Source organism: Lepidochelys kempii, chromosome 14 (assembly GCF_965140265.1).
Source record: "Lepidochelys kempii isolate rLepKem1 chromosome 14, rLepKem1.hap2, whole genome shotgun sequence".
NCBI lineage: Eukaryota > Metazoa > Chordata > Testudines > Cheloniidae > Lepidochelys > Lepidochelys kempii.
Genome location: NC_133269.1, coordinates 15,389,426 through 15,619,634, shown reverse-complemented (window position 1 = coordinate 15,619,634; position 230,209 = coordinate 15,389,426). Strand labels below are relative to the sequence as shown.

The 230,209-nt window shown below is 46.9% G+C and overlaps 4 protein-coding genes across 18 annotated transcripts; 1 reads left to right on the top strand and 3 right to left on the bottom strand.

Annotated features, from left to right (window-relative positions):
* Positions 1–2,406: 2,406 nt before the first annotated feature.
* Positions 2,407–57,586, bottom strand: SAP30BP (SAP30 binding protein). Of its 3 annotated transcripts, none has more exons than XM_073310466.1 (11): positions 57,416–57,586; positions 54,864–54,970; positions 51,886–51,933; positions 28,456–28,498; positions 12,237–12,325; positions 8,759–8,850; positions 8,201–8,261; positions 7,512–7,563; positions 6,985–7,043; positions 5,494–5,578; positions 2,412–4,269 (listed from the first exon to the last, which is right to left on the bottom strand). In XM_073310466.1, exons 1-11 carry the CDS (start codon positions 57,528–57,530, stop codon positions 4,088–4,090), a joined length of 933 nt encoding a protein of 310 aa, XP_073166567.1. In that variant the 5' UTR covers positions 57,531–57,586; the 3' UTR covers positions 2,412–4,087. The 3 variants fall into 3 exon arrangements, with proteins under 3 accessions (XP_073166568.1, XP_073166567.1, XP_073166566.1); XM_073310465.1 differs by having other exon boundaries at positions 2,414–4,269; positions 54,864–54,973; positions 57,416–57,585; XM_073310467.1 differs by lacking the exon at positions 51,886–51,933 and having other exon boundaries at positions 2,407–4,269; positions 54,864–54,973.
* Positions 57,587–57,631: 45 nt separating this feature from the next.
* On the top strand, positions 57,632–116,869 carry RECQL5 (RecQ like helicase 5). 11 transcript variants are annotated; one of them, XM_073310456.1, is made up of 21 exons: positions 57,632–57,852; positions 59,051–59,186; positions 60,187–60,308; positions 62,690–63,208; positions 64,671–64,776; positions 65,273–65,384; positions 69,331–69,493; positions 70,391–70,473; positions 101,666–101,770; positions 102,235–102,462; positions 105,181–105,280; positions 107,577–107,613; positions 108,844–108,902; positions 109,061–109,134; positions 109,755–109,848; positions 110,438–110,581; positions 112,418–113,094; positions 113,395–113,473; positions 114,547–114,795; positions 115,336–115,408; positions 115,551–116,869. In XM_073310456.1, exons 2-21 carry the CDS (start codon positions 59,066–59,068, stop codon positions 115,649–115,651), a joined length of 3,246 nt encoding a protein of 1,081 aa, XP_073166557.1. In that variant the 5' UTR covers positions 57,632–57,852; positions 59,051–59,065; the 3' UTR covers positions 115,652–116,869. The 11 variants fall into 11 exon arrangements, 10 of the variants coding, with proteins under 10 accessions (XP_073166557.1, XP_073166556.1, XP_073166555.1 ...); XM_073310455.1 differs by having other exon boundaries at positions 57,632–57,893; XM_073310454.1 differs by having other exon boundaries at positions 57,632–57,923.
* On the bottom strand, positions 79,542–107,568 carry SMIM5 (small integral membrane protein 5). 3 transcript variants are annotated; one of them, XM_073310468.1, is made up of 6 exons: positions 107,395–107,568; positions 101,595–101,679; positions 96,501–96,628; positions 83,040–83,177; positions 82,708–82,863; positions 81,203–81,285 (listed from the first exon to the last, which is right to left on the bottom strand). In XM_073310468.1, the coding sequence occupies exons 1-4, from the start codon at positions 107,532–107,534 to the stop codon at positions 83,156–83,158; spliced, it is 375 nt and encodes a 124-aa protein (XP_073166569.1). In that variant the 5' UTR covers positions 107,535–107,568; the 3' UTR covers positions 81,203–81,285; positions 82,708–82,863; positions 83,040–83,155. The 3 variants fall into 3 exon arrangements, with proteins under 3 accessions (XP_073166571.1, XP_073166569.1, XP_073166570.1); XM_073310469.1 differs by having other exon boundaries at positions 82,708–82,796; XM_073310470.1 differs by lacking the exons at positions 82,708–82,863; positions 96,501–96,628; positions 101,595–101,679; positions 107,395–107,568 and adding an exon at positions 94,073–94,570 and having other exon boundaries at positions 79,542–81,285.
* A 1,586-nt stretch (positions 116,870–118,455) lies between the features above and the next one.
* Positions 118,456–198,702, bottom strand: MYO15B (myosin XVB). The gene is made up of 65 exons (XM_073310453.1): positions 195,370–198,702; positions 195,226–195,287; positions 193,870–193,933; positions 192,095–192,204; positions 190,539–190,613; positions 187,026–187,122; positions 185,252–185,355; positions 183,566–183,629; positions 179,918–180,031; positions 175,868–176,029; positions 175,395–175,508; positions 174,061–174,119; positions 173,838–173,961; positions 171,697–171,792; positions 170,956–171,087; positions 170,279–170,404; positions 169,908–169,985; positions 169,053–169,201; positions 168,718–168,763; positions 168,099–168,223; positions 167,059–167,176; positions 166,273–166,448; positions 164,756–164,849; positions 161,812–161,889; positions 158,012–158,069; positions 156,081–156,211; positions 155,327–155,422; positions 152,160–152,395; positions 151,895–152,073; positions 151,026–151,098; positions 149,415–149,612; positions 149,230–149,327; positions 148,935–149,032; positions 148,608–148,695; positions 146,231–146,341; positions 145,525–145,628; positions 144,567–144,791; positions 143,426–143,522; positions 142,929–143,036; positions 142,012–142,201; positions 141,800–141,890; positions 140,999–141,209; positions 138,286–138,404; positions 137,366–137,425; positions 137,065–137,140; positions 136,011–136,129; positions 135,236–135,354; positions 134,394–134,535; positions 134,166–134,277; positions 133,371–133,531; positions 132,736–132,848; positions 132,548–132,611; positions 132,224–132,296; positions 131,795–131,871; positions 131,330–131,406; positions 128,164–128,294; positions 127,408–127,502; positions 127,132–127,209; positions 126,135–126,231; positions 125,198–125,346; positions 124,042–124,163; positions 122,556–122,689; positions 121,931–122,064; positions 121,363–121,503; positions 118,456–119,670 (listed from the first exon to the last, which is right to left on the bottom strand). The coding sequence occupies exons 1-65, from the start codon at positions 198,700–198,702 to the stop codon at positions 119,611–119,613; spliced, it is 10,545 nt and encodes a 3,514-aa protein (XP_073166554.1). The 3' UTR covers positions 118,456–119,610.
* Positions 198,703–230,209: the final 31,507 nt, after the last annotated feature.

Below are 230,209 nucleotides of genomic sequence, written 5' to 3'. Positions count from 1 at the left end.
GTTACTAGCTACTGAGGTACTTTTGTTATAAACCCTACTTTTAAAAGGATGTTAGCTCCTGGGAAAATCGTACGGCTGAAATTTCAAGTGCCCATTCATAGGTTAAGAACCTTTTTATATTAAAATGACTATTAAAAAAATCAGCTACTGCCCATAGACAATAGCTAGTTTTCCTCCAATTATGTCACTGTGCTGGTGTATGGAGCGCCAGCTCAATAGGTGCAAACTTGTTTATCTAGAGAGCTAGAGCCTAAAATAAATACATCCATGTTTAGGTCAGCTCATTTAACATTAACTTTGACAAAAAGGAACGAACATGTTTCCTATGCACAGTGCAGAGGAAAGAGATTTCTAGCCCATGTGAATGTGAGCTGTACAAATGACTGCCCTGACACTGGGGGGGGGGGGGGGGGAAGAGGGGGAGGGGGAGGGCGCGGCTTGGAATTATTACAGATGCTACAGGGAGAGAGGAGAAGCAGGAACATGGGAAGAGGAAGGGTGTGGTGGACAGGAAGTCTATGATGACTAAGACATTTACAAAAAAAATGAAAATAATGATCAGCACACTCTGTGTAGTGAGTGATTCATCTCCCAAACCTTTCAGTAGTCACACTGGGTGACTGGTGTGTTTAAGTGCTGGGGAGCAGGCTTGGTACAGGAGAGTCCAGCTTCACATGGGCATTGGCAACAACACTAACCTCTTTCCAGCTTTCCACCGTAACAGTCCCCTTTTCCTGCCACAAATCTGTTTCCTGGTGGCTTCTCAGCTAGGTTTAGTTTTGCATTTTCAGAAGCCCACTAGCAAAGAGGGCTTTATTAGAATAAAATATAGAATAATAGAATATTAAGAATAATACTAGCTCTCTCTGCTATCAGTGGTATGGAGAGGTGTTTGTATAAAAAAACCACAAGAATGACAGCCCATTAGCTGTGACATTTTGAACCAACTGCACCACTCATACGTGAGCCGCTTACATGTAAACTCATCTGAACCGATAAGTAGTCCTTCTGGGATTGGGTTTCCACCACACCTGCCTCTGAGACAGCCACCTGTCCTAAACGGATAATGGACCAATAAAAAATTAAAGCAGATCTACACTTATACCCGTGTGGCTTAAGTGTCTTCACAGATCAAACTAACAAACATAAAATAAGGATGATCAAGCCTCCTGGTTTAGGGCATACATTGGACAGATGCAGGAGTCAGGAAGGAGTTCCCACCATCAGAGTGTGAAGCACTGGGCAATAGACCTTATGGAGGATATCAGGTGGCATGATATAGACTAGATTGGCTAATGGTCTGATCCAATGTGAATAGGATTTGCCATTCATCAGGCACAGGGTGGTCACACAATTATCAGAACTGCACAAAGTCATCTTTTCCATCACAAGTGATGCTGATGTTTGGGCTTATTTGATGTTTTTCATGGTAAGCCGAACTGGTCTTTACCAGGTGGTTACACCCTCAGTGTTTCCATAATGAAAGTCAAACTGTAATAGGAAGTAAATACACAAGCCGCAGTAGCTGGTACCACTGCTAACTCTCGTGTTACTGACAGCATATTGCCCCTTCACATTCCAGTGAGAAGATAAAATGTACATTCACATTCTCACACTCAACATCTCACAGCCTGCTCCTGACAAACATACTTCAAGGATGCAGTTAGTTTACAGAGCAGTAGGCTCCCCTCTGTTTATGACACTCTTCCCTCCCGGATTTACAGGATAAAGTCGCTGATGCTAGAGCAGCATCTTCTGTGCCACCGGAGGCTCATGAAATACAAAGCAACATTTAATTGCCATCATTCTGCAGAATGGGAGTTAGAGGAAGCTGTGCCACTACATTTGCTTTGCGTCCTGTTTCAGTGTTTCACTTTCAGCCAAACTGTTTGGCACACTTAAAACCATCTACATTCACACCACACACACACTTTGACAGGACTGCTCCTCTCAGTCTTAAACTCTAGGTAGCCCCTGTCCAGAGAGCCATTCCACCTCAGAGTGGAGTTAACAAGACACCTGCCATAGTTAGTGGGAATCAAGTCAGCAACTCTGTGCAGGGTTCTTACTTCAGTAAGAATGAACAGAAAAGCCACACCACCAACCATCCTCACATCAACTCATTCAGGTTTCACTTCCTTGGTATATCTGTAGTGCCACAATCCTATCAGTGCTCCAGTGGACCCCTGAATATTCCAGATAGACCAAACCTGACATTTGTCAAAACGATTAGGAAGAAAGCCTCTTCTAAGTATATCAAATGCAAGACAGACCCATTCTCCCTCCCTCCCTACAAATTTAAGTTATAAATATATTTTAGGCAAGCTAGAACTTAAAGCAACATGAAATCCAGAGAAAACTTACTTTTTGCGGATCTATTAACCCCCTCTCTTGTCCCAATTTTTACCTCAATACAATCTGCAACATCTGGAATATTGAAGCTGAAGGGAATTGGTATTTATTAATGCTGAGTTAGCAATCAAGTGCACTAAAAACTATCCTACAGGGACTGGTACAACAAACAATTTAGTAGTGATTTCTTCAAACAATTACAGCAGTGTAAATTATTCCATCCACCCACCCATATTAAATAGTATTTCACTGGCTTTCTAGTTGATTTTGGGCAAGTCACTTCACCTCCTGGTAAAGTATTTTGAGAACTATGGATGAAAAGGATTCTACAAAACACCTATGTATTATTAGGGGCTGACTTCTGGTAAAATTAAGAAAAACTGACGCAAGTTTACAATCATAATTTTAAGAACAGTTGAGGTATCAATCCTGGAAAATGGGTTTTATAATGAAAGAGCTGAGAAATTCTTTAAAAAAGGATATAAACACAAAGTATTTCCAGAAAATAGAATTTTGTCTGTTGATTGAGACCAAATATGTTTCCATGATTTCTTAAAATTCCACAGGGGAAAGTTTTAAAGGAAACACTTCCCTGCAGCATTTGCAACCCAGGTATCAACACTAGAAGTGAAAATGATTTTTTCATTAGCTGGTCAGAGAAATGCACATAGTAAGATATGAAAAGGACACAGGAATTTTTAAATTTCCCATTTTTATAATGAAGAATTTTTAGTAACATAGGTAAGAAGGTCCCCCCCCCCCCCCAATAAAATTTAAGTTGACAGTATCCTTTTCACTACAGTGGAGCAAAGAGCACTGCTGTGTGTTTGACAGTATAAGTCCCTACATTATACATAGACACCATAGGCTTCTACATTAGGAACACTTTCCTCTGACGATCTGGTATCTGATCTTATTCCATGGTGACAAAATTGCTCTCAGCAGCTCTCTCCAAATGCACGTTCTGACTTCACAAATGTGACACCTACAGTCCAGGTTCTGCACAGGGGGTCTCCATCTCTGTAAGAGGCTAGCAAAACCTGACTATTTCACTATTTTATATCCAAAAATTCCAATGCTTTTTAAACACTTGATTACTGAAATAAAAGCTACATGGATATTTACGTAGGTTACAGATGTGAATACCAATTGCAAAGAAATGAGTCTAAATTCATACATGTAGATTATACACTCACATCTCAGCTATGCTTACGAGCAAGGATGCTGATCAGCCTTCTGTGTGAATTCTCTTGAGGCAGAGCGTGTGTACGTGGGGGAGACCAAGTCATAGGGCAACAACCTTTAAAGCGTGGCCTGAGATGCAAGGGAATGACTGACATTTTCCCATTTTTTTTTAAAATTCAGATTTCCAGTAAGGATAAGACTCTCCAAGCCATAAAAGTAACAATACAGCACTTAAATGAGCTAACATTTACAAGCTGACACATTGCATACCACTGTCCTTCAGCACACTACAGAGTGACTTGTTATTCCAGCAGTGACATGGGATTGAGAAACTCCTTTCTATGAAGGTCAGTCCTGTGTGCACACACCTGATATTCCTGCTTCCCCCACTTTCCTTAATGGGGTTAGCGGGGAGCATGTTGGATCTGTTTTCAAGTCTTGCCATTTTGTATTGAGCGAATAAGAGTGGTCCTCTCCTTGTCCCCTTCAAAGGATGGTGCCTTCAATGAGAATTTAGTCTGGAAGCCCAGGTCAAGTCTCAATGCACTTGTCACTGCTTTGCTTTTTTCACTATGGTGCCAACAGCAGAGATAACTGTGGTTTTGGAGCCGCTTGCGCTGGTGGTTACTGTGACAACAGCTGGCAACGTTGCAGTCGTGGTGAGGATGGTGGGCTGAGCTATTGTTGTTACCGGGATGGCGGAGTCCCACTTACTCTTTCTCTTTTGAGCATCTGATTTGGAATAACCAAGAGAGACTAGTGTTAACATTTACAGACATTGATATTAATGATCCCCCTCCTTCTCAACCCTCAAAGTGCCACTGCCCAAGTGGACAGTATCTCCTCACCCCCTAGCTGAGGCAAGTGGAACTTTTGGTCAGGAAGTGTTGAGTATAAACCTACTGGAACTTTGAACCCTCAAAGGCAAAACTGAAGAATCCGTACTGTTTATGCCCCTGACCTCCTAGAAAAGTGACATGAGATTCACTCTCTCCCCCAACACCAAAGTAGGTTTGGTTTGGACAGAAAACATGGATCTCCCTATTCTATTAGCCCAGGGGTTCTCAAACTGGGGATTGGGACCCATCAGGGGGTCGTGAGGTTATTACATGGGGGGTCGAGAGCTGTCAGCCTTCACCCCAAACCCTGCGTTGCCTCCAGCATTTATAATGGTGTTAAATATATTAAAAAGCATTTTTCATTTTTAAGGGGGGTGTGTGTCACACTCAGAGGCTTGCTATGTGAAAGGGGTCACCAATACAAAAGTTTGAGAACCACTGCATTAGCATGAGGTACAGCACGAACTGTTAAGAGTCATTATCCAAATTACAACATCAAGTTGTTCATCTCCTCTTTTCCCAACCCCCTCCTCAGGATCTGGGGAAAGACCTGTCAAAAGGTACTCTCATCAACATACAGCAACAAAGTCCATTAACCCTGGCACAAAGAAATCCTTCCCTACCCGAAGCTACTGCCAAGCCTTCCTACCAGGAAAACAGACCAGCAACCCCCAATCCCAGATAACTAATACTGGTAACACCAAGGCTACCAACTCCTGGCAATCTGCTTTCTTTGGGCTGGTCTACACTACCGCTTAAGTCGATGTAACTTGAGTTACTCAGGCATCCCCTCCACCAGCAATGTAAGTCACATCGACCCAAGTGCTGTCCACACAGGTGCTATGTCAGCAGGAGATGCTCTCCAGCCGACACAGCTTCCGCCTGTGGAGGTGGAGTAATTATGCGGACGGGAGAGCGGTCTCCTGTTGGCATAGCTTGTCTTCACCAGATGCGTTACAGTGGTGCAGCTGCGCCAGTGTTGCCCAGTAGCGTAGACTTGTCTTTTGTGTCAAGGGGATGGAGAACAAAAGGGAACTTCTACGGTTTCTGGGTAGCATGAGAGGCAATTCCCACAATTACGATGCAATCTAAGTTTGAGGTCATCGCGTGTATTTACCTCCAAGGGCAGTGCTGACTGTTGTGGTAGTGGTGGATGAAGCATTTGTTGTTGTGCCCTTCTTAGTGCCAGTCACAAACTCGATCTAGAAGGGGGGTCGGGGGGGGAGAGAAAGAAAAGAACAGATGTTAATATTTACGTCTTCTTCCCTCACTACACAGTTCTTCTTTAGATCCAGAATGTAGCAAGGTATAGAAGAGAATGTAGGCAAGGTAATATTTTTTTATTGAACCAACCTCTGTAATAAAAAGATATCACCTCACCTACTTTGTGTCTCATACATCCTGGGACAAAGACTGCTACAACACCTCAGCAAACAAAGGATACAAATATTTATTGGGCCAGTCCGCTTAACATTATGGTGTTGGGGAGAGAAAACACATATGGTCCTCACTCCAAGTACTCCAAAACGGATCAGTTATAACCATTATGAAGATGTGTAAATATGAAGATTCTCCACATGTAGACAGATCAAAAACTTTGGTACCCTCCTTAACGGACAGATCAGGACTAGGATCCTGGTCAGTACAGACATATTCCTACAAATCATTTCTTCAATGAGAAGCTAAGATGAAAAATAAAAGCTGTCTTAGAATGCAAGTCCCCACACGCATGGTTTACAGAGACTGCGCCACAGAAAGAAACCTAGCAACAAGAGCCACAACAGTCTGCAATCACATACCTATAAGTCTACAGTGAAGGGAAATGAGGGGGGATAGTCACAGGTGACTGTACTGCTGTGCATAAAGCAAAACAAAAGGCAAACAAAGAGAAGGCTATTAAAAAAGTTTGCTGCAAAAATGTACTTGTTGTCAAAAAAGCATTCTACAAATCTGAAGCGAAATTTTGTTAATTAACTCTTTGGATATGATTTCCTAATGCCAGCCACTAATCCAAGTGCCTCACCATTTGGTGGGGGTGTGGGTGATGTGAAGTGCTCCAGAGCTATATGGTGTTTTAAATGCATTGACTCAATTTCCTAACAAGCCAAGACATTTTCAGGTATCGAGGGGTTGATATGGGTCTAGATATAGTCAAAGAGGTAATGAGAGAAAACAGAAGTCAGGCCTGAGTTCAGTGTGACTTGCTGGGCAAATTAAGCTACATTAGGCTGTGACACTAGAGGCATAGTGTGAAGACTAAGGAGATAGTAGTTATTTACAGAGTATTGTTTATCTTGTATTTGGAATAATGGGTGCAGTTATGCATGCTCTGATTTAAGAACATTGACAGAACTGGACAGGACTCAAGGAGCAAAGGCAACTGGGCCTAGAGAGAAACTGACCTACAAGGAAAGGCCAAAAACCTAAATCTTGTACAGTCTGGCAAAGAAATGAATAAGGGGAAGATGCCAGAACCGTCTAAAAATACCTCATGGTCAATACATGGGGTAGTACATGGAGGAACATGAAGCAATGGAATGAATTCCAGCAAAGAATGAATAAAGGCTGGGAGATGGATCTCTAAATTCCATAATTCTTGATTTATTACCTTTGTGCGCTCCTTCTTGGCCTTTTCCAGTTTGTCCATTTCAATCTTCTGTGCTTTGGCTAAAAAAGGTTGGTACAAGAAATTATAAAAAGCAGGAGATTTACAAAAGCAGCAATTCATCTCCACAACTGTCCCCTCCCTCTCCAATCAATGGACAAGGTCCCACATACAGAAAACTATTGAATCAGCTGTGAAATAAAAAACTTTCTATCAAGGCAACATTCCACTTATAATTTCTTCAGCCTCTTCACTGCAACCAGAGCCTGCTTGTATCTCAGACCAAAAATTTTAAGGGAGGGACTTTCCAAACTAATGGAAACTCAGGAAGTTCTAGGTCTGTCCAGCCAAACTGGACTAGTGCCTAACCAGAATGCGGCCGGCATATTCTGACTTTCCGTTCATTTAAACGGGTGTTCAGTTAAAATACAGTTGCTAAAGTTCCAGCATGATTCAGTAGCACTGATAAAAGGGATAACAGCTGTAGGAGTGATCAGAAAGAATTGAAAGAAAGATATCCTTAAGATTACCTAGCGCCTCATAGTAGGAGTCCTCAGACCACCCATGAGGGTCAAACATGTCCTGAGAGAAAAAGTTTAACATTATTTCAGAACTTGTTTGAACAGCACGACATACAAAACACTTCATCATATACTTCTATTAAAGTACCACAAGGAAGAGTGGGAAATATTCAGTACAGCTCTAATTTCCCCTCTCCTGTATCCCAATCAGACATAAAAAGGTTCAGATGCAGTGCAGCTGTAGCTGCATTGGTCCTAGAATATTAGAGAGTCAAGATGGGTGAAATAATATCTTTTATTGGACCAACAGAAGTCATGCCATTTCAGTGAGTGACAGAGGCACTAAATAGTTCTCATTGCAAGTTGACACTTGTTTCCCAAATTTGTGCCTCCTGAAAGACTGACAGGCCAAAATAGAATTTTACCTATACCACAACAAAACTCCAAATTAGCTGTCCACAGCCACAGAATTCGAAGTCTATATCACAAAGCTACAGCTACTGGGGTTCACTGTTACACAAAGCACATTTTACTTCAATGCAACTGGAGATCAAACTGCAGACAGATCTCTAGCTGACTAGTTCTGTCATCAGCCCTGACGTCTGAAGCCTTAAATGACCTGCCTGAGAAAGAGGACAAAACTGATGAGAGCTTCATGCACCCACCCCATCTCCCATTAAATCTTTCACCCTTCTTACCTTGGGATAATTCGTACCAAGTTCGTCGATTGCACAAAACTGGATCAGCTTTTCATAGATGCTGAGACAGAAGAACAATCATTAGTTTATTTCTAGCTTTCCCCATTCTTTCTTCAAGATTAAGATCATCGGGTTTGTTGGTACAAAGAGGCTGGTGCTCCATTTCAATGGCCCAGGTGAAGAATCACCAAAAAGAGTAACATTCTGAAGACCCATGACCACCACCACAATATGCAAAACATATCATAAACCCTGGTTATTCCTCCCCTCAACTAGAGATTCCTCTCCTAACCCAAAACATACCATCCACAGAATCGTACCTGAAGCCCTACACACCTGCTTTTAAAATCTGTGTTTTAGTTGTGGTTACATGGATCTCAGAGAATCTCAAGCACACTCATTTCTGAGATGTTTTTCTAGATCCTCTTGAAGATTTCATGAGCAGTAACAGCGTCTACTGCTCGACATCCCCAATTTCTGATACGGCTCTAATGGCAAGGAGGATGACTCTTGGGATTAGCTTTCCTGCAGAGTTGTAACCTCAAAGGGAAAACTCACCTGGGATTACGAAATTCCTTCTTCCTCTGAATGATGTAGTTCATGTCCATGCCCTCTTTCATCTTCCTATCGTACAACTTTTGAATCTTATCCTAGATAAAAAAGAAACAGTGTAAGAGTCAACACCAAGTAGTAACACACAGGTAGGAGATATTCAATATGCACAAACATGGTTGTCTTATTTCTGCATAGTTAAACCCCAAATGGCCCTCTCCCACCTTAGAACAGTAATTTTTCAGAGACAGGAAGGCCGAAGCAGGCACATCATCTGGGCTAATCTGCAGTGACATTGACTCTTCTCAGACTCAATCAAAGATCACTCTTACCTTCCTGCATAATCCACTATACAGTGTGGGCTATCAAGGAGTATTCCAGCACAACGCAGGGAGTATTCCAGTAAAACCTGAACTGCTTGGGAAAGGCAACTTAAACAGATTCAGAAGGTTGGAAATACTGGATATAATTACCTTCCAAAAAGGAAGGCCTTGATTTAAAGAAAATTGCATCTGTTTTGCTCAGCAGGGCAGCATAAAAGATCGAAACACACTCCCTACTGTCTGACATGGAGCATAGAAAGCAGAAGAGGGAAGATGCATTTTCAACCCTGAATAACCAAAGTTAGAGTTATTTGGTAGGTTTTAAACTGCAATCGATATCTGAATCTTGCATGAGAGGAAGTCGTCCTGCTGCTAAGCAAGGTCGTTTGTGACACTACCGCTATGGAAACTTACTTATAAAGCTAAAGTATTTTACAGGAAGTGAAATTCCAGAGACTTTACAATAGAAAGTTAAGATTTTGTGGCTGAAACCCAAAACTTGGAGGCAGGAGATACAGATTCATATTCCCTGCTTTGCCACCGACCTCCTGTGTGACCTTGGGCAAGTCACTTAACCTCTCAGGTCTCAGTTTCCCTTTGTGTAAAATGGGGATAATACATCCCCAACTCAAGGTGGTCCCTTCCAGCTCTGCATTTCTGTGATTCTATGTGTAGCAAATTTCACTGCAGTTTACACAAAGTAGCAAGATCCTTGGATGAAAAGTCAAGTACCATCAGGTATAAAATTGCTATTTCCTCAATTAAAGTTAAGCTTTTAGGCTAAGTTCTACACAGACAGTTATTACCCTATTAACATGTCCGAAGGAGGCACCATTTTGAGAGAACAGTTGCAACAGTCACTGAAAATTCAGCCTCTAAAATCTGAAGTGTTGATAGCACCACCAAGACGGAGTCCTCATATTTAGAATCTGGGACTTCCACAAAGCAAAGAACTGGCGGGTCACTTGAAAGTAGGAAAGAATCTCCAAATCTCCACTTTGCATAGAGCTTTTCAAGATACAGCATATTAGAGAGATAAATTGACCAATGGAAGGAAGAGATACCAATGGAATAAAGGACAGTTTATTTCTAAAGCTGCAAAGTATGTCAGGCCCCCTTACAGAACTGAAAAGTGTTTTAGTTGTGCTATTTGCAAAAACCAGTTTGCTCTGCTTGCAAAACTGGAGTCTCCATTCTTTAAGGTGGTTTGGGGTAGACATATTCCACACAGGGTGGAGACAGCTGAGAAAGGAAATGGATCGGTTTTAATTTATCAGATCTTCGCACCAGCTTACTGCATTCCTCAGACCCATGCACTCTTACTCATTCACTGATGTTACACCACTAAAATCTCTTGCAGTACAAAACAAAACTAATGGGTGCGTCAGGTACACTGCACAAAGAGGATGCATTCTGAACTGTGATTCAAAACAACTTGCTAACTATTACAGGGTTGTAACTCAACTTTTGGATGTTTCCCCACAACAGTTCTTCACCACTGTGCCATCTTAAATTGCCCACCATTATTAAACCTATTAGCAGATGGCAGGAAACGGCAGCCTTCATTTACCTTCCCCCAATCTATGGCATGCAAGAATGGGGACCATTATTAAGTAATATTTGAGGTATTCTTCAACTTGTTCCAGGGAATAACAGTTTTGATACACGAAGGGGCTACTACACATTTCTATGGTCAGGTCTCCCAGATACACATATGAGTAGAGGCTTGGAAGGATGAGATTTATCAGCAAATGGCAATAAACAGATTTCACCATACATACACAAGCCCATGAAAAATATATTTCCAATGATAATCAAAATTTACAAATAGGCAAAGAAAGAAAAATGCGGCTTGAGAACTTTAGAGTTTGATTTAGGACAATTTACTTTGTATATTCTGACATGATGTTGACAATTTGTGTTTTAATGGTTATAAAGCTTTAACTTTTTGTATCTCGAAGTCTATTGTCATTAAATAAGTACTGTCTGACCCCACCCCCAATTCCCCACAACTGTGAAACTTTAAATAGATAAAAATAGAATGCTTAAAAATATTAAAGTTTGTCAAAATTGTATTTTTTTTTTTTACAAAAATCAAATTCTGCTATGCCTACATATGCACCAAACCCTTTGGCATGGAGTTAAGTTGATGACAGAACCTCACCTACTAATATGATAAAAGACTGCATTAGCATCAGATTCAAACAAGCCACTCTTCCTCAGAAGGTAGCATTAGCAGCAATTATACAATTGTATGTGTTCTCCTGTCTCCCCACTAAATCCAGCTCCATATCGGCCTCAGAAAGGAAGAAAAGCTGGGTGAGGAAATCTCTTTTTATTGGACCAACTTTTGCGTGGCTCGGACTCCCTCACCAACAGAGCTCTTATTCAGCTATGGGAAAGGTACCCCCAGCATCACAGCAAAACGCAGGAGGGTCCCAGAGCCTGGGTTCCAGCCCAAGCCCAAATGTCTACAGAGCAATTAAACAGCCCTGTAGCCTGAGCCCAAATCAGCTGACACGGGCCACCAGTGGGTGTTTAATTGCAGTGTACACATACCCGTAGAGTTAAAGAACCCTGGGAAATATGCTACAGTTAGATGGGAGAGCTCTTACCAAGTATGGAACCCAAGCAAAAATGGTAGTTTCTCAATTTAGAACAGAACCCACTACTTCTGAATTTCAGCACAGCACTGGCCAAGACAAAAAGATGTGGGCTGCGGTATGCATTCACACACTATCCATTTATTATTCCTGGGTAGTTCTGGAAGCAGGGCAAGAGTCCCACAATTTTTTTGTTTGCATAGTACATTTCTCCATCTAGTTAGAAATGGAGAGTTAATTCAGTTTCTTTGAAAAAACTTAAAAGCAGCTAAGGTGATAAATACAGTTCCTTTCTATTCAATGAACATGTCATTTTGCCCAGTGTTGGGTGAAAGACCTTACTGTAGTGCTCACATTGAAGTGTGGCAAGCATGCTGGGGAACCTTTACACAGCATTTGACTTGTATGAGATTGAGGAAAAATATTTCTCAGATGGTTTGGATTCTGTGGGAATCTTTTGCTGCATTTTACCAGCTCTTAGGATGTTTGGTCAACTGGTTAACTGAAATTTCAGACAAATCCTGAGAGATGACAAACTGAAAGAGGGGTTGTACCTACCTGTAAGTGGTTGGAACACCTGCCTGGGGGTTCTGGAGGGATTTTGATCTCATCTGGAGACATATTTCTTACTCGCTCTGAAAAGGAAGCTGCAATGAAAGATCAGGACATGAGATCTGGCACCACTGCAAGCAGTTTTAAGCTGACAAGTCATGAAAACTCATTTTACACCCTCACTGGCACTATTCTGTCATTTTGAGGATTCAGGATTGGCAAAATGGGGAGGAAGCTGCAAGTCAGCACCCAAAAAAATTTGGCAATTTTGAGCAAGGGGCTCAGGACTAGAAGTTTTGCAAGACTACAAAGTAATTGGTGTGCACAGTTTGGTGCAGAAGTGAAGCATAGTGCATAGGGTGGTTTGCAGTGCTGGGATAGAATAATGCCTTTTGAACAGCTTTTGTTCCTGTACTTGCAGAGCCATTTCTCTGATTTACCCCCCACTCCCCAAAAAAGCAAACTGCTAGCCACTTTAGAATAGAAGGGGCAATAGATAAAGTTGGAAAATGACCTGCCTTTCACAATGCTTCACTTCTGCACCAAACTGTGCACACCAATTACTTTGTAGTCTTGCGTTGAAAGATTCAGATAATGTGTTGTCTGTAGCCAGTCTTCCCCCTGCCCTTTAGCATATAATCCCACGAAGAGTATCATACTGTGAAACTGAAGAACCAAAAGGACGAAAAACCTAAATTAGGCCAGATTATGGTCTGTTAGTTTTGGAAGAAACCAAATTTGGACTCTGCTTATTTCAGGACAGCATGTTTACATTGAAATGATGCAGGCTGAAAACAGGTACACATCTCCAACAGTTGCCAGGAGTTACCACTCACCGCTTCCATCCTCAGTTTAAAGTTAATATTTTCTTAACAGATGCTTTGATTTCTACTTATGGGGTCAGATTACTACTAGAAAGAGCAAATCATTCAGTGAGACTGATGACAGAGCAGTACAGGTTTGACACATTGTTCCACAGCTAATTTTTAATGCTAGTGACCACCAGTATGGTATCTGTGCGCTTTACACATTTGAAACCTCTGTAAGGCAGAACACCAGGCTCCCATGTAATCTGCAGCTCTACCTCTCAGCTAGGAAACCAAGATTGAATCAGCTGGGAATGCCTGGGCAAAGAGGTGTCTCACAGCAGATTCTGAAAGTGGCCAAGTTTGCACTTTATCTTGTTTCCACAGGGAACAGATTCCAGAGTCATGGACTTCCTAATGAAAATACTTTCCACCAGCACCCACAAGTTATGTCACTCTTGAGACATTCACATTTGTGCTTCCACAGCTACAAGAAAGAGTTGATTAAACTGCAGCTCTAGAATGTCCAAGTTAAACCCTCTTTGATTAAAGCTCAGAAGGGCCCCCAGAGGACAGAGAGTACAGAATCTACATCAGAAGACAAGACGGCTTGGTAACACATAGCTAAGGCTGGCAGATAATAAGCATTACACTTCAGTGTTAACATCTTTTTTTCCTTTTATATGAATGTAGAGCAACAACGACAAACAGCAGAGGATGCAGATCTGGCAGGCAACCACTCATTCTGCTTGATCAGGATGTTATTGAGAGTTAAATTCTTCAGCAATTGCACGTAAACAAAAAAAAAGTGTCCTTTGGCATTTACAAAGAGCACACACGCCTCTGTGGAGAAGGGAAAGCTTGCCAAAGTCCCTACAGAAAAGCAGTCACTTTGGGACTCCTAGACAACAAGGCCACATTTGTTATAGGTTACAGCAGCTGATTGGATGGGGGATGTCTCTATTTCAAAAGTAAAGGAAGATATAAGTGAGTCCACAGACATGTTAAGTGACAAAAGGGAGACAACATACCCCAGAAAAGGTAAACAAATTACTGGGATAATAAACGCATTCACATTATTGGCTGAAAGATTATAAGAGCAAGGAGGCTACCCAACCCAACCCAGACTACATAGTGCAAAGGAATCAAATTAAATCTAAGTATAGCCCTTCCAAATTCAAGATCCATGTCTTTCATGGCTCCTCTGCAGATGGCTAGAGGATCCATTAAGTGAAACAAAAGGATATAAGGAAGAAAGAAATAGCACTTTCACAGAAGGGGAGTTCTTAACCAAAAGTCAGCCAGGATCTGAATGCAGGAACCCTATACTAACCCAGCATATAATTCAAATTAGCCTATAAAAGGAGATGGGGCAGTAATCAGTCAAGAAAACTTTTCTGGCTAGGGATAAGGGAAAGAAACACGCTGGGCTCACGTTGGGAAAAAGAGGGATATATTGACCCATGCTATTTCAGTTTTTACCCCCCTCATTTGCTGGTCTGCGTTTGAGGCATATGGGAGTGCTCAGTTATTGGCACTACCCTGATGTGCAGTCCAACCTCTCTTCCTGAAGAGTGTGCACATCCCAGTGTAAGGCTATGTCTCCACTGAACAGTTAACCCCCTACCATCCACGAAGAAAAACCTAACTGGGTTTGGACGGGCTTTAAGCCCATACTACATTACTCAGCTGGGTGTATGGACATAGGTGCTTTAACCCCATGCTATCCTACCCAGTTGGGGACATGGGTGAGACCCCAGGCTGCGCTTTAATCTAGCTGGAATCTGCCCACTTTGCAGTGAGGACAGGCAAAAACTGCACAAACACTCAATTGCAAAAAGTCCTCCAATTCCCTTCCCACAATTCCCCCCAAAAGGACAAACTCTCATGCAATTGACACAAATGACTAGGAGTGCATCTTAGAGCAACCCAGCACAAAGAACCATGGGATATGCCCCAGACACACAGACAAGTGCAGGAACAATGAAGACATGGTAATTCAGGCAGGACTTTGCAGTGGGGATGCTCACACCTAGTCTATCGTAACCCAGACGCTCAGATCAACTGGGTTTGGATAGACTAGGTGTGAGTCGAGTGAATAATTTCCACTAAACTGAAAAAATCAGTCATATGCCTGACCTTCTGGAATGAAAGGAATATTGTATCCAGAGAAAAATCTTTGGAGGAAGGGGTATCAGGGTTGTTTTGTTTTTTCCTCCAAAGATGTGCCTTACTACGAATGGAGAAAAAGAGGTTTCAGTTATTTATCCTAGTCTACATTAAGGGCTAGGTATGGCAAAGACATTCATACTTTTGAGGTACTACAACCTTCTCTCTATCAGTGCATACCAAGATTACCTTAAGATTCCAGAGCCCTCTTTTCCATTAATTTTTTCCTACTTGATAGATGGATTATAATTCAGGAGAATCCTGGGAACTCCAGCATACTGAGTTGGATGGTGAACTCCATCACACCTGCTGATTTAACATGTCTTATTTGTTCACTACTTGTAGTATCTTTATGTAAACAATGCAGAGAGCTTTTAAGAGCTCTGCTCTCTACATCTCTTTCCATGTATGCAGATGTGAACGTACTCAATCGGGGTAGCCAAACCACATAGGGCTCTTTCACAGCTAAAGTGCGGCTAGAGGAGCCCCCCCATCTCCCACCTACCAGACTTGGGGGGAGGGAAGCTTGGGACCTCTGCCTTGCAGCAGGATGGTAGGATAATGGATTCTGCCTAGCGTGGCGGCGGCGGCGGCGGGGGGGGGGGGGGTTTGGGGCTTCAGCCTGCTATGGCTCAGGGCTTCAGTAGGAGCGGAGCCCCCGCAGGTGCCTTCCACAGGACAGAAGCCCCGAACCCTGGCCGGTGTGCCCCAGCTCTTGAACTTCTGAAGATTGTTGTACGTCGCTCAGAGGGTCAGTAAGTTTGGCCACTACTGTACGAGATAGTGATGCCATGATGTGTCCTCACAGGATGTATCCACTTGCTCTGTGCATCCTGTTATTTCTGCAATATCAAAGCTTTGCTTTTTATACAAAATCAGAGGTATTAACATTGGGTGTGGCTTCTGACTGAGCCTGCAATCTACTTGCTTCCAGCCTAAAGGATCTCAGGAAGTCAGGTGGGTGACACGAATCACCATTTCAAACACGCCCAAGTTCTGGCTTGTAATAAAGTAACTATTCATACCTGGCAGCCATAGATCTGATTGGGATGAGAAAACTTGCAAAGAACAGGTCGTAAGACAGACTTGCATGAATCAGCTGGTGGTTGAAGCATATTTGGGAGCATGTTCCAAGGATACCGCTAGATCAGCAAGTCAAGGCATCCTCTTCCAAAGAGTGCAAAGATGACCAATTTGCTAGGTCTGTGGATTTGCTTTCACCAACTGACAAGGTAGTTTAAGAATTTAACTGCATTTAATTAAATTTGTGCAATTTTATAGCTACTTTTTGGATAGCCACTGCATTCACCCCAGGAAGGGTGAGAGGCCCACCTGCATTCAGGCCTGCATTTTGGTAAGAAACCGCAGGTCCATTAAACCATCAGGATGTGCTTGGGAAAAGTTCAGAGAACTAGAGGTCAATGAATACTTTCTTGCCAGAGTTCTTGACCAGACACAGCATCAAATCAAAGCCTGCTATCTTTACCCTGCTTCAGCTCCAGATGGGTAGTTTTTCTGGCCAATACACCAGGCAATACAAGCTGCACAACAAAAGAAGTGGGGGAAAGTAGAAAGGGTGACAAAAATGTAGATGCCAAAGAGGAAACTGTGTAGCAGTCAGTTCCTTCCAGTTCAAATAAATGGTCGCTCTCAGTTCAAACACTGTGTGTGGGGACGGAGGGGGGAGGAAGAGATGGAAACAGGCAGGAGTTTACTTCTCCTATACAAACGGTTTAGAGACAGGAAAGCATTTGATAAACATTTGCACATGTGCAACGACTTCCAGACAATCCATACACTGGAGTTCTGCAAAAAACACAATGAAAGTAACCAAAGCCTTCCCCTTTAGTCACAGTGAGTACGGCACTACTCTTCAAGCAGTGGATTGATGACTGAACAGGTCAAAATCCAGTACACCAAGATATCTTTTGTCTACACTACAGAATTAGGTCGAATTTATAGAACTTTTTAGGAAGTGATTTTATACAGTCAATTGCGTGTGTCCCCACTAAGCGCATTAAGTTGGCGGAGTGCATCCACAGTACCGTGGCTAGCGTCAACTTTCGGAGCATTGCACTGTGGGTAGCTATCCCACAGTTCCCGCAGTCTTCGCCGCCCATTGGAATTCTGGGTTAAGCTCCCAATGCCTGATTGGGCAAAAACATCGTTGCAGGTGATTTTGGGTATGTCATCAGTCGCCCCTCCCTCCGTGAAAGCAATGGTAGACAATTGTTTCGAGCCTTTTTTCCATGCGGACGCCACACTGCTTTCAGCAGACGGTGCAGTAGGACTGCTAACCGTCGTCATCGAACCACCGCTTCCACTGCAACTCTGCTCTCATGAATCCACCGTGCAGGTCCGCTTGTCGTTCTCTATAAATATCTATACTCATGGCATCTGCTGTCAGCCACCGCTTCTGCTGCAACTCTGCTCTCCTGCAGACGCCATACCACGGCAAGCATGGAGCCCGCTCAGATCACCTTGGCCGTTATGAGCATTGTAAACACCTCATGCATTATCCTGCAGTATGTTCAGAACCAGAAACTGCAAAGGCAGGCGAGGAGGCGACGGCAGCGCAATGACGAGAGTGATGAGGACATGGACACAGACTTCTCTCGAAGTATGGGCCCCGGCAATTTGGACATCCTGGTGGCAATGGGGCACGCTCATGCTGTGGAATGCCGATTCCCTAACTGCGGTGGGGCGATAGATGGAACGCATATCCCTATCTTGGGACCAGACCATCTTGGCAGCGAGTATATAAATCGCAAGGGGTACTTTTCAATGGTGCTGCAAGCACTGGTGGATCACAAGGGACGTTTCACCAACATCAACGTGGGACGGCTGGGAAAGGTACATGACACTCGCATCTTCAGGAACTCTGGTGTGTTTGAACAGCTGCAGGAAGGGACTTACTTCCAGACCAGAAAATAACCATTGGGGATGCTGAAAAGCTTGTAGTTATCCTTGGGGACGCAACCTACCCCTTAATGCCATGGCTCATGAAGCCATACACAAGCAACCTGGACAGTAGTCAGGAGCTGTTCAACTATACACTGAGCAAGTGCAGAATGGTGGTAGAATGTGCATTTGGACATTTAAAAGCGTGCTGGTGCAGTTTATTGACTCTGTTAGACCTCAGCGAAACTGATATTCCCATTGTTATTGTGGAGCACACAGCAAGCAGTATCTATGAGTAAGGGGGGAGATGTTTATGGCGGGATGGGAGGTTGATGCAAATCGCCTGGCCGCTGATTATGTGCAGCCAGACACCAGGGTGGTTAGAAGAGCACAGCAGGGAACACTGCGCACCAGAGAAGCTTTGGTTTCATGACTTGCCAGGCTATGGTGTGACAGTTCTGTTTGTTTCTCCTTGATGAAAACCTGCCCCCTTGGTTCACTACTTCCCTGTAAGCCAACCAACCTCCCCCCTTCGATCACCGCTTGTAGAGGCAATAAAGTCGTTGTTTCAAATTCATGCATTCTTTATTAATTCATCACACAAATAGGGGGATAACTGCCAAAGTAGCCCAGGAGGGCTGGGGGAGGAGGGGAGGAGTGAAGGACAAGGGCACACTGCACTTCAAAACTTATTGAATGCCAGCCTTCTGTTGCTTGGGCAGTTATCTGGGGTGGAGTGGTTGGGTGCCTGGAGGTGCCCCGCCTGCATTCTTGGGCGTCTGAGTGAGGAGGCTATGGAACTTGGGGAGGAGGGTGGGCGGTTACACAGGGGCTGCAGCAGCGGTCTGTACTCCTGCTGCCTTTCCTGCAGCTCCACCAGATGCCAGAGCATATCAGTTTGATCCCCCAGTAGCCTCAGTATTGCATCTTGCTTCCTCTCATCACGCTACCGCCACCTCTCCTCTTGCTCCCACCTCCTGTCCTCGCGTTCATTTTGTGCTTTCCTGAACTCTGACATTGTTTGCCTCCATGCATTTTGCTGAGCTCTTTCAGTGCATAAGCTCAGAGAGCATTTCATCGCGAGTGCATTTTTTTCGCCTTCTTATCTGCGCTAGCCTCTGGGACGGAGATCATCGGGGAGTGTTGAAATATTTGCAGCTGCGGGAGCAGAAAAAAAAAGGGAGAGTAGTAGTTAAAAACACACATTTTAGAGAACAATGAGTATACTCTTTCACGGTGAACCAAGCTGTTAACATTACATAGTACATGTGCTTTCGGTACAAGGTCTCATTTTGCCTCTTAGATTGAGGGCCTGCGGGTTTGGAGTGAGACATCACACACGCAGGGCCAGGCAACAGAATTCGGCTTGCAGGCAGCCATGGTAAGCTACAGTCTTTTGGCTTCTTTAACCTTCATAACACGTGGGAATGGTTTCAAACAGCAGCACCTTCATTTCCCATACCAAGCACCCGGACCATACACTGCCATGCTTTGTTATGCAAGAATTCCAGACTACGTGCTACTGGCTTGGTAAAGTGTCCTACCATGGAAGACGGAATAAGGCTGCCCTCCCCAGAAACCTTTTGCAAAGGCTTTGGGAGTACCTCCAGGAGAGCTTCATGGAGATGTCCCTGGAGGATTTCTGCTCCATCCCCAGACATGTTAACAGATTTTTCCAGTAGCTGTACTGGCTGCGAATGCATCCCAAGTCTTCAGGGTAAATCAATCACTAAACACATTTGCTTTTAAACCATGTATTATATTTACAAAGGTACACTCACCAGAGGTACCTTAGCCGCCTTCAAGGTCCAGGATCCTGCCGTGGGAGGGTATTGGATCCAGGGCAATAAACTGTTCCTGGCTGTCAGGGAGAACTGTTTCATCCTCCTCCTCCTCCTCATCTTCCTCGTCCCCTAAATCCTCATCCCTGTTGCATGAGGCTCCCCCCTTCCAGGAGTCCACGTACAGGGGTGGGGCAGTCGTAGGGGCACCCCTAGAATTGCATGCAGTTCATCATAGAGACAGCATGTCTGCAGGACCAGCTTCACTAGCCACTGCTCGGATGGACTAGGAGCCAGCTGCCTGGAGCCTCTCCAGTAGCAGCTGGTGTGGCAGGCCGCGGATCAATCCAGCAGTGGCTGGCACAGCTGGCCCTGGGGCCAGCCGCACCAGCTGCTGTGGAAGTCACGGAGGTCGCAGAAAGTAATGGAATCCATTATTTCCGTGACCGCCGTTAAAAAAAAAAAAAATAAATAAAAATCAGAGCCTTAATTATGGATAGTGTGGCACCAGCTGACAGTACCTCTATATGTAAGAAGGCCAAAGATCTGTGAAGCACTGGAAAATGGAGAGGTGACATGCAAGCAAACCCAAATGGAGCATGGTCTGCATTCTCTTCCATCCAAAACAGATTTGCTTTCTAATACATTACTGGAAGTGTGGGTTTCCACAATTTCCTGGCAGCAAAAAGCAGAATCACAGGAAAGAATACAAGGCATTAACATGTCACTGAGTCATCCATCTTTGAAATGCCACTCTTAATTAACAGCTCTTTGTGGGCTGGGGACTGCAGAGGAAGACTAGCATATATTGGACATTTTCTGATATTTACATATTTTAACTTTGTTAAAACATCCAGAGCACTAGATGCTTCCTTTTGTATAGGCTGAAAGAAAATTCTCTCCTTGCACAGCTTTGTACACAGCGAAAGAATCAGTATATTGCTGCCCATGGCTACTGCAACAGTATGTATTTCAGAAGGGCTATACAGAGCAACGGCAAATGGAGATGCAGCCATCAGCGTTACAACTGCTCCCACTTTTCATGCAGCTAGCAGTTCTTTTGACTGGCAAAGTGCTCTAATGAACAATCCCTTGAGAAGAAAAAGTTTCACACGTTGATGTATATTGTACTCCCTGTGCTCTTTCACTTTAATGTTTGGCACAGTTATTGCAACAAAAAACTGGTATTTCAAACTTTAGGGAGAAGGAGAAATTGAATAGTTATGAAACAGCTTCTATGGAAGATTTTCAACATACTGGTACTGCAGATAGACTTTAGATGCTCCTTTTGGGCTGAAAGGATTTGGGATCTTTGATCCAGGCTCCAACTGTAAGCCTTCAAGGGGCACTTTGCTGCAGTACTAAAACACTCTCTTCCACTGCAAAGAAGTACTACAATAGTCTTTATCAGGCTGACAAAAGGTTCAGTCTGATTGAAGATAGTTACACAGAATCCTGCATGGCACACATTGACCCTAGGTAACCCAGCACCACGATTTAGCTGTAGGCAACTTGCCCTTTGCATGCTTCTTTTGGGAAAGGAAGTTAATGCAGATCTCATGTCTCATCTCTTAACACATCTCCAACCCAGCTTAACCATGAACAAGTTGAGACACCAAGGCCTATGCTGGGTGCTACATACCCAGGTTTCAAACCCAGGCTTTTCACAGGGTGTCATCCAAACTATGGGCTCAAATAGGACAAGAGTGTCAGCCTTGACAGAGGTTATTCTCTCAGCATGAAATGAGTATTAGGGCCAAAGAAGTCTTTGGATGAAGGGGTGTCAGAGTACTTTAAGGTTTAGGCTATGTCTATACTATGGTTTATGTCAGCAAAACTTATGTCGTTCAAAGGTGCAAATAAATCGCAATAAAACGTAAGTGCCAGGGTGAACAGCGCTATGTCAGTGGGAGACACTTCTACTGACACAGTTTATGCAGCTCGTGGGGATCGTTTTTTATGCCAATGGGAGAGCTCTCTCTTGTTGGCATAGAGCGTCTTCACCACACGTGCTGCAGGGCTGTACGTGTAGACATGTCTGCACTGCTGTAAGGTCTCCTGTGTAGCTGCTCTATGCTGACAGGAGAAAGCTGTGCCATCGGCCTAATTAAACCACCCCAAAGAGCAGCGGAAGTTGTGTCAGAGGGAGAGTCTACCCCGGAGCTTTTGTCGGTGAATTTTATGTCAGTTTTTTCACGCCCCCGACTGACAAAAGTGCTAGTGTAGACCTAGGCCTTGTCTACACTACCAAGTTCTGTTGACTAACCAGTGAATGCGTACACACTGCGATCTGACTTTTGTTGGGAAAAATGCCCAGTTTTGGCAACAAAATACAACCACGCCGATGAGACAAGTCTTTTTCCTCTAAATTTTTGTTGATGAAGAGCCAGTGTAGACACCAGGCTTGATTTCATAACTTTAACTGGCCTCCAGATGGTGTCCCACAATGCCCATTAGGACTGCTCTGGTCAGCAGTTTGAACTCCATTGCCCTGCAGCCAGGTAAGCAACCATCCGCCCCTCCCTGTTTAAAGCACCTTGAAATTTTTGAAATTCCATTTCCTGCTGGCTCGGTGTGGAGAGGTCTCATCGCATCTTCTCAGGTTACCATGGCGGGTTATTGGACAGCTGCTGAGCTGTTGGATCTGATCAGCACACGGGAAGAGGAGGCTGTACAGTCCCAGCTGCACTTGAGCTGTAAGAATTGGGATACCTATGGGCACAGTTCTTGAGGCTTGTGCTAAAAGGCCTATGATCGGGATGTTGAAGTGAGGTGCGAAGATAAAGGATCTGAGGCAGGCGTACAATAAGACAAGGGAGGCAAACCATTGCTCTGGTGCTTCACCTAAGACCTGCTGGTTTTATAAGAAGCTGGATGCTATCCTCAGTGGTGACCCACCTCCACCACCAAGAGCCCTGCTGATACTTCGGAGGCAGCGGAAAGAGAACCTAACCTGGAGGATGAAGTTACTGATGAAGAGGTGTAGTTAGATGACTATGTGCAGCTCCTGTTGGGGCCACCCAGTGGGGCAGGCAGCCAGGAAGTTCTCCACTCCAGAGGTGTCTAGCCAGACTCAGCAGTTGCTCTCTGGTGAGCAAGAAGCAGGAGAGATGCCTAGTAAGTGGCTGTGGTTTGTGTAGTGCAGAGGTGGGTTCAGGGTAGAGAAATGCGGAAGGCTGGCTGTGTTTCTGTGAGCTGCACGTTTCCCTGGGTAGCTAATTGGTACAGCAGAACAGGGTGTTGACGTATGCTGAGAACTCACAGGAATCCTCCAGAGAGATCTCCAGGAAAGTTTCCTGGAGGTACTTCGTAATCCTCTGTCAAAGGTTTCATGGCAGAACAGCTTTATTCCTTCCCCATTGTAGGGAACTTTCCTGCATCATTCAGCCACCACTTGTGCAGGGACCAAAGTGGTACATAGGCGAGCAGCATAGGGAGCAGGGCGGAAGCCACAAGTATGGAGTAGATTTACACTCATTTCCCTGCTTACCCTTAACAGTCAGATATCTGCTAGAATTACCCCGGCCTGTGGAAAAGTCTGGGAGAATTTTAGAATTTTTTCCTTAATATGCTGCACCACGACCCTTGCAAAAAGTATGTGCTCTTTTCCCCACGTGGAGTGGCCCACCTGCTACTCACCATGCTTTACGTGTTCATGGAGATGTGGTGCCTGGCTAGGGTCAGAGAGAAAGTGATTGCAATGTTGTAAAAGGTGTATTTAAACTGAAATGTCTGAATGCTGTGCATTAATTTAACAATCCCGCTTCTGTGCATTTTCCCCTTGCTTCAGCAGATGTGGCCTTCAGGAACACCCTATACACCCTAACCAACCATCTGCACCACATAAGAAAGGGCCCAAGACAGCAAAGAAGACATGTTCAGGGAGGTACTGCACTGCTCCAATGCAGAGAAAAGGGAACACAAGGAGTGCTGGGAAGCTGAACAGCAGGACAGAAGAAAGAATCAGGAGTTTGTTAAGGATGCAACTGAGTGGATGATTAAAGTAATGGAGGAGCAAATGCAAATGCTGAAGTCCTTAATAATTCTGCAGACTGAGCACACCTGTGCTCACCCTCCCCTGCAGCATATTCACAACTTTTTCCCATGCTCTCCCCCACTCTCCAAACTCTGCCTGCACAGTCCTTTCCACTTTCCGGGACTTCTCGTTTTCCCATTCACTCCACCCCCTCGGACAACTTTCACAATGATAGCTGAACCTATACACAGCTGTGAAAGTCTGCCCTTCCCTGGTTTCAGAGTAACAGCCGTGTTACTCTGTATTCACAAAAAGAAAAGGAGTACTTGTGGCACCTTAGAGACTAACCAATTTATCTGAGCATAAGCTTTCGTGAGCTACAGCTCACTTCATCGGATGCATACTGTGGAAAGTGTAGAAGATGTTTTTATATACACAAAGCATGAAAAAATACCTCCCCCCACCCCACTCTCCTGCTGGTAATAGCTTATCTAAAGTGATCACTCTCCTTACAATGTGTATGATAATCAAGGTGGGCCATTTCCAGCACAAATCCAGGGTTTAACAAGAACGGCTGGGAAGGGGGGGGTGGGGAGAACAAGGGGAAATAGGTTACCTTGCATAATGACTTAGGCTTGAATAGAGACTGGGAGTGGCTAACTTAGTTGTACCCAATTTGCAAATGAATTCCAATTCAGCAGTCTCTCGCTGGAGTCTGGATTTGAAGTTTTTTTGTTGTAATATCGCAACTTTCATGTCTGTAATCGCGTGACCAGAGAGATTGAAGCGTTCTCCGACTGGTTTATGAATGTTATAATTCTTGACATCTGATTTGTGTCCATTTATTCTTTTACGTAGAGACTGTCCAGTTTGACCAATGTACATGGCAGAGGGGCATTGCTGGCACATGGTGGCATATATCACATTGGTGGATGTGCAGGTGAACGAGCCTCTGATAGTGTGGCTGATGTTATCAGGTCCTGTGATGGTGTCCCCTGAATAGATATGTGGGCACAGTTGGCAACGGGCTTTGTTGCAAGGATAGGTTCCTGGGTTAGTGCTTCTGTTGTGTGGTATGTGGTTGCTGGTGAGTATTTGCTTCAGGATAGGTTGTAGATCTACAACCTATCCTGAAGGATGACCCAACACTCTCACAAATCTTGGGAGACAGGCCAGTCCTTGCCTACAGACAGCCCCCCAACCTGAAGCAAATTACAGACGCGATTACAGACATGAAAGTTGTGATATTACAACAAAAAAACTTCAAATCCAGACTCCAGTGAGAGACTGTTGAATTGGAATTCATTTGCAAATTGGATACAATTAACTTAGGCTTGAATAGAGACTGGGAGTGGCTAAGTCATTATGCAAGGTAACCTATTTCCCTTTGTCCACCCCCCCCCCCAGCCGTTCTCGTTAAACCCTGAATTTGTGCTGGAAATGGCCCACCTTGATCATCATACACATTGTAAGGAGAGTCATCACTTTAGATAAGCTATTAGCAGCAGGAGAGTGGGGTGGGGAGAGGTATTTTTTCATGCTTTGTGTGTATAAAAAGATCTTCTACACTTTCCACAGTATGCATCCGATGAAGTGAACTGTAGCTCACGAAAGCTTGTGCTCAAATAAATTAGTTAGTCTCTAAGATGCCACAAGTACTCCTTTTCTTTTTGCCCTTCCCTGGTTCCTCTTTTCTCACCAAGCATCTTTGTGTGTGCTGTTTCTTGTGCAATAAAAGCAAAGTTTTCAAATGGTAAATCATCTTTCTTTGTTTTCTACAAATTGAGATTGCAGGCACTACCAATACATGCAGGCATTTTAATCATTTGCTTACTAGAACACAAGGCCCCAAATGTCACCATTGCTTCCTAGGAAAACTACATGTAATGTAACATTGAAGAACCAATCACAGGGATATACACATCACTAGTTCTCATTTTCAAAGTGTTGCCTCAAGGCCTCCCTGATTCAAATTGCCCCCCTCTGGACTCCTCGGATAGCCCTAGCATCTGACTGCTCAAAATCAGCAGCCAAGCAGTCTGCCTCAGCACTCCATCCCAGAGCAAACCTTTCACTTTAGCTTCACAGAGATTATACAACATACAGCATGCGGCTAGGACTATAGGAATATTATATTCATTAAGGTCTAACCTGCCGTAAAGGCATCGCCAGCACACCTTTAATCTGCCAAAGGCACATTCAACTGTCATGCGGCACCTACTCAGCCTGTTGAACTGCTCATTATGGCTGTCCAGGTGTCCTGTGTAAGGTTTCACGAGCCATGGCTGTAAGGGGTATGTCGGGTCTCCCAAGATCACTATGGGCATTTCAACATCTCCCACTGTAATCTTCTGGTTTGGAAAGAAAGTCCCCGCTTGTAGCTTTCTGTACAGGCCAATGTTCCTGAAGATGTGTGAGTCATGCACCTTTCCAGACCACCTTGCGCTGATGTCAGTGAAACACCCACAGTGATCCACAAGCGCCTGCAACACTATGGAGAAGTACCCCTTCCTATTGATGCTATTGATATACTTTGTCGCAAGGTGATCTGATGCCAAAATTGGAATGTGTGCGCCATCTATTGCCCCTCCACAGTTAGGGAAACCTATTTCTACAAAGCTATCCACTATTTCATGCACATTTCCCTTGCACATTTGCATTAACACAGTCCCAGTGGTTGACTTCCCCACTCCAAATTGATTCGCAACCGACCGATAGTCTGGAGTCACCAGCTTCCACACAGCGATTGCCACACGCTTCTCTACCAATAGGGCAGTTTTAGGAAGGTGGCTTTCTGCATCTAAAAGTTCTGTAGCTACAGCTCTTCTTCCACACTGCATGATAAGATCCCATTGTTCAGTACTTGTTTCCCAACCCCAAAAGCGACGATCTACCCTATGCAGCTGTTCTGTGAATGCCAAAAGCAATCTAAAATTGCTTCTATCCATATCATGCAACATGTCAGGCGCCTGCGAGTCTTCTTCAGTTAGGAACTTCACGATTAACTGCACTGCCATCTGCGATGTCTTTGTGACAGTTAACAGAGCATAAGAGAGCAGTGCAGCATCTTCTCCCAAAGATGTCAAGGTGCACAGCAAAGGAGGGCCGTTGCAAAAAATGCTGTGAAAGAAAGCCAGAAGCCCATGGAGTGCTGGGACAGAAAGCAATGCATCACGGGACATTAAGCCCAGTCCCAAGGTACGCCGCAATCCACTCCATCTTCCCACAACACCTGGCGACAGAAGGTGTCAAGCTGGAGTCTGGGATAGGTACCCACAGTCAATTGCTCACACTATCGAGGATAGTGCCCCCACTGTGGACGCACTCTGCTGACAGAGGGAACAAAGTGAACGTGAGATTCCGATTTTTATTATGTTGGCTTTTGGATGTCAACATCACTTTTGTTGACAAAACTTGGTGGCGTAGACAAGGCCATAGTCTCCGAGTGTCACAGCTATATATAAGGTGGAACAGATTGTTTAGCATAAGCAATTAATACATATTTCAAGGGACCATTCAAGATAAAATGGCTTGTTAACACCCCTCCAGTCATAGGCAGGAATGGAAGGCGGGGGAGGGAGGCGAGCAACTGGGGAGTGTTAGTGGTTTACAGATTTTGTAATAAGCCATATATTCAGTCTCTCTGTTCAGTCTATCACTTTTAGTGTCTAGCAAAGTTATGTATTTAAGCTTCCAGGCACATCTTTTGAAAGTGGTGTGCAGGTTTCCTTTGAGGATGAGGACTGATAGGTCAGATATACACACTGACATAACAGGGTAACATTCACAGCAAAGAACTCCGTCCACCACCACCTTCAATTTACCATTTTACTAACTATAATCATAAGCAAACTCACTATGGTTAGCCACAGTGAAGGTGTAGTAGCAATTGCAGGTACAAAAGTGGTTCTTTAAGCAGGTAGGGCTAGACCTTTTGCAGAATTCTATTTGTCCAGGGTAATTGTTTCATAGGCAAGAAAGAGATCAGATTCTGCCCCACCATCCTGCTGCTCATGACAAAGATGGAACAGATTTTGTATTTAGGTTGGTAAGTTTCCATGCCAGTTTTGCAATGTTGACTTAGGCTACACAGTCTAGGGATTCCTTCTTTAGCACAATGGCAACAAACGGAACCCATGTGTTACAATACATCCATACTTTAAATAGAAAATAAAACTAGCAGTAGTGTTGATGAGGCTATTTTCAGTAACAATTTCCTTAAGTCCCTCCCCTTCCCCTATTATATGAGGGTTCTGAAAGAGGCTGCCTGGACAAAATCATTACTAGTTTTTATTTTCGAGATGAATAAAAAAAGACCTTTTTGTATTTCCCCTATACTGGAGTTGCATATAAAAATATTTGCACACATTTTGGGCATGACTGCCTCCCGTCCGAAGTTCAAGCCAAACAAACATTAGCCCAGTAGATTAAGTCACTGAAAATATTCCACTGAGATGAAAATGAGCACAGAGGATAAGCCAATTAAAAACTGCATGAACAGAAGGGATCCAAGTTCTTCATTAGTGGAGAGAGAAGCACAAAGAGATGGTTTGCATGTATATTTTAAGATCTATAGCATTATGTCAACTTACCAACTAGCTCCTGTGGATCTCTCTTCTCCAGTTCTGAGAACTCCTGATGGAGGAAAATATAACAATGTTAGCAAGATAGGTCATGAACTAGAGTCACTGGCTACTCAAACGTATATATTGGCTCTCAGAACAGCTAGATAAAGATTAGAAGGAAGAAAGGAATGTAAAATATCAAACACAAGGCAATGCTCGCCCTCAAAATCAGAAATGTAGGACTGGAAGGGACCTCAAGAAGTCATCAAGTCCAGCCCTCTGTGCTGAAGCAGGATCAAGTCAACCTAGACATTCATCTCTGACAGGTGTTTGTCCAACCTGTTCTTACAACCCTCCAATGATAGGGATTACACAACCTCTGTGGGAAGCTTATTCCAGAACTAACTACCCTTATCATCAGAAATTTTTTCCTAATCTAAAATCTCCCTTGCTCTTGATCAAGCCCATTATTTGTCTTGCCTTCAGTGGTCGTGGAGAACAAATGATCACGGTCCTCTTTAGAACAACCCTTAACATATTTGAAAACTTATCAGGTCCCCTCAGTCTCTTTTCTCAAGACTAAAGATGCCCAGTATTTTTAACTTTTCCTCATAGGTCAGATTTTCTAAACTTTTTATCCTTTTTGTTGTTCTTCTCTGGACTCTCTCCAATCTGTTCACATATTTCTTAAAGTATGGTATCCAGAAGTGAACAGGTATTCCAGTTGAAGCCTAACCAATGCCAAGAAGAGTTGGACAATTACATTCAACACTCCAGCTAATACACCTCCAAATGATATTAGCCTTTTTTGCAACTGCATCACACTGTTGACTCATTCAGTTTGTGATCCACTATAACCCACAGATCCTTTTCAGCAGAACTACTGACATCACGAAAGCCATCAAACCCTTATAGGATTCTTTCTATTCTTGCAAAGACAATTTTATCGAAGAATTAAGCCTTGATTTCTACAAGCACTGAGCGTTCTCAGCTCCCAGTAACTTCAGTGAGAGTTGTGGTATTCAATACCTGGGTGGGTGGGAGGGAGTATCAGGTCTTAAGACCATTGATTCATCAAGCCTGGTACCTGACCACTGACTGTGGATAACGCCCAGTGAGTGCTTCAGAGGAAGGTTCCTACCACCCCTAAAACATACAACACACTTAGCCAATAGTGCACAGCCATAGTATATCTCCCTGTTAGGGAGCCTTTTTATTCATTCACAACTCAGACTTCAATATTAGAATTCCCTTAAAGGGGCATAAATGGAAACAAGATCCCATATAAATTGTTTGGTAGACCCCAATGCTGTCCAAGATCTCAGTGAGATCACCATGAAAAAGGGGGAAGTAGTCAAATGGAGAAGTGAAAATGCCAGTCTACCAGTCTTTTGACAAGGTACTCCCAACAGTGTGATTAGCACTACAGAATAGTAACATCCAAGCACCAGAGTTAGCACTGCAATGCAAGGCAGGATCAGAAGCAACACCAGTCCATTATCTTTGCTGACAGAGCGCCTCAGATAAGAGTGGCTATACTGAAAGCAAGAGTTACTCATCACAGCAGGAAATATTGTTGATTTGAGGGGATTGCTAAGTAGTGATAAGACCATAGGCCAAATTGTTTGTGGTTACACTCACGTGAGGTTATTCTGAACTTACATTTACATAGGTTTAAGAGAAGAATTTGGCAGTATGGATTTCTACAAGAGAATGGGGGTTATGGAAAAAGGTCATCTTGAGAATGTGGTGAAAGATTATCCAGGGCCAGGTTTGGGAAGCAAGCATCAAAACACTTCGAAGGTCCCAGGAAAATGACTAGTTCTTACACAATTCTCCCCAAATGACACAAGGACCCTGAAGCAGCCGTGGCAAGAGTATTCTAACCACCTCCCTCTTCCCAAAAAAGCCTTTCATGATTCATTGGGCTCTGAGTCCAAAATTCCTCAGCTTCTCAGAACACTGAATCTATTCATTCAACCTGAAATGAACACAATGCTGCCTCCTTGTTGCTTAGCAACCAAACTTTCACCACTATACTCCATTAAGGAGGGGCTTTTTATGTTGGGTGAGCGGAAGAGAAGGAGAGGTCAGTAAGCTAATTTGCACATTTGCTGTGCCAAAATCAGGCTGGCATTATAAAAACCACCAATTCCCAGAGGGCTTCACTGCCTTTGGGATCAAAAACCCAGCATTCCTTTTGTAGAACTAAATGCAGTGTAGTGATATTTACCGCCTTTCATTAAAAAGCATTGTGGCTGCGAGTACATTTGGGTCATAGAAACAGAAGGCTGAGGCTATTTTAAAAAATGAGGTACATGGAGGAACACATGTGCCTGCTAGCCAGCTGGCTAGGAACCAGTCTTGTCCTTTTATGTGGAACTGAAGTGGACTGGACTATTGTGTCTTTGATAGTACTGATCTTCCTATACATAGCTAATGTGCCCACAGTGTAGTCTCTAGATGCCAGTATCCTACCACTTATTCTCTCAGGCCATTTAAAAGCCTTTTGATGGATAATAAGTATCTATTTTTAATTTTCTCCTGACTATATCATTAAATTAGGAGTCTGTAGGAAATTTCCCAGCAAGTAATTTTAAGTATCCACTGAGAGGAGGGACACTGTCTTCAGGTTAAAGCACTGGACTGGGATTCAGGTGATATGGGGTCTGTTCCTATATTCCTAACAGTGGGTGACTGTGGGTAAATCACTAACAGTGTGTGCCTCAGCAGCCCATCTGTAAAATGGGGATAATCCTTCCCTACCTCATAGGATTGCTGTGAGGGCAAATTCATAAAATGTGAAATATTCACATACCAAGAATGAGCACAACAGACTAGCCTATGAAAAAACAAGTTCATACAGTTACAGATATGGAAGAGAATCATTGGGTCCTTCCCCTCCAACCAATGCCAGATTGTGCCTAGAGTGGTTTAATCATGTCTCAAGCACAGTCTCATGGGAGACCATTCCACAGCTTAACAGATCTTACTATATACATGTTATCGCACTTTTCACCCTGATATCTAGACACTAAATACACAAATTTAAATCTTAACATCTTTGTGGGGAAAAGAAAAAACACTACTTTTTACTCCACCCATAGTGAGGTGGTTATTTGATTGTTCTTTTCTTCTGAGGGGATACCACTGGGAAAAGAGGACTACTTCAGTAAGCACCTATTGTCCCTAGTCCTTATCTAGAGTTCTAGCCTCTCCTTGTTTTTCTAGAAGGAATACCTAGATGACATTAACACATGAATGAGAATGGTACACAGAACGATGGGAGGAGATCCCCTTGGAATGAATTATACTGCTGCGAACATACTTAAAGGTGACCAAAGGAAATGGTCAGAAATTCAACAGCTTTTAGAAATGTGGTAACTTTCCCAAATAACCAGGCTAAGAAAGCATTCAGCAGGCCACTCACTTATTATCATGGTTTTAATAATAACTGCTAAGAAGGGCATTTACCACAGATAGGTAAAGTTGCTGAATTTTCAAAACACCATTTGCAGGTCACCTTTAAATCATCTGGAGCAATCATTGCAATGGTAAATCTGAAACTGAGGCCATTGTCTACACTACAAAATTATGCTGATCTAACTACTTAACATAAGAACAGCCATAGTGGATTAGACCAGCGGTTCGTCTAGTCCAGTATCCTGTCTTCCGACAGTGGCCAATGCCAGGTGCTTCAGAGGGAATGAACAGAACAGGTAATCAAGTGATCCATCTCAAATTAAATAGCTTGTGTGTGTTCACACTTGGCTCCTTGTGTCGACAGTGCGCGTTCTCACTAGGAGCGCTTGTATTGATTGTATTGTCAGTGTGAGGTATTGTGGGACAGCTCCTGCATTAACCTAATTACACTGATCGTGACTATGCTGTTCAGGGAGGTGGTGTTACTAAATAGGCACTTACACTGACAGGAGCCAAATTTAAGCAAAGACACTTCCACAGCTAGGTCAATGCTAGGCAGCTTACGTCTGTCGTGTAGGCCAGGCCTCAGGAAAGAGCAGACAGTAGTCTTAACAGTAGTAACTGGATGACTGAAATTCCTCTTGGTAACTTTCTTGTTTTAAGCATAAAAAATTGAGTTTTAAGACCTGTAACATATCACAAATAAATTAGGGCGGAACAGGATTGGTGTGATTCTATGAAATTCCAAAAATCACAAATATAGTATTGATTTCTGGGAGGAAAATGTTTCTCTATCTTGGTTTGTACTCTACAGTTCCTAGAAGGAAAGAGTCTTCCCCATTTATGACGGTTTATACAAAATGGATCACCCTAACACTTGGTCGATATATATTTAACCAAAGGAGCCACCTGTACAAGACAGGCATGATGCCATCATCTCCAGACTATCCAGAACTGCAGTCATGCCATCAAGTCCAGTCTCCACATCCTTAGGGCACAACCAAGACATCAGAAACTCTAAACATGCACAATGAAGAAAACAAGTTCTAAAGAATCATAACCACACCCTCTGCCCAGAGGATATGAATTTTTCTTACTGATGAATGAAGTATACCTGTTGTTCCATGATTAATAACCTGAAGGCATCTAAACAACCTTTCATTAAGTCCCTCATTTCAAACCTTACAAATGGCTTGCCATTAAAATGAAGGACTGGTTCTTAGCCCCTACATGGTACTTTACTCACTCAAAAGTGTTCATCTAGTAATCCTCAACATCCTTTGCACCAGGCAAGAAGTATCCCTATATAATAGATGGGAAAACAGAATTTCAACACCTTGCCCAAAGTCATACAGTAAGGGCTTGTCTACACATGAAAGTTATTCTGGAATGCTATAGCTATTCCAGAATAACTCCATATGGGGGCATTTATTCCAGAATAAAAGCATCTTCTTCCAAAATGTGTTAAATGAATTCAGAAAAAGCCACATTTTCTCCCTTCCAGTATACGAGTCCACACATGAAGTTAACTCAGAATAATTCCACGTCTAGACAATCCCTAAGGATTTGTCTTCACTACCAGGGAGATCGACGCAGCTGCAATTGATACAGCAGGTGTTGATTTATCAGGTCTAGTGAAGACCGACTAAATTGACGGCAGAGTGCTCTCCGGTTGACTCCGGTACACCTGATCCCCGAGAACAGTAAGATAAGTCAACGGGAGAGTGTCTCCCATCGACACAGTGTAGTGAAGACACTGCGGTAAGTTGACCTAAGCTACATCGACTGCAGTTAAGTTATACATGTAGCTGGAGTAGCGTAACTTAGGTTGACATACCCCAGTAGTGTAGACAAGGCTACAGATAATGGCAAAGAGATTAGAACTCGGACTATCCACATCCACCAGCACCTCCTGGGAGCACAGAACTTCTAACTTCTCAAAAGGTCCACATAGCATTAAAAGGCAGGAGTAGGCAAACCTCTACCCCATCCAACTGCCCCCTGACTGCCCCCCGGGGCCTCCTGCCCCTTATCCAACTCCCCCTTTCCCCCTGCCACTCAGAGAGGCAGGATAGGCTTATTTGAAAGCCTGGGACGTGGGCGTGCACAAGCCGTGCTGCCCGTGTGGCGGCGTTGCTGTGGGGGAGGGGCCAGGGGTGAGCTTCCCCGGCTGGGAGCTCAGGGGCCAGGCAGGACAGTCCTGTGGGTCGGATATGGCCATAGTTTGCCCATCCCTGCATTAAGGCCTGGTCTATACTTAAAATATAGGTTGACAAAAGGTAGAAATCTACAGCTCTGAGCACCACAGCTATGTTGGCCTAAGCCCGAGCATAGAGGCAGCTAGAGTGATGGAAGAATGCTTCCCCTCAACCTAGTTACTATCACTCAGGGTGGTGGAGTTCCTACAGTGATGGAAAAGCCCCTTCCATTGCTGTAGTCTGCATCGATGCTATGTGCAGTGCAGCAATGGCGCTGTAGCTATGCCACTATAGCGCCTGTAGTGCGGACACGGCCTTAGACATAACTCCCATTAGTGTTCGTGGGACTTCATATAAACAAAGGCTTTACTCTGCATGGTTCCCCTTGATTTTGGCATAGGCTTCAAACACATGAAGCAGAAGTGAGGGTGTTTAAATTTTAAGAAAAACAGTGAACTGTTTTTCATGTGCTACAGATCTGATCCCAGACCAAGTTAAAAGTTGAGGGAGGGAAAGCTTTGAGGAATAATATAAAGAGGCACAATGTAAAAGTGCAGGGTTGCCACCCTTTAGCGTGGTAAGTGGAAAAGAATATCCATTTTTGACACTGACTAACAAGTTTTCCAGAGCATTTAAGAAAAGGAAGATATTTTGACGACTATAAGTAGAGGAAAATTTTAAACCCCAGAGTAAGGGATCTGATCTGTTTACACAAGGCATCAGAAGCATTCATAGTACTATATACTTAAAGCACTGGAAAAGGAGAAGTTAGCTCAGTGATACTCCAACTGTGGCTTGTGAGCCATAAGTGGCTCTTTAATGTGTCTCCTGTGGCTCTTTGTGATGGAACAATGAATTCACACTACTGTGGCTTTTGTGGGTCATGTTGATCGCTAATTTGGCTCCTGAACCACTGAGGTCCGAGTATCACTGAGGCTAGTCAAGCAGCACTGTGCATTGGTTGTGTCCAGAATCAAGCCAGATACTTATGCCGCCATAAAATACACATTCCTTGGTGAAAATTAAGTCAATAAGTCGGACATCTGTGAAAAATTGTACATAGTGACCATGTTCCAATGGGGAGCACTCACTGAAGTCAACAGGGCTTGGATTTCACCCCCAGTGTTTCACTGAGAGCCAGCACTGCTTTGTTTTCACAACCTTGAGCTCTGGAATGCTGTGTGGGAGGGTACCTACATTTATGTTTGTGGTTAAAGTCTTTTTCTGGACACTGGGCTGACAACACTAATGAAATCAAGCCAGAGATAAACTGCTGCTTATTTAGCCAATAGCTATCTCCATCACCAGGGAGGTATGAAACTCAGACAAGCTACAGAAAAAGAGCTGACCTCTTGTTCCTTCATATCCCAAGCTTAATGGAAAGGCTTTTGTCCCATCTGATATTGCAAGCGGATATGTGAAAACTGTCAGAATGAAGTATAAAATAAAGGGGTTTTTCCCCACCCCATTTTATGGAGGACAGAGTGAATATATTCACTAAGTAGTAGTAGGCGGCATCTTTCAGTCTTGAGACCATGGATATGTGCTCCTGAGAGGTAAAGAATTTACTCAGTTGGTTTTATGGCAGCCATGGCTGTGGCTGAAGAGACCCACTTGAGAGAGAGAGAGACACAATCTCTGCTTACTAAGGTTTTATACTAAAGGCAGGTTTCAGAGTAGCAGCTGTGTTAGTCTGTATCCGCAAAAAGAAAAGGAGGACTTATTTGTTACTCTCTAAGGTGCCACAAGTACTCCTTTTCTTTATACTAAAGGCAGATCTTGTCTTCAAAATGGGAGGTTTTCTCCAAATCTTGTACTACTGCAGAGCCACCGGTGCTCAGAACAGTGGGAACACTAGTGTAAAATAGTCCATCTCCCTTCTTCTCCCATTAGAAGGGGAGACCTTTCCCATCTCTCTCCTCTCAAGAAAGGTGTACCCCACAATTCTTCCCCTCATCTCCCCAGTTAGGAAGGTCAGCTCTTCACTGCCATCTATCCCCCTCCTGCTGGTCATCCCTCAATCATTGTGTTACTGTTCACAGCTACTCCAAGCAGTGGCACACACCATGACATTTGCCAGACTGGTCAGTTTCACTACTGCTGCTTTCAGCTTCTGAGCAGTAGTGAAGGGGACAATAAATCTTACAGAGATGCTGCTAACGGTCAGCATCTGGTGCAGGTGGATGGAGGTGCAGAGCAAGGAAATATAAAAGTCAGATTTTAGGGACCTCTGATCACCTACATTTTTAAGATCTCTAGACCGATCTCATGCATAACAAGCCATATGATTTCTGGTCTGCATGTTCCAGAGCAGTTTAGCAAGACTTACAAGATTATCATTTTCACCAATGATTGACTTCAGCTACTATTTAAGTTTCAGTATTACTGTTCTGCTAGCATTCAGAAAAAGTTTCCCCATTTACTACTGCTGAGCAAGTAGGCAAGTGCCTTTTTCAAACCTTGGGCAATGAGACACTCCCTCTGGCAGCCTAACGGTTGTATTTATTATTAAACTGAACCATCAAGATGGATTCATATCTGTTGACGAAGGATAGGCACTGTTTCTGCTTATTACATGTAAGAATTGCAACATGAAAGCAAGGTATTCTAGTTAAACTCCCCATCCTACTGTGGTGAGATATGGACTGTTAGTAAGAGATTCAGTCCAACAAAACTGCAGGGTGTGTCCCCACTACGAAAGGTTTTTAAACAAAACAAAACAAAAACCAAACCAAAAAAAAAAAAAAACACACCACACAAGAATACAGCCTACCATCAGGTCCCAATGCAAAAATCAACAGCAATCCCCTCAGTGGGAACAGAGATTAAAACATAGGAAGGAAATGAAAACAATATAAATCTGACACTGAAGAATTTAAGCTTCAGAAGATTTACCGAGAAAAGTCCATTTTATTTGATGGAAAGAATGGACTTATTTACAACAATGCTTGCTAAATCCTTCCTGAGACAAAATCCATAAATCCAGTACAAAGCGCACACCCACACCGCAGAACACCACAGCTACTGGAGTTAGGATTGGTACCCTTTGGCAAGAGCTGCCATCAACTTCACAGCTGCAGTGGCATAAATTACTAGGAGCGCATTTTAATCATGCGGAAGGGGAGGGGGCAGGGGAGAGAGGGAAGATAACTGCCTTGTGGGGAAGGAAAGCATGTAATGGCTAGAGGGACTTGGGTGTGAAAAACAAGATCCAAGTTGTAAAATTGGATTGACTGAGAAGTCAATGTCAAATTCCCCAGCTTGGGTTCTCTCCTTTCCCATGCCTTTTCAACTGAGCCAGACCCACAAACTCCCTCTAGTTTCCCCACCACTGCTGATTAAAATAATGGAATGGGTTAGAAGCACCAAGTTTTCACATAATTAGCCTGATCTTACTTCTGTTAATCAGATCCTCCCTCCTTTTATTTATTGTATCTGCTCTTTCGATCTTGTCTTAAATTAGATCGTACCTATTCCAAAGGTTTACAGTGTCCTCCTATTAGTCAGTACAGCAGCCAGCACAATGGGACCCTGATCCTGATCTGGGCCTTTGGACACTTCCATAATAATTTTAAACACACCTTGATAATGCTGTTATCCTTTCCCAGCCTGGGCATCCTGAGGCATGATGCCTTCTGTGATTTATTTAGACATTTCTTTAGTGCTCACCAACTTGGTGTCCGATTACTGAACAAAGTTTTAAAAACAAGTCCACATATGCAGATCACAATTGGTATAATAGTGCCCTGAAAAGAGAGAGGTAGAGAGTTCCAAAGCCAGGGATCTTGTGTAAGGACTGGCCTCCAGTTATTTACTGGTTCAATCCCAGTAAAAACAAGAGCATGCTAACTGACAGGCTGGCATGGCTGGACATCAGGAGAGAGAGACTAAATGAAATGAACCCACTGAAGTGAGCTGTAGCTCACGAAAGCTTATGCTCAAATAAATTGGTTAGTCTCTAAGGTGCCACAAGTCCTCCTTTTCTCTTTCCACTGATTGTTGCAATTCAGTGTCCAGACTCAAAGCACATTCATGATACTGGAGACTGGGCTGGCAGAGATTGATTTATTACAGGGACAGCTATTTACACAAAAGTACATTTGTAAAGAGATGAAAAGAAGTTACAGCAACACTTGTGACCACTCACAGGGTTCAAGCAGAACGTACTGCCTAGTAGATGATGACCTTTAATCCAAGTTTTCATTAGAGTGTTTGACCAATACAAAGATACTTGCTTGTTGGTGGTAGGGTCATTACAGCAGGTTTCACCCCACAGGAAAGTAGGCACAGCTAAAAGTGAATGGACATTTTCCTTCTCTCTACAACAATTCATGCATTGGGTGGAGGGAGGGGAGTAAAAATCTCGTTAAAGAACCTGCTAAGGCAACAGCATCATTCAGTTGATGCAGAAAGGATCTGAAGTCTGGATGCAAACACTTCATCTCCACTACCAGCTATAACAAAGCAAGAGGGAAATATACCTATATGTAGACAGGAAAAAGTTTATGATTAATTTCTCAACCCTTCTCAGGGCAATGCACATGCTCCAATACACGGAGTTAGTTGGATGACCTAGTCATTCCTACAGTAGAGACAGACAAAATATTAAAATCCATCAGACTTGAGTTAAGAGCAAAGAGTGAGCTGCAGGAAGAAATGGCAATTTCACCTCCCACCCACAAAAGTTGCCAGTTGTAACATATGCTACATTAGAGAAGCTGGTAAACAAAATAGAATTCAAGTGTGTGGAGGGAGGGGGCGAACAAGAGTACAAAGTTTTATTTCCTTTCCCAACAAAAGAAAAAAGAAAAGGAGAATCCCGGGAGAAAGCCCAATACAAGCCCATTTCCTTTCGCCATATCCTGTTTGCCAGCTCTGTCACATGGCTCCAGGCAAACTGCCCAGCTTGGGAGGAGAAAATGAACTTATCAGAAAAATGAGAGGAAGCCGCTGGGGCCATGTCCTGAAAGCACTGAAAAACAGAGGCGAACCACCTTTAGTGAAGAATTGACAGTTTCCATACTGCAATATGAGTATTTACTTCTATACCGGGGTCGGCAACCTTTCAGAAGTAGTGTGCCGAGTCTTCATTTGTTTACTTTAATTTAAGGTTCCGTGTGCCAGTAATATATTTTAACTTTTTTAGAAGGTCTCTCTCTCTAAGTCTATATATTATATAACTAAACTATTGTCGTATATAAAGTAAACAAGGTTTTCAAAATGTTTAAGAAGCTTTATTTAAAAATTAAATTAAAATGCTTATCTTATGCTATGCCTCTCGTGGAGGTGGAGTTATTAAGTTGGTGTAGTAGGCGAGTTACATCAGTGGGAGCTACATTTTAATAGCTTACAGAGTTAGGGCAACTTAAAACTACCTTACATCGACCTAACTGTAGTGTAGACCAAGCCTGAGGGACCACCTCTAGGCATGAAAGGGTTGGTTAAGATATGAGAAGGTTTGCACTGAACATTCAAGAACATTTAATAGAGAAGTTATGAAGCCAGGAATGTAAAATAAAACAGCAGGTTTCTCTGCAGGTAGTCAGAGGGTCAAAAAATAAGTCATGCTTTAATACAAGTGTGCATATTCTTCCAGTCTAGCTCTAGCTGGTGAAAAGAATACAAGGAAAGTGGCACCACAAGTTACTCAATGTTCTGGAAGTTTTTATAAAACAGACTTTAAAAAAAAAATCTTTCAGGGCTCTTGCTGAAAGGACAAGCCACACCTGTGTCAATAATCTGTGGTATTCAGCACTTCAGGGAGTGAAGAGTCTGTTGCGGCTTGTATGCCTGGCGGGGGAGGAATGAGACATGTCCAAATACGTGCCTACTCATCTTCCAGAACAGTTTGTAAGAGCTGGTTTACTGAATTCAGGGCTGCAGCTTTGAACCCAAAGTTTAAGCCAACAATGCTACGATCTCTCTCTGCAGTTGTTAAGACAAATGGGCTAGAGGCAGAGGGGGGAAACATGAGAGAGAGAAAAAATAGAATAAAACTTTCAGTGCCAGGTTCATTCTTTCATGTCAAATTGTGTTTAGCATTTGCCAATATACTCAGGCAGACAAAGCTACTTGTAACCATGCTCACCTGTCTAGAAAAAATGGCTAAGATACACCAACTACTTTAAATTTCTGATACAAAGAGCACTTATTTTAAAAATAGTGGGTGAGGACAGTACAAGAAACTGACTTATCTGTACTCTTCTTAAAAACCTTCCAGGCATAACAACATCAGTGAAACCTCTCAATACTTTTGGTTTCTTAATGGGAAGCCGAAAGGCAATGTGTCCAATGTAAAGAATAAGGGAGAGGCACAATCAGTGACTTACTTTGTAAAACTAGGCAGATCAAGCAGGTGTTCTGATTGCAGGAAGCCAAGAGAAAAGAGAACACTGATATAATGTTCAGTGGATACAGTGCTACTCCTACAGAGAATGCTAAGGCTGGTTTATTGTAAAGCATTTCAAAGTCTAAATCAGAGAGCAAGTAACTTGAAGTACATTTTCAGGGTTGGTGGATTCCTGAAGAGAAGAGCAACTGAGATAAAATTCAACCTCACAATTCATTGTGGAAAGGTTAACTCCTACCAGACCATGCTATGTCTTTCAGAAGGTCAATACAGGACCACTGCAGTAATCACCGAATATAGAGGTTTTGGGAGTTGAGGAAGTTTTACAACTGGCTCCTGAACCAGACTAGTTTTCAAAATTCCCCAATGACATTTTTAACAGCTGCCCCTTTAACACATGAAAGCAGAGGAATGACAGTCAACTTGGCCTACTTTTGAGCTTCGTCACCCATAAACAAAACATTAACATTCATCATAAGAATGGTCACACTGAGTCAGACCAATGGTCCACCTAGCCCATTATCCGGTCTTCCGCCAGTGCCAGGTACTTCAGACGGAATGGACAGAACAGGGCAATTACTGTAAAAGCTGTTTTATCTGGCATGTTGGGGGGGATGAGGGGTGCCGGTAAGTGAAAAATACCGGCTAACTAAGGGGGAGGGAGTTTGGGTGTGAGAAGATGTGTGGGGCAGCAAGTTAGGGTGCGGGACGGGGGTGCTGCGGCACTCACCTCAGGCAGCTCCCTGCAAGGGACCTGTCATGGCTGCTCCTAGGCGGAGGCGGGGCAGGCTGCTCCATGCACTGCCTCCGCCTGCAGGCGCTGCCCCTGCAGCTCCCATTGGCCGCGGTTCTCAGCCAATGAGAGCTGCAGAGCTAGTGCTTGGTGCGGGTCGGGGGGCGGAGTGTGCAGAGCTACCTGTGTGCCTCTGCCTAGGAGTGGCCAGCACAAGTCGCCATTTGCGGGGAGCCGCCTGAGGTGAATGCCCCCCAGATCCGGCACTCTGCACCTTTTCCTGCACCCCACCCTGCTGCCTCAAGTCCCCTCCCACACTCCAACTCCCTCCCAGAACCCATGCTCCACATTCCCTCCCGTGCCCCATCCTTCTGTGGGCCCCACACCAACTGGACTATAAACCGGAATTTCAATGAAGATGAGAAATGCCAGTTTATAGAGCTTTCCAATTGGTGAAGTGCCAGATAAAACAGCTTTTACTGTATTAAGTAATCCAGCCCCAGCTTCAAGCAGTCAGAGGTTTAGGGATACCTGGAGCATGGGGTTGCATCCATGACCATCTTGGCTAATAGCTATTGATGGACCTATCCTCCATGAACTTATCAAATTCTTTTTTGACCCGTTATAATTTTGGTATTCACAACATCCCCTGGCAAGGAGTTCCACAGGCTGACTATGCGTTGTGTGAAGAAGTACTTCTTTACATTTGTTTTAAACCTTCTGCCTATTCATTTCATCGGGTGATCCCTGGTTCTTGTGTTATGTGAAGGAACAAATAATACTTCCTTATTCACTTTCTCCAGACCAGACTAATGATTTTATAGGCTTCTATCAGGCCCCCCTTTGTCATCTCTTTTCTAAGCTGAACAGTCTCACTCTTTCTAATCTCTCCTCATATGGAAGCTCATCCTTTTAAGACATGTTCATACTAGTTCCTATTGCTTATGATATCCATTCCCTATATTTGAGGGTTGCATGCATCCCACTGCTGGTTGAGTGGACCTAAAGATATTAGGAACATTTTAAAAGTTACTACTTTGAGCTTCATAACTCAAAATGTTTGCCCAATTAATCTTAGAATTTCCAGTAAAAAGAATTTTTTAGTGGAAATTCTAAGATTAATTGGGCAAACATTGAGTTATGTGAAACTCAAATTAGTAACAAACAAATACACAAACTCTTTTTGGCAAAAATTGGTGCCGGTGGCTTTCCAGAACTGGGCTTAAAACAGAAGCTGTCTTACAGCCTTGAGCACAGAGTTGCTAGTGTGCTTTGACAGTGCCAGTGTTAGAGACTCCATTATCGTATGTTCACCTGCTGGTTTACAGAGCAAAACTATCACCCGAAATTAGTAATATCTCTGAGAGCCCACAATGACAGTTAGGAAGAGCTGGGGGAGGCAAGAATGATCACAAGCATCACAGTTTGGATGCTGTAATCCCATACTGATATTACTCTCCCCTCTCCCCAAATCAAAATGATTGCTATCTCCTCCCTAAAAGTAGCCAAGGGATCACTCATCCACTGAAGGAATTATTCTATGGGAGGGCTGGATCAAGGTTACAGTAAAACCTGAGCATGTCTCTGAAGGTTATCAAAAGGCCCTTTGTTAGATTTGCTTAGGAAATACACTGTTTTTCTAAAATCTGACACCCCTCTGCTTCTTTTGTCCTGTAGTCTAAGTCTAACTTGGCAGCCTCCCAGAGTCCCGATACACAAAGTGAGGGGAGGGTTCCATGAAAAAGGAACTTCTGACAGGACAACAAGCTTTCAAAGTCTGTAAGCAGTTATTGGACTCAGGGCATCTCTACACTGCAGTTAAAAATATGTGACTGGTCTGAGCCAGCTGACTTGGGCTCACAGGGCTTTGGCTCAGTGGTTGTTTAATTGCAGTGTAGATATTCTGGCTGGGGCTGCAGTGCAAGCTCTGGGACACTCCCACCTTGCAGGGTCCTACAGCCCAGTCCAGCCCAGCCAAGCCCAAAATGTCTATACCTCAATTAAACAGCCCTTAGAGCCCCAGAGAGCTGTAGGTTATTAACTGCAGTGTAGACATACCCTCACTTGCAAGTAAGCGGCCATATACACTGACTTCCTGATATCAAGGGTAATCAGCACAGTAATCAGGGCTTGAGAGTTAATGATTGCCCTGCAAATGCCATCTGAAGGGAGCCGAGCAGAAGGGTTGGGCTCACACAGTCCTTGCTTGACTTCAATGCCCTGTTTTAATAGCCCGTCCCCACAATGTCTAGGTCCAGAATCCTTCAGATCAGAGTTTAGTAGAGGGGTATGCCTAATACTATGATTCAAACCAATTTCTTCTCCCCCCCCCCATGACTAGCCCAGTTTATGCCAAAGGAATTAAAAACAAAAGGAAAGAGGACCCAAGGGCTTATTTCTTTACTGCTTTGAAATAGTAACAATATTCTGTGCTTCTAGCAGTAGGCCAAGCACACTGCATGATTACACACAGCTCCTTAACCCTTCTGACCCTAAACAAGAGAGCCATGAATGCCAGTAGAATACCACATTTTAGAGCCAGGTTCACAAAGCCGCCATACATTTCCCTCTTGCCTCAAACCCATGGCTCCACACCCAGAAGAGAGGGCCCGAAGAGGCTCATGTAGGTTGTGGGATGCCATCCATCCAAGTCCTTTCCATGCTAACTGAACGGTCAATCATTTCTTCCCCCCCTACTGAATATAATTCTTTGTGTTTCTGTAGTTCTATATATATATATATATATATATATACATATATATATTTTTTTTTAATTACTATCTGCTTACAGGTAAGGGGGTTTACCTTCTTGGTAATTATAATCCCCACGTAAAGGGATTTGGATTTACACTCAGCATGCAGGGTCTCATACCAGGGACAATTCTCCCCAGGAAAAATTCTAGAGATCAATCTGCTTTTTTCAAAGTTACAGCCATCAGGAGCTTGTGCTTCTTTTCATTAGAACACCATATTGCTGAACTAGCTTCCTGCTCACTGTCTGCTCTGAGCAAAAGTTTACACTTCTCTAATCAGTTTGAAGGCACACACTTTTCATTCACTGACACACCCATCTGCAGTTAGTCAAACAGCTCTGATGTATAAAATACTTCTGCTAGTCTTCACCAGAGAAACAGCAGTGTGACACATCAGTGTCTGAACTTGAAAAGCTTATTGGGACTTGCTGCTCAAAAGTTTAGTGTCAACATGACAAAGAGGAAGCTGCAGTCTGTTTGGTCATTCAGGCTGTTTTCATCTATGATTGAAATAAGTGAGAAGGCATGTGCCCGTGGCACTTCTTATAAGTGAACAGAAATATGTTCATCGAGAGCAACTGCGATGTTTGATAAAAAAACAAGGAAAAAGATACAGGGTAAATGTAAATGTAAGTGCTGTGTAGGGGAGAGGAGCCTGGGCACTTCTCCATATTTCCATGAGTCACAGGTGGTGACCCAATTTGGAAAGCGTTCCCCCACCATACCTTTTATATAAAGCTAGTACAGAAAATTATGCTTTTATCCACTTATAACTCCACAGCCTTTGCCTATGACAGCAATGACACCTTTCTAAGGCGGTGTGTTTTTGGCCTAAACAGCAATAAATTCTGAACTGCTTTTATGCAGTCTCTGGAATGGACTTGAGCCACAGGTGCAAGGAATCCTAACTCCATGTTCTTTAAATTCTTTATATTAGAGAATTCTTTAATTCTTTAAATTAGAGAATCAATGTCTTGCTTGATTATTGTTCAGATAAAATCCTACATTTAATTTGACTGAACACAAACTTAAAGAATTCATTCCCCATTTGCTCATAGCTGTGCCTATTAGAAAGGCAGCAGAACATGTTCATTGGTTATGAATAACTGCACAATTAACTGATCCAAGAATAGCCGTTTAATCTCATTTTTACAACAGGATAGCACGGGTTTAATCTTCGGCTGGCCCTAAAACCTGAAAGGGTTGCACCAGGCCATTTCTACAGCACATGGAAATGCCCAAGCCTCACATTTAACATACATTTCCAAAAGTGAACTGTGTGGCTTTATTCTGAAATATGCAATGTTTATTGCATATTATACCTTACACCTAACAGCAAAAATATTTTTAAGTACATCAGAAGCAGGATGCCTACCAAATAATCCGTGGGGACACTGGATGATCAAGGTACTAAAGGCGCAATCGAGGAAGATAAGGCCATTGTGGAGAAGCTAAATGAATTCTTTGCATCAGTCTTCACTGCCAAGGATGTGAGGGAGATTCTCACACCTGAGCCTTTCTTTTTAGGGGACAAATCTGCGGAACCATCCCAGACTGAGGTGTCAATAAAGGTGGTTTTGGAACAAAGTGATACATTAAATAATTATAAGTCACTAGGACCAGATGATATTCACCAAGAATTCTGAAGGAACTCATATATGAAACTGCAGAACTACTAACTGTGGTTTGTAAATGCTCTTAAATCAGCCTCGGTACCAGATGACCGGAGGACAGCTAATGTAATGCCAATTTTTATAAAAGGCTCCAGAGGCAATCCCAGCAATTACAGATAGGTAAGCTTAACTTCAGTACCAGACAAGCTGGTTGAAAATATAGTAGAGAACAGAATTTCAGAGACATAGCTGAACACTATTTGTTGGGGGAAGAGTCACTACGGCTTTCGTAAAGGGAAATCATGCCTCACCAATCTACTACAATTCTTTGCGGGGATCAACAAGAATGTGGACATGTGGGATCCAGTGGATATAGTGTACTTAGATTTTCAGAAAGCCTTTGACAAGGTCCCTCACCAAAGGCTCTTAAGCAAAGCAAGCAGTCATGGGACAAGATGAAAGCTCCTCTTTTAACCAGTTACTGATCCATAAGACAGGGAACAAAGGATGCGAATAAAACGGTCAATTTTCACAATGGAGAGAGATAAATAGTGGAGTTCACCAAGGATTTATACTGGAACCAGTGCTGTTCAACATATTCATTCTGGAAAAGGGGGTAAATGGTGGGGTGGCAAAGTTTGCAGAGGATACAAAAATCACTCAAAATAGTTAAGTCCAAAGCGGACTGCAAAGAGTTACACGGATCTCACAAAACTGGGTGACTGGATATCAAAATGGCAGATGAAATTCACCACTATAAGTGAAAAGTAATGCACATGGGGAAATATAATCCAAATTAAACAAACAAAAGTGATGGGGTTTAAAATAGTTGTTACCACTCAGAAGATCTTGGAGTCATCATGGATAGCCCTTTGAAAACAGCTGCTCAGTGTGCTGCAGCAATCAAAAAGCAATGTCAGGAACAATTAGGACAATATAATGCCACTACATAAATCCACAGTAGGCCCACACCTCAAATACTACATTCAGGTCTCATTGCCCCATTTAAAAAAAAAGTTAGAATTGGGAAAAAAATACAGAGAAGGGCAACAAAAAATGATTAGGAGTATGGAACAGCTTCCGTATAAGGAGAGATTAAAGACTGGAATTGTTCAGTTTAGAAAAGAGAAGATATGAGAGAGGTCTATAAAAGCATGAATGGTGTGGAGAAAGGGAATAAGGAAGTGTTATTTATCCCATCACATAACACGAGAATTAGAAATCACTCAATGAAATTAAGAGGCAACAGGTTTAAAATGAACATAAGGAAGTAATTCACAAACGGCATTGTCAATCTGTGGAGCTTGTTGCCAGGGGATGTTGAAAAAGCCACACACACAAAGAAGTTTAATTGGGTTCAAAAAATGATTTAATAAATTCATGGAGGATAGGTTCATCAATGGCTGTTAGCCAAGATGAAAAGGCTACCCCATGCTCCAAGTGTTCCTAAACTTCTGACTGCCAGAAACTGACTGAACACCAGGGGATGGATCACTCGATAATTGCTCTGTTCTGTTCATTCCCTCTGAAGAATTTGGCCCTGGCCACTGTTGGAAGACAGGATACTGGGCTAGATGGACCATTGCTCTGACCCAGTATGGTCATGCTATACTTATGAAACCAATGGAGAATGAAAATTATGTTTGACTGGAAAAGATATTATCCAAAGCTGTTAGTGGGTTAATCAAATGGCTCTCCACTAGTCATGCCTCCACCTTGGGTTTATGATAGCCAGGATTATGGTTACTCCCTAGTTTGAACATGTTAAGAAGATCAAAGGGATGGGAAGAAATAAAACAGAAATATACTGCCACTTGGTGGAAAAGGTAGGTAAGAAATTCTTGCAGAACTTTTAAAATGAAGTTTTCCAATGGATTTCTTGGTAACATCACTAGTGAAAACGCAACCAGCACCTTAGAGAAGATTTATGGTGATGAGTTTTAATAAAATCCCACCCCACTTTAGGAATCTGATTTTGGGACACCTGGCAGGCTGACATCCTGAGGAAGCCCATGACTGGGGACTCTCCAGGCTAGCAGTTCATTTAAAAAACAGAAACCACCTAAAGGATATTTTGTGGCACTCTTATTTTGCACCCTTGGCATATGCCTATTCTGTTTATGCCTAAAGCCAACAGATAAGGAAAATATAAATTGAGCATTACAAAAGCTCCATTTCCTTTTGCTCTCCCTGCCATTTCTTCCAGCTCTTCCCCAAGACAGATGCAACTTCATAAGACTGCCTCCTCACACAGAAAGGATATTTCCCTGTCGTGCTGGCCAAGATCTAGTGCAGCAGTTCTCAACCCATGGCCCAATTAGCACACAGCTGCGGCCCAGCTGAGTACTAAAAAAAAATTCAAAGTTTGCTGCTCTGTTCTGATAGGGGGTAGGGCTGGCTGAGAGGAAGACAACCTTTGGCTGCCTTCAGGAGGGCTCTTGCCAGCAGGGTGCTGGTGAGTGCAGCAGAGGGCGGGAGAGTGGGTCTCCAGGAAGGTTTGTGGGGGGAAAGGGACTCTGAGCTGTGAGGAGGCAGTACAAGGGCAAGGTATTATTCCAGACTAAAGAGAAGTTACACACACTTGTATTAAATATATCATCGTCTCTCAAAAGACCTGAAAGCACTTCAGACGTTAAGCCTCAAAATCTCCTGGAGGTAGGTGGAGAGAGATTAAACAACCTGCCTAAGATTAGACTAAATCTGTGGAAGAGTTAGGAAAATAATACCAATCTCCTCTCCCCTGCCCCTCTTCCTCAAGTCCTCTGTCTTGACCACAAGACCTTCCTTCTTCTCATGTCCCTCTGCCAGCAACAAAGTTGAATTCTAAGTTATCTTAAAATGTTTAATACTTCTCTAAACTGCACAGAGAATTCAAATACAGCTATAATCATATCAATGCCCCCAACGTGATTACTGTAAACATGGGCTGTCAGGTTATGAAAAAAATAATGAAAGCTTGAACTATTTTTCAGAAGCATGACGACGCTAAAATGTTCTTCCCCTCCAGTTTTCCATGGGGTTGTGTTTTAAACCATTCCAGTTTCTTCTTTTTTCACATTAAGTTGGAGCTCTTGGTTCTCACATCCAAGGCTGTGCGCAACTCTTTTCCTTGTTAAGGGCATTAACTACTATAGCAGTGGGTACAAGTCCTCTGAAGTCAATGGTGATGCACCTGCTTATATATGCATTGAACTTGGCCCCAGATCTCAGCTTTCACTTCCCCCTAGGCACAGGCTCCCTCCATGTCCAACATACTCCACTTGCCTAAATACTCCAAGCCTCAGCCTCCCATTCAGCTTTACATTTTCTTCCATGCTACAGGCTATGATAGCAACAGTCTACGTCTTGTCAGCACTGACTCCTCTCTTCTCACGTCCTTAATTAAAGGATTTTTCTCAATTCCCAATACACCTCTACCCAGATATAACGCTGTCCTCGGGAGCCAAAAAATTTTTACGGCGTTATAGGTGAAACTGCATTATATCGAACTTGCTTTGATCCACCAGTGCATGCAGCCCCCCCTCCCCCCGGAGAGCTGCTTTACCACGTTATATCCAAATTCGTGTTATATCGGGTTGCGTTAAATCGGGGTAAAGGTGTACCAATCTCCTCTCTGATGCTCTAATTCCAAGTTTTGAATATAACGGTCTCTCTTTAATACTGTATTTCAAATTAGACCATTAAAGTCCTTGATGCAAGACCCGCTTTTATGTTTCAACAATGTTTTGTTCATTTACTGTACGGCTCTCTAACACTAGTCTATGTAATTCTCGATTTCCCCATTATCTCTTCTGTTACAATTGTTCCTCCCCAGGGCAGGTGTAGCTGGCACTCTGCTCCAGCTTTGATAGAGCAGCAGTGGAAAGCTAACGTGAAAGAGCAGGCCTTAAAAAGAGCCATTGCCAACTTAAATGGAGGAATAGCACAGATTTGAGCGGTGGCTCTATTCCTAGATCCATTTGAATTCCAGGACAGCATTAAATCAGTGGCAGGAAGGTGACAAAGTAGAATGCATTTTCTGAGGACCAGAGAGGCTGCAGGCAAGGTGTTCCTAGTTCAGGCACTGGAATGGGAATCAGAACTTAGTGCATTACCTTAGGCATGTCACTCAGCCTCTGTGGCTTTATTTCTCCGTTTGTATTTTCTTGCCTGTTACTGCTCATTACAAATGTGTGCGCACACAGAGAAGCTCTATTCCTCCATCTCCTGCCTGTTTTACCTAGCAGTGCAAGAACCCAGATTAAGTGCCTTGAGGCAGGAACCATCTTTTAGTTATGTGTTTGTACAGTGCCTAGCACAACAGGCTAATCCATGAGCTGGGCTCTGAGGCAGTACAGTAATACAAGTAATACTAAGTTTTTGTGGCATCAAAACTGCAGCCCTAGTGATTGATTGGGACAGCAGTGGACATTAGGCATTAGAAGCATGAAAGTTATAAAGGAGAAAACTGTTTATGAATGAATATTTTGATAGATAGCACGGTGATACTTTGCTAAAACCTAAATACATAAGATGTAGCAGGAGTGATTGCATCACTGCTATCATGGACAGGTTTTTTGTTTGCAGCTGAATGATATGTAACATGGGGAAGAAAATTAGTATTTTCTGGTGGAATCAACAGCTGGAAAAAGGTGTCATGTCAACTGCTCTGGAGATTGAGCTCATTCATTCACACAACAGGTGCAGGACAAGTAGCCACACCAGGGTCCTGTATTCTGCAGTAAGGGCTAGATTCTGCTGGAGATTCTAAACTTTTGTTTTAAAAAAATTGTTGCTAGCCCATATGGTTGTAGAAACATGAAACAAGAGCAAACCAATGTGTGTATTTTCTTGACTCTGCTGATAATTTTAGAAGAAACATCCAACTAGTGTGCTTAGCCATTGGTGACAGATGTAATAGCCAGTATTTAGAAGTGGAAAGTGGTTGCTGAGGTGGGGCACTAGATACGGGGAGCAGGCTTCACGTAACATAAGAATGGCCATACTGGGTCATACCAAAGGTCCATCTAGCCCAGTATCCTGTCTTCTGACAGTGGCCAATGCCAGGTGCCCCAGAGGGAATGAACAGAACAGGTAATCATCATCAAGTGATCCATCCCCTGTTGCCCATTCCCAGTCTCTGGCAGACAGAGACTAGGGACACCATCTCTGCCCATCCTGGCTAATAGCCACTGATGGACTATCCTACATGAACTTATATAGCTCTTTTTTGAACACGGTTATAGTTTAGTTGCAATCACTTCCCCCCTTGAATAAAGACAGAAGAGAAAGCTGCAATGTATTTCTCCTTTTTCCTGATACCAAACGTGGTACCAGGTGGTTGTGAAACGTTCAAATCAGATAAAAAATGAAATCCTATAAAGACCTATATTTTAAGAGTACCTGAAGCTACCACAGCATTTCCAATTTCCTGCTGAAAATCAGAAGGCCTTGCTGTAGGGTTTAAGTATAGCTTGTCAGGGAGGACACAGGTCCTTGGTAAAACTAAGGCCCTGACAATCTGTTCTCTTTCAATATCCAGCAGCACTTTTCATATTGTTAGGGAAATTCATTCTTAACCTAATTTCCTAGGCGAATTCTAACATTAGTTTTCTCTCTATATAGATGCTTCCTATGCAATTTCAAGTGGCTACAGTATCCCCACCACCACCAATTATACTTCCTGCCCCTGTTTAGTCTTGCTACACTCTATTAAACAGCTGCTGCCTCGCACCACAGGAATGTGTCAAGTATTCCATGGTATATGCTAGATAAGGCACAAGGGTGTGAAAGGTAATTTATAAAAGCAATTATTTGGACATCTCTAATTTGATATTAATGATGCTCTTTCACAGTCAGATAGCTATGCACAAAGAATCCCTACAACAGGAACACCAAGTGTGAAGTGCTTGGATTATTTCTCAAATGATTTTGTAAAATTTCAAAATCTCTAGGAATACACTCCAAATTGATTCATCATCAAGCTGTTTCTCATGTAAAATCTGTCTTCCAGATGAAAGGGTTCAGATATTTGTGTCAGAACATGGCTCTGAATATTCAGGATAGGCTCCTTGTATTACATTATGATTTCCTTCAGATCATTGCAATAATGCCTCCTTCAGTATACCATCATGTCAGATCCATTTCACAACATGGCTCACTCATGACTTCAGACCTCTGTATGCCAATCAATGCCCCAGCTAGATAGCTCTGCTGCCTCTTCAGATCTTTTTCAGGAGCCAGAATTAAAATCCCTGAATATTCATGTTACAGGTGCAAATAAATAGAATAAAAACAATTAAGCACTAAGACTAACCAGAGCAGAAAAACCATGAACCAAGCCGTGCTGTTAAGACTTGTTCCTGTTGCAGACAGCTACCCAACCGCACCCCACCACACTTCCAAATACCTTTAGGTCACCAGCCTCAGGTTTTTCAGTCTCTGAATCGTCATCTTCCTACAAGACAAGAATTTACAGGATTAAGCTTAAAAGGTAGGCTTGGCAAGTTCCTGCATATATAGCAAGGGGCTTGCATTCAAACAGCCCAGTGACAGTCCAAGACCCTTTCAACCAACAAGGTCATCATGAGCTCTATCCCACCCCTTTGCATGACTAAGAGATGAATCAGATAAACCATGGAAAAGAGTTGTTTAGCAAAAGCACAACCCCAAGTAGCAAACATCCCCTGAAGAATTCATACAGCTCCTGAAGATTCAAAACTAGACAATAAAAGGCAGCAAGCTTTTGTCACTTGATAATTCCAGCTGTTAGTTTTTGCTTGCTCTTGCTCAGTAATCCTCACAGAAAAAGCAGCATTTGCAAGACCTACTGCACGCCAAGCATACACCAGCAACATACACAGGACACACCTTGCCTGCCAACCCGCTCAGCATGCAGGCTTGGTGGCGCTAAGCCAGACCCACAAGCTCCAAAGATCCAGTGATGCCAGCACACACTGCATCTTTGTCATTCTAGTTTAGTACCCTAAGTCACTTTCACCCAACTTCCAAATACACAGGAGGAAACAGCCGGAGTCTGGAAGGATTTCATTCTACCATTTCCATCCAGAAATAAGAGGGAGATGCTGCACAAAATGCCACCAAATAAAGAGTTTTAAGAGATCAAGTTCTGAAGTGCATTGGCATGGTAAACCCTGCTAAAGATGACCTATGACTTTACCAGGTTTGATCATCAGCTGGGACTACACTGCTCCATTAGCTACTGAACTTGGGTCATACAAAGCTATGTATCTTTAGAGGTAAATACATAACTCAAGTCAAAACATGTCACTTTTGAAGAAATAGAAAGAATATTTTTTGTCCTCCCATAACTTAAAGACCGCTGACTGGATTTTCCCCAAACTTCTCCATTCAGTTTCAACTCTAGCCCGAACCCAAACACTTGATGTTTCAACTTCAAAAAGAAAAAAAAATTAGAAATTTAAAAACTGAAAGACGTTGCTAACGAAAGTGCCATCTCAGTCTTAACTAAGAAGTCAAACTGCCAGAAAATTCAATATACATTATGTATATAAAGATCACAGTAGAGAATAATTCCATGTTTTTTATCAGACTCGTGATGCTTTTACCAATGTGAAGGTGACCCTTTATTTAAAATGGCTATTAAATCAAAGAGAACATAGGGTGAAATACTTCCACGAATATTAAGTCTTAGACAATGCAAAGGATTTTTAGAAGACTACTGCCTTAACATATAGGTACTATTTACAAAACCAAACATACAAGTTACACACAACTATTTAGGGACGTAGCCTACCAGCCAATACTATGACCAATGTAAACATATGGAAAAACAGACAAAAGCTTAGTCTAGGTAACTGGGTCGTAGACCATCCAGGGCTATAAGTCACATACATAACTGGAAGTGTATGAATAATTAGTACAGAGATTTGAAGAAAGTTAGATGCTCTCCACATCTTGCCTCCTCTGAAATGGTGGCTAGCTACATTATACATTCCAAGAAATTATGCATGCAGATCTTGAAAAATCCACTTCTCAGTGTTGAACAAGAAAGTTTTCCTGGCAAGCATTTCAGCCTAACCCATCAGTTCCTGCAAAAGTTAAGATCTCTCTCTCTCTTTTTTTTTAAAAAAGGATGCTTTTAGCCCTTACATTTGCCAACATAACACTATGAAACTGCATTAGTTTACACTCTTTCTGAATACCCAAAAGTTACTCCAGGGTCTCTGCTGTCACAGCTTTTCTAAGCTGCAGAAGAATGAATTTAACAAGAAAAGTGTTTTACTTCTGCTATCCAGAGCCAGTGAAAGTATAACTTAGCTGTCCCAAACTGCAGCTGGAATTTAAGAACAGAAGCTGAGACATTGAAGTTAATCACAAGGAAGAGTCACAAAAAATGGAATTTGTGGAGAATGATTACAGTCACAGCAATCACTTCCCTCCTGCACTCCTCACGGCAGCTAAAAGCCCAAAGAAGGGGCAAAGCAGCAGAGATACAATCTTGTACCAGCCAGGGCTGTGGAGGGCAAGGAGAGAAAAGCTCCTTCTCTTCCTTTCTGCAGCGACAGGACGGAGTAAGCTTTATGTTTCTCAACCACCTACTACCAAGGGTTGGATCCAGAAGATGGTTCCTCTTAGCTGGATCCAGTGATGGAACCCTAAAATAGATTTCTAACTTCCCTATTCGTAGCTGTTTGGCTTCTCATTAGGCCATTGCCCCATGATGAGACTGCCCACCCTTTTGTATCTCATAACTACATTTGGCTTATTGGTGCCCTGTGAAGTTCTCTATATATGTCTTAGGGATGCTTTGCGATACACATTACTCTGGTATTTAAATGCTGTTGTAAACATGCCATGCTTTCATGACAAACAAAAGCCATACAGATCTAGACAAGAAGTCACTGCTACACCATGATACTGATGTAGTAAGTGGGATTATAAACAGAAAAACCAACATGATGCTACACAAGTTCATTCCTGCTAATCCTCCAGCCTGATCATGCAAAAAGCTAGCTGCCCTTTTACAGGGCTTTCCCCATGCCTCTTAGAAGTGCAGCTGAGCTTTCCACCACTCTTCTTTATTTCCCCACTACAGGATTTCAAACACCTATTTTATATTTCAAGAAATGAAGATTTTATACTTCCACTATCAATACATAAAGCCAGTACCTTATCTTATCCACAAAGTGGAGCCAAAATGGCAACTAAAAAGTTAGCCACAAGCAACACAGATGAGTTGAGCTGATATTTTTAAAGGTAGAGTTCTTGGATTTTAAAACAGACAAAAGGAAATTAAGTTATTTGGTAAGTATGGAAGCATTCTGAAGTCCCTATATAGAAGGCACTATAGAAACATTTAAATGGGGAGTCAGACCAGCTAGCATAAGAGGACAAACTACTTACTGAATGTCTACTGTTTTCATCATCCTCTTCCTCATACCCATCCTCATCTCCTTCCAACCGGGTGAAATCATCTTCGCCATATGCTTCTGACACCAGACCTCCTTTTTCTTCTAGTCCATACACAGGGGGGAAAAAACAAACAAACAGAAAAAGCATAATCAAGGCATAAAGTTAACTTAGAACAGGGTGGATAAAAACAATTTTTCAAATCAAATTTTTAATTTAAATTAAATACATTTTTCTCATTATAAACACACTTAAAATTTTAAATTACAAGAACATGTGTTAAAGCCTAAGTTCACTACGGTCAAATCATTTAAATTAAATAATATTGAGTAATACTTGTTTTTATTTTGACTTTTAAAGAAAGTCAAGCCACCAAATTGTTTGAAGTCACTGACTAAACACTTGGAACAAAAATTTGCTGAAGTGCTAAACCAGTTTTTGACAGCAGTTCCCTCTTCTCTAGGTGCAGAGAGAATATTTTCTTCATTTCAGTTTATTCAACTAGTTCAGTTCAATAACTAGTTCATTCAAAGTTAAGAAACTAACAGAGCTGAAAAAGCAGGCAAGCTCATTTTCCTCTCCCAATCTATTAATCAAAAACTAGATAGGAAGAGATGAGATCTACTAGTTCTAAAATTTCAAAGGATATGGTGACCAAAAATAATCCGGTCAATTCACTAACTAGATTATTTCTTTAATAAATTAGTTTTGTAAAACGTGTTTTGATAATTTTTTCCTTTCTGTATCCAGCACACTTATGGTAAATTTCTTAATAAGAACAATTTTAAAATGCAGGCTTTGTACTTTTAACTGAATTCCAGTGTCCAAGTACAGCTTGACACACAATGACAATGACTGATTTAATAAAACAGAAAATGGTGACAAATGCATTCCTTAACATAGTAAAAAAAAAAATTAAGAAGCCAAATAAAATGTACATTAAGCTACATAACTGGTTAAATGTGTAAAGCAAGAGTGCACCCTCCTGATTAGCAAAATTTAGCTTAACAACTATATTTTAGTTGCAAATTAACACATTTGAATGATTACCAACCAATGAATGTCGACCTTTCTTTAGGAAAACTGCTTAAAAAAGTACAATCAGAAAAAAAAAAGATTAAAATGAATCCACCCCGATTTAGATGGACACTAACAGTAGCAAGCACAAAATGTGAGCTTTGCAACAGTATTACACCATTCTCGTATTAAGTTTGTGATCCACTATAATCCTGAGATCCTTTTCTGCAGTATTCCTTCCTACGCATTCATTTCCCATTTGTATTTGTGCAACTGATTATTCCTTCTTAAGTGCAGCACTTTGCATTTGTTCTTATTGAATTTCATCCTATTTATTTCAGACTATTTTGTCACGCCAAACTGTCAAGACCATTCTGAATTCTAATCTTGTCCTCCAAAATGCGCACGACACTTCTCAGCTTGATACTGCCTGCCAACTTTACAAGTTTACTCTCCATGCCCTTATCCAAATCATTTATGAATATCTTGAATAGAAGTGGATTTAGGACAGATCCTTGTGGGACCCAACTCAATATGCCCCTCCAACTAGACTGCGAGCTATTGATAACTATTCTCTGAGTACAGTTTTCCAACCACTTACACGCACATCCTATAGCAGGTTTGGCGAAACTATATTTCCTTAGTTTGCTCACAAGAAAGTCATGGCAGGCAGCACCAAAAGGCATACTAAAGTTGAGATATAATACATCTCCAGCTCCCCACTACCCTTGTTATCCTGTCAGAGAAGGATATTAGGCTAGTTTGACCTTATTTGTTTTTGACAAATCCATATTGACTGTTTCTTACTACCTTCTAGGTGCTTACAAAGCGATTATGGGATTATTTGCTCCCTTTATCTTTCTGGCTACCAAAATTAAACTGACTGGTCTGTAATTCCCAATATATTAGCTTCCCACTAGATTCACAGAGAACTTTTCACTGTTAATGCTGATTGTTTTCTTAAGATGGAAACAGCGTCTGACTCCTCTGTAGGCGACTGGAGACAGGAGGTTGCTCCCTTTCTCCGGTTACTGGTGGTGAGAGAGTAGAAGTAAATTCTTCCTTCTCGCAGCTACCGCACGAGATTTACAGCCCCCCAATTAGCATACCGGGGATGAGGTGATACGGTTCCCGGAACCGAAAGAATATTCTCACTTCTGCTACAACGGAGGGAGGGAAAAGAGCAGATTTCCCTTGACCCGGGGAGAGGCTCTCCCTAGAGATTATGAGTGGGGGCGTTTCATCCCTTCCTGGGGCGCTCTGGTGGTGGTGGGGGGGGGGTTCCCGCCTCTCGTAGGGGCATTCCTCCGCCGCCACTTGGCTCCCGCCCGTGGGTGAGAGGCTGCGGAGAGGAGCGGGCAGCGTTTCTCCGGCGGGGTGGGGGAGAAGTGTTCCGCCCCTCCCGCGGGAACACGCGGGGCGGATGCGACCCCCGCCGGGGATGGGCGTTCTCCAGCCGGTGGAGGAGCCCGGTCTAAGTGGGGGCGCTGCGGGAAGGGGGAGCAACGGCAGCTTCCCCCGGAACGCACCCGCTGCCGTCCCTCCATCGCTGCCCGCCGCGCCGGCCTCGCTGTCGGATTCGGGCTCGGAATCCTCTGCGTAAACCGCCAACGACGACAGGACGCTCCGCTTCGCGGCCGCCATCTTCCTCAGCCCGGCTAACGCACGCTTCCGGCGACCGAGGATGACGCAGGCAAAACGCTAGGATTAGAAAGAGGCGAGCGCTATAGCAACAAGACCCGCCCCTTCCGGCTTGTGATGAGCCTGGGGAACTCAAGCCTGAAGCGCTTCTCGGGTCCGTGGAGGGCCTAGAGACACGTGGCCCTGTTAGAAGGGAACGTGCGCCCACGAGGACGGAACTCTAAATGGCACCTACCGGGCTGGTTAAAGGGGATTGGCCCTGACGTCATCAGCCCGCGCCCAGGCGGGAGCAACAGCAACAGCCGCCGATACGGAAGCTGAATAAGTGCGAGTAACGAGATGGGGGGGCCGCCTGGGCGGAAGGATGTAGGCAGGGGGAAGTGGAGGAATAAAGGGGTGAGGGGATGTTGTGAACAGCTGGGGATAAAGTAGTCCCTGGAGTGAGGGTGCCGATCAGGGGCTGGTCTCTTGGGTCTGGGCCTTCACCTCTCCCTCGGCCGGAGAGTGCAGGGGTGGGACCTTGCTTCAAGTGGTTCCTTTGCCAAGCAGAGTTGCTGCCCTAAAACCAGCTCCGGCCCCTGGGGCCTGTTCTGAGTTAAAGGGGACCCTGAACCTGCCCATTTCCTTCATTCCTTTCCCCTCCTGGTACTTTCGGCTTTGCTGCCTCAGTGATAATTAGGGAGGGGGGAGCTTTCTAGGGGAAGGAGAAGGTGGTAAGAGGCAGGAGTGTGGGTGGAGGGAGTAGACTGAAGGCAAGAGGATCTGGGCATAGAGTGGACATGGGTGTGCCAGAGGGGAAGGAAGGAAGCAGTGAGTGTAAGGGAGAAGAAGGCTGTGGGGGCAACTGGGAAGCAAGTACAGGCAGAGAAAACCAAATGACGCAGGGCTGGGAGTGAAATCAGGCCCGGCAAGCAGTAAGGTTGGCAGAGAGGGGAGGAGAGCAGGTGAAGATGGTGCCAGTATGAAAAGAGCTGGTGTGAGGGGTTAGGAGGGTAGAGGCCATGGGATGAGAATTGAGAGCAGGCAGAAAGGACACAGATGTTCCCTTAGCCTTTCCTGTTTAATCAGGCCATTCCCCCACAGCAAGCTTCCCAGTGGGGTGGCAGGTTGTGTGTGAATCAGATGCTCTGCTCAGTCTAAAGAACGTACTGCATAAGTGAATTCTCTTCTTGCTCAGTTGTTTCTGACATGTGGCTCTACATTAGAAGCACTAGCTAGAGCTGTCTCTAAGAAGGGATTTGCCACAAGTGTAAATGAGATTAGATTTTCCTTATTTTTAGGATGGGGGAGGGAGGCTGATTTACATGTGATTCTGTCTCTGTAAGAGAGAGACTTTGGAAGCATAGATACTCTCAGAAAAATATTCCTGGAGCAGTTTAACCCATGATGCTTTGGCAGCCAATAATCTAATGGGAAAAATTCTCTCTCAGTGACCAAGAAAAATTTGTGACTGGTTGCTGGTGTGAACAACAGTTGAGCTAAGTAAGCTCCTTTCCTTCTCCTTTACCTTGACCTATTTCCAGTACTGTACCTATAGGATGAACGACTACACTCCCTCAGGCCTAGATGGCAAGGTTCAGAAAACTCTGAAAAAGATCTTTGGGTTTGACTCCTTTAAAACATCTCTGCAAGAGAGTGCAACCATGACAGTGGTGAAAGGTAAGGAATGACTGTCTTGCTTGGGACTCTAACCTTGTCTCTTCAATTTTCAGTCTTGCTGCGTGAGATGGTGTTCAAAGAACCAGTGTCACACCTGTTTTAATGTAGTGTCAAAATCCCAGGATCCTTCTCTTGTTTCTGCTAGAAACCAGCACTTGCATGCAGCTGTTGCCAGCAGCCAGGGTGGCATTAGATCACCAGTATGGTTCTGCCTATTAAATAGCATGGTATTGGTTGGCATCCTTCTTTGTCAGTGGATGCTGTTTAATACAGAGAGAGTTTATTTGAGAAAAAATATTCTATCTATAACTGAGAGATTCTCAGTTCCAGTCCAGTACTGGGAGAATTTGTGGTAAAGTTTAACAGGCTGCGGTAAAGGTCAGGTGATTTGGTAGCTGGATGTAGACCCTGCCAGATGAATTAAAAGCAAGCTTCTCTGGAAGTGAGCTGATATAAGTTTGGTATGTCACTTAACTTCTCTGTACTTTGATTTACACCTCTGGGTAGAATAATTCCTGTCACCCAAGTGTGTTATGAGGCTTAATTAATGTTTATAAAGTGGTTAGAGTTGCTTGGAAGGAAGCCAGTAGAGAAGTGCAAAATATTGCTATTATTATTTATTATTTATTATTATTCTTTTAAAAATTAAAAGAAACCTCTCTCATGTTGGCGTGCGGCATTTTACTTGCAGAGACACACTTCCAATGCAATGTGTCTTGTCATAGAATGTCATAGGATATCAGGGTTGGAAGGGACCTCAGGAGGTCACCTAGTCCAACCCCCTGCTCAAAGCAGGACCAATCCCCAATTTTTGCCCCAGATCCCTAAATGGCCCCCTCAAGGATTGAGCTCTCAATCCTGGGTTTAGCAGGCTAATGCTCAAACCACTGAGCTATCCCTCCCCCTGATCTAGAAGACTTTGTGCCCAGTTCTCCAGGGCAGAATCTAGGTGAATTGCCATAGTTTAGTAGCCTTGAGCTTTGTTTTGTTGTCTTTGCAGGCAAGAGCGATGTCTTTGTATGCATGCCCACAGGGGCAGGGAAATCCCTGTGCTACCAGCTTCCTGCAGTTCTGGCAGTGGGCATCACCATTGTCATTTCACCTCTGATTGCACTGATTCAGGTAACCATCTCCTGTTAGCTGTGGAAAAGCAATCAGTGAAGGGAGGGTGGGGAGACTGTGTGGAAACACAGTTGGGTCCAATCCCTTCCCCCACTGCCAACCTCTGATCCCAGTTTGTCTCTCTATTCTCATCTTATTGATGTGGGTTTGGTTTTCTGATCCTGTGAGTACAGTAGGTAAGAATACTGCTGCTAACTGCTTTGACAGTAGAGTTTTTCCAATTAACCGTAGTTTAAAGTATCCTGGCTTGCAGAACCATGGCAGGTCTTTATCACAGTCTAACATCCTAAAGGTGGGAATAAGGGGACTTGAACTAAACTAACTGCAGGAGGATTTTTTTTTTAAAACCTTTAATAGGTGATCTAAATGATCAGTTCTCTCTCCTTTTGCCCCGTTGCCTGTTACCTCATTCAGAGATGTACTACCTGGAGGCAGCACAGTAGAACGTCTAAAATGGATTAAATTGGACCATTCCTAAGAAGAAAACTATAATTTTATTTATTTCTGTAGTAAAAGCCCTGGGAAATATAATTTTTTTTCTCATAAGATATTTTTCTAAGTATCAAGCTAGCTTTCTGGCATTCTTCCCCATTCCATCAGGAAAGAGGAAGTTTCAGGCAGCGCTACTCCTTAAACACTTAAGGCTTCAGGGCAATTACATATGGACATTTAGCCTTTTCTGGTGCTTAGTCACCCAGTTGTGAACAGTGGCTTTCCCTGAGTATATTTTCTGTTTTACTTAGACGTATGTAATGCATTTGACTTAATACCACACAACATTCTGGTTAGCATGAACTTTGGCGTTATCTTGTGCTATTTTTTAAAAGGGATCAGGAGCTGGCTAACTGACGGATTTCAAAAAATAATTGTCAATGAGGAATTCCCATCAAATGGGGCTGTTTCTAGTGACGTTCCACAGGGATTAGGACTAAGATTGACACTTTCAATATTTTTTCAATAAGTTATTTGGAAATACATATAAAATTGCTGCTGATAAAATTTTTGGATGACACAAAGATTGGCAGAATGGTAAATGATGATGACTTGGATCACTTGGTAAACTGGGCCCATTCCAAGAAAATGTGTCTTAATACAGCCAAATGCAAGTTTAAACATTTAGGAACAAGGAAGGCAGGCCATAACTACACAGTGGAAGACTGTATCTTGGAAAGCAGTGATTCTGCAAAGGATGTAGGAGTCACAGTGGACAAGTAACTCAACATGAGCTCCCAGTGTGATTCTGTGGCCAAAAGGGTTGATGCGATCCTTGGATGTATAAACGGGAGTAGAGAGGTGATCTTACCTTTGAACAGGGCATTAGTGAGACTGATTCTGGAATACTGCATACTCTTTTTAAAAGGATGTTGAAAAGAGAGAGTGAAAGAAAGCTCCAAGAGTGATTTGAGGGCTGCAGAAAATCCCATGCAGTGAGCGATTTAAATAGCTTAATCTGTTTAGTTTATCAAAAACTAGATTGAGCAATGACTTGATTACAGTATATAAGTATCTTCATAGGGAGAAAATAGCAGGTACTAACAAGCTCTTTCATGTAGTTGAGAAAGGTGAAACTGGAACCAATGGTTGGAAGTTAAAGCCAAAGAAATTCAAATTAGAAATAAGGCACAGATATTCAACAGGAATGGTGTTTAACCATTGGAACAAACTACCAAGGAAAGTGCTGTATTCTTCCTCTTTTGATGTAATCAAATTAAGACTGGACACCTTTCTGGAAGAGATGCTTTTGCTAAAACACAAGTTCTTGGGCTCTGTGCAGAGGTGATTGGATGAAATTCTATGGCTGGTGTTATGCAGAAGGTCAGAATGGATGATCTAATAGTTCCTTCTGGCTTTTAAAATTGATGAATGTTACCCTAGAGATGGCTCCATTTTAGTGATGATTGACGTGATCCTGACACATACTCAGTTAAATTAGTAAAGTGTTTTGGGATCCTGAGGGATGAAATGCGCTACAAAAATATGAGGAGTTGTTATGCATTTTCCTTCAGCGCAGTGATCTGATGCTGATCATCCTGAGATGATCTCATTGTCATCTCCAGCCTCTGAAAATGACTGGGTCCCTGCTGACGGTCTCGTTGCTGATAAGAGAACCTTTGTCTCTTATAAATGCTGATGGTCACCCAAAGAGATGGGTGGACGATAAAGCTGAGCAGTTTTGTTAGCTGCTGCAGTTAAGCCTGTTTAAAAAGACTCCTGCAATTAAAGACCGTTGGAGCTGAGGCTACGCGGTAGTTGAGATGTGGGTGGACAGGGTCTGGAAACTACAGGACTAGAGGTAAAGCTTGGTTACTGTGTGTATCTCTGTAGTAGTTGTCTTGGTAAAGACTTTTTTCAATGCCACTTTCTTCTTTTTTTAATCACAGGACCAAGTGGATCATTTGTTGGCACTGAAGGTCAAAGTCTACTCTTTGAACTCCAAGCTTTCTGCTCAGGAAAGGAAGATCATTCTGGCCGACTTAGCAAGCGAGAAGCCCCGGGTGAAGCTCCTGTATATCACCCCAGAGATGGCAGCCGCCTCCTCCTTCCAGCCCACCCTGAACTCCCTGGTGTCTCGAAACCTCTTGTCCTACCTAATAATAGATGAGGCTCACTGCGTCTCCCAGTGGGGACATGACTTCCGACCCGACTACCTGCGACTGGGCTCCTTACGCTCTCGCATACCCAACACGCCATGCATCGCCCTGACTGCCACAGCCACCAAACAGGTCCAGGATGACATAGTGGTGTCACTTAAGCTAAAGCAACCTGTTGCCACCTTTAAGACGCCTTGCTTCAGATCTAACCTGTTCTATGATGTGCAGTTTAAGGAGCTCTTGACTGATCCCTATACAAATCTGAAGGATTTCTGTCTGAAGGCCCTTGAAGAGAAGAATGCCCAAGGGGTAGGTTTAAGTCTCAGAAGCTACTTTCAGGGACAGAGTGGTGAACAGAACAGAACTGTCCTAAATAATGTGGTATCAGGATGGCACTAATAAGTCTAGGATGGGGAAGGGAGAGGTCCCTGAAAGAAACACTGAGGTACTTTTTGAAAAACTTATTCTAAATCTCTGAAATACTTGGCATCCTTCCAGATATTGACCTCACCTTGATGACAGGGTGGTGAACTCCTCTGCCTTTATAGAGTGATACCTACACACAGTGTTGCTGCCCTCTTCCCCCAATCCTATACCAAGCCTAAATGGATGGGGATTGATGTGAGGGGGTTCTGCAGGGAGCTAGGAGAAGAATCTCCCCACCCTTCTACTTCCAGGCTATGAAACAGAGTTGCCCCACAGCTGCTACGGCAGTAGCCTCGCTGGTTCTGCATCCTCTCTCCATGTGGTAGGGAACACTGGCCATTGCAGATGTGCTCCTGTCCCTCTCTATAATCCTGACTGTTCAGGGAATTATGGCAGGACAGCATTTCAGTACATATCTGATGGAGAACTTCTCTGGTAACGCATTGGAGGGCGTAGCACTCAGGAATGGTCTCAATGCTTATTGGGTCCAGTCCTGCAAAGTACTCTCCATTCCCTACTGAAGTCAATGAGAGTTGCCAGTGCTCATCAGTTCACAGGATCAGGCCCACTGTGCCAGAGATCATTGGCAGGCATCCTTCCTGGTGAGCCTTCACATGTCCATGTTGTTTCAGCAGATGCTTTATTTCCCTTATGGTTAAGGGTGGGGGAATGGGGGGTTGGTGTGGGTTCCTGTACCAGTTCTAACCATCTTTGGGTCTTGGTGGGTTTTTATTTTGGTGAGCTGTATTTATATCTAATTCAAACAAAGGTGCCTTTAGACATGGGCCATTTTAAATTAAAATATATTAGAAGTGTAAAAATAGCATTTCTTTCTCAGCTGATTTTGTTTTCTCCCACTTGACAAATGCACACACATTTTGGTTTGGTTTTGTTGTGTGTCTGTAGCAAAAAGTGAAAGAGAGAGGTTTGTGCAGTGGTTAGGGCACTAGCCTAGGATTTAGAAGAACTGGGTTCAATTCTCCCTGTGTGACCCTGGGCAAGTCACTTAGCCTCCCTGTGCCTCAGTTCTCCATGTGTAAAATGGGGATAATAGCACTGCCCTGCCTCCATTACAGATTGTGAGGAGCTCAGATACTACAATGATGGACCATAGCGGTACCTAAGATAGACATGCTTCCTGCTTGGTTTACTTCCATGCTCGTTTATCAACCCCATTGGGAATTCTTACAACTCGAAGGATAGTTTGCAGCTGCTGGGAGCCAACACAGGGAGGAGAAGAGTCTTAAGCTTTTGTAGCCCTGTCCCCTCAGCAGTAATGGCTGTTAGCTTTTTCCATCTTCCCCTAGATGGCTTGCTGGATTTTCTCTTCTCTGGCTCTGTGTAGGTATACTCTGGCTGTGGCATTGTGTACTGCAGGATGAGAGAGGTCTGTGACCAATTGGCTATTGAGCTGAGCTACAGAGGAGTGAAAGCCAAGGCCTATCATGCAGGTACTGGATATTGTGTCTACATTGTACAGCCCCTCAGTCAGGGCTGCAGAATTTCACATTCTCTAATAATCTGGGTCAGGGCTACCTTAGGGAGCAACTCTCTACATGTGATCCTGTGGCTGCTGAGATTTGGTCAGGTGCTTGAGTTGACAGACCCTTGATCTGAGCGGGGTGGGGTGGAAAGGTGCTCCTTTGGCTCTGAAACTCAGTGCCTTCTGCCAGTCCAGCAGACTCAGAATGTACTGCTCTCCAGGACATACTGCCAGGCCTATCAAGTCAGGCTTTTGCCTGAGGGGGAACTGAATTTTCCTCTTAGGGTTGGGGGAGTATTAAGTCCTTTTGTTTGATGATGAGCAAGTCTGAAGTGGGGGGTAATATACTTGGCTTTGACCAGCACATTTTTATACATAGGAGAGTGGGTCGAGATTGCTGGGAACTGTGGGGTGTCTACTCTTTCTCTTTGATTTCCCTGCTTTCTCTCCTTTTCCTTCCCCAGGGCTGAAGGCAGCAGACAGAACTTCAATTCAGAACGAGTGGATGGAGGAGAAGGTCCCTGTTATTGTTGCTACCATCAGTTTTGGAATGGGAGTCGACAAAGCTAATGTCAGGTATGTAGGAGCTTGGGCATAGTGGGGGAAACGTCCTCCTTAGGGTCCCTCCCCCGTATACTAACTGCAATCTCAAGATAACTTGATACGCTTTTCTAGCCCTCCCTTTGAAGAAACCAGATCTCCACAAGGGGGCATGGGGAAGGAAGGAATTCATATTCAAACTTCATAAATGTGTGAGAGGTGTTTCTGTTTAGAAGCTGCAGAGAACGGAAAGGTTGGGCTTTCACTTGTTATGGAATATCAGTGTTAAAAACAGATCATTGGGGGTCTGACTTGAGGGGACCTGCTACAGACAAAGAAAGTGTACTCTCCTTTGCTGCTTTTGAGGTATAAAGGGGCTTGACAGGTGCTTTTGCAAGATTAGGTTTTGAGTTCCTTGTTTTGCCGGAGGTTTCCTTGGAGGGTTGGAGACTGGCATCAAATAGACAAATGTGGTAAGGACAAACAAAAAGAAAAAAATCTTTTCAGAACCTTTTTTATCCAGCATAACATTTGGGTTGTTTTTTTTAAATAGGGGGGTACATGCAAAAGATGCCTGTTTGCAGGTCACCAGAAAATTAAGAAGAATGCCTTCTCTTGCAGTTATGTCTGGGCATTATTGTGGGGAATAGCATCCCGTTTGTAAGGATGAGACTTGCTGTTTAACAGCTGATTTTTCTGAGTGCTCTAAAATCCTCATGCATAATAGCATTAATTAAATAAATGGAAGGTAAAAGTCTCTAGTCGGCAACAACAATACAGCAACCTGATCATGCTGCTCACTCAAGTCCTGAACAGTTGAAGACTGAGTGTGATCAAAGAAAAACAGGTAGTGATGGCTTTACACAATGGCAGCACGATCAAAGAGGCTGCTGGACATCAGTGTAAGCACCCACAGTAGAGTTCTAGTCTAAAAACTGGTTTGATGTTGACACAGATAGAGGACGGTATCAAACCAGTAATGTGTGTTTGTCATGAAAAATAAACACAGTAAATAAATTTCATCTTTCTACAATAATTTATCCAGTCTAGAGACACCAAAAAGTAACAGCTATCCATATCACCTCTCAGAGGGCTGTAGTTTCTGTAAAAGAGGTCTGAAGAAAATGTCAGATACTAGAAAATTTTTAGTCATTTGATACTTTTAAAAACAGTCATAGCAAACCTCATATGGGATTCCCCTCATAACAGCTTGATTTTTCTACAGCAGTTTAACAAACAATGATAAACATTTAAAAAACATCCCTTAAAAGACAGACTTTGTGTACCCTTGCCACCCCTGTTAAAATGGAAATCATGGTGTAACTGTGGGGCACTATTGACCCACACTTCCCTCTCTCCCCCCCCCTCCGCCCCCCCGCACACACACACAATATTGCTGTACCACATCAGGACCCAGGGTAGAGTTAGTAGTGCAAATTGGGGTAACTTGGTCAAGGAGTTCCTCAGATACAGGTCTTGTCTGCCCCATGAAGAGCTGATTTTACAAATTGCTCTAAAACCCAGCGGGCTGGACTAGATAACTTCTTGAAGTCCCTTCCAGACCTACATTTCTATGATTCTATGTTTAGAGAGAGTTTCTTGAAAAATTATTATTTCACAACAGAGGCTGGGGTAGACACTGGGAGATGGGGAAGGACCCCATTGAGATGAATGGGTTAGCTCACACATGTACCATCTTCCTACGCACAGTCATGGATGCTACTAGATTGCTACAAAGGCAGAATGGACTGTTGTGCTCCTGTACTTGTACAACCCACATCATTCAGCACAGAAACGAGGAGTCTCCTTGTACAGTATTATGAGCTGTAGCAACCTGCAGCAGGGAATCCCTGTACCAGTCAATATGCCAGTCCCTAACACAATGGAGGGCAGTGGGAGAGCATACAGATGAATGAGAAAACACATAGAACAGCACATTTAGTCATTCTGTGTTGCTTGTAAGGGCTAAACATACTTACAGTAGAACCCCAGTGGCTCTTGCCAGCTCCTGGTGCAGAGTTAAGTTTGTTGGGCAGAACTGACTATTTTCTGGCTTTCAGTGGTTTAAGAATAGACACATTTGATATTCCAGAAGGGTATGTGGTACTGCCGATCAACCTCAACCCTGCAGTAACAAAGTCCTTGGGACGGGAATTGTACACACATCATCAGGTATAAGATCATGCCTGGGAAGTGCTGGAGGAGGCCCCTGAGGGAAATGAATGAAGGGAGGGTTCCTCTGCTGTTGTCAGCCCCTCCCTGTTTGCTGCTATTTACTGTTGCTGGAGATGGCGTATTTGAGGCGCTCATAAACACACAGGCAAGGAAGAAATTTTATGCTCTGCTGCCTCCTGGCTGATCCTTGTAATGACAGAGTGTTTTTGTTTAAAGGAGTAAAACCAGCGACTAGATTCCTGCAGTCTCTCACTTCATACTTTGATTCCTGGTGGCATATTATGATTGGGACGGTACAGTTGAAGTTTGTGAGCCAGAACTCCATATGCCTAGCTTGTAGGCAAAGAAGCTTCTAACTGAAGTTTAATTGGGGAAAGTTTTATGGCCTGTGTATACAGGAGGTCAAACTAGATCACAGTGGTCCCTTCTGGCCTTAGAATCTATGAATGATACTATCATAAAACATATTGCAAATCCTAAAAGTAAATAATGCATAATAGTAACATGCACAACTTTATAGTAAAAGAACCCAAACTCTTGGAGATCAATACTGTTTTCTCCCCCTTCACAGCTATAGATCTTTATGCTTTTATAGTATATACACCATCCCTATTCTCCTTCATTCGCATTGGGTGTGTCCCGCTGACTTCTTGTTCATGCACTGTCATAAATATAAAGGGAAGGGTAAACCCCTTTGAAATCCCTCCTGGCCAGGGGAAAGCTCCTCTCACCTGTAAAGGGTTAAGAAGCTAAAGGTAACCTCGCTGGCACCTGACCAAAATGACCAATGAGGAGACAAGATACTTTCAAAAGCTGGGAGGAGGGAGAGAAACAAAGGGTCTGTGTCTGTCTGTAGTTGTCTTTTACCGGGGATAGAGCAGGAATGGAGTCTTAGAACTTTTAGTAAGTAATCTAGCTAGGTATGTGTTAGATTATGATTTCTTTAAATGGCTGAGAAAAGAATTGTGCTGAATAGAATAACTATTTCTGCCTATGTATCTTTTTTGTAACTTAAGGTTTTGCCTAGAGGGGTTCTCTATGTTTTTGAATCTAATTACCCTGTAAGATATCTACCATCCTGATTTTACAGGGGGGATTTCTTTATTTCTATTTACTTCTATTTTTTATTAAAAGTCTTCTTGTAAAAAACTGAATGCTTTTTCATTGTTCTCAGATCCAAGGGTTTGGGTCTGTGGTCACCTATGCAAATTGGTGAGGCTTTTTATCCAACATTTCCCAGGAAAGGGGGGGTGCAAGTGTTGGAAGGATTGTTCATTGTTCTTAAGATCCAAGGGTCTGGGTCTGTAGTCACCTAGGCAAATTGGTGAGGCTTTTTACCAAACCTTGTCCAGGAAGTGGGGTGCAAGGTTTTGGGAAGTATTTTGGGGGGAAGGACGCGTCCAAACAGCTCTTCCCCAGTAACCAGTATTAGTTTGGTGGTGGTAGCGGCCAGTCCAAGGACAACGGGTGTAATATTTTGTACCTTGGGGAAGTTTTGACCTAAGCTGGTAAAGATAAGCTTAGGAGGTTTTTCATGCAGGTCCCCACATCTGTACCCTAGAGTTCAGAGTGGGGGAGGAACCTTGACATGCACACACTAGGCTTTTGTTGTAGCTTCCCTTGGTGCCTCTTGCTGTTTTAAGAATGCTCAGTTAAGAATCCCTTGCTCCATTCCCTCCTAGGTCCTTGCTCTTACTGCTCTGTTTCTACTTTATTGTTGGCCTCAGTAGAGAACATCTCTGTGTTTACAATGATGGGAGAAGAGAAGACTTCAACTTGATGCTTACCATTCTCTTATCCCATGCAGATTTGTTGCCCATTGGAATATTGCGAAGTCAATGGCTGGATATTACCAGGAGTCTGGAAGGGCTGGGAGAGATGGGAAGCTGTCCTGTTGCCGTCTCTATTACTCTAGGAATGACCGGGATCAAGTCTCCTTCCTGATCAAGAAGGAGCTCTCTAAACTCCAGGTAGGATCTGCAGAAGAGCTTCCTACAGCACTACTAACACTAGGTTTGCTCTTTGTCTATGTCACAGGCATGGCTAGCACCACTTTCTGCGCGATGCATGGCACTATAGGTGCTCCCTGCCTCGGTTCACAAATTGTGGCAGCCTGTTTGGATCAGGGCAGTCTATGCTGCAAACTCAGCATCCATCTTTACACAGTTAAACTCAGAATTTGGCTGTCTGTGCCTTTAAACAGGCAAATGCTTGCTAGTAGTGCTTGAAGCCAAGGCCCTAGCCTGGTTCAGGGCTTGCACTGAAGAACTCCTTCTCTGTCCAAGTCTCCCCCGGTATATAGACCAGTATAAACAAGTCATCTGCATGAAATTTTAGTTTGTATGACTTCGATAGTGCTTTTTATATAGCCTGTTGTAAAACTAGGCGAATATCTAGAGGAGTTGATGTACTTCCTGGAAGACCTCTGCGTACCCCCAGGGGTATGCATACCCCTGGTTGAGAACCACTGATCTCGTCAGCCCCTTGTTTGCGGTTACCTCAGACTGTCCCAAGGCAGAATAGAGTTTCACCAGAGGCTGGCCACATTACTGCTACTAGGACTGGGGATAGAGGCATTGGACTTGGATCTGGCTGCAGCAGTGTCACAGCTTAGAGTGGAAGAGACAGAAGTGCTGGGGAAGAGGTGGCTGGACCTGGCTGCAGTATTGTCAGAAGGTCTGGAGGCATGGCAGAGGAGGTGGTATCACTCTTGGCTGCGGTACTACCATGGGATGGAGAAGTGGAGCATAGATCTGGTTGCAGCTATGTTCTGGAAAGATGGTCAGATTTGGCTGTCAGCAGAGGTGCTGCATCTGTCCATAGCTACATCAAAGGCGACTTTAAGTATTGTCTTTTATTATTCCCAGGAGAAAAGAGGCACTTTGAAAGAATCCGATAAAGCTGTGCTGACGGCCTTTGATGCTATAGTGAACTTCTGTGAAGAGCTGGGGTAAGTGTCTCTCTTGTATGCATTGATAGGGGGAGGGGTGGATGAATTCATCTACTTTTCCCCTCGTTGGTACCGTTATTGCCAGTGTATTCATAACTGTGATGCTTTGGAAAAAGTTGTGGTGGAAAACGTGAACCGAATGTAATAGTTGCCGTGCTGTCTATAGACTTGGGACTACTATCAGAAATAGTAGTTCTATGAGGTGTGAACTGCCTGCTTTCCTTTTAATTGGTGGTTACTCCTGGAACACAGGGTACTGGGCTAGATTGGCCACACTAAGTCAAATCAATGGCCCTTCTTATGTTACGTTCACAAACCCCATCATCTGCCCACCTGCTTTCCCAGGCACCAAAATACACAACTAACTGTCTCTGTTAAAACCTCCAACGTCCCCTATGACAACTTCTACAAGATTGTTTGCTGCCAATTCAGAAATTTGCAGCATGTTGAAAATCAGAGAGACGCATAAAATAAATTGACTTTAATATTAAAATAAATAGCCAAAAGTAGTATTTTCACATTTAAAACACTCTACTTTTAAGTGTACTTGAAGTTAACCCAGAATTCCTAGTTTGCTGCAGAATTCTGCATTGCAGAAATCAGGGGCCCTTGTGTTAGATTGCACAAGGCGTTGGCTATTTCTACTGATGATTTAGGCCACCTACCCTGCATCTGAGTCACACTGCCTTTGAGACTGGCTGGTTCAATGGCTTATGTAACCATATGCAGAATAATCTCTCCTCTGTTCTGAGCATCTCATCTTTCTCCATCTCCTGTCAATGTGCTGCTCATTGCAACCAAGACCTCAGAGTGTGAAACTGGCATCTAGCATTGTATACTGATTATCTGGTTATGGGAAGGGGCTACTGTATGACCATGACATCCTCCCATGATACCACATGGAATTGTCATGCAGCATCAGCATTTTTCTGCTAAAGAAACCAAAGAGGATGGGCAGTATTTCGTTGTGCAGCTTTTTGTTCAACTTTTCCTATTTTCTGACTCACATTGGACCCTCCAGTTGTCTATTTTTGACTTTTTCTTAGCTAAATCTCTCCTGTAAAGAAATGCGTGATCTAAAGCCCAGCATCTTGGTGTAGAAGCAGTTAGTTTTAATGTTTGCCTCTGACTCAGAAGGGCTCCATGCTGCAAGATGCTAAGTGTCCCTAATTCCTGTTGTCCTCAACAGGAGCTTAGGGTGCTCAGCACCTTTCAGGATCAAGCCCATGGCATACACATGTCCAAAGTGGGGAACCTAAATGCAGACTTGTAACCACTACACACATTACAAATAGTGTACTATAAATCCAAGAAGGCTGTAATTGTAACAAATTGCTATGTGCCACTAGTTTGAGACAACAAGACCTTAATTTTGCCAATAAGAGAGCAGTATATGTTTACAAACTGGGAAATGATATCCTCCCTCCCACATATAGCCTTGGATCCATTTTCATTGTGCAGCTCTGCATCCAGGGTGTTTTTGCCAGGATTCAGTGTGGAAATGGGAATATTTATTTTCTCATTGTGGGAGCCCTGGCGAGGGTGTTGCCTTCAGTCGTGTTTTGACAGAGAACAAGACCTGTTAGGTTATTCTGAAGGATTTTTACCAGTTGCCCTGAGGTCTGGCCCAAATGTCAGAATAATTGGTATGCCCTCGAAACAATGCTTCATTGGTTGCAGTGAAGGTGACTCCACTAGGTGTCTGCTGTGAGGCACCATGTTCTAATATTTTGGTCAGTTTATGCAGCTAAGTCAATCTTCTTCAGCTGCTGTTGCATGCCTTTAGGTCGTACCTAGAGTAGCCAGCTGGCTGCCTCTGTGTTGCTTCTGTTGCCAGTTGAAATGAGAAGTCCTTTTTAATAGCTGTGGGTTGAAGATAGCTTAGCTTCCGTCTCTGATTACTCCGTGATCTCTCTGTTGAGATTACAAGCAAGGGTTTCGGTTGCAGCTGGTTTGCAATGGACACTTGTGCACTGGGAACTGAACTGAGACTGCCACTAATTTTGCACAAGCCATCAGTAGTTATGGCAGGACTTTCCAGGGTAAGTGTTAATATCAGAACTTGGGTTAGTTAAAGTTCATGTAATTGCTCCTTCATCTTGACTTACATCTCCCACCCTATAGTGAGAGGAGCCTAGCTGTTATTTCCACTGATGACTCTCTCTGGTGCTGTTCCACCGCAGCAGTAAAGCAATGGGTATGTGCTAGCGAACTTTGTATGTGAAAGACCCATGTAATAATACTTTACCTGGAGAAAATAGATTTTCTTTAGCTGAGACTACTGGAGAAAGAAATAGTGTTTCTTCTGTTCCATGGGGGCATTTAAAAGTAAAATCACCCTTTCTTTAACGGGGAAGGGGGATGCTGACCACTCCTATCTTTAAGGCTGAAAGTAGCTTCCAGTTATAAATCTCACTTTTTTTTCCCCAACCCCCTCAAAATCTTCCCTTCCCTAACTTCACCCATCCCCACTACCCTCTGAAATGTCATGCTCCATCTCATCCCAGGGTAGAATCTTACTGTGACCTTTACCGCAGGTGTCACTGCAGGGCCCCTCCTTGGGTTTGTCTGCTGCATGTTGTCACTTCCTACTAGCTGGCAACCCTTATTAAGAGATTGTTCAAAGGAACATCACGTTTTTCTGTTATCCAGTTTTTTTACATTTTAAACTAATAGGTTTTTCTACCCACTTTCTTAAAAATCAAACAAACCTCCAAAAACCAAAACAACAAAAACCCTGACCTTGTGAGGTCCTAACTTACAACAAAAGGAGCAGAGAGACACACTTGCATTGTCTTGCACACAAGTTCTTTTAGGTTGTTATGTAACCAGAGCAGAAGGACGATTGAATCAATTTCTTTTAATTAAAAAGCTTTTCACATAGAAGGGTCGAGATGAGCTTTTGATCTGGGGGCTGTTTCCTTCCTCATCTGAATATGGGTCAAAAAAGAAGGGCTGCTGCTTTGGTGGGATTACTCAAGGGTCTCTTCCACCTTCAGAATGGCAGGTGGTCATTTACAAAGATTTAACCCAGTAATTTTCCTTGTCAGGGAAAAGTTCAGGCAAGCAAATATTTTGACTGTAAGGTTTGGCTGGTCATGTGGTCCTGAATTCAGATTGCATTGTGTGTCAAGATTTGTAATTGAGTACACAACAGCATGAAGGCCTCCCTTGCAGGCACAGTCTTATGTACGGGCTGACAGATTGTGAGTGCCTCAAGTCTGTGTGTGAAGAATTAACCACACAATAAGGATAAAAGATGAAGCTTCCCTTTGACCTGATGAAACAGTAGGTGGGTGGGATAACTCTTGCCTGGTTGTGGTATTCTTGAAATGGCCCGCTCTTGTCCTTGCTGTTTATATGCAACTTGATTTATGCTTTGGAGCTGAGCAGCAGCCAAAGATGGCAGCAAACAAGAGGAGGGCAATGAAGACGGTGCAGAATGACCCAATCACCACTAGTCCGACAAGAGCCCAATCATCTGTCAGAATGCAACTCTTCAAATTTTCCAGAACTGGGGAAGCTGCTTGTGTTGAGGGCGACATGCTGGCCTGCCTGTGCTGGAATTAGAGTGGGGAAACCAGATGAGTGTGTGATGCTTGTCTGCCTGCTCTACTTCCTCAACAGATATATGCATACACATACTCTTTAAACACTTCCTTGCATTGTTCTTTCAAAAGGTGTAGTCACTTTTTAGAGAAACCAATCCCATGAACATAAACAGAATATAGAACACCAAAGAACTGTCTAGTAGTCTGTGCCAGAGAAGAGAGACAATTCTGCCATTAAAATTCTGTTCAGGGATTAATTTTTCCAGTAGTGTTTTTATTTTACCAATATTTTAGCAGCGTCTGCTAGTGCAGCTACAATCATAGCTTTGTCAGAATCTTCAGTGTAAGGATTGTACAGTCTGGATGTAAAAGGAATAATATAATAAAAATCAATGACCACAGCAAGTCTATCAGAGCAGAAGACACTTTGAACCAGATCCTCAGCAGGGGTAATTCAGGATAGCGCCACTGAAGTCAGTTGAGATACTCAGGTTTACACCAGTTGAGAATGTGGCCCTTTTAAAATAAGAAGTTAGGCTCTTAAGTCATGGGAGTACACCAGACATGGAAGTATGCTCTTGTACCCCGATAGCAAAAGCAATCTGTTTTGCAGGCACATTATCAAATGGGGGATTAAACCCTCTTGTCGTTTAATACAAAAAGATAAGGAATTAGAACAGCCAAGCTACACCATGCAAACATTTCTCTTTCTGTAGGGGTAGTTATGCACAGTGTTAGTTTTAGCATTGAATCCCTTAGCTTTTCCCCCTGTTTTCGACCCAAACCTTAACCTTTCTTTAACAATAACACATGCATGTGCGCATGCACACACTTTCTCACTAATGATGTTAAACTGCAACTAAAATAGGTTTTCTTTTTATTGACATAATTTAATCTGGAGTCTCACTAGGCTCTACACACTTGCTCATTCAGTGCCATCTTGCCCGTTGCCTTGCTCACAGCCATACTGTTACACCCTTTCAATAACATCTGACATCTCTTTGCAAGAAGCTTTTATGCTTTCCTGCTTTATACTCCTCAGTGAGAAATGAAAGAATGAATGGATTATTCCTCCTTCCGTCAGAGTGACTGCTATGCTGACCTAATGCAAAGAGTGGAGGAGTGGGAGACAACATCTCACTAAACTATTTCAGTCTACTTATACCTGTATTAGCCCTCTCCCCTTGCATTTCTGCCCTTAATACTGCACGAAAGGAAAGGGATTAGACATTGTGAAGTTAATTTCACCCTCACAAAGCTGTGCCCGCTAGAATCTCAGAAACAGACTCCAGTTGCTGTTTGTTACTTCTGCCCCAGCAGCCAAAGTATTTCGATAAAGTTTTGGTTTTGGAATCACAGCAAATAATTTTAACAGGGCCCTTTATAACTCTGCAGTTAGATATGTAGTGACAAAGGGCCTGTCTGGATAGTTCACCCCTGAGAAGGCTGCATGCAGACCCTCTGGGACAGTCCCCTCTCCCTCTAAAATAGTGACAGCATCGATAACCTCAAAATAGGTCTCCTCCAAGCCTAAGGGAAGAAATACAATCTGACTGGATACCCCAAACCTGCCATCTTTCCTCTGAAATGAAGTAGTTGTGGATGGTTCCACTAGTACCTGAAGCTGCTATGGATGTCGCGTATGTGCCTTCTGCTGTTGGTGCCTTCTCTGCACGTCCTGGAGAAGATCCTGGCCTGCTGAGAGGTCCCTCTCCAGTGTGCATGGGAACGGGGAGGCTCTGTGGGAACTGCCTGTTTGTACTTTAGTAAATTATTAACAGCAGTGGCAGTGTTTTGTGTGTCCCCTGCAGACTTTCTGGAAGGGTGGTGAGACTTATCTGTGGCTTGTTTGATTGTACTGTTCAGAGACTTGGTTTGCCCATGACTCAACCACTTCCTAGCCTTATTTGTGTGTGTGTGTGCGTGCGTGTTTCAATTGGAGTAATCCTGCTGGAAAGATAGTGGAGGGAAATGGTAGGTATCATGTGTCCAGCCCTTGATAGCAGTGTGACTTGTGATTAAATAAAGGCTGTGGCCCCTGTTCACTGCTGTTACTCCTTGATCTATTTCATCAAGCACCAGCCAGCATGAGAGCTTGGGTGGGAGGGGTATGTTGGCAATATGAACCTGTTCCCCAAAGGAGTAAAACATTCATCACTTTGGTAGAGACCTAGAGTTGCTGCCTTTAAAAGTTTGTCTTGACCGTGGGCCAAATTGATTGGATCAGGTTCAGACCTGGTGTGAAGTTGAGTTACATATGCATGCATGAGGTCTGAATTTGGCCATGTATGTCATCCCATCATGATGCAATGTCCTGACTCGATGCTGTGCTGACTCCAAAGGATATTTTTGAACATTTCAATGTCCTGCAAGTCTTACTTATATGATGTGGGACTCTCATAGGAAACAATGCAATCCTTCCTGTCTATTATTCATCCCACTGATCTTTTTGCATTATGGTCTCCACAGGACGCTGTGATTGAATCAAGCCTCTTTTCTTTCCTTCTTTCCGTGCCTGCCTCTTGCTGCAGGCATCCATTCCAACAAAAAACCTTACTGATACTTGAGAGGACCTGCTAGTTCCTCTAGCTGCTGGGTCAGGGGGTAGCTCGCAACCTTACTCTTGGTGGAGGGAATTGGGCTCTAATCTCGGATTTGCGTACAGAAGTCCGTATCCCAAGCTCAGTTTAGAAACAAAGGGCATGCCTACAATGCAGCCTCTACAGTGGCACAGCTAGAGCATGGCAGCTGTGCCACTATAGCGCCATAGTGTGGGGGTGCTTCCTACAACAACACAATGTGTTTTTTGCCCCCTTCAAAACCCTAGTCAATCTAATTTTTAAGTGTACACCAGGCCGTACTCCCCTCTTTTTAGAAGTGTGTTAAACAAGGCCATGCTTCCATAACAGTAACTTGATCAATTTGTAACAGTGCAGGCAGAGCAGTCCCTTACAGAGCAATTGTGCTGTGGGATAGCTATAATCAAGTAGACTCTTTGAGGCTTTCTTAAAGTAGAGGGCTCAAGAGGTAGGTGTGTGTGTGGGAAAGGTGAACTTGTTGCTCACCGTCAGATCCTACAGGCTGATCAAAAGTAGCATTATCTGAGGTCAGTTTTGCACTCGAAAGTGGGAGGGTTAATTCTGGTGAGTAGAAGCTTTTATGTAAGATATACGTGAGCACACCCCACTTTACCAAAATGAAAATTGCATAACTAGAAAACTGACAGCTGCATCGTAGAAGACTAAAGCAATTGTCGCTTGTATCTTGTACTTCTTGCTTCCATGCTAACTCCATCTGTTGCACTTTTACAAAAGCATCTGCATTTGAAAAGTGTTATTCTCTGCTTGTGCTTGCTGGACTTTAAAAAAAAATAGAAAAATCCCCTCCTCGTATCTGAGCAAGGAGTTACCCCAGATCCAATACTGCGCCTGGTAAATCTGCCTGTTGCTCCCGTCCACTTTGTTGATTATTTTAAGTCAAGAGACTAGAAATATGTATGTGTGGTGTGCAGGTGGAGTTGGTCCAGTGTTGTTTAGCCAATCAAACTGTAGTAATTCAGTGAGTTGAACTAGGATTTGCGGCGTCACCTGAAATTCTTTGTGCCCTGGGACTTAGACCCCATCCTAGCCATGTACTTAAGCAGCTGCTGAATTTCAAGCATGTAAGTAATCCCACTAACTTTGACAGGACTGCTCATGTGCTTTAAAGAGCAACTAGCACGCTCGGCCCTTTGCAGAACTGAGCCCACAGTAGCTGTCTCCTCATGGGGGTGGGGTGTCCAGGCCACCTACTGGTAGGACCCCGTTCCCCTGCTCTGAAAGATGATCTTGATTTTAGGCTGTCTTTAGCGAGTGTTTACATTCCCTGTTGCTCTCTTTCTATCCCTCCCTTTTTTTTTTTTATTCCCAGTTGTTGCTAATTCGGGAACATGTGGTGATGGAGATAACGCGGGCGCCTTCCTCTTGCTGCTCTTGGTCAGTATTTTAAGCCTATTGGCCATTACTCTTGTTCCTGTGCCCGTGTAGATAAGGGCTGGTAAATACGGGCTTGCTTGTAGCAGTCCCCCAGTACTCACTGTCACTCCAGGTGAGTTTCCTCACTGCAGTGTCCTCCTTGTGACAGCCACCATGACTGCATTAGCACTAGGCAGCTCCATGATGGTGAAACGCTTCTTGCTAGGATCCTATTCATTTCCATAGCAGCCAGTGCCTGGCTGGGGGAGGGAAGAAGTAGGTTCTATTTCATTGGTCACATGTACCTAGGCCTAGGTTTCTAGCTAATGAGAAACGAAAAGATCCTCAAGCTTATCCTTATAAGTGAAGATGTATCAAGTTTCCTGTTGGGCAGTCAATTAACATCTCTGTGCCTCAGGGATAACCACACTGAGGTACCTAGTGTGAGGGTTACTTCCCTAATGTCTGGAATGTTGTTGTAGCCATGTTGGTCCCAGGATATGAGACAGACAAGGTGGGTGAGGTAATATCTTCTATTGGATAAAAATACCCTATTATCTGTGGGCAAACTCTTTTCACAATGTTCACTCCATATCTGACGTATCAGCCATGGTCCTCCAAGGAAACCTGTACAACACCTTCAGTAGATGACCTTGGGAACTTAAATTCATAACTCTGCTAGACACTAAAAACCATGATCTCATCAGAAACACCGGTAACCTTTCTTTGTCCCATGACTGTAAAGATTGCAATTGGTCACTTCATTTTAAGTGGTTTCTTGCAACTTGTGTTAATCCCTTATGCTTAACAACGTGTTCCACCTTGTATTTGGTTGTAACATTCTGGTTACCTTTTCCTAAGGAAGAGCTCTGTGAAGCTTGAAAGCTTCTCTCTTTCACCAACAAAATTTGGTCCAGTAAAAAATATTGCCTCACCTGCCTTGTGTCTCCAACGTCTGTAAAACACTTGGAGATCCTCTGTGGGAAGATGCACCAGATGTATGAAAGTTTATTATATTAAACTGATACTACACCAGGGCTTAGTTGTCCCAATTCCTTTGTTAGGAGATGCAAACTTTTGCTTCTACCATGTACATTGTGGCAGCCAAATGGAAAGGCTGGGCACTTCTTCAGTCTAAATGTAACTTTTATTCTTTGTGTGTGTGGCTAGCTTATAGCAGTGGAGCATTATTATTATTCTTTAACTTTTAATGCCCTCTGTCAAGTTAGGTCCCACATTTTTAATTCTCTTAAAAACCAAACCATCCCCATTGTCTATTAATAATGTGCACTTTATTTTTGCACAAGTGAAATGCTGTGGTGGTGTTTTTTCTTAATCTAAACATTCCTCTGCATTGTTGGCAGCTTCTAGAATTGTTCCAAAGTATGAGAACGAACTCGGATGCAAAATGGACAAATCTAATTGAGTGAAGAACAACAAAAAGCTAAACAACACAAGTGATGAAAAGTAAACTAGTTGATTTTGTGTGTACGTGTTGTTAATAATCTAGGGCGATATTAGTAATTTAGCTAAGGGATTCTTTTAAATATTTTTTCCTCTTTTCTTTGCCCCTTTCTGCAGAAGTGTCAGCAAGTGTTAAAAAAGCACCATATTCAAAGCTTTGTAACTGAGACCGCCTTAGCTGAACTCTGGCACTGTAGATGTGTAGTCCATTTGGCTGTTTCAATCATAGTAGTAAAAATGCAAAATGCGAGTAGAAGATGCTTTATTTACACTCTTAACTCCAAGTGAGCTTGTTTTAATTTCTCTTAAAGGTAATCAGTTCATATTGTGGCATAATTGCTTTCAGTTTTAAAAATTAAACCCCTTTTAACTAACGGATTACTGAGAAAGGGGAGTAGTTTTTCTACTCCTTTCCTACCCTTAATTACAAATGTTGGGCCCAATTCTGCAGCCTTTCTACACGTGTAAGTTCCATTTGAAGGTCACTGGACTATAAACCAAATGTACACAGTGGCTGCGGTGTTGAAAAGGTATTTATTTGCACTTGTTAACTTTAGCGGTACAGTTTGCTCGGCTCCAGTTTGCTCCACCACTTGTCATGATGCCATCTCTCAGCTGCTTCATGTATATCCTGAATTAACACTGCCCTCACTGTATATTCGCTCTCTGAAATTCATGTGTGTATAAATATATCTTAAACATTTGCTGCCATTAATATAAACTACACCCATGCCTTTTTTAGTGCAGGGAGCTAGGCATGCCACTCCCATGAATAATAATGGGGATTTGTACATCTGCTTCAGTGCCCCGTGCACTGTACTGAACACTCACCCTGCAATATGCAGAAAAAGCAACATTTTTTCACGGAAGAGAAGGATCTAAATAAAAAGAGGGTTTTGTTTTTTTTTAAAAAAATGATTACCGGCAGGGCAAGCAAACAAAACAATTTGTGTTAGGGTTTTCTCCTCTTGCCTTCATCCTTTAGTATACAATGGATATTGCACATAGTCTAATTGTTTTCCTCTTTGGCAGTTTTCTTGTCTTTGTACCACTGAGAAAATAAAAGCAGGGAGCATTTGATGCCAACTGTATTTCCAGTCTCTGAGCTCACGCACCAGCTGAAAGTCCATGTCATGCTGTGCTCTGAGTGGATGTCTGTTAAATTTCACGTACTCTACTACTCATGGTTTTAAAGACAGTAGGACAGGGAACGAAAAGCCGTACTTACTTTGGGCTTGATCCTGAGGGGTGCTGGTAATGGACATCTCCAGTGATGACAGTAGGAGTTGCTGGTGCCCAGCACCACCTCTCTGGATTAGGTCAGTTATCAAGAGAGCAGGGGACCTTCCTAACCCTGGGGCAGTCTGCATGTGGTCTTTGTCATGGTTTGCAGCTCTTTGCTCGCAAAGAGGGAGCCTGTTGGAATTTGCTTCTTGCCCAGCTGCAATGTTCGCGTTGGGGAAAAAAAGTCTGTTTTTGTGTCTGTCTATGGCAAGGAGACGAGGATGTCAGAATAGTGTTACCTATGTCGCCACATCACAGACCCAAGCAGCGATCATTGAAGAACCACCTAATCCATCTTATGATCCACTTTCCTCCTCTGCAGCATATTCTCATTCACTCCCACCAGCCCGTTCAGAGAGTTAGTGTAGAGAGTGTCATTCCCAGGTGATTCAGCCACAGTGGCTGCCTGTGTCCTCTTTCACTTTCTTCTCCTGATGCATTTCACACATGAGCAGTTGGCTGGATCTGGATCTTCCTGCCTCTCTGATCAGGGCCTCTGTTGCAGCAGCAGCGATAACAGCAACAGCTGCAGGCTATGGTCATCAGTGACAGCACAGTAACTGGAGAGAGAAATGGAGAGTATTGGCTTCTGAAAAGATCTTACAGGAATAAAAACACACTGACTTTGCGGTGCCTTGAAGAGGCAAAGTTTCCTGGAAGCTCTGCTGTAAATGTTGGATTTATTTCTGGGCAGGTGGAGATAGTACTTTGTGGCAAAAAACCCAACAACATTGGCTTATCAATACATGAGCGAATAACCTTAAAGCTATAGAATAACATTTATAATTACATTATACAGCACATTTAATTCCAAAGGATCTCAAAATAGACTGATGCAGTAATTGCACATGAAAAATTCGCACTGCCATTACTGGAAGTTATATACTCATAAGGCCTGGGGTATCAGGCCAAATGGGAATCCCTCCACCCCTCTCAGTACAGCCTCCTCTGGAGTGAAATGCATCAGTTGTGTAGTGCTGTGTGGCTTTAAAGGGTGGAAAGTGAGGAACAGTATTTCTTTCAAATGAAATTACAGGGGGAATCTTAAGGTATGCAGGAAACAGTTACCAGAGCTGGGATTTGTCTGTGAAGTCAGTATTATCATCCCATCTCTTAAGAAAAGTGACTTTAATGACAACAGGTATTCAGAACTTAGGGTTTTTTATTCCTTCCAAACTAGGTAAACTAGTAGGTGCTTATATTTTTGCTAGTCATAGAATTTAAGGCTAGAAGGGACTCTCCGATCATCTCATCTGACCCCCTGTATTTCACAGGCCACCAACACCACCCAGCAACTATCTGTCCAGACTATATATAGTGTCAAACATAGGGTTCCTTTAAAAACAAAGAACTGAACTGCCAAGATCCTGTTAGGGATGATGGTCAAGATGGCGATGGGATTATTACCTTTCTCTGGATAACATAACACCCATTGTGTTTGTTCCTTTAAGTGTAATCCATTGACAGGCTGCCAGGTAACCAGACCCAGTGGGGAAACCAGTTGTGTCTATGAGAAGTTGATATACCTGCTTCCAAATTCCAGCTGAGGGAGGGATCCTTTTGTGGTGGACACACGCCCTTCCCCCATGGCATTCAAACTGGGAGCAAACTCTCCCCTCTCCCTTTCACTCAAGGGTGCCTGCCTTTCTTCTTCCTACTTTTCCACTGTTCTTTAAAAAAAAAAACTCTCTCTATCTGACCAGACAGCTGTTTATTCCCCCTCCTCCAACACCAGTTACTCCATGACAGGTGACTCCATGAGCTAACCTCTTCCAGGGGGAGGCACTCTTTCTGTTCACACCAGGAAAAGAAATGTGTCCATACTACAGTGTGCCAGTTTCTAGGAAGCAGCAGTAATGAGGGGCAATCCCAGAGTTGAGTGTCTTGTCTGGTGGCAAGATACACTAATACCATTCTTCACAACCGCTCTCTTTCTACTCCTCAAAACATTTACACATGATGTGACTCTGGGATTTACTCACAGTGATAGCAAGAGTACTTCCCTCCAGATCAATGTTCAGGGGCGATGGTATGGAGAAAGCTTGCACTGCTGCTCCCCATGCTATTTGTTCTGTACATAAACAGGAATGAATTCTTCAGGGCCATCAGTCTGGTCCTATCCTGACTGCTAAAATTCACTTCAATCAGAATGGATTTGTGGGAGAAAATAAGCTAGAGAATCACATTCTTTAGAACAGCGGCAGAACACACCTGCTTTCATCAAAATCATCAGCACAGCCTTCCAGCCTACGAGATCTGAGAGGTTCATGCAACAACAAGCACATTGGATCCTAGCACCATTCCATGTACTTACCGATAAAGAAGAGGATAATACAAAATGACACTATCTCCACAGGTTCAGCCTTGGGCAGCTTCTGGAGCTTAAGCAGGAACTTCTCACCAATGGTCTGTATTTCGTTCAGAAAGCCTTCAGAAGACATCCTGACCAGCACTGTCCAAGTTGTGTTACATTGGAGAAAAGCCAAAGAAAGAAAGAGAGAGTGCGCATGAAGTTCTTTACTGTCAATATTACTAATGCTAGGGAAACAAACAGCCTTCTTTAAGGAGCTAATTTAGGATCACAAGTAAAACACGTTTATCCGGTCTCAGCCCTTGCTCCCAATAGCTAAGGAGGAGGGATGTTAAGTATCTGCATATCCTGACACTGCTTTATTCAAATCCGGAGCTAGCTGACACTGGCTTTGTATCAGATCAGTTTGTGGGTGTACTCTCCACCTGGGCTCTGCTTCACCGCTGTTAAAAAGCCAAATGACTTTGCACAGTTGGCCAAGGACAAAAATACAGTGTTCCCTCTCAGCCTGCTATATGTGGGATAACATTAAAGCTGGCTAATAACCCCCAAGTCCTTGGCCAGCCATCTTCCACAAAGGGGAAAATTAGTTGTTGCTTTTCTTCGTTTTTCATGTTCTCCCAGAAAGTAAGCTGAGAATGTGTGTCCCAAATCATGCATATGATGCTGCATTCTGTATACAAAATTGTCTTCCCCTGTGTAATGCAACATATGCTCCCTTTTAAGGTTTCTTGTAGCTCCAGCTGCAGCAAGCCACCTTGTGAGTGCTTCCATTATCATAGCACCCCTGTGTAATACTCCTATCATATTTCTGGTTTCCAGGGCTGGTGGTGTATGGTGATATTGTGAATTTTGACTGATCCTCGTCTATTTAGGAGACATGAATGCTTTAAGTTATACAGTTATACAGCTGACTGTGACTTTTGTACCTGGTAAGATAAATATAGATCTGTTTGACCACACATTTGTAGTAATGTAGTGACATATAATCTGGCTAGGGGATTTAGACTCCCACCCATTGGGTATATGGGCAGGAGGGGAGGAAGGGAGAACAAATGCCACGGAGATCTATTTGACTTTAGAGCCTAGTGTAGATGATCCTTACTCCCATTCCTCTTGTAATTCCATCAACTATGAAAAGGCAATTTATTGTCAGGAGCTGAAAATACTGTTGATAAAGTTATATTTATATAAGGCAACATTTTCAAAGCTACCACTCCAATTGTATCCATAATATTTGCAAGCCTGCTCTTTTGTGTGATCAAAAACTTCTTGTGTCTACAAATGGATGATCTTGCAGTGTTACTGGAGAGTGAGGTAGGGTGCTGTTTTTAAGAGTTTGCCTACTCTGAGAAAGTAATTTGGATTACGGGAGGGTGTGAATTTAAAGCAGAATAACTATTCCTGATTAACTGTCTGCATGGATGCTCCTTATTCCAGAATGAGAGTGCCTTATTCTGAATTAGGATAATCCACTTTTCAAAGCAGGTTGGCTTGTCTACATAAACATTCAGTTCACGGCAGGCTGGGGTGTAAACTACACTGCACTAGCTTGCTGTGCTATAGGAGTCTGTACAGCCTCTGCTGATGTGCACTAACCGTTCCTTAATGCGCTTTGATCTACTCCCATGTCAAAACAGGGTATATCAAAGCACAGTAGGAAACAGTTAGTGTGCTTAGTAGGGTTCACACAGACACTTAGTGCACAACAGGTTAATGTGGGGTAGATTTACACCCTAGCTTGCGGCAAGCCAAATGTTTGTGTCAGCAACCTTAAGCTAAACAGGAACAACTCACTTTAGTCTGGAATAAGAGCATCAGAGCATCCATGCAGGAAGCTAATTGGGAATAGTTATTCCAGAATAGTTTTTCTAGATTAACTCCCCATGTAGACAAACCCTGAAAGGTGTCCAACTGCGTTAATGTTGTAGCGTGTATAGTATGAACAAAACTGAGTTTAAGTTTTCCCATCAGCAGTTATTCAACCCATTGTGCCTATTATTATCATAGGCTGCTTAGAAGCATACAGCTTGTTAGACACATGCAAAACCTTGTGTTTGGTGTGTGTTTGGACCCCCGACTGAGTTAAGGTTCTTATGCCATCGTTCAACTGAAATTTCCTGGCTTGTTTAAATTCTATTAGTTGACACTATTTTATGGGAGTCCTTCATGGTGCAGTTAATTTCTGCCTTTAGTGGTGACATAAAGCAAACAGAGATACAGAAAATGCTTCATAAATAAGACAATCAATTCACTGCTGCACTTTCTGCTTTGGTTTGCACAGTGGATGCTCTGGGTTCAGCCTTCAGTACATTTAGAACAATTACTTGGGAGAGATCTTGGCTCTTTCTTTGCATGCTGGGTTTAAATATTATACTGCCAAGCAAAACAGTATATTTTGAATGTGGATGCAATCCACAGGTTTGTTCTTTTAAAAACAAGGCTACAGAGTTTATGGGGAGGGAAGAGTCAGAATCAGATGGGTTCTTTGGGGCAGGGGGAAAAAGGCAAGGTGGCAAGAGAGGCCAGGTCCAGTAGGAAGAGTAGGTGCAGTGGAGCACAGTTGTAGCCTTATGACCTGAAATGATGTAGCCTGATCAATGTAATTAATAAATCTATAGGTTACTAAGAGTTCCCAGGTTTCAGAGTAGCAGCCTTGTTAGTCTGTATTCGCAAAAAGAAAAGGGAGTACTTGTGGCACCTTAGAGACTAACAAATTTATTTGAGCATAAGCTTCCATGAGCTACAGCTCACTTCATCGGATGCATTCAGTGAAGTGAGCTGTAGGTCACGAAAGCTTATGCTCAAATAAATTTGTTAGTCTCTAAGGTGCCACAGGTACTCCTTTTCTTTTTAAGAGTTCCCAGTTATCACTTTGAGGGTTGACGGGTTCTTGTCCTAAGATCAGGCCCAGTGTTATTCAAATTATTATGTAGTTGGGAACCCTGATGTGCACAGTTGCAACACTCACACTATAGGAACTCTTCTATATTTACCAATAATTTTATTAACATTTAGCACAGTCACAAACACTCCAGCCCAGTAAGGTAGATAGAGATACTACAGAATGTACCTCTGAACATCCATATACTTACACCATCCCTTGCAGACCAACCTGAAATGTTAGTCATCATCTTCCTCATTACCTTGCCCCACATCACCAGTGGCCATCATTCTGGCATCTCCCACGGGCTACATCTTTCTCCTACTGCTCATAGGCTGGGATGCAAATTTTTTAATATGTTACGCTGACACCACTATGTCTGATTCTTATTCAGTTGGGGTTTCTCCCCTCTTCCTTATTTGTATTTCCTTACCTTGCTAATGTTTGGTGTCCTTCTCCTATAGGTTAGTGTATCAGTGATCTCAATTTGTTATCATATATGTCAATTCGTTGCCTTGGCACCCTTATGGTTCAGTATGCACGGTAGCTTATGTACCAGTTATCATGTACATCAATTCATCGCTAATGACATTCTTGTGTGGGATTTCCCCTTAAACACTCTTTTTCAGCTTACCAATCAATACTTGGGGTTTTCCATTGGGCCGTTTACCTGTGCCAGAGCTTATAGGCCTCAAGCCTGGTGATAACTGCGGAAGCTAATGTCTTATAGGATACAGGCCTGTAGGTTCCTTGCATTACTGCTGAATATAATAAAGGCAGAATGAAGGCAAAGCCGTGAATATAATAAAGGTAAGCTAACCCTATAGGCCACAATGGCCATTGCACAAACCAGGGTTAAATATTTCTCTCCAGGATTGATCTCCACGCCTAAAGCGAACTGTTCCTCTAGTGGCTTTTCTTCCACCTCACGCACTGTTACAGGATTCTATGTCTGTATGTCTCAGTTTGATTTCCAGTCCAACAAATGGAAAGCGTGAGGAGAGGCAAAACAGTCTGTGCTCTCTGATCGTTGCTTTAGAGGTAAAACACTTTGTGTTTCTGCCTGGAAGATCCCACAGCAAACAGTCTGTCAAAAATGTTTCTGTGCCCTGCCCTGGGCTGGGGAGTGAGTTGCTAGTATGATATGAGCTAGACCTCCAGAGTTTTGGTGTGAAGTGTAGGATTACTGCTGTAGCATGGGTGTAACACTGTATGGCTTAATGTAGGGTTCAGTCTGTATAGTTTGACCAGGATCCTGGCTTGACTTTCTTTCCTCAGCAATGGGTGTTCTGTTGGTCAGGCTATCTAACACCATTGTGGGTGAAGGAGTCTGATGTTTAAAAGTTGCAAGGAATGTTGCTTGTTTATCTTGGTTTGAACACTCTACAGGGAGAAAGTTTGAACTGCAGTCAGCGGTGCAGTATCTGGCTGCCAACAAGGGAGTAAATACCTTTCCACTCTACTAAGTGAGATGCCAGCTCCAGAAACTCACAGCGTTTCAGGATTTATAATCGCAGAACCAAACAACTTTGCAGAATTCCCTCTTCCACTTATTCTCCTCCCTGCCTCCATTCCCCCCCCCCCCCCAAAAAAAAACAAACAAACCAAAACTGTCTGTCAGTCTTCCATTCCACCAATTATATAAATTGTTTGCTCAGAACTAACCTTGGACTTGATCTTACTCCCACCGAAACCAGTGATAAAACTCCCATTGGCTTCAGGGGGGCCAGGATTTTTCCAGGATTAGCACATGGGAAGGACTGGGTTCTATTCCTAGCTCTACCACTGATTCACTGTGTGACCTTGAACAAATCACCTAACTTCTCTGGGCCTCAACTTCCTTATTTATAAAACAAGGGCAATGATACTTAGTGACATCACAAAAGAGTTATAAAGATTAATTCATTTAGTACACTTGTTTTTCAAAGAAGCTGCAGAAGACCTACAGTAACAGATGAAAGGTGGTACTGAGGATCAGGGCAAATGATAATTATTAAAACAGACACTTCTCTGTGAAAGATACAGTTCCATTACTCTGTTCTTGTTTACAAAGGAAAGTAGCTGATGTTATTCTCACTCCGTTACTTTACAGCATTTCAGATGATAAGAAGAAACCAGTTTGGCCGCTGGTGATCTCTGTATGATACTGGAGATGCAGTCCCCATCTGGCTTGAAGTCCCCACTTTAACTGGCAGTTTACTTTCCAAGGATAGAATGTTGTTGGGGGTTAGAGAAGACCATTGGAAATTGGGTTCCTGGATTCTATAGCAAGCATAGCCACCAATGGACTGTTTAATCTTGGGCAAATCAACCTCTTCATGTCACAGTTCCTCCATCTCTGTGTATCTCTTTGCAGCTGACCTCCCTCAGTAGTACGTTCACTGGGAACAGGAACATGAGAGCAGAAGCCAGTGCTCTTCTGGGAACAGGGGCAAGACTTTGGAGCTCATTACAGGAGAAAATCAGAATGTCCACATTTCCTGCCTTTGCAACACGGAGTAAAACGTCTTATTATGACTGGGCATTCACACAGCTGTACCTAAACATAGTAAAGAAGAAATGAAAAAAGGTGGACGAAAGGGGAGAGAGGAGGAAAAGAGAAACTTAAACAAAAATCAAAGCAAACACCACCCTGAACTGCTTCACAGCAGGCAGCTTGGAGCATTCCCTCTAGCCTGCCATGGCAGTCGGAAAGTTATGGTTCCAACCATCTTTTATTCTGACTGTTCATTTCTGAGAAATTCCTCTTTAAAGCAACAAAACCCTACATTGTAGCCAAGGGATTAAATCTTCAGATCTCCTATTCACACTGCAGGGAAGTGAACTGAGTAAATCAAATCTTTAGATCTTCATATTGTTTCAGAAGGGAGGTAGAACCTACCATGAGCTCAAGGCATTAGTCTTGCTTGGAAAGAGAACAAGCACAGTAATAATGCAGAAAGACGTCCATTTGGTTTGCAGCATGTGGCTCAGCTGCACGGGTCAGGTTATTTTAAACTAGCAAGGCACTGCCTGTGTTCAGGGCTCTCACAGGTTACTGATTAAGGTTGAGGTGATGCCTAGAAAGTACTACCTTATTTTTTTTAACGCAGATTCATCCTACAGTGCCAGTTGGGTAAAGCTGTGCAAATTGCCATAAATGCCCTGGATGCCAAATCTTTCCAACTTGCTTTAATAGACTACAGTCATATGGTACCTAAGTAAGTGGCCTGACTTTCAGCTGATGAGCACCTGCAGCTCTTATTGATTTGATTGGTAATTCTGGCTATTCGGCATTTCTGAGAATAAGAACATTTATTTAGGTGCCTAACATTAGGCACCTCAGGTTGACTGTTTTGGCTAGAGCCTTTTGGGACTGAGAACCAGCGGTCTGTGTCACATCTTTGACGTCCTTTGTAAGTTGGCTATAGCGCACGGCTGGACCTTGACCAAGCATGAAGGCTGCATAATGTGGTCGACTTTCCATAGGGCCCAGATTCTGGTATCTGGCTTAAACTGGTTCGGTCTCCATGAATGAATAATTTATTTGTGGAATGTATACAGTTTAAACACCCTTCCCTTTAACAAGATACACTCCTCTTCTGTGCTTTCATCCTCTGCATGGAGAAGTAGGTGTGTGGGAGGGCAGGTGAGGCTAAACTTATTGTTGAGGACTAAGCCATGGGTTAGTCATAATGCTGGTGCTGTTTCAGTAATGTATGTTTGCATAGCGAGGAAGAGAGAAAGAGAGATGATGATCTTGTGGTTAGGGCACAGGACTAGAAGTCAGGAAACATGGGTTCAGGCTAGTTCTGCTACTGATTCACTACGTATTTTTGCGTAAGTCACGTAAGTACTATGTTCGTCAGTTTCCATATCTGTAAAATGGGACAATGTTTAACACAAATGCTTCTAAAGGGCTTTGAGCTCTTCGGATGGAAAGTGCTATGGAAGGTGTATCACTATTATTTTATTCCGCTGTTGTTGCAGTAATGAAACAAAATGAAATAACCTTTGAACTAGATATACTTCATAAGTGTGCAGTCGCTGTACCACTGTTTAGGATGAAAGTAAGCTTATTTACGCCCACTCCCTGTCATTGCCTAGCCACATGTTTACACAGCACTAGCTGTTTTTATTTCTCTTGTCAAAATCCTTCTAACTAAATAGCTTCAATGTCCTCTTGCAAGCAACCCTTTCTAGGCTTTTGCTGTTGCTGCTTTCTGAACCCTGAGATGAAGTTTTGGGGAGTCTGTTGTTAGCACACGTAGTTCTAATGCAGCACTTCCTAGTCATGTTGATCTTTGATTCTGCCCGAAGACCGGCATCCTCTTCACCTCCGATCCCACAGTGGCAGCCATTTGAGACCTCACAACTCAACAAGAGGGGCCAGGGGTGCAGAATGGCGGGCTCCGGGGGACTACCTGATGCTCCCAAGCAAGGAGTTTGTCTGTTGTCACACACTTATCTCTGACTCCATTTTAATGTTTTCTTTAAGATGTTTTCTCAGACTTCTTGTCTGCAGCCATTAACGCAAACATTGTGTGCTATGATCTGTCCCCATCAAGTCACACAAGATAAGCAGGGTGAGTTTGGTCCAATACTGGAATGGTAAACGCCCCTGGAATGCGTAGGAGCTGTAGGCAGGTAGTGTTGGTTGCTTGGCAGGGAATCTGCCAAGTCCACCCCAGCATGGTGAAAAGAGGTGCTATACTGCTGAAGGGGCTGCCCTCCCAGTGAGGCTTAAAATGAAGGTTCTGACTGGTGATCGCTTTCTCAAGAGTAGGTGTTCAGCTGTGGTGTCGTGGATTAACTCTAAGTGTGGTAACTCCTTTGTACTCTACTGAATTACTGCTCTGGCTTCAAATGGATAAGATCTTCTCCACTTCCGTTCCTAAACTATCGTCATGTTGCCGTGCATTGTTAAATAGTAGCTGCATTTTGGCAGGAGATGAAATAATCCCTGTATATGATTTATATATTAGTTTAAATCTGCAACATGCTTTAAGATTAAAGGGATTATAGAAATAGAGGAAATCCACCCGCGATATTGCATTGTTACTGCAGCTTTTGCTGGCATGGATGTAGTTGACCAACCGCATGATCTTCACAACAGCCCACAAGCAAGTCTTGTGTCCATAACAGGAGAGGTCAGAACCAGTGAGGCCAATAGTTCATTCACTGGCAGGAAAAAATAGTTCCCAGCTCTAGAGAATTCAGACTTCACCCACATGTGCACAAGCTGGTAAATTGTGGTTCAATTTCATGGGAGAAGAGCTTTGACCTTGTCAGCCAAGGTTGAAAAATCTGAAGCTCTCCCCTCCAGATTATAAAATAGAATTGATTGGGTACCCAAATAGTCAAGATAGCCTGCAGTCTAGTTTGTCCACTTAGTGGAGCCAGGTTTCCCAGCAGTAAAGATGCCCCAGTCCTGCCCAAGCCACCTCATATTTAACTAATGTGAGACAGGATCATGGGAAGGCATTGAACTCCCTGAAATATCAATCAAGAGTCTGAAATTGATATTGAGACCGCTGAGTCGGGAACTTCTATAAAGCTCTTAAGAATCCTCTACCCTTCTCTAGCACATCCCATCTGAGAATCGTAAATGAATGAAGCGCCTTGAGAGAGGTCATTATTATTACTCCTGTCTTACAGATGGGAGAAACTGAGGCACAGGGATTGTGACTTGCCTGCTGAAAGGACAAGCTGTATTAAAAATAAATCTGCGAATAACAAGTGGGGTCTCTGATGTTCTGTAGTTACTGCTGCTTGGGTCTCGGCTCTGTAGTAGACTGAGGAGTAATTAGAACAGCTATTTTCAAGGACAGCTGACAGAATGAGATGTACCATGTTTGAGTGTGTGTCCAGGTCTATGAAAGCCCAGTAAATAGCCACTTCAGGAAACACAGGTTTTCTGCCAATCTCAGTGCCATATGCCTCATCACAATATTGGGAACACATTCTCTAGCTGCTTTCCATTACACCTGGGTCCTTATTTGCACAGCGCTGTCCAGAACTCAGAAATTGAATGAATCCAGCTTGGGTTTTGAAATGTGCCATTTACTCCTAACCAGAATGCCATGCTGGCTGTAGGGACCTGGAAAATCCAGGAAGTTGAAGCACCTACATCTGATCTCTTGAAAGAAGCAATTTAAATGATGGGTGAAGTGTGAAGCTTATGAAATTGATGGTGTGGGAGGAACGATTGTACTAGTTTGTGTCAAGTAAGGGCATGGGCAGGCGCTGCCCTTCCTTGGCACTCTTAGCACACCTCAGTTTTGACTAGCAGCTCCCCTGGCTATTCCAGTCCTGCGACTGTCCTGAGCAAACTCTCAGTTGTGGTGGGTTTGTGTTGCAGACTAAAATCAATTGTTTTATCACTTTTTTTTCCCCCCTCCCACTTGCTTAGATTTAAGCCTCTGCTTTCTAAGGTGAATGGCTAGTGTACTAACCCATTGTACACTTGGCCTCCAGCAAAGGCCTTTCTATAGATCTGTCATGTTTGATACAGGCTAAGAGGCCTCTGTGCTACGTGACAGCAGTAACGTAAACCATGCCTCTGCCTTCCTACTTCCAGACACACGTTTCGTATTGCTTATTTTTCCTCCTCTGCTGCTGGATAAGCCCCCAGTCATAACCCTTTAGGATTTTCACTGCAAGGAAAATTTGGCCTGTTTCTCTCTCTCTCCCACTTTTGTCCTTGTTTTTCTTTTGCTTTTTTTCTTCTTCTTTCTGTTTGGAAGCCATCTGAACTGTAATGTTTAAAAACAAATGTAAACCACAGACCCTTCAAGGAACCGCTAATGAGTCTCTGGAATTCAGACTAGTTGGGAGAGGAGGAGGGCCCAGTAATTTACTGTGCTGTTACCCAAGTGGTTCTGCTGTATTCTTTGCGTGACAGGCGAGTGGTAAGATGCACCACCCTTTCCAAATAAGCAGGATCCAAAGGGAAATAGAAGGAGAGGCTCAAAGTACTTGATCCTTCACATTCCTATATCTGTGCAACATCTGGGGAGAACTGGCTTTCTGTCTCTCTTGCTGCCTGTTTGTAAACAGCTGAACTTTGAGCTCTCTCTGGAGAACGCACCAGTTGTTAGCTCAATGCAAAGGGTTACAAAATCTTCCAAACAGCATTGAGAAATAATTGGCTTCAGATGGGGAAAACAGAGGGGTTCATGGGGTTACATCTTTGGCAGTGACAAATGGTGAGTGAAGGAAAGGGGTGGGAGGGCACTTTGGTAGCTAGAAGCAAGGCTGGCTCGAGGTTATTCTTGTGCGTTTGGGACTCTTTCTCCTCTGTTTCATTTCCCTCCCTTGTTGATCAAAATGTGCTCAGACCCCACAGCCTCATGTTAAGTAAGACATGGGCTGAGAGACCTGGTGTTCTCTGCCAGAGCTGTGGGTTTCTGGTGCTGTTTTGGACAGCAGACCAGAATCTGCTCCTGCTACCATTGCAGATCTCCATTTGGAAGCTGTGTAAAAGCTTCCCCTTTATTTCCACTGGGCCCAGACGTTTATATTAATTTGCACAGTAAGCTGGTTTCTCTGAATGGGTTTTGTTTTCTGAGCATTCTGCTTGCTTCAGGGTTCAGGGGATAAAACTCAGCACCAGCTGAGAGCTCTTCTAGGTAGAATTCTCTGCTGTGGTTTGACATACACTAGCCAAAGTTGGTAGCTCCCACTGAGCAGGGAGTCACCAAAGCTGCTGGCTAAACTAAGTACTCACACATGAAAACACATGTGCAAAGAATGCCCTGTGGCAGATCCTGCTCATAGGAAGGGCCAAGTTCTGCACTGACGTGCACTCCCTGTAACTCCACTGAAGAAGTGAACACAGGATACAGCCCTTTAAATGCTCGCGAATCAGCTAAAAGTTACTCCCTTCTGCTTCAAACTGTTATTGACAATGTATGTGATAAAAGTGAGCAGTAGCTGCTTTCGGTACACTCTGTTGTAGCACAGCTTCCCTGACTCCTCAAAGCTTTTGGCTCTCACCATCCTCCCCCCAGTGTCCTTTGCAACCAAATTCAGGCTAGCAAACCCTGTTCAATGGCTGAGCACAATTTGCCATGCAAACAGCTACAAAAGCTTGAGCTACTGCTGACTAGCTGAACCCTCCTGCTATTGAGATGCTACGGTGGAATGAACCCAGGCACCAACTCAGCCTTACCCCAACAGTGCCGCAGGACTGTCCTCCTCCGCCTGTTGTTTTTCTGTCTTCTTAAACTTCACGTCTCTCTCCCCCCATCCTGCCCCTTTCTGGCTTGGGGTTCTTTCCTCGCTTGGCCCCTCTCCACTCTGCTGCTGACAGCCAGCTGCTGTCTCTGCCTGAGCTCTTTTTTTTTTTGTTGTTGGTCGTTCTGGAGATGTGAGGTTTCGTATTACATGTGTGCTGGGGAGGGAGGCGAGAAGTGAGCACAAGCAGAGCCTGGCAACTGGTACTAACTGTCTAGAGCGGAGCCCACGGTGCCAACACTTGTTGGAAACTTCCTGTGTATCTTCTTGCCAGCGAGGTCTCTTCTTTGTTCCGATTAATGACGGCTTTTGCTGGAGTAGTCTGGGTTGGGGTTATATTGATTTCCTTTCAATAGTTCGGTTGCATGTTAAAGCAATTAACTTTCTTTATGCTGTCCAGTTTCCTGCTGGCTCCCAATGGGGAATGGACTGTTCTCTTGTGTTCTTTGAAGAAGCTGGGAATAAAGGGGATGAAATGACAATGCCATTTCCTTTAGGAAAGAAGGATGATCTTGTGGTTAGGATGTGGTGCTTGGGGGCAGGAGTCTTGTGTTATTTTCTTGGCTCTGCTATGTATCTGCTGTGTGACCTTGGCCAAGTCATTTAACTTCTTGATGCCTCAATTTACCCTTCTGTATACTGAGGGCAATAATACCTACCGGCCTCAAAGGAGTGTTGACGCTTATTTGCTACCAGTACATTGTTCGCTCTGCTTGTGTGTGGTACCCATAAGATCTCCCCTCCCCCATTTTTTTCCCCAGCAATTGGCAACTAGCTGTACAATTTGTCTTACTGGTTTTTATTCATTCATTCCTGAGTTGTCGTGATGGTTTGCTCCATTCAAGGGGACCTCGCCTCCCAAATGGTTGGGATCCCTAGTTCAGCAGACCTGGCATTCCTCCCTAGTGTATCTCACTGGAGATGCATTATCTTTTCAAAGGCAGGTAGTAGCTATGCTAAGATAAATGCACCTTTCCCTGGTATTTTATCTTCCCTCTCTAGTTTGAGATAAGGTGCTGAAACATTCTTCACTGGACAAGAACAGTGGCATAAAGAAAAGAGAGGCCAGGCACTGAACTCTGATGAATATCCTCGTTATCATCATGTCTGCAGTGATCGGGTTTCACTAACATTTCGCGTCATGTTGCTGAAATTTCAGTGTTAGCTTTTCTTTCTGTCCCTTAACACAAAATTGGGGTTTCTCAGTGAAATGAAAGGTGACTACATTTAGAAAAAATTGTCATAGAGTCAACCTATGGAACTCTTTGCTGCAGGGAGAGAGAGAAATACTGTGGCTGAATTTTTAAAGAGCTGGATAATTTCAGAACACTTGTGACAATGCAGTCTGAGACAATGGGTATAACCAAGTCTCCTGCTTCAAGGCAAAAATGAACTGCGTGCGGAGCCAAGGAAGGCTATTCCGCCATGTAGATCATTGCACAACTAGCTATGTACTGCAGAACCTCGATTTTTTACAAACACCAATCTCGTGAACACTAGTTATACGAACCCTGCTTCGCAGCCGGGGGAATGAATCACATTACACAAGTGAGGTCTCTGAGGAACAAGTCGTCATTCCTTCACACTTTGATTCCTTCAGTGCACTGGAAATTTTTGTAGTGGCTTGAAGGAGAAGAAGAAAGTGGTACAGTGCATCATACTGCAACTTATGCACTGTACCTGCTGCAATTGAGATGTTTGGTTTAATGAACTCTTCAATTTTGTGAACCACTCAATTACCAGTTTGTTTGTAAAGTAGGGGTGTTGTTGTATTTTATTTGTTTTGCCTTCATCTGAAGCATTAAGGTTTTGGCTGTTAACAGGACACCAATGGCTTCAGAGCTCCTCTGTTCTTTGCCACAGCATTCCAGGGCAAAATCTTGTTTGTTGGTATTAGGGGGTTAAATGTACATGCCAACATCTTCCCCTCCCTCCTAACCCTGTCACTAAAGCTCTGTGAGGGAAGGGAGGGAGGGAGGCATGACCAGCCACTATTATATGCTTCACTCTTAACACCAAGAGGAGTGGTGTGTGTTTGACTAATAAGAGAATAATGCCTTCACTTCTTTCTCTCTTTGAGAAACAAAGAACTGACTCACAGAAGGCCTTTGACATTTCTGTAATGGTGCTGCAGTGGCAGGACCCGCAGCACCCTGCCGTTCTTTTGGAAGGGTAGGGGGAGAGACTCAAATGTGTCTCCCTTTTTTCCCTGGTTGTGAAAGAACTCTTTCTCTGAATTCAGGACCAGAATGAGTCAGTGCTGCTTTGCAGGGGGATAGAAAGCCATCTTTGTAGTAGCCCCTATTCAGCTTTCAGTGACCTGGGCTCATAGTACAATTAATTCACTGTCCCAATCCCCTTACCTGGGTAGTACTGTGTTCCTTCTGACTTCAGCACGCACGCTTGCACTGAGCTTGTTTGGAGCCTGCTGCTTTAGTTTCTTCACCAGCTCTTGGCTGTGTTTTCTGCTTGGTAAATCAAAACCCCTGGGCTGCAAGGGAGTTAATGAATAGGCAGTCATTATGGACTCTTAACAGAGTCTGTTTGAAATGCCTGGAGCCAACAGATACTCTGCTGGATTCCTTGCCATCTTCTGGCCAGGAATCCAGACTTAACCCCCGGCCCCCACGCCCTTTCCATGCACCTGTTTGTAGATGTCACCATTCAGACCTGCCTTAAAAAGGTAGTTTCTAATGGAGGAAATACTACTTTTCCCTCTATGACCATTTTGCTGCTGAAGCTGCCAAGCCAGCTGGAGTGCTTTTGGTAGAGAAGACAAAATGGCCCCGCTCAACCCTCTAATAATAGAAGAGTTGTCTTCTAAATTTGTGTTTTAGTTGCAGAGCCTGTTAGAGGCCAAGCTCAAGTCTGCTGTGCGACGCAGATGCCCTGTGAAGTAAGTTCACTGAAGTTGCATCTTTGTAACTGACAGAAGAACTTGGCCCAGTGTTGTCAACTGTTTGAGGGGGTTATAACTTTAAGATGAGACTTGGCATCAAGGGCTAGATATTCAAAAGCAAGCCATGCATCTGAAATATATATATATATGAAATATGTGCTGTGTAAATACATTCATAGTAATTATATTGTATGTGTCCAAAATGTGCTAGACACAATAAATCAGATACTATATACAAATTAATAATAAGCAGTTAGCCATTAATCCATTTCCATGGTCCGGCTGTAGTAGATAGAAGTGGTGCATGTGTGAGAAGGGAGAAAAGAACTAAAGTACTTCAATTGTATGCTCGCTGGGGCAGGGAGCGTCCTTTTTGTTCTGTGTTTGTACAGCACCTAGCACATGGTGGTCCTGGTTTGTGACTCAAGCTCATAAGCAGGATGGTAATACAAAAAACACACAAGAATAGTAGGGGGGATTTTGAGCAAAATCCCTGCAACTGTTGTTGATGTATGGGAAAGTGAGGCACTTGAGAAAATGTTCCCTGTTCTAAAAAAATCCCAATCACACCTTTTTAGACTTGGCAAAAGCAGGTCTATGAGAAAAGTAGCAAAAATGTAGTCCTCACTGAGGGCTGGTGTCTGCTTGATTTAACAAAATTATGGCTATTTGAAAATTGTGCCTCGAGAAAATGTCAGTCTGCACTTCACTGCTGCCCGTGTGTGCCCAGCTAGCTAAGGGCAGGTCTGCACTGCAGCTGGGAGCAAGCTTTCTAGCACAAGAGACAGACAGACGCTAGCTCTTCTCAAGCTAGAGCACTAAAAATAGCCATGTAGCCAGGGGTAGCATGGGCAGCGACATAGGCTAGCTACTTGAGTACGTACCTAGGGGATCCAGGTGGGTTTGTACTTGGGTGTCTAGCCTGAGTCACTGCCCATGCTACCCCCAGCTACCCTACTAATTTTAGTATGCTAGCTCAAGCTGAGCTAGTGTGTGTCTGTGCTCGGACTGGGAAGCAGTCTCTCAGCTGTAGTGTAGATGTTTCCTAAGTGAGCACTGTTTGCTTTTAAGGAACTTCAAACCCTGTTGTTGACACTTGAAAGCCCTGCAAATAGATCTTGAATAGGTTTGGAATAAAGAGCTTATGGGGGAGGGCATGAAAGCTCTGGAAGTCAGATTTCCTCCAGCCTCCTATGACCAACAAATAAATTAAATGCAGGATCACAAAAATTAAGCTTCCAACATCTATGTTGTGCCCATGTTCTCATGTTCCATTCCTGTTTTTCTTATTAAAAATGTGTAGCTTAATATGTTACTCCTTTGTGATAAAATTAGGGCTGTCCAACGATTAAATAAATTGTGCGATTAATCACACTGTTAAACAATAGTGGAATACCATTTATTTAAATATTTTTGGATGTTTTCTACATTTTCAAATATATTGATTTCAGTTATAACACAGAATACAAAATGTACAGTGCTCACTATATATTTTTTATTACAAATACTTGCACTGTAAAAACAAAAGAAATAGTATTTTTCAATTAACTAGTACTGTAATGCAGTCTCTTTATCATGAAAGTTGAACTTACAAATGCAGAATTATGTACAAAAAAAACTGCATTCAAAAATAAAACAATGTAAAACTTTAGAGCCTACAAGTCCACTCAGTCCTATTTCTTGTTCAGCCAATCACTCAAACAAGTTTGTTTACATTTGCAGGAGATAATGCTGCCTGCTTCTTGTTCACAATGTCACCTGAAAGCGAGAACAGGTGTTCTCATGGTACTGTTTTAGCTGGTGTTGCAAGATATTTACATGCCAGATGCACTAAAGATTCATATCTCCCTTCATGCTTCAACCACCATTCCAGAGGACATGCGTCCATGCTGATGACGGGTTTGCCTGATAACAATCCAGAGCAGTGCAGACTGACGCATGTTCATTTTCATCATCTGAGTCAGATGCTACTAACAAAAGGTTGATTTTCTTTTTTGGTGGTTCGGATTCTGTAGTTTCCGCATCAGAGTGTTGCTCTTTTAAGACTTCTGAAAGCATGCTCCACACCCTTCCCTCTCAGATTTTGGAAGGCACTTCAGATTCTTTAAACCTTGGGTCAAATGCTGTAGCTATCTTTAGAAATCTCACATTGGTACCTTCTTTGTGTTTTGTCAAATCTGCAGCGAAAGTGTTCTTAATATGAACAACATGTGCTGAGTCATCATCTAAGACAACTATAACATGAAATATATGGCAGAATGCAGGTAAAATAGAGCCGGAGACATACAATTCTCCCCCAAGGAACTCAGTCACAAATTTAATTTAACGCATTTTTTTTAATGAGTGTCGTCAGCATGGAAGCATGTCCTCTGGAATGGTGGCCGAAGCATGAAGGGGCCTACGAATGTTTAGCATATGTGGCACGTAAATACCTTGCAATGCCAGCTACAAAAGTCCCATGCGAACACCTGCTCTCGCTTTCTGGTGACATTGTAAATATGAAGTGGGCAGCATTATTTCTCGTAAATGTAAACAAACTTGTCTTAGCGATTGGACTGAGTCGACTTGTAGGCTCTAAAGTTTTGATTGTTTTGTTTTTGAGTGCGGATATGTAACAAAAATAATATACATTTGTAAGTTTCACTTTCACGGTAAAGAGATTACACTACAGCACTTGTATGCGGTGAATTGAAAAATACTGTTTCTTTTGTTTATCATTTTTACAGTGCAAATATTTATAATAAAAATCATAAAAAGGGGGCAGTGTACACTTTGTATTCTGTGTTGTAATTGAAATCAATATATTTGAAAATGTAGAAAAACATCCAAAAATATTTAATAATTTCAATTGGTATTCTATTGTTTAACAATGCAATTGTTGATGTAATCGCAAACTGCGATTAATCATGATTCATATTTTTTAATCGTGATTCATTTTTTTGAGTTAATTGCATGAGTTAACTGCGATTAATCTACAGCCCTAATTTCAAATACTGTGGGTGTAGATTCATCACTCCTACTACGGTTTGTCTACTCTAAACTGTATCATGATATATATATTTAATGTGATCCTGTGTACTATCTGGGAGCAATTTGAGGGCAAACGCAAAGCATGGGCTTACAAGGGATATAGAGTTTCCCTTAAGAACATACTTTGCATTCTCATACACACGTGTAGAGCTTGCTTGCTTTGTAGTAGGTGATTTTTTTTAAGTGGGTATTTTTAAATCAAGCCTGTTCTATGTAAGAGTTACATCACTATTTATTCAGGGCTCCAAGTAGTAGACACTACAGATATGTTTAAGACAAGACACTTGCTAAGAGCTTACAGTCTAAAAGACAAGGGGATACAATATGCTTGGAAAATGGAACTAGTTGATGTTGGATATAGATCTTGTTTCACTTGTTAATTTTTTCTTTAAATAATCCCCTTTTCCCCACCTTTCCCATCAGCCCTGGCACACTTGTTCAGTTATTGCAATGCTAGGTTTCAAAAACAGCCTCATTCCCCGTCATCTACCTGAAAAGAGGACTGCCTGGTTCTGCCCTCTCTAGCCAAATCAGATGATGCTTTCACCAGTTCAAGCATGGGGTGCTTTTGGAAGTGGGGGTTTCTCTTGCCCCTGTAGTTACTGAGCACATATGTGTATACTGTAATATAGACACATCTTGAGGAGCTAAACTATCTGCCCTGGAATATCTGGCCACCACTGTTCCCTCTAAGCTGTGTACGTGCGCACGCAGATCCTAAACCGCGCGTGCACGGCGAAACACCGCGTGCACAGAAGCACAACAATTTGCACAGAAGAAATTTTTTACGCACACGGCCTGTCAAACATTAGAGGGAACATTGCTGGCCACCCTCACATGCCTGGTTGCTAGTTCAGTATAACTGGTTGGGCAATATTGTCGAGCAGATGGCCTGGTTTTCATTGCTCACTAACATGCCTGTGGAATCCTTGTGGAGATTTGGCCATCTCTTTTGTCCCCCAGGAGGGGTATGTCTGCTCTCTACCTGGGACTGTGCCTCCCAGCCTAGGTAGACAGACTTGCACTTGCTCGGCTCAAGCTAGTACACTCAAAATAGTGGTGTGGACCTTGTGGCAACTCGGGCTTGACCCCCCAGGGTCTGAACTCAGGTGGCTAGCCCTAGTCTTTGCCAGAGCTGCAACATCTAGACTGCCACTAGCTCAAGCTCCACTAATGCAAGTGTCTACCTGTGCTGAGAGGCTCCAGCTGGGTAAAAGAACGAGCCTATCATCCTTCGAATTACCACTGTGATCTCTGTAACGTAAAATAAATGAGAAGCTCACCAATGTGTGATCTGTGGACCTATCCCAAACAGTGAGGGTCTGTGCAGCAAAACTGATCGAAATACATGTTTATCTCAGAACCCCAAACTGATCAAATGGCTCTAAAATGGAACATGTTTATCCGAGAGACCAGAACTAGTACAAGTGTAGGGGACCTCTCTGTGAGACTGACTCAAGGCTGTATCTTGTGGCTCAGCTTTGTCAAAAGTCCATAGTAAAACTTGTGGGTTTTCAGTCAGACTTACCTTAAACTTGGTAGTAAGGTGTTGACGAATCCACGGCCACAACGTCTCTGGCTCTTCCATTGTTTCAGCAGCCTTTGCGATCTCCCTGGTCCAAATTCAGAACAGAGTAGTCTTTGGAGTATGAATAAACGAATAGGCCTATTTTCCCCTTCCACTGAGCGCTCCATACACATAGGGTAAGTGGAGCTGAATTTCTGCTTGTGCAGCGTGTTGGGGTGTGTGGTAACAGTGTGTGTAACCTGGGGGTTTGGGGTGGCTGTCTGTTTGCAGTGGCACTGCCTTTAACGAGTGAGTATTCAAAAGCGCCCGGTGTTGGCCTGACCGTGCTCTTATGGAGGTCAGTGTAAAACTCCCCTTGACTTCAGTGGGGGAGTTAGGTCAACGCTGAAAGCTCCTGAAAAGCCCTCCTGAAAAGCCCAAAACAGATGAGTTTGGGACAGCCCCATGTTGCCCTTGCTATGGTGATCCTCTTCTCCCCTCCCCTCCCCACCCCACCCCATGTTGCAGATTTGATCTGCAGTATTAGGTATCTTCCGAGACTGCTTTCACCCCTTCCCTGCCCCCCATACTTTACCTCCCCCTTGCAGTAATTGTTCTCCCATCAGCATGTCATTGTTACCTTCTTTCTCTCATCTCCTAGATGTCGCCATGCTGCCATAGCAAAGTACTTTGGAGATGTCACCCCCCCTTGTAACAAGTGCTGTGATTACTGCAAGAACTCAGGAGCAGTGAAAAAGCAGCTGGATTCCCTGGAGCTTATCAGCAACAGCTGGAGCAGAACCTGCATTAGACCCACAGGTTCCTCTCGGGACACCTATGACCCAGAGCTATATGAAGGAGGGAGGAGAGGCTCTGGAGGCTTTAGCAGGTTCGGATTTGATTGCTGAGCCTCCCAGAGACTGCGGCGTGTTCTGCTGGGGAGGGTGGAGCTCCTCCTCTTTGGACTACCCTGCTGCCAGCCTTGCTGCTCCTAATTTCAGCAGATATTTCTGTGTAGTATTTTCCTCTCACTTATGGCCTCAAGGCCAGGAACTTTTTTCCATACGCTGTGGCTGGCTCAATCAGATTCATATCCCTGGGAGCCAGAAGCTGTCCTCAGATCATCTAGACCAGGGGTAGGCAACCTATGGCACACGTGCCAAAGGCGCCACGCGAGCTGATTTTCAGTGGCGCTCACACTGCCCGGGTCCTGGCCACTGGTCCAGGGCCTCTGCATTTTAATTTTATTTTAAATAAAGTTTCTTAAACATTTTAAAAGCCTTATTTACTTTACATACAACAATAGTTTAGTTATATAGTCTAGACGTATAGAAAGAGACCTTCTAAAAGCATTAAAATGTATTACTGGCATGCGAACCCTTAAATTAGCGTGAATAAATGAAGACTCGGCCCACCCCTTCTGAAAGGTTGCCGAAGCCTGATCTAGAACAATTGATGATCCCACAGAATGTAGCTGGTTCAAGGACCTGACCTAAATTTTGCATCTGAGCTGGGAGACGGAGGAACTAGACTTTAGAGAGACTGTAATCAAGTGGCTAGCTCCAGACTTCTCCTGGATTCTAGTCCTAGCACTGACTCACTAACCTAGGGCAAGTTGCTTAACCTCTGTGTCTCCGTTTCCCCTTATCTGTAAAACGGAGATGGGTGTTGGGAAGTGTGATTAAATTTATATAGTGCTTAGCACACTTGGATGATGGTGCTATACACATTTGGGATGGTGGTGGTTGTGGTATTAATAATAAATTATAATAATAATAATAATATTTATTTATTAATTTTTCCCCAATCTGTAACTCCTATTTTGCATGGGGATTTTGTGTTTGAAAGCAAAAGGCTGTTAGCATTGCTGGGCTACAGCCATCATGTGGTCAGACACGGTGCAAGCTTCTCTGCACACTTCTACCTATACAGCTCTGTCATGATCTGCAGCACTGACTGCCGTTCTAGCCTTCTGCTTCTACAGGTTGACACAGATTGGTAGCTTCATTCATCAGATGACACTGGCAGTGGGATGAGGCCAAATTACTAGTGACCCTGAGCTGTACGGTAACTCCTCGCTTAATGTTGTAGTTAAGTTCCTGAAAAATGCTACTTTAAACAAAACAATGTTACGCTAATCCAATTTCCCCATAAGAATTAATGTAAATTGGGGTGGGGTAGGTTCCAGGGAAAATTTTTTTGCCAGACAAAAGACTATATTTTTATATCTATCTATATATATACAGAGAGAGAGAGAGACACACACACACACACGCAGTATAAGTTTTAAACAATACACAGCAACGATGATTGTGAAGCTTGGTTGAGGTGGTGAAGTCACAGGGTGGGATATTTCCCAGGGAATGCCTTACTGCTAAATAATGAACTAGCACTTGGCTGAGCCCTCAAGGGTTAACACATTGTTGTTAATGTAGCGTCACACCCTACAAGGCAGCATGAATGGAGGGAGGGGAGACAGCATGGCAGAGAGAGACAGAGACACACCCTGTGTGTGAGAGAGATGCGCATTGCCCCTTTAAGTATGCTGACCCCATTCTAAGTACATTGCCTTTTTAAGTAGATCAGCAAGTTGAGACAGCAGCTGCTGATAGCAAGCTCCCTCCATCCTGAGCCCTGTCATGTCCCCCTGTGCTCTGTGGAGATGAGGTACAGGAGTGGGGGGAGGGGGACACCCTGACATTAGCACACCTCTGCCCCCTTCTCCCCCCATCCCCCCCGCAGAGCAAGCAGGAGGCTCCCGGGAGCAGCTCGAGGGCAGGAGCAGCACACGGCAGTGGGGGTGGGACAGCTGGACTACCCAGCAAATGGTAGCCTGCTGGGCGGCTGCTGCACAGGGAACTTAGGGGAGCGGGGAGCTGGTAGGGGGGCTGCCGGTCCACCCTGGTTCCAAGTCCCCCCCAGCTCACTCCAACAGGCTGCTCTTCCTGCAAGCAGTGGATAAAGCAGGTGGCTGCCAAACAACATTATAAGGGAGCAACTTTAAACGAGCATGTTCTCTAATTGATCAGCAAGGTAACAATGAAACGACATTAAGTGAGGAGTTACTGTATTGGAACCCAGGACTCCAAAGACAAAGGCTATTGCTTTAACATAAAAAGAACAGGCGGACTTGTGGCACCTTAGAGACTAACAAATTTATCTGAGCATAAGCTTTTGTGAGCTACAGCTCACTTCAACTACTAAATTTGTTAGTCTCTACGGTGCCACAAGTACTCCTTTTCTTTTTGCAAATACAGACTAACACGGCTGCTACTCTGAAACCTGCTTTAACATAGGGCACTGCTTGCTACCTACTTCACTGATTTTGTGCTGCTTGGCTGTACCTTCTGTTCAAAGCTGTAGTGGTCACTGAGGACCCAGCTGTGCCAACCTTACTCACTCTGTTGATTTTAGTGGACTCTTAGTTGAGGAAGTACTGCTCAACTTGATTAAGGGTGGCAGAACTGAGCTCTAAGGTGTGTTCCTAAAAGTCAATTAGAAAACACCTTCCTGATGTGATTCAGGTTTTCTAAGGCCTTTAGACCAGCTATTGCTCCCTCTGCAAGAATTTGTATTCCTCTCCTAACTCTCCTGCCTTCTAATCCAGGTATGACGAAGAAAACCGTGGGAGTGGGGATGAAGCCAGTGAGGAAAATCGGAAACGGGAGTGGTACAACTTCTACAAAAAGCAGATGAATCTGCGTAAAGTGAGTTGACATCCCTTCTCTAAGAGATCCGAGGGCTTCTGGCCTCTGTGCAGTGTACCTGCCTCTACTGCAGACATAGCAGCTTCCTGTGACTAGCAGCAGGACGATCAATGGTGTAATGATCACCCAGAAAGGCTTTATCGAATGGACATGTTGGCAAATGAGAACCAGAAGTCTGTAAATCTGAGAGCTAGCATAGGCCTCTCTAGTTTTACTAAATTCAGATATACAGGCCTTGTCTCCAAACTCTGGACCAGATTCTCTCATGCCAGTTTTTCTGTGGAATGGGGTGCTCTGAGGAGGAAGACTCTCCACAGTTTCCTGAACTAATTTGTCCTGAAGCCATTCTGTCTGGGGGGTGTTTTCCACCTCCCACCTCAGTCCCTCTGATCTTCCTTGGAGCTCCACCAAAAGTCAGAGCCATCTGCTCAGATTCAGGAGCCACCTGACTATTCCTCCTGCTTCCTGGAAATGTTTCCATTAACATTCCACAGTGCAAAGTGACCTCTGCAGAAAACTTAGCGCAATCTGAGTCCTCTAAGGATTCCTCCAGAGGCTGGGGGTGCAGAGGGCTGGATGGTGGATGCATCTCCAGCTGGCCCTCCGACCGATTTGCAGATGGAGATCTCTCCATTGGTAAGGGGCAGAGTAGAGGGAGGATGTGCTATGAAGATTGTTGATGGCTCCTGTCCCTCTACAACTTATTGCATGGAAAAAGGTGAAGGATCTTGGGGAGTGATGGGATTCTTGTAAATGGAGACTGGCATAAAGGGAACTAGCTTGTTACATATAATAGATGGAACCTTTTTTGGAAAATAATTATGCTGGGCCCTCTTCAAACTTCTCTCAAGGCCTGTAATTTTAAAACCCCAAAAGCTCAGGGTCTCTGATCAGTCCACGGGGTTCAGATAATTGAGTGAATAGTAACTTTGCATCCAGCTAGGTGATAAGTGTCTGATAAACTTGAAGCCTGCATTTCTGCTCCAGGAAGAAGTGGAAAGTACAGCAGCCTGTGTCTCTGCCGTGCCGGATAAACCCCAGCACAGACAGATAAAGAAAGGCTGCCAAGATAAAAAACAACAGTGCAGAGAAATGACACCATCTGTCCCTCATTCTTCCCCCTTCCCTCCCTCAACTCCTGTCCTCCATGTCCTGCCCCCACCCATCTCCCCACAGGGGATTTAATGACTGTTACTGGAGCAGGGGAATGAACTCGGAAACTCACCAGTAGACTTATCTATATTTAGCCCTCTGAACCTCTAGCATCATAATGATAATACGTCATCTTCCTATGGAGCTTTTCAGCCCCAGATCTCAGTGCTTTAACACGAATGAATATAGCCTCACCCCACCACTGTGAGGACAGGTAAGCATTACTCTGGCCCATCTGCAGCATGGTGTAATAAGGCATGGAGAGGTTAAGTGACTAGCCCAGGGTGTCTCAGTGAGCAATGCCAGTGCTGGAAATAGAATCTAGCAGTCCTATCTCCTAGGGCTTGTCTACGCAAACAGCTAGTTCCCAACAAGCTGGGGTGTGAATCTGCCCCACACTAGCCTGCCACAGACTAACTAACTGTGTGGACCCTGCTGACATGCATTAACAGTTCATTGATGTGCTTTGATCTAGCCCTCTCTGAAATGGGATGAGCTCAGAGCACATTAATGAACTGCTAATGCATTGCAGCAGGGTCCCTGGGGACGTTTTCAGGCTAGTGCGGAGTAGATGCACATCCCAGCTTACTGCAAACAAATTGTTCATGTAGACGCCCCATGTAGTCTTCTGCTCTGACCATTAAACTGCATTTCCTACTAGCATCGCTGTTGCAGTACTGTGTCTGTATTGTCCTCAGCTCCGTAATGGTAGCTGTTGCTGCATCCATCCTTGTGCCTTGCTGCTGCTTGATCTGGTTTCTATAAATTGTTCCAACTGTTGCCTATACTACATGGGTTTGATCCCCCTTCCCGTTTCCCATTTATGTGAAGAAAATCTCCTTGATGTTATTTACGAGCTGGCCCCTGCCCTACTCTAGTCAAGGGGATCCTGTCTGCTTTAACATATCTAATATTTGACTGGCCTCAATCAGCCCCTCTGGCCTTTGCGTTTCAACCCTTACCTGCTCCCCAGTCTCTTCTGTCCTTTTTGCTGCCTTTCCCACATCTTTATAATTTTGGCATCATCCTTCCTGGAAAAGGTGGTAGGAGCTGCGTATAGAGTCTCTCGTGTTCTCTGTAGTCCTTCATATATGTTGCTCATGATGGAAATGTTTGACCTCTCTCTCTCTCTCTTTTCCTGCAGGGCAAAGAACCAGAAAAAGACGACTTTGTCCCTCCAGGTAGATCTCTCCATTGCTTTATAGTTTTACCAGATGGTCTCGATCAGTGACAGAGTTCCATGGGGAAGGGGAACACTGTGGTTCATAGATACTAAGGTCAGAAGGGACCATTATGATCATCTCGTCTGACCTCCTGCACAACGCAGGCCACAGAATCTCACCCACCCACTCCTGCGAAAAACCTGGTTGCCTTACGTAACATCAATATCTGGGAATAACAAAGAATGCAACTTAGTCCTCCCCTGTGGCTGGATGTTCCACAAAGAGGACACCGCTGAATCAACCCACGCTCCAACTGTTGGGCACCAGGACCAGAGCAGTGGGTCCCTGGCTGTGGAACTCCTTGCTAGAAGAGGTCGGTCTAAGCCCAAATCTGAGGTTGTTCAGATCAAGTTTAGATTGCATCTTTCTGATACAGCCTGCCCCAGAGGGACACCTTTTGATCTGGGCTTTCAGCCTCTCTAATTTTGTGCCACGTTTAAATATCCCAGTTCTGGCCACTGTGTCAAACCTGAGCACAGAATTCTTGCTACAGGCCAAAGGGGTGCCCTACAGCAATGGCTCTCAGCCTTTCGAGATTATTCTACCGCTCTAAAGAGTCTGATTTGTCTTGGGTTCCCTCAAGTTTCACCTCACTGAAAAACTTAGAAAATGAGACACACAAATGTCACAGCACACTGTTACTGACAAATTGCTGACTCTCATTTTTACCATATAACTATAAAATAAATCAGTTGGAATATAAATATTGTACTTACATTTCAGTGTATAGTCTATAGAGCAGTATAAACAAATAATTGTCTATGAAATTTTAGTTTGTACTGACTTACTAGTGCTTTTTATGGAGCCTCTTGTAAACCTAGGCAAATATATAGAGGAGTTGATATACCCCCTAGAAGATGGCTAAGTACCCCCAGGAGTACACGTACCCCTGGTTGAAACCCACTGCTCTACAGAATATGTTGCTCTGCTCAACTCCCCCCATTCCCCATCTCCCCCCGAATGAGGTTGTTTTTTCTGAGAATTGAAGGCCCTGAAAGGGGCTCGCTGGGACAGAGCTCTTTGACGAGCAGCAAGTCTTGTGCTTGTGACACAGACATATTCACCTCGGTGAACTCTAACCTCAGCTTCCCCCTGTTCTTGAACTTATCAAGACCGGTAAGAGTGGTGGGGTGGTATGGCAAGGAATGGTGGAGAGCATCTCTTTTTAAAACATCACTTCTCTGGTAGATGCAGGCTGCCCCCTGAAAGACGCCGCCAGCCGGAAAATCTCCAAACTCACGGTCAAGGTAAGGAAAGGCCTGCGTGAATTCACCCCCCTGCTAGTAATTTTCATCTGAGACAGGCCAGAGATGCTGCCTGCTCCTTCCTGTCCATTCAGGGGGTGGGGGAGAAAGGCAGTGTCATTCCTGCAAGAGGATCTCCTCTCTCTCTCCTTTGGTTTTAGGCCCGAGAACACTGCTTGAAGATGTTGGTAGAAGCTCTGAGCAGCAACCAGAAGGCAGCCCCAACAGAACATGGGTATTAAACAAGGCACAGGAAGGGGTAGAGAGAGGAGGTCTTGATAGCAGGGCTCTCCTTGCTCTGCAAGATCATTGTGTGCAATGATCACCCTTGTCAGTGAATCACCTCTGGGGCTCTGCGAGAAGCCTGACATGCAGTGCTCTTCCCTCCATCCCCATTCATATCTCCTTGCTGGGCCCCGCAGCTGAGTTCAGCTCCACAGAGCATCACCAAGCCCCCCTGAAAGTGTGCCGAGCCTCCTGGGTTCTAGTCCCACGAGCTCCATTTATGGTGATTCCAGGGCTTGCTGTTCCCCTTTGCCCCACCAGAGGGGGAGAGCGTATTACACAAAGTCCATGCAGACCCACACAAACCAGAGAATCTCCAGATGTGCAAGAGGAGAGAGTTGTGCTTTGAGGTAAATCTGCTATGCCCCGGCCAGGCACTAAAACGGCCCCTTGACCACCACCTCCAGTTTTTACACATTTAGGCTTAAATCCCAGCCCTCACCCAACCCAGACCCTGACCCCAAGGATGCGAATTCTTCACCCTGGCGGGAGACACTTCACCAACATGAGCACTCCTTTCTCAAGTGGAGAGCAGTGTCCTGCCTGAACTGACCCCAGTGTGTGTTGCAGGTCAGACCCTCCCGCCTGTGCCGTGGAGATGGAGTATGAGGCTTTCAGAACCAGCAAAATGTCCAACTTGTACAAGGCAAATGTGCTAAAGAAGGTAGGGTGCTTGGGGGGGGGGGGGGGGAGGAGGGGCAGGGAGCCGCTCCCTCCCGTTCCTGGTGTCACCACTGCCTTAGCCCTTGAGCATGGTATGTGTTAGACTCAAGGGGCGTGTTCCCGCCGTGTGTTACAGCTCTTGCTCTGCCCTGCTTACCTCCCTCAGGCTGTTTCTTCCTGGCATCCCTTCCAGGAGGAGCGTTTATCTCACTAGATTCTCCCTCCCTGTTGGCTGCAGTCCAGCTGTTGATCAGAAATCCACCTGGGGCCCTTCCCATCTCAGTGAACATCCATGAAGTGCTGTAAAAAAACGTCTCCAGCCATTGGAGAGCAACCTAGCCTTAAAAATAAAAAGGGCGGGGGGTTGCCCCAACCACCCTGTGGCTGCGCCATCATCACATGGTAGAAATATCCTGAGTTGGGCAAGGCAGTTGGCTCGAGCCATCCTGGGGTAATTCATGGCCGTAAGGCAGGAGCAGCCCTTGGTGGAGACCTGCTCTTTGCCAGTGAGGATTGCGATGCATGCTGAGGAAGAGGGAGACGTAAAGACTCCGCCATTGGGCAGTGTTCTTCTTCTCTTCCAACCCAAGGTAGCGGAGATCAACAAAGCCTCGAAAGAAGGGGAGCTGTATCCAGCATCTGGGTCAGGAGCTGGTGGCGGTGGCGGCAGCCCCAGGACGAAGTCTGAACCCGCAGCTGAAGATGGCTTTCTCCCTGCATCCCAAATCTATTCGGTGAGTACAGGTGGCTGCTGCACGGAACGATGACGGGGATTGCAAAGCCTGTTGCTTGGAAGTACTATGGCTGTGTAAAATAGGACGTGCCCAGCTGGCTGTATGAAAACGCTGAACGTTTGATCTAGAAACCGGCCCAGGCAGGTTTTGGCTAGGCTGTAAAATGTGCCTGAGGTGAAGCTGGGCAAAGAGGAAAAGGTGACCGATGGGTTTGGGGGTATGGTTCTTTGCAAGGTTGTTGCTTAGTTTTGGCTGAGTGTTTGTGGTGGAACGTTTTCCCTCCCATCCTGCTCCTCCTGCACATGGTGCTCTTGTGGTGAGGATAGCTCGACCCCCTTGTCATGCTGGATCTCCTGCTTATCATAAACGTAATTTATTTTCAGACTGTATTTTGCCGAAGAGGCTCCCCTCCTATCTAACTTGTCATTGCTCAACCAAGCATGCTGCCCGTCCCCGTATTCTGGGGCTTCAGCTTTCCTCCACCCCTGTCCCCCTTACTGTGCAGTCATGGCTGCTCGGATGTGTCTGCTTCTGGTTTTAGACAGCGTTTGCTCCCTGAAAGGAGCGTGCTACAGAATGGCACCATCACAGCTGGCAGATCCAACACTTGACCTAGCAGTCATTGGCAGACTCCATTCAGCAACACTGGACTGGCTGGCTTAAGCTCTGTAGCTCGCTACCCATCGCTAATCCCTCTCCTCTCCCGCTGCCAGGCCCAGCCTCGCGCGGTGGTGGATGAAAGCTGTTACCATCTGATGGCTTTTCATAGCTCTGTGAAGTGGGTTTGCTGGGCTCAGTACAGCGAACAAGTGCTCACTTTGCAAAAACCACTCTTGGTACTGCCTACACCTTTGTTGGCAGCCTCAGCAGAGAGGCTGCAGGAAGTCAGAGAGTGTAAGGCTGGACTGAACTATCCCTCAGCCAGGGGGGTGATTCCTCCAGGTCAGGGTGAAGCACTTTGGGAGGGGAAATACGTCCTGCTGCTTCCTGTGCTGTGGGGAGCTCAGCTGGCCAGGGCTGCGAACCTGGCTTCTTTCCCATTCGTTGGCAGCTCCTGCACATTGCTGTAAGCAAGGGCACATGGCTGGTGTGGTTCATGGATGACCCCAATACCTCTCTCTTGTGTCACAAGAGGGAGAGCGTGGCACCCAGCTGCCTGCAGTATGCCCCAGTGCAGCCCCTCTCCCAGCTCCTCCAGAGCCTCCTGCTGAGGTTCTGGCTGTGTTTGTCCCCCATCTCCTATATACCCATCCCATCCATGGCCCCATGATATCACAAGATCTCATCAGCCTCCTCCTGGCTCTGGCCAAGATGGCCATCCATTCCAAGCACAGCAGGGAGGTTCTCTGTGACTGGAGGGGTCTTCCTCCATTCCCTGGGCATTTCTTGCCTCCGGGCAGCATCCACTGATGTCTTGGTCTCCTTTGCAGAGCAGTGGGCATTGTCCGGTGTTCTCTGCTCGGTGTGCCCATCCAGTTCCCTTGTTTTGCACCTTTGTCCTCCAGTTTTATCATTGTTTGGCTCCAGGGAATCACTTCTTTTCTGGGTCATGTGGCCCCTCCTTCAATTGAGGGTGCAGGCCGTTAGGCTGGTGGCTCTGCCCACTGCCTCCTTGAACTCTGACAGACAGTACCTTTCACCAGCCATAAATTCACAAGCCATCTCCATTGACTTCTGAATAACCCTCCTGTGACAAACCATGTGCACGTAATGGAAGGAACCAAGTCTCCATTTCATGTGTCCCGGGGGGGCGTGTAAACAGGGAGACAACTTCCTTGGCAATGCCTTTGTAACCCTCTAATCCCCTCCCTCTGTCTCCTTCCCTTCTCTTTGTAGTTTAAACCCAAGCGGATAGGAGCTGGGTTTCGAAAGAGTTCCAGCTTGTTCCAGACTGCGGCCGAACTGCTGAAGACAAAGGAGGAGAGTGATGCGACGCCTGTGGAGAGGGAAGTAGATAGTCCAAATGGGCAAGGTGATCGCGAATGTGATTCAGAAATGGCCGGAGTCTCTGCTGTCAAGAGCAAAGACAGGGTGGCCAAAGTAGTACACAAAAGTGCTGTGGAAGCAGTGCAGGCCCATGACAAGAAGGGACAGCAACCTAGTCCAGATGCAGATGCCTCCCTGTGGGATAGCCCTACCAAGAAGGCAAAGCTCACCAAGAAGCAACAGCTGCTAGCAGAAACAGCCAGAAAAGAATCCCAGAACATTTCCAAATTCTTCTCTCTCACCAAAGCTGGACTTAAAACCTCAGGATGTGTCACAGTAGAGGAAGACGATTGTCCTGTGAGTGAGCTAGCTCAGTCTCTTTCTCAAAGAGAATGTCAGGAGAAAGAGGAACCTCAGGAAAATGAAGATGTCTCAGGAGGCGCTATGGCCGGGCAACCCCAGATGGAAGCCCATGAGTCAAGGAAGATGAAGGAAGCACTGACTGAGAGAAGTCAGGACTTGGAGTCGAAACACGACCCTGGATCTGAAGCCACACAAGCAGGATTAGATGGTCAGACAAAACCAAGGTGAGAGCTCCTGAGGTCCTGCCCCATTCTTTCCTGCTTTGCCCAGTCCATCCCACAGTGGTGTCTCGTTAGCTAATTACACAGGCAGCCCTTTGTGCTGCATTGATGGAGAGCTGCCATGATAGTATTTAATCGGTGTTATAACTGAGCTGGTCTGGGCAGGGCGTCTCGTTCACGCTTTACTGCAATCTCTGCCACTCGCTAAATATCAGCCTGGTGAAGTCTTCATCTCATAGCAAGTCCCTGTTGTTGAATAATCAAACCAGAAGAAATTATCTTGTTCTTTCCCTCCATCCTCAGCTGTGATGAGGCTGGTATAGAAATCGAAACAACCTGCACAGGGGAACGTCAAGGCAGGAAGAGGCCAGAATCAGATGAGGTGAGACCTTCCTGAATTTCATTTTCCTCACCTCGGTCTGCTCAGCTTTGTGCCCAGCTTCTCTCTGGAAATGCCATGCCTGGTGTAAACCTCACCTGGCAATATCAGTTATCCAGGTGTAGTCCAGTCCCCACCCCAGCAGAGAGCAGCAATATGGTCTGTGTGGGAGCCTGCACTAGGCCTGGGATCTAGGCCCGGCTCTGCCACTAATGCCCAGCGTGACTCAGGCAAGGCACTTGTGGCCTGGTTCTCGAAGGTGCTGAGCACCCACAGCTCTGACTGAAATCTGTGGAAGTTGTGGGTGCTCAGCACATCTGGCAGTCGGGCCCATCACCTCTGTGTCACCTTCCTCCTCTGAGAGATGTAGACAGTGATACCTACCTGGTAATTACCATTGCCCAATGAAAGTGCGGTGCTGACCCCTCCGTTACAGATAGCAAAGTGATGCTTTATCAGTTGACGGCAGCAGCCAAAGCTGACCCTATGGACCAGTCAGTACTGGGTGGTCACGTAGCAAGGGCAGAGCTCCCTGACTTGCAGCCCCAGCCCAGGGTTTGACATCTGTGACCGCCCCGAGACCTGGCTCTCTTGGCTGCAGCACCATCCCCATGCTTGGGGTGAATTTGAGTGGGGCACTAACTGTTTAACTCAAAAGCAGAGCTAATTGCCCTTGTGGATCTATCCAAGGCCTGGTTTCCTGCAGAGTCTAGCTAGGTTCACCCCAAGGGGTTTTCCCAGTGGGTATTCAAGAAGATTTCCCCATCCCTCTTTCCTCCAAGCACTTAGACACAGCAATTTCTGGGGAGGTGAATCTCACAGGATTTCTTCTAAGGCCCCTTTCCTGTGTGACAGGAACAGCGGGGCTGCTGAGATTAATGCCTCGAGTACCTTCCCCGTGACTAGCCCAGGGCCGGGCTCCAGGGGACTGAGCTGGCTAAATGTTTTCCTGCACGGAATTCTCTATGGGAGCAGCTTGCTGGGTAGCATGGGGATGTTTCTGCCTCACATGGCAGCTTGGGCCTAAGAGTCTGAAACTGCTGCGTGAACGGCTGCTCCTCTTCGCGCTGGTCTAGGATCTGGAGAGCCCTGTGACGAAGAGGCTGCGGGCGGCAGCATCTTCCATCCTGTCGCAACCAGAGGGCAAAGGCATGGGCCCAGTGAAGAAGAAGGTGACTTTTGATCCGAGTTTGTCACAGGTTGATAAAGAAGGAACTACCAAGACCATCCAGCCAGCGACCAAAGGCGTGTCCCTTAAAGAGACAGCAGATATTGTCGTCAAATACTTGACCCCTTTCTACAAGGGTGGTAAATTTGCTTCCAAGGTAGGGCACAGACAACAGCTTTCTCTATCAGGAGGAGACCAGAGCTGTGTCTCCTAAGGCCATTTGGGACATGGGGTGAGGGGTGCATGATGCTGTTGGGTGTTCATATTTAACCACAGGGTCTTGCTGCTACTTGGTGGTAGGGTGTGTCCCCACCTGCCTTAGTGACCCAAGAAGTGAGACCTGTTCTGGAGAGGAGTGGTGGGTGGTGACTGCAGTTCCTGACTGCCACGGTGCTACGGGGATCACACTGAGCTGGGAACTGAAAGCAAATTCAGCCCTTGGCTGTTTCTACCCTGAGTGGCTCAGGGCAGGGACTCTCTCTTACTCCACATATGTACAGTGCCTAGCACAACGGGACTCCGAGCTCACTTGTGAACATTAAGCACCACTGTAATACAAATAACAATTGTTTCTGTTCTGGCCCGATGGGGCTAGAGGCTGTGTAGAGGCATGCAAACCTACACAGATTGTGTGATGAGAGGGTGACTGCAGCCATGGGTAATCTTCGCTCTGCGCTTTGATTTCTCTACGCTGCAGGAACTGTTCAAGGGATTTGCCCGACACCTCTCCCACTTACTGACTGAGGAGAAGAATCCTGTCCGCAAGGCTGGTGAGTCGCCACCTGGGGGATGTGACTGTGGGGTGGTGTCATGTAGACAGCTGGGGATATACTGGTGCTAAATGGCCTGGGCTAGGGGGGGCTGTAGACTCTGCCAGAGTCTCCTCAAAGGGGATGTCCCCTCTCTTTGCAGTGAAAGAAGAAGCACAGAGACTCATCAAGGAGTTTTTCAAAACCCGAGTCAGGTGTGAAAATGAGACAGACTGGCAAGCGCTGCCCAGCTCGGAAACATGATGCCGGTTCTCCAGCTATTTCCATTCCCGGCTGCAGTCAGTGGAATTGAAGGCTCACGGAGACATGGGAGTTTTCCATTCATGTTGCTGCTTGTTCTCCACGGCATCTGTGCCATGAGTGTGGTCTTGAGAACATCTCTAGGGAGGTGATCCCTGGGAATTTGTCTGTGGAGCTCCTCTGGTGCCTAAGGGACGATGAAGTCCTTCAACAGCCCTTGCTAAGAGGTCTGGTGTGTGTCAAGGCTGCATAGCTCTGTGGCCTCTCTCAGCTGGGCTGTGGTGCATCCTGCTGCTGGCTGAGAAGGGCTTAGAATTGCAGACTCTGATTCCAAGTTGGGTGTGAATCCTACTTTTCCCCCCAAGTATCTCTGAGCCTCCCTCTCACCCCCCCCCTTGTCTTTTTATTTAAATGTTACCAATAGAAGCCTTACACTGAAAACACATTCAAATGCCCACGCTTTGCTCAGGGTTTGTATGGTGGGAGCTGATGGTTAAGTTCCTAGAGTGGATAGTTTATTTTGAAAAAATGTTTAGGTTTAGACGATGGGACGTGCAGCGTCTCCTTTCCCAAAGCTGGGGACCCCCTGCAGGCTTTATTTAAAAAAAACAAAAAAACCCACACCCTGAATTTTGGTTTTACTCTGGCCAACTCTGTGTGTTCTTTAACTGGGATGGGCATTAGTGCCTTAGCCTGGACAGACTGGAGGCTCTCTTGTCGTTGTCCCCCACCCCCCATTGGTTGTGTGTTATAAGGGGGGCAGCACCAAAGTTGATGCACTTCCCTAGTATTTGCTTATAGCCCCCTGATGCCATATCCCCTCACTGTGCCTAAACTAGGGACTTAGGACAGAGGAGGCTGCTGCTGGTACAGCCAATTACCCCCCCCCCCGGTGCTGTGACACTCGTAGACCCAGTAGCTGTGGTGCATCTGCTGCTATATTTATGCGAGGGCCTGAACTGGAGGGAGTCAGTGAGTCATAACATGACCCTAGTGTGCCCAGGATTGTTTTTTACATGTAGTTTTTGCGGGGCTCTGCCTTGGCTCTCTGCCTAGAGAAGATACTGGCCTTGCTGGCATTAGTCCTGCTGCAGGATCAACCTGCAATCTCAGAAGCCAGGAATGGAACAGTCTTCTGAATAGCTTGTACTCGGGGAAACTGGGCTTTTATGTTACCGAAGGGTGCATGGTAAACTGACAATAAACTGAACGTCACAGTTATGATGGGCTCTCTTTGCCTAGTTCCTGCTGTTTCATTACATGGGATGTGCTCAGCAGCTCCTGGTTACCTCACTGAGCACACACGGAGCATTGCACTGTGAACGCCTGGGTAAAAGCAGAGTCACTTGTCCCTTGAACAACCAGCTGATGAACTGAATGTTAGGAGCTGGTGGCGAGGAATGGGCAATAGTGTTTGGAACACCCAATTCTTCTCTTCCCTTAGAAGTAATTAGCTGCTAGCTGGAATCTCTGTGCAGACCTCTGTAAGAGCCAGCCTCCATTGGCAGCTAGCCTGAATTTCCAGCAGCTCTAGCTCCAGTTAGTTTTTGAGGGGTGGTGTAAAACAGACAATGAGTTAGCTGTGCATTGTGTGTCAGATATTTCTGCTTTTACCTGGGCCCTTGCTGCTTGAGCTGCAGCACCATGTGGGACTTTGCTAAGTAGTGGCTTTCAACACCCCGATGCTCCAGAACTGCGTGGTCGCATGGCAGCCTTTTGTGCTGCAGTAAGGTAAGTACTTTACATGCTGTTATTATTGTGCACTAGCCTCTTTCAGAAGCGGCCATAAAATCATCTGGCCTCTGCTTTACATTGCCATTAAAAATCCCCTGGAACTCTTTCTGGGAGTAGAGGATTGCCTTCCTGTGCTTAGCCAAGACTTCCCAGCACTGGGGTTGTTGTGTTGTCTACCTACCTTTAGCGCTCAGAGGTACTTGGTCCGTAGCTTGTCAGTCCATGGGATCCTGGTGGTTTGCTTTTGTTCCGTGTTCTGTACCTCCCATGAGAGCTGAAAGGGGTAGGAGAATCTGCCTCCTTCCATGCTGACTAGTGGGTCCAGCCAGGAAACACATAGGGCACCCCCTGGGCTGCGTGAGGGGGATTAATAGGTTTCTAACAAGAGAACTGGCAAAGGGCGTTAGACCCTCTGCTGTCAATTGCAGTGTTTCTCTTCCTCACAGTGCCCTGGGAGAAGGGAGGGTGGGGCTGTCTCGTGCCTGTGTGGGTGACAGAGAATGTACAGGCAACAAATCTAAAGCAGCTGGGGCCAATTCAAAGGTGAAGGTTGAATTGTCCTGAGGATGGTTTTGTTTTTGTTTCAGTTAATGGTTAATGTTATACTTTATACTGTGCTATATTTAATAGTTAATGTTATACGTTGCTTAGGGAGAGGGCCAGCCAACAGAACTCCTGGCTTCTAGTCCCAGCTCTGTTACATAATGAAGCAGAAAGCCATTTAAGCCCTCTGACAGAGCGGTGGATCCTCTTAGCACATGGGCTGCTGGGGACAGAACGACCCTGCACTATAGCACTCTCCAGATGAGGCTCTCTTTCCTAACCCTTCCTTCCTTCCCACCCTGCAAGAGGTTGTCATGCCCCTGGCAAACAGCTGGAGCATGGGCAGCTAGAGTGCAAGATTCGTTCATGGCTCGAAGTGGGAGCCATCAGCACTAGCAAGGAAGGCCTTTTAGCCTCTGTGCCCATGTAGTCATTGGAGTTAGTTACAGTGTGGACACTTGGCTCCCAGGAACTGCTGCCTTCCCCAATTCACATCACATTATCCCCAGTGAATTCCTAGTGGGGAGCCAATGTTCACACATCAAGCATCGAGGCTGGCTTTCAACAGCCAGCCCAAGGGGCCGTGTTCATTCCCAACCTGCTCATGCTTTTCAAACCCCCCCAAAAGTGCCCCTGAGCCCCCACTAACAGAACAGCCTCTTTGCCTAGTGCACATGGAAGCCAACGGTTTTATTTTCATAGCTCCAAAAACTAGAAGGAAGCGAGACTTTAATAATGTATTGGTTATTAAATATTTCATTGATTTCCCCCCCCCCCCCCCCACAGAAGTGTAAACACCTCTCCCCCAGCTGGAGATGTATAGTAATAAAATAAATTAAGGATTTATTTTTACATTCTGATTTTTTTCCCCCCTCTGTTAGGGAGGGCAATTTGTATCTTAGTTCACTGGGCAAGTAGTCATCATTTAAATATACAGCGGTATGGTCAGACAGAGGTCTTTAGATTAGAAGGAAAAAGAAACAGACTGTCAGTAAGAAATTGAGTAGCAGTCAACGTTCTTACCATTGGCACACATGGTAATTGCACATTAACACTCACTGACCTGCTCTGTGATACTGGTGGCAGTTCTTTGACATTAAGATAAGAGGTGCTCTCAGGAATTTAATGCCAGCAAATGGAGTCGTATCACAGCCCTTTCTTTTCCTTGGTGATGGAAAATCTCTGGCAAGTAAGTACCAGACTCCCCTGCTGCTGCCGCCATGTGTGAGTTTATTGTTCGTGCAAAAAAGGACTGCAGTATCTTGTGTCCCTGGGCTGCCCCTCCCCACCTGCTTGTCGCAGTTTGTGAAAGATCAGGGCCTTGTTCCATTGTGTGCTCTGCTCTGGCTGGGGAGACCGTGCAGCTCCAAAGGACGCTGTGAATGGGTGTGACGTGCGAACCAAGCCTGGGGCAGAAAGGGATGAGGAGCAGCACTACGGTGGAGGTTCAGGTTCTGGCGCGTGGTGGTGCAGAAGTAAGGTGACCAAACAGCTTGGACGACAGCCTGTCAAGGCAGTGGCAGCCTTGGAAAGCAGGAGAGGGGAGTGTGCTGTAGAACAAGGTGGCTGGAGAATAGGATGGTGGATGGGGCTTGCCCTGCCACAGGCCAGAGTGAGGGGTGCTTGATAAGCTGTCCAAGCTGAGGAGAGCCTTGTTCTGCTTAGCTGTCTTCCAGCCTGGGTCTCTAGGGCTGAGATTCTCCCTCCTGCATGATGACTGTGATCGTATGGTACAGTTCCTTGGCCTGTCAAGATTACAGCCCAGTAGAAGTAATTCCCTGTTTACCCTGAACACCACAACCCCGCCCCATCCCGTCCCCTTCACTTCCTCACCTCTGCTAAGGTGGAAATTTGACACCAACAGAGGCTACATCCAGCCACCTACCTCTGCTAAACCAGCAGGGCTGGACTTAAACCCCAGGCCTTCTCTTGGCAAAGCAACTGCTGCTGTTTTGCAGGGGGTGTGTGGAACCATTTTAACCCTTTCCAGAGGCCCCCTGCAATGCCACTTCCCTTAGGTAAAATCATATTGCCACCTGTGATCTCTCTTTTACAGATCTTGCCCAGTACTTCAGAACCAACATGTAACCCAGATGACAAGAGAAACGCTTAGACCCTGGTCGCTGGCTATAAATCTTAAGGGATTTGTTTATTCCACTATAACAGGGGGAGGCAGGGAATGGCTGTTCTGTGCTGCTGCAAGAACGGGGACATTCACTGAATCACTACAAGGTTGGTAGCTGAATGAGGGGTCCTAATTCTAGCCTTCCAAAAAGTGAAACTTCAGGCTTGTCTTGGGGGGAGCCCTGAGTAGCTGGGGCACTCCAGTGACTCTGCACTCTCCCCCTGCGTGGATACACTTCAGCGTGCTAAGCTCGTACTGTGGACTACGAGTATCCACACAGGGAGACGGTGCAGAGTCGCTGGGGCACTTCAAATTCATCCCCTCGCTTCCTCTGTACTCTGTAGGGTGTAAGTGGCAGCTCAGGCAGACAAACCCTCGCTAACCCTGAGCACGGGAGGTGCTAAAAATAGAAGGGTAGCTGCCCCCAGTTGATTCCTGCCTGAAACCCGAGGGATGTACTCAGGGCGGTTAGCTCCTGGCACCGCCTCAGCTCCATGTCTGTCTGTAGCATGCTAGGGTGGGACCAGCTCTGGCATAGGCATACCCTAGCATACCTGTGCAGATGAGCCCGTAGCGGGTTAGCCGCCCCAGAGCCTGCTGCTGGAATTATAACCCCTACACTAAACTAACTTCTCCTTTTTATTTCATACAATCCATTAGGCAGAGAGCCAGCTCCAGGCCTGAACCTGTTCCTTACGCAAGGAAAAACCATCACTAACTTGGAGGCAGTTTTCCTGTTCAAGGCTTTAGGAGCTGCCATTTCCTCCCCCAACCAGGGCCCAGTGTCACATGCTGCACCCTCTGCAGGAGCCTGCCTGACTGCTGGTCTTGCCCAGCAAAAAGCCTGCGAGCTCTCCTATCAAATGTGAGAGCGCTGAAGATAGTGATAGGGAAGGTAATGCTGTGTCCTGGAAACCTCTGAGGATCACAACCAGGGTAAAGGTTGAGGAAAGACATTTCATCTTTAAATGAAACAGGCCACTTTGGATGGGACATGACCCTGGATGGGCCACGGAGTGGCTCTAGCCAGCCAGTCTCTACTACACAGGGATGCCCTTGGGTGAGTACAGTTCCCAGCACAAAACCAACCATGCCGTTTGGCTCAAGAGGGAGCAGTGGATGCTGGGAACTGTAGTCCGCAGAGGCCCTATATCTCTGAGTTAGGGGAAGGCTCTAGTGCCGTCAGTCTCAGCTGGACAAAGCGTGGGCACCAGTGGGCGGGAGAAACCAACTGAGACAGGGTTAAATATCGTTCCAATAACTATGGTCATTGACATGGCCAGTAGCAGGCACTGCTCAGGGCTCTCTTTACCTGTTGCAGTTCAAACCACATGGTCTGAGGATTATCCACAGAGCCATAGTTCACTTCCAGGCCCGGCACCCCGGAGTCGTCCAAAGGCCGCAGGGTTCGCATCCTCTGCACCTCCTTCAGCGGGATGTGGCAGAAGCGCTCCTGTGCCCAGGGAGAGAACCCACCATCAGAGGGGCTGCTGCAGCGCAGGACATGGGGGCTCAGGAGGGAGTGCTGGAAGGAGCCGAGTGCCCTCAACACACCACCCCGGGAGCAGGCTTTCACCACAGTCCCGTAAATACAGAACGTTAAGGAAGCAGAGCTCAGCCCTCGAGCCTCTTCAAAGCCACTGCAGGGCTATAAGACACGTCATGGAAAAAACACCGAACCAGGGTAATGGGTCGGTCCTGGTGCCAGCTTACCTCCACGCTCACTGGGGGGGTGGCAGGGAGTGGACAAAGTCCACTAGTTTTGTTCCCTGCCATGAACTCTGACTTGTCCAAGAGCCAGTAGAGAAAGTTTGCACAAAGCCAATGCACAAGTAGGCTGAAGTAGTGAGTTACTGACCGCGGCGCTCTGGGCAGCATACCTGGGACCTGCTGGCCACGACAACAATCTGGTCCCTATTCACTGCCAGGATGCAGGGTAGAGGAATCCTGGGCTCGCTGCAGCGCTCCATGGGGTACAAGTTGTAGCCGAAGAGGGGCAGCTGGATCACATGCTCTGCGGGAAGGGAGACTGTACTAATGCCTATGTCCAAAATCCGCAGAATGATACGTGAGACAGTGCTAAACGCTCATCCACCCAAGCACTTGTTTGCAAATCAAACAGTGATAATGGCAATTCCCCATCCCCTCACTGCAGCCCATGCTGGCTTTATTCATGCCCTGTCCTTTGAAGAACAGTAAATACACACAAAACCAGAACCCTTTGAAAAGCTCTTAAGGGTTTTGCATGGGGCCCTAGCAGGCCTCCAAAGAGAGCCAAGACCAGAAGTGGGGACCCTCTATGATGAATGCCCTGGCCCCAGGCTGAATGGGGGGTCCTGGTCCTGGGCTCGTCAAGGCTTTAAGGATCATTGCCAACTTTGCAAATAGCACCTAGCGGCAAACAGGAAGCCAGCACAAAGGTGGCATCCACTAAGCCCAAGCAGCAAGCAGTGCCGGGACTCTTCCCTTTCCTCTCCCAGGGGCCCCTGTCCACAGTCGCCTCACCTATGAACTGGATTTTTGCCTCCTGCTCTCCGAGTGGGTTCATGGTTTCCAGCAGCCAGTTGACTTGGCTTTGGAGAACCTGTGGGTTGATGAGCTGGAGCACGGGCTTCGGGGCATAGTCCATCAACTCCTGACTAATCAGACAAGCAGAGCACATAAGGACATGTCTGCACAAACAGTTACCGCATGGCAAGCTGGGGTGCAGATCTATGGCGCACCAGCTGACTGCATCCGAGTTGTCCCTGGGGACCCTGCTGTGCGGCAGCATGCAGTAGGAAACAGGGAGTGCGCATCAGCAGGTTCCACATGTACCGTTAGTGTGTGGCCGGCTGCAGTGCTGTAAATTTGCTCCCCGACTTGCTGGGCAGTAAGTGTTCACTTAGACATGCCCTGACTCACTTCCATGTGGGGTTAGTAGAGAAGAACCACGCAGGATTAGTTGAGGGCATCAAGAGGGCATGAGATCAGTTTCTAAGAGCAGCCATGGGGGAAGGTGGACTAAGTTATGCTTGAGTTAGACACAGATGAAACAATGGGGACATCAAACTTCAGCAGGAAAGAAACGTACCCACCAGCAAAGGACAAGCCAGCACCCTGTGAAATAATTTACTTCCCAAAGGCAACAAGCACTATTTGAATGAAGGTTGCCACACTGCAATAGAACTACATGGTATTGCATATTGGTATAGCTAGCCAGTGGGGGCTCAGGAGCCACCAGTCCCCCTAAACCAAATAGCACTTTACACCTCACCCCCATCCTGGCTCACTGGAGTGCCTTTACGGCTTCCCCCTCAAGCAGACGTGCCTGACCACCTAGCACCCCAAAGCCAGGATGGTTCATCTCCACCAGCGCTGGCTTATGGGAATTTCAAAGATGCTTCCACCTCTGCAAACATCACCCCATTCTATTCAGGGTCCAAGGACACTGTAAGGGAGCCTGCAAATGAAGCTCACAGCTGGCGGAAGGAATCTTTGTCTCTGTGCCCTTTGTCCCTGCATCCTCCTTTAGGCAACCTTCATCCACATTTATTTAGATGCCTAAATATGTATTTTAGGTGCCTAATGTTAGTGAAAATGTTGCCCTAATGAGAGAGAACATTCAATACAATTGAAAGGCAGTGAGTTTAAACCAGATCAGAGGAAACTCTTTGTACTCAAGTCGTCGTAACCTTTCTGCCACAAAGTACCAATGATGGTAAGAGCTTAGTAGAATTTTTTTTAAAAGGTGTTACGTGGCTACTGAGAATATTCACAGGTCAGTTAAAAGTGTAAGAGGGATATAAACCCTCATGCTTCCAGGCGTGAGCCAGCCATCAAGTGCCTAGGGTCAGGAAGGAACTTCCCCTACAGGCAGGTTATTCATAATTATCCACTGCAGGGTTTCTTGCATCTTGGTTTGAAGCATCAAGACAGGACTTTGGACTACCCAGAGCACTACTCTGGTCCATTCTGGCTACCCCTGGAAACCCTACAGAGACAGACTTACTTGGATGGTGGGGAGCCCAGTCCTCTGGCCCAGTGCTGGAAAAGGGCCATGGTGCCCACCTGGTTCTCCAGTTCACTGTTGTAGTTCAGCAACAGCTTCCCTTTCAGGTAATCGTGCCGCACCTGAGAGAAACCACAGCACAGGGGCTCTGGGGAAGTTTGCCAGCTGCTAAGAACTGGCCTGGATGGCCTCCCGTGGCAGAGGCCTGGAATCTGCACTGCAGGGAGTTCTTATTGAGAGTGCATTAGAGCAGACACCTAGCTCCCAGCCCCATTCTGGCAGATGCAAATAGCCAGGGATGGCAGGAACCCAAAGCAAAGAGCTCTGCTTGTCCTCACACCCCAGCTCTAATTGGATGTCAGGCCACAAGCTCCAGCCTGGGCCCAGGACAGCAGGATGAGGGCCCCTCTTGGTTCTCATAGGTACTTGGCCAAAAGGCACCAGCAGCTCACTGTACCATACAGACCCCACAATCGATCCTTGGGCTCCCTATCATTCACACCTAGCTACCTGCACTGCACTCTTTAGCCTCTTATTTGCACACTGCTTCACAGACCCCATGGCGCTGCACGTGAGCCTCCACAATGGGACGGGGATCTCTAGAGCAGCTTTCTCCAAGCAGGGGAAGGGAATGAGGAGGAAGCTGGAGAGGTCTGCTCATTGATACCAAAACACTAGATTTAGCCAATACAGCTGCAAACAGCAGCCTGTAAGGGTGGCTGCCCCACGCACAGGGCTGGGGTGAGTACTGGGCTCTTCCCCAGGGGGGAGAGGGGTCAGGCACCAAGGAGGATCAGACAGTGATGGGAACATTAGGAACATTAGCAGCTACACAAACTGGAACAAAAACCAACCCAGATCTCTTGCTTCAGTCCAGAAGCTGGCTGCCTGCCCCCTGCTTTACTGCCCGGGAGGACACAGGGGCTTCTGTCCTTGGATCAAGCATTAGCTATTGGCCACTCCTGGAAGTGGGATACTGGGCTGCATGAATGGTACCTGTGTGAGACCCTCGGAGGAGTTCCCAAGAGCCCACAAGCAGTGTGTGGTTTTCTCTTTGGAGAAGCCCCTTAGCAGTAGGCACCGTGCCTCTGGACTCTGTTCCGTGGCTGGTGGGCCTCAGGGAGCTCATGCGGATGGTGCTGACTCCGCAGGTTACCTGACTGTAGTGAATGCTGATATACAACTCATTCTCGAAGTGCAGGGGTGTCTTCCAGGAGAGCCGGCGTAAATCCAGGATCATCGAGCTGTCCTCCAGCAGGTAGTCATGGATGTATTCGTCCTGGCGCACCGGCCTCACCACCTTCCCTGTACACGCACAGCCTCGTCACCGCCTCCTCAGAGCAACTCTGGGGGGGTGGGAAGTGACCCCAGCCACCTGCAACCCACCAGGCGGCCTCTTCACCCCCACACAGTCCCCCAGCATCACACAGCACTAGCCACCAGTCATTCAAGGGGAGGACCAGCTTTAGGAGCAAGCAACACGGACCACCAGACAAGGGTCCCCCAGCCCTTGGGGGTAGGTGTCAAACCAGGGAACCCCAAGCAGGGAGGCACCATCAGTTAAGGGCACCTCCCCAGCCCTCGTGGGGGAAGCGGCAGCCATGATACTTTGTGCCGGAGACGCTGCGTTTAGAAAGCAGCCGCCCGCAGCAAACGCCAACAGGCCAGGAGGGACGTTCAGCCGCTGCTTGTTCCCATCGCAGCGTCGCTGATGCTGCAGTCTGGGGCGCAGCGGCATCACGACAGGGCCAGCACGTGGGGAGGAGGAGCTGACGAGCCAGGCACAGTTCCAGCCCTGCGCTATCCGACGCTGCTCTGGGTCTGCTCCCTGCTAGCAGCCCCAGGGGGAAGCACCCACAAAGGGGAGGGGGACGAAGCCAGGCCATGCCCCCTCCTCACAGTGCACCTCAGAGCTGCCTCTAGGGCGGGCAGTTGATTTCAGCAGCCTGTGGGTCTGGAGCCCTGCAGGAGGGAGAGGGGTCAGAGAGGCTCCCAGCCGAGCCAAAGCCCCCCCCAGTCAGGTAACTGATCAGGGATCCCATCAGGAATCTGACTCTACCCCAGGACAACGCAAACCCCGCCCTTCTACTTGCCACCGTTCTTGCTGGCAAAGAGAGTGAACTCCTGGATCTCCTCCTGCTCGCTGATCCCCATCTGCTCGCAGATCTCCCGCACCACTTCCCCAGCCACCTGCAGCCAGGGAGAGAGACGGGAGGTTTTTACCCTCAGGACTGGGCAAACACCCCTTCCAAAGGGCAAGCAGATGCTGCTGGGCTCACTTCCTGCTACGGAGCAGGCGGGTCGGGGAGTGGAGAGCGACAGAGCAGAACCCAACGACGGGGTCTGGGCGCAGACATGCCAGCTGGCCTCTGGGGCTGGTGGTTTCTCTATCCCTACTCGAAAGGGGCAGCAGCTGGGAATATTTGTTTGTTCAGTGAATCAACCCTCAAAAAGCCCTGACGCTGATTCACAGGGGATGATTCCGACTCAATTCCAATGAGCCAAGAAAGCTTGGAGTACCTTTGCCCTGGGCAAGGCTCTGGGAGCAGCCAGGTAACTTAGAAGCCCAGCTCAATGAGAATGGGGTTCTCCTGTCCTCCCAGTTCTGGAGGGGAAGGTAATGGCTCAGACAGCTCCCTGCTAATGAGTTTTATGCAGACACATGGCCCCGGGGGTCTCCCAGCACAGGGCAGATGTACAGTCCCGGGGGCCATCCAGCACTCCTGGCACGGGCGGACGCACGGCCCCTAGGGGGCCACCCAGCATGGGGCAAACATACTGCCTCAAGGGGGCCGCCCGGCACTCCCAGCACTGGGTGGACACACAGTCCCGGGGGTGCTCCTGGCATGGGGCAGACACATGTGAGCTGTGCTGAGCTGATCTCACATCCCAGGAGGGAGCTGGGATCAAGCCTGGTGCCAGTCGACACAGTGAGGAGCCAACCAAGTCCCAGGCCTGGAATCATCTCCTGGCTCGGCTCTTCCCGGGAGCAGCAGGCAGGGGCTCACCCACATGGATGGGTAATGCTGCCCGTCTCCCCGGCGCCCTAGAGCCTGGACCAAACGGGGTCGTTGGGGGCAGGGAACTCACAGTGAACATCCTGATTCCGGTGGTGTATTCCAGGGCCCCTGACAGGGAGATCACCATCCGGCGGGAGCCACGCCCCTTCTGCCCAGGGAAAGCACAGCGTCAGATACAACCCCCACAGCGCCCACTCCACCCTCCACCATCTCCACCCCAAACACCTCCCACACCCAGCACCCTCCACTCACGACCCACCTCCTCCACCCTACACAGCTCCCTCCTCCCCATGCCACCCCCACCCTGCATGCCCCAGACCACCCCACTCCTTCCCCTGCCAGGTACCAGAAGTGCTTCCATCTCTACGCGGAAGGGCAGGTGCCGGCGGCTGCCGTACATGATCATCTGCCGCAGGTTGCCATAGCAGGTCCTGGCTAGATCTGTGGGAAAGGGAGAGATGCTACAAGCCAAGGAAGAGGAAGGGCTAAGCAGCTAATCTCCCTGGGCCGGGTCAGCCTGTAGGCACCAGACCCAGGTCAACACCTCTGCTCTAGTAGAAGAGACACCTAAGCCCTTCCCAACAGAAATCCACCCAGGGCAGCACAGGCCTCTCTGCCAGTGAATGATCATGTATCAGAGATAGAGCGAGCTGCCCTGGGCTGTGCTGGGGTTAGCAGGCGACAATTGGGGCACAGGAGGTTGCAGGGGAGGGAGGAGGACTGGCAGCTTCCTCTGTTCCCTGTGTTCTTATGAGATTGTCATCCCAAGCTCCTCAGATCCCTCCACCCAGCCGGCCGATGGGTACAATTCTAACTAGATCACAGGCCACACTGACTTGAAAGGGAACTGGATTGGGCCCCTGACAATTAGTGATCTGTCCAGACCCATCTATCCAAGCAGAGCCCCCAGCAGCCGCCTACTTTGTGCTAAGGGATACTTTTCAAACACTGCCCTCCAGTAACCCAAGCACTCCATCAACTCCCTGACACTCCCAGGACAGCTGCTTTCTTGGGGAGAGGGAGATCTACTCTGACCAACCCACCCCACCCCACCCCACCCCAGAGCCAGTGCAAAGAGCAGGGGCTGGGAAGCAGCTGGTACCTTGGTGGGTGCTGGCTGGATCGGCGCTGGCTTGCTGCAGGAATTTGGTGGCGTATGGCATCAAGGTGTTAGAGGGAAGGAAGAAGCCGGTGAGCAGGCTCAGGAGCTGCCAGCCACGGATACAGCTTTCCCTGCAGGGCACAGAGAAACAAAGGACACTGGATCACCAGGTATGGTAGTGAGGGAGGCAGGTGGAGAAACTCTCACACAGAGAGGGGAGGGACACCCTTGGGTGGAGAGAGGGTGTTGAAAAGAACTACAACCAATGTCACCAACTCACAATTTTATCATGAGTCCTGTAATATTTGGGGGTTTTCTTAAAGCTCAAGTTCCTGGAGCCATAAGATCCGGAGAGGAGCTGAGCTTTCATTTACAATACAATGGTGTGTCTAGCCCGTCTGGCTGCAGAGAAAAAGCTTGAAAACTGACCCTTAAAGGTTCCAGCACTGGGAGGCTGATAGAGGGAACCTGCCAGGGATTATTCTTTACATTCTCACGAGTTTTAAGTGAATTTCAGTATCTGGCGGGAGACGGAGGAGGGGAGAGAGAGAGAGAGAAAAAATGGTGTCCCCTTCAGGAAGGGGCTTTGGTGGAAAACCACTCCACTGCTCAGATAACACAGGGATGTCTAACAATGTGGATGCCTGGCTGGAGAAGGAGGAGGGGAAGGGATTGATGGAGGGAGAAAAAACCCACAGTGAAAACAAAACCCTCCACTGCACACACAATCCTCCCCCCGGGGACAGAGAGCAAACCACCCGGGATGGAGGTCAGTCACATTGGTTAACACATGGCTGGACGGGGCTCTGCTACCGCAGTGCCGGGGAAGGTACAAGAACCCGAACAGAACAGAAACCAATGAGCATGAGACGGTTTTCTCCATCATTTCAGCCAGAACAAGGAAGCTCAGCGGCTGCCAGGTGAACTGGATCCACGTCAGGGACCTGCAGCAGTCACACCGGGACCCCCCTCAGGTATCGGCACCCTGTTGAGCTGTACGTGCACGCACAGGCCTTGTCTACACACACAAGCTGTACTGCTCCAAGGATACCAGTGTAGTTACACTGGTACCCCCCTTAGAGTGGACACAGTCATAGCTGTGTGAAGGAGAAGTAATCCCTTTCCTGATCAGGAATTGGCTGCTGTGGTCTAGCCCCCTTTATACCTGCATCTGCAGTAGGGTTTGTACCAGTATAACTATTTCAGTAGAAATTCTCCCCACACCTGGCAGTTCCCCCAGTACAAAGCCTGCATGTAGACCAGCCTTGGAACCAAGATTCAGGCTCTGCCCCAGGGAGCTCCCAGTCCTGGCGATTGACCTATCACACGGCGCTGCAGGAGGACAGGGACGGATGTGATAGCTGCCATTCAGCCTTGGATCAGTGGTCCCTGGAGGGGAGCCAAAGGCGTCTATCCCCAGGAAGAGCAGCAATAAGGCACAAGAACGCACACCAATAACTGGAACTGCTGCAGCAGCCACAGGAATGCAGGGGCATCCGTAGAGCCATCAGCAGCTTATCAGGGAGCTCAATAAAGAGGCAACCGGGACTTATCAAATCACCAGAGCAAAACGTCTGCCAGTGCAAATACACCTCTGCAGCTGAGACACACAAGAGCATTGTTCCACTGAGTGACTAACCCCAGCCCCATAGTTACAGTTTAACTTCTTCAGAGCCATAGCCCTGGAGTGATGGACAGATGGGGTGCACACACAGAGAGCTGGACATGCTTACAGGTATCCACAAGGTGTCCTGATAAACTGCATGGCTTATGGTAATGTACATGCCAGGAGGTGAACGCCAGGCAACTACTGCTTTGTAGTGGGGCCCACCAGGGTAACTTCACGGACTGCAGGAGATTTACTCCTGGTTTACACCAGCGTAAGAGAGGAGAATCTCAGGCCCAATGTTTCTGCATTGCATGCGCTGATGAAATAGTTGAAGTGTGACTCTCTGCCCCTGCTCCTTAATCATCATTAAAGTGACTGGGCAACAAAATGGCAGATGAAATTCAATGTTGATCAGTGCAGAGTAATGCACGTTGGAAAACATAATCCCAACTATACATATAAAATGATGGTGTCTAAATTAGCTGTTACCACACAAGAAAGAGATCTTGGAGTCATTGTGGATAGTTCTCTGAAATCATTCACTCAATGTGCAGTGACAGTCAAAAAAGCGAACAGATTGTTGGGAATCATTAAGAAAGGGATAGATAATAAGACAGAAAATATCATATTGCCTCTATATAAATCCATGGTACACCCACATCTGGAATACTGTGTGCAGATGTGGTCGCCCCATCTCAAAAAAAGATATATTGGAATTGGAAAAGGTTCAGAAAAGGGCAACAAAAAATGATTAGGGGTACGGAACAGCTTCCAGATGAGGGGAGATTAATAAGACTGGGACTTTTCAGCTTGGAAAAGAGATTACTAAGGGAGGATATATAATAGAGGTTTATAAAATCATGATGGGTGTAGAGAAAGTAAATAAGGAAGCGTTACTGTATTTACTCCTCACAACACAAGAACTAGGGGTCATCAAACAAAATTAATAGGCAGCAGGTTTAAAACAAACAACAGGAAGTATTTCTTCACACAACGCACAGTCAACCTGTGAAACTCTTTGCCAGCAGATGTTGTGAAGACCAAGACTATAACAGGGTTCAAAAAAGGACTAGATAAGTTCATGGAGAATAGGTCCATCAATGGCTATTAGCCAGGATAGGCAGGGATGCAAAACCATGCTCTGAAGTGTTCCTAGCCTCTGTTTGCCAGCAGCTGGGAATGGGCGACAGGGGATGGATCACTTGCTGTTTACCTATTCAGTTCATTCCCTCTGAAGCACCTGGCACTGGCCACGGTCAGAAGACAGGACAGATGGACTATTGGTCTGACCCAGTATGGCCATTCTTATGTTCTTAACATTCCCCCCATCTCTCTCTCTCACGTACACACACACTCACTCAACCCTCCTGCCAGTGTGGGTTTTCCCACACTTACCACCCTCACTCTCTATGGCCACAGGGCCAGCTCCCCACTCCCATTATAACCATGCAGCCAGGAGGTTGCCCTCCCTGTGTTCTCCCAGTCCCTCCCTCCAGCCAGGTAGCCCCCTCTGGGCACACGCCCATCTCTTGCCATGGACAAGCCCTCCGTACTCACGGCTTGGGATTCTCCGTGATCTGCTTGATGACCTGGCAGTAAACCTCATCACGCAGATTCTCCTTCTCCTTGCAGAGCTGCACATGGGAGACCAGCATTAGAGGGGCCAGAGCGCCGAGCCAGCCCCTGTGACATCTCCCAAGCACACACAGGGGACCCTCAGGGCCTCACCAAAATCCACTCAGGTGTTTCCATTCACTGGCCTCTGAGCCTTCCTGGGACTGGCAACCATCTGGCCCAGCAGGGAATAGACTGCTCCAAAATCATCTTTATGGAGAGATGCCCAACGAGGTGAAATCATGGGATCTCCTTCTCACCAGCCCCTATTCAGATTCCACCTCTCCCCCTGAGGAGGCCAGTTCCCGGACCTCTGCCCACACACACCCTTGTTTCCTGGAGAGCTCATCTCCTGGCTTCACACTCCCTTCAGCACCCCAGCACGTTACCGTCGGGAGGACCACAAACCTGAAGAATCTCATAGACGTAATTGATCTCGGCCTGGTTCTTGAGGGTGGGCTGGTCTCCCATGAATCTCATCAAAGCTGCAAGGCAGGAGCCAGCATTAGACTGGGACTGGATGGGTGGAAGGTGGGGCTGATGAAGCCCTGGTGTGTGGTTCCTGGTGTGTCTAGCGGGAGGGGTGTGGATCCAAATGCTAGAACACAATCTCGTCTCCCCAGTACGAGCACACTAAGCACCAGGCAAACGTGTTTTATGGAGCACATAGCTGTTAGAGGTGAAAGTGACCTAGGGCCTCTGCTGTCCCTTCCCACCAGGTTATTCTTCCCTCCTCTGATCAACAGGCATCTTTGTGTGGCCACTGGGACTGTCTAAATCAGCCCCACTCCAGGCTCCTGCAGCCCCACCCCTTTATGCCTCAGGGCAGTGACTTACTCATAAAGCTCTTTGTCGCCAGCTCGTTCATCTCGCTGTCGGAGTACTGAAGCAGGGACTCCTGGATTGGGACCTGCAGAATGGGAGCCGCGGAGGTGAGTGGCAGCACAGAGTGGGGTGGAGCTGCACAGGGGAGATGCTGGCCTCGCTGGGAAGTGCAGGCAACACAGGAAATCCCAGCATGGTCGATGCACCCTGCAGGCCCAAGAACTCCAGCCCATCAGCCCTCGACTCCAACCCCCCCGCCCCCCTCCCCAGTGGCCCTGGGCTGAAGTTCCAGCTGCAGACTCACCCTTCCTTTCTCCCACCCCCAAATACACCCACCTTGGTGTGCTCGACCAGGGTAGCTGGGCTCCTCCTCTCCGCACTCATCCCCTTCCATCCCAGCCTAGAGAGAGGGGACATTTGTTTGGCACAAGAAATGCCCACGGCTCGCTCTGCACAGGCGGGGGCTGCCTGTGTGTACATACGCACACATACGTCCACGGGCAGAAGGGGCCCAGGCTACTCACATGGACTGGGCCTCCCGAAAGTGTGCCATGGCGAACTCCACCATGGTGTAGTGATGGGCGTCTGGGGAGAAGGCAGAGCTGGTGATTTCCGATGCCAGGCCGGGGACAGAGCCCTGAGGGGACAGATACCAGACCCGCCCCCAATGTTAGCTCAGGAAGGGCCTCTCCACCACCAGTCTCCTGCTTGAGGCTCATCTGTCTCTCCTCTGCAGAACCCTTCCCTTCCCCAAGTGGGTCGTCCCCTCTCCCCTCCAGGAATTTAGCTAAGGTACTCATCTGTTCCCCTCACAGCCTTTAATGGATTATCCTCAACACCCCTGTGAGGCAGGACAGTGCTGTTACCCCCATGGTTCGGAGGGTGACCTGAGGCACAGGGAGACTAAGTGACTCAACCAAGGTCACATGGGCAGTCTGTGGCAGAGTAGGGAACTGAACTGGGGTGTGCCAAGTCCTAGGCTGGTGCCCTAACCACTAGACCACTCTTCCTCTCACCTGTGCACCCCTACTTCCCTCTGGGTATCAGTCACTGGCAGAACCCTCCCGCCAGGTAGTTCCCTCTGCCTTTCCAGAGACCCTCCTCCAACAGCCACTCCAGAGCCCAGCCATGTCTCCCCGCGCCCCACCGGAGGCCTCACCTCCCTGCTAACACTCGTCTCCAGCTGGTCTCTTTTCAGGCTGTTCTGGAGCCTCTCCTGTCTGTCCATGTGGGTGCTGAGGTAATCAGGGGCTGCCGCCAGCTGCACCATGCTGCAGGGAAAGAGGCCGGAGCGGCCACCAATGGAGCCGAACTGCCAGTCTGCCAGATGTGGGTGAAGAGAGGGACAGGTCGCTATCAAGGAGCATGACAGCATCAGGTAAAGAGCAAGGGGGGGTTGTGCTTCTGGCAAGCACCTCTGAGGGCTTTACAGGTGGCAGAGAGCCTCACGGCTCCCCGGAGTAACATCCCTGCTATGCGGGCAGGGAAACAGGCACAGAGCAGGGATGTATCTTGCCCAGAGTCACTCAGTGAGTCAGTGGCAGAGCTGGGCAGGAGGGCACAGAGGGGAGCTCTCCTCCCCTGCTCTAATTCCTAGACTGCTCTTCTCATGCTGTGCCAGGCCGTTGCATGCCTCCATCCCTTAGCTCCCCCCAGATGGTGGCAGATGATGCTGGGAAAGGCACTAGAGGATCTCCCTGGTACCCCGTTGGCAGGGGCTGGAAGGAGGAAGTGGGGGTCTGCTGGTTCTGATGCTGGGCAGGGGCAGTCCCAGTGCCCGGATTACAGTCCTCCCCTTGCCTGGGTCTGTTTCCCGGCAATGCCGTGTTACATAGCCGAACGCCCCCTGCATGGCAGGTGGAATGTCTGGGACCCAGGTCTGGGATGGTGGGCCCCTGGGCACTGCAATTGTGGGTTGATTCCCGTCCTGCCCAGCTTGGATCCATGCTCTCACCTGGCTCTAGCCCCTGCATGGGCAGTAACTGGATGAGGTCACCCTTCTTGAAACTCAAGAGGCTCTTGTCATCTGTGACATAGCTGCGCAGAGCAATGACGTAGTTGGAGTCCTGTGGGGGAAGGGACAGTGAGGGGGCTGCTGCCTGTCTCTCTGGTTCCTCTGACTGACGAGTCCTCGTACGGCACTTTGCCCTGCCAGGGCCATATGCCTCAGCCGCTCCCTCACCTGCTTCAGCTCCTGGAGGAAAAGCTCCACCATGGCCTTGACCTGCCGAGCCTTCGCCGAGTGCAGGATCAGCTGCTCGTTCTTCAGGGAGAACTCCAGGCTGCTGCTGCCCCTCAGCTCCACCGACAGCACGTCTGCAAAACTGAAAACGGCCGAACATGCTCCAGCCACCAGCACCGGGACGCCTCCAGCGCTCGCTCGCATGGTATCACCGGGGCGACCAAGGGCAGGAAGGGCTGTTCAGTGTTTCATTAGCATCACAATCCCTTGTGCAACTGCCCCCGGGGAGAACAGACCCGGCAATGGCACTCGCACCTTGCAAACGGAACACAAGGCAGGGGAGGCTGAAAGGAAACTAAACAGCCTTTAAAAATTGATGAGGCCAGCCCGCAAAAATCACCCCAGAAGGGCTGAGCGACACTCTCCAAATGGCGGCGTGTAGGCAGGGAAGCTGTCGCCCCTTCTCAAGAGAGACCCTCTGCTTGCATCACCCGTCTTTCTCCTGCTCAAGGAGCAGAGCTCCACACACTGACGCAGCAGAGCACATTCTGCACGTCACCGTCACAAGATGAAGAGGAGGACTTGTGGCACCTGAGAGACTAACCAATTTATTTGAGCACGAAAGTCTCTAAGTACTCTAAGCCACAAGTACTCCTTTTCTTTTTGCGAATACAGACTAACATGGCTGCTACTCTGAAACCTGTCATCACAAGATGGCGCACCCAGAACTGCCCGATAGCGAGGCAACGGACCTGCCCTCCTGCCCTGCAGGAACCACCCCCTGCACATTTAAGTCCTGCTGCTGGCTCCTCCTGAACCCACCTCTGGGTCCAGCCCCTCACCTGTAGCTGCAAAGGATTTTCAGGTATTCAGGGCTGAAACTGGCTGCTTTTGCCATCTTCAGCAGCCGGAGTCCCCGGTGAGAAACCCCAAGGAGCTGGACGTCGCTTCCTCTTTCCCCCTGAAAGAAAAATCCACCCACAGGCAGGTCCTGACCACGGCCACCTGGCAGAGACCTTAGCACGGGCCCCGTCTGAAAGGATGCATCTGGGGAGACCTTTTCTTCCATATGTAAAGGTGACAAGGTACTGCCAGCCCCTGAATGCAGCACTCTGGTGATATTTCTACACCAGTCTGACAATCAACAGGCACAGCAGACAGGCAGAGACCAAGGGACAAGACTGAGCGCTAAATAGGCCAAAGGACGGATGGGGGCATGCTGGGGGAATTGACTTGTAGGCAATGAGAGGATGGCAGGTGTCAAGCAGGGAGCCAGGACAGACAGGGAGATATGAGAATCGGAGGGGGGTGGAAAGATAGACAAGGAGAAGAGATAGGAGAGGGAACGCAAGACACAGACAAGGGAAAAGAGTTGATAGGGAGAGCATATGACAGGTGGATAGGAAGGGACACAAAATGGGACAGAGCTGCAGAATCAGGGTTTTTAATACCCCCTGGTGTAGAATGTTTGGAAATGGGGGTTATATAAAGAAAGGAGCCAGGGGCACACGCTGAGTTGGGCCTGTGTTTGAATTTTGATTCCCCCACTATCCCAATGCTTGCGGGGGGCAGAGGGAATGCTGATCTGGGGTTTGGAGAAGAGACAGACAGACTCACCTTAACTGAGAAGAGCCGGGAGAAATAGTTGGCCCAGTTATCCCGAGCAGCCAGCACAATCCTCTTCTTTATCCCGTCCTCTAGAATGGAGGTGGTGTCCATGCCGACCTGGAATTCTGCTGCCAGGAACAGAAAGCAGAAGCTCTGTCACCAAAGGTAGGGATGGCCCAGCCTCTCCACTAGGAGTTCACATCCTAATTGTGCTCAGCTAGCGAGGGGCCCAACTTGGAGGCCTTTGGAAATTGGGCTCCAGTGGTGAATTTTGCAGCTGGAGCCCATCTCTACCCAAAAGTCACCACAATGGGACCACCTGGTCCCTGGGTCTCCAAGTTGCCCTATTCCCAGCCACCGTGGGAGGGGCTGGTCCTGAATATCGGGGCCCCCCTTGTCTGGGCCAGTGGTACTCGGTCTTCCCCACAATAAAAACTTCTCCTGCCTCTTCCCTCCACAGCTAACTTCCTGCCCCCTGCTGGTGCCTCTTTCTGACGAAGGAAGCCCCCTGTGTCTGAACGTGCCCTCTTCAAAGTAATATCCAGCCCACACGGCGTGTCATTGCAGCCCCCTTCCCACTAGCACAATCCCCAAAGCCAAGCCGCCTTTGCTGGCTTGGCAAGCGCTGGGACAAGGACACTCCAGTGCGGTTCAGCACACACCTGTGTGACTCGTCCCCTCAAAGCCTGCTACATCCAATGAAACTCCCATTGAGGCAATGGGGTTAGTGGATGGAGCCTGGTGGCAGGAGCACCAAACTTCTAATCAGGCTCTGCCTCCAACTCATGATGCAGCCTAAGGCAACTCTATGTCACTGCTCTGTGCCTCAGTTTACCCCCATCTAAATGTCTCTGGGTCACAGATCCACCAAGAGGATTAGTTAATGTTCCCAGGCTGCTTTGCAGATTCAAATGCTGCAGGCTTAATGCTAGTGAAGCCATCCTGCCAATACAACTCCTATTCCCTGCAGCATCACCCATGCCAGGTTCTCTCATGTAACCCTCTCAGCTCCTGCTAAGAGTTCTGCATCCCCGCCTTGGGGAAGAACCAAGCCACCGGTTACCCAACAAGTCTTTCATCTTGCGCCTCTCCTCCTTGGAGATCCGGATGCAGGACTCCGAGTAAGTATCTTGCATGATCTGCAAAGGAACAAAGCAGTTGGGATTCCACTGGAGATATTTCTAAATACATCAGCCCAGTGGAGTCTCTGAAGCTGCATATCAATTAGAGACTCAGGGAGCAGAGAGCAGGTGCATGGCTTGGACCGATACAGGGGAGGGACCAACATAGTTAATGATGAAGATGGGAGGCAGAATGTTAGAGAGACTAGTGAACAGAGAGGATGGAATGGGACACACACTTACCTGCTTACATAGAAGGTTCAAGCAATACGGGTGACTGAAGTTTTCTTTGGGGTAAAACACCTGCACAATGAAAACATCACCAGTGTTAGACTTGTAACCACAGGTTCTCCTGTGGGAACTGTTTTGTGATCCAGCTGTCCTACCACCAGACAAAGGGTCAACCTCCAGCTTTACACTGGAGACAAAGACAGCAGTGCTGGGGGAAGAGAGCTAAAGGAGAAAAGACTCATCACCAAAGCAGTGGAGCAATGGGAGAAGCCTGGCCGCGTCAGCGGTGCTCAGCTGCCAGACATGCTCGCGATAATTAAGGAAATCAGACGGCTCTGGAGGATCAGTCAATCCACATGGACTCTCCTAGGTTCCATGCTGGCTAGGGCTGGGAGGAGTCAGTAGGTGTCTGTTGGTTCCAATACTGACCTGGGACTGTCCCAATGCCCCACCTCCAGCTCTGCAAGAGTCCTAACCCTCCTCTTGTGTGGGTCTATTTCCCAGAGATGCTGCGTTACAAAGTGGACACTCCCTACACGGCAGGTGGGCCATCCGGGATCCAGGAAGAAAGAGGCAGCTTACAGAAATAGGTCGCCTATATGTGCTTTTCCTCCATTGCTCACATTTTACAAAGGTGGGCAACCATACGTGTGGAAACTGAGGCATAGAAAGTGGCAGTGATTTGCCCAGGGACACACAGCAAGCTGGGAACAAGGGATCTGGGTCCTGACTCCCAGTTCAGTGCCTTCCCTACCCACTGGGTCATACTGGGCATACCACTGCAGCTGGCTTTGTACTGTCTCCAGCACAGATGGAGCACAAGGCAAAGCAAGGTTTCCCTACGGCTGCAGATTTTGGGGGGTGACTGCACCCCTCCCTTCCGCAGCTGGCACACATCCTTGCCGTGGGAACCCCTGGGCGACAGGCCATACCTCTTTGCGGAGGAAGATTTTCCAGGGTGTAGTGGCATATGAGAAACTGACACTGGCAGTGAGCTTGTAGAGCTGTGTCTTGATGCCCGCATCTTCTTCTGCCATTGTCCAACCAGAGCCTGAATGGGAGGAAAGGAGAGTCAGGGGAGCTCTGGGGCACCATGGGAATGCTGTGTCCCCAGCCAAAGACTCGCCAGGACAGGAGGGAGGCGCTGCATCGTCTCAAAGAGCTACATTTTCAGAAATCAGCGACCAACCTGTTCTCACTAAACACGTGACCTCACGCACAAAAGGGATAATGGCGTGACTTATCGGGCATGTCTGGCAATGTTTATACACAGTGTTACATATGCAAAGTCCATTCCAGGGAAAGAAATGAGGAACTTGAGAGTTCCAGATGGAACAGCTGCCCTCTTATGCTTACACATCAGAATATGGCCTCACTTTATGCCTTTTTAAATGATTGATTGTCAAATGATCTAATAGAAACTCTTATACAATCTTACAGACAGTGAGTTACCAGTATGGCACGTAGAGTCTTCATGCTTGACTTGATTTTTAATTGTCCAAGAGATTGACTAAACAATCTAGGTTTGAAGACAATCAGCTGGGCAGTTTTAAAGTTACAAATGTTTACATGCAAATGGTCTCAACTTTGACACCTCAGAGTTTGGAGACGGCCCACAGACTAAAGACATCCCAAGGTTAAGACTTCCATTATAATTCACTTAGGCATTTTCAAATATCTTGGTTTGCCTGGACTTTCCTCAACACCTGCGTTTTTAGAACGAGTGGGAAAGTCAGGAGGGGCAGTATTCTACAATACAGCAATTTCTGCCCCATGATAATTGCCATGCACGAAGATATTTGTGGAGGGTGCAATACAAATGGAGTGTTTATTTACAGTAACATCTCCAGTGCTTTTAGTAACATCTCTTAGCGCTTTGCACATCATTAGCACGCTCTTCCCTTGAGGAGCGCAAAGCACTCGATGAATATTTATGAATGAATGGCTCCTGTTGTAATCCAAGACAAAACTCCCAGAGAATGTAATGGGCGCATCCCAACTCCTCTGTAAGGTAAGGATCGGCTCCATTTTATAGGCTGATGGAGAGTCCACACAGCAAGCAAGACTGTGTCTACACTATGGGGACTATAATGGCATAGCTGTGGCATCCACCGTAGTTATGCCAATGTAGCCCCGTAGCATAGACGGAGCCTGCAGTGATGGAAGGGGTTTTTCCCAACTCCCCAAGCAACTGCGGCTAGGTTGATGGAAACATTCTTCCATCTAGCTGTGTCTACACTGGGGGTTCAGTTGGCATGGCTACTGTGCTCAGCAGTGTGGATTTTTCACACCCCCGAGCACTGTAGCTATGTCAACCTCAGTTTTAAGTGCAGCCCAGGCCTAAATGGCAGAGCCAGGAATAGAGCCAGATCTGTCTCCGAGGCCTATGCTCTAACCACTCAACAATGCTGCCTCTCAGACACGTCAGTCGATTTCTCCGAGTGCGTTGGAGTGGGCTGTGATGCAGAAGGAGCCCAGCCCCTCAGGAGGGCTCTGAAAGGCAGGATCCCTATGCTTCACATTCCTCACCATTCCAAAGTGCGTCACCACTTTAATTGCAGCTTTGATAACGAGTCTAATACTGAAACTTGGCTGGACTTTGGCAGAGCTTCAGCCCAAAGGTCCTTGGCTTTTCTTAGCTGTAGTGAGATCTGCCCAGCCCCTCTGACGTTTCTACCGATTGCATTCCATTGCACTGACAAGCCAATTTAGTGCTGGCCAAAGTGGCTCAGTCCACAGCACCGGAGGGCGAGGCCCTCGTTTTACCCGCAGCGCCAGCGTGAGATTCCCTGACACCGCACGACTGGGATGCCCCAACCGCAGCCGAAGGGCCCGCTCTGCGGGACAGAGGCTGTTTCAGGTCCTACGGCCTGTTCACTCCTTGGCCTGTTGGCTGACAGCAAGAAACCAATTACTACATGTGCCCATGTGCCCACTGCGAACTGGGCTAAGACCCCCCAAATTCGTTCCACACACACCACTGAAGGGGAAGGGTGTGGCCAGAGGTGAAAGTAAGCCGATACGCTCCGGTACGGTGTACCGGCAAGAGCCGGTGTACCGTACTGGGGCAGTCCAGCTTCCCCAGGGGGCAATTTAAAGGGCCTGGGGCTCCCAGCAGTAGCTGGAGCCCCAGGCCCTTTAAATTGCCTCCAGAGCCCCGCTGCTGGAGCCCTGGGGTAGCGGCTGCAGGGCTCCGGCAGCTATTTAAAGGGCCTGGGGCTCCCCTGCTTTTACTGCCCGGGCCCTTTAAATAGCCACTGGAGTCCCACCGCCGCTACTCCAGGGCTCCAGTGGCTACTTAAAGGACCAGTGTGGTAGAAGTAGGGGAGCTGCGGGCCCTTTAAATAGCCCCCAGAACCCTGGGGTAGAGGGGGCTCCAGGGGCTATTTAAAGGGCCGGGGCTCCAGCTGCCTCTGCCGCCCTGGTCCTTTAAATAGCCCCCGGAGCCCCGGGCTGCTGCTGCTACCCCGGTGGGGGGGGGCACTTACCTTACAGGGTGGGCTGGGGCTGGCTCTGACCCCCTCAACCCCATCCCTTCCGCCCTAGACCCCGACCCTTCCGGGGGCCAGAACTGGCTCCAGAAGTACCGATAAGTCACTCGACTTACTTTCACCCCTGGGTGTGGCATGGAAGGGCCCCGCTCACCTTTCGGCTCCGTGGCTTGCTCAGCAGGCAGAAGGGGTGGGGGCAGGAGTGGGGGAGGTGGAGGGATGAGGGAAGCAGCGGGAGCGGCCGGCTGCTGGCGAAAGAGATTCAAGAGAGGCTGCTGCTTTTCCCTGATGGATGTGGCGGTCTCGCCCTTCTTGATGGGCGGAGGAGGCGGAGCTCCTCTGGGGCTCTTCTTCAGAGAGGAGGGCTGGGAGCAGAGAGAGAAAGCGTTTTCGATACGGTCACACTCTGCCTCTGTGGGTTCGGGGTAGGATGCTCTCCGAGAGCAGCTGCAGGGGCAGCTTGCCAGGCCCTGGGGCAGGAACCACAGGGGCAACAATATGGAGCTCCATAAACCGGCAGCCAGGTTACACACAGACGTGCATTAATTAAAGCCAGACGTGCAGTAGTCCAGTGCTCAGCGGTGCAGCCACCCACAGCACAGTGGAAAAAAAGACATCAGGTTGCCAGGATCCCCATGGCCAAGCCAGCACCGGGCGGACAGCAATCCCCAGGTTGGTCTGTCCCTTGGTCAGCCCTGAACACATACTGATATAACAACTTGAAGTCATGACCCTGGGGCCCTCCCATCCAAGGCTTTATTAATGAGCATTAGGACCCATAACCCATCCTACCAAGTGAGTGGTATAGCTAGGGTGGTTGGGTTACACAGCCAGGAGTGGAACCCAAGAGTCCTGGCTCCCAGTCCCCTGCTCTAACCACTAGACAGTAGATCAGAGGATGCTGAAGCCATAATAGGACGTGTGCTGGTTTGGGGTCGGCATGGGAAGCGCTCACCGATTTTGGGGGCTGAGGGCTCGCCATCCCCAGCTTGGCCAGAGCTTCGTTCTTGGGGTCACTCTTCTTCAGGAAGGACTTGGACGGCCTCCTGGAGGGCAAGAGGAAACAGACCTGCCCAGTTTACACATGGGGCAGCATGGCACCAATGCAATCACACAGAGAGCATGGGACATGATTCCTCCCCTTCCCTGCCTGCCCCACCCCCTCACCTGACGGGCATGATGGGCTGTGGCTCCGGGGCTGGCCGGCTCTGGTACATCTTAATAATGTTGCGGATCTCCCGGCTGGGCTCTCTCTTTGGTGCCGACTCTGCAGCCACCACAGGGCATGGCTCCTTCTTTGCTTTCTTCTCTTGCACTTTCTGCTTTGGCACGGGACGTGGCGAAGGGGGCGCCGGGGCTGCGGGGCAGGAGGGTATTTACCAAGGGAGCCGGTGAGCAGCACAAGAGAAAGCTCCTCTCTGCACTAAAAGCTGCCTCCTGTTCCCCAGAGGGGATCCACACCCCTGGGGGGCTCCATCACTCTTTCCCAGCTACCCCTGCTCCCCAAAGCCCATGGCCTTCTCCTCCCTAATCCGCTGCTTCATTCCAGGCTGGACTGCAAGAGGTGGAACAGGGAGTTCACAAAATCAATGAACGCTCATGCAACCCTGCACGACTGTGCAGGACATCAAGGCTGGGTTCACAGCTACTCAAAGCCGGAGTGAGGCAGGGGCATTTGTGTGTTGCTCAGTGGCCTCCAGAGGTTCCCCATTCAGGTCTCCCAGATCAAAAGGATGGCTGCCAACCTCTTGCCCTCTGACCATCAGCTGCAGGAGGCATCAGAGGCAGTGGGACCAGTGTGTTTCCACTCTACCAGAATGGGGGGAGCATGGGATTTCTGGCATCTGCACCCTAAAGCAGTCGGGAGGGGTGGGGCCGCTAGCACACAGCTCCAGGGGCTGCAAGGAGTCGTCGTGGGGCTTGGGGGAGAGCTTGGGCAGGGGACAATAGGATCCTTTGACTCTGTCGAGAATCCAAGGGAGCAGCGTCCTGCACAGGTGCTCAGCCCCCTTAGGATCTGGCCCTGCATTGGGAGAGCTCTCCACCTGCCAGGGTCTCTCACCCTCCTCAGCGCACGGCCTCACCTGTCTCTGGTTCTGGGCTGGACCGCTCTTCCTCCTGCTGTGGATTTCCTGGAGGGGTCCAGCTCTTGGAAGGGGGCCTGACTTTCTTCAACTCGATTGTTTGCTGTCCTGAAAGGAGAGGAGGGCCCGGGGGTGAGCACAGAGCAGGCAAGGTCTTTCTAGGTCTGGTGGTGCCAGGCCCTATCCTTGCCACGCTGCTGCTGGAGCAGGCAGAGTTCTGTGTTAAAGCACCAATTGCTCTGCATGGGGGTCATATCCCCCGCACGCGTCACACACACTCTCCAACCCAACAGGAGACCCCAAAAAACCTGTGATCCAGCCCATCATGGGCCAGGATCACACAGGGTTTGGAATGAGTTCTGCACATACACCTCCCGTTCTGGGCTTCACGCTGCTGCACCAGGAGCAGCTTCAGGAACAGGCTGGCTTATGGCTGCTAAAGCCAGGGGAGGCTGGGTCCCATTTGGGGTGAGATTCACGGCCTGGCAGCAACTCACCCATTTTCTGGAAGTACTCCCGCTTCTGCTGGAAGGTGTCTTGGAAGTCGGAGTCCTTGTCACTATCTGTCAGCTGCTCTTCCTGGTAGACGTGGATCTACAACACCCGCCCCCCAAACAAGCCCAGTTAGGACTGTTGGTGGACACACATACAGTATGGGGCATTTTCCTCTGTCCTGGCTGACCACGTAATCCCCTTAACTACTCCCTTTCTCTCTCTCTCTCTCTTACACACACAGATGGGGCCCAGCGGTGCAGTTCAGACTCCGATCTGGATCCAGAACTTCCCCCAGTGCCGGGAGTGTTCGGATTGATCCAGGCTCGGACCCTTTTCCGAAGTGCGTGTGTCAACTGTGCAGACAACGCTATATGAAATAGACAATAGTTCCTGCTGAGCTGCACTGAGAGCCTCCCCTCACACACACCCCTAGGGAGACCCAGCTCCCCCCACACCCCTAAGGAACCTGAGCCCAGAACCAAGGATGGAGGCAGGAAGGAGAGCGAAGCTCCCGTCCACACCCTCAAGGCAGGTAACTGCAAGACAAGGCAAGGGATTCAGGCCTGGTCTACACTTAAAACTTAGGTAATCCAGCTACATTGCTCAGAGGTTTTAAAAATCCACAGCCCTGAGCACTGTAGCTCGGAGATGCAGCTAGGTGGGCAGAAGAATGCTGCTGTCAGTGTAGCTACTGTCACCCGGGGAAGCTGTGTTACTACAGAGATGGAAAATCCCTGTCTGTCAGCGTAGGCTGCGTCTACACGACAGGGTTGTGCCAGCATGGCAATGACGCCATGGCTGTGCCAATATAGTCCCCGTGGCACAGACATGGCCTCAGTGTTGAGGCTTTTGACATTGATGTCAGTGAAACTGCAGAGTTTGCATGAACATCAGGGCCAGATGGGAATGAACCGGCAAACCCTGCAGTTTCACGGACGTCAATGGCAACCCATCCCCCAACATTTGGTCCTGCATCTTTAATCCTCTGTGAGTGAAGTTTGACAGGACTCAGCACGGTAGCTGTATACAACTCTCTGAGCGAGGCTCTCCACCACCCCCCTCCACCTCCACCAGGCTACTGGAGGAACAGGGGCACCGTCACATGGAAACTCAGTTTGCTGCTGGAGACAGCCTGGCTGGTACCGGTTCTGCTGCATCAGCCAGGGGCTCTGGTGTCTTAGCTGCTGGTGCAGCATTCTTGTGGTTATTGGTTCTCTTTGGTTTGGGGGCTGGGGCCGGGGCCGGGGCCAGAGCTGGAGCTGGGGCTGGTTGCGGAGTCAGGGCTTGTCTTGGCCTTGAGGGCTCAGGAGACCTCTGTCGCTGCTGCTGCTGGGAAATTGTCATGGCCTGAAGGGTCATCTGCTGAGCCTGGAAGAAGAAATCCAAGTCTCCATGACCTCTGCGTACCCACACACTGGAGACGGGGCAAATCCTCCCCCATTCTTCCCCCAGGAGGCACAGAACCACTCATCTCCTGAACAGGCCTATTTATGTAACTTTTCGGGGTTCCCCAGTGTTATGGGCTAAGGCATGGCCAGACCCACCACAGCCCAAGCAGGCACGCTCAAGGAACTCTGGATCCCCACCACACCATCCACGTAAAGCGCTCAGTGATGAGGTTGTTCCATCAGAGAGGGTAAACGTACTGTCAGGCGCTAGGCTACGGAGTTAATACACCTTGGGCCAGACAGAAAGAGATGCTGCAGGATTTGTATCCCCAGTGACTCCCCGGTTGGCTGCTGTGGGCTTTTGTTTCTAGTGCTTCGAGCTGGGGATTCCTGTGGTCTATTCCCAGCTTTGTCACTCACCCATAATGTGGCTGTGGGCAAGTCACTTACCCTCTGTGTGCCTCACTTTCCCCTTCTGCACAACGGAGATAATAAGGGTTCCTCACTTCACAGGCTTAAGTGACCAAATCTTTACACTTACACACACCAGTTAATACCCTCAGAGGCACATGGCAGAGAAATTCAGCATGTCAGGGACAAGCTAGACTGGGCTCGGTGGGGAAGGGAATGGAGCTCAGCCCTCTCAGTGCATTCACCTTGGTACATTCTCTCCTCAGAGAGACGTGTCCCCTCCCCCATTCCCTTCCACTCACCATGAGCAGGGCCTGCTGGTTGATAAAGGCTTGCTGTTGCGCTGCGAGTTGATTGGGATCCACAGCTGGGACCATGGGCTGGGGCGCAACCATGGCTGGGGAAGAGAGAGAGACGACACAATAAAGAATAATGGGGCCAGTGCAGCTGCCCTCCCGGTGGGGCAGGCGAGTGCCCACTAGGGTCCACTGCACATCAGGCTGGGGACACAGAAGTGTCTGGGGTGCACGCGGTGAGTGTAATGAAAAATGAAATGAAAATTGGGGCAAATGAAAAATCAGAGCCTGATAATGAGGTGCACATGGCAGAACCGAGCCCACCCCAGGAGTGTACCTCTTAGCTTGCCCATCTGCAAACAAACAAGAGATTGTCCTGGGCCAGTCCAAGTTGGGTGACTATACTCTGCCTCCCTCCCTGAACCCCTCCTGCACTTTCAATTGGATACGACACACATTTTCCATTTCCTGCTCTAAACTATCATGCGTGGCCGTAGGGCTGTTGAACAGCCATGCTCCAACACAGAGGTGGCTGCATTTCAGGGGTGACTGCTACAACTCCTGTATGTGTCATCTGTAAAGTGCATCATAGAATCAGAGAGTTCAAAGGGACCCCAAGGGTGAAAGGCCAGTGTAAATATACTTACTCAACGCCCGCCCATCCCCTCATTCCAAAAACGGTACCACCCCTTTTATTTACTGGGACATTTTTGCATTTTGTTACCTGGCATAGGTGCTGGCATCATTGGCATGGGTGCTGGCATCATTCCACCCATCACTGGCATGGGGTGGTAAGTTGGTACTTGCATCATTCCGGGATAGCCTAGGAGGAAAGATGCCACAGGGCAACAGTCACAGTCAGTGACTCCCAAGTAGGAAAGCGCTTCCCTGCCCCAGGCAGCACCCCGTGCAGACCTGCTGCCGTTGGCACTACCAATATCTACAGAGCACGGTGACATGCGATGGGGCTTCCCATCACTCCCAGCAGGCTATACAGCAACATCCAGGCAGAAGTCGTCAGGAGAACTGGCCAAGCGGGAGGGGACGCCTGGCAGATTAGCACAGACTAACCCCACTCAACAGCACGCTCTGGGCTCTGCACCCCACCCAGCCTCACTCTGCACCCCTTGTTCCAGCCCAACCAGGAAGCTACTGAGCCCAAGAAACCAGGTCTGCAGGATTTGTGTTTAGAAGGGAGAATGTCTTCAACTGCTGGGCAAAGCTCTCTGGACCTGCCACACCCAGCGCTTTGATAGTCCCCCCCAAAACGTGGCTGGATGGGCAAACAGCCCAGAGAAGACACAGAACGGAGCACCAGGACAGGATGCGGGGAAAAAATGTCCTCCCACTCCTGGAATAAGCCCCTGCTGCACACCAGGCTGTGAAACAGGAAGGCCACTGTGTACAAAGCTGGTAGCTCTTGTGGCATCCAGGCCATGGTCACTGCTAGCAGAGAACAGGAGGGTTTCACGCCTTCCCGTAGAGCCACAGAATGGTACAGACCTGCCCCATGGCCCTGTTCCAACCCATTTTAAAACACCCCAAGAGAGAACCCACATGCCTCGCTGATTTGTTAACTAGCCGTGTCTGGCAATTGGCCACGCCGCCGTGATTTGTAATAGCCACAAGTGTGTCCCATGGCCATGCCCCAAAGATCTGCAATAGCTACGGATTTCCCCCCAAACCCATCTCACAGACTTGCAATAATCATTAAGCTGCCCGTATGTCCCATGTTTGCAACAGCCACAGGTATTCCCACGGCACCGCTTGGCTACGCCCCACTGAGATATAACCTGGACTCCAAGCCAACAGGCAAAAAAAACAGAGAGAGAGAGAGAGAGAACGAACACACCCAAAGGCAAGAGCAAGAATCTGAATATGGTTCAGACTTACTAACCCTCTGAATAGCTTGGGATGATGGGGAAGGGTGGGAGGAAGCAATAAAAAGAGATTAAAATCCTCCACTCAGAGGCAGCCCATGCTGTGGAGGCTGATGGGTCTGTTTAGTGCTGTGGGAAGGACTAAGGTGGACCCGAGACACCACTGATGTGCTTATGGGGCGGGGGAGGGGTGAGCCATCTCCAGGTTCAATATGGAGAAAAGCATCAGACTCTTGGCAGGAGGAGACATTGAGCACAGCAACTCGGTGGTTGCCCGGGGCCAGTCTGACTCTGGGAGAGGAGCACGGTGGCACCCTCTAGTACAGGGTAGGTATAAAGGGTAGACATAAATGGTCAGTTTTCAGAATGGAGAGAGGTAAATAGTGGTGTCCCCCAGGGCTCTGTTCTGGGACCAGCCCTATTCAACCTATTGATAAACAATCTGGAAAATGGGGTAAACAGTGAGGTGGCAAAATTAAGACTCAGGCAGACTGCAAAGAGCTACAAAAGGATCTCTCAAAACTGGGGGACTGGGCAACAAAATGGTAGATGAAATTTAATGTTGATAAATGCAAAGTAATGCACATTGGAAAGCATAATCCCAACGATACATATAAAATGATGGGGTCTAAATTAGTGTTACCACTCAAGAAAGATCTTGGAGTCATTGTGGATAGTTCTCTGAAAACATCCACCGAATGTGCAGCAGCAGTCAAAAAAGCGAACAGAATGCTGGGAATAATTAAGAAAGGGATAGATAATAGGACAGAAAATATCATGTTGCCTCTATATAAATCCATGGTATGCCCACATCTTGAATACTGTGTGCAGATGTGGTCGCCCAATCTCAAAAAAGATATATTGGAATTGGTGATGATCTTGATGATCACTTGATGATCACCTGTTCTGTTCATTCCCTCTGAGGCACCTGGGCTAGATGGACCTTTGGTCTGACCCACTAGGGCCATTCTTAAATTATGTTCCAGGGCTACTCCCCAGAGCATTGCAGCCTCCCAAGGGGGCACGCGCTGACCCAGTCAAGAACACACTGTGAATCAATCAATCAGTCGAGCACGTGGCCTCACCTCGTCCTAGAGACCAGCTGGCCCACTCTAGCTCACACACCCCTACGGCCCAGCAGCAGTCCCTGACACAGCCTCTCCACATGCTGACCCAGGATGCTCACCCCACCCCCTCCCCCCTACTGACCTGCAGAAGGAAAGGCTCCTTGCTGAGTGGGTCCAATCTTTCCACCTCCTTTCATGCGTCCAGCCAGGCTCCCTCCATTTTCCATATCCTACAGAGAGAGAGCCCAGCGTTACACGGCTCACCAGGACAGGGGGTGGGGCAGATGGACAGACAGAGTGTGCAGCAGGACAGACAGACACACACAGGCATGCTGGGATCACATCTCCCCATCCCACCGAGCTGAACTTCAGGGAAGGAACATACAGAATGACACAGGCAGAAGGAGGGAGAGAGGGAAGGAAAGGCAGCTGAAGACAGACAGAGGGGAGGAAGCGGCATGAGACTTACTGGCACTCTGGACCCTTGATGGAGCACTGGGTCGAAGAGGTCATCCACATAGTGCTCTAGGCCTTTGGGGGTCCTTGGGACACCTTGGACTCCCAGCTCTGGGAGCAAACAAGGGTCCAATTACCAGTTAGGTGTGGAATAGCTCCCGCTCCCTTCCGCAGTCTCGTTACACTGGATACGAGCCCTCCCCCACCCCCTGCCTCCCTGAGTGCTGCTGGCTTCGGCCACTCGTGCACTGGGGTTCTACTCTGTCTGACTCCTTGGGTGCCTGCCTCGCTCCTGAGGAGGAGCTCACCTGTGTAAACGTTCTCAGTGTCCAAGGACGGCGGCGGAAAGGGAGGAGGGAAAGATGGAGCCTGAATGCCTGGTGCAGGAGGGATGTCCCAGTCCATCCTGTCGGAGGGAAAGTCAGAGAGTTGAGAAAAGCACTAAGTGCTGGGAGTGGGGATGTATGTTTGGGAGGCAGCGAGGGGCACTCACATGTCCATAGAGGCGCTCCGGGACAGGCTCCCCTCCCACTCGGGTGTGATGGGATAGTCAGTCAAGGACAGGGAAGAGTGGCCGGCCTCCTCCATCTCTCCAATGAGATCCAGCATGAAGTCACAGCCAGGCAGGTCCCACCACACCTCACCTCTGAGCATGGAGACGGACCACCCTCGAGGGTCCTTATCCAAACCCCTGAGAATGGGAGAGCAGGGAGAGAGAGGGAGAGGAAGAGAATGGCAGATTCAGCACAGAGGAACACCAGGGCGATGGGGGAAGGGAGGGAGGAAGACATGGTGAGAAGAAGAGAGTTCAATTTCCTTCCCCTAGCACCATTTTTTTCTAGTCCAGGCTGGTTATTCCTCCCCTCAGCAGACTGCACCCAGCCCCCAGCTAACCCTAACCCTCCCCCAGCATATATGGATCTCTCCTCATAGCCCCCTGTGAGGGACAGATCACCATCCCTGTTGTTCAGAGCGGGAGAGTGAGACACAGAGTGATTAAGTGATTTGCCCAAGATCAGATGGAGAATCTGGCAGAGCCAGGGACTGTACCCAGATCTGCCAATTCCCATGCCCCAAGGCCATTCTTTCTCTCCCTGGGATCAACGGTCCTCCCTCTCTCCCTGCGCTCTGAGCTCTGGGAGACACACAACTCCTCCTGACTTGAGAGCACTTTACTGGGCTCTGCCACCCAGGGTTTCACCAGCCCCATCTTGCTGGCCTGCCCAAAGACAGTGTGGCCTAGTGGATAGAACACAGGACTGGGACTCAAGAGACTGGTTTCTATTCCTGGCTCTTCCAGTAGCGGCTGGTTGACGTCAGGTAAGTCATTGCCTAGCCCCGTGCCTCAGTTTCCCCATCTTTAAAATGTGGACAATGATACTGATCTCCTTTGTAAAGTGCTTTGAGATCTATGAATGAAAAGTGCTATAAGAGAGCTAAGAATCATTATTATCCTCACCACCACCACCCTTTTCGGGTTCATCATCTGCACCCCTCCCCCCCACACACACACACAAAGCAGGCTGCATCTGCACATCAGTGTCAAAAAGGAATACAGAAGAGAAAGTCATAGGAGGCTCCATGCCATATTGTGGAGTCCTTGATTCCACCCACCCACCTTTCAATCTCTTCCCTTCCGTCCAATCCCAACCACTTCCCACAGTACTAAACCATTCGGAGTTAGAACTGTTCAGTCCATAGAGGCTCAAGAGCCCAAGCTATTCACAGAATTCTATTCTGAAATAATGGTTGCAAACTCTCATGCTTCAGGGCAGGAGCCAACCACTAAGGGCCTGGGGTCAGGAAGAATCGTTCCCTCGTACTCTACAATTGTCCAGTATGGGATTTCTTTCAACTTCCTCTGAAGCAGCTGGTGCTGGCCACATTCAGAAGTGCGATCCTGGACTAAATGAGCCAGTCTGGCAATTCTTATGTTATTGGAGGTATAAATAGTGCAATCCCATGCACAGGTACTGGAGAGAGAGAGAGAGAACAGGTGATGGTGGGAAATGTAACTATTCCAGGGATGAATTTATTACTCCTGGCCTGCAGCCCTGCCCAATGTGAACCCAAAGAACAGCAGCACTCCCCCCTTGGCCTGTACCTTGAACTCAGGATCCAGCCTGCATACTGTTCCCCTGTTGTCCAGGACTCTACTTCAGCAGAGAACATCTCCTCTAGCCCAGGAAAGAGAGAGTCAGCATAGAGCCTTCCACAGAACCCAGAACAGCACAAGATGGCAGCATGCGGAGAGCCCTGTTGGAGGATCTCACACCCAGGCTGCTAAGGAGACCCAGAGGGGCCGAGAGCAGATTGAGTGCTCTCTCTGGTCTAGCACATGGGGGCTCCATTACTGTGTGCTTGCCAATGCCAGGGCATTCTGGATCCCACGTGTGTAAGCTCTAATCAGTAGCCAGGTGCCTGTAGCCACTCGCTGCAGAAGTCCAACTTGTGTCACCTGAGGCCTGGTTTGCAGAGGTGCTAAGCACACACTAAGTTACAAAGGCAGTACGTTATAATAGAAACATTCTGGGGGAGGGAAAAAAGCCGGGAGTGGAGGCTCAGCTAATCAGCGAACAGCAGGGAAAGTGGCTCATGCTGGAGGACACAGAGCAATGGGGAGCAGAGGAAGTGGCAGATTTTGTCCTAGCTGGAGCAGGAACAGCAAGTGATGGCTACAGTCAGGGCACCAATCCCTGGTTAGATGGGCCAAACCCAAAAGAACTGAAACTTTGGATCTGGCTCTAGATGAGCCTCCAGCCTCTGTCTCTACAACAGGCAAGACCCTGAATCCGAACAGCCTCTGCCTTTGGGAGGGGTTGGGCACCGGGTTCAAACCCTCATGCTCATGCCAGCAAGTAGCACAGGTCTTGTGCCCACTTCCAGCCACAGGAAGGTGAGCCTCCTTTCTAACTCCTGCGTCAGCAGAGGCCTCGTAGGGGCTCGCAGTTGGGAAGGGCAGGAGCTAGTTACCATTATAGGTGAAGACATCCAGCACCATCTTCCCTCTCCTCTGGTTAGCGGTCCACTCCAACAGGGTGGGAGGATGGGCACGGGAGACCTCAGGGTCCGTGTCTGTCTGCTGCATTGCCATGAGGATCTTGCGCTGGCAAACGGCGTTGTAGCCTTCCAGCCCGTGGTCTGACACGAACCTGTAAACCAGGCAGCTGCCTTTAATACATGCTGCTCTTCTCTGGGAACAGCAATAAAAAAGGAGCCATCTCTCCCCCTTCCTTACTTCAGCAAGGGCTTTTCCAGTGCTGGCGAAGGGGTAAATGCGCTCAGGAGTGCAGCCATCAGAGTATAGCCTCGCTGGCTCTGCTCTGTGTCTGGGTTCTTCCACACCTGGCTGACCACCTGACTCAGAATCTCATTGCGCAGGGCTGGGTTGCCCAGTCCTCGGCTGGTGATGTAGTTACCCAGGAGCACTTCCTGCCAGCTCTGGAGGTTCCTGTCCCCGATGAACCGAAGGATCTAAAAGAAACCCAATGGAAAAGCAGCAAGGGGCTTAAATCAAAACATTCAGACCCAAGCTGCAATTGCAGGTACCTTGCACTTCCGGAGACCTCTGAACTAGGAGGTTCAGTTGGCCCCAGGAGCCCTCTACAAAATTCAGATCTGAATTGGGGTTCAGATTTCAGGCACCCCCAAGGTTTAGGAGAATTCGGGAGGCAGCATGTCATGGGGATAGGGCATCAGACTGGGAGCCAGGACTCCTGATCTATATTCCTGACTCTGCCATTGATCTGCTGTGTGGTCTTGGGTGAGTCACCTTCCCACTCTGGGCCACAGTTTACCTGTCTGTCCAGTGAAGGAAATGATGCTCACCCCGTCTTTGTGAAGAGCTCTGAGATCTATATATTAAAAAATGCTAAGTGTTATGGAGGCATTAGTAAAAACTCCATAGTTAAGGCTGGGCTGATTATTGCACTTAAAGCAGAGATTTGACCTCTGGTTTGTATGAAAAATACTGCACGTTTCCCAAAATTACAGCACTTCCTCTTTGACTACGGAATGAAGGTTCTGAGAATTCACAAGGAAACCTATGAATAAGGTTAGGAATCAAAATTATTGTAAAGTAGGCCCTTTACAAATTTTTAGCACCCAGGCTGAGACTCTTTTGTCTCCAACGGTAACAGAAGAGACTCTTCAAACTTCCTGTATGGACAAAACTCACTGAAATCTTGTACACAGGCCACATTTTTTAAAAGCATTATTTATCCTTTTCCTCATTATTTCCACTATCCTGGAAGTTTGAAGGGTCTGTGCTGATCTGTTAGTGAGATCTTTGGAGACAAAAGAAAGTTCTGATTTAGGGTACTAAATTTCTTAATTAATTAAATTAATGTGTAATTCAATTGAATCCCTAAAGTCATCAACAGATTTGCATGTAAATTCTCAGAACATCCATACTGTACTGAAAGAGTAAGTGCTGCAATTTTGAAGAAGATACATTGTATTTTTGATAAAGAGGCTGGATCCCCTCTTTAAACAAAAATCTCTACTTCTGTCCACGTACAAAAGCACCGCTACCGAAGACACCTCCATAAGACAGTAAAGCAGACAATTCCCTCCCAGAGACAATAGAACAAGGGTAAAGTCACAGCTCTGCTGTTTCAGCATGGACTGTAAGATTGAGTTGCATTTTTTAAAATATATAGACTCAATCACAGAATAAACCAGTTAGAAGGGAAGCCACAGATGCTGCAAAATGCAACATAATGGAAAGGAACAGCAGCCATGCCCAAAGTCTCATTAAACTTTGAGCCATCACATGCCTACACTGAGAGTCACTGCATGATTGTATTGCTGTAACTCCGACCTCCTTCACTCCACCCTTTCCCTGTGGTTTGTCATTCTCACATGTTATATCAGGTCTGTACAATTAGCCCCACAAAACACTTTCGAACATAAGCATTAGTATAGACATTTACATTTACATTTAGTACAGCCCTCCTACCCTGTGCAGTTTCCTCTCAGGACACTTGCCTTAAATATATCAGGTGATCCTGGCCATTTTTCCTAACTATTTTGAGGGCCCTCTTCAAACCTCCCCACCCTGTCTATGCATTCCATTGCTGGCATTGAAAAACCACTAGTGTTTTACTTAACCAGAGTAAACATAACAAACCTCAAAATGGTGCTCAGTAACCCTTCTACTTCCCACTGCTAAACTTACCAGAGCCTTTCCTTCCTGACCACAGCCCACCTTCTCAACCCCCTGTGATCCTGCGCCCTCCCTCCTCCTGAGCCAGCCATGACCCTTCAATTCTCCCCTCTGGGGGAGCTTCCATTCAGGAGTCCAAACCTCTGTGACTCTGTCCCTAACACATATGTGCTTTTGATCTCCATACAACAACATGCCCCAACAGATAATTTCACTTTACTCTAACAACCTCTCACGTCATACAATTTAAAGTTAACATAGTCCCTTCTCCGTCCACACTGGGTGTTGCCCCAAACCTCTTCCTCCCTCCCCCATTCACACACAAAACCCTCACCCAACCCAGGCTAGCTGGCCCAGCTGGGGCTGTAGGCTAAAGTGCTTTCACTCAAGCTGGTAACCCACCCCCTTTGCTGTGTGGATGCAAGCTAAACCACTAGAGTGTTGATTAGGTGACCAGACAGCAAATGTGAAAAATCGGGACAGGGGGTGGGGGGTAATAGGAGCCTATATAAGAAAAAGACCCAAAAAATCAGGACATCTGGTCACCCTAGTGCTGATAGCCCCGCACTGCCTTTCCACAATCTCCGCCCTCCCGCCCCCATGAACCCAGAAGGACAGACAAGTTCTCCCACCATTCACTGGGACAGAACCAAAGAGTGGCTCAGCTTGGTGCAGGACTAAGAACCATGAGATATGCCCCCAGAAGCCCATGCAATGTACAGGGGTGAGCACAGCACCAGTGAGAACACAGCAACTCACATGTGGCTTTGCAGCACAGCTGCTCCCACCCGGGTGCCCATCGCCAGCATTAACGCGTATCATTAGCCAATTTATTTCCCTGGGAAAGCTCAGCTCAGATCCCGCCCTCCCTCCTGTCTCCCAGCTTGTTTCAATGAGGCTCAGGGAGGTCAGGGGACCTGCCCATGGGCGCAGAGCAGGTGAGTGACTTGCTGGCTTATAAATCCAGAGTCCTCCTGGCTCTCAGTTCTTTCGCTGTCACCTCCAGAGTGCATGACTTTCCTTCTGGGGGTACCACTGCGCTCGGGGTCCTGTGAACCCCAGCAAAGCCCCTCCCCTTCTGGAGACAGAAAGCATCTAGAGGAGCACAGTGTCTGTATAATGTGCCTTCATATTTCACTAATGCCCCACTACAAAGGTGAGTGGAGTTACTTTGGGATTGTCCAATATTGTAGGCTAGCTCTGTAATGAACAGCTGCACCCCCACCCCCCGCACTCACCAATTTGTTGATCTCCAGAGCGCGCTGCGTGTCCTCGCCCTCCAAGCGGGTTAAGGGCTGCTGCAGGGGCTGTCCAAGGGCAGGGAAGTTGGGCTCCTAGGAGGTGAAAAAGGATGGTGTTCATGGCTGGCATTGCCAATGGCTGGAGCGTGCCACCCTGCTACAGGCCCTAGGAGAGAGCCAGAGTCCACAGCGGGACTCTGCATTCTCCCAGCTGTGCCAGACAAACAAGGGCAAAGAGCGGCTGAGGAGGAGGCAGATGGCTTGATGCGGGGCTCAGTCCTTTATCAGACTCCTAGGCAGAGTCCCTAGTGACAACCCAATGCCATAGACACAGCCCACGGGGACGCACAGCACAGACAGCGCACGCAGCCTCTGCGGGAGTGTCTGCAGTCCCCGACATTCAGGCACGTACCGGAGCGGAGAGATGAGGAGGTTACGGAGCCCAGGAAAGTGTCCTGACACAGAAAGTATGGGCAGGGGCGCTGGAACAATGTGTATAGTGGAGAGCCATTGAACCAAACTGTAAACCCTGAATATAATGGAAAGCCCTTCGAGCCGGCGGTGCGGCAGTTTCAGCACCTATGAGTACGTGAGAGAGTGGGGGAGAGGCAGAACGCTGTGGAACCTGGGGCAGACTGGCAGAGGCGGGGAGAGGAGGAGACAACACTGAAGCAGGGGGAGGTGACAAGCAGGGAGGAGGCAGGAGAGAATGGAAGAGTCCCTGTGGCTTCTGGCATCAGCAGCATCCTACCTGGAAGTGAGACTTCATGAAGGCGGAGAAGGGAGAGTTATTGATGTTGGGTGGGAGGGAGAGGTGGCACTTGGTCTTGACCTCTGGAGGTGAAACCTCCATGATCTGATTGGCCTGGGCATGGTGCTGACCTGTAAGAGAGAGAAAGAAAATGGACACTCAGCCTCCGGCGCAACTGGACACGGTGCCACAGACCCAGTTACCAACACACCCTGCCCACCAGAGACACCCACACCATCGCACAAGCCAACCACACCAACCTCCCTCTCTGAGACACCCACACCACCCATCTCCACCATCGCCCTCTCCCCCACCAGACACCCACAAAGTCTCCCTCCCACAGAGACACCTGCTCCCCCCCTCGCAGCCCTCTGCACCACTCCTACCCGAGACACCCACGCTATCTCCCCATCCCCACAGACCCCTGCCCACACACAGCGGAGAGGCTTCTCTGTTCACCCTCACTCTGCCTTTTCTCTAGCTGGGGTTGGAGTGACAGGACAGAGAATGGACTCAAGGCTCTGTTAGAAAGGGGGAGTTAGCAGAGCAGAGAGGGGTCATGAAAACAACACTTCCAGGATTAGCTCCGTGAGGGGTGTGGACCAAACCTCTGACGCCAACAGCAGTGAAGCCGCCCATAGGGAACGCCGCAGGCCAAGTCTCTGAAAGGGTTTCCATTCCTTCACAGGTGTATAAATAATGCTGGCAGTGTCCCAGGTGATAAATCAACCAGAGGTCACCATGAGTGAGGCCGAAGATAAGGGGTTTATCAGGGGCGATAGGACAACAATCGCCTCCCTGGCTGCAGAGACTTCCCCAAACAACACAGTTCCTGCACGTCTTCTCCAGCACTCCAGCCACGCTACTTTCCTTCCCTCCTGCCTCCTCTCCCTCCATTTTCCAAGCCAAGCACCTCCCGCTCTTCCACCTCCTCTGGTTAAACCCTATTAGTGCTCTAGGGGAAGCAAAAGGTTTTCCTGTCCCAAGAAAGCTTTTGAGATTTCAAAACTTTCTCATTCTGCACTGGGACGAAGTCAAGACCTTTCAGAAAAGTTCATGAATTGAAAACAGAGGTGAGCAGGGAAGGGAAGTGGGGAGAGAGGGAATAGCCTATTGCCTGGTGTTCAGGGCACTCAGCCGGGATAAGGGAAAGCCAGGTCCAACCTCCTGCTCTGAATCAGGTTATTCCTGGGATGTCTCTGTCTGCCCCTCTCTCTTGGACCAGAGGAATCCTTCCTGATGAAAGCTTTGTTGAAACAGATACGTTCCTCCCAAAAGTTTTGGTTTTGACAAATCAGCATTTTCCAATGGAGGGGAAAAGGCATTTTGTCAAAACATTCCCAACCTGCACGATTCACCACACATCTCTTTGGCTGCAATGCTTCATCATCTGCATCTCCTGGGGGATGCTTCCATGGGCAAGGTGCCTGGGAAACCCAGCACCGTCTGCTCATTGACAGGTGTCTTGCCCTGATGACTAATTAATTTGTATTATGGCAGCACTGAGGAGGTCCAACTGAAATAGGGGCCCCAATGTGCTAGGTGCTGTACAAACAGCAAGAGACGGGCCCTGCCCCACAGAGTTCCAACCTAAATATATGAGCCATACAAGGGGAAAGAGGCACAGAGAAGGAAAATGACTTGCCCATATTCCTATGGTAGGTCAGTGGCAGAGCTAGGGGGATAAAACCCCACGTCTCCCAAGCTCCAGCCCCGTGCTGCACCCGCCGGACAATGCTGCCTCTCTATCCCTGTATCTTGGAGGAGGCCCTTATACACATCCACCTGGCGTTATCATGTTTACATTTCCAACACCAACAGAGCAGATACGATATAGGCAAGAGAGCGTGCCGAACACACACACATGCAAAGCCACGAACACAAACACTGTGAGTTAGAACCGAGTGAGTGGGATGGAGGGGTTTTCTTACCTTTGGCAGAGTGCAGGAGCGCTGCAAGCTCTGCGGGGATCTCCAGCAGCCCCACGTCCTGAGGCGAGAGGGAGCAAAGAGTCAGCAATTGGAGTCACAGTAGCCAAAGAAAAATAAATTAATTGCGGGCAACACACGGGGTCAGGTGTTTTTACTCAGACTTCGGGATATGCTGCCACTGACATCAATAACAGTGTGGCTGGAGCCAGGACTTGAGCGTTTGAGCCAACCAGAGTAATTGGTGTGTGAGTGTTCTCGAATTTTATAAAACACAAGGAATAAATAAGAGTTGCAATGAAGAGCACACTGGAGAAAGGATGGGAAAGTAGGAAAGAGGGTCATTGCTGCTGAAGGTCAAGCACTACGGGGGGAAAGATGCAAAATGTATTGCATTTTGGTTATTTCTCCCAGGTCCAAGAGGTTCCTAGTTTTGCATAGACGAGACCATGGTTCTGGGTTTTCCCCCCACTGCAGCTGCTTTTTCACTATTTTACAGCATCCAAGAGCACTACCATACAAATAAAAAGAAAAGTGGCCATGAAGTTAATCGAGTTCATCTGGATTTATGAGATCGTAACCTGGCCCCTAGGGTCTGTCCTCTACTTCTCTGCACCTTGCATTGATGTGTACACTTATGCAAAGTGGACATACCTTGCTACCATTTCAGAATGACGCCACTCTGCACAGGTGTCATCGGGTATGTCTACACTGCAGTCAGAGATGCGACTGCAGTATGTGTAGACATAACCGAGCTAGCTTTGATCCAGCTAGCTCGTGTAACACTAGCAGTGAAACCACAACAGCCTGCCCAGGACCCTGGGTTCGTACTCCAGAGGCCAGCCCATGCAGCTGCAGCTTCACTGCAATTATTATTCAAGCTAGCTAGATCAAAACTAGTCCGATTATGTCTACATATGCTGCAGCCACACCTCTGACTGCAGTGTAGACATACCCAATGACAGTATTTGGTGCAAAGCAAAGGAGAATCCAGCCCTGAGGTCCTTTCGCTGAATTTCTTATACTTATTAGGTCTGATTCTTTCTCCTCTAGTTGAGTAGCACCTTGCTAGGTCAGAAATCCCATTCATTTCAACAGGCAAGTCACCGGAGTCCAAAACCATCTCACCCACAACATCCCCACTGCTATTTTTAGCATGCTAACTCAAGCAGAGCTAGCGTGAGTCTGTCCACCTGGACTGGGAGGCATGCTCCCAGCTGCAGTGTAGATGTACCCGAGTAAAGCACACAGAATTTGGGCCTTTTGTTTTAGCTCTGCATGATTAAGCTGCTCAGTAACTGATCATTTTGACATCTCTTTCCTTTCTGTCATGACATTTCTCTGGGCAGCTATTACTAAAGACAACTTCCCATATTTTAACCAGTGTGGTTTGGCCAATCAGTAAAACATCTGATTTTAAAATTACCCTTGGTGAAGTCACTGGAGCGTCCAGGAAACAGATCGTAACATTTCCAGACTTGGATCCATGTTTTAGAACACATGGTTATCTAAGGATTGTTACCAAGGCATGCCCAATTGTGGGTGGCAAATCCTCAAATGCAGACAATTTGCATGGTTTCAGGTTTCATTGCAAACTCAGGCCTGGTTTACACACAGTTTTTGTACGTGTGAATTACGATAGTTGGAGGCAGGGGGTAACTGAAATAGCTGTACCTGTACAGTCCATGATATGGATGCAGTTATGCTGATATTCTTTATTCCCCTTTCCATAAGGGAATAGCTATAGCAGTACAAGACACCTTTATTCCAGCAGAACTGCGTTATACCACTTCAACGAGACAGGTAAAGTGGTACAGCTTTCTAGTGCAGACAAGGCCTCCATAGATGTATCATATACTTCACTGCCATCCACAGCCCGGGACAACCTGACCTCAGTTTCAAGCCAGCCTGGGCTGAAGCACATTGAGCTCAAAAACCAAGAGTAACTCTAAACTTCATGTGAGTCTGTCTCCATCCCAAGCCCAAAAGGAAATCAGGAGAGTGGGTAGACATATGAAATGAAACCAAAGGCGGTATTTCCATAAAGTGAAAGCACTGTACTGTCCAGAGTTAGGGTGACCAGACAGCAAGTGTGAAAAATCGGGACGGGGGTGGGGGGTAATAGAAGCCTATATAAGAAAAAGACCCAAAAATCGGGACATCTGGTCACCCTATCCAGAGTCCTCAGTCTTAACAGGACAAAGCAAGTACCAGGTTGGGGTCAGGCCTTGAAGAGGGGATTGGCCTTTGCTTGTTTTGCAGCAGCACTGGTTAGGCTTCATGCCCCAGACAGAACGGGGGGAGGGGGGGAGCATCCCCCGGGAGCTACTGAGCACGCACAACTCTCTCTAATTCAGTGGCAGTTGAGAGGCCCTGGCTGCCACAAACGTGGATGATTCAAGGACTGAAAAGCAGGCCAAACTTGTCCCAAAAGTTTTTTCAGAGGGAATCATTTGCCCAGTTGCATCCTTGGTCCCTCTTCATTGCAGTTGTGCAGGTGACAGGCTGACTTTCTGCTCAATCCTGCATAATCCATCACAGAACTGATAGAAGCCACTAAGATTTATTGGGACATATCCCAGTATCATGCAAATGCAGCAGTAGCCTAGGTATTACCCCCTTCAGGGCAACAGAAAGTTGCACCCTCCCCTCTGAAGTGCAGGAGCACAGCTGGAATTTTGGCACAGCAGAGGGAGACACTTGGAGGCTGCTCCTGAAAGGGGAGCTGCCTCACAAAAGGATTTGCTAAATTACACATCAGTCCAGAGGTAAATACAGGGATCAGGCCTGATAACCAGACAACAGACCATACATACCTTACAGATATTATTGCTGTTAATATCTTATGATTATAAAATGTATTTTACCCAAAGCCCTTCATCCACACTGCCTCTCTCACATCTATAGACAGACCCCTCTCCCCAACACACACAGGAACGATTCAGGAATGATCACTGCAGTGTAGTCACCTCTGGGGTGGAATACAGGCAAACAACTGTAAAAGCAACATCATGCTTCAGTTCAAGAGAAGATGATGATGATACCATACTCCTTCCAAAACTGCAGGTGGAATTACCCAGAGTGGGCTTTGGCCCCTGACTTGGGGTTGATATCCCTAACTCCAAGGAAAAATCTCATGGAATCTATAATAAAAGGCAAGTGGTTGGGATTGAGGGCCCTGATTTTGCAGGTCACCCAGAAAGAACAGTGGAGAAAAGGGCATTAAGGCGAGATTTTCAGTCCCTTAGAGCAGTTGGACACCAAATTCCATTAATTTCTAATGGGAATCCAAATCCCTTAGGCATATTTCCAAAGCTCAGCCCCAGGCATTTGGGTGCCTATATTGCTCCCCATCGATGCACATTATCCCATGGACTTGCCACACTTCAGCTCCCTTGGATGGACGGAAAGGGCTTCTCTGCCAGCTGGCTCAGTTATACACTCCCTGGCAGGGACAGACCTGCCGGATCATCCCTGAAGTGTGAACTCACTCTCTTATCTCTGTCACACTGCTGGAAACCCCAGCAGGCCCTCATAACTGATACGTCAGAAAAAAGAAAAGGAGTACTTGTGGCACCTTAGAGACTAACCAATTTATTTGAGCATAAGCTTTTAGTGAGCTACAGCTCACTTCATCGGATCCACAGTATGCATCCGATGAAGTGAGCTGTAGCTCACAAAAGCTTATGCTCAAATAAATTGGTTAGTCTCTAAGGTGCCACAAGTACTCCTTTTCTTTTTGTGAATACAGACTAACACGGCTGTTACTCTGAAACCTGATACATCAGAGTTTATCGACATACCATTCCTGGGCAGCTACCACTCTCCTGGCCACCTTTGGCCAGCGACTCCTCTCTCTGCCTGCTGTCCACACGCCTCTGCTATCAGAAGGAAAAGAAATGGCATGAGGGCATTTCCTGGGGTGTGCCAGGCATCTCGGAGGGGCAAATACTCCGGATTACCGGGTACTTCTAGCTACAGTTCCTGGGGATGTGCAGTAGCAGGCCTGCCATGTCAGCCGCTGGCGTGTTAAAAGGAGAGGGTGAACACGGCATCTTCTTAGGATCTATCTACATGAGGGGGGCCGAGATTTGGCCACCACCCTTAGCACCTGCCATAGGTCTAAGACCCCTCGCTCCCAGGATGAACACAATCAGAAAGGAGCCTCTGCCCCACAGCCTGCCCTCCAGACTGCCTGGCATTCACTGTCTCACAGAACACAAGTGACAGTGCCCTACAAAGCATTCAGTAACCAGAAACATGGTTCACCGCCCTCTCTCTTGGCAGCTGGAAAACCTGAATCCAGCCTGGAGAGGTACCCAGAGGGCCACCCCCTACCCCCGAGGGCAGGACAAGGAGTTAGAGGAAGCCAGGCTCCCACTCAACTCTACTCTTTCCCAGTCTGCGGGCAGGGATATTCCACCACGTCCCACCCAATGCTACTCACCTGCCTCCTGCTCGGAGGCTGTGTGTCTGTCTCGCTCTCTCTCCTGTTTGTCTGCCAAGGACGTGTGGGGCTAGATGTGAAGGGACCAGGGCTGGGAAAAGGGCAGGCGTACTAAAGTCCGCCCAGGGCAGTGCCACAGAGGAAGGAGCGGGGGAAACTGCAGTTCCAGCAGGCGAACTTTGAGACCTTTTATTGTTGTCACGCCAGGAGGGAGCAGAGCCTTAGAAAGCAAACACGGAGGGGAGGGCATGGGAGGCTTTGCTGTGGTTACTCTGGAGAGGGATTGGAGCAGAGCTGAGAGCACAGGCCTGCTCTGGGAGCACAGCACAGCCACCCATGCCTGGCTATGCCGTACACTGTAGGGATTTTCAATGGGTGTCCTGCAACCATTCTTCTGGCCAAGAGGTCTCTCCTGTGCCTCCTTGTGAGCCCTTACACCCTATGCGCTAGGCACCTCCCCTGCCTCCAATAAGAAGCTGAGGTCCCACCTTCTGCAAAAGAAAACAGAGCAGCAGTGGCTACTGTCTCATGGCTCTTCGGCAGCCTACATGAAATGAGTTTGACGGTCTCATGTCTCATCTCTGTGGATGTGTGTCCACAGCACAAATCCACAGCCACTGTAGCGGGCACTAAGGAGCCTGGCTGTTGGCAGACAGGCCCAGGATTTAAATGGCTCCTGGAGTCACTCTCGGGGTTAGGATAGGAACACGCTGGAAGGGGTGGTGGGTGGGAAGCTTGTGTGATGGCTGCCATTTTGGCCATCACCGGGGATTGATCTGGTGACCTCCGAGCTAAAATAAAGGCACGAGTCACTACAGCTTGAGGTCAAGGCTTTGTAGTTGAGAGCTCTCACAGCCTCTCGCCCTCCAGCAGCTCAGGCACAGCAGGGGACACCACACACCAGTGACCAGGGGGTTACACTTGTGCTGTCTCTGCCGGTGCTGAACCCAGTCTGTGGAGAGAACTTCAGTCTTCGGGAATCTCTCCATCGATTGGAGCCTTCCTATCCAGATTAGGTGTCTTTCTAAAATAAATGTTCCAGCTCCACCACCAGAGACGGGCTGGATGCAACAATTCCTAGCTGGCACCCTACAGCCTGGGTTACACAGGGGTCAGACTAGACTATCATAACGGTCCCTTCTGACTTTTAAACCTATAAATTGATCCCTCTCCTGAGAGTACGTGACCATCCCTGGGCTGGATTCCAGGAACATGATTGGAGATGGGCAGAGTCATTGTCCCCAACTCCATAAACACTCCCCTAGCTGAGATTTCCTTCTTGTACGTGGTGGTGAGACCTGGCACCAGCATGTCTCCTTCTCCCCCCAGCACCAGGTGACCCTGAGAACCGGCTTAAAACCACCCTTGTTTAAAGCCACACTGCTGTTTACAAACTCGGGCTAAAAGCAACCAGACGTCAGGTTTATTTTTGGTTTAAATTAAGCTGAGGTGACCACTGGCACCCGAGAGATACACTTCAACACAGTGAGCTGTTTGGTGTGGCAGCTCTTTCAATCAGGCAATCTCAGTCCACACTGAGCATGTGGCAGGCTGCCCTGCTCCATGCACAGACAACAACAGGCTTCTGCCTAAGCAGGGTCTTGATCAGAAAAAAATGTAGGCAATCACCTTCTATTTTGGCCTGTATCACTAGACACTCCCCTGTGGTGGAATGAGGACCTCCTGTTATTAAACACTTAGCAGCCTTAACAATGGCACCTGCTTTGCTCTCAGTCGAGGGGCAGCCTCTCAAGCCCCTGTGGGACACAACCCTGCTCAAGTCACATCTCCCACCTTGCCCCCAGCCTGGGTTTCAGGCTCCTCTCCACCCTGCTGGCTGTGTTCTAGTGATGTGAGGCTGCCACTCAGCTCTCCCTGTGCCTGCATCTGCTGCCGGTTATGCCTGTCCTGCCTGACACCCTGAATCCTGAGGCCCAATAATCTTTTAGAGTTTCCTTGTATTCCCGCAAGGCCTTGTTTGTAGCTCTTGCCTTTGGTGGCAGAAGGGATTTAAGGGGACTTGCCTGCAAAGTCTCAAATTGTCCCCTAGGGCTCCCTGTGCAGCAAGACAAAGATCAGCCCACGTCCCCCATCCCTGCTCACTCCCAGCCCCTTCGTCAGCGCTGAGAGTCAAAGGCTGGGAAGACCCCAGTGTCTAAATCCCAGAAACTATCTAAAGAGACTGCCCTGTCCCCACCCTAAGCACACATCCACAAACTGTGTCTGTATTATCCCGGAGCATGAATGGTCCCTGCAGCGCTGCTGCGAGTGCCATCCGCTCCTATACATGGTATTCTTACCTGGCAGCGCTTCCGTGTCTGCACCAAGGGCCTGGAGATTAAAACTACCGTCCCAAACTGCACCAGCATCATCTTCAGCCTCCTGCAGCGCTTCCTGAGAGCAGAGTGGGGGCAGGAGGAGAAGGGAAATTCAGCAAAGCAGGCCAGCCTGTGGACTAAGAACAGGGGCACAGGCCCAGTGCAGCTCTGGTGTAAGCAAGGCGCAAGCTCAGCAACACCAGAAAAGAGCAGGCTGCATTTGATTTGGCCTTCCTGGTTAGCCTGGCCTCCCCTAAACCGTAACAGCTCTGTCTGTTGCGGGGGAGGGGGCGGGTGTGGGGGTGTTTTTGTTTTTGTTTTTTAACCACTGTACAGGCACAGGCCCGAGAGTGGATGCAGTTATACTAGTACAGCTGCTTATACCAGCAGAGTTTATGGCCAGTTCCCAACTTCTCCCACAGAAGCACTTTTGTACCAGTATCACTGCGTGCGCGGCAGAAGGGTTTTGCCAATTTAGCTATATTCATACGACAATCAGCAAAACATTTCGAGCGTAGACAAAGCTTCAGTTTGCCATCTGTATTCATCGGGGTTGGAATTCCCAAGGGAGTTAGGCATCAAACTCCCAATGTAATTCAATGGGATTTAGGCGCCTATCTCCCAGGGCATCTTTGCAAATCCCAGCCATTGCTCTTATCCATCCCCTAAAGGGCCACTACAGCACACAGGGGGATTAATAACCAGTTATGATAAAGTATCTGCCTTAGGATCAACAGGAGTCTGGTTAGTTATGATCAGAAGGAAAGATCCCTCCTAAGGATACAGGAACTATGGACGTGGGCCAAGGGGAGAGGCGAACTTTTTGGCTGTTCCTATGTGTTAGGAAGGACAAATACAGGGCACGTAAGATCCTGTGTACCACAGGACTTAGTGTCATATTTGAAATCATTTTCCAAGCATACTGATGGGCAAACATGGTGAGAGTCCCCACACTGTTCTGGCTTGTGCGAGGGCCGCCCTCATGGCCAATACACCAGGGACTGAACTAAATTGGACCGCTAAAGCTAAAAGCATGAGCTGCTACAGCTTGAGCTAAAAAGAGTCAAGGCTCCGTAGCCATGGCTGTACCAGCCCATATTTTCTGTGGACTGACAGAGGGAGGACCTGTAACACACACACTCACCTGTGCGTTACACTTACTTAAGAAACTCTGCTTCCAACTAGCAAGGGGGTTAGTTTGCAACATGTGAACTGCTGTCGGGGTTGTCTCAGTCATTGCACCCTGAATCTGTGGTAGACCCCGGGGAGCTACATCCCCATCGGTTAATGTTTGTCAAGCAAGGCTCTGCTCCTAGATGGACGAGCACACCAGGTGGGCAATCAAGACTGGCAGTGCCCATTCTGTCCCTGCATCCCACTGCATGTGGGGACACAGGGCTAGACCCTGAGTTACTGAATCTGTGCACAGCCCCCAGCAGGTGTTTATGCTTACAGCTGGCCACAGAATATGAGCATTGGTGTGGCCTTTGACCTCTGACCTTGCCTGGTGCCCCCGGAAATGAGCCTGGATGACCATGACCTTCTGCCGGAAGACCTGGAATTGCCTGCGGCTGAGGAGGCCTCGGAGGTTCCGCTGGAGGGTGACAACAGCCCAGCTCTGCTTCTGGTTCCATCTTCTCTCCAGCAGCTGCCTGGCCTTCTCCTTCAGGAAGACCTAGGCAGAGAAAACAGCTGCTGACCCCCAAGAAGAGGCAGAGTCTAGAATAGTCACTGGTGTTTACAACCCCTTAACGTAACCCTAAACCCCCTGGAGCCATTGCTGCCCATCAGAATACAGGCTACCTGCTGACATGAGTCCATTGTTCTTAGATAAGGTGCCCCTGGGTCGCTATTCCAGGCCCTCACTCTATCTAGGAAGGGCTGGAATGGGGGGCTCTGGCTCAGGATTGAGGTACCTCGGGAGTGCCGAGTGTGGGGGCCCCAGCCGTGGAACACCAGGGCATGCTGTAAGTTAGCACAGTGGTGCACACAGAAGGTAGGTGGAGACACAGGTCAAGACTGAGATGCATTGGCTGCCCAAGGAAATCAGTGCCTGCACTACAGCTGCCTACAGCCAGTGTTGTCTTTCCCTTTCACAGGCACTAACAATCTCCAGCTAAAAACAATAAAATAGAGGTCAAACAATAGAGATGGCTCAGACAGGAGACCAGTTCTCCCACACATCTGTTCATGTGCAGGAGCTGACCACCCTACTTAACATCAGCAATGAGGGGGATGGACAGACAGGGCTCTGGGATCAAGATAGGGGAATCCTTAGACACCACCTTTGTTACTCCAATCTGATAGAGGTCCGAGGGGTCCCCCACCACCTGTGAGAGCACCGCGGCGCATCCATCCCTCTCCTGCGAATAGCTCTGCCCTTGGCCTGTCAGGGTCCCATACCTGAAAGACAAGGACAAAGCCCAGAATGCCCTGGATGACACCAGGAGGGTCAGGTAAGAGAACCAAGCCCAGCACTCTGGCAGCTACTCAAAATCAGGCACAAATGAGTACATTTGGGGTGGGGTACCGCTGGCAGCATATGTCATGGGGATATTTCATTAGAAACTGAACTGAGAACACTTCACAAAGGCCACCATAAAGCCATCCTGTGGAAGTGGCTTTCAGTTGCTATGGGTACGGACCTGCCAGCACTCTCACACATGAACAACTCCGCACACTGTGTGCCATGGGATTCCCCATGTGCAGAAAGTTACGTGTGTGGGTGTGTGGGGGTGTGCGCGCACTTGCAGGTTCTGGGGCCAAGACTGGATTTGAACTCACGGCCTACTGGTGAGAGCAGCCAATCTACTATTATCAAATCCTCGTGGCACTTCCATTTATTGACTTCCGATGTTTACCTTCCCAAACCTAGACACTTTAGAGAGAGACATTTGGGGAGAACATGTTTTGATTTTAATTATCCACCAACATCTCCTTCTTTTATTTTTCTTACAAGGAAAGACATCAGCACTTCCCTACCTTACAGAGATGTTGTGAGGATAAATACATCAAAGATTGTGAGGTGCTCTGATATAGGGTTGCCAATTCTGGTTGGACGTATTCCTGGAGGTTTCATCATGACATAATCGTTAATTATAGATTAATCTTTAATTTCTGGAAACTCCAGGGCAATCCTGGAGGGTTAGCAACCCTACCCTGATACCACAGTATTAGGGGCCAGATAAGAACCTAAGATAGACAGATCCAAACAAGCCTGAAGGAGGTAGGCCCAAGACGAATAGCCACACCCCATAGCTTGCTTCATTCCCCTTGAGCTGCCTAGAAATCCCAGCCAAAAGGAAGAGAAGACAAACCAAAGTACCTGACTAAGAAGTGCTGGAATGGGATGCGGATGGGGTATCCCTCCTTCCTGATGTGGATGGCCTCCAGTATCCCAGAATGCCTCAGCTGACAAGTGACATATTCCACATCAAAGACATCAGACAGCTGTGATGTGAAGCCATGGGGAGAGGAAAGCCGGGGTGGACGGGGAAGAGGGAATGGACAGTTAGAGAGGTGGACCAATAAGAACAGCCACTCCTTGTTGGTTTATCCCCCCAAGCTTCCATGAATCCCATACAGCGATTTTGCCATCGTTTTTTGGTGGTATGCTCTCCACATCCTGACCCTCAGGTTTCTGGATGCAATTTCCCGACAGGTGTGAAGGAGGGACCATGTGGGAATAGGTTGTGAGAGACAGAGCAGAGCTTGCAGCTGGGACCACTGAGTAGAAGTCACCGAAATCCTGCTCCAGAGAGGGTCTGCGCAGGCGGGGCAGAGGAGACACCTTGCAATGTCGTGCCCCACTAATGGGAGTGAAGCCCAGATGGCAGCAGGCCAAGTGGGGAAGACTGGAGAGCAAGGGAGTGAAGTCCTCTGTCTGAGGGGGTCCCCCAAAACCTGTGGCTGCTTCCACCACCTAAAGCAGGTGGTTTTCTTACCTTTTTCGGATTGGGCGTGATGCAGCGAATGAAGAAAGTATGGCTCCTGCAGGGCAGAGGAAAGGGAGGAAAACATTAACCTCCTCATTCCAGAAGCGTCCTGACTTAACCCCAGTCCATTTCCAGGGCCAAGGGAGCTCCCAAATCCCCACAGCGAACCAGTCAGTCTCAGCCACACAAAGCCAATCCTCCTTTTCTGGTTCTGTAGCCCATTCCCTGTCCCCCAAGCTTCCCAATCTCCCCTCAAACCAAGCCCTTATAGATTCTAGCCAGGGGTGACTCAAAGTAGAGCAGTCAGCTTGCAGTGGGGACAGTGCCATCATGGTGTCCCTCACCTCCTCAGCTTGGCTGTGAGATCCTGCAGGGACTGCTGGAATCGGGACACCAGCGTAGAGGGGTGATGCTTAAGCCCTTTGCCTCCCATGGCCAACACCCCCTGCTGTCCGTGATGTCCCTTGGCCAGCTGGAAAAGGTGGGACACCAGCTGGAAAGGAGATGGAAAAGGGAGATCGGTGAGTAACGCTCCCCTTTGTGCTATGAAATACGAATTTCTGAAATTATTATGGTCAAAGAATAAGGACCCAACCCCATCATCCTCCCCCCAACAAGAGCAGGGCTAGGACTGTTCGCAGCCAGAGTATGTTCCCACCTTGCCCATCTGCCCATGGAGTTGGTATGGTGTATACTTTGTCTCCAAGGCATTTAAAGGGGGGACTGTGGTTTCCCCTAGCTCAACAGAGCTTCTTATTGCCCAGAAACAGAACTAAGGACCAACCCTGAGTGTGTGTATCAACTCCACCAAAGCTGGCACAATGCCACCAGGGTGAGCAGAGTCAGGTATTTGTCTCTGGGGGGGAAAGGGGCGGGCGAGAAATATTGGGAAGGGAAGGGAAGGAGAGACAAAAAAAAGGGATTTAAGAGTCTGGAAGAGGTAATGAATAGAATTTGTTAATTCGCTGCCAGCATGCACCCTGGGCACTGCCATAGATCTCCCTGTGGGGCTCAGAGGGTAAGTCAGCGATGAGTCTGGCTTTAATGGGTCTATATCCATTGCTCAGTCCAGGTTTCCCAAACGGAGGTGTAAAGTTTCTTCCTATTTCCCAAACTACCCCCCACCACCTGGGTCTTTGGGCTTCCCTAAAGAAAGCAATCCTGCATCAGAGCAGCATAACCCTGAATGAATACTGTACCTTGAGGTGACTCTGGGAGAAAATCTCAAGAACCTCTGGGTGCAGCTGGTCATGGTTTTTATGCAGAAACTTGTGAACCTGTGAAGCCAAACTCTGACTGATCAGAGTATAGATCATCACAGCCAGACACAAAAACTCCATCACTGTCAGATGCAGCCCAGCATGCTGCAAAAGTTCCCTTCAAGGACTCTTCTGACATATCCTATAATGACTCAGAATTAGCCCAGTGTAACTTGAGAACACCAGAGCTTTCCCTAAGAAGCACCCCGAAGCTCCCAACATACTGATGCCTTATTGCCTCCATCCCTAGTATACAGTGCTCACTGCTCAAGCTGCTCACAGGCTGCTCCAGCCTGGTCCCAGGAGCTTACCTGGTAGGTGACAGGACCTGCATAGTGCTGCACGGTGAAGACTGGTGAAGGCAGTTTGGGCTTGCCATACCAAGGGCTGTTTCCATGATGGTAATGGCACTTCTGGAGGAAGGTGTGGTCAGTAGCCTGTGCAGGAGATAGACACACGCCTCACAGTGTTTTAGCCTATTCTCAGATTGTAGAGCCATTGTTAAACTGGGATTAAGGTTGTAAATACATATCAGTACCTTAAAGGGAACCAGACACACCTTACACTGTATGTGTGACCCACTGTTCAGTTGTGTTATACTCTCTACCTCCTCCCCAACTGCTAGTGTATTTTTCACAGAGGGGGGTAAGAGTCTACTACAGCTACCAGCTATTAGAGTCATTCTTTTAGTTTAAGAGGTAGAAGTGAAATAGCTCTAGCTTTTCCCAACTGTCTTATCTCACAAATGTCTACTCTCCTACCATATCTTCCCCCCGACTCCCACCCCCGGCAAAATAAAAGGTAAACACAATTCACTTTAGCAGAACAGCAGCCCTGAGAAATTTCAGTAAAACTGGAGATGAATGAAGAGTGGGCATCAAAATCAGGATTCACTAGTCCTGAGTGACCTTTCTCCAAAGCCCACTGAGCTACTCTCCACTTCACTTGCTGTGCCAAGCATGTTTGAAAGCCATGATGCGTTCTTAACCTGAGCCAATGAAGTCTGGTCATCCAGGATGCGTAAAATGCCATGGGGCTTTGCAGCAATCAGATCCAGGCATGAATCATTGTGCATCTTGGAAATGGGAATCCAGACTAGCTCCTCTTGGGTGTATTCCTCCTACGGATCAGAGGTCATCCGGCCAGCCCCGCACACAAGCCATGAAAATTAGATGAAATCAGGGAGTTAGCAGAGAGATCCAATTGTTAATCAGTACTGTTAGAAACTTGCACGGTAGCTCCCCCATCTTAGCCCATGGGACCCTCTCCTAAGCCTGCTAATGTTCTTTCTAATCTGTGAGGAGAGAGCTACACTAGAGCAGGAAAACTGGGAGCGTAAGAAATACTGAGTCTGGAAATTACACTGATTTCCTGTGTGAAGGCAAAGCAAAGTGAAACCCCTAAGCTGCCAGAACAGGCCTTAAAGTCACAGGTGTGATCAGGGTCTCAGATCCCAACTAAGTTGCTTATAAACCCTGTAAAACGGAGAAGTGCTCTAGCAGTCTCTCTCTCTCTCTCTCACACACAATCTTACTGCAGAATTAGCACAGGGTCAGGAACAACATAACCTCAGAGACATACCCTCTGGTGGGAGCACATGCGTATTGGACGAGAGCACCACATCCAGTCAACCCCCTCCTTTCCTGCTGGGGAGCACCAGCCAGCTGAGACTGACTCGACTCGCTGCATGTGTGCCATTCCACACCTAACAGGGAAGGCTCTATTTTACCTCTTCCTGGGCAATGACTGTCTGGCTGAAGAAATGTTGCAGACGCTCATTTGCAAAGTTGATGCACAGTTGTTCCAAGCTGTTCACCCCCAGATCCTGCGGATGTGCGGGAAGACACATGCCTCACTCTTTTCTGTTGTTATTAATCATCATCGTTATCATGGTAATGCCGAAGGACCAACCCCAAGAATGGGGCCCCATTGTGCTAGGCACCGAACAAAGAGGACAAGGCAGTCCCTGAGCCAAAGAGCTGCCCTTCTGATAGATAAGACAGGCACAGGGTGAGGGAAGGGGTGAATGATGGGATGGCAGCAGACAGCATGTTAGTGCCATGATCTTGGGGGAGGGGAGTGCAGAAATTATTCAGAAAGGGATCAGCTAAACGGCAAGAAAAGGGAAGGGAGGGGGACACTGCAGGGAGTGGGGATGAGGGGGACAGGGCAGGCCAGAAGAGGGTCAGAGGGGCAGGTGTGGAGTAAAGTCAAGGTGAAGAGGTTGTGCCGCAGTCCCTCCTGGAGAGTGTGCAGAGCTGTACAGAACACGCAGTATCAGCCTCTGCTGACTTGAGCCCATAGTCCTGCCAGCCTGTTCTTGGCAAACCCTGGTAATTAGCTGGAGAAGTACAAATTGTCTCATTTCTGGATTGCCCTCCCGCTCAGCCAGAGGCGGGGGAGGATCTGGCCGGGGGGAGCTGCTTTATGTTCACAGGATAGACCGGACAGGAAGGGGCGGGGCAAGAGCAAAAGAGATCAGATGTTGTCCATGTGTACAGCCCTCTCTGGATATGGACAGCCAGGCGTGCACACACACACACACACACACACACACACACACACACACACACACACACACACACACACACACACACACACACACACACACACACACACCCTTCCACAGTGCATGGATGAGCTACCTGCAAAAGAGTCCGAGTTCTCGGACAGACATAACTCCTACCCATGCTCAGATCTGCCTGTTCTCCACCCTCCGTGAGTCTGGGAAGCTCGGATGGGGAGCTCTTTGGGACAGAAACTGTCTTTTTATTTCATGCTTGTACAGCACCTGGTACAGTGGGGCTCCAGGAATTGATTAGGGCTTCGAAGTGTTACTTCAATACATTAGTAGTCTCACAAGACTTCCATTATAGGTCCTGCTTCCAGAGTCTGATCCGAAGCCCTGTGAATCAATGGGAGTCTTTCCATTGACTTCAGTGGCTGTTGGGCCCTTATGGCATGAGAGCAGGAAACAGGGATACGTGAAAAACAACAACAAATTAAAAAATAAAATAAAATAAAATAAAATAGTGTTAACCCAACAGAGTTTCAACTTCATCAGAGTGCCCAGGGGTGAACGGGCACTGTCAGGTTAAAAATCATATTCAACAAGAAACAAGTTTCTTACTTATGTTACTGGGAACAGCCAGTATTGAATTTTATTCTATTTTTAAATCAAGTGCATGTGTCATGTTGACTTTTGGTGTTTCTCTGGGCTTGGACAATGAAAGTGATCTGGCAAGTTTCATTCTCCAGCTCCCCTCCGCTAGCACAACATGGCAGGGTTGGGGCTGCTGGGGAAGAGTTAAATCCAACCTATTTTCATAGGAATTTATTTCTATTGTTTCTAGGTTCTGTAAGACCTTCTTTAACCAGAGCCTAAACACTGGGTTTAAATTAGTGTCTCGCTAACAGCCACACACAACTTTCTTGTCTTTCAACTACAACACTCTCTTTGGGGCCATGCTTTTGATCTATATGCAATACAGTTTATGTGTTGTAAAGTGCCAGGTACTGTCATGACTCGGTAGAAACCGGAACAGATGTGTAGTGTGGATTCAGTTCAAGTTTTGGATAGAGACCTGGGCTTGTTCTGATTTAATCCCAAGTCGCTTGGCCATCTGCACGCACATATGAGCGGGCACGCACAGTGCCAAGCTAGCCCTAGGCATTATTATTTTTATAGCACTGAAAGTATACACGGTGCTTTACAGACATTCCAAATACACAGGACCCCACATTTTAGGGGACACTGTCTTCCCTCACACCCAACACCTATGATCTCCCCTTCTAGATTAAGAAATGAACCAGAAGCTCAAACTGCCCTTTCAATAGCTCCAAGAACATATAATGTAACCAGAAAGTGACCTCAAACCCATATATGTCGACAATGCCCAGAGAGCTGTCCATTTCCCCGGGGGCTAGCCACTCATTGATCTTCACCAGAAGCCAGTCAAAGAGCAGGGAATACAGAGCCTTGGCAATGGCATCCCTTGGTGGGGGAGAAGAGCAAAGCAAGTTACCATCAAGACAACACATTTGGGCTTATCTCACCAAACAAAGACAAAGAGAGAAAAGCATTGGAAGTTACCTGGCATCAATGGCACTTTCTACAGACAAAGGGGTGAATATATGATCATAAGACGTCACCTGGATAGAAAGAGGCACTATTTGTTATAAAAGGCTGATGGGAAATGTTTTTGTCCGGAAACCTGTAAGTAATTGATTCAACCTAACAAAGCTCTTTGCCTGGGAAATTCCTTGGATAAAGCAAAGTGAAAGTTAGAATAGAACATTATTAATAGGTCCCTTCATGGTCTGGGAGTCAGCTGTCAGAGACAGCAAATCAGGCCGGAATCTCATGTGCACTATGGCACACTTACACGTCTAGCAATATAAAGGGGTCTTACAGTAGGTGTAGATGTAAAGCCCACTTCAAGGTCTTTTTACATGGCCAGAGTGACGGAAAGGGGCCTTAGTGTAAATAAGAATGAAACCAATCAAATCTCCTCTATGACCCACTGCAGGAGTCACTTTCCAGTAGATTGCTCTTGCTGTCAACTCCCAGAGTTTAAGCCCTCCAGGGCTGGTGCCAGGTAGGGCGACCAGGTGGCCCGATTTTATAGGACAGTCCTGATATTTGGGGCTCTCTCTTATATAGGCACCTACTACCCCCACCCGCTGTCCCTATTTTTCACATTTTCTATCTGGTTACCCTAGTGCCAGGACATTTTCATCGGAGGACCCACCCCTTCGGGAGCCTTCTCCCTCCAGCATACTGCCAGATCCCAAGTTCAATGCACTTCAGAGCCCCTGTAAGAGTTACTGCTTTGGTCAGGCTCTTGACTCAGTATATGTAGGGGATGGGGAGTGAAGGAATCTGTTGGTAAATCTCTTAAATTGGAAGGTTTGGATGCTGATGATAATTAAGAATTGGTTTGTGGATGCTAGCTCCTCCCAGATTTTAACTATAGGCACAAATATGAACTCCTTAATAAACAGGCACGTTTTGCAGCATAATTTGGCCTGGCCAGTGGTGCAATCTGTTGCAACAGGAGCATATCACACTGCATCTCAATCCATGGCTACTGAAGACTGCATGCCATGGGAAAATATGAGCTGCTCGCCTCTGCAGTAGCGCAGGAGAAAGAAAATGTGCCCTTGCACAGTCTGTTCCTGGGAATGAGGAGCAGCAGCATGTTTGTGCTCAACTGGATAGGAGGCCTGGCTCTTCAGCTGTGACCTCCCTTGCATCACTCGGTAGGAGGCAACAGTAAAGCAGACGCCAGCAGACAGGCTGCTCAGATCCCTCTGCAGAAAGAGCACTGGGCTGGAGCACAAGCACTCCTTCTACACAATGCAACCTCAACACTGAAGTCCCTCAGGACGACAGGGAGCAGGCTGAAGGGGCCATGCAGTACTCACCGTGACTCGGTGAGTGACGGCGCTTTGGAGGAGATCTGCTGAGACATGCAGCAAATTGGCCACAATCCGGATTTCCGTGTCGCTGGGGATGGCTGCAAGGCCAAAGGATTCCTTCTAAATCATGGGGAAGAAGAATGCGTCCAAGCTTGTACTGGATACAGAGTCCCACACTTAAACAGCACATTTCTGCAGAGAATTGAACTCATCCCACTGCATAGGGGTGGGTCACACTGTAGTGGGCAAAATCTTGCCTTTGGCTTGTAGATCAGCTCTTCAGGCTCTAATTATCCTTTGGCAGCCCAGCCATCTGGGTTCTGCTCTCTGTTTCCCTGAGTATTTGCCGCAGTCTTGAAGGAGGGGGATGGGCTCTAGATGACCATGTGCAACTGAGACTACTGTCCCAAGCCCCATCACACGAGGCTGCCAACCTGTTCGATATTAGTCACTGCCAAACTGGTGAGGTGTTACCATACCTCACAGGAGGTAAAACAGATGTTCCCCAGCTGCAGGATGGCAGCCAGCACTGCCCAGATGGAGGTCAGCTGATCATCTGAGAGGCCAATCACCTGCAGAGCTTGCACCAAGACCACAAAGTCCCGATCGTCTTGCTTCCCCGAGAGGTCGCATGCTCTGCCCTGAGAGAACAAACGAAAGCCTGTAGTTGGACCCACGGCCCTTTCACACCAGCCTCTTGCTCCAACATCACTGCCCAGCACTAGAGAGGGGTCCAAATTGTAAAGCTCAGATCTGGGTTTCAGAGCTCAGGGGGTTGGGTTGGGCCCATCGGGGGGATGGAAAGGAGCGAGCAGGGGACGGGGTCTTGGGGAAAAGGGGTGGCGAGAGGCAGGGCCTTGGTGGTGGCACAGGGGACAGCGTCACAGTTTGGGCACCACTCCCCCCCCCCACCCACACACACACTTTTAGGGCCCTTCCACCACTCCTGGCCTCAGGGTATTCAGACCTGGCATATTAGACTGGGCCTCTCTCCAGGTCGGAGCTCTCTCCCTCTCCTGACATGGGATATTCCACACTGGGGCAAACATGACATGAGGAAACATTGCTGCTGACAGGAATTTACCCTGATGTCAATTTCCACCACCCCTCAGCTACTGCTGCTGCAGACATTTGTATATGAGCAGCAGCCTTCTCCCTTCAGCCCAAATCCTTCTCCCACTAGAACCTGCCCTACAGTCATGGTGACCTACAATCTAACGCCACTAGAGGGAGCTCATAATCTGAATACATGTAGGAACGAGTGTGGGGAGAGGGAGAACCCAATTGGCTGCTTATACTAGGCTACACTTGGCCCCGGTTTGCATTGGGTTGGGTTGAGACCATCAGAAGGAGATCTCTTGTATTTGCCCAGTGTGGCCAGTCTCTTCTCTCTCAGGTTTTAAGCTCTTTGGGGCAGGTTCTCTCTTTATCTGCGTGTATTAGCTATCTGGGGTCATACGCCGGCACCCACCGCCCTATTCTCTGAATGGCACCATGCACACTGCAGGTGTTTCACAAACAAATTAATAAATCGCATGGAAATCAGATTGATGCCACCAATTCAGCCTAGGACACGCCAGCAGGCTGAGCCAGAGCAGAAGGACCAGCTGGGCTCCTAAAGGGGACATCTCCAATGGCCCTGCCTTGTCAGAAATATAGCAGGGGAAACTTTAGCTAAAACTCATAAAATGCCAGATGACTGAGTGGTAAATAAGGGTTGTACAGGGATTCTCCAATGGGAAAGCTTCAGACCACAGGAGGTCTGAAGTTGAACTATTTTTCCTAGACCAGTCCTGGCAGCAACTTGAGGCTTCTCCAGATAAGGGTGGGTTAAATCACAGGTGATAGAATCATAAAACTGCAGGACTGGAAGGGACCTGAAGAAGTCAAGTCCAGCCCTCTGCGGTGAGGCAGGACCACATAAGCCTAGACCATCCCTGACAGGGGGCATCCAACCTGTTCTTAAAAACCGCCAGCGGTGGGGATGACAAAGGCAGAATGGAACTGGAAGGGGAGTTCAGCAGCCCCATATCAGCCAGGGTCACGACAAAGAGAGGGACCCTCGGTACAAAGGGGAGAATGGTCCCTCCCCTCAAACTCTAAGGCTCTGTCTATGCTTAAAATGCTGCAGCTGCACCACTGTAGTGCTGTTGTGTAGACACTTACTACAGCAATGGATGGTGTTCATCCATCATTGTAGTGAATTCACCTCTCTCACCTCTTTCCAACCACCTAGCGGTATCTACGCTGGGGCTTAGATTGACTTAACTATGTCACACATAGTGCAAACATTTTCACAGCCCTGAGCAATGTAGTTAGGTCAACCTAACTTCGTAGATTAGACCTGGCTTAAGGCACATAGGTTTGTCCTAGCCCATCAGACCACCCGTCTGGGCAACCAGCAGCACTCAACACCAGATACCTCAGAGCACAGAAAAAAGATACTGACGTTCATTGTGAGAGGCAGCATGGTCTCATAATGAGAGAACTGATCATGGTTCTATTCCCACCTCCACCACCAAATCTTACTGTGACCTTGGGCAAGTCCCTTCCTTGCTCTGTGGCTTAGTTTTCCCCTCTGCAAAAATGGCTCCAATAATACCTGCCTACCTTCACACAGTGCTTTGAGCCTCTGGGATGAGAGGTGTTGTAGAAGTGCTAAGCAAACATGCCCAGCAATCCTGCAGTGCTGCAAGGGGGTGGGGGGAGCTCCCAACTGACCCCCAACTCTGAACTTTGGTGGATCAAATAAAGAGAGAGAGAGACCAAGATCCAAACTATTCCCTGTTTTGAAAACCCAAAGTTTGACTGGAGAGGTTTTGCCCTTCTCCCCTAATCTCTTCCCACACTTCTCAACAGGCCTTACCATGTCAGTTCTCACTGGGACTTTCCAGGTACATCATTATCTGTAACTCAGGGGTTCTCAAACTTCATTGCACCGTGACCCCCTTCTGACAACAAAATTACTACATGACCCCAGAAGGGGGGCGGAGACCGAGCCCTGCTGCCTCGAGTGAGGAGGAGAGGGGGCTGCAGCCCAAGCCCCGCCACCCCGGATGGGGGTGGATTCGGGCTTCAGCTTCAGTCCTGGGTCCCAGCAAGTCTAATGCTGAGCCTGGTGACCCCATTAAAATGGGGTCCCAACCCACTTTGGGGTCCTAACCCACAGTGTGAGAACTGCTGCTAGCTAACTAAAATGTAGCACCATTCTGCTTGGTTCTCCCTTCCTGCGGGGGTTGCTAGGGAAAGGTCTAATAATGTTCAGTTCAAGGAGAGATCTTTTAACATGCTGTAATTGTCTAATGTGAAGCTATTGAGCATGTTGAGCCATTAATTGCCCTAGTCTCCTAGGAACAATCAAGTCATTAAGGGTACTTGTCCCATCCTTGCTAGGAGGAAAGCTGATACTAATCTAATTATGGGTGAGGCAAAGACTGAGTCCTCAAAATGGCAGAGCTGTGTAAGGGCTGGTCTACATACAGGGAAACTGGCCAGCATAGCTGTAGCAGAATAATTACTCCACTTCAGCTATGCCAGTGTAACTCCTCTGTGTGGATGTTCTGTTTATTCCAGAATAAATGTGATTCTTTCAGAATAATTATTTTGTTATAGCTATGCTGGTCAATTTCCCCACGTAGACAAAGTCCTTAACCAACACTGCCTTTTATTGCTTCTAAATGTACTGCCATTCAGTTTCTTCAGGTGCTTTGTTTTATTCCACAAAGGGTAAAGAGAGGGTCCCTTGATCCAGCCCACATCACCCCAATCCTTTTTAGCCAACAGCAGATTGTGGGCCCAGGCAAAAGAAGGTTAACTTCACTGTAGAAAGCTGTTTTCCAGTGTTGCCAACTCTCATGATTTTGTTATGAGTCTCATGATCATTATTGTTTTCCTTAAAGCCCCAGCTCCTGTAGTCAATTGGATATGTGAGGATTTCAGCCTTCATTCTTAAAGAAAAAGTACATTTCTAGCCCTTGTGGCTGTGCAGAAAGCTTCAAAACATAACCCCAGTGCACCCTAAAGGCTCAAAAAGCAGAAGGCAAATTAAAAGAACACCAAAAATCTATTTTTACATAATTTCATGGTTTTTAGTGAGCCTGACTCATGGTTTTTGAACATTTGGGGTTGGAAATACTGGTTTTCTTAGATAGGTGGAGCCATAGGGCCTCGGTGTTTAGATGACCCATATAAAAACAAGAGTCCCAATAACATGGCTTTTTCCAAGAGGCAATGGAACCTGAATGATGGGAGAGGGAGGAGAAGTGACAGGGACCAAGCCTCTCCATCAAAAAGACACGTTCCTTGGGTCAAAAGCGAGGGGGGCCCAGACAGTGCAGATGGCAGCCAAGATCCAAAACGTAACCGTGTGCCACCTCTAGGAGGGGCAATCCAGGAGGGAAGCACAGAGCTCATCATCTTACCTGTTTCCTGTTGGGTCCCCAGCACCAGGCTGATCAGAGACTAAAGTACTGGTTCAACCATGTCTCTCCCTTGCCTGCTGGAGCAGCTCACTCCACCCCCTCACTCACCTGATTCAGGTAAAAGTAAGTCTCTGCCTCGTGCAGGAAAAGCTTCTCTTTCTGCTCTGCAGGAAGCCCTGCCACCAGCTCATAAAACACATGGTAGCTCCTCTCGCCACGGGCCTGAAAGGAGATCACTCACACTGTGGGCCAAACGTCTCGCTCCACCACCCCATCGCATCTCAGAGCTACGGGAAGTCAAAACTTCATCAGACAAATCCCCTGAAGTACGGAACCCATGCAAACCTCTGAGCTCTGCAAAGCCAGGCTGCAGACTGCAAAAGAACAGGCTTGCTTTGAAGTTTCCATCCAGTGCCTCCTGTAACCAGGACAGAAACAAACAACCCCCTTCACAGGGCTCCCACTGCTGGTCCTTGCATACCCAAGCAGAGCAGGGGGATAGAAAAATTAATGGAACTTTTAATAAACTTTAAGAAGTATAGTTCAAGCTGCTGGGGATAGAGGGAGCTCTTACTTAACCATACTGGGTTCTCCTATCCCTACTGCAAATCTGAGCCAAATAATGCCTGTTAACTTCAGTAGGCCAGATTTTCTGTTGGTATAAATCAATGTGATTTCATGGACATCAGTGGAGCTACCCGGTTGTACACCAGCTGTATAGGGTTCCCAACCCTCCAGGATTGGCCTGGAGTCTCCAGGAATTAAAGATTAATATTTAATTAAAGATTATGTCATGTGATTAAATCTCCAGGAATACGTCCAATGAAAACTGGCAACCCTGCGTGTGAACCTGGCCCAAAGGGCTTAGACTGATGTTAAGTTAGGGCACATTTTGTCCTTGTATCTTCGTCTAAGGAAAAATATACCTAAGTGGAGGATTTGTTACTAATCATCCATTTCTCCTGGGAAAGAAAAAACAGTGGGGGAAAAGCTTTCCAAAGAATGATAGAAACACTTTTACCAGCTTCTAGACATCTTTCTGGAGCTACTCTTGTTCCCAGATCAGTCTCCAAAGCAGTTTAACTCAACACTCGCGCATGCCAGAACATTACTTGCAACAAATGTTATGCTGCCCAGTAGGAACACAGCAGTTTACATGGACTTTAGCTGAGCCTGGCCAACACGCCAGAGATTGAACTGGGGACTTGAAGATCTAAAAACATGACCTGCTACAGCTTGAGCTCGAGAGCCACGACTCTGCAAGCTGGATGCAGTAACAACTCTCATCCTCTGGGGAGTGACACGGGGGGGTACTGTAACACACACCTCATACATACTAGATTGCAAACCCTTTCAGTTAATACTAGGGCTGTCGATTAATCGCAGTTAGCTCATGCGATTAACTCAAAACAATTAATCGTGATTAAAAAAAATTAATTGTGATTAATCGCAGTTTTAATCACACAGTTAAACAATAGAATACCAACTGAAATGTATTATATATTTTGGATGTTTTCTACATTTTCATATATATTGTATTCTGTGCTGTAATTGAAATCAAAGTGTATGTTATTTTTTATTATAAATATTTGCACTGTAAAAATGATAAAGAAATAGTATTTTTCAATTCACCTTATACAAGTACTATAGTGAAATCTCTGTCATGAAAGTGCAAATTACAAATGTAGATTTTTTTTGTTACATAACTGCTCTCAAAAACAAAGCAATGTAAAACTTCAGAGCTACAAGGCCACTCAGTCCTACTTCTTGTTCAGCTAATCGCTAAGATAAACAAGTTTGTTTACATTTACAGGAGATAATGTTACCCTCTTCTTATTTACAATGTCACCAGAAAGTGAGAACAGGCATTTGCATTGCACATTTGTAGCTGGCATGCAAGGTATTTACATGGCAAATATGCTAAACATTCATATGTCCCTTCGTGCTTCGGCCACCATTCCAGAGGAAATGCTTCCATACTGACGATGCTCATTAAAAAAATAATGTGTTAATTAAATTTGTGACTGAACTCCTTGGGGAGAACTGTATGTCTCCCGCTCTGTGTTTTACCCACATTCTGACATATATTTAATGTTATAGCAGTCTTGGATGATGACCCAGCACATGTTGTTCATTTTAAGAACACTTTCACTGCAGATTTGACAAAATGCAAAGAAGGTACCAATGGGAGATTTCTAAAGGTAGCTACAGCGCTCGACCCAAGGTTTAAGAATCTGAAGTGCCTTCCAAAATCTGAGAGGGATAAAGTGTGCAGCATGCTTTCAGAAGTCTTAGAAGAGCAACCCTCCAATGTGGAAACTGCAGAACCCGAACCACCAAAAAAGAAAATCAATCTTCTGCTGGTGGCGTCTGACTCAGATAACGAAAATGAACATGCTTCGGTCCACGCTGCTTTGGATTGTCATCGAGCATGGACGCATGTCCCCTGGAATGGTGGTTGAAGCATGAAGGGACAGATGAATCTTTAGCGCATTTGGCACATAAATATCTTGTGACGCCGGCTACAACAGTGCCATGAGAACGCCTGTCCTTGTTTGTCTGAGCGATTGGCTGAACAAGAAGTAGGAGTGAGTGGACTTGCAGGCTCTAAAATTTTACATTGTTTTATTTCTGCATGCAGTTTTTTTTTTTGTTGTTTTTTACATAATTTTACATTTGTAAGTTCAACGTTCATGATCAAGAGATTGCACTACAGTACTTGTATAAAGTGAATTGAAAAATACTATTTCTTTTGTTTTTCTACAGTGCAAATACTTGTAATCAAAAATAAAGTGAGCACTGTATACTTTGTATTCTGTGTTGTAATTGAAATCAATATATTAGAAAATATAGAAAACATCCAAAATATTTAAATAAATGGTATTCTACTATTGTTTAAGTGTGATTAATCACGATTAATTTTTTTAATTGCTTGATAGCCCTAGTTAATACATTACTATGGCACTATAGAAATAAACAATAGTTATGGGATTCATGCATTGTGCAGCGCCAATGTCAAACAGACAGCAGCAGTGAGATAATTTCTTTACCGCAGTTCTAGAAATTGTTTGGCAATGGTAACGTTGGGTTTAATCAAGTCAGTCATTGAAAATCACCTAATTAGATTTGGGTTTACTGAGAACGTGCTGAAAGTGCTGTAATGGTTGGACATTTAAAAAAGACACTACAGCTGAGTAAAGTGTTTGTGAGGCCTGTGATCTATCTTACCATACAAAAAAAAAAACAGATAGGGGGCTTGGATGGAGAAGTAGAATGGGGGGAAGGCCATCTGGGTTAGTCCATCATCTCTGGGCACCTATGCTCCCACGTCAATAGTGTCTGAACCCAGGCCCTGATAGATTTTTGTCCATTTCACAAAAGCACCACTCAGTTCATCACAGCTGGCAGCATCTGCGCGGGAGAGGCCCAGGATTAGCCCAGCAGGGAATGCTGCAGGGCAGCAGAGTGGTGCATGGAGGGCTCCACCATAGGAGGGGCTGCAGACACCTTGATAAAGCTCAACCTGTGCCCTCACTAGATTCAGCCCATGTAGGTGACACATGAGACTAACGCTAACGCTAACCTGAAACTCTACTACCTTCCACTAGGACTAAGGGCCTGCCTCTTGCCATCTGACTAGAGAAGCTGCAGGCATTCCTTGCACTTGGTAATTAACATAGACCCCAACCCACAAACACAGCCTAGACATGCAGAGATTCTGACCTGTCTGGGGAAGTGGGGGTGGTTGGTTCTTACCTGAAACACAACGCGGGACTTTTCCAGAAGGTACTGGGAGATGGACGTACCCATCACGACCCCACTGTGTGTGCGACAGAGAGGGGGGAAGGGTTCTGAGAGAGAAGACTGAGGGTTTGCTGGAGACCCATATACTCTGTACAGGGGGCCAGGCAGAGGGAGTCCTTACCCAGAGATACAAATCCAAGATGCAAAACTTGGATTTGAATTTCAAAGCCCATCGACTCCAAAGTTTAGAGGTCTTCAGAGCTGGGATCTTGGAGCAGCTCCATTATAGAGAAAGGAGCCAGCTCTAGAATATGCATCTGGATCCAGGCTTAGACTGTGAACAACCTCCCCAAATTCAGGGGCACTTGGATCTCCCTTCTCTACATACAGCAAACCAAAAAGATCCAGACTGAGCAATCCCCAAAATGGTCCCAGGTGTAACCTGTGCACGTTCCCTAACCATTCTCCACACGTATGTGCTCACTGTTCCTTTGTGCTCCCTCGTCTGTCTAGATCCACCTGTTGTCTCTTGTCTTATACTTAAATTGTACGCTCTTTGGGGCAGAGACCAGCTTTTTGTCCTGTGTTTGTACAGCACCTAGCACTGTGGGGTCCTGATCCATGACTCTGGCTCCTACGGTGCTGTAGGGGCTGGAGTTTAGGAGAGACCTAAACATTACATGGGAGTTATGCTGTAGGGATGGTTTTATTACAGACCCTTACTTATAAAGTATTTGCCATGTCAAAGTTATAGCTTCTAAGTTGACTCCTTCCCAGTTTCCACCACATGTACCCCAGGGCCCTCCCCAAGGAGGAAGGTTTGCAGCAGCTGCCCAGCTGGCAAGGCAATGGTGGAGCTTTTCCTGGAATGCAGTGACACAAACATGGCTGAGCAGCATGGTAGGTGTGGACAGGTCAGCGGTTCTCAAACTTCATTGCACCGCGACCCCCTTCTGACAACAAAAAGTACTTCACGACCCAGGAAGGGGGACCGAAGCCTGAGCCCGCCCGAGCCCCACTGCGTTCTCACTGGTTCAAGCCCATGCTACAGCTCCACAGTTAAGACTGTTCAGTCCTCTCTGCACTGCAAGACTCAGCCATGTTACCAGAACCTCACCAGCTTCTACTGTGTTGTAACTGGTCTCAAACATGGTAACTTGTCACTCTGAAGCAGACAGAGGTCCAGCAGGCAGGGCACACTAGACTGGGAGTCAGGAGACCTGGGTTCTCACTCTGCAACTGACCTGCTGTGTGACCCTGGGCAAGTCTGTTAATCTCTGTATGTTTCTGTTTCCCCTCCCCCATAGTCTCATCTATTTAAACTGTAAGCTCTTTGGGACAGGGACTCTCTTTCCCTGGGTATATGTACAGCACCTAGCACAATGGAGCCCTGATCTCAGTGCTATTGTAATAAGGAGAGCACAATAGATAGGGGCTTGGTGGTTTCAAGCAGGGAAATCTTGCAGGTTTCATGTGTTCTTTTGTAGACAAAACTCAAAGCAAACCCAGCGGTGCAAGCTGACCCCGCCCCCATAGAAAGTGTGGGGGAGGGAGGGCTGTTGTTGCACAACACCCCTGCACAACTCACTTCCCAGCAGATTAGCACTGGATCTGTTCCTGTGCATGCCTGGCTCATTCTCCTCCAGCTCCAGCATGCATCACTGCATTGTTGGCTAAGGGCAGTGCCCTTTGACTCACGGTCTCAGGTGGATGTGCAGAAACTTCCCAAAGCGGCTCGAGTTGTCGTTGAGGATGGTTTTAGCATTCCCAAAGCTCTCCAGAATGGGCAGTACGTCACAGGGCTGGGAGAGGGCGGAGGATACAAGAACTTATATTTAACAACCAGATAACACTGTGGCATTGCCCAGAGACCAGGGCCCCATAGTGCCAGGTACCCTACGAACATAGAAAAAAGGGATGGTCCTTGTCCCAATGGCGTTGGACTGAAAGACATGACCAGAAACACAAGGTGTATCCAACACCCAGCCAGGGGATACAGCTCAAGGAAGCAGTAATACGATATGGAGCCTCTAGCACTAGGTCACTAGCTGGACCCAAAGCCAGGCTGGCAGTGACTGATAGTTATTCCCACCTCACTGTGGACCTAAGCATGACATAAGTTGACCTAAGCATGACACAAATTGACCTAGTGACCTAAGCATGACACAAGTTGCTTTTCAGTTGCTCAGTTCCTGACAGGTAGGTGCCAGCTTCACAAAAACCATCTCTGCCATAACTGGAACCTTTTCTGGCGATCTTGGTAGAGAGACAGTTCAGAAGCCTGAACAGACCACTGAAACCATCTTGCCCTTACAGATGGGCCTTCCAAGCCAGAGGGGATGTGTAGGATGGGGAAGCTTGTGCCGCTTCTACCACTGCCTGTCCTGTGAACAATCGGCATAGGGTTCTAAAGCTGTGCACCAAGCACCCAAGAGCAGTGAATTCACTCTGCGTCCTTATACATTCAAGGAGGTTTTCAAAGGTGCCTACACCCCACTGACATCACTGGGACTCCAGCTTCTTTCAAACTACATTCCTGTGGGTCTGCACTCATGTGACCTGAATTCCAAATCGAGATTCAGGTCACGTGATCAGTGTAACTATCGATGGCTGTTGCTCACCCACAACAGTGGGTGAAAGTGAAGCTAGAAAATGTTCTCACTGGTTCAAGCCAGCCTTAGACACCAGTGCCTGGTGCCCCAGATCTTAGCAGGCTGGTGTCTGGGCCTTGAACTGCTAGACCAGCTACCTTTGAAAAGACATGGACTGAAACATGTGGCCCCCAGTGCTCCACTTCATGGTGAACATGGCCAGCCACACTCTGATGCCAGACACTCACCCCTCTTTCTCTACCTCCAACTTAAGAACAGACATGAACAGTGTGAGCCCCTGCTTTGCTTTTGTGTTTTTCAGTCCTGGTCAGCTTGATGTTAGCTACTCCATGCTGATCCATTCTATTCCATGTTATACTATTCGGTTTTTTATATTGTGCTCATCACCATAGTATCTGAGCACCTTCCTGTAGTGCATTACATAACATGACTATAAGCACACATCACAGTATATAAGCACCGACTCCGTGGGTGCTCCAGGGATGGAGGGCTGGAGCACCCCCAGAAAAAAATTAGTGGGTGCTAAGCACCCACCAGCAGCCAGCTCCTCCCTCTTAGCGCCTCCCGCCCACTGACAGCCCTGCCAATCAACTTCGCCCCCTCCCTCCCAGTGGCTCCCACCTGCTGCGATCAGCTGTTCCATGGCATGCAGGAGCTGGGTGGAGGGGGAGGAGCTGGGACGGAGCACACTAAGGGGAAGGGGTGGGACTGGGCAAGGTAGGGGCGGGAAGAGGAGGGGCAGGGGCGGGAATAGGTGGAGGGGAGCAGGGCCTGGGGCTGAGTGGGAGTTCAGAACCCCCTGGGAAAGGAAGAAGCCAGCGCCTGTGTCACAGTACATAGAAACATTAGCCACCCCTTACCTGCCTGATCCCAGGCCTGTCTTGTCTCTGGTACAAGGTGCTCAGGTACCACATGATTGCTTTGGCAGCTTCCGTTTTACCTGATCCACTGTGCCCACTGGGGGAGAAAGGGATAAGGATCAGAGACGACTATAAGAATCGGACTAGCTGTGCCTAGAGTAATTAGGCAAGATCTTCAGCTGGTGTGAGTCAGCATAGCTCTGCCTAAGACAATGATTTACAACAACTCAGGATCTGGCCCATAATATTTAAAAGTCTGGCAGCAAGTTAGAAAAATTGGCCCAAGCAAAAACCCCAGATCCAGAGCCAACCCACTTCCCTTCCCACCTCAGTCTGTGGGGAAATCAGCTCAGGCCTAAGATGAGCAGCTAAGTTCAAACTACACAAGCAGGTTGTGGAAGGGGAGTCCTAGCTTTTCCCAGCTATCCAATCACACAGCTTCCCTGGGCCAGACAGAGTGACAACATGCAACCAAAGAAATACAAGATAAACGGGCTGACATCATAAAAACAAAACTGTCATTGGCTGACAGTCTGACCATACTCTGAGGGCAGGGCACTGTAATCAAGCAACCTTTTAAGGCTTCTGGCTTTACATATTAACCTTTCCATGGATGTCGTACATCCCACAGAGCCAGTCAGCACAATTTTATGTCATCCTGTTTCATCTACCCAGACAGGATTTCTTCCAGCAGCAATGTATTTGCCATGGCAACCAATCAGCACGATCAACATGGCAACATCACTCCAGGAAGCATGAGCGGTGGAAGTGGCCTAAAAGTGGGTGAGTCACAGGAGCCCAAACCGTGAACCCGCCTCCTCCATGTCATGCCACATCCCCAAGGCAATGCCCCCACACCACCCCTTCCCCCTGAGACCCCACCCCCCCGCTTGCTCCTGTCCCCTCATCACTTGCCCTGATGGTCGGTAAAAAGTGGAGGGGCCATGGCCCCCTGGCCCTCCTGTTCTGGCGCCCCTGCCAGGAAGTGCTGCATGCTGGGGTGATTGTTTCAAAAGTGACACTGATAAATGTCATCCTGCATAGCCAATTGTGAGTGGGCATGTCTCCCACGTGCTCAGAGGCACCTGGAGATGCCTCAAGAGGGCAAGGCTGTTTGTTAGGAACATAGGAAATGCCAGACTGGATCAGATTCAAGGTCCGTCTGTCCGACAGTGACCAGCACCAGATTCTTCCGAGGAAGGTGTAAGAACCCACAGTGGGCAGATGTAGGATAATCTACTTCCCAAAGTAGGTCTCACCCTAGTCTCCTAGTTAGAGATTGGCTTAATCCCTGAAGCATGAGGTTTAACAGCCTTTCCAGCGTTATCATTAGTTATAACCACCCTAGATATTCTCAGTATCCATATTAGTGTCCAACCCCTTCTGACTCTTGCCAAGTTCTTAGACTCAATTACTTCCTGAGGCAATAAATTCCATAGTTTAAATTACACATGGCGTGAAAAAGTATTTCATTTGACCAGTTTTGAACTTTCCACCATTTCATGTCTTTGAAAGTTCTCTTGTTCTTTTGCTGTGCAGCAGGGAGAACACAAGCTCCGATCTACCTTCTCCAGACCATTCATTATTTCATAGACTTATGCCCCCTCTTATTCATCTCCTTTCTAAGGTAGCCACCCTAATCTTTCCTGTCTCTCATCACATGACAGCGTGATCACTGATTGTTCTTATCACCTTTCTCTGAACCCTCCCCCACACCGCTCCAGGTTTCTGTAATGCACTTTCTAAGATGGGCTGAGCAGTCCTGCACAGAGTATCCAAATAATACACTGAAAAGATTTCTTGGTCTATAAAGATGGAAGGGGGAGAGCTGAACCTCGACTGATAAGCAATTGAATCAAGTAATTGTGTACAGTATTACTGTTTTATAAAAGTGTATAGTGAGGTCTTCTCTGAAAGCTAATGGCACATTGGTGACTAATAATCATTCTGAAATGTATGTATTTTTATGGGGAAATATGGATATTTAATGATATTAGGCTTTAAAGTCTGTGACCAAACAGGGAGAAACAGGATTCGCTCCCAGGCAGGAGGGAAGGCAACTATCTACCTGTCTCCAATGAAATATAAGCCAGATAAGACCAATAACAGCGGAAGCCCCATTTACACAGAAATCAGCTAGGGGTTGGGAAGTCCATAGGGAGGGAAGAACAGCATAAGGCCATCTTGCTTCTTGAAACAAGGTAATTGAACTTTGGAAGATATAAGCAAGGACAGAAGACATCTTTGGCATCCATCACTAGATAGACACAAGGGGACAGAGCTCTTGCAAACTGGGAAAGATGGGTCTTTCAACCAAGTGGGGGTTGAAGTGTCTGGGAACTGAATTTACGTGAGAAAAAAGTCTTGAATAAAGCCGATCCCGAGCGAGATTAAGTTTTAGACTTCTAGAAACGTGTCTTCACTTTTATTTGCTTGTAACTCGGTCTAACTTTATTTCTTGTACTTGGCATCACTTAATCTATGTGCTATTGTTAATACATTTGTTTTATTTTCACTATAAACAACTCAGTACTGTATCTTCAGGGAACGGTGAATAAGCTGTGATGAGCTTTTGTCTCTTTAAAGGAGCAATGAACCTTATTATTTCTCTGAACTGTCCTGGAGAGGGCTGGGCATTGCAGAGCACATGGCTTTGGGGAAATCTGGGGCTGAGCACGGTGGTGGGGTCACCTTTCAGGTTGTAACAAATTCTGGTGGAGGCCAGAATAGGGGGCTGTAGACAGGCTGCTGGGGTCAGAGCTGCTAAACCAGGACTGTCTAGCACACACACAAACCCACACACACTCAGCGTGTGACCTACATGCTTGTGGGCTGGCTGTGAATGTACCAGGCTGGGAGCTATAGCAGTAAAGCATTGTAAGGCACCCAGAGTTGCAGGGCAAATGCTGACACAACCCCTTGCTGGTCTGGATTGCATCCCCCAAGGTGTGAGAGTGACAGCTGCAGATTTTGCTACCTACCTGCTCAACCCCCTTTCCAGATCATTAATAAATATATTAAAGAACACAGGACCTACTCTAGAACCTTGAGGTCCCCATTGTTAACTGGGTGCCATGATGAAAATTCATCATTTAAACTTACTCTCTGCTTTCTGTATCCTAGCCAGTTTTTGATCCAAGACAATACTTTGCCTTAGAACATAATTTCTTAGCTTCTTTAGTAGCCTCTTGTATGGAACCTTGTACAAGGCTTTGTAGAATTCTAAGAGATTAGTGAGGCATGATTTTCCTTTGCGAAATCTGGCTAGTTAAACCTTATTATATCACAATCTTCCAGGTGTTTTGCTGTTCTGTTTTTATAGATTCAATCATTTTGCCAGGCACAGATCTAAGGCTTACTGGTCTATAATTCCCTGGATCACTCAGAGAGTCTTGTTAAAATATGCATATAACGTGTGCTATTTTTCAATCCTCTGGAAGAGTTGTTTCAATGGGGCAAAAACTTGGAGGGAGAGGAGGAATCTCAGCCCCACATAATGTCCTCATTTCCTACCTGATGACGATGCACTGCTCTTGCTCTGAAGTCTGGGACAGAGAGTAGGCCATTTCTGCAATGGCAAAGACGTGTCTAGATGAACAGAAAAAAAAATTTCCATTTGTTACTTTGGCCCTGATTTCCTGCCTGCACAAACACAGTATCAGGGGTTAGTTCGTGGATATCCGCACTGGAGGTGGGCCTGTAACAGAATCTCAGATCCGAGAGCCATGGCCAGAGCCAGTGCTAGCTCATTGGGAGGCCCTAAACAGGAATATTTTTGTCCCCTCCTGTCTCCCCACAATACTAAAACAGCCAAGTTCTTATAATAAAAAGGGAATGGGGGGCTCATTGAGCTGCTCAGGGCCCTAAGCAATTGGTTAATCTGCTTATGCCTAGTGCCAGCTCTGGCCATGGCAGCATATGTATAGCTGGACATGGGAGGGCAAATCTCTCACTACTGTAGCTCCACTTGTAATAGCCACCTTGGGAACCCTAGTGTGACTATGGCTCCTGTAGCCAACAGCTTTTTAAATGCCATGTGTCATTTAGACTCAATCTGAGCAAGTTAAACAAACCAGTGGCCACAGGAGCCTCATCCAGACTAGGGCTCCCAATGTTGCTAGCTCCAGCAGAGCAGCATTGGTGTTAGCAATGGTGGAATGCTACTGCCAAAATCCCGAGGGATGCTACAGTCTCTTTGGTCATCAGCAGGGATTGAACCTGGGACCTTCAGCTAAACCTGAAGGAAACTTGAGCTGAAGGAAAAGCTAGAAGAGGGAAGCTATTACAGTGGCTGGATCCAGCAACTAGACAAAAGCATCTGCCCAACTGAAATCAAGGGGAGCCTTTCCCATTTACTGCAACGGGTTTTGGACCCGGTTGTAAGCCAGCATTTTACCTGAGGATCCATGAACTTGTTTGGTTCTGCATCCAGCTCTGAACCACCAATCACAGCTTGGTCTTATCACTAGCATGGGCTAAACGCCCTCCAGCCTGGTTGGAAGTGAAGATGTTGTTCTCAACACTGTGGCTCAGCTGGGCCAGGCAGTGCTTGGATATGTAAGTACTGAGTATCATTATAGTGTTACACAGGGAGGGACATTTGTCAGTCTAGGGGAGATTTCAATAAATGTCTCATTTCAGTCTCTGGCATCTTAATCCCTCAGAGTGTTACTGCAAGGGGAAGAGAGAAGTTCGATTAGGGTTACAGACTCTGAAGTGATGTCCTTTTCAGTCTCTCTCACATTAGAAGAGATAAGCCCAACGGTACAGCTCAGGTCTCAGTCCAAGCTTTTCTGAAGTTCAGTGGTGTTTGCATCAGGCCCACTTTTGCTCCTCAGGTGGAAATTGTTAGCCAATAAAACATGGCATATGGCACCTACAGCAACAATATCAGAGTGCCATACAAGTACCCCTGTGCTGGATGTACCATACACTTCGCACTGCACTAGTCCTACTCCAGAGATGACCTCTGGCCAAGTGAAATGGTCCTGGGAGCCCAGGGGCAACACAGGACTCTGCAGGTTAAGAATCATGAACAGACTTAGTTGTGAAGAAACAAGCATACATACGGAGCATTTTTGGAGAGCGTCCCCTGCTGATACTGGGTCACCACCTCTTCCAAGTAGAGATTGAGGGGCTTGAAAGGATTCACAGAGACCAAGATTTGCCCAATGTAGGTCTAGAAGGGGGAAAATAGAGTTTGGTTTTATTATATCCACTGGATGATTAGAGATTTCTGGATGGTTTTTAAGGCCCGGCTTCACAAAGCCCTGGCTGGGATGATTTAGTTGGGGTTAGTCCTGCTTTGAGCAGGGGATTGGACTAGATGACCTCCTGAGGTCTCTTCCAACCCTAATAATTCCAGATCCCACAGAATCATAGAATAACTGGGAAGGCCTCAAGTATATATTGCATAACCAAAACAAAAATTAAATCAGCTTTAAAGCAACATTAAAGGATCTGATTTAAACTTCTGGAAGCCAAAGTCATTCTGGGCAGAGCTAATTTGTTTTGATTTGCAAAGGGGCTTAGTTAATTTGGGGGGCATGTTCTTCACATCCACACACTTCCTCTGAGCTCCATTTGGACTTTCAGGATCAAAGTGAAACTTGGCCAAAGCTAACACGTTCTCCATAGTTTGAGGCCAAAACCATAAATCCCATTTGGCATTCAAGGGATAAGAGGGATGGGTGTTCCCTCCTAACTTAGCCGAGACTGAAACTGGAGCCAGGTGTTCAAAGAATGCTCAAAATCAAGGGAAACTCAAGGCTTTCCAGGCTGCATCACAAACATTTTACACTGCCAGTCCTGGGTTCAAGGCAATGATCATCCTCGCTCACCCCATTATGCCTGGCCATTCAAGGGGTCTTAGAGCAGTCGGTATATGCCTGCGCCAAATAGGTTACAATACCAAAGCACAGTGGGGTGAGATTGCAGCGTTAAGGAGTGACTACTCTGCAAACACTGTTGGGTTCCACACTTCTTCTCTGTCCACTTATTGGCTTCATCTACCAGTGAGATGGTTTCTCTAGCTTCAGCCTTCCAGACTCCCCACTGAGGGACCAGCAAACCCAGATGGCTTCTGCCTCCACAGCAGCTGTAAAGATTCTGCCATCAGAGCCCTCAGTTGTGCTGCTGATGGGCAAAGCAGAGCAGACTCCAGGTCACTCTCCTTCCTGTAGCTGCACTGGCTGTGCTAGGCTAACAAGAGTAAGGTCTTATCTTTGCCAGAAAAGTGAACAGATACGTCTTGTGTGAAAGACATACAAGGAGCAGATCTGTTGTTCCAGTTTGACCTAGTCACTTATCTAACCACAACCACATTCTCTCTGCGCTCCCCTGTCTGGATTGCATACAGCAGAAACACACACACACCCTCTGGTTTTCTGTTGGGTGTGCATAGAGTGATGGCAATTGGTACAGAGGTTAACAACAATCATACAGCTATGGGGGAGCTGCTGTGATAGAATCCATTACCTAGGTGCATTTGGTGCCTCAGTTGTATCTTGCGCTGGCTGTGGGAAGAGGGACAGTCTAGCGTCCCTCTGTGTCCTCCCCTAGAGGCTGACTTTGAGACTGGCCATGCTGACCATAGTGGGAGCAGGTAACAACAGTTTTGTGAGGTTTGGGGAGGGGGACGTGGGGCTACATGAGGAGCGAGAGAGGTGTCCCATGCTGGACAGATACAGCAGGTGAACCCCCGTGACGCCAACATCTCATCACTACTGGGAAACGTTGGGACCCTGTGGACTGTACCCTGCTAGGGCTGGACGGGGCAAGGGAAACCCCACCCTCAGATTCCTTGTCCCACATGAATAAGAACTGAAAAACCTAGCAGCCATACGTAAATGAAATTGCGATGGAATCTCTTCTTCAGACACAGAAGGACGGAGCTCTCACAGACCTCCCTAGAAACACAAGACACGAGCCATCAGCCAACTTCATCCACAAACCTCACTCATGTATTATAGTCTGTTGATCATCTGAGGTATGCTGCAAGATGGGGAACAGATGTAGCATCCATCGATTTTATACGGTAGGCCCAGAATATGGCAGGCAAAGCAGGGCCAGCCCGAGCTGTTTTGTTACCCAGGGTGGAAAATGTTTTCAGCAACCCTGAACAGACGAGCAAACAAAGAAAAAAAATAACCCATCCCCATTTGGTGCCTCCAGAAGTCAGTGCCCAAGGTGACTGCCCTGTTCACCCACCCCTGGACTCAGGATTGCACATGGGCGTGTGTATAAGAGAGAGAGAGAGGGAGAGAACACTGCCTGGATGGACTGTCTGACCTGTCCATGCCTGCACAATTGGGCTAGCCCCTGCTGTCTGCAACCTAGAGGATATCAGCCTTAATTCTGCTACACAACCATGTGGATTTCATCAGTTACTACTGGTTTTAGCAGTGCTAAAGGTTGCCAGGGCCAGTGTGGGCAACTCCCATGGGCGTTTCTGTGTCACCTAGAGTAACAATCCCAGTGATACAAGACGTGTTAGAGAGCCTGAGCCTGCTGCAGCTGGCCAATAGGAGGTTTGCCACTGATTTCAGTGCAAGTAGGATTAGGCCATTAGATAGATACTCTGTGTCTCATCCCACGGATTCTCCTTTTCCACCACATACATCACACAAGAACAGTGTGCTCTTTGTTTCCGGCTATTTTACCAGATAGTGGCCTAGGAGTTAGAGCAAGGCCTGTTATTAGGAAAGTTACTTCAGCTCTCTGGGCCTCAGTTTCCCAATCTGTAAATGGACTGATCCTTGAAAACCCATGTCCGGACAGGTGCTTCTTACAGTGTAGGTGGGGTTCCCTGTCTGCACCTCCAAGGGGGTCTGATCGCCATTACGAACCCCTCTTTCTCTGGCGTGCCTCCCTGGAGATGCGGCAAGCAATGTGTACTCTGCCTATGCGTAGAGGAGTTTGGGGAGGGATTGCACAATACTGCTGTGATTCCCCTTACACCAGTGCAATTCCCCACCCACTTCAATACAGGCCTGGGCCTAAATTGGATAATTCAGCCCTTCCTCTGGTTTAAATGGCCATCCGTCCCTCACAGTCATGAGCACTGAAGCCACCCCATTTTTTAGGGTTATAGCTGATGTTCTACAATTTGCCTTCTGCTGCTGAGCCAAGTGTCTTTGATGGGTAATAAATAAGCCCCAGCCACTTCCTGCTATCCACAGAACATCACTGACATGCTTACTCCAGTCTGGACAGATCTTCAACCTCCTCAAGCTCCACCCCGTGGTTTTCATCCAGGTACACCTGAAATGTATTGGAGAAATGGCTGTGAATTGTGTGCAGGTTGACAGCACCCTAAAGCTTACATGCCTAATGCAGAATATACCTGTTTCCATGTCACATCCATCTCAAGGATATCCTCAGTGACATCTTCTGCCTCCCACCTTTCTCTCAATGTCTTCGGCCTGTGGGTCTTGACTAGATCCTGGTCCTTATACATGGCCCATTTGCTGAGGTTCTCAATGGTGAGTCGTGGGAGCAGCATTTCAGAGTTCAGCCATGCCATAGGATCACACTCCAGAGTTCGCCGCTGAGTCCAGTGCACCTGGGCTGGGGCTTCAGACCCAGCATGTTGGATAAGATTTGCAGCCTCTTTGTCAACATCTCCCTCAAAGTAAGAGACCATCAGATCCCCTGAGCCCTCTTCTTCCTCCTGTGGAAGGAAGCCCTGCTCATACCAATAGTTTCCAGCTGCCTCTGGGAAGAGCGGGGGTTTAGTGGCCTGGTATGGTGACTGCCCTCTTTGCCCCTTTGCGAGGAACTGGGATTTGGATATATCTTTCCCCTCGGGCATCTTTATCTCTTGGGATGAGGAGCTCAAAAGCCTAGCCACTCTGTACTGGGTTGCAAGGCATTTTGCTTGACTCGGATCACCTGGCATTGATGGATCAATTTCATCATTGTGGGGAAGCCCTTGACTGGTCCTCTGACAGGTTTGCTCCTTCGAGAGGTCATGTTTGAACTTGCAGCCCGGTTGCACAGACATCACTGCTTTTCTGCTAGATACATCTATTGACTGCGGCTGTGATTCACTATTCCCGGAAGAAACTCCTCTTGTCTTCACCATGTGATGGACCCTGGGGAACACAATGGCGAATCTGGTATCAGTGACACTGTTCTTCTCCTTAGCAGGTCTGTCCAAATTTAGCAATTGCAGAGAGGAGTTAGCTTCATTATGGGGAGAATTGCATGAAGCCAACTGGGCTTCTTCCAGCTCCTCTGCCACCTCTGTATGAGGATGATTCCATTCTAGCAATGGCTGAGAAGAGCTTTTGCTACTCAACTCCCTCTTTCTCTGTTCTCCCGCTGGGCCAGGGGAGGCTCCGCCCTGTTTATTGATTAGTCCAGTGGTGCTAACAATCCTGATCGTCATTCTTCTTCTGAATCCAGATGGCTTGCTGCTCCTCTTCCCAAACTTCTTCAGGAGCCAGCCTGAGATACCAACTGCATGCATCGCCCTCAGAAAACGATCTTTCAGGCTTGCTTTCTTGGGAGGTTTTTGGCTGAGCCAGCTGGTTACTTTTCTAAATGCCGAAAGGGTGTGCAGGGACTGGATGCCCTTTTGCTTCAGCACTTGCTCTTTTTCAGCGGGTGCCTCTTCAACCACTTTCTCCTCCGCTATCTCTTCTCTTACTGCTAGAGTCTGACACGAAGCGTGTTTGACGTTTCCAATTACTTTCCCAATCTTCTCTCTCTTGTCAAGATGCTGCTTATCAACAGCTAGGTTTTTAGCACTAGAGGAGGAGCTTGAAACATTGGAGACACTTAATCTTGGCTCTCCAAGATCCTTAGGTATACTGGAGTCCCTAAGTGCCTTATACGTTCTTGTGGCACTCTTTTTAGAAGGGACCTTTTGAACCTTCTCCAGGTCAGAGCTAGTTTCTGCTGCCTTCTGGAGAGGACTTTGTTTACTTCTTGCCAACAGTTTGGCCTGGGCAACTTTATGACTGTTTTTCAGATTCAGGAGAATCTGGGATTGTAAAGTGAGAGGACTGCACTTCTTTGCAAGCACAACCACCGAATCCACCCTCCTGTTGCTGTCTGAGGAAGAACTATCCTGATGTACGTGTTCTAACTCTTCACCTTGCATTATTGTCTCAGGGTTCTGGGATTTCTTTTTTGGCATTTGTTGTGTGGGCCACACAGGGCCATCTCTCACCATACTGCCGCTGTCATTCATATTCCCTTCCCAACTGTTTCCCAGAGGGCCTTTGCTCAAGCCCATGTTAAGGAGCTTTGCTTTGACAGTGCTAGGCAGCAGTTTCCTTCTTGGTCTCTCTCGCTTGTTGTCATCTATTTCTTCAACACCATCCTCTTCATCCTCCTTGCTTTCAGATTTAGCTTGCTCATCTTCAGACATTTCTTCTCTGTTGTGTTTTTCCAACAGGTTTTCCTGTTCTTCTTCATCACTCTCATTTTCTCCCTTCACTGAGCTTTTGACTTCATCCTCTGAAGCCCCTGCACTATAATCTTCCTCACTGCTATCGCTTAGAGTAGATTTTTTTTGCTTAGAGACTTTATTCTGCTCCTTCATTTTCCCATCTACCTCAGACTCTTCTGAGACAGTTTCTTCGTCTTCAGATTCTTGCCTGTTGTCCATCATTTCCTGTTCTCTTTCACTTTCACTTTCCCCGGTTGCTTTGTTGTTTCCACCATGAGACTCTCGGCAGCCTTTTCCTTTGGACGGAAGCCAATTTTCCTGTGTAGTTTTTTCCTCAATAGAGAGTTCTTCTTCCAAAGAGCTTCTCATGTCTTCACTGATTTGGGTGTTGTCATCACCAGTCTCTCTCTTTCTTCTTGCTTGGCTACAACTGGCTTCATCTCTAGAGCCAAAACAAGACCCATCATCTGAGCTTTCCAGGCTCTTTCCTTCCTCACTTACACTGGAAATAGTCCTAGCTGATTTTCTAACTTGTTTCTTCTTCTGTCCATCACCCCCACCCCCACACTTCACTGTCTTAGATCTGAGCTCCAGACTGCCGTGGAGCTGGGAACCTGACTTTCTGATAGTGGTTGCTTTGGAGACATGCTTCTTATTGTATTTTTTCCCAGCACTGACATGGCCATCAGTCTGAGGAGACTCGCGTTTTTGAGAGGAGCCCTCAGTACTTCCCACTGTGAAGGACTTTACAGACTCAGTCTCAATGGCCATTTCACTCACACTCAGGTGCTCCCTGTGCTTCCTTTTAAAAGTACGTTTCTTGCGGTCTTCAGTGGCCTTTACCTCATGGCAAACACTGACCTTGCTTCCTGGACCTCTTAGATCCTGTTGCTTGGAGCCCCTTACTTTTTTCTTCTCCTTGGTCATTAATTGTTCTCCATGCTTTCCACCAGAACCAAATTCTCTTTTGTCCTTGCCCTTGGAGGTTCTCTCCCCTTTGGCTTGCTTTTTGTGGCCATACTCTTTGCCTCCCTTAATCCTTGCCTCCCTCTGGCTCTTTGACGTGCTCTGTACAGATATAACTAAAGGAACTGTCTCTTTTTCAGAAGAGGGTTTTTCAGATGTAGCTTGGGCATTGCTCTTTTCTTTCCTCAGTCTCCCACCTTGGACCATGGAATCCTCAGGAGGGCTCTTTTTCTCACAGCCAGCAGCTCTCTCCTTACCAGCTTTCTTTGCCCTGGCAGCTTTGTCCTGAGTCATAGATCTGGAGGGTGCCATTATGCCAGTATTCAGAAGTGCATCATCGTTTATTGAAGTTCACCTACAAAAAGAAACACACTGTTTCTACTGTACAACTTTGCAACTGCTGCTGATACAAATAGGCAAGCGAAGAGGCTGGATCCTGCATAACCATAATCATGTGACTTCTACAGGATTTATTCACACGTCTAAGATTGAAGAACCACATCCATAATGCTGAGGGGCCTTAGTTTTGACTGCCATGTACCAGTTTAAATCACTCAGTGTATCCTCTATTTGGTTTTTCTCATTAATCCTCCTCTGATTTTCCTGAATCTCACCACTTATAGACAACTACAACAATTTTCAGCTTCAAGATCTAGTATGCCTAATACACATATAGGCCTTCTAGTGTAGATGCATCTTAGGGCTTGTCTCTGCTTACTTGGGGAATTGACGTACAGCGATCAATCCAGCAGGGATTGATTTAGCAGGTCTTCATTAGACCCACTAAATTGACTGCCGATCTCTCTCCCATCCACCAGAATGAGAAGCATACGGTAAGTCGATGGGAGAGTTTCTCCCATCAACCCACCGCGGTGTCGACACCGTAATAAGTCAACCTAAGATACATCGACTCCAACTACGTTATTCACGTAACTGGAGTTGCATAACTTAGGTCGACTTAGCCCCATAATATAGACCTACCCTTATACTAGTTCCTTGAGCAAAGTTAAGGCTATGTCTACATTAGAAGCACGTTTCCAGTACAGGAATACCAATATATTATGCCAGCAAAGCACTCCTGGTGTGGATGCAGCTATACCAGTAAAGCTGTGCTTTGTACCAGTATTGTAAAGCTGTCTCCCACGAGCAAACAATCAATAGCGGTAAAAGTACAGCCTGGCTGGTATAGCTGCATCTATACTAGGGCTTTAGCTGGTATAGAAATCTCACACAAAAAACAGAAAAACAACCCCAACACACCTCTCCCCCATCCCCAGTGACACTTCTATCCCAGCAAGAATTTCTAGTTTAGACCTGAACCAAGTTATACTGATATGAGTTATCTTTATTTCAGAATAACTGCATCTGTATTAGTGGTTGTACCATTATAACTATACTGGGGCAGGGGAATCACCCCCCTAACCAACATAGCTATGTCACTTGGGACAATTTAAGAAGCAGAAGCACTTTTATGCCAGTATAACTATGTCTAAACTAGGGCTTCTGCCAGCATAGTTGTGTAGCAAAAACCAACCCAGCCCGAAAATCACAACCCCAAACAACATAGCTTTACCGGTAAAAGTTTTAAGTGTAGACCTGGCCTGAGTCAGCAGAGCTTTCACTCTAAATCTTTGCTTTAATGACAATGGGTCTGATCCTGAATGATGCACCTCTCCCAGCATCAAGTGCTCAGCCCCTCTCAGGATCAGGTGGCCCATATTTCACCATGAAACCAGAAGAAAACATCATCCCTTTAGAGACCAGAAGCATCTATCCACAAATCCACCTAAGCACTTTTTTAGCTGGTAGTCTGGGGAAAGGCCAGCACTCTCAGGAAAAAGGTTAGCTCTTTATTTTTCCCCAATCACAGACCTGAAATAAAGGATGTAAACTAATATGTGAATTTGCCCCGACTCCCTGTCTGCTGGAGAATCTCATCTCTCCCCTTTTCAGTTATGAAGACCCTTTATACTCTCCAATTAAATCTACTGTTGCCAAACAGAGGGAAATACCACCTGGGCTCCAGACTCCAGCCCTATTAATTTCCTCCTGCCCATTTGTCTTAAGGAGGTGCTAATGGCTGAGCCTGGTTTTAATTCTCCAAATGCTAAACAATCCAAGGCAGTCAAATAAGACCAAAAACCATTCAGGTAACTAAGGACATAACTAGGAAGAACCTGGTAGAAAGGAGGAAGGGAAAATTGAGAGTGAATATCAGAGAAAATGTCTAGCAGTGAGATCTACCAGGCGGTGGCATTGTCTCCAAACAGCCCCATTGCTTGGGACATTTAAAACTAGATTACATAAAGCAGTAGGGCATGATGTGTGCAGAACAATCCAGCAATCAGCGGATGGAGACGATCATATACATTTTTCTCTCTCTTCTCTTCTCTCCCCTGGCCTCCCTCAGCCTCCTCCCTCTTTGTTCTCAGAGACAGTCTTTAATGGCTCCCTAGATTTGTGCAGGGGGAAGGGAAACTTCTGCTGATAAGTTTCCCGCAAACTTCTAGACAACAAAGAGCTATGAGTCAGGAGGAGTCTGGAGTTAAGCTCCAGCTTCACCCAAGCCCCAAGAGCTATTTGCTAAGAGCTTGCATGGATAGTCTAGGGAGCCTCTACATCAGTGGTTCTCAACCTACTAATCATCGTGGGCCACATCTGCAACTCTCTGTGTGTTGTGTGGGCTGCATCCACACAATATATATATACTACCTGTATGGCCCCGAGGATGTCACATGGGCCGGAGCTGCATGCTGAATGGGCCCCAGGTTGAGAACCGCTGCTCTGCATCAAGTGCATTGCTGGGAAATCAAGGACATGAACAGCTGGTTGTCTCACTTATCTTAGGTCCCACAGAGCAGCACTTGTTTTTGCTATTTCCACACACACATGCACCTGGCAACCATGGCTGCACCATTGCATTCAGAGACGATGAAGCACCTATCCCATAATACCCAATATTTTTGCAGGAAGCGGGGTCTTTGGGGTAACTCCCAAAGCACTTCACTGTAGGATAGAGTTAGGAAGACTAGCTGCACTCAGTACAGAGGCAGCATTGTTCCAGTAGTTTCCTTTCTTTGCCAGAAAGAAAACGTACAGGATGGTTCAGCCAGACTCGAGCTAAAAGCCTGAACCAGCGGATCAAATTCGGTGATGAATCCAGGTCACGTCCCACCTGCCTCACCGTGTGCATATGCTAAGAAGAATGCTTGAGATGAGTCAGTGTAACCTGTGCTTCTAACACACCTGGGCTGGCAGTCGCAAGGAGCTGTACAGACTTTGCAAGCTCACAGGGTTCCAACCATTACTTTGTTGCCTTTTCCATCTCATTCAGGGCCTGCCCTCACACCAGGGCAGGGACGTGGGGAAGAGTCGGCAAAACAAGATGAGTCAGCACCGAGCTCATCATTTTTAATCTTTGGGGCTACCAGAAAACCTATGGTGGGGAAGAGGGAAATGGGGACTATTATTAAATTAGCCAAGGCAGCTTGGCTAATTAAATCCATCCACTGCTCCAGAAGCCTCAATTAATTGCTTGTTGTTCTGCAGACTAAGGATATATCTACACTACAGAAGCTACAGCGGCACTGAAGCTAAGCTGCTCATAGTTAAGGCTGGTTTCAGAGTAGCAGCCGTGTTAGCCTGTATCCGCAAAAAGAAAAGGAGGACTTGTGGCACCTTAGAGACTAACCAATTTATTTGAACATAAGCTTTTGTGAGCTACAGCTCACTTCATCGGATGCATGCTCAAATAAATTTGTTAGTCTCGAAGGTGCCACAAGTCCTCCTTTTCTTTTTAGTTAAGGCTACGATTTAGTCACGGGTATTTTTAGTAAAAGTCATGGACAGGTCATAGGCAATAAATAAAAAGTCATGACCAGTGACCTGTCCATGACTTTTACTAAAAATACCCCTAACTAAATCTTAGGTGCTGGGGGGGGCGGGAAATGCTCCAGCAGACTCCGCTGCTCCTGTGGGGGGAGCGGCCCAGAGCTCCACCACTGCTCCTGGGTTGGGGGTGGCCCAAGGCCCCGCTACTGCTCCAGGCAGGGGCGGGCCGGGGCACTGCTACTGCTCTCAGACTGCTGCTCGGGGTGAGCAATGCTTGGGTCAGCCGCACCAGCCACTGCAGCTGCAGAAGTGCCGGCGGTCCCGGAAAGTCACGGAATCCGTGACTTCTATCACCTCCGTGAAAGACTTGCAGCCTTACTCATAGTGTAGCACCACCCTGTAGACACTTGCTACAGCAACAGAAGGGGTCTTTCTGTCAGTAGTAAATTTACTCCCTCGAGAAGTGGTAGCTGGATTGATTCAAGAATTCTTCCATCGACCTAGTGGTGTCTCTACCTGGGCGTTGGCTTAACTGCGTCTCTCAGGGGTGTGATTTTTTCACACCCTTGATTGACAGAGCCAGAGCAACCTAAATGTTAGGTGTAGACCGGGCCTGAAATTTGTCGAAGGGTCCTCAGAGGTATTTAAAAATACAGTCCACAGTATATTCCAACCCTTTGGAGAATCTAGCCTGGGCAACTAAGGCCTGGTCTATACTAGGAAATTAGGTCAGTATAACTATGTTGCTCAGGGGTGTGAAAAATCCACTCCCTTGAGCAATGCAATTAAAGTGACCTAACCCATGGTGTAGACTGTGTTAGGTCCATGGGAGAATTATCCCATCGAACTAGCTACCTCCTCTCAGGGAGATGGATTACCTGTGCTGACAGAAGAACCCCTCCTGTTGGCGTAGGTAGCATCTTCATTAAAGCACTACGCAGCTGCTGCACCACTGCAGCTTTTTAAGTGTAGACAAACCCAAAGCATGGATTGCTGCACAGATTTAAAGGACCTCACACTAAAGAACAGCTGACCAAAGTCTGCCCCTAGGCATTGTTAAGGACAAGCAGGCTGCAAAATTGCACTTGAGAATTATCTGCTTCAGAAATGCTCATGAAAGCTAGAGTACATGGTTTGATTGTGTGTACTTTTTGCACTCCACTACTCAGCTTTCTCCTTCACTGCAAATCAAATCCCCACATCTGGGGAAATTATTTTCCCCTAGGTCCCAACTCTGACCTTGTACAAACTGTTGTCCAGCAGAAGGAATCCTTATTAAATGGGGGAAAGTGGGTTATATATAGACAACAGTGCATTCCCTGAGGAGTAGAAACAATCAACCAGTGCCTTCAATATTTCCTTTAAACCGGATTTTTCAGGTAGTCTATGCATGCCATTAGCCATAAAAACAACACTTAGCACATATGCACCACAATACAGATTCAATGTCCTGTCACTAAACCCACTTACCATACCCCTCTCTTTAACACTCACCTTTTCATTGCCTGGGCTGTTAGGGCTCTTGTTAACACTCACATTCCCCACACTTCCATTTACCTTGTTTTCCAGGTTCTGATATTTATGGTCTAATTCAAATCTTCAACCTGCAAGTGAACTGGAGTTTTGACCACTGCTCTTAGTGGCAGTAGGATTGGGCCCTAAATCCATAGACAGGGATAGATGTTAGTATTCTGGTCTTATGAGTGCTTATTGTAAACTGTGTGTATCACATCTACACAAACTGAAAATCATTTCTGTGCAGTAGAGATAATTGGGTTTGTGCATTATTGCTAAGTTGCATAGTGTTTAGAAGGCAAATAAAATCCAACACATACTACAGATGCCCCAATGCCATCACACTTGGATCTAGATGAAGATTAAGAACACCTCGAAATTCAGGGGGTTTGGACCCAGGAATTTGGTTCAGCTCATTATAAAGTCAGGGATTGTTTCCAGAATTTGGATTCCAGTTCTGAGTTTGAACAATCTCATAGTTCAAGACTATTCAGATGCAGGGTTTAATTCAGGCGCATCTCTAACACATAACTAATAAAAACAAACACATCATTGGCTATAACAAGCTACTCCCTAAGAATCAAAGTTGCTTTCGTTAGCCACCTGGACCATCCACTTGAGTGTGATACACTTGTGGTAGCTGCAATACTCTGCCCATCAGTTGCTCACTTCATCTAACTACACAAACATGCTCTAATCAATTACAGGACAACAAAACAGTTCCAATTTTCCCATCTGCACTGGAAGAAAGAGGAAATGTTAATCTCATCTGAGAAGGAAGAACCCAGATATTATTAAGAATATGGGAGTAACTTGAAGACAGAGAGAAGAGCATACACATCACACTCTTACAGTATTTCTGAGACTGGCAAAGTGTTACAAATAAGTTAAAAGTCTAATTTTTCTTCTACGTACCACTTTGGACCTGTTTCAGCCTAACCAGCCCATGGCATCCCATAGGAGACACCGTGCAGCCATTCACCTTAAATTGAAACACTTGAAAGTTATACATTAGTAGTTTATGTTTTCATTTACCCGGAACAGTTGAGCAAGCTCCTTGTTTATCACTATCTATACAGTCAATTTCCCAACTCACCCATCTTGTTCTTCCTGATCCCAGTTAAGAGCTCAGCAGCTGACAGGCCACATTCAAATATATGGTAAGGCTTTAAGTACCCTATTTCTTGCCTGTACCCCAGCCTAGTCCTTGCAAGCCTGCCCAGCTGTGAAGTCTAATACTGAGCCCGGCTGAGCTATGCTTGGGCAATGAGCGATTATGGGCGTATGGAGGGAAGCTGGCATCAATAATTCAAACTTCCTCATGGCACCCTTGAACTTTTCAACCAACAATGGCACCAGCTGGTTAGCAGGGGCTTGGGAAAGAGGAGATGAGGGACTTCACTTGAGCCAGCGCCAGCGCCAGCATCAGACCGGGTGCAGCAGATGCAGCTCTAGAGTCTGAAAGAGCAGGTCAGCTCAGTCGCAGCAGCTACAAGCTCAGAGGCTCCCAAGCTGAGCAATATTGATGCCATCCCATGCATTGCTCTAACTAATGAAGGGGGCGGAGTGCCCTGGTCTCTGCCATTAGAATTCAGTTCCATCTCAGGACCCAGGTGGACACAGGGTTTGGTGGCCTCTGCTCCGTTCTCTTTCCCCTCATCCAGCTGTGGTCTGGCTGGAGTCCCAGATGAGGAGGATGACAGCAGTGCCCTCGGGTTTCTGATCAGGACAGGAGTGAGGTACAGCAGCAGTGATGTACCAGAGCGGCTTGCACCACACCACACACACTTGCGACACGTACAGAAGCACCAAATCCTCCCCCAGTTGCTTTTCGGTTAAGCCGTGCCTCACTTTCCTTGAATACAGATCTCCCAAGAGGAGAATTTCACTGCTAAACAAGGATCCCTCCCAGTAGAGGGAGCCTTCAACTGAATAAATCCCCTTTCCATTCCCAAATGCTCCGTGTAATGAGCTTTGCCTTCCCAGATTTCCCTGGGATGATGTTTTTTTTTGCATTGGGATTGTGCAGCCTAGACACATGCTGCATGCCATTCCTCTCTGTACACCAAGTACCAGTCAGATTGCAAACTAGCTGCTGCGCTCTTTCTGGTTAGCATGGCCAGAGCAGAGGGCTCCTCTAAGGACAATACTGGCCTGGCCCTTTAAGGCAAAGTCCCCGGCCCCAGCTCTGTCCAGAAGCCTCCCTCCTGATTAGACAAGATAGCTTAGGTGGGGCCAACAGGCAAGGGAATAAGTGGCTTTAACCCTAAACATGATTAGCACTGTTAAGATAAGATGTTGGATGCTTAACCACAGCTATTTGTGTTTTGGGTGGGGCCTGTTTTCCTATCTCCTGCCAAGAGAAGCCCCTTGCTTGCTGCCATATACTGTGGTCTCTGCTGTGTAAGAGAAAAAACTGGATGCAGAGCTGGACAGCTTAAAAAAACCTTACTCTTCCTAACTCCTTCTGCCACTGGATGTTACTCTCCTCATTAGCTCACAAAGAAAGGGGCTGTAGAACAACAGGTAAATTAACTATTTCATGACCTTGTTTAATTCATTTGTTATTTAAAACTGATTTCCTCCTCCTCCTCCCCACCCTGGCCAGGTATTGTTTTTTTAAAAGTACAGGATGATCAGAGTCATCTGGAGCATGGATCCCTCATTAACTCTACAAAACAGCCCAAGCTGCTTCTTTGAGGTTTCAAATCCTGAGGAGGAATAACAGCTCCCTTTGGAAATCCAGCTGTTTAGGCTTTTTCTAACGGGGAAGTAGCTCCCATATGCCCTTTGTCAGTAACAGCTGGAGCCTAATGCCTTCCTTTGGGACTTTCCATGGCAGTCAGACTATGTGATTAGCTTTTGCATGAGGAGCTGGGTTGCGAATGGGCTTGCTTAGAAGGTTTATTCTCGTATCAAAGGCTTTGCTGTGTCCTGAGCAATTTAGTCAGTAGATTTGTTGCCCAGGTTTAACCCTTACATGTTGTTTTATCCCCTGTTGCACACACACCCTTTTTATTTATGAACAGACAACAGTGTAGGAAGTCTGACTAACATCCCCATGAGCACTGAAGGAGAGGCTACCCAAAACCAAGCAAAGCAATCCTCCCTGAGCAGCTAGATAGGCGCCAGATCACTGAGGAAGAATACCTGAGTTCAGGTCCTAACCCTACCGCTGATTTACTGTGTGTTCTTGGGCAAGTCATTTCACCTCACTGTGCCTCTGTTTCCTGACTTCTTCAGTGAGGATGAGAACACCGGCCACCTCTGTCAAGCACTAAGTAAGGTTATTAGCCAGGAACCTAGTCAAATGGCCCCATCGGATCAGAACTTCACATGGGGCTCTGTAACTCCCCTTAGCTGCTCAGGGACTCATTTGTAAGGCATTCTCAGAGCCTTGGCCAGCTGCTTGATCTGCTTTGGAGCCCACTACTGGGATCTACACTCCTCAGCACCACTGTCCCCACATAGAACCTTTGGCTCCCAAGAGCTGTGAATGACACACAGCCATCAAGTACAGGCAATTTTAAAAACATTTTACCCCGGTCTTATTCTCGGTTTTGTTTTTTTTCCCCCCAGACTGGCCGAAGTGCCACCAAACCCAGCCAGTGGGTTGTAAGGGTGAAGAACAAGAAGAAAAAACAGGAAGCCTGGTTCTGGCATATAGCCAGCTGTGCTCAGTGCAGGCCCTGCTGGGGAAGGCCAAAGAGAGCTTCATGCCGCTTTTACAAGTTCCCCAATTTTGTGGCTAGTTTGGCCCATGTGTAAGTTGGAGCAGCCTCAGGACTATTCTGATTTAGGGCCAGCTGCCTATGGCCCCAAGGGGACATTCCAGCAGCCAGAAATGGCCAAAGCATAGAGACACTCCAACCACAGGCAGCCCTTTCCCACCCAATGCTTGTATGTGCTGTGTATATGGGAGATGGGAAGTAGATTCCCTTTGCCAGCTATACACCACCCAGGGATTCCTATACCAAGGAAGTCAGATCTTCTGGCTTTACAAACCCTTTGCTTTGGGAGGATGGCAGGAAGAGCTATATCAGAATGGATACTCTGTGGCTCCATAAAGCCTAGGGAGCAATGGGAGACACCTGCAGCAGGTGGAAGGCAGGGGGAATATTTTAAAAGCAAGCCACATTCTGCAGAAAAATTCCAGATTCCCTACTTTCCTTAGCACATGGCCTTCCAGACCATCCGACTCTCTGTGCTCCAAGCTGATAAGGCCTCTCTCTCTTTCCCCTCCTCGCTGCCTTTTTAAGGTATCCAAGCTCCTCATCCCAGAGGAAAGCTGAGGAGGTCAGATAAAGTATTCATGACTGCAAGAGGAAACCAAAACAATTAAGCAACACACCTTTGAAAACAGACCCCTTTAATATTTCAGGAGTGCTTTGTTGCCTAATTGTCTGTAGCTCAATGGGGCGGTGGTGATCCTGTTACAGTGGAACTTTGGAAGCTGGCCCCGCATTGCTCCTGCCCAGAGATTGACTAGAGAGGCAGGCGGCTGGGCTGAAGCATTGCATGGAGTTGTTGGAGGAAGATTGTGTTACACTGAACTGCAAGGGCTGTGCTTTGCTTTATTAGGGTCTTAGCTGAAAGTCTCTCAAGTCCCCGCTGGACTACGCGAGGGCCCAGCTCAGGCTCTCCCACTACTAATCCCCAGAGCTCCCTGTCTGACCCTGGAAAGGGAGCAGTCTCTGTTCCCCTTTGATCATAAAAGCTCATATTTGGAGAGTTCTCTCATAACTGGGAGCAATGGACTATGGGGCAGATCTAAATCTTGTTAGAGTCAATGGAAATAGTCCCATCAACTTTATGATCAGCCTCTGCATGCAAGAGGCAGTTACTTAATTGCCTGGGATACAGACCTAGTATGTGCCTATACACCAAGCCTGTTCTCCCATGAGTAGTGGCCCCTCTAATCCATAGGGAGGCAGCAAAGTTCTCTATGAATAATGTTCAGTTAAATTCCGTAAAATTAGATTAGAATAATTATGAGCAGGGCACCTGAAAATTCCCAGGGGAGGGTAATGGGCTTGGAGACATAAGGGCAGAAGGAACTGAAGTCTTTGTCTAATTTTTCAGTTTAATGAAAAGTACACCATAAGACTTGTTTTATCAAGAAATTGCTGTCTACCCACAGCATGCCCAGGTAGGATAATACTTGGCAATTAGTATATTGCAGACTTTTCCCCAAGACTCACAGTGTGCTGTGTTAATACTAATTGGTCCCACACTACTGTGAGCAAAGTAGTATCCACATTTTCCAGAAGGAGAAACTAAGGCACAGAGTACGACTGACTCAGTGGTAGAGCTGAGAATAGAAGCAGCAGCCCCTGCTCCAAGCACTAGATCATGCTGCTTCCCTTGAAGCCTGAGTATCTGCACAGTCGAGGTGCATGGCACTGAGAGACCTTATCACTGCAGTGATATAGGCTGGGAGTTTAATTGTTCAGTTCCCACTAAAATTCAATGGGAATTAGGTGCCCAAACACCTCATGGCTCCTTTGAAAGGCACAGCCAGGAGTTTTATCCTTCAGTGAAGACAGCCATCAGTAACTGGTAGAAGTTGCCTCTTCAAATATAGTGCAGCTACCTTAGAGAGTTTATGATTGGAGAATTCACAGCTGTGGCATTGGCTAGTGACCATTTCTTTGTAAATAGCAGCCTGTGCTATTCAGTCAGGCAGAATTACTCTAGCAGGGCACATGGAGCAGCCATTGGCGGTAGCAATGACATCACAGTGCTTATGACATTGGAGGGACCACCACCTCTACTTGATCCAGCTACAGATGCCAGGGCCTGGGTCAAGAGCTGCCTGCTGAAGCATTTGTTCTAGAACCTGCAGTCTCCTGGCAACAGCCTGGCTATTCCTGGGTAGTGATCAGAGAGCAGGGGGAGGAGGTTCCAAAGGGATTGCCCAAAACCCCACACCCCTCCTTCTCAGAGTGATTAACTGCTATCTTCTCACCCTTTACCTCTCAGAGACCCCACTGCCCCAGGCACAGCTGCCATGCAGGTTGAGAAAGTTGGGTGCTGGAGGAGTGGGCTAGATGGGCCCAGGTCCTGCAGGGAGAAGTTCCTACAAGCTTGGAATGAAAAGCTGAAACTCCAGCCTTGCCCCATCTCTCCGCAAGTGCTAAACTGCCCGTCCCCCGGCAGCATTCCGACCCAGGGGCAGTGGCCTGGGGCTGAGCCTGTACCTTTCTCTCTCAGGGGGGCTCTGCTGCATCCCAGCTGCCGCCCTAGTGACAATGCCCTTTACTTCCTGGCAGTGGTGACTGCACTGGACCACTCAGGCTCCACCCCTGTGTCCTTTGTGGCACCTGGGGGCTGCTCCAGGCACACACCCAGAACTCCATCTGGAATACGACCCTGTGACAAAGATCCAGGTCCTTTCCACAAGGAGCTGGCAGGCCTGCCCTTGGCCTGGGAAGGGGACTCTGAGGAGGAGCTCCTCCAAATCTGTGCTTCAGACTTGCTGCTGGGCTCCTCTCTGAGGAAGAGGCCGCGGCTGTTACCCCCCAACAGGAAGATGCACGTAGAGGTATGGAAAAGAAGATCAGCCTCCCACCCACTGGAGGAGGGCGCGAGAAGCCCGGTCCCTCTGGAGTACAGTCACCTGGTAGATGCCATGGTAATGACAGAGCCCGCCGACATTTCTGAGGTGGAATCTTTCTACCGGCAATTCACTCCCTGGCCAAGGAGACGAGGCTCTTGCAGGAGCACTCGGGCGGCTCACGCCCAGACAGAAAGCGTGTCGCCTGTCAGGGAAGCAGATGAGGCTGCCCACCCGCAGCACAGCCTCTGGGGAGCGGAAGGCAGTGGCTTCGAGCAGCACTCCAAGAGCAACTGCAAGAGGGACATGGCCTCCATTTCCACCCTCATCCTGGCTGCCAAGCAGCCCGGAGACACTGCTTGGAGTGAGCACCTCCCACCCAAGAAACGGTACATCCAGTACTGACTCCAGTGGACAAATGGGGCTCTTGTTGTTCACTAGGGCCGGCGAGTGTGCTCCTATGACTTCAGTGTAATGAGGAGTTTTCTCCCAGCCAGAGCAGCATTCCCTGCAGCAGCACCCAACTCAGGGACTCCTGCTAAGTTGCCCTTTACCTCCATTTTAAATAGACCATTGTGTTTTTTAAATAAATCCCTTTTTTAGATGTCATCTGGTGTTTATTCACTGCAGATGGGGGGTTGAGGAAGAGGTACTTGGGAGCTCCCTCAAGGGAAGGGGGTGTCATTTACTATGTTTGCACAGTGCCTAGCCTCTAGGTGCTATTAGATTACTAATGTTAATGAATAGGGCACCCCCAACCCCTTCTCAAAGAAGGGATGCTTCGAGCTGGATAGAGGTGAAGCCTCTCAGGAGTGTTGGCACCTTACTGAAAGGCTGCAAACCAACTAATACTTTGTATGCTAAGGGCATGCACAGGGACTATTCTGGAGCCCATCTGACCTTGTGTTCTGCTAAGGTCAAAGGTCCCAGGCAATTTAAAAGTTGCTAATCACTCCTTCTGCTCCAAGCACACCGGTGCTCGAGGGCTCTTGAAGAAGGGGACTACCTCTCCTGAACTGCTTTGATCTCTCACTTCTTGCAATCTCACATTTAATAAAAGCAAAGGATTTTGATAAGTCCCTCAGTGTCTCCTGCTTCAGTATTCAAGTTAAACATGCATAGTAGCATAAACTAACTCCCCTAATACTCAATGGGCAGATTCTTATTTGCTTTAACAACAGACTAATCTATTCTCTCCCTATGCATTTGAGATGCCCTGACCTGGGATAACTACCTCCACTTAACCCTTCTTTAAAAGGAAGAGTTCACAAAGTTGGGTGCCTCTGCTTAAACAGCCTATTTACTAATGGAAAAAGTCCTTTTCTGTGACCAGCTGGCCAGAGTCAAGTGCACCAGCAAGTGAGCTAACCAAGTGCTCTTAGCTATAGGGATGATATTTTATTAGCAAGTGAGCCTACAGGAAGTAGTTGTGGTCGCATCTGCCCCCATCACCAACACGGCTACCAACATGAATAGGAGCTCATAGCAAGCGGGGTTGGTGGAGTGATTTAAGAATCCCCACATAATGTGACTTTGGTATTAGTTCAGCCATGTCACTAACCCCTCAGAGGCCAGATGTTGAGTATGCTGGTTCATAGGCCACATCAGAGCTACTGGAAAAGGCAGGCACTGCTCTTGTCCTCTAATAGTTGTTTTCTATGAAAAAGATATCCCAGTTCCAGCAGGGTTAACAAAACTATAGAAACAGCTGCCTGAACAAGGCCCAAGAAACTAAAGGGGTGACACAAAAGTGGAACCATATCATTAAACACTGAGTGTTCAGATGAACTAGGACTGAGGGGTTCAAACCAACCCAAGCTGTGACTCTCTGGGAGCAAAATGCACTTTAGGAAGAGGACTGTATTATTTTCCTTTGAACACTGTATTCCACCATTCTCGCCCCAGTCTAGCAAGCTTTCTGGGGTAGCAGTCAAGTGGTGTATGAGGGTGGGGATAGTTCCCCCTTCTCACCCCTTTGCTCAGCATAGCCACCCACCAAGCATAAAAATCATGAGTCAGTCCCTCCTCCCCAAAAAAGTATAAAAGATTTTAAACAGTAAGTTACGGGTTTCTCTTTGCCTTCTGATTGCTGAGCCATTAGGGCACATTTCACGTTTTCAAAAGCATGAAGGCGAGAAACTGAATGTATTTATTTTTAAAGTAAAAACTGATACTCTCACATAATCACAGGTCTCTAGGAGCAAAGATATTAAGAAGGAACCTCCCCCAAAAAACCACCACCACCCAAAAAATCACAAGTCATGATAAGAGCTGACAACACTCCTGTTGTTCAAAATTGTGGGCAGCTTAGATGGGTGGAAGAGGTGTGTGTGTGGGGGAGAATTCCAATCAGTTTGCTTGGAAGGCACTTCTACTCCCCCACAAAAGAAGTTAGCAACTAGAGACAGAGGCAAGGCACCCCATACTCAAGGGGGGGGGGGAGGTGATCAGATGAAGATACCCCACATCTGCAAGTCTAGAGGAAAGTTTTATTCCACATCCCCTGGGTGACATGGAAGAACACAGAGCTTTCATTGGCATGGAGAGGTTGTTTGGCCATTTTAAACAGATCAGCTTTGAAGTTAAGAGGAAAGAAGAACAGCTTCAGGTCATGTCTGCACTAGGAGCTATGCTATACCACCAGATACCACTTGCACTGACAAAACTGTGCTTTTGTCAGTCTAGTTTATCTAAACCCCCACCCCACCAAAATAATCTACACCAGCAAACGTACAATTGTTGGTATATCTACATCTGCACTAGGGGCTTTTGCTGGCACAATCAGGGAATCACACCCATGACTGACACAGCTCTGCCAGCAAGTTTGTTGTGTAGACCTGGCCTCTACTATTCCTGCCACTACACATGCCCTTCTTAAAGGGGAAGAGGTAGCTCCTGCAATGAGCTTTACTCTTTTGTGGGAAACAGGGAGGAGGACTTGACATAGATGCTCCCTCCTCTACATGTGTTTTGGCCTTAAAGAGCCCTTAGTCCTGGTGAAAGATGGATGAGTCAACACATGACCGACTGGTTTCAAGTATTTAAATACCTTCTCAACAGCTCTGCTTTTGAGTACAGCCCCTCTGACTGCAGGAGATTCCTCATCAGCTGTTCTGAGCAAGGAGTTTCTCAGCTAGTAGCCTTCTTTATGCAGGCCTCCCTTCACCTATGTACATTGTGCCCCCAACAACACTTGGTGTATGTCACCGTCACCTAGCAGGCTCTCTGGTTTCCAGAGTCCTGTATAGGGGCTGGTGGGACCCAACGTCAGTCACTGCATAAACACCCTGCCCTATCACTCCCAAACGGACTGCAAGCAATAGTAATCTAGCTAGGCAGAACCAAGCAACGCTTTTTGCTTCATAACCCTCCCCAACTAAAGCAGTAGCTTCCTGAACCCCAGTTGATACCTTCTGCATTGCCTTCAGGTACTACAGAGCTGGAAGAAAAGTCTCAGGTTTGACTCCTTGCTAACAATTGGCAATTCTTGAGGGCATATGATAAGCACTTCCACCTGCTTAACTCCCACTGAAGTTGATGCGGAGTTCTGCGAACAGAAGGTCTTCAGACCCAAGCTGGCATACAAGTTCAAAGTTAATTGCACAGGATACTGGTTTCCAGGGTCACATGCAGGTTTTTTCCTCAGTATAATCTCCCAGTAGTTTGGAGAACTCCAGGACATGGATTATTGTTAAAGCTGGTCAGAAAGTGATAGGGTTTCCCCTAGGAAACATTATGGCCAGAAAAAAATTGCTTTCCCGACAAAAAACAAAGTCTGAGGAAGTCACAGTTTGCATGAGTTCCCATGGTCAGAAATCCAATTGTCAGTAGAAGTGGATGAAACATTTCTGGGGAGGAGGCCATTTTTTAGGCAGAACAGGAAAACCCATAGCTGCTATTTCTCCAGGGCATGTGTGGAGAAGATTAGTCCTTTGCAGACTGAAAGACTGTCTTCTAAACCAGCACAGACTTTCTAATCTAGTTGTTTCTTATGATTTAGAAGGCCACAGTAAGGGCTCATCCCATGCTCTGGGTACCTTAAATTACCTTGTTACGAAGCGTCATCCACCTTGATCTAGTCAACTGCTGGAAGCATCCTTGAGGATTTGCTACTACAGATGCGTAGCCTAGGCCAGTTGCTCTCAACCTTTCTGGAATGCTGTACCCTTTCAGGAGCCTGATTGGTCTTGCATACCCCAAGTTTCACCTCACTTAACTACTTGCTCACAAAAATCAGACATAAAAATACAAAAGCATCACCACGCTATTACTGAAAAATTGCTGACTTTCTCATTGCTACCATATAATTATAAAATAAATCAATTGGAATATAAATATTGTACTTACATTTCAGTGTATAGTATATAGAGCAGTATAAACGAGTCATTGTCTGCATGAAATTTTAGTTTGCACTCATTTCATACACATGCTCTTTACATAGCCTGTTGTAAAACTAGGCCAATGTCTAGACGAGTTGATGTACCCCCTAGAAGACCTCTGCGTACCACTGGTTGAGAATCACTGGCCTAGGTAAAACATCACCTCCCCCAGCAGCTCAGGTCGGTAACACTGCCAGCCTCAAGGAGGCTCAATACCAGTAGGACTTTGAAAGCACTTAGTCTAGCTCTTCCTCTCCTGCTCCCATTCTAGCCCCTACAGAGTACAACGAAGAAAATAGCACAACTTGGACCACTCCTCTTCCCCCACCAGCCCCCAAGATAACACGGTAAAACACTCACTGCTGCTAGGGAGACTGTAATCAAAAACCAGATGAGACCCTTCAAGCAGCACAGGACAGCCATCCCCACTCAGGCAATGCCTTTTAGACAGCTAAAGTTAAGAGTTAAAACTTGCTTCCTAGCAGAGCCAAACTTGCTTTCCCGCATCCTAACAGCTCAGCCTGGGAAGTGACAATTTATACCCAACCAGCTGCGGGGTGTGTGTGTGTGTGTGTTAATCAGAGGTGGCTGTGGAGGTGAAAACAGTGGTCACCTGGTTTCACTAATGCAGTATCCCAATGGTTCTCAAACTTTTGTATTGGTGACCCCTTTCACACAGCAAGTCTCTGAGTGCGACCCCCTTTATAAATTAAAAACACATTTTTTTATATTTAATAGTATTATAAATGCTGAAGGTGAAGCGGGGTTTTGGGGTGGAGGCTGACAGCTCACGACCCCCCATGTGATAACCTTGTGATGATCCCCAGTTTGAGAATCCCTGAAGTATCATTTTCATACAGAGATAGCTGGGCATTGCAGCCTCCTCTTCTGATGGGGAGGTGGGCTAGGGATGTGCCCTTTCTTATACACCCACTGCCCTGCACCCTACCCTCCTTTAATCCCAGCATCCTCAGAGGGAGGAGGCTGTCCCTGCCTCATTACTCCCTTTATCAGTGGGATTGTAGGATCACCCATGCTAGAGGCCTTGCCCCATCTAGATGTTTTTAATACCATGCTGGTGTAAGTGGCCACATTAACAGTGCTGAAAGATAGCACCCTCAGGTCATTTATACAGAGAACAGGTCTAGCGCAGGCAGTGGCAATGTGCTGAAGGCACCACCTTGGCTCTGTTTCCTTGTCTTTGTCCTCTCCACTGAATGGACCACAAATATGTTTGTACTGTACCTAGCACAATGGGATCCTGGTCCATGGCAATAGCGCTGAGTCTATTTCTTCTTCCTTCTTTGCTCTGCCTATTATTTTGGGCTTTGTCATTTTTTTTAAACAAGTCATTTTAGGCACCATTCACAACACTGCTTCCCCGGGACTACTGTAAAGACAGATGTCAGGAGCAGGAGGGAGGGGGAAACCAGGGAAAAGTTTCGTGGGGCTGGTCTACCTGGGTGAAGGCTGGTCTACACTGGGAACTTACATCACCATAGCTATGTCTCAGGGGTGCAGATTTTTCACACCTATGAGAGAAGTAGTTATGCCAACCTAACCCCTAGTATAGACAGCGCTAGGTCAACAGAAGAGAGTTTATGACTGTACTATTGTCTAGCAGGAGCCTGTCTGTTAGAATCATCCAATCCCTTGTGTCTTCACTTTGCAATGCTGAATAACACCTTAGTGCTTATTGCAACCAAAGTGCCAGTTCCTCTCCATTTACAGGGCACATGCTGGCTGGTGGGTTGATTGAATGATATCATGTTCTGGACCGCAAAGTCTCCTAGCACACACCTGGCTAATTCCTACTCAGAGTTCAGTAAAGCTACAGACTGAAAAGCCCCTTTGGACTGTCTAGTCCACCTGCTGGCCAGTGAAGGACTGGCCCTGTTGTACATATATTAATACAGGGGAACCTCAGAGTTACGAACTGACCAGTCAACCTCATTTGGAGCCAGAAGTACACAATCAGGCAGAAGCAGAGACCAAAAAAAGCAAATACAGTACACTTCTGTGTTCAATGTAAACTACTAAAAAAAATAAAGGGAAAGCAGCATTTTTCTTTTTCATAGTAAAGTTTTAAAGCTATATTAAGTCAATGTTCTGTTGTAAACTTTTGAAAGAACAATCTGAACATTTTGTTCAAAGTTACGAACATTTCAGAGTTACGAACAACCTCCATTCCCGAGGTGTTCGTAACTTTGAGATTCTTCTGTACCTTGTGCAGTCTTGTTTCAAAGAGCCCACGGCGAGGACTGTTCCTGACGGAGTAGTGAAGGAAACAATATCATCACCCGTCTGTCATGTAGTTGTAGATTTTTGAGGGTTGCAGGTCAGCTTCCTGTTGGAGGAGAACTCAGTGATGTGGAGTCTGGGTATATTTCAGTGCAACTTGTTTTATTTACACTGTACTTATCAGCCCTCGAACAGAGGCGGTCACAAATTGCATTGTCTGAAATCTCAGCTCGAGCACCAGTGGCCAGTGCCCAGGAAGGAACTTCGCCCCCCAAAATAAATTCTAGTTAAAGAGATGAAAGCAGAGAGCGAACTCTTCTGCTGCCTGCAATAACACCCCCCACCACCACCCCACCCCAGAAATTACATGGCAGAATTGCTACAGCATTCTTCACAGCTCCCAAGTGAAGAAAATAACTTGTCAATCCGTGTGCAACAACGCCACCTTCTGGCTCCTGCTACCACCATGTCCCTTACCCTGGGAAAAGATCTTCCCTCCTTTTCTCCTCATGGAGGGAGGCAGCCTGCAGGGGCTGCCCAGCCATTCAAGCCAGCTCCGTGGGTGTGAGCAGGAAGAGGGCCAAGTGCTGAAGGGAGACAAGCGCTCACCTGCTGGGGTTTCCCTCCTTCAGTGCCTCTACCTCTGGGTGGCCAGACGCAGCTAGGCCCGGGGGAAGGCGGGAAGTGGGGCTGCGTCGTGGGAGGCTGCGTCCCCCCCAATGCCAGGAGCCTGGCGCTGACCGCAGGTAGCAGCAGCAGGAGGCATAAGAAACAGGTGGACAGGCACGGAATACCAAGCCAGCGGGGAAAAATTCTTCCTCACCGGTATTGTTTGACTGAGCGTAGCCCCTGGACTCCGCAGTGCCAGGTGCTGTCCAGACAGCAGGACGTGCCCTGTCCCGGAGAGCTGACGCTCTGAGTATAGGAGACGACACGCGGGTACGGCTTGTCCCACCAACGTCAAAGGTCTGACCTCACGCACCTTGTCTCCGACAGATGGGTACAGCCCGGCCGGGGAGCAGGAGGAAGCCTTATCTGCCTAGCCCCACCAGGCACAGGCTGGGGGAAGGGGGTAGCACGCCAGCAGAGTGAACGAGGGGGTGGCGGCAAAGGGCACAGGACGTTGGTGTCGTGATATTTTTTCCTTTAGGGTGGGTTTACTTAGGAGGGGGATCGGTTACACAGGGAAGTGGGAGGGGAGTGTGGCGTGAAGCTGCGGGGAAAGAGACTGGGAAATGGAGGGGAAGAGCCGGAGCAAACAGCCCGTCAGCACAGGCCCCAGAACATCCTGCAGGTCTGGCTGGAACCTTCCAGGTCTGGCTTTGGCGGCTTCTGGCCTACCAGCTGGAAGCAGTGGCTGGCTCTTCTCTGTAGTTTCCCCCCGAGGCCACCTGGAGAGGGAAGGGAAGGCACCAGCGAAGTCCTCATACCCCCATCTCCCCTGCACAGTTCTGGCTCCAGAGGGGTGCTGGGAGTCAGGGGCACTGTTGAAGCATCCCAGTTACCTGTACTGACTGACACAGTCACGCCGCATGTCATTTTGGAGGACGTGGGAGACACAAAGCATCTTCCACTGAACCATAGAACCCATGGTGCTGACAGTTAACATGCCGGATGCACCGAGCTTGGCGAGCTCTGCCTGGGGAAGAGGAGCTCCAACATTCTGCTCCTCCCGTGCGGCTGCCACACCACCAGCACCTGACTCTTCACTGCAGAGGAGGCCAAGCTTGCTACCTTCTGGGAGCAGAGCTGCATGCAGGAAAGCAATGGCCCAGCTGCCATATAAGCAGCCTGACTCCTGTGCAATGACAGGTGGATACTAAGTCATAATGGAATGCTCCAATTTTTGAAAGGTGAGGGTTTGATTTTTTTTTAACCTTAAAATTCAGTCCCTGGCCCAGGCTAGAACAAGCCTGGTGATTTTTGGTAATGCTGAAGCCACACACAGTGAGATTCTGGGGTTGAGAGAGGATTATGCAGCAATTTTAATTTTTTTTTAAAGTCTACATGATGTGTTTGGGCCCCACGGTGTGACAATAACCACATCTAGAGAACAGACGAGAAGGCTAGAGAATATGCTATTGGCCACTGTGGGTATTCCCCACCAAAAGTGCTCTTGGCTTTAGTATCCTTAGCCTCCAGACAGTTGATCAGTGCCCTAGAACCTCTTCTGTCAGCCAGCCCATTCCCCTCCCCCACTCCAGACCCCATCAATAACTATCTCCTACTTAGTTTCACTCTCCAAGCTTCATCCACCTTTTAATCATAAATGCACTTCATCTGTACCCTATGAGGATGCTATGAACTCCTAAAAGTCCAGCCACTAAAACACTTATTTTCCTCAGTATATAGCACACATCTGAATGTATTGGCTGCTTAATTTTGTCCAGTGAGGAGGAAGAGGTTCACCTGCCATTTTATAGAAAGAGTCTTGCCCACCCTGTAACACAGGAAGAAAAGCATTAGTAAGAGATGCACGCATAGATGAGAATGCAGGTTTTACATCAGGTAGGGTAGATGTAGTATGGAACTGACTATTCTCTGGCTTTCCATTACCTGGTGGCTGCACAGTTCTCTGCTTCTGAATGCACTGAGGAAATCCAGAGTCATAGTTTGCAGGATTTGCTGGTCTGGTATCCAGAAGTTAAAAAGAAGTTTACACCAAAAAAAAAAAAATACTGAAAGACTGCCCTGCCCAGATGCTGACAGAACCTGATTGGAAGGGATGGAGCTGATTTAAGCTAGCACTGCAGTGCTAGAAAACATACCTCAGAACACCCAAGTTTATTTTGCCTGCCTCAGCAATGGAGAAGCTGAAGTTATAACTAGGTCATTTCCTTGCATGGAGAATGGACAAGAAGAACTAGGATCACAGTTTGCTTAGGAACCTCAGCTGCTCTCATGTACTATGGGTGCATCAGAGTATCTGCTCAGCCCTCATCAGGAGGGGGAATGGGAGAGTATGAAAGGGGCAACAGACTAATTAAGGGCAAACATATCAGAACTCCCAGAAACCCAAGCCAATTGCCTACTGCCCAATTTCTCTGTCTCTTTACAGAGGAACTCACTCCTTTTCATATCTGGCATTAATGTATACCAATCTAGGGCTTGTCATGTGGGGACACTCTGGAAAGTTAAAATGAATTAACTACAGGGGTTAAGTTAATGCACCTAAACCCCTGCTGTGTGGACACTGTCACTTAGAATGAGAGTGGTTTTAGTTCACTGTAGCTAATGCAGAGGATCAACCTTTAGCTAATTCATTTTCTTCTGAGTGCCCCTATGTGAACAGGCCCCAAAGCAGGTTTTTGTACTACATAAGCATAGGAGTGCCAGCTGAACCTAAAGACAAAGAATTTTCCAGTCCACTGCTGTCCTCTGCCTCTTGAAGCCCCCGCAGCGCCTGGCCCTCATACCAGCCTACGGAGAAGGCAATGGAGGAGAGCAAACTGAGATTAGAAGCTTCATAGCATTCAGGGAGGTGAGCAAACCCAACTCATTTGCTACAATATTTCCTTGAAGAGATTAATCCCTGCAAAACTGGAGTAAGGAAAGGAAGGAGTTCCATTCTCCCCACTTCTCAGCACCTCCTCCCAGACTTAATAACCAGCTAGAATGCTGCACCCAGCACCTGCCCTCCCAAGGGCCATGTCTTCTCAGATGCAGTCACCTTACTTGTCGTAGAAGAAGCTGATTAGGAATTAGGCAATTGCACCACCTCCCCTGCAGACTCTAACTCCTAAGAGTCACATTAAAGATTAGGTTAGACAGAAGTGATATTTCAGGATGAGCATTCAAATGTTCTGTACACAGGACAAATTCCTACACCTAGCACCTCTGAGATATTTGGACTTTGCAGATAGTCCTTAGAGCAGAAACAGGGCTGTTTTCTTAGACTGGAAGTGCCTCAGGGCAAAATCTGTCTTTCCCCATGTTTGTACAGCACCTAGCACAACAGGTGCCCTAATCCTAGTCAGGACACCTGGGAATAGCCCTGTTACACCCAAAGCACCACTTTCCCAGTATGTCTAAGTCAGATATTTGGGGCTAAATCACCGTTTGTTTGTTGAGGGGGGAGAAAGGGGGAAATAGACACACCACTATCACAAAAGGTTCTGGCAAATCAGAACTCCAGTGTCTGCTAGAACACACATTTATACACGCACAGAACAAGGCGATTCTACAGCCATTTTCAAAAGGAAGAATCTTTGAGGAGCAGCTAGTTTGTTCTAGATTCCTTGGCTTTGCTTCTCCTGCCCAGTTCCTTCCCACATCACCCCTACAGATTAATTTAATGGGGTGGAGTGGGGAGGAAGATAAAACCTCTGACCACTTATACCAGCCCATAAACACCAGACCATGTTATAAACCACTTACTGCTGCTGGTGAACTTATAATCAAAATCAGAGAAAAAAACTGAAAACAGCAGGAGACTGCCATTTGTATTCAGCCAATACCTGCCCAAGGCAAGGACACTGAGACACACACACACACACACACAAATCATTTCCTTTTAAACCTAGAGAGCTCTACTCATACACCCCTGAGCCTTAAAAGCTCAGTTTGTGAATTGACGGTTTATACCTACCCTGCTTCAGTTAATCAAGGGTGGATGATGGGGATGAATGTGATTGTTTTGTTAACACACCAACTTTTTCTTAAAGGGATAGCTGGGCATTCAGATCCTCTTTTAAAGAAGAGATCTAAGCCACCTGGGGGTTTACAGGCCCCTCCCAAATCACCACAGTATCTGAAGAGGGTGCTGATGTTCTGAGTAGAAACAACCCAGACACCAAGGGCTTGTGACACCCTGTGGATTAAAGCACCAAGTTTTTTCCTCCCAAGTACCAGTGTGGGTTGTAGCCCTCTCCATTCTGAACACATCACTGAACCAACACCCAATATGACACAACATCAGCTGATGCTTGAGAGACACCCGGGGTGGAATAATGAGGAACTGACGCAGATCTGGACTGAGATGCACACACAGAATTCGGAGGGGTCAGTAACACAGTAGAAGAGCCAGAGCAGGACCAAGGTACATGAGCAGAGTAGTGTGGTTATCACAGGGGTGGGGCAAGTCAAAACTAAAGTGCATTGGCAGACTAGTGTAGGGATCCTGGTAGAGGGTGCAGGTCAGCACAGGAATGAACTCCCTAGGGAGAGATGTGAGGGACCTAGGACTGGGATAATAGGGGGTGAGGCTGGTCAGGAGTGAGGTGGCTTGGCAGAGCGGTATAGGAGAGAGAGGTGATCATGGACTGCCTGTTTTTCAAGTGATGAGGCCCAGCCAGGGAGGTTTGCAGGAGACCTGGCAGATGTCATTCTAACAGCATTGACAAAATTAACCATCTGAGTGGCCCTTGGCCGTTCAGGCCAATGGCACTGTAATGGTGCAGGCATTCGGAGCTCACCTGCCAGGTGCAGGCTGCAGACTGCCACCAGTTTCTGTCTACCTCCATGGCTCAGTATAAACATTCCTCCAAGAAAGAAGGTTGGACACGGAGGCTGAGATGTATTAGAGCGGAAACACCTGTATTCATATTAGACACGAGGCTAATAGCATATGGACAATTCCTCCTTTATAGTCCTTGTTCTGCCACTGACTTGCTGCGTGTCCTTGGTGCAGGTGCATTAATTTCTCTGTGCTGCAGCTACCCAACCTGTAACAAGCGAAGAATAATCCTGACGTACCTCTGTAGGGTCTATGAGGTTTATCAGACAAAAGCGATTGGTCCTTATGTAATCTGCAAAGCATTTGGTCTTTGCATGCAAGAAGCAGAGATGTTAGTAGCTAGGAAAGATGTATATTAACTGTGTAGTGTGTGACAGGAATTGGAATTGTGGTATCACCCTGTACCTCAACCCCCTGTGTCTGCGCCTAGCCGGTGTGGACAAAGAGCTGTTTGTTATATGCCTAATAAAGTAACCTGGGTGACCAGCTGGCGTCGAATTGAGTTTTTTTGGATCCCAGAGAACTGGATGATGTGTTCTGAATAAGCCAAGTGGAAAGATCTCAGAGCGAATCCTAAGAAAAGTGCTTGGGGATCCATGGGTGAAAAGCACCATCACAAAGGACAAATAATGTTATAGACTAGGTTTGTGAGATGGCAAAAGCTTCCTACCAATACCCACCAGCCCTGATATGGTAACCTTGGCCTAACTTGTTAGCCATACTGATACTTCTCATTACCCAGGGCTTAATCCTGCTCTCATTAAAGCCAATGGGAAACCCCCACCTGACTCTACCAGGTCCCAGCTCAGACCCTGTGTGAGATGACATGCTCTACAAGGCTGAATTTAGGAGTGTGACCCAATCACACAGTTGTGTTCAAGCCCCAACAGATACAAGCCAGTTATTCTGAAAACCAGACAAATTAATCTGTGAAGTAAAGCCAGCTCCAACAGGGCCAGTCTAGCCCAGCAGCAGGTGATGGATCCATGTGCACTTTGCAACCAGGCAGGTGTCAAGAAAACAATTTTCTAGATTAACTGTAATAAAGGGAAAATGGCAAGTGCCAGACTCCCATCAATCCCATTCTTCTCACACATGCCAAACAGGTCTCGGGCTTATGGCTAAGATGGATACAAGCATCTTCCTATTGCTCCTAATACCATGCTGTTCTGTCTCTAATAGAATTATTAGAGCAAAACTCAGCACAGCTGCGTTCCCTGAGTCAACTGCTGAATGGCTGAAGAAAGCTTAAGAAAGAAAAGTGCCATGAGCTAAAATTTTCCAAGAGACTAAGGACTTTGGCTGCCCAACCTGAGGCATGTTGAAGGGTTCCACCAAGCATCTGCTCTCTGAATTTCAGCTCCTTAAAAAAGGTACTTCAAGTTGGGTACTGAAAAATCTTTATTCATTCTTGGAAAACCTTGGCCATAGTTCTTCAATTGAGGGCCAAGACTTTTCCACTGGCCTCTGCTCCAATACACAAACAGTTCTTTGCTATTTCCTCTTCCCCACCATCCCATAGAGCAGCAGGGTTTATGAGGGGTATGACACATCCTTAAAGCATGTCTAGCAACTTGGAATTTTATCCAGAAGTTAGCAACCGTTGCTAATAGCAGATCAGTTCTTGCCAGGGCGATGTGCTACTGTCAAAATACCCTAGTTAGATCTGCTCAGAGGGGGGTTAGGTGACATGGTGCTAGATTCCAGCAGCTGTCTAGAGTACAGCACTGACACAGCTAGCATTGAACCAGGGATAGCCAAGGCAATACATTTATGAAGAATTTCCCTAGTACAACAGTGTGTCTGAACACTCGGAAAGCATTAGAATTTTGGAGAGAGAGCACACTGCAAATAAAGATCCAGCTTGTGATTGGAAAGATTAGTATCTGAAGAAACTCTGGGAAAGCATCTGGATTTAAAATGAATTAAGCCAAATCTGAAATGGTTGCTATAAGTTTGCCAGACTCTGAGAAGTCAAATCTCCAGAAAACACTGGGGGTATAAATGGGCAAAAAATTCTATAAGATACCTAGAAAGAAGATCTGGGCACAGAACCAGGAGACGTTTTGGCAGACCCAAAGGCCCAGCTCCGAAGCAGGCTAGCACCACGCCAGAGCAGACAGACAAGCTAACATCAAGAGCCAGACAGAGGAACTTTGCATCAGAGGCAAGGCTGAACGGACAGACATGCAGAAGGGGCAGTCTCGTCTTACATTCACAAGCTGCTTACAGACACCCATATCAAGAGGTGTATCTAGCTTTTTTATAAGCATCTCACGCACCCTGAAGTGTACTTTTTTCACTAGTTTCCCCAGAGAAACAATTCTAGCCTCTTTTACTTTGTATAGAAGCAGGTGGGAGAGGCCTCCCCTATACAGAAAGCAAGCAGTAGGAAGATGTTGCCGTGGCCCGGGACACAATGCAATTTATAGCAGAAGCTAGCACTTCACTCCTCCTCCTCCTGCCTCCTCACCGGCGGCTGCTGCTGTTCCTCCACTTCTCCTATATGATGGGAAATGTAAGCCCTAGGAGAGTCTTATTACTGCCTCCCCCCACAGAGAAGAGAACCAGGCAGCTTCTTCCAGGAAGTCCCTCCTCTGTAGGGTGCAGATTGGCCCTGCTTGCAAGACCCTCACCCTGTCCTGTTTTACATAGGAGCCTCCCCTCCATTTTACCTTAGCCATCACCCTATTACTGGACTAGCTTTGAAGACAGAGACTAAACATGATCTCAAGTCATTTGTCTTCAGCTGTGACCATGGTGGAGCTCTCAGGGTTAATCTGCCACTTTGTAGGCATCCTCCCCAATTCTGTAATGGAAATAAAAGAGTATCAATACAAGTGGTCCTACCTGGAAGGGAGAACACAGGCTCCACCATGCTCAATCTTCTGTTCTTCCCATCACCACAGTGTCAGAGCACCTGCAAGTGGTGGTTGTAGCTGTGGCAGATATGACAATATCCTGGGCAAGCCTTAGTTAAGTTAAACCTGATTGAATTACATGTGATATCTTTGGGGTCCCTTGTATTGAAAATGCAAATTGTATGTGTACTATTGTGGGACAGTATGGAGCTTGTTGACGGGGAAGGAGGATTAATGCAATCTCTAGGAGATAATATGAACTTCAAAAGACTATGTTGACCAATGCAAGCATACATGATTGATCTTTTGGGACAGTGTGCGTGAAGTGCAATTCCTAGGAAGCCCTGGGGAGGAGAGGATAGAAAACCCCAACCTACTAAATCAGCCTTTATATCTTTGTCCTGAGTGCGGGGACCTTTTGTCTGCTGATCACCTGTTACATGAGGATAGTTCAGAGACCCAACCTGGATTCTCCAGGGACCAACACAGAAAGGATTTTTGAATAAAAATTTAAACTGACTCCAGGGCCTTCATTCGGATCCAGCAAACAGACAGACCCTTCTGTCCAGGGGTGGGGGGGGGGAAGGATGGAAACTGACCAGACCCTTGTGGACTTGAGGGTGTTGGGGGCGTGATCTCTGATAAGCTTATTAGCATGCACATTGGTTTTTGGTGTTTTAATGTTTTCCCTGTAATGCTTTTATCTTAAGAATAAAATAGGCTTGCTTAAAAAGAGCTGTGTGTGGTAACTTATAACTGTGGGCAATTGCACTGGTATTAGTCTCTGAAGAGAGCAAACAGGCCTGTTTAGCCAACCTGTCTTTTGCTGGGAGTAACAAAGTGAAGTCAGGGAAATGTTCAGCCTGGATATACTCCTTTCTGGTTGGAGTGATACGCGAGTCTCCACCCAAGAGAGGCGAAAGCTGGGAAGCCAGAAGCCTAGAGTCGCTACCCTTGCTAGACCAGAGAGGGGGAATATAGGTGCGGTTGCCCTGAACTGTGAAAGTAGCTACAGAGTAGAACTAGCCATTCTCTAAGGAGCAGGGGACCTTCTGTTACTGGGTTGCCTGCCCTGTTCTCTGTCTCTGAATGCATGGAGGATCTCAGAAGCCAAACAGTCTTTAGGACTTCCTGATCCTGTTTCCAGAAGCACTGCACAGCCCATGTGCTGACAGAACCTAATACAGGAGAAGAGACTGATCAGGATTTAGTCAGCATTGGTTAGTCACATTTCTTAAAAGCTCCTTAATTCAGAAATATCTGGATTCCTAAGTCACACCAGACTCTCCACTGGAAGGGAAAGTTTCTCCTGCACGGTCAAGCACCAGGATAATATTAGAACATGAAGGAGAGAGAAGGCCTGGCAGTCTATTCTCCATTTCCTACTCACTCTCTCCTATCCCTGCATCTATGAAATACTGAATCTGGAAGCAGGTGTAAGGAAGAGGTTGTGCTCAGATGCAGAACCTCATGGAAAGGCTCACAAGAGAACAGTTAGAATGTGGCCCTCTCCAGGAATCCCTGCCTATCCCTCTGTGTGAGGTAGCTCAATCCCAGCCATCAAGAAATAATTCCATGTTGGGGCATACTCATGGGTACATTCTCAGCTCTGGGGAGGAGGTTCAGCATGGATGGGGAGCAGGAGATCGAGTACTAGAGCGCCAGGTGACTGTGTTGGGACCAGGAAGGCAAGAAGCCTAGAACAGCAGATAGGAACTTCCTCCGCTGAGGTGCGTGGAGCTCCTCAAAAGGTACTCAGACACTTTACACATTGGCATTCGTTCTTTAATGCAGTTCCCCTGTGTTCTCAGCCTTGGAGCTGGCTGTCCTAACATCCAAAGAGAGTGAAAGAGCCTGAAATCCCATCACCATACAGCCCCTGCTGGCTTAGCACCTTACCCCCAGCCCAGGATACAGAGATGGCAGTGGTCAGCCCTAGGCAGATATTCTGGATATCAGTCACTAAGCTCTGCATCTCTTGTCTGGGTGAGCCCTCGTATACCTCCACAGCACTGGTGAAGACACCACTGATCAGGTGGTCCCTGGTTGTGACCTGGTTAAGTTTGCTCAGGCTGTTCACCCTGATGCCAGTCACATTGCAGTGGCTGGCCTGAGGGGAGAACAAGCAGGGAAAAGCACATCCCACCTTAGAAGCAGGAGTCAGTCCCAGAGATGGGTTGTGGCCGAGAGGGCGCATGAAATGGCCACCGGCATAGGATCAGCAGCCGGTTTTGGACCCAGCACCTCCAGCACTGGAAATGATACCTCTGCTATCTGAGCTGAAGTAATGATTGTGTAGTGTACGCTGGCTCCACAGCCCACCAGGGTTCTTAGCTGGCAATTCATCTAAGGAGCAGTGAGCACAGGCGTGTACCTAGCACAAGTCATGAACTCCCCCCATAACTATCCTTTCTGCAATGAGGGAGACCCTGGCACACATCTACATAGGGTGTGTCAGACTTCAGCCCCTCTCCCAACTCCTCCAGAACCTTGTACTCAGTAAGAGATGCTGGCTGCACTTCTCCCTGCAGCGCCTCATTGATGCATACCCCATCCATGGCCCCACAAAGTTGCAAGACATCATCAGCCTCCTTCTGGTGCTGGCCAGGATGGCCATCCATCACTCCAAGAAGAGGAAGCCGGATGGGGGCAGGATGCTCTGCAACTGTGGGGCCTATTTCCAATCCCTTGCTCCAAGCAGAGTTCCTCTGGGTGGTGTCCACTGACTCCTTGGACACATTTGAGGAGCAAGGGGCTCGGTGTCCCCTTCTGGTTCCCTGATTGTTTCCCTTTGACCTTCACTCCAGACCCTGTTTATTGTGGCTTGGGGGGTCACTGGTCCCCTCTGCCTCAGCTGAGGAGGCCTTTAGTTTTGGGCAGGCTTAGGCCCGCCACCTCCCTGCAACATAGGTAGAGTAATGAGCAGTGAACATAGGCTGTTATCTAACTCCCAGAGGGGGCTGCAGTACTTAACTCACCTGGTTCATACAGAAATGGACTGGGCTGTGCAGTAGAGGGAGACTCAGGACAAACCCAGCCCTCTAGTCAGGCTTGGATACATAGTCTTGAGAAAGTGTTGATCTCCTTTCCAAAAGCACTGCCCAGTGCCAGTGCTGACAGAAGCTGAGACTTGGCAGGGAGAGGGCATTCAGGGACTGAACAATTGCTGAGTACCAGAGAGGCTCCCATCAGAGCGCTGTAGGCTAGAAGCATGAGGATATGCCAAGTCTTATTCACTGAGCACTCTCAGCATTGACCTCACTTTATGGAGGTTTCAGCCTATGCACATTTTATGTTTCTCTGTCGATGTTTGGTCTGCACAAGGCCATTTCATTGGAGACGGTCACTTGAGTTGCTTTTTAGACTGCAAGGCCATTGATCGGCCGTCTGTCTCCATGGTGATGGCATTGGTTGAGCCAAAGCCATTAACAGGATGCACTGCATGAAGCTTGCCATCTTCCTCACATGCACATATGAGAATACGGCTGCACAATAACAAACCCACAGTTGCCCATCTATGAAGATCTCCAAACTCCCTCCCTCCACCCCTGGAGATGCTGTCTTAAGTCCAGGAACCCCATGTCCTTTGGCCAAAGCTCGCAAAACCTCGGGATTGTCCCCAAAAGACAAGTGAGAGAGGCTCTGAGAAAACAGTGGGGTCAAGATCTGATTGCATATCCTACAGACTGACCACCCGGCTTCACCCTGCCACGTAAGCTATGGATCACAGGGAACTGTATCAGAACCTTACACAGGCATTGCAGTTACACACTGCACAAATGAAAACTGAAGGGCAGCCCAATATATGAACGTGGAGAAGACACTCAAACCATGGAACACTAGTGAAACACTGTCCTCTAAAACCCTTCTGCAGAGGGACAGCCTTGATTCATTCCATGTCACTGAAAGCCACCAAGTGGATGACAAACTTGAACATCAACCTTTAATTGTGTTTTACTTTTAAGTGGCCATATGAAAGCAGCAGCCTATGCACAAACACCACCCACAACTATTAGCTGTGCAAACACCCGTGGTGCTTAATGTGTCACAAGCTGTTGATATTACAAACAAGCTGTGGGTGGGAGTGGGAAGAGACCACGAGGAACGCATTCACTATTTCTTTAGAGGCAGTAGGAGGAACGGAGGCATTTGGTGTGACTGCCCTTTCTGAAATCAGAGCGCAGCTATGGAACATAGCCCGTAGAAGGCTGGCAGATTGCGGTCATACTCACAGGCCCCCACAGCAGATCTGTCAGCAGCAGAGCCTCCTGGGTGTGAGCATTATACCAAGGGATGCATGTGACCACATGCAACTGTAAGCTGCTCAGGGCAGAGACCTGGCCTTGTGACAGATCACTCTCCATTAGTATGGTTACACAGCACAAGTAGTATAAACTCTGGCCAGTTATGCTGCAGAATAGCACTACAGGAGCCTAATATGGAAACTCTGCATGTCAAGAGAAAGAAAACAGGTGCCTTGCCCAGGAAGGAGTCCAGAACCAACGCTTGTAGAATAGCCAGTGGCTGACTCCACTGTATCAAAGTCAGGGGAGCACTGTGTCACAGAGGCCCCTTGGTGCTAACTGGCAAAAGGGGTCACTGTTCTTCCCAAGCAACTCCCACCTCAGACCTGACAAACTCACCACACCTAACACATTGCTTTCATGGTGTTTTTGTCCATAAAGGGTAACCTGTAAGTTCTCTGCTGAAAGCCTGTAACTTATCAATACTCAATCACTGCAAGATGGGTGTATGGGTAATACCTAAGGAATAAGTTAATATTGAAAATCATGCCTTTAAGGTCTTAAAGTGAAAGTGAGTCACCAGAGAATGATGTGGCTGGATGATGGCTCATTCAAGTGGGAGGGAGCTGTCACCCCTCCCTGGCTAACAATTATGTAACATATTGCTCCACTTTGCACCACTCCAGAAAAGTCAATAGAAAACCATCAAACACAAACAACAAACATCGAAACCACTT

Bases quoted from the DNA above. Each gene is read 5' to 3' on its own strand.
- SAP30BP (XM_073310465.1), bottom strand. From the start codon at position 57,530: ATGGCGGCCGCGAAGCGGAGCGTCCTGTCGTCGTTGGCGGTTTACGCA. The intron at 51,934-54,863 runs GTAAGTAGTTTG...CTTGTCTTGTAG, and splicing joins ATGAAAACAGTAGACATTCA to GAAGATGACGATTCAGAGAC. The intron at 7,564-8,200 runs GTAAGAAGGGTG...TTTTTCTCTCAG, and splicing joins TTGGTACGAATTATCCCAAG to GACATGTTTGACCCTCATGG.
- RECQL5 (XM_073310454.1), top strand. From the start codon at position 57,867: ATGGGGGGGCCGCCTGGGCGGAAGGATGTAGGCAGGGGGAAGTGGAGG. The intron at 65,385-69,330 runs GTATGTAGGAGC...TATCCCATGCAG, and splicing joins GTCGACAAAGCTAATGTCAG to ATTTGTTGCCCATTGGAATA. The intron at 110,582-112,417 runs GTGAGTACAGGT...TTCTCTTTGTAG, and splicing joins CTGCATCCCAAATCTATTCG to TTTAAACCCAAGCGGATAGG.
- SMIM5 (XM_073310468.1), bottom strand. From the start codon at position 107,534: ATGAGCAACATATATGAAGGACTACAGAGAACACGAGAGACTCTATAC. The intron at 101,680-107,394 runs GTAAGGGTTGAA...AATTTGGACCAG, and splicing joins CAGAAGAGACTGGGGAGCAG to GGAGATCGCAAAGGCTGCTG. The intron at 96,629-101,594 runs GTAAGTCTGACT...ACTCCCTTGCAG, and splicing joins ACCTTACTACCAAGTTTAAG to CCCAGGGGTTTTGATTTACC.
- MYO15B (XM_073310453.1), bottom strand. From the start codon at position 198,702: ATGGCACCCTCCAGATCTATGACTCAGGACAAAGCTGCCAGGGCAAAG. The intron at 137,426-138,285 runs GTATGGCCTGTC...TTCATTGTGCAG, and splicing joins AAATCTTCCTCCGCAAAGAG to GTGTTTTACCCCAAAGAAAA. The intron at 132,849-133,370 runs GTGAGGCCTCCG...CTGTCCCCTCAG, and splicing joins AGACGAGTGTTAGCAGGGAG to GGCTCTGTCCCCGGCCTGGC.